The following is a 288358-nucleotide window of genomic DNA, read 5'->3' on the forward strand; positions in this document are numbered from 1 at the left end:
TCAGGACCCCATTGGCCTGCCTTATGTTTGCAGAAGGTCTAATGGAAGTTGAACAAGTGGACTTTATTGTCCTTTGCAGAAGATCCGTTGTGAATAGGAACAGTGTGCCAAGTCCCACAGTTTTATATCCATAAATATGCATACATTAGTGCTTATGATCCCCCTGCACGAATCAGGGATTATTTCACTCTGAAGCACATAACATTTCATATGAATTCCATTTTTCGGCATCTTGAAGTATATCATTCATTGAGGGTATATTTCTCATCTGATATCCACAGTGGAATTATCTAGCATTTTAACAATTTTGCTGTGATGAATTTTTAAAATTATTATGTTTCAGATGAGTCATAAATCAGGACACTAGACTTTAGAGGAGCCAAACAGTTGAGCCAGGATCCAGTAAGACTGGATGTTTTTCATCTTTACTAAGTTTGGTCTTTACAGTTGCCATGATAAAAATTTGGAGAATACATCAAAGTGAAAAGTGTCAGTGGTCTAATTTTAAATAAAGATAAAGTTTTTAAACTCCTCACTGTACCTTCTCAGTCCCATGGACCAAGCACATTTTAAATGTGCTACATTCAACAACTTCTGTGAACAGAACAGAATACATCTACTGAAAACCAGAGAAAACAATCCTTGGGAATTTGGATCATCCAAGGAGACAGTCATCAGTCTATGAAATAAATTACCTCACCCTACAGTTTCTCAGAATGTTGATAAGCATTCTTTCAGGAGAAAAATATTTCAGTAATAAGACATTTGAATAAAATATTCAAAAGTAAAACAGATGGAATTTTAAGAAGTCAAGATATTTCTTCACTATTCAATGTCTCTGTGTGTGAGTGTGTGTGGTAGCGGAAGATGTGAGTGTGTGATGGGGTGTGTTAGTATCTTGTAAATCTCCAAGATGAGTATATGGGCTTCCCTCATAGCTAAGTTGGTGAGGAATCTGCCTGCAATGCAGGAGACCCAGGTTCAATCCCTGAGTCAGGAAGATCCCCTGGGGAAGGAAATGGAAACCCTCTCCAGTATTCTTGCCTGGAGAATCCCATGGACAGAGAAGCCTGGCAGGCTACAGTCTGTGGGGTTGCAAAAGTCAGACACGACTTAGTGTCTAAACCAGCAACTGCCCAAATGTATCTCAAGATTTCCTTCCTATAGCACCTTCATTTTTTTGGAGCAACTATTAATCATGAAAACTCCATGAAGAAAACCAGTTAGATTTTAATATAATTCAATCATAAAGTTTGTTTTCATGTTTTTAAACAATGCCCGCCCCACCCTCCAGGTTTATCAGCATCTTGGGGGCAGCAGATGCACCTTATAATTCTTGATCTCCTCCACTGTGCCTCTAGTGACCCACCCAACCTTATTCATTTTCTCCATCCTCCTTCTCATTCACTCCTGTAAGCCTCTTCAAGGGCATCAAGCCCAACCTTGGCTCAGGACTTTTTTTAAATTTCTTGGCCACTCTCTGCAGTAAGTGGGATCTTGGTTCCCCAACCGGGTGTGGAACCTGCACCCCCTGCATTGGAAGCATGGAGTCTTAACCACTTGGCCACCAGGGAAGTACCAGCTCAGGGTTTTGCATTTCCCATTCATGTGCTTTAAACCTTCTTCCTAAAGAAAGTCACATGACTATCTGTCTTCCTCCTTTCATCCACGGCTCTACTAAAATCACTCCCTCTCTTACTATTATTCCTTTTCCTCTTTCCCTGATTATTTTTTCTTCACAGGACATAAAAATATCAGACATTATATCATCCATCTACCTACTCCTTGATTACCTTTGTCCTCACACCCACCACATAAGCACAGGGACTATGCTTTGTTCCCTGCTGTGCTCCTAGTCCCCAAGGTCTTGCCTGTTACATTTGTGCAAATGTTGTGCACATGTGCTCAGTCGTGTCTGAGTCTTGCAACCCCATGGACAGTAACCCATCAGTCTCCTCTGTCCATGAAACTTTCCAGGCAAGAATAATGGCATGGGTTGCCATTTCCTACTCTAGGGGATCTTCCCAACCCAGGGATCGAACCCATGTCACCTGCATCTCCTGCTTTGGCAGGTGGATTCATTACCACTGCACCACACTGTATATAAATAAGGAGTTACTGAAATAATAAACCAAAGAATCCTACAAGAAAATGGAAGCAGAGGGAAGTTCAACTTGACTGTATTATAATCAGTCCTATTAAAGGAGCTTCAGACTAAGGTCCCCATAGTCCTATCTCACAGATGAATATATAATTTTTAAATTAAAGATTTACCTTTGAAAACAAAAGATAATAAAAACAAAGCATTTTATTAGAATAGCATACACCTGACCAGATGGATGTGAAAGAAGGTCTTTTGGAAGGCATCCTGTGTTAACTCACTGGCTGGATCATACGTAATTCAACCTCACTTGTTTTCTTTTCTTTTGATTTTTGACAGTAGTTGGTGGCAACCTAAGGGAGCAGTGAAGGAAGAGGATTAGGGTGGCTGTCCAAATAACTGTGTTCTACCCACCAGCTTCGCCACTAAATTGAACAAATTTTTAAACCCACTGGGGGCTTCCCTGGTGGTCCAGTGGCTAAGACTCCGCACTCCCAATGCAGGGGCCCCAGTTCAATCCCCGGTCAGGGAACTAAATCCCACATGCCCCAACCGAGAGTTTGTATGCCACAACTAAAGATGCTACATGCTGCGACTACAACTTGGTGTGTTTGGTGTGCCTGCAGTCATGTCCGACTCTTTGTGACCCCATGTACGGTAGCCCACCAAGCTTCCCTGTCCATAAATAAACAAACAATTAAAAAACAAACTCTCTGGATGTCCTTTTTCACATTTTGTCTGTTAAGGAGATCCATGGAACATAGCTTGGAAAAATTCTGCTTTACAAATGTGTTACTATCACTAGTCTTATTTAATTGTTGACATTATCTAGGCTCAGATGAGTTTAGGAGATGTTTGGATTAAAGAACTAATAGGTTGCTATTCCAGAATTTCTCAGGATCTTTAAGATACTGACATATGTTATAACCCTCCAAGAGGAGGTATACAGTAAGTAGAACTCTCCAAAGAAACTTCTGACCAAGGAACACTTTTAACAGCTCCGAAGACATTCTTCCCTGAAACACCACTTTAGGAGGTACTAGAAATCATCTCCAAGATCACATAAAGCATTACTGTTATCTGACCATGACACAGTCATTCAAGAGACAATTGTGATGCTGTTGAAAAGCCTCAAAGGAGCTTTTAAAATATTGTACTCACTTAAAACTTAATAAGACAAACAACCAAGTAAAAATTGGCTTTGAAAAGACGTTTCACCAAAGAAGATATCCAAGTAACTGATAAGTGTTAAAAGATGCCCAACATCATTTGTCATTAAGAAATGATTATTAAGACCACAAGGAGATACTAGGACACATCGTTAGAATACCTATAATCAAAAAGACCAACAGTATATCAAGTGTTGGCAAAGATAGGAAAAAGCTCAAAACACAGTTTGCTGGTGTGAATGTAAAATGACACAGTCATCTTGGAAAATAAGCAGGTTCTTAAAAAAGTTAAACATACACTTTTAACCACATACCCAGCAATTCCACTACTTATATCTATTTCAGAAAAGTTTATGTTCCCAGAAAAAACTTTTGCTCAAATTTTCATATTAGCATTCGTTTATGAATCTAGCTAAAATCTGAAAATAAAATGTCCATCAGCTGATAAATGGATAAAAATGCAGTTCTTTCACACAATAAAAAGAAACAAACTCTCCATTCACATGCAGAGAGTTCCATGGAAGCATATATTTGCTGTATGGCTCGAGGAACTCAAACTGGGGCTCTGTAATAACCTAGAGGGGTGGGAATGGATGGGAGGTGGGAGAGAGATTCAAGAGGGAGCGGACATATGTACACCTATGGTTAATTCATGGTGATATAAGACAGAAATCAAACCAATATTGTGAAGCAATCATCAATCAATGAAAATAAATCTTAAAAATAATAAAAACAAAAATTAATTAAGACATGCCAAAAAATGAAGCTGGACACATCTTACACTATATACAAAAATTAGTTAACTCAAAACAGATCAATGACCTAAACATAAGACCATAAAAAAAAAAGAAATAAACTATTGATACATGGGTGAACCTGAGAATATTATGCCAAGTAGAAGAAACTGACATAAAACACTACATGTAGTAAGATTTTATTTATATGAAATTTCCATAAAAGCAAAAGTATAGACATAAAGCAGATCTGCACCTATCTGAGGCTAGAGGTGGAAGATCCCCTGGAGTAAGAAATGGCAACCCATTCCTGGAAAATTCCATGGATAGAGGAGGCTGGAGAGCTACAGTCCATGGGATCACAGAGTTGGACATAACCGAGCATGCATGCACATACACCAGAAAAAAACTAGAGGGAGCCACCAAAACCTTACAGCTCAGTCTTCCAGAAATCTGATTTGCTGTGTTCATAACTTGGGCCAGAAATCTTCTCTGAGGAAGCAACATTAAAGCTGATGTTGAAATGATAAGAAGGAACCAGCTCTAAAATGATCCAGGAGAAAAGCATCCCATGTTGAAGGAAGAAGATGTGTGAAGACTCTAAGTAGGAACTTGTGGAGGGGTCAGAGGTCAGAGGGAAGTTAAGCCAGTGCAACCGCAGCATGAGCAGCCCGAGTGAATGTGGCATGGGGAAGCTGAGGAGATACAGGGGGTTAAATCATGCTGGCCTTGCTACGGTTTTTGGATTTTATTCCAAGAGCATGAGGAGCTAGTGGAAGAGAGAGAGAGGCTTGTTTTTTTCTTTTTTTAAAAGCACTTTAGCTGCTCTATAAGAGGCAAGAGTGACCACTGGGGAAGAGTTGGGAGAACTCTTCAGGAGTCTTGATGAGATATCATACTGACAGCATGGCTGTGTTTTTCGGGTAGTATCATTGTTAAGAGTGAGGACTATGGCAACAAAATGATGGAGGTTCCCATTTCAACCCTCTGTCACTTCCCATCCAAGTGGCTTTGGAGAACTTATTAAACCTCTGTAAGCCTCAATTGCTTTAGCAATTAGTAAAAAAAAAAAGGGGGGGTAATATTAATATTTATCCATACAATTGTTATGATGACTCTGTGAAAGAGATGATCATACTAAATAATGTAAGTCAAAGAAAGACAAATATCACATGAAATCACTTACATATGCAAACTAAAAAAAATGATAGAAATGAACTTATTTATAAAACAGAAACAGACTTAGAAAACAAACTTATTAGTTACCAAAGGAGAAAGGTGGGGAGGTGAATTAGGAGTTTGGGATTAACAGATACACACTATATAAAACAGATAATCAACAAGGACTTACTGTATAGCACAAAAAAGAAAAGAATTGTTTTCCATTATAAGTTATTACAAGATATTGAATATATTTCCTTGTGCTATACAGTAGATCCATATTGATTACCTATATATAACTGAATCACTTTGTTGTTCACCTGAAACTAACACAACATTATAAATCAATTATACTGCAACTAAAAAATACATGTAAAGCACTTGGAATATAGTAAGTGCCTCCCCAAATGATAGGGATTATGATCCTTGAAACTCTATTCTACTAATTATGCCACCTTCAACCAAGTAGCAGATGCTGTTCGTGCCCTGCCCCATATCCTCTTGAGACACCTGAATTCACCAGCAGGTATAGTGGACAGTTTCCAACACACTCAACTTCCCACCTTCAGCACCTAATCTCTCCTCATTGCCTGAACAGCTTCCTCTGGCATCACAAAGACTTGTTCAACAGCAAGAAGGATTTTAAGTAAGTACCCGGCCAGAGGCAACCATCAATCAAGAGAAGGTGGCAGTCAGTAAATTAACCAAGCTCCCCATCTTCTGGCTGCAGATTTCAAGGTGTATTTCATGCAGGTTTGGGGAAGGGTGTACCTGGTGAGACTCAGTTGCCTGCATGGGTAATTCACTCATTGACTCACATTTATTGAGTTTAATCCTGCCCTGTCACTTTCCCCATTTCTTCACACCTGCTTTCTGGGATCACTTCCCAAATAAGTTACTAGGACTGAGATACCTGTCATTGAGTCTACTTCTGGGGAAACCCCAACTAAAGCAAACTCAGCTGTGTGTACTTAGGCAATCTCCCAGGCCCTCTTATCTATAAAAGGCATGCTTAAGCAGTCAACTTCCATGATTCAAAATTTAGGCTACTTATGTTTGGCCACATTTCCATCTAGCATGTAAGTATAATCTGTATCAAATTAGTAATTTTAATAAACACTTAAATATAGCTACACATTCTCTTGTATAAAGACTGAATGGTTTCTGCATATTTAATGATAGGAAGTGCTATGCTACTTGGCTTTTGTGCTCACCAGATATGGCATCATAGTGTTAATTGCTCAGTTGTGTCGGACTCTTTGTGACCGTAGGAACTGTAGCCCTCCAGGCTCCTCAGTCCATGGAATTCTCCAGGCAAGGATACAGGAGTGGGTGGCCAATTAAACTGAATGGAGAAGTTTAAAATGGCTGTTAAGGATATATTAAGTGAATTCAGGTTAAGAATGTGGCAGATTATATTTTCTAAAGACAGTCACAGTGATATCTCCCATGTCCCACATGGGTTCGCACTGGAGGTTTGTCATTCCCCCATCAGGAAGCAGAATCTGTTTTCCCTCCCCTTTAGTGTGGACGGGTCCTGTGACTGCTTTTCCAATAGATATGATGAAGACGATATTGCACCAGTCTTACGAGAGGCATTAAAACTACATTTGCAGGGTCCACTTCCTGTCTTTTGGAAGACAGCCAGTGGGGAAGAAAGGAGACCTCCCAAGAAGTCCATGCTATGTGAAACCCAAGCATATGGAGTAACCACACTAGAAGAGAGCGGCATTGAAATGAGTGAAGAAGCTATCGTGGAATTGCCCTTCCAGCCCCTGATGCCCCAGCTGATGCCAGGTGGAAAGTGACCATGTGAGCCCCCTTGAATTCTTGCCCCACAAAACCATGAGCAAAATAAATGGATGTACTTAACCACTAACTGTCCAATGTAGATTATTACACAACAATTGTTATCGTTGTTCAGTCTCTAAGTCATGTCTGACTCTTTGTGAACCATGGACTGCAGCACGCCAGGCTCCTCTGTCCTCTGCTATCACCCGGATTTTGCTCAAATTCACGTCCACTGAGTCAGTGATGCTATCTAATCATCTCATCCTCTGTTTCTCCCTTCTCCTTTAGACTTTGATTTTTCTCAACACCAGGGTCTTTTCCAATGAGTTGGCTCTTCACTTCAAGTGGCCAAACTATTGGAGCTTCAGCTTCAGCAATAGTCCTTCCAATGAATATTCAGGGTTGATTTCCTTCAGAATTGACTGGTTTGATCTCCTTACAGTCCAAGGGACTCTCAAGAGTCTTCAACACCACAGTTCGAAAGTGTCACTTCCTCAGCTTTCAGTCTTCTCCATGGTCCAACTCTCACATCCATACATGACTCCTGGAAAAACCATAGCTTTGACTAGATGGACCTTTGTTGGCAAAGTAATGTCTCTGCTTTTTAATATGCTGTCTAGGTTGGTCATAACTTCTCTTCCAAGGAGCAAGCATCTTTTAATTTCATGGCTACAGTCACCATCTGCAGTGATTTTGGAGCCAAAGAAAGTCTGTCACAGTTTCCATGTTTCCCCATCTATTTGCCATGAAGTGATGGGACCGGAGGCGATGATCTTGTTTTTTTGAATGTTGAGCTTTAAGCCAGCCTCTTCACTTTCCTCTTTCACTTTCATCAAAAGGCTCTTCAGTTCCTCTTCACTTTCTGCCATAAGGGTGGTGTCATCTGGGTATCTGAGGTTATTGATATATCTTCCTGCAATCTTGATTCCAGCTTTTGCTCATTCAGTCTGACATTTCTCATGATGTACTCTGCATATAAGTTAAATAAGCAGGGTGACAATATACAACCTTGACATACTCCTTTCCCAATTTGGAACCAGTCCATTTTTCCATGTCCAGTTCTAATTGTTGCTTCCTGACCTGCAGACAGGTTTCTCAGGAGGCAGGTAAGGTGATCTGGTATTCCCATCTCTTTAAGAATTTTCCACAGTTTGTTTGTGATCCACACGGTCAAAGGCTTCAGTGTAGTCAGTGAAGCAGATGTAGATGTTTTTCTGGAACTGTCTTGTTTTTTCTATGATCCAGCGAATGTTGGCAATTTGATCATAAACCATAGCTTTGACCATAAGGACCTTTGTCTGCAAAGTGATTCCTATTCATTTTAATATTCTGTCTGTGTTTGTCACAGCTTTCCTTGCAAGGAGCAAGTGTCTTTTGATTTCATGGCTACCATCACTGTCTGCAGTGATTTTGGAGCCCAAGAAAATTTCAAAAAAAGAGAATTTTAAAGTAATTAAAATTAATAATTTGCAAACTCATAAATGTTTTCTAGGATTAGATTGACTTCGGGATCAAAGTTATAGATATGGTTTCCAAAAACGTGAAAAATTTTCCTTGTGGGGAATCAGAAACAATGAAAGCAGAATCCTATTTGAAGTCTCACTTTTTTCATTAGCTGTGGAGTAATGAAAAACAGCCATCCTGAATATCCAATTTCCCCCAATACTTTAATTCTTTTCTTAGGCTGGAAGTTTTAACAATTCATTCTTTACTACAAGTTGGAAAAAAAAATACATAATGATTTTTTAAACTTTTTCTATTTCTGGGCAGCAGATTTTGAAGGTGAAGCTTTAATCACATGCTAGTCTTATAATCACTGCTGGTTTTCAACTAAAGTATTACAAATTGGGCTTTAGTTCAATTTAAATTGCATGGGCCAAATCCGATCCGTGGTTATTACAGTGACTCCCATTGAAATCATTAGTAGTTGTACATGTGTAACTGAGGAGATAATTTGTCCACGTGTGCTTTCGTCTCCCTGTGTCTCTATGCAAGTGCAGGCACAGAGGCTGGGCTGCAGAGGGAAACATCTTGCACTATTTGGAATAAGTTATCTTTTCACCGTACTGGATTCATGTCAACATGATGGAAAGAAACTGTAAGGACAACCAGCATTTCCTGCTGTAGTTTTCAGTGTCCTGGTGGTTCCTGGCAAACCTGAACCACCTATCAGAAGCAGTTCAGGGTTGCAGCTCCTCTCAGTAACTATGAAAAAGGTCCTGCCTAGCCCCGTCTACTTCATCCACTGCTGGGAGACCCTCCTCTATTTTCAGCTGATTGGAAAGCCAGTGCCTCAACGTCAGGTTTTGGTACCAACTATGCTGTAGACCACTGTCTTCCCGGGCTGAATGTTCACTTTTGACCAAACAAACAAATGTCCAAGGCACACACAGTCCAAACCACTGGCCAGAGGACATGTTTACAGAAAGTCCCGGGGGATATACTTTGCTCATTCAACAGTGAATGAACTTTTGTGAGCATTTAGAAGACTGGTCCTCCATCTTCAGGGTGCTTTAGAATCATGGGCAGGGCTTGTTAAAAAGACAGAATGCTGGTCAGTCCACCCCCAGAGTTTCTGATTCTGGGATGAGAGCCTGAGAATTTGCATATCTAACTCCCTAGATAATGTTAATGCTGCTGGTCCAGATACCATACTTTAAGAACCACTGTTGTAGAATTTGTTTGTAGAATTTGTAGCTGTTGTCATTGTTGTTGGTATTTAGTCTCTAAGTCATGTCTGACTCTTTTGTGACCCCATGGACCATAGCCTGCCAGGCTCCTCTGTCCATGGGATTTCCCAGGCAAGAATTCTACAGTGGGTTGCCATTTCTTTCTGCAGAACATCTTCCTTATCCAGGGATCGAACCCACGTCTACTGCATTGGCAGGTGGATTCTTTACTGCTGAACCAACAGGGAACATCTGTTTTAGCTATGGAAGCTATCTAAAGATTGTCAAATTCTTCCTAGTTGAATTGTACTTAGGTTTTTCACACCAATGATTACCTTTAGTTTTGTCAGTAGTAAAAGGATAAGTGTTAGTCCCTCAATCATGTCTGACTCTGAGACTCCACAGACTACAGCCTGCCAGGCTCCTCTGTCCTTGGGATTCTCCAGGCAAGAATGCTGGAGTGGGTGGCCATCTCCTTCTCCGAAAGTGAAAGTCTCTCAGTTGTGTCCAACTCAGCAACCCCATGGGCTATACAGTCCATGGAATTCTCCAGGCCAGAATACTGGAGTGGGTAGCCATTCCCTTCTCCAGGGGAAATTTGCAGCCCAGTAATTGAACCAGGGTCTCCTGGATTGCAGGCAGATTCTTTACCAGCTGAGCTACCAGGGAAGCCCTAGCAGACATGGTGTTAAATAAGATATGATCATTACCATACAATGTTGGGTTCTAGCATGGAAGATAAAAAGGCAAATCAACAACTGTGGGACTGGTGAGTGCTATCACAGAGAAAATACTAGCTTCCTAGAGTACATGAGCTAATTTAGATTAAGAAGAAGGGAAGAGTATACAATATTTAGTGATTAAAGAAACCATTGTAGTGAACATTGGTTGCTTATGTCGGTCAGTACTCCTTTTCCTTCTGTATCAAAAAAACTGTTTTCCTTTTGAAAACCTGTCCCTGGCTTACTGTAAGCTTGTCAATATCTGCTGCCAATCACATGTCCCTACTTCTTGCCACTAGGGGCCACATGACCCAACTGGCCCTTTTCTTGAGAATGATAATGAGCCTGAGAGAGAGGAAGAGTCTTTCTCCTTCTGAGATTCCCCAGCAATAAGGGCCACAAATGCCTGAAGCTTCTGTGGACCATCTTTACTATCATGTGGACAGAACCAGACTGAGAATAAAGGTGTGGCCAATCATATTTTTGCAAAGAATGCCACAAAATGGGATAAAGGAGGTAATTCCTTTGATCCCCCATGATCTCCTTTGACATGCCTCCTATGAAGCAATGGGGGTCTATGTTTCGTCTTTTTGAATCTGGGAAATGGCAGAAGTGATGCTGAGACTAGGACATAAAAGGCAAACCAGGTTGACTGATCCTCTTGGATGTTCACTTATGGAACCCAGGCACCATGCTCTGAGGAAGCCCAAGCAGTCACAGGAAAAGGATACATGTCAGTGTTCTGGCCAACAGCTCCAGCTGATGTCCCAGCCAGGCCTCTACCATCAAGCACCATGCATGTGAGTAAATGAGTCTGCAGACAATTCTGGCCCCCGGTCATCACTCAGTTCTTTCCAGCTGAGGTCTCAGACATTGTGTAGCAGAGAAAAGCCCTCCTTGCTCTGTCCTCTCTTATTCCTGACCCACAAAATACCATGAAGTTAGGGGAAGATTTAGGGTGGTTTGTTTGTGACAATCGTAATTGGAACAGAAGCCAACCCAGAAATAAATAGAGCTATGAGTTAGAAGAGAGAGAGCAAATGAACTTTATTTCACCTTCTACTCTACTTAGACACCTTAGCTTAAATCTTGCCTCAATCAACATGGACTTGATGTCAGCCATCCTAGTTACATGAACTAACAAATTCTTGCTTTTGCCTAAGTTACTTTAAATTTGGGTTTTTGTCAATTCCAACCTAAACAATCTGAGTACAATAGCCTTTAATTATCATGCAGACAAGGAAAATTTAAAGAGAAGACACATAAAATATTGAGACAGCTTGGTACTTGATGTCTGTTAGCATGCTGTCAAATATACTGGAAATGTGACTAAAAATCTCTCAGAAAATAAAATCATTAAAACAAGGGAAAAATAAATATTAGAATCAGAAAACTACCAGGTTTAGGCAAACATCTAAATCTAGCCCATCTAGAAATAAACCAAGACCCTATACTAGAAAGTCTGGCCTCTTACCTTTGATCCACCTTAAAGGATCCTTGACATCTTTTTCACTTCAGTTAAACTACTGAATAAACAGTAGTACAGAGGATAGGACACCTCTGAGAAAGAGCTTCAAAAAACCTAGGAAAGAAATTTTGTGAATGAAAAATAAACATGGTAAAGGAAATAGTAAATGAATGGATAGTAAAGCAAGATTTTAACAAATTTTAAAACATTCTATAACGTTTGAGAATTACCTCCTATGGAGTAATCTTTCCCACTTCATTCTTCTTCCTCCAGGTGTTTTCTGAACCTAAAGCATTTGAGGATTTATTTTCCTTCTGAGTGATTCCCAGCCATAATCAACTAAGAAGAAATACATTCAAGCAGAAAAAGAATTTTAATTTCTTTGAGATTTCTGAGTATCATTACATCAGTCTTCCACAGGTGACCTGAGAAATAGGCAAGGACATTATTTTTAAAGTTTACAAATAAAGGTAGAAGACCTACAATGATTCTTTTCCCTATATTATGAGGAACACAAGGCTGAGTCAGTATCCTTCAACATACAGTGTTAATTTTTGTGGTTAATCAAAATTATTCCATTACACAGTGAATTGAGCTTAAAGGACTGCCTTGGTTCTCTACAAGTACAGGGTAATAGAACACCAAGCTTGGTCATGGTACCTCCACTCAACAATAGATAGATTGCTTTGGACAAATCTTTAACTTCTGGAGCAAAATGTCTTTGTATGCAAATTCTTCCTCCCACTCATATGGATGCTTTGAGTCTCAAAACAAGTAATGTGAGATTTCTTGTCCTACATGCTCTAAATAGCTACTCAAGTTCAAGTTACAGGGTAGGTCAAACATATTTAGATTAGATGATCTTAACACTGCCCACATCTGTATAATTGCTAACCTTCATCAACAGAGAAAGTACCTTAAGGTATATTATGTAAATTTGTGTGTATATATATATACAAATAGCTAACAAAAGAAGAGAAACTAAAAGCAAAGGAGTAAAGGAAAGATATACTCATTTGAATGCAGAGTTCCAAATAGCAAGGAGAAAAGAAAGCCTTCCTCAGTGATCAATGCAAAGAAATAGAGGAAAACAATAGAATGGGAAAGACTAGTGATCTCTTCAAGAAAATCAGAGATACCAAGGGAACATTTCATGCAAAGGTGGGCACAATAAAGGACAGGAATGGTATGGGCCTCACAGAAGCAGAAGATACTAAGAAGAGGTGGTAACAATACACAGAAGAGATCTTCATATACAATATACAATATATGAAAGAGATCTTCATGACCCAAATAACCATGATGGTGTGATCACCCACCTAGAGCCAGACATACTGGAATGTGAAGTCAAGTGAGCCTTTGAAAGCATCACTATGAACAAAGCTAGTGGAGGTGATGGAATTCCAGTTGCGCTATTTCAAATCCTAAAAGATGATGCTGTGAAAGTGCTGCATTCAATATGCCAGCAAATTTCAAAAACTTAGCAGTGGCCACAGGACTGGAAAAGTTCAGTTTTCATTGCAATCCCAAAGAAAGGCAATGCCAAAGAATGCTCAAACTACTGCACAATTGCACTCATCTCACATGCTAGTAATGTTAAAAATTCTCCAAGCCAGGCTCCAACAGTATGTGAACTGTGAACTTCCAGATGTTCAAGCTGGTTTTAGAAAAGGGAGAGGAACTAGAGATCAAATTGCCAACACCTGTTGGATCGTCAAAAAAAACAAGAGAGTTCCAGAAAAACATCTATTTCTGCTTTATTGACTATGCCAAAGACTTTGACTGTGTGGATCACAACAAACTGTGGAAAATTCTTCAAAAGAATGGGAATACCAGATCACCTTACCTGCCTCCTGAGAAATCTGTATGCAGGTCAAGAACAACAGTTAGAACTGGACATGGAACAACAGATTGGTTCCAAATCAGGAAAGGAGTACATCAAGGCTGCATATTATCACCCTGCTTATTTAACTTTTATGCAGAGTACATCATGCGAAATGCTAGGCTGGGTGAAGCACAAGTTCGAATCAAGATTTCAGGGAGAAATATCAATAACCTCAAATATGCAGATGACACCACCCTTAGGGCAGAAAGTGAAGAAGAACTAAAGAGCCTCTTGATGAAAGTGAAAGAGGAGAGTGAAAAAGTTGGCTTAAAGCTCAACATTCAATAACTAAGAACATGGCACCCAGTCCCATCACTTCATGTCAAATAGATGGGAAAACAGTGAGAGACTTTACTTTGGGGGGCTCCAAAATCACTGCAGATGGTGATTGCAGCCATGAAATTAAAGACGCTTGCTCCTCGGAAGAAAAGCTATGACTAACCTAGCTAGCATATTAAAAAGCAGAGACATTACTTTGCCAACAAAGGTCCGTCTGGTCAAAGCTATGGTTTTTCCAGTAGTCATGTAGGGATGTGAGATGTGGACTATAAAGACACCTGAGCACTGAAGAATTGATGCTTTTGAACTGTGGTGTTGGAGAAGACTCTTGAGAGTCCCTTGGACTGCAAGGAGATCTAACCAGTTAATCTTAAAGGAAGTCAATCCTGAATATTCATTGGAAGGACTGATGCTGAAGCTGAAACTTCAATACTTTGGCCACCTGATGCGAAGAACTGACTCACTGGAAAAGACCCTGATGCTGGGAAAGACTGAAGGCAGGAGAAGAAGGGGACAACAGAGGATGAGATGGTTGGATGGCATCACCGACATCACTGACGAGTTTGAGCAAGCTCCGAGAGTTGGTGATGGACAGGGAAGCCTGGGATGCTGCAGTCCATGGAGTCACAAAGAGTCTCACATGACTGAACAACTGAACTGTACTGATATAAATCCGTATACCTAAAAGTCAACCTTAACAAAAATTCTAAAATAAGCACTTGGAAGTATTACTTCTTGGAATCCTGACAGCATGGGAAGCAATGGCCTGGAGATTTTAAAAGCTGAAGAATGAAGACCTAGTGGGAAAGTTGTGTGCATGTTAAGTTGCTTACGTCATGTCCAACTCTTTGCGATGCTATTACTGTAGCTGCCAGGCTCCACTGTCCATGGGCTTTCCCAGGCAAGGATACTGGAGTAGGTTGCCATTTCCTCCTCTAAGGGATCTTCCCAACCCAGGGATCAAACCCACATCTTTTGCATCTCCTGCATTGGCAAGAGAAGTCTTTCCAGTAGCGCCACATGGGAAGCCCCAGTGGGAAAGTTATTTCATGCTAAAAGAACCCACCAGTTATGCTATTTAAGCTTGTCTCATCTGAAAACTATAAATATGATTGGAATTCTCCTTTGGTGGCAAAAGGCACATATCTGATACAAGTGATTTGATAGAAGGATTAGAGGAAGTTAACTAATTGGGCAAGTAGGGTTAAAACAGAGCTTTCTCCTAAAATATGAAATTCTAAGCATCAACCCAAGGACTAGTGGCTTAGCTGGTTATACATGGAAGAATTGAAAATAAACTAGGAGTGCTGGTTACTTTCTCTTCTCTGAAACTAACACTAGGAAGTAGTAAATTTTCTGTTTTGACAATCATGACAAAATATGACTTTCCATAATATTGATGACACATCTCATTCATTTTATAGGTAGCACAGAAGTCTAAGACAGCTCTATTTTTCTACCTTCCTCTTTCTGGAGCCCCCTAAAGGACAGGGCTGTGTGTTAAGGGGAAAGTCTAAGGACAAATGTCAAAACCACCTTCCTTGATAGAGAATAGTTAAAATTAATTAATTTCTGCCTTAACTCTCCACTTACCTTTCTCAGAATATCCACAACACAGAATATCATTATTCAGGCATTCAAGATATTTCAGAGAATTATCAGACAGCCTCAACAAAATTTCCACATGTCACACAACCCATCTCCTGTGAGTTGAATTATGTCCCCAAATATTCACATGTTGAAGTTCTAACCCCCCAGTATCTGAGAATGTGACTATATCTGGCAATAAGGTCTTTAAAGAGGTCATTAAGCTAAAATGAGGTGAAAGGTTAAAATGAGGTTAAGCTAAAAAGGGTCTACGGCCTATAGAATGGTCATTAAGGTGCACTCTAATCCAGTATGACTGGTAAATTTATAAGAAGACGTGACCAAGACACAAGACACTTGCAGAGGAAAGATGATATGCAGAACCGGAAAGAAGACGGCCATCTATAGGACAATAAGAGAAGCCCCAGGAGACATAACCCAGCCAACAACTTGATCTTGGACTTCTAGCCTCCAGAATTGTGAAGAAAAAAATAAATTTCTGTCAGTTAAGTCCCTCAGGCCATGGTAATTTGTTATGGCAGCCCTAGCAAACTAATACACTATTCATTTGCTTTTAGCCCAAACAATGATCTAATGGCTCAGCTCTTTTACAAATTTCTAGAGCTAGAAATCCCATATTATTCCATGGGCAATAGTTCTTAGAGACTGACCCATTTCTGTGCTCACACAGGTGCTCCTTACAGTCACCAGGTTAATTTGGTCAAGGTAGAAACCTGTTATACTTTCCCCACCCCCACATCCTATGCCCTTATCATTTTTCCCCTTGTTTTCATCTTTAAAAGTATAGCCTGAACATTTAATGGGCGCTCAATATATCAGCGTCCATTAAATGTTCTCTGAAAGGAACTCTAAGATGAAGTTTAGTTTCAAATCTTAGTTTAGCTTTTCAACCTAACACTTAGGAGCTAACATTTAGATTCAACATTGAGCATAAACACCTAAATTATTAAGATATTAGTAAGGACATCACTTCCATTCTGAACTTTATCTTCTCAGGCCATTGACACCACAGTCAAAGATCTGAGAAAAATGCCTTCCTTCCATTCCTCCAGAGGAGAGAAATTAATTTTCCAGTCATAAATGAACACAGGTTTATGACTTTCCAACTTCTAAGTCACAGATCAGAAACCAAACTAAGGATGTTATAAACTGTTGCGATTATCATTGTTGTTTAGATGTTTAGGAAGTGGCATTTAATTTTGTCGTTCATCTGTTTCAAGCAGGGAAAATCAGAAATTACATTTGTAATAATACGATATTTACCTCAGCAGAGTTTATGAGAATGTCATTCAACAAATTGTGTGCAGTAATTACAATTAAATTACCTCCAATTGCAACTGAGGGCACATAACAGTTTCTCAGATTTCAGCCTCCTGGTGGCAGGTGTCTTCAACTCTTGACTATTCCATGGATTTTAAAGGTAAATTAGATTTAATCATCAGTTACAGCTCTAAATTTATTTTATCTTTCCTTGTTAAATTAAAGTCATCATCATATTTTTGTACCCTACTGTGAGGGCCTTTGTTTTTCTGCTTACTTTATGGGATGTGGTGTTTGTTATTAGCATGTTGTATTTCAAATACTTCGTTCAGCCTTTAGAACCTTACAAAGGAAAAGAGAAACCTATAACCCATTAAGGAATCTGTTTCTAAAAAACACCATCATTGCATCAAAGAAATTCACTGCATTTGTTTGGAAAATTTCTAACGACAATATAGTCATCTTTTCTGACAAGAAGTCAGAAAACTTTGATAGTTATAAACGTTGATAGTTATTAAACCAAAGCAGACAGTGAGAGGTCTATGGTGTACTAGGGGAATAATTTCCTCTTTGTGTGTTTTTGTTTATTACTGACCATGGAATAAGTGATTCAATCCTCCTCCACACTGTTGCGGAGTTAATACATATTTATTCCCAGAAAGATAAATCTGTACCTTGTTTAGTTCTAGGTAATAATATATCTGTTGAGAATTAAAAATGTGTTGGCACTCTTTGGGGAGAAACAAAGAAAGAGTGTTTACTGTGACTTCTAGCCTCATTTCCTTTTGCCAATTGCCAAGCAGGTCATTCTTCCACGGCATTGCCTGGTTAGCATTGAAAGCTTTGTATAAATACCCTTTCCTAAGTTAGCAGCTCTTACTCTTCCGTTTCTTCCAACATTTTTTCTTAATGTGCATCAGTCAAGGCTCTTCTTGTCATTGGCTGCTTTCTGGGGAAAGTTTCTGCCATATGGCCCCACTTCAGCTGGCAAAAGGGGTGGTTTAAAAGTCCATAAAATTCCATGGACAGAGGAGCTTGGCAGGCTATAGTCCATGGGGTCTCAAAGAGTCAGACACAACTGAGCACATTATAATAAATAGTAAAAGTCTATAAAGTACTGAAACCTTCAGAAAAAAGAGAGATTAATGTTGGATTTTTTTACTACTGTCCTGCACAGCAGCTGCTGCAGTTGAAGAAATTTATGACTACAATAGCTTCTGCTGTGTTGAAAGGAATCCATAAATGAGTCTTAACTTTACATGATGACAGGCACTAGCATTAATCAAAATTGTGATGGTCTGGCAGTATATCACCAAAATTACATTCAAGTTAAAGATATGCTGTTATCTCTATGGCCTTGGGCAAGTCACTTTTTGTCCATAACCCTTTAATACTTTATCGCTCTAAAGTTCATTTCCAGTATAGAATGTTATGGTTCTATGGCCTATAGAGGAATTTAAATTTCTGTATACAAACATCAATGTTGGTGTTTTAATTCCAGAATCTATCTTCTCTTTACTTGAAAGTAGGAGGTGCAAGTAGATCTGATCAAAATTAGTCACTCCCCAAGAACAAAGAAACAACCAGATGTGTAGCAGGGTCTGTCCTGCCAGAGTACTTAAACTGAGACTTTATTACCAAAGGCAACCCTTAGAATGGCTTAATGCACATACCATACACACAAGCGTATAACCAAAATTTACCAAGCATTCAAATTAAGCATATACAACTCATTACAAATCTCTTCTACAACCATATCTACAAATAAACTTTGTGTATGTGAGTTTCATTTAGATTACGCATACTTCCCCCAACTCGGAATTAGAAACAGAGTGGATATGGAACTTTGTTCATCTCTGTGCTGTGCTCACAGGAGATCAGCTAGCTGAATGTCAGATTCAGTCTCTGAGCACTTCTTTGTGCTTAAGACATAAACAAAATGCTTCTTTCAACAAGACAGTTAAATACATACAAGAATCATAAGCAGCACTAAGGTGGGCTTGACCTATCAATCATTTACAAAATCACTTGGCCTCTCAGTTCAGTCAGTCAGTTTAGTTCAGTCGCTCAGTCGTGTCCAACTGTTTGCGACCCCATGGACTGCAGCACCCCAAGCTTCCCTGTCCATCACCAACCCCTGGAGCTTGCTCAAACTCATGTCCATCGAGTCAGTGATGCCATCCAACCATCTCATCTTCTGTCATCCCCTTCTCCTCCTACCTTCAATTTTTCCCAGCGTCAGGGTCTTTTCCAGTAAGTCAGTTCTTCACATCAGGTGGTCAAAGTATTGGAGTTTCCGCTTCAGCGTCAGTCCTTCCAATGAATATTCAGGACTGATTTCCTTTAGGATTGACTGAGACTTGCAAAATACTTAAATTTGGGAAACACAAGTCATTCTCATGGATCCAAATCACAGAATAATTTAGAATAGCCTGGAATTTGGTGGGCTCATCTTTGGTGAAACACTCTTTCTAGACTTTTTCTTTCAATGCTAAATTCCTCAGCTCTCACTCACAGTGGGAAAGCCTGTTTCGTTACCTCTCAGAGATCTCAGGTGTTGCCTTTGGTGGGAAAGGGCTATCAGAAAGATAATCTTTCCCCCAGGAATCAAATTTTCCATCACTAGCACTTCCTAATTCCAGGCAGCAGTTCCTTCTAGTAAATTCTTTTAGCCTGAATATTGAGAACTAGTGGGGCCAGTGCTGCCAATATCCTAATCAAAGCGGACACAGCCCACCCTGGAGGTTACCTGCAGCTTGATAGACCCTTCCTGAATGTAGTGACAGCTTCTTACTTTTTCTGACCAAAAGAGCACACAGGGCAGGCTAGAAATGTCAGGAGTTAACACCTAGTTAAATACAAACCTCAAACCCTGAGGGACTGAGTGGAAAATACTTCAACTTTCGCACTTCATTAGTTGGATAATCCTGAGGTATTCCCCCCACCACCATCTCTCATAGGGTCACCAGAGGGATTGGATCTGTCTCCCACAACAGTAGCTCAATAATACTCTCCCACCACCCTCCCCACCATCTCTCTTCTTACCTGCTTCTCAAGTGCCTCCTGAGATTATCTCCCTTCTTAATTCTTGTCTCCATATCTTTGTCTGAGATCTGCTGTGGAGTAGCTCAGGATAAGCAAAGAACAAAGATAAAACTAATAGATTGTGGAAATATCAGAAATGAAGTAGAGGAAGAGAAGGAGAAGGACGGAGCTGTTCCAGAAACCCAGCTGCTAAGTTAGGACATGGCAGTAAATATTTAGGCATGGTCAAAAACACATGTGAGGACCAATAAGGGAATGAAATGGACCTGCCTACCACTTAATCAGCTGATCAAAGATCAAGACTGAGGGATTTGTGGGAAGGTTGGTCAATCAAAGTTACAAGGGCCAGTTTTGAGCAGATGAGCCAGGCAGGAAAAAGCCAGAGGCAGAAGTTAATTTAGTCAGGTTAATAGACAGGCTTGAAGTCTACATGACAGAAACTAATGACACTTCCACAGAATTATAGTAGAGTCTTAGCTGAAAATGGGGTCATAAAACTGGATTTTCCCTGGAAAGTCAAGTTGCACCAAAGAAACTTGGTGTCTGATTCTACTTTGTTAATGAACTGAGGCCAAGCTTCATGAGCATCTCTCTCTTCAATGGGGCATGATAGCTTCTGAGTTTTAGAAGTAGATCTAGAATGTAGGTCTCCCAATTTCTGAGTAACATATGTTGTTAACCTACCAGTAAACATCTGAGTCCTTTAAAATGAAAGCACACACACATATACAGATACTCTTGTCATATCTTAAGGCACATATTTGATGATTGAATGAAATGAACAAGAAACAAGATCACGAATGTGCATTTTCAAATCTCCTCATTCATGTAAAGAAACATTGGCTTTTACTATTGTAAGACTACTCTTATGTTTCTGTTATTGTTGAGTTTTGAAGATAATAAAATAAAGATCTTAATTCCACAAGAGTGGAATCAACACATCAACTCTGTCAATTACATCATGGGTTTATTTCATCTTCCCAAGACTTGCATTCTTTCTATTGAGTTTGATGTGCCAGGTTCCCAAATTGGGAATTGCATCAAGACAAATATTTCTTAAATAAAGTAAGTATTGTTGGTTTCAAGTATGATTGTCTCAAATATAAACAACTACACAAATTCAAAACATGTTGGATGAAATAGTAGAAAGAAAACAGAGGAAGAAGCAAAGTAAAAATAGAAGCCATATACATAAGGGTATAGTGGATAAAGCAGAGGGTTTATTCTGGAATTATACGAAGCCAGTGAAAAAGATATCATTTGGAACATAATGTTGTGCAATTCTAGCCAATGTTAGAGGCAATCAAAATGTTTCAGGGGGGCTGAAATGTTTGAAACATGAGGACAAGTGTTGGCCCATTCAATACCTTAGAGAAAAGAAAACTATGGGAAAATTTTTTCCAAGGGTATATAAATGAGCCAAATTTTTTACTCACATACTTGTCCATGGGACCTAATTCTGCACTTGGATATTTGTGGCAACCCTGCATTCTGCAAACTTAGTGCTTGTGTGAAACAGGAGTTAAGCATATGGCAGAATTCAGCTTGCATAGCCATGCACTAGCTTCTGTTAGCATTAAACTGCTCATTAGCATGCAGTGGAACTTTTTAAAAGGAAAACAACATTAATGGCTAGGAGCCATTAGTAAGCTATTTTAAAAGCTGGAATTCAAAATACAATTGAACAACCTAAAGCAGATATGGATGTAATCCACCACCCTACACATCAAGTGCTTCCACTAGCCTCCACTAGAACCCGCTCAGCTTAATCTCAGAAAGTATAAACCCAATTTAGCAGCCCATGACATGTTTTTGAGAGGCATACCAAAGACAAACGGAGGGACCCAATGACTCATAGCTATATCATCAACCATCTTCCAGGTTCAGCAGAAGAGGAAGTGCCTGTAGAGGCCCTGCTCTCAGCCTCCTGCACCTCCCTAGGAAATAAATGCTTCCCAACCATTAGCAAAGGAGCTTTTTTTTTTTTTAATTTATGTTTAATTGGATTATAATTGCTTTATGTTGTGTTAATTTCAGCTGTGCCAGAAAGTGAATCAGCTATACATATACATATCTGTACATATACATATATCCCCTCCTTCTCAAGCCTCCCTCCCACTCCCCATCCTACCCGTTAGGTCATCACAGAGCACTGTTCTGTAGAGCAATTTCCCACTAGCTATCTATTATACACACAGTAGTATATATATGTCAGTGCCACTCTCTCAGTTCATCCCATCCTTCCCCTAAAGAGCTCAGTCTTACGCTACAGATCCTATCTTCTTTGTATTTACTTGGCCATAATCTTCAAATTGGGCTTCCCTGGTGCCTGCAATACAAGAGACCTGGGTTTAGATCCCTGAGTCAGGAAGATCCCCTGGAGAATGGAATGGCTATCCACTCCAGTCTTCTTTCCTGGGAAGTCCCATGGACAGAGGAGCCTGGGTGGGCTACAGGCTGCAGTCCATAGGATGGCAAAGAGTTGGACACGACTGAGCAACTAACACTTTCACTTTCACAGTCTTCCAATTATGGAACAGAGAAAAAATGTTCTTACTTTAAAATGCAAAGGCTTTCAAAAGAAAACCAGTCACTCCTGTGAGCAGAACAAATATGTTCTCTGCATTTTCAGTATTCAGTTCAATTCAGTAGCTCAGTCGTGTCCGATTCTTTGCAACCCCATGAATTGCAGCACGCCAGGCCTCCCTGTCCATCACCAACTCCTGGAGTTCACTCAGACTCACTTCCATCGAGTCAGTGATGCCATCCAGCCATCTCATCCTCTATCGTCCCCTTCCAGTTTTCAGTATTACAGTTTCTTAAATGGGTGGATGTGGTGTTTCAAGCTACCGCACACTCATGGTCTCCTTCCTCTTCTTCATATGTTTCAATGTACTTGATGTTAACCTATAAAAACACATGTTTCTGCTTTCAGGAACTTCTTGGATCTTCCAAGTCTGTTCTTTCTTGGCAAAAATTTGATCTGACAGCTATGGAGGATGCAGCAAGTGTTGAGTGGAAAAACTGAGATGGGGAAAGCAATTAGCTTTAGCCCAAGTTCATTTGGGGTGGTATGCAACATAATATAAAGAACAAGATCTTGAGAGAGAGAGAGGGAGAAAGAGGTTAGATCTGAAGTGAAACCTAAGGACACAACTGAAATGTATTAAGGATGGAGGTTTTCACCTGTCTTCTTTTTTTTAACAACAGAAAATAAAGAGTGCAGAACATGATGCCATTCAACAGAAACATACCCCACACAGAGCATACCAAGGAAATCACTTCATTTGGAGGAGCCACTGCCTGACTATAAATGGACAGAGTGTGAAATCAGAACAGAAGTCTGGGTCAAGGTGCTTACAGAAGGGTAGACAGGGAAAAGACAATTGTCCACTGGAGAACAATAAAATAAAACACTCAACTTCAGAAGTTAAAGAATAAACACATACCTATGGTCCACAGAACTCCATAGCCAGAGGTGGGGGGGGGGGGGGGGGCGGAGAAAAATTGCCAAAACAGTGCTAAACTGCTGTAAAAGCCACAGAAAAGCTAGGTTATTTACTCAAGAGAAGGAGCTCAAGAGGGTACACAGAAAATGCAGTGGGAATAAAGAAACTCAGTCATTTCATGTGCCAAGAGAAATAAGCAGTAGCAACAACATTTTAAAACCCCAATTTATGGGGAAAAGAAGAAAATGAGTAGTCTCAGCCAAGAAAAATAATAGCTCTGCATATCTTCGGCTATTGGATTTTTGAATTCTTAAATACATGACTGTGGTCTGTGATTCCCAAGTCCTTTCATGAGTGTGAAAATTGACCTCCATAAACTTCTCACTAAGCCACTTTTCTCCTACCAAAATGTGGATGAGCTATTTACTTTCCTGACTCAGCTGATGTACTCTGTAGCATCAGGATATCATTATTTACTGGGAGAATCTTAAAGCTCTCTGATAGCTCAGCAGGTCTTTTCCTTATTGCAAATAGGCCCTTCCTCTGGATTCTTAGGAGGGAAAAGGAACAGAAGGGAGTGAATCATTTGTCTGGACTTTTAAGGTAATCATAACAGAGGAAAACCTGGGAATAAAAAGGAGAGCCCGAAAGGGCATGGTTCAACTTTTTCTGCAGAGTTTTACTTCAGTTATTAATATAATTCTAAAATACTCAGCAAATGTGATTAAATATGAACAAGTGTCAATACTGGGTAGTAGAGACATCGATGTTTTATAAATTACTATTCTTTTTATTTTTCTAAATACTTAAACATATTAAACAAAAATTAGTTAAAAGTAAAAAGTTTGCATGGTGTAAAGTTTAACAACAAATGGTTGTGGCATTGTGATACCAACAAAAATCATGAAGTTTAAAAGAGAAAAGTACAAAATTGCCTGACCTGTTATTCCAATGAGCTTCAACTCCAGATATAAATTGTCATTACGTTGGGGAGGAAGTTTTAAAAACTACTACTCCAGCTCTGAACTGCCTTATAACCCAGCAATCCCACTACTGGGCATACACACTGAGGAAACCAGAATTGAAAGAAACACGTGTACCCCAATGTTCATCGCAGCACTGTTTATAATAACCAGGACATGGAAACAACCTAGATGTCCATAAGCAGATGAATGGATAAGAAAGCTGTGGTACATATGCACAATGGAGTATTATTCAGCCATTAAAAAGAATACATTTGAAACAGTTCTAATGAGGTGGATGAAACTGGACCCAATTATACAGAGTGAAGTAAGCCAGAAAGAAAAACACCAATACAATATACTAATGCATATATATGGAATTTAGAAAGATGGTAACAATAACCCTGTATGCGAGACAGCAAAAGAGACACAGATGTATAGAATAGTCTTTTGGACTCTGTGAGAGAGGGAGAGGGTGGAATGATTTGGGAGAATGGCATTGAAACATATATAATATCATATATGAAATGAATCGCCAGTCCAGGTTCAATGCATGATACAGGATGCTTGGGGCTGGTGCACTGGGATGACCCAGAGGGATGGTATGGGGAGGGTGTGGGAGGGGGGTTCAGGATGGGGAACACGTGTATACCTGTGGTGGATTCATGCTGATGTATGGCAAAACCACTACAATATTGTAATTAGCCTCCAACTAAAATAAATAAATTTATATTTTAAAAAATAATAATAATAAATAAAACTACTACTCCAGTTCAGGGTTCAGCTTGGACCAAGTAAATGTGAGAATCAGTGAATATAGGCCCCAGGCATCTGTATTTCTAAAAGCTTCTCTGATGGTTCTAAATGTGTAGCCAGCATAGAGAGCAACTCATATCTCTTGGGACATTATCCTCTATTAACCTGGGATGAGATCAGAAAGAGTGCGACAACAAAAAGAGAACTAAAGTACCAGGAAATTCAAGTTCTAGACCCAATTTTATTACAAGCTGCATAATCTTAAACAATTCATTTAATCTCTTTGGAATCCATTTCCCTTTTCTGGGCCATGAAAATCCTATACTAGATCAATTAAAAGGTTTGTTTCTTTTTCAAAATTCTATTAATTCAATATAAAAAGAAGAAAACAGTTAACGTTGATGTATTCTTTGGAAATATTTTCTACAACAATATTTTCAATAGAATAATTGAATATGTGATCCCCATTGCAGCCAATTTGTATTTGTCTTGCTTAGTATATAAAAAATCCCTACACATGGCTAACTCTGGAAGATCCTTTTAAGCCACTTTTGGAAGAGGGGATTCCATCTTTTCATTATCATGAATCAATGGATGCATTCAGCTGTGAATAAAGGTACCTAACTGTGTTTAACGGAATTGCTTGCCTTCTATTAAATAAAGACGGACCTAGCATTTTCAAATGACAAAAGTAAAGGAATACTCTGCAGAATGGTTGATGGGTAGCTAGAGGTGCCCTGGGAATTATACCTAGACAATGGAGAGGAGGAAAAGATAAGCAGCCAGGCTAACAGCATGGCCCAAAGTGGATGATAGATAACCAGTCTACTATGCAACCCAAATGGGATAACATTCATTCCTTCAATTCTGGCAAAAACCAAGTAAGACTCCTGTCCTGCAAGGCTTAAAGAGCTTGTCAGGGTATCATGAACAGGAATTGGACATAACAAAACAAGAACTCGAATGTGTGACCCAGGTTACACGGTAGAACTCAAGAACAAGGCAGAAAGCAACCCAGGGACATGCCCAGCATCCCAGAGGAAGAGCAGGGCTAGCAGTAGGATGACTAGTTGCTGAACTTACTCTCTAAGTACTAAGATTGGGACTGAGCTGACAGTTTTGGTTAAGAGATCTGTCCTGTAAAGTTGGGAAAATAGAGGGGCAGTCAAACAACCAGGCTCTTACCAAAGCAACTTAGAATTAACTTTGATGAGCTTTCCTATTTTTAGGGGCAAAAAAAGAGAGAAAATCTAGCAAAAGTAGTCATATTTTATGCCAGAAGAGCACCATTAATAGATATTGGAAAAAGCTAGACATACTCTGAGAACATGAAAAGAGCCAAAGGATTAGAAAGAGGAAAAGATATGGAAAACCACTGGAAGAGAGTCAGAACTAGAGGAAAAGGACTAAGAGCAAGAGAGAGGGTGGCCAGCGAATCCCACCCATACAACTTCTAGTCCCTGAAAGATCAGTCTCTCCCCTTCACAATTGATCCCTCTGGCTTCTATTTTAATATTTTTGTTTCTTCCTTCCCCACTGAATGGACAAAGCAAGATCTCTTTAAGGTGGGTCTATGGGAACTTTCTTCTTTGCTGTCCTTCCCCAGTGCCAGTTAGTACTGCTGGTAACATGTGCCTAAAACCAGCTTCCACTCTTCCAAACCACTTTCCTTTCTTGTCCAATCCTCGCTCCTTCCCTCCAGTTATAACCCCCTTGTCTATTTGGCTGCTGCAGGACCTCATACCTCCCGTAGGCTTCACCTAGCTCCAGTGCTCCTGGGAAATCTGGCTCTTCCTTACAGCGCTGACAGTGGTCCCCTCTCCATCACAATCATCTTGAGAGATGTCTCTGCTACAGAGAATAAACCAGACTTTGTGGGAAAATTATTGTAAGAGTGCCTGCAATACAAACTACACATAAGAAGGACACTTCTTTTGAACTACCATTTCAAAACAACCTTCCATACACACTTAAAAACAGTATGTATTCTGCTGCTTTTGGTTGGAATGTTCTCTGTATAAATTAAGTCCATTTGGTCTATGTGTTATTTAAGACCTCTGTTTCCTTATTGATTTTCTGTCTGGAGCTTCTGTCCCATTGATGTAAATGGGGTGTTAAAGTCCCCTACTATAATTGTGTTACTGTTGATTTCTCCTTTTAAGTCCATTAATATTTGCCTTATGTATTGAAGAGATGTTAGGTTGGATCCAGGATATTTAGAATTGTTATATCTTCTTGGATTTCTCTGTTGGTTATTATGTGGTGCCCTTTTTCATCTCTTGTAACAGCCTATATGTTAAAGTCTATAGTGTATGATATAAATATTGCTACCTTGGCTTTATGAGTTTGGGTGAACTCTGGCAGTTGGTGATGAACAGGGAGTGCTGGCATGCTGTGATTCATGGGGTCGCAAGGAGTCAGACACGACTGAGTGACTGAAGTGAACTGAACCTTGGCTTTCTTTTGATTTCCATTTGCATGGAATGTCATTTTTCCTTCTCCTCACTTTCAGTCTGTATGTGTCTCTAGAACTGAATTGAGTATCTTGTATGCAGCATATATCTGTACCTTGTTTTTGTATTCATTCAGCCAGTCTGTCTTCTGGTTGGAGCTTTTAATCTGTTTACATTTAAGTAACTATTGATACGTATGTTCTTATTGCCATTTTGTTCATTCTTTTGGATTTGCCTTGTAGGTCTTTTTTTTTCCATTTCTTCTTTTGTATTCTTGTGATCTGATTACTATCTTTAGTGTTATGTTTAGATTCCTTTTTTTATTTATTATGTATATCTATTACAGATTTTTGGTTTGTGGTTACCATGAGGTTTTTGTATCACAGTCTGTGTATACATGATCATTTTAAGTTGCTGATCTCTTCATTTAAGTTGCTGATTTCTTCATTTCTCTTCATGCATTTTTAAAAACCCTGAATTTGTACTTTCCTCCCTTTCATAATTACTGCTTTTGATATTATCTTTTATATCTAATTGTTCTGTGTATCCCTCAATTGCTTTTTGTAGATATAGATGATTTTACTACCTTTTTCCTAACCCTCCCTACTGGCTTTATTTGCAGTTGATTCCTACTTTTACTGTCTGTTTGCCTTTACTAATGAGAGTTTTCATTTCATAATTTTCTTGTTTCTAGTAATGGCTTTTCCTTTTTCACCTAGAGGAGTCCCCTTAACAATGGTTATAAAGCGGGTTTTGGTGGTGCTAAGCTCTTTTAGCTTTTGCTTATCTGTAAGTCTTTTTTTTAATTGGAATATAATTACTTTTCTTTCAACACTGTGTTAGTTTCTGTTGTGCAATGAAGCAAATTAGCTATGTGTATAAATATATCCCCTCCCTCTTTGACCTTCCACCTACTACCTCCCATCCCGCCCATTTAGGTCATCATAGAACACCCAGCTGAGCTCCCTATTCTATATAGAAGGTTCCCACTAGTTATCTGTTCCCACTAGTTATCTATACACTACACATGGTTAGTTAGTTAGTTAGTTAAGTCTCTCAGTCATGTCCGAATCTTTGCGACCCCATGGACTGCAGCCCACCAGGCTCCTCTGCCCATGAGATTCTCCAGGCAAGAATACTGGAGTGGGGTGCCATTTATATCAATCCTAATCTCCCAATCCATCCTACCCTCCCTTCCTCCCCCGCCATGTCCACATGTCCATTCTTTACATATGCAACTCCGTTCCTGCCCTTGATTCCTCCACTAAGTCTGAACAAGAGGCTTGCTGGATAGAGTATTCTTAGTCGTAGGCTTTTCCCTTTCATTATTTTAAATATATTGTGACACTCCCTTCTGGCCTGAAGTTTCTGCTTAAAAGTCAGCTATGGCCTTATAGTATCTGCTCCGTTGTATGTGATTTGTTGCTTTTCCTTTGCTGCTTTTCTTATTCTTTCTTTATCTTTAATTTTAAATTTTGTATGCAAATATAAAAGTTATAAAATAGTCAAAACAACCTTGAGAAAGAAGAGCACAGCTGGAGGAATCACACTCCCTGACTTCAGACCATATTGCAAAGCTACAGTAATCAAGAGGGTATGGTACTGGCACGAAAACTGACATATAGGCCAATGGGACAGGACAGAGAGCCAAGAGACAAACCCACACGCTTATGGCCAATAACCTATGACAAAGAAAGCAAGAATATGCAATGAAGAAAAGACAGTCTTTTAAAAAGTGGTGCTAAAAAAAACTGGACAGCTACATGTAGAAGAATGAAATTAGAACTTTCTTTAACACCATACACAAAAATAAACTCAAAATGGATTAAAGACCTAAATGTAAAACCAGATACTATAAAACTCCTTGAGAAAAACTTAGAACACTCTGACATAAATTCCACCACTATTTTTTTGGATTTACCTGCTAAAGAAAATAAAAGCAAAAATAAACAAATAGAACCTAGTTAAACTTACAAGCTTTTAAACAGCGAAGAAAACCATCAACAAAATGAAAAGACCAGCTACTTATTGGGAAAAAATATTTGTGAATGATAAGACTGATAAGGCATTAATATCCATCATACATAAACAGATCATATCACTCAATGTCAAAAAATAAAAACTATTAAAAACTGGCAGAAGAACCAAACAGACATCTTCCAAAGACAAAATGCAGACAGCCAACAGGTACATGAAAAGATGTTTAGCATCACTAATTATCAGGGAAATGCAAATCAAAATCACAGTGAGATATCACCTCACGCCTGTTAGAATGCTATCATCCGAAAGAATACAAATAACAAATGTTGGCAAGGATGTGGAAAAAAGGGAACCCTCCTACACTGTTGGTGAGAATGTAAATTGGTGAGCTACTGTTGAAAACAGTATAAAGTATTCTCAAAAAACTAAAAATAGAACTATCATATGATCCAGTCATTCCAGTCCTGAGTAAACAAAAATACTAATTCAAAAAATTATGTGCACCCCAATGTTCATAACAGCATTGTTTAAAATTTCCAAGATATGGAAACAACCCTAATGTCCATCAATAGATGAATGGATGAAGAAGATGAATGGAATACTATTCAGCCAATTAAAAAGAATGAAATTTTGCCATCTGCAGCCACATGGATACCTTGGTAGGCATTATGCTAAGTGAGATAAATCAGACAGAGAAAAGCAAGTACTGTATGGTAACACTTATAAGTGGAATCTTAAAAATACAACAAACTACCGACTATAACAAAAAAGAAGCAAACTCACAGATTCAGAGAACAAATTGTGGTTACCAGTGGAGAGATGCAGAGGGGGAATATACAGAGGTGGGGGAATGGGAAGTATGAACTATTAGGTATATGATAGGCTCAAGTATATATAGTACAACATAAGGAATACAGCCAATATTTTATAGTATCAATAACTTAAACAGAAAATAACCTTTAAAAATCATACAATTTTTATATAAAATTTTTAAAAATTAGAAATAAAAAATGTTTAAGTCTACCAGTTGTTTTGCACTTATATCATTTAATTACATAGGACAAATTTTACAGTAAAGTACTGTTTTTTGCATTGGTAAGGATTAGAACACTCTGGCTTAGAGGAAAAATATATGCATGTGGTTTTCAACAGTTTAAGATTATAGAAAAACTGCTTAAGCACCCAGAGAAGGATGAAGAGAAGACACAGCAAGGACTTTTAGGCTGCAGTCACCCTAGGTCTCTCGTCATCTATCGGTATGTGGATGTAGGTGTGGAATTGATGGGGGTGGAGGTGGATGGTCCTTCCATGATCCTTGGCCTTTATAATATAATCCGGAGAAGGAAATGGCAACCCACTCCAGTATTCTTGCCTGGAAAATCCCATGGACTGAGGAGCCTGGTAGGCTACAGTCCATGGGGTTGCAAAGAGTCGGACACAACTGAGTGACTTCACTTTCACTTTCATAGCCCTTGTCTTTGTTCCAACATCTTAGATGTCCCACTAATTCTTTATTAAAGCTCAGAAACAGCTATGTTAAGGTAAGAAAGATCATAAAATTTCGACATTTTTGTTATTTATATAAATTGTATGTTATTTAATGAATTTGAGTAATATGGATGAGTATGTGTGTTTGTTGCCTGGTGGTAGTCACAGCACATTTAAACTTTCTATATTAGCTCTTATGAGAATATATCCAACTATGTAAGTCTCTCACTATACACTATATTTTCCTGGTATGTAAACCTGACGTATGACAGAGACCTTCTTCACCCTGAATAATGCTGCTGTCCCCATTTTGCCATCTGGGAACAAGCCATTCTTCCTTGAGGGAATACTGAAAATTTTCTCGAGTTCAGATGGCAAATCCTTTGTTGAATGTTTCTTTGTAGAGTTAAGCATGATAATCTTTATGCCCAACTCCTTTCACCCTTTAGAAAAGAGGAGTTCTCTCTTGTGGAAGAAAAGCAGTGTCCCTTTCTTAATGAATTTAATCAGCACTCCCAAAAGGGATGGATACTTTCATTCTGCATCTCTACAGAGCTTCAACTCTAGAACTTTATCAAATTGGCATTGGTTGGAGAAGTCCGCGAATGCTTCATTTTAGAAAAACTGAAAAAGACAAAGAAAAAAATTGAACTAAAATTGAACTTAAATCCAGTTTTTAAGTTCACTAATCCTAAAAACTTTCTAGCATTCCACAAAATGTACCAGGCATAAAGAAAAAGTTTGAAACATCTAAAGGAAAATGTTTATGCGTGTATGTAGGTAGGAGATAGATACATAGTTCAAAAAACAAATGAAAAAAAAAAAAGGCAAGATTTTCCACCATCAGTAAAAACAATGAACCACTTGATAGAAAAATATGATCAATGGGTGGTTCAAAGAAGATGAAATACAAATAGCCAAAAAATATGTAAAAGATGCTTAATTTTACACATAGTTAAATATATGCAAGTCAAAACAGTGGGATTCTTTTATTTTCTCAATTATATAATAAAAGTTTATAAATGCATAGAACTTTAATGAAAGTTGTACATGTCTGATAGCTTTGGAGGACAGGTTTTTTTCACTGACTGTTGATGAACATATAAAATAGTGCAACATTTTGAGAGAACAGTTTGGCAATATCTATCAAAATTCTAAATATGCATGCTTTTGACTCAACAAATACAATGGATATAGCCTCCTGAATTAACAGATGAATGTATACCAAAATTCTAAAAAAAAATTAATTGTACCAAGAAATTATGATACCTCTCTATAGCAGAATGTTGAGCAGCTATTAAAAGAGGGTAATTAGATTTATATATGTTATTTCAAAAAACTCCTAAGATCAAAATACAAGAAATATGTAGTCTGTAATCACTAGACAGCATATTTAAAAGCAGAGATACTACTTGCCAACAAAAGTCCATATAGTCAAAGCTATGGTTTTTCCGGTAGGATCGATGCATAAGTTGGACCATAAAGAAAGCTGAGTGCTGAAGAATTGATGCTTTTGAACTGTGGCGCTGGAGAAGACTCTTGAGAGTCCTTTTACTACAAAGAGATCAAACCAGTCAATCCTAAAGGAAATCAATCCTGAATATTCATTGTAAGGACTGATGCTGAAGCTGAAATTCCAATACTTTGGCCTCCTGATGAGAAGAGCCGACTCATTAGAAAAGACTGTGATGCTGGGAAAGATTGAAGGCAGGAGGAAAAGAGGATGACAGACAACAAGACGGTTGCATGGCATCACTGACTCTATGGACATGGGTTTGAGCAGACTCTGGGAGATGGAGAAGGACAAGGAAGCCTGGCATGCTGCAGTCCGTGGGGTCCCAAAGAGTCAGACACAACTGAGTGACTGAACAACAACAATCTCATTTGCATAAGCAAAGAAAAGAACAGGTATGGAGAGAAAAGTAGTTATATCCATAGATATAGTTGTATGTATTCATTAGCATTTGCATAAACCTTTTCTGGAAGTTCAGGCAAGAAATGGTTAAGAGAGTTACAAGGCTCCTTCCACTTGTGCCACTGTGTTTTCATTTCACGTTTGGCAAGCCTTGAGTAGAAGAAGGCTTTCCTTGGCTTTTCTGTAAGTTAATGTTTCCATGAGTCCAGAGATGGGCGGCCAGAAAGTCTCATCATACTCTGTACTTCCTGTTCCTTGCCTAGAGAGAAACAACTGTAGTGTTACTGGAGTTGTCTTTATGATGGTTCCTTTGTGAAACTCATTTCCAGTGTGATCAACTCTTCATAGGCCACATACCTGATAAGTCACTTCAGTTGTGACCAACTCTTTGTGACCGTATGGACTGTAGCCCACCAGGCTCCTCTGTTCATGGGATTCTCCAGACAAGAATACTGGAGTGGATTGTAATGCCCTCCTCCAAGGGATCTTCCCAACCCAGGATTGAATCCATGTCTCTGACATTTCCTGCATGGGTAGGCCAGTTCTTTACCACTAGCATTACCTGGGAAACCCTCACAGGCCATGAAGACTCCATATATCAGTGTTGTTCATTAGACCTCAGATGTTACAGAAGCTATTGTCATGGTCGGGAAGGAAGTCTCCTTCACCAACTTAGAACATGATAGCCAGAAGAGGTAGTGAGTGACATTGCCAGGTATCATAGGCATATGCTTGTCAGGTCTGCACAAAGGCACAGAAACATAAGGAAGATCCCTAACTAGATGTAATACTCTCTGCATAAATCATTTTGAAATTCCAGCCTCTGAGAATAGGGGTTAAATAGGCCAGAGAAGCTTCATTTCATGAGAATTTCAAAGTTTCCTCTACAAATATGTATTAGTATTTCCTTTGTCCTAGCTGGTTATTCAATTTTCAATCACTGATCTTCTCCCCCATTCTATTTCCCTCATCCTACAATTCCATCGGACTTACTTCTTTTAGGAAGACTACTCTTTCTTTGTGTACATGAGTGGATATAGACTCACTGGGGTATGAATGAATTTAATAAATTTCCAAATGCAGAACTTTATGCAGTTGCTATATTCATTTTCTTTAAAAAGTAGGTTTGCATCATGTTATATCATTTTCAACTCTGCATGTTAAGTCATTTCAATCATGCCCAGCTCTTTGCAACCCTGTGGACTGTAGCCTGCCAGGCTCCTCTGTCCATGGGATTTCCCAGGCAAGAATATTGGAGTGGGTTGCCATTTCCTTCTCCAGGGGATCTTCCTGACCCAGGGATCAAACCCACATCTCTTATGTCTCCTGCATTGGCAGACAGGTTTCTTTTTACCACTAGTGCCAACTGGGAAGTCCTTTTCTAACCTAGACTCTATTAATTTCCCATTCAGTGGTGTGGGAAAATAATAGCAATTATTTTATGCATTTTAATTTATGCCCTGTAAAAACATTAATAGATAAAGAATTCTCCAAACTGGAATGGTGATGACTGAACTTGATTTTTTTAAAGAGGGTTGTTTTCCAAAGAGTTTACAGAGAAACATTCTTAAAAGGACTGAGGATTTTGCACAGCATTAATTTCATTGCACAAGTCTATTTTGGGTACACACTGTCAACAGATCCTAGTAGCTAGTTTATTTCAAATGCACAGTTCACATACTTCACATACTGGGATATAATGCCAAGAGAAATCATAACCAAGTCCATGACCTCAAGTCTTGGTCTACAGAACATGAAAATCAAAGAATGCATAATCTAGAAAAATGGTACTGATGAACCTATTTGCAGGGCAGGAGTAGAGACACAGACACAGAGAACAGATTTGTGAACACAGCAGGGGAAGGAGAAGGTAGGATGAATTGAGAGAATAACACTGAAACATATATATTACCATATGTAAAATAGCTAGTGGGAAGTTGCTCTATAACACAGGGAGCTCAACCCAGTGTACAGGGGTGGGATGGAGTGGTGGTGGGAGGCAGGTTCAAGAGGGAGGAAACACATCTGTACTTATGTCTGATTCACGTTGTTGTATGGCAGAAATCAATACAACATTATAAAGCAATCATGCTCTAATTAAAAATAATTTTTTAAAAAATAAGAATGCAGATTCAGCCTAGTAGAGTTGACACACTATTCTAGAAGGCTGGAGTCCTAGCTCAAGACTCAGCCTCTCTTCTACCTATCAGTAAGACCTAGCACAGACAACTTAAACACCCAGCCTCATCTGGACAATACGTGAAACAGGTTTGATGATCTTGGAGGTCTCTCCTAGCCTTCCAGTCTCATGAAGATGAGTAGAGAAAAAGTGAAAATGATGTTGCTCAGTCGTGTCCAACTCTTTGTGACCATCTGGACTGTAGCCTACCAGGCTCCTCCATACACGGGATTTTCCAGACAAGAGTATTGGAGTGGATTGCTATTTCCTTCTCCAGGGGATCTTGCCAACCCAGGGATGGAACCTGGGTCTCCCACGTTGCAGGCAGACGCTTTACCGTCTAAGCCACCAGGGGAGCCCATGGGTAGAGACGTCCTTACTAAAACCACATTTTCCACTGCAACCTTTTGCTTGAAGAAACTATCATTCCTGCCTCAGGAAGTTAAATTTGTTTCACCTGAAAACTAATTTCAAGGCAAGAAGTTAGCTGTGAACAGAGACAATACATCTGTTTCAAGCAGCCCCTAGCACAGCACGATCTGTCTTGCTCACCCTCAGATGAATACGACTCCTTTATTTCTATGGTTGGCTTTCCTCATGAATACACATCAGTCTGGTTAGTGAAGAAACTCTTAGCTCAATCCAATAACATGAACCTGATTCAGTAATTGACACATTTTCTAAAGGTAACTCTTCAGCCTTCCTCAGGTATAGCATTCATCCATGTAGAAATTTGTTCCCATCCCTAAATCTCCCCAAGAGACTTGCTGCAGATTTGCTGTCTGAGCTCCTCCCTTGAAGATGTGGCTGCTGAGGTGTGATTGGTTCTGCTGGCATTTTAGATGACATGTTGGCACACACCACAGGATCCGTGGTCATGCGTGTGTGTTTGTGTGTGTGTTAGTCACTCAGTCATGTCTGACTGTTTGTGACCCCATGGACTGTAGCCCACCAGGCTCCTCAATAATATTTGACTTCTTTCAGCCATCCAGATTCTATCACCTGCTCCTCATTCTTCCTCTGATGGTTATGTCCCTGAGAGTCAGCATTAGAGAAAACTTAAAGATGAGTAATATCTAACCAGGAAGGAGAATACAACAAATGTTGAGTGGCATTAATTTCATCACAAAGAAAAACAATTGGTTTGTATATTCTATTTACATGTCTTTCTGTTTATCTGTGTATTCGTCTATTTTATTCAATCACAAGGGAAAATGCCCTGTTTCCCGCTTCCTTCCAAATGGCTTTCTCCATGCTGATTCTGCTCTTAGGTCTCTTTTAGGCCCAAACCATTTGTTTCTTTGGACTGAAGGAATCTTCATGAACTTCTCTCCAAATCCTCTACTTCACGGCTTTATGCACTTGAATCATTCATCTAACAAAATCTAGAAAGTTCATAATTTATTTATTAAGCTACAATTTAATTGTTCCCAGTTGTTCATTTACTTTCTCCTTTGAAGAGGTAAACTGATTGCTTAAAATCAATCATTTTAGCAATTTTAAGCTTTTCTTCTCTGAAACTTATCTTTTTATTTTTAATTCCTTTTCTATTCTTGATTAAAACTTGTTTTACCACCCTTTTCCCCAACCATCACCAATGACTAAAAATGCCCAGTTTTTGTTCTTTCTGTCCATTTTTTTATCCGTCTTCAAAGAATTTTCTATGTTCATTTCTCTTTTGTGCAGCCCTCCCCAGCTCCCCCATCATTTCCATTCAGCAAACAAGACAACCGTTTTGTAATGATTTGTTTCTCTTTCTCAGATCTTTACACAACTCTCCTTGCTTTCCCCAGTGTGTTATGCACATACTATTTTTGTTAAGTCCCACATTCTTCTTCTTTTTTTTTTTTTCAGAAGGCCTGCGGTTCTTTGAGCTTTAATTATGGTGTCTCAAAAGATTCTTCAGCTGCTTTCATGTTCGTGAATTTTATACTTCCTCTTATTGCACCTTATTCACCAGATTTCTTAATTCCCCAAAATTTACTTTCTTGAAATCTGATACTTTTGTATAGCCGCATTGTTCGAAACTTACATCTCATTATTCCCAATATGAGTCATCTGCGGACCTGGAAACCCTTTTGCCTGCCCAACGGCTGTCTTCAAATTACAATGTTTTACTTCTTCTTTCACCCCACTGCAAAAAGATACCTGTATTATTTTTTCTCTCCAGCAATTTATATTATTATAATTCTTTCCAGAATCTCTAAAGATAATCAAAGCTCTAATATATCATTAAATCAAAATCTTTTATTTATGACCAAAATGCTACAATAATCTTCTGCCTTCCATTTATCTCTCAATCCAGTCAATACCTTTGTTAGGATCAAGTCAGAGTTACCTAGCACTGCGCCAGACTTTGTTTCTAATCATCAGTAATCAATTTCTTAAGGAGAGGTATCTAGTCCAGAAAGAAGGAAATATTGTCTATGAACCCAAAATCTGAATCAATTGAAAAGAATTACAAAGAAAGCTAGAGTTCCAGAGAAGTTGGAAATACACGTATTAAATGTACAAGCATCTACCTTTTTTAAAGCAAGTGACAGATAAATATAGAATTTGAACATGGAAGAAAGAAAGTTAAAACCACTTCCTGGAACCAGATTAGTTTTTGGAATTCTTTTGGCTTGAATGTAAGGTTATTATCGTAAAAGTCGTCATGTACTGCAACCCTGTACCGACTTCAAAGGGAAGTATCAACAAAGACGATCACTCTTCAACATGAGAAAGACTATCTTGATGGAGGCAAGGCAAATAACATACGAATTCTGGTTGGTTTGAGTAGAAAGAGAACCTGTAATTGAGGAAAAGGGTTTAACCAAAAGGATTTGAGCCCATTTGATTAAAAGTATTTTTAAAAGTCTCACATAAGCATCCCTGGATATTAGAGTTCTGAGGTTTATCCATCACTAGTCATTTTCCAATTAACTGCACATCCTAATATCCCCTGATCCTGGTTCAATGGCTTCAGTGACTGATAATTTTGTGTCTTTTCAGAACAGATACTTAAAACTGAAGCCTTAGGATTGTGATTACAATCATTCTGTGGGTTTGGGTTTGCAATCCTGATTATTCAGAGAGTGTTTATTTCTTCTGGGCCACCGTTTTGGCATCAGGTAGCTTCCACCAGGTAAACTGGGTGCAACTCTGTAGATATACTGGTGGGAATTTTTCTCAAAAGAGGAAAATTCAGTATTACAATAGTTCAGTTAATTTATTTAACAAAAGTTATAACCACACATGTGAAATAATTATTAACTGTGACATTTACATCCATGTGTTTAAAATGTTATACACATGATTTTAGCAATAAAAATGAAGAAACTTCAAAAAATACAGCATGGATAAATCTTAAGAAATAATGTTGAACCAAACAAACACAAAAAGAGGAAAATTCTATTTAAAATGGAGTAGGGAAAGTTATGACCAACCTAGATAGCATATTGAAAAGCAGAGACATTACTTTGCCAACAAAAGTCCGTCTAGTCAAAGCAGTAGTCATGTATGGATGTGAGAGTTGGACTATGAAGAAAGCTGAGAGCTGAAGAATTGATACTTTTGAACTGTGGTGTTGGAGAAGACTCTTGAGAGTCCCTTGGACTGCAAGGAGATCCAACCGGTCCATTCTAAAGGAGATCAGCCCTGGGTATTCTTTGGAAGGAATGATGCTAAAGCTGAAACTCCAGTACTTTGGCAACCTCATGCAAAGAGTTGACTCATTGGAAAAGACTCTGATGCTGGGAGGAATTGGGGGCAGGAGGAAAAGGGGATGACAGAGGATGAGATGGGTGGATGGCATCACTGACTCGATGGACATGAGTCTGAGTTAACTCCGGGAGTTAGTGATGGACAGGGAGGCCTGGCGTGCTGTGATTCATGGGGTCGCAAAGAGTTGGACACGATTGAGTGAATGAACTGAACTGAACTGAACTGAGGGAAATGTACATATTACAAAAGTTATTTTTATATATACACCTGTGCTGGATTCATGTCAATGTATGGCAAAACCTATACAGTATTGTAAAGTAAAATAAAGTAAAAAAAAAAAAAAAAAAGTCCTCCCAGCACTCAAAAAAAAATAATAATAATAAAAAAAAAAATTAAAAACTAAAAAAAGGAATTATCCCTAATTAGAGAAAACTAAAGAGATATGACAATTGAATGAAGGTAATGGCACCCCACTCCAGTACTCTTGCCTGGAAAATCCCGTGGATGGAGGAGCCTGGCGGGCTACAGTCCATGGGGTCACTAAGAGTCAGACATGCTGAGCGACTTGACTTTCACTTTTCACTTTCATGCACTGGAGAGGGAAATGGCCACCCACTCCAGTGTTCTTCCCTTGAGAATCCCGGGGATGGGGGAGCCTGGTGGGCTGCCATCTATGGGGTCGCACAGAGTCGGACATGACTGAAGCGACTTAGCAACAGCAGCATCGACCCTAAACTATGTCCTATACTAAAGAGAAATTTTCACTGGAAGGGGAAAATTGCTATAAAGGATTATTTAATAAAAGTGTATTGTGGGCAGTAGATCGTATTGTATGAATGTAAATTTATAAACTAATCACTGTGTTATCCTCCAAGCAAGAATGCTGGAGTGGGTTGCTATTTCCTCCTGCAGGGATCTTCCTGACCCAGGGATTAAACCCATGTCTCCTGCACCTCTTATACTGGCAGGCAGATTCTTTACCACTGAGCCACCTGGGAAGACCAATTCCATTTATATAAAGTTGCAAACCAAGAAAAATTAAGCTATGTTCTTTAAACCTGCATAATTAGGTGTAAAATTATAAAGAAAGGCAAGGAAATTAATCGCGATTACAGTCATTCTGTGGATTTGGATTTCACTGATTATTCAGAGTGTTATTTCTTCTGGGTCACCATTTTGGCATCAGGTAGCTCCCACCAGGTAAACTTGGTAAAACTCTGCAGATGTATGGTAGATGTAGGTATGGGGGCAGCATAATCCCATAATAGGATACCACAATAGGGTAGTGATTATCTCTGGCAGGGAGGGAGGATCTTACTTAGGGCAGGGACCCCCTGGGGACTTTGGAGTGCTAGAACATTCTATCTTGTATCCTGGGTAAAGATTGTGTGAAGATTGTGCTCTATAATTATTAAACAGAATATCTACATTTTATGAACTTCTCTGTACATGTTTTCTAAAGGAAGGAAAGAAAAGAAAGAGGGAGGGGAGGAAAGAGGAGAAGGAGGCAGGAGAAAGATGCCAAGATACAATTTGTTACCTGACTTTATACTCTTATTGATGAGTGATTTGCACTACTCTAGTCATCCTTGTTAAAAAAGAAGAAAATTGCCACTTAATCTTATTTTAGAGCAGAAACCCACTATTGCTTCCAGGTTTCTGACTTAGTACAAGTCTGAGCTTTAGCGCTGTCAAATATCCAGGCATAACTTGATGTAATCCAGGTAACTACAGAAACAGGTAATTGACAGAAGCAAGATCTATACGGTCCAGCTGCAGATTTGGAGAACACCCAGGGCAACAGGTAGACAATGGCATCAAAATGATAAGAGAAGAAACCAACAATAACCAGTGTCAGCCTTCCTACATCTTAACTCTTTAGATCCTCTTCCTGTGACATTCGACTTAGCATATAAGTGAAGGAGTGTTGTATGGCTGCATAGACTGGGAACCCAACCACAAAGCTGTGTTTCAGCTCCACTCCTGTCTCCCAGGCCTGCAGGCTGTGACTTGATGTTCATCAGTACCTGAAGTGAGTTGTCCTCTGTCCTGCATCCATTTCACAGGTGGTCCTTTCCCCACTCTTTGCCTAACCATTGTGCATCCTCCAGTTCTCAGCTGAAATTTTACTTCTTGGAGAAACCTCTTCTAATTCTCCAATCTAAATCAAGTCTCCTCGTAATACTCTTCCATGGCAATCCATCCTTTTCCTTCATAGCGTTTATCATACCTTATAATTATATACTCATTTGTGAAACTATTTACATTCCCACCAGCCTTGAGTTCCTGAGAGTAGTATACTATCTGTTTGATACCAACTGTTTTCCCAGTTACTAGCACAGTATCTGGAATACAGCACCCAAATCTTTTTTGTTGACTCATGAGAGAATGAATGAATGAATGATTTGTCAACCAGCCTAACAATTTCTACTCTCTCTTCCAATAGGCAGAGACATGACTGAAATATTAGTTAAATAATATCATCACATATAGAAAACAAACTAGTTAGTGGTTACCAGTGGGAAGAGTGAAGGGGAAGGGGCAAGAGAGGGATATGGAATTAAGAGATACAAACTATTGTGTTTAAAATAGGTAAGCAACAAGGATATATTGAACAGCATGGGGAAATACAGCCACTATTCTGTAATAGCTTTAAATGAAGCATAACCTATAAAATATTGAATCACTCAGGTATACACTTGCAACTAATATATTATAAATCAAATATACTTAAAATTTGAAAAAAATACTATCACCAAAAACCCTCCCATAACCATAAACGATTTTCTATGACATTGGCAGGCTCAAAGGAGATCATGTTTGTGAAAGTACTTTATAGAGAGAATCATTATTCTTTCCCAAATTTTGTAGTTCATATAGGAGACTGACTCATTTTTCCATCTCTTCATAATGCCTACTATAGATCCAAACACACGTTGTTGAGTGATTGAAAATCTAGTTTAATAAAGTGATTGTACTTTTTAAAGAATATTTTAATAATACCTAAAGAAAAACATTACACAGAGAAAGTGAAGTAGGGAAAGTATCTAAGCATAGTTCACTAGTTATTCTGCCCTAAGAATCACTGAAGAACACACTTCTCCGGCTCTAAAGTGCCATTATTAGGGGAAATAGCAAGGGCAGTAACGAGATAACTAGTTTTTAGGCTCAGTAAAACCTGTGTTTTTTTACTGAAAAAGTGAAAGTGAGAGTGTCAGTTGCTCAGTCATGTTTGACTTATTGACTCTTTGTGACCCCGTGGACTGTAGCCCACCAGTGTCCTCTTGTCTATGGAATTTTCCAGGCAAGAATACTATAGTGGGTAGCCATTCCCTTTTCCAGAGGATCTTCCAAATCCAGGGACTGAATGCAGGTAAATTCTTTACTGTCTGAGCATGGGTTTTACTGATGACTAAGTTAATTTTCACCTAACCTCCCCACTTTGATTTCCTTACCATCAGTTGAGGCCACTGGATTTGATTTGGGGGGTCCATTATTTAACGATTGGGATGCTTTGTAAGATCAATAACTTATTTAAAGGTTATTAAAATGTAAGATTTTTTTTAAAGCTATGACCCACCTAGATAGCATATTAAAGCAGAGACATTACTTTGCCAACAAAGGTCCATTTAGACAAAGCTATGGTTTTTCTAGTAGTCATGGATGGATTTGAGAGTTGGACTATAAAGAAAGCTTAGCACCAAAGAATTGATGCTTTTGAACTGTGGTGTTGGAGAAGACTCTTGAGAGTTCTTTGGACTGTAAGGAGATCAAATCAGTCAATCCTAAAGGAAATCAGTCCTGAATATTAATTGGAAGGACTGATGCTAAAGTTGAAACTCCAATGCTATGGCCACCTGATGCGAAGAACTGACTCTTTTGACAAGCCCTGATGCTGGGAAAGATTGAAGGCAGGAGGAGAAGGGGATGACAGAGGATGAGATAGTTGGATGGCGTCACAGACTCAATGGAGATGAGTTTGGGTAAACTCCAGGAGTTGGTGGTGGACAGGGAGGCCTGGTGTGCTGCAGTCCATGGGGTCGCAAAGAGTAGGACACAACTAAACGACTGAACTGAAAATGTAAAATTAAATATTCTAACCAAGAATTGGCTTTCTTTTTTAAAAAGATTAAAGTTAAGAGTCATTTCTTTGAGGTTTAGATCTAGAAAAATCTCGTACTACCCATAAGAAGTTTATGTTCACTCTTCAATATAAAAGAATAATTCTTTAGAAAGTTTTCTCACAATTTTGTAGCTCTGGGGATACAGGACTTGCTACTGGGACAAACTAATACAGCATAATTAACTCATAATTCAAGCATCATTTCCATGACATTGACATACAGAACATAAAGAAATTCAACTATACAATAACAACTTATAGAAGAAACTGGAAAACTGCTAAAAGCGGTGTATGACCAGCTCTGCATATAGAACTAATTGAAGAAAGAGGTACAAAAAAACAAATAAGGATTTATATTTTAATTTATGCAAATGCATATAGAAACCATGAAATTAATCTGTTCTGTGTTTGGGTGGTGCCAACTCTTTAAAATTTTAAGTAACATATGACCAAAATTTCTCTAAACTATGCAAATACAACAAGCTAGATTATAGTGTTCTGTTTACTGGTTAGTTTTAGAAACATTTCCTACCTTAAGTTTAAAGTAAAAATTATATATTTTTCTTAAGATACAATCTACCCTGAAAGGAAGGGTGACATATTTGTTCTGGTCCTAAAAACACCCCCATGTGCAGTCAAGCCAAATAGTAGAGTTGTAGTTAAGGTGACATTCCACTTTTATTGGGGATGACTAGACTCTGCTTCCTTGAAGCACACCCATTAGAGACCCTAGAAACCAGCATGGTTTCCACAGGAATGGTCCTCTTGGGCACCACAATAAAATCTTGAAAAGTGGTTTAGAAAAAACATCTCATTAAGGTTTTATACTTACCGATTTCTAATGTGGTACACACTGAGCTTGATAAGAAACGCTTAGCCAATGCGATGTGATTCAGAATCCAAAATGAAAAAGAAAAAAACAATTTGCAAAGCAATGGTATGTATACAAGTGTTCTTCTTCCCAAGGTTGATCCACAGAGTTTTATCTGTTCTTCCCTCCCATCTACTCCACAGTCGTTCTAAACCCCAGAACACAGAGGTGCAAATTCCATCACCCCTTAAAGAAAGTGAGGCCCAGGATGTCTGCAAGTATAAAGCCTTGGTCCAAGTGTTGTCTTTCTGCAAACCTAGTTCTTAATTAATAGCCCTTTAATACTTGCTATTTGTAAAACATTGGGCTGGACTTGAAGCTTGAGGAATAAGCAAACATCTGAGTGTGTGTGTGTGTGTGTGTGTGTGTGTGTAGTTACTTCCTTGACCACTGCTGGTTCACAAACTTAAGTTAAAACCTATTTTTGTTGTAGCCAAATAAATAAATATTTTAAAATAAATAAAATCTTTTTTAGAAGTAAAAGATATGTTATCTGATTTGAATCACTTGAGATGTTTGCAAGATTCAATGCAAAAGATTAAAAATGCAAATTAAAAAGATTATACTTGAAGAAGAAAAATCATACTCTTCTTAAAAGAACTCTAAAATACATTAGCATCTAGTTAAAGCACCCAGGTGGTAAAAAAAAAAAATTTGTCTGCCAACACAGAAGACAAAAGAGACAAGTGTTCTAGCCCTGGTTTGGTAAGATCTCCTGGAGAGGAAATGGCAACCCACTCCAGTACTGTTGCCTGGAAAATTGCACTGACAGAGGAGCCTAGCGGGCTACAGTCCATGGAGTTGACAAAGAGTCAGACATGACTGAACATGCACACATACACATGCACCCACACCCACACCCACATACACATGCAGCCACACCCACACCCACACACACATGGATTTCAAGGATTTAGATGCACTGTGAGTCTAAGTATGTTCACCTAAGTAGACCGCCTCTATAGGTCTATAGGGTGGATGATAGGGTGATTGCCTCCAGCTGTTTCACGGTCACCAACCTCATCTTCCAACTCCAATATTTTAAAGGAGGTTCCAAAGGAGCACTGTCCTATAAAGAAGTAGTATGCCTTGCTATATTGAAAATGGAAAACCAACAAGACCTACTGTACAGCACGTGGAAGTCTGCTTAATGTTATGTGGCAGCCTGATGGGAGGGAGAGTTTAGGGGAGAATGGATATATGTAGATGGAGACCTGAGTCCCTTCACTGTTCACCTGAAACTATCATGACATTGTTAATCCACTATACCCCAATATAAAATAAAAAGCTTAAAGTTTGGAAAAATAAATAAATAGAGGTTAAAAAAAAAAGTAGTGTGCCTAACAGCCAAGTATTGAGGTCAGCCCCCCTGGAATGGCAGTTCCGGTTCCACACCTGACTCTCTGCTTTACCATGGGAGCCTGCTTCATCTCACAACGGCTCAGTAAAGTGACTGGAATAGTAACCACTTTATTCATGAAGGGGCACTGTAAAGACCGTTTTAAATTCTCATAGCAAGACTCCTTACTGGGCCAAATGAGGCATCTTCTGATTTCAGTCATCTCTTTTGTAAATATATAAACCCATGGCCAGCTTATCAGCTAATAATAATAATAGCTTCATAAAAACAACAAGACTCGAATGTGTCAAGCAATAAACTAGTTATTTTTAAAGACATCATTGAATAAATTCTCAACCTTCACGTTAAAGTGTGTAACACGTGAGCCATTTTTTACATGTGAGGAATGTGAGATTCAAAGCTATAAGACACTTTCCCAAGACCAAGCAACTAATCAGAGTATAAACAGAATTCAAACCCAGGCCTGTCTATAGGATTCAAACTATAGTGTTATTTCCACTAGGTCAGAATTATTAAGAGTTTCCAATAAAATTATAATTTTCAAAGCACTTTTATTAAAGTTCTGAAAGATGAAAATTACTAGGTTATGAAATTTATGATTGAAAATAATAAAATCAGTAGTATATTGGGCATATGCGGCTAAGTCCACATATTATTGTATTTGCTGCTGCTGCTAAGTCACTTCAGTTGTGTCCGACTCTGTGCGACCCCATAGACAGCAGCCCACCAAGCTCCCCCGGGATTCTCCAGGCAAGAACACTGGAGTGGGTTGCCATTTCCTTCTCCAATGCATGAAAGTGAAAAGTGAAAGTGAAGTCACTGAGTCATGTCCAACTCTCAGTGACCCCATTGACTACAGCCTACCAGGCTCCTCAGTCCATGGGATTTTCCAGGCAAGAGTACTGGAAAGGGGTGCCATGCTGATTAAGCTTATCAAGTAAATCAGTTCAGTCAGGCAAATTCAAAACGTCTATTAAGAAAGTCAACCAATCTGACAGAAAGCAACACAATATTGCAATTATCCTTCAATTAAAAATAAAGAAAAACATTTTTTTAAGTCAGCCAAATTGCTTATGGTTTTCATTGAATTTTTAATTTCCCTGTAAGTTACACAAGTGTGTAGAATACACTCACAAACATGGTCAGATATTTTATGTTCTCTAAGGTCAAACTACCGCACAATTGCACTCATCTCACATGCTAGTAAAGTAATGCTTAAAATTCTCCAAGTCAGGCTTTAGCAATACATGAACCATGAACTTCCTGATGTTCAAGATGGTTTTAGAAAAGGCAGAGGAACCAGAGATCAAATTGCCAACATCCGCTGGATCATGGAAAAAGCAAGATGTTCCAGAAAAACATCTATTTCTGCTTTATTGACTATGCCAAAGCATTTGACTGTGTGGATCACAATAAACTATGGAAAATTCTGAGAGAGATGGGAATACCAGACCACCTGACCTGCCTCTTGAGAAATCTGTATGCAGGTCAGGAAGCAACAGTTAGAACTGGACATGGACTGGTTCCAAATAGGAAAAGGAGTATGTCAAGGCTGTATATTGTCATCCTGCTTATTTAACTTATACGCAGAGTACATCATGAGAAATGCTGGACTGGAAGAAACACAAGCTGGAATCAAGATTGCAGGGAGAAATATCAATAACCGCAGATATGCAGATGACACCACCCTTATGGCAGAAAAAAGAGGAGCTAAAAAGCCTCTTGATGAAAGTGAAAGTGGAGAGTGAAAAAGTTGGCCTAAAGCTCAACATTCAGAAAACGAAGATCATGGCATCTGGTCCCATCACTTCATGGGAAATAGATGAGGAAACAGTGAAAACAGTGTCAGACTTTATTTCTAGGGGCTCCAAAATCACTGCAGATGGTGATTGCAGCCATGAAATTAAAAGATGCTTACTTCTTGGAAGAGAAGTTATGAGCAACCCAGACAGCATATTCAAAAGCAGAGACATTACTTTGCTGACTAAGGTCTGTCTAGTCAAGGCTATGGTTTTTCCTGTGGTCGTGTATGGATGTGAGAGTTGGACTGTGAAGAAGGCTGAGCGCCGAAAAATTGATGCTTTTGAACTGTGGTGTTGAAGAAGACTCTTGAGAGTCCCTTGGACTGCAAGGAGATCCAACCAGTCCATTCTGAAGGAGATCAGCCCTGGGATTTCCTTGGAAGGAATGATGCTAAAGCTGAAACTCCAGTACTTTGGCCACCTCATGCGTAGAGTTGACTCATTGGAAAAGACTCTGATGCTGGGAGGGATTGGGGGCAGGAGGAGAAGGGGATGACCGAGGATGAGATGGCTGGATGGCATCACCGACTCAATGGACGTGAGTCTGAGTGAACTCCGGGAGTTGGTGATGGACAGGGAGGCCTGGCGTGCTGCAATTCATAGGGTTGCAAAGAGTCAGACACGACTGAGCGACTGAACTGAACTGAACTGAAGGTAGTCATGTAATGGGGTGCATGGGGTCAGGGGAAGGTCTGAAGACTATTTTTCAGCATTTCAATGAGTCTAACAAATATCAAATATGTCTACTAGATAAGGCAGAACAGGCTAACTAAATAACCACATTCTTAAGCTTTTGACCAAAATTACTTCAGCTCAAAGCAGTAATACTCATGATCTCATCCTGATCTGAAAGACTGATTGGGAATTGCATATGTCTTTGGTTATAAAAAAGTTTCAGAAAACATAATGATTACTTAATATCATAAAGGTATATGTGCCAAGATGTTTATGCTTATTACAGCATTATAGTTATGGTACCAAAAGGGGTGGGGACTGGAAACTAGATGCTCAACAATAAAGGAATAACTATGTAAACTATAGCTTATTCATGTAACAGAATACTATCTAACTAAAAAAAAGGCCAGGCATCACTTCAAGATATGTTATAGACTAAATATAGAAAAATATAGAATAAAATACACAGGTCACAGAACAGTATTTATTCCTTGCACACTAAGAGCCTTATGCTCTCACCTAGGTTAAGAAGATGTGGATAGAGATATGCGTATTCTCTGTATACCCAGTGCACTAATCAGTTCAGTTCAGTTCAGTCGCTCAGTCGTGTCCGACTCTTTGCGACCCCATGAATTGCAGCACGTCAGGCCTCCCTGACCATAGAAATATGCAAAATTGCTTTAATAGAAAAGGAGAGAAGTAACTGGAACTGGTGGGCTTGCCTTGCATTTCAGTGGTAAAGAATCCGCCTACCAATGTAGGAGACATGGGCTCAAACCCTAGGTCGGGAAGATCTCCTGGAGAAAGAAATGACAACCCACTCCAGTATTCTTGCCTGGGAAATCCCATGGACAGAGGAAACTGGAGGGTTACAGTCCATGGGGTGGCAAAGAGTCAGGCACGACTTAGCAACTTATCAACAACAACCACCTAAACTGGTAACAGCAGTAATTTCCAGGAAAGGAAGGAAAATAATGACAGATAAATAGGGTCTTTCATTTTCTACTCTAAATTCTTTTTTTTAATTTATTTAATTGGAGGTTAATTATTTTGCAATATTGTATTAGTTTTGCCATACATCGACATGAATCAGCCATGGGTATAAATGTGTCCCACATCCTGAACCCCCTCTCACCTCCCTTCCCATCCCATCCCTCAGGGTCATCCCAGTGCACCGGCCCTGAGCACCCTGTCTCATGCATCAAACCTGGACTGGTGCTCTGTTTCACATATAGTAACATACATGTCTCAATGCTATTCTCTCAAATCATCCCACCCTTACCTTCTCTCACAGAGTCCAAAAGTCTGTTCTTTACATCTGCGTCTCTTTTGCTATCTCACATATAGGGTCATCATTATCATCTTTCTAAATTCCATATATATGTGTTAATATACTGTATTGGTATTTTTCTTTCTGACTTACTTCACTGTATATAATAGGCTCCAGTTTCATCCACCTCAATAGCACTAATTCAAATGCATTCTTTTTAATAGCTGAGTAATATTCCATTGCTTATACGTACCACAGCTTTCTTATCCATTCATTTGCCGATGGACATCTAGTTTGCTTCCATGTCCTAGCTATTGTAAACAGTGCTGCAAAGAACATTGGGGTACACGTGTCTCTTTCAATTCTGGTTTCCTCGTGTGTATGTCTAGCAGTGGGATTGCTGCGTCGTATGGCAGTTCTAGTTCCAGTTTTTTAAGCAATTTCCACACTGTTCTCCATAGTGGCTGTGCTAGTTTGCATTCCCTCCAACAGTGTAAGAGGGTTCCTTTTTCTCTAAGCCCTGTCCAGCATTTATTGTTTGCAGACTTTTTTGATAGCAGCCATTCTGACCCACGTGAGATGGTACCTCATTGTGGTTTTGATGTACATTTCTCTGATAATGAGTGATGTTGAGCATCTTTTCTTGTGTTTGTTAGCCATCTGTATGTCTTCTTTGGAGAAATGTCTGTTTAGTTCTTTGGCCCATTTTTCACTCGAATCGTTTATTTTTCTGGAATTGAGCTGCATGAGCTGCTTGTATATTTCTGAGATCAATTCTTTGTCAGTTGCTTTGTTTGCTATTATTTTCTCCCATTCTGAAGACTGTCTATTCACCTTGCTTATAGTTTCCTTCGTTGTGCAAAAGCTTTTAAGTTTAATTAGGTTCCATTTGTTTATTTTTTCTTTTATTTCCATTACTTTGGGAGGTGGGCCATAGAGGATCCTGCTGTGATTTATTTCAGAAAGCATTTTGCCTATATTTTCTACTCTAAACTCTTATATGGCTTGAATTTGGACAAAGAGCATCAATTGTGTTGTAATTTTTTAATTCGTTAATACATGCAAGAGGGTCCTTTGCATTGGTAAATGTTTCCAACCAAGGTCTGCACATGGAAACAAAAAGAAAATGAGTCCCTGGTAGTGGAAACTAAGTGACCCGCTGGTGTGGAAATACTCTTCCAGTGCACATATGTGACACACGCATCCACTCCACCAGGGAGAGATCAGGAGTGAAGCATTTATGGAGAATGCTCTGTTTCTCATTGCCAGAAATCTGTACCATGTGACAACTCTTCTCTACAACCTTAGCTGGTAGCTAAGCATTGTCAACAAGTTGGAGGAATAGCACAAAGACCCTTCAGGAATGCTGGTACCTTCCTGAGACTGGTCCTGCTCCTCCAAGGACGCAGGTGTCCCTGAGAGGGAAGTCACCATGTAAGCTCCTCCTGTGAGGGGCAGGACCACCCTTGCCATTCCCACAATGCAAATAGGACTGGACCTGCTCCATCAGCCGCAATACCAAACAGCTTGCCGTCTGCCCAGCTCCAACTCTGGCACAAGAGCTCAGCCCATAATGATAGATGTGCTGTGCGCTGGAAGTACCCCGTCCCCAACCCCCCCGCCCAAGGCTCTGCTAGACAGTGAGAATCTCTCTCTAAAAGGTAAGTGATGGGCTTCACAAGCCTTGTAAAAATGCACTTCTTAGGATATTCCAGTGCAACTATTTCAGCGTGAGCTCAAAGTAGGTCTCAGCCATATGGAGACTGACTCCACTCCCATCAACCCAAGCCTTTTATTCCAAGTTTCTTAGTTTGTATCAGACCAGCCTAGCCACCACACACTTCTGTGCTCTCTTGGTCCAAGTTTTGCCAAGAACTAAACAAGGATGAGTCTCTGCCAATGCTAAGGTTGTTCTGCTGAAGGGGCAGATGCCATCAAATAAGGACCATGGAGGGTGTGGGAAGAGGCAGACTGAGTAAGGAAGGAAGAAGAGAACTTGCCGCACAACTTCTTGACAGTTTGGCTGAGACTCACCCCTCTCTACTTGTGTTCAGGATGCTATGGGATAGGATGCATGTCTCTTCCCTCTCTCTGATAAGGCGGGGGTAATGAAGACAGAGAGGTGACTGAGAAGGTGAGCACATGTGGCAATTCAAGAGCCAGTTTGCATAGGTCAATGCAAGCGTGTGTGGTCAAAGCAAAAGAAGACACGTATTAAGTGGGGTTTTTCCAAGGGACAGGAGAAATCAGAAACAAAATGCTGCATGAAAAAAAGAATAAAGAAAAGCTGAGCATCTTAAAAGGTATAAACAAAAAGACTTACCACGTCCTTGTTCATTCTCAGTTAGTGGTACCTTTTCAGCAACTTTACTTTCGAATGTATTGGTGCTGGAGAAGACATTTGAGAGTCCCTTGGACTGCAAGGAGATCAAACCAGTCAATCCTAAAGGAAATCAACCCTGAATATTCATTTCAAGGACTGACGCTGAAGCTGAAGCTCCAAAACTTTGGCCACTTGATGCAAACAGCTGACTCACTGGAAAAAAAATCTGATGCTGGGAAAGATTGAGGGTAGGAGAAGGGGGCAACAGAAAATGAAATGGTTGGATGGCATCACTAACTCAATGGACATGAATTTGAGCATGTCTGGGAGATAGTGAAGGACAGGGAAGCCTGGCGTGTTGAAGTCCATGGGGTCGCAAAGAGTCAGACACAACTTAGCAACTGAACAACAACAATAAATAATGAAAGAGACTTTAAAAGTTTTGAACAAAAAAATGAAGGCACACTCTCAGCAGCCTTTTCTTTTCTTTTGAAACCACTTAAATGAGATGATCAACAACAGGTTGTCCACTGAAAGCTGGTGGATTTCCAGACAGACAATGGGGAATCAGTGTAGCCCGCAGCTGCCTGCCAGGCTCTCGGAGAAAGTGTCCATCCACGGTGGGTCTTTATTCTCTGTCCCTGACCCCCGGGCCTCAGCTTCAGGGTTTCCCACATTTTGTGGCCTCCAACAGGGTGTTCTCCTCTTAAATATCCATTCCTGTTTCCATCTGTCAGCTCCCTGAAGTCTTAGATTTGAGCACCCTCCTCACCAAACCCAAAGCCACCCAGTCCCACAATCCATTCGACTCACCCTAGCTCTTCACTCCCATTTCTCAGCGGACACTTCACTTCCACTTTTCACTGGACAACCCCAGCCCAGATGCTCAGTCTGAAAATCTGCACCATACTTTCCCAAAATGTTGGTGATCTTGAGTCAAAAGATGTGAAGTGAAGTAAAGTGAATTCGCTCAGTCATGTCCGACTCTTTGCGACCCCATGGACTGTAGCCCACCACGCTCCTCCCTCCATGGGATTCTCCAGGCAAGAGTACTGGAGTGGGTTGCCATTTCCTTCTCCAGGGGATCTTCCTGACCCAGGGATCGAACCCAGGTCTCCTGCATTCCAGGCAGACGCTTTAACCTCTGAGTCACCAGGGAAAGATATGGGTTTACTTCAATTGCTCACTCATTGTTGTTTACCATCTGACTCTTGCACTGGGAGAGAAAGCCTTGTGAAACCAGAGAGCTTGTCTTAGATGCTTCCACATCCTTGGTGCCTGGAGAAAAGTGAAAGTGAAGTTGCTCAGTCATGTCTGACTCTTTGCGACCCCGTGGACTGTAGCCTACCAGACTTCTCTGTCCATGGGATTTTCCAGGCAAGAATACTAGAGTGGGTTGCCATTTCCTTCTCCAGGGGATCTTCCCAACCCAGGGATCAAACCCGGGTCTCCACACTGTAGGCAGACACTTTACCCTCTGAGCCACCAGGGAAGCCCTTGAGATTGGTGCCTGGAGAGGTGCTGCCCAAAATTACAACCTCAAGTTACAACACCTGAATAGCTGCTCTTCTGAATTATTGTTGTTGTTCAGTCACTCAGTCATGTCCAAATCTTTGCGACCCCATGGACTACAGCACACCAGCCTTCTTTGTCCTTCATCATCTCCTGGAGTTTGCTCAAATTCATTTCCATTGAGTCAGTGATGCCACCCAACCATCTTATCTTCTGTTGTCCCCTTCTCCTCCTGCATCCTGCCTTTTCCAAAGGTCAGTGGAAAAGACCTTTCCCAGCATCAAGGTCTTTTCCAATGAGTCAGCTCTTCACATCAGGTGGCCAGAGTATTGGAGTTTAAGCTTCAGTATCTGTCCTTCCAGTGAATATCCAGGGTTGATTTCTTTAGGATTGACTGGTTTGATCTCCTTTCTATCCAAGGGACTTTCGGGAGTCTTCTCCAGCACCAGTTCGAAGGCATCAATTCTTTGGTGCTCAGCCTTTTTTATTGTCCAGTTTTCACATCTGTACATGACTAGTGAAAAACCCCATAGCTTTGACCATCCAGATGTTTGTAAGAAAAGTAATGTCTCTGCTTTATAATATGCTGTCTGGATTGGTCATAGCTTTTTTTCCAAGGAGCAAGTGCCTTTTAATTTCATGGCTGCAGGCACCATCCATGGTGATTCAACTTCTTCCGAACTGGGATGCATTGTACTCTTTAATTCCAAAGACTCCGTAGAAAGAAAAGAATAAAATCTATCTTATGAATAATTTTTGTATTGATTACTTGTTGAGACGATAATATTTACCAACAAAAGATACTATTTTTAATCTATAAGGTTAAATAAGATGTTATTTAAATTAATTTTACTTGTTTATTTCTTAATATGACTAGAAGAGCTTAAATTACCTATGTGGCTTACATTCTATTTCTATAGAGCATTGTTGACCTTAAATTATGACTGGCACATTTTAGGTGGCCAATACTTATTAAACACTCATGCATTCACACATTTATAAAAACTGTGGCTTCTTCGGTTCAACATTTAAACTGGCTAAACTTCTTTTCATTTTCACTATTTGACTTGACAATAAAAATATCTATCTGACAGGACTTTTTATGAAGACTAAATGAAATAATGCTGCCCAAATTTTAAAATACTACCCTAAAGATATGTTCTTTGTATTTAAAGTATGTTGAATGCTTGAAGAATGAGAAATGCACTGTAATTGGATAATCCCTTAATAATTAAGACAGCTATATTATCAAAACATGTAAACACTGAGAACAACTACTCTGAAAGAGATAGGATTAATACTCTGAAACCACATTCATTATCAATCTTACAATCAGAATGCAGACTTCAGCAGAAAATCAGGGGTTTGCCAAAATTATAGCAGAAATAGATTTAACAGCTTAGTGAAAACATAGATCCTAATCATTTTTCATTCCAGATTTCAGCCCAGGTAGGGTGTTTCCCCTTTGGGTAATTAGCTGTTCCATTTGATAAAGTACATTTTATATGTCAAGGAGAAAAATGGCTTCAAACTGAAAAATAAGATAGAATAACAAATGGGGTGGGTGGAGTCAAATTAACTAAGAAAGAGACAAATCACAGTCATTTTGACCTAAGTATCTCTGAATGTTTGTCAGTAACAACCATATTCTCAACTCTCATATGACTGAAATACGCAGTTTGGAAAGGGGAGGTAGCAGAATCAAAAAATATCCTAGAATTATTTTTCACAGAATAGGAGATTTAAATTTATGACAGATAAAAATGTACCTAATTTTCAATCCAGTGAGTATCATACAAAGTTAAGGAAAAGTGGCTATTGATCTAATTTCAGGCTTCAAATTTAAGCAAATGAAATCCACTTTTAAGCATTGACATATTCAGTTTCTTTAAAAGACACCTTTGAATAGGAAGTCTAGGTTTTGTTGTAGAGACAAAGTCTTTGTTGTTTTTCTCTCTCTCCTTTACTTTGCTTCGTGTTTCCAATATACTAAAGGAGTAGTTCTCCACTGGAGCTGGGAGATTCTGTTTCCCAGGGCGCATGTGGCTATGTCTGGGGACATTTTTGTCCCATCATGGGAGGAATTACTGGCATCTTGTGGGCATAGCCATGGATGTTCTGAACATCCTGCCAGGACAGCCCCCAACAACAGAGTTGTCCAGACCAAAACGTCAATGGTGCTACTGGTGAGAAACCCTGTACCAAAGGGCCAGTTGACTATAAAATGTTTCAGAAACTTTTTTCAAATCAAATGAAGTTGAGTACATTCTTGATGGTCTCAGGCAACCAACATTGCATGCATACAAAGCCAAGGAAGCGACGCATAAGTTAACTGGTTATAAGTCATCATAGAAAAACTTAAAGATTATCCATTAGTTTGTGGGAACAGATCAAGGAAAAGAATAATGTTAACAAAATGATTAATGTAGCTGAGGCACAGCTTATAAAGATGAAAGATTTTCCTTGACACACTTCATTCAACATTTACCAGGGAGTAAGGACTTTGAAGGATAGAAAAGCAGAAAATCCTAAAGTTTATCATCAACAAACTTACAATAGACTAAAGTTAAGACAGCCCTTGAAGAAATATCTCTGCAGTTTAAGAAAATCTGGGAGGCACTGCACCATAGAAAATAAGAATCCTGGCTTTGGAATCATCAAAGGACAAACCAGGACTCGAATCAAGACATACCCTGGGAGAGCCTCTTAATCCCTCTGAGCTTCAGATTTCTCCTCTATAAAGTGGGGATAATAACACCTACTCAGTGGGGTAAGTGTGAGGATTATGTGTGATTAAGTATGTAAATTGTCTGGCATGAAGCCTCTGTCACGGTGGTTACTCAATACATGCCAATGCCTTGCTTCTTGATTATGCTATTAGTGTTTTCATCTTAGCAATACCTAAGTAACCATGGTGAGGTGACATGAAAAGGAAGACTTCTTGCAAGTGCTATGGAAATGCTGGGGTATTTCAAGAAAAAGCTAACTCAAACAAACAAAAACTCTAAACTCCAGAAAAATGATTAGAAAAGAAAGAAGTAGGAAGAGTCAAGAAACTTGCTTATAACAATAGTGATGACAAATGCTAGAGGATGTAGAAGTCAGTTGATGATGGAACATTCCCAGTTGAAAGAGACACCACTCCAGAACACACCACAATTTATGTTATTTGAATAAAGTAAGATGTGACCTGAACTTGAAGAAAGAATCATATGTTTATAGCTAAGCAGAAACAAAGAACTGGTTGCAGAAGTTCTCAGACCAAAATATATTTGCAAAAACCTTTTAGGATCTGTACAACAGCTCCTGAATATTCAAAGGGTTTGAAACATAGACTTAGTTAAAAACTACTAAGTAGTAGTATACTACCTAGTATACTAAGTATGCGTTTTTGTATTGGACATATTTTAAAACTTTCCATAGAAATCCTTGTTAACTTTGGTGCTATCATCAGCAACAGATTTCTCAACACTTTTCAAGTATTTTCATACCTGCATTTTAAGTTTTTATGTGTTACCATCCTAAAAGATAAATAAGGCAGGTATTAATGTTCCCATTTTGTTAGTAAGTATATAGAGATTGTGAGGTTAAGCAGTTTGGGGGAGTCTGTGCCACAAACTGGTGGGAAAATTGACTCTAACACTCTCACTCTTTTCAGCCTTCTTTTTACATAATAATTCTTTCTTCTCGAATGTATGATTCAATCTAATGCATTTTTGAGCATATAAGCAACAAAGATAAGTAGCTTCAAATACCTACAATCCAACATGTACATAAGTATAACATGTGGATGACATAATGACATAAAAAATGTGTGAAAAATATGCTCTGTGAATTGAAAGGAGGGAGAGATCACACCAAGAAGGGAGGAAAGACAGGAGGTAGCATTCCAAGGGAGCATTGTGGGTGGCATTTTCACAGAAAATGCAGAGGAAGAGATTCCACAGAAGAGAGAGACAGCAGATATTTGATGATATTTTCAGGAATCAGAGAGGAAAAATCTGGCCGCAGCCTATGGTACCACATAGACAGGAAAAATGGGAGTTGCAAAATTAGATTGATGCCATATTGTAGAAGCATTTGATGCCTGGGTGAGGAGTTTGTATTTAATTGTGCAAACACTCTGGATACTTCCTAGAAGAGAATCATTTAAATTTCTACAAAGAAAAAAAAGTGGAAGGGTTAGTTGCTCAGTTGTCTCCAACTCTTTGCGACCCCATGGACTAAAACCTGCCAGGTTCCTCTGTCCACAGAATTCTGCAGGCACGAATACTGGAGTGAGTTGCCATGCCTTCCTCCTGGGGATCTTCCCAACCCAGGGACTGCGAACCTGCCTCTATCTCCCACTGAACTGTGAATGTAATTCTTTATATACTGGTCACTGTGGCTAGTCGCTAAACTCCAAAAGAATGAAAACTATATCTTAATTATCTTTACATTTCAGTGGCAAGATTACTCTGCAAAGCACACACAGGCACTTTAAAGTTTTCCAGAAAAAAACAAGAAAGTATGAATGAACTCAGGCATGAGTCAACGAGCTAAAAAGGGACATGAAAAGGAAGGGAATAAATATAGGAAATCATGTGGAAGAAACCCTGCTATTTGGACTGGATGGACTCAGCAGGAAGCAGTGAAGAGGAAAGAGGAATGAGTTTGAGTCTTTGCTTCAGAGTAGCTGGGACGATGCTAGGTATCAAAAAGAGGGAAGAAGGAACATCGAGTTTATTTGAGATAGGTGATGATCAGGGTAATAGATTATTATTAATGAAAAATAGAGGTTTTAAAGATCATGATAAATTATACATACTACTCTATATAAACTAGATGACTATAAGGACCTACTGTATAGCACAGGAAACTCTATTCAACACTCTGTAATAGCCCATATGAGAAAAGAATCTTAAGAAGAGTGGATAGATGTATATGTATAAATTATTCACTTTGCTGTATACCTGAAACTAACTCAGTATTATAAATCAGTTATCCACCAATAAAATTTTTTCAAAATACAATACAGATTTTTACTTACATATAATCCATTTACAAAGATTTCCGTGCAATGTTATCCCATAATAAATGTTTTTTACATGAAAAAAATAAAGATCATCATAATTGATTACCTGTAATAGTAATGGAAACTTGGGAAGAAAACTAGATACCAGATTCCAAAACAAACTGAAGTCGCTCAGTCTTGTCCAACTCTTTGCGACCCCATGAACTGTAGCCTACCAGGTTCCTCCGTCCGTGGAATTTTCCAGGCAAGAATACTGGAGTGGGTTGCCATATCCTTACTAACCCAAGAAATCTGTAAAATTCATCTATGCACAATCCCAATACTGGGAGAACTCAGAGACTAGCAGAGGTGACCACTGCACAAATAGCAAGCTTAATGCAGTTAAGTGCTATAAGAGAGGCATAATCCCATGACAATGAGCACAACACCTCAAACATGTTTGAGAGGTTTTCCCGTGAATGAGTGGGTCAATTTGTTTGTGAATAAGTGAATGTTGGCTCAGCAAAACCTGAAGAATGCAAAACTGTTTTCTGTTTTGTGTATCTGTATTTGATATATTCTATAGTTCATTTTAATAACTATATCCACCAAAGTACTTAAAAATATCTCTAAACAATTGAGACAGATATATGAGAAGTGTTGATTCATTTCCAGGTATTTTAAGGCATTTCACTTCACTATGACAGCCTTCTTCTCCTGTCAGGAAAACAGGTAAGGTTAAGTCTGGATAAAGGTATAAATAAATGGGTCAGTTCTTACACAGGGTTACAGTACACAAAGCACATAAACCACATGACCATCACACGCACACACACATAAACTAAAGCCAACTGATTCAAACCCAAGTTTGCTAAGTAGAAGCAGAGCCAAAGGTTGGAAACCAATGAGAGAAGCCACTGCAGCCCTCAGTGAGATATAGCAAAGCAGACAGAAAGCGAGCAAGGCTAGAGGAATTGCCAAATGGTTGAGCAGGTACCTATCACAATTGCTAAAATGGTTCCTATCCACTTGTGTGGTTCCAAGAGGTACAGGAAAATGCAATAAAAGAAAACAGACAGAATAATCCTGGTCCCTAGTCATTGTTAGTGGAGGACATTTCTTACAGGCAGATGTATAGAGTTTCTGTTTTCAAAAAATACCATCTGCAGCTTTGCACAAAAGTGTTTCAAGTTGTTTTCTTTCATATAAACATGGACTTAGGAGTTTTTTAACTTTTGAAAATATAATATATTCAAATTATGTTTTGATAATGATATATTAGTTTGGGAAGATTCCAGTAAAGAAAAAAAAAAAGAGAGAGAGCATTAAAAACTATAGAAAAGAATCACAAAGAATAGAAAACAATTGAGCATCAAGATTTCTGTTGTGAATGTCATCATTCTCCCCCACCTAATCCGGACAGAAGAGGCCCAATCCAAAAGTCCTTGAATTGATTGGGTTACTCGGGAGACTCAGCACCAAGACCCTAAGCCCAGGACTTAGGGCTGAAGAGTTCTGTGCATGCGTCAGAAAGACAGTCGCTGCAGTATAACATCACTGTTCAATGGCCGAGTCCTACCAGACTGTTTGCGACCCCAGGGACTGCAGCGTGGGAGTATGATACAGTCGCACAAAATGCCGTGATTTCATCAACAGTGCTGCGCAGCCAGTGGGAGGGTAAATAGAAAGAATGATAATTGTATGGATGAGGTGACAACTCATGTTGGCAACATGACCACCTCACAGATGACGAGGATATTCAGGCAACTCTCCTGACTCTGGGTTCAACAACTGTGGTGTTTTCTGGCTTAGTTACTTCCAAGTCTGGGCTCAAGACTCCCTTCCTGGTGAAATTATGCATCTTCCCTCATGTCTACCCCAGCTGCTGAAGGTCAAAGAAAAAGCCAGCAACCACCAGGTACAAATCTCAGAGAACTCTAGGAAGCAACTGACATGAGAACCCAAGAACTTTTCTAGAGAAGTACGCATTTAAAATCGTTTTTCAAATGAAGTCATAAAAAGCTTCACTCAAGAAAAAAGCGTTTCTGGTGTGGTGATAATTTTAATTTTTTTTGACCAAAATGCATGTAAGTGGTGCTTCTATAATTAAAGATTCCAAATAACAGAAATGTTCAGTTTTGATTTCACATATTGTAGATATTATTAGTATCTCAACTTCATTTTCCTTGGATTTGATACCAATGGATATGGGAGTAGGCTCTGTGGTGTTCTTGCCTGATGAGTAATCTTGACCATGATTGCAAGATTGGCACTCCATCTACCTGGAGACATAATAGCCGCAGTAGAAACTGTGAAGCAACAAAATGAAGGAAGGCGTATGTGCTGTTCAATGGTAAGCTGGCATTTTCACATTTGTGGTATGTTATTTGGCTTTATGAAAACAGCTATTGCAAAAGTACAGAGACATGAGGAGAAAACAGACTATGGAGGAACATAGAGTGTGGACTGGTAAGAATCAAAGTACTTAAAAGTGGTCTGAAAATTTCAGAATAAGTTATTTGGAGCCATTGTTAGGGACTTTGGGCCTCAAGTGGTCAAGGACTAATGTTGAAATGTTTACCTGGCAATAACATTTGGCACAAGGTCCACTGCAATCAATATGAAAGAGATGATCAAATAATTTGGTCAAATTGGGATTTCATTAAGTCAGTCAGTGATTTCTAATCTAGAAACAAGACAAGTTTCAGGTACTCCTGGGGCTTCTGTTGTTATCTTGTAACTATAGAAAAGTGAAAGTGAAAGTCGCTCAGACATGTCCCACTCTGCGACCCCATGGACTACTGGAGCAGGTAGCCTTTCCCTTCTCCAGGGGATCTTCCTAACCCAGGGATCAAACTCAGGTCTCCTGCATTGCAGGCGGATTGATTCTTTACCAGCTGAGCCACAGGGGGAGCAAGAGAAAGCAAACTGATCTCTTGCATTCTTTTCGTGATTCTTCAGTGCCTCCCCGTATCATCCACGGTTAGAAATGTCTGTTGTATTCCTAAACAGTTGTCTGATCTGATGAAGTGCCCTTTGTTCCATCAAAGAGGCTGCTCATCCTTACCATTTTGTTTCTTAACGCTTTAGAACTTTCATGAAAGATCTCATCAAGGAGACACCAGGTGTCAAAGCACCCTAATTGCTGTAGATAATGATCAAGAGCTTAAAGGCAATGTACATGCGTGTGAAACATTTGCTGGGGGCCTGATTCCCAGGCAAGAACATGGAAACAGCTGTCTCCCTGGAGTTTAAGTTCTTACAGTTAAGGGGATATGCTATTTCCAAATCAGATCAGATGAATTAACTTTTAAAATAAAGGCTGTCCTTTTGTAGTTACACAAAGCGTATGCTTAGTTTTAATCAAAACAAATGCTGGGGATAGAAGGACTTCATTCAAATTAATTAAAGAGTGTGTGTGTGTTATGAAGGAGAGAGAGAGGGAAAATGTGTGTGTGTATCTGAGTGTATGATATGATCTGGGGAAAACAGAAGAGTTTCAAGCTCAGTTGTTACTTTTAACGTATTCTTTTTATCTCTGGTTTTAAGCAAATAGATTGTTTTGTGCTTTGATGTAATTTTCAAGTTTCTTGTGCTTGGAATTTGTTGATCTGTTTATGTCTGTGAATATATAGTTTTCATCAAATTTACAAAGTTTCTAACCATCATTTCTTCCCCTATGTTTTCTGCCCTCCCTCATTCTACATCCTCACCATGGGCAGTACAATTACATGCATGCTTTTCCATTTGAAGTTGTACCACTAATCACTGATGTTCTGTTCTTTTCAGTCTTTTTTCTCTGTGTATCATTTTTAGTAGTTTCTACTGCTGTGTCTTCAAATTCATTGGTCTTTTCTTCTACAATATCTAATCTATGATTAATCTCATTTCATATATTTTTTTCATCTCAGACACTATGGTTTTTGTCTCTAGAAAACTGATTTGAATGATTTGCATATCTTCCATGTTTCTACTTAATAAATTCTTCTGGCTTCTTGAATATATGGAATACAGTGATAGTGACTGCTTTCATGTCTTTGTCAACTGACACTGTCATCTGTGTCATTTCAGTGTCAATTTTGATTGATTTTGCTCCTCATTATTTGCCGTATTTGCATGCTTCTTTGCATTTTGACAATTTTTTATGGGAACCAGCATTTTGAACTTCACTTTGTTAGATGTTAGTTATTTTTGTATTCCTAGAAGTATTTTTGAACTTTATTCTGTGTAGTTAAATTACTTGAAAACAGTTTGAGCCTTTCGGGCCTTGCTGAGTTAGGTAGAACTGGAACAGGGTTTAGTCTAGGTTTTATTTTATTTTCTCTGATACTCAGGAAAAGACCCTTCTTAGTACTCTAACTGATACCTCCTGAATTATGAGATTTTCCACTCTGGCCACTGGGAAGAGGTATTATTCCTGGCCCTGTGTGAGCCTCAGACACTATTTTCTTTAATGCTCTTGAATGGTTCTTTCCCAGCCCTGAATTTTCTCCCACATGCTTGCTAATCTCTGGCATTCTTTCCCCATTAGGATCTTTCATGTTTGGTATTCTGTCCTTCCCATTCTAGCTGCGTTGTCTTCCCCAGACTGCCTCTTTAACTCACAAGAGACTGGGTACATCTTCTTGTGTTCTAATTTGTGTACTGAAATCTAGAAACTTCCTAAGGAAAATAAACTGGGACAGTTGCAAACATCATTTTATTTGCTTTCTATCTATCAGGTATTGGAGGTTTGGTTGCCTGATGTCCGGTACCTTGAGGGTTGTCATTTCACTATCCAGTTTTCAGTTGTTTCAAGAGGGAGGGTAAATCCAATCCCTATTACTCAATTTTCATTGAAAGTAGAAGTTCTCAAGTCCAGTCATTACTAAACTACTTAAAAGTTTATAAAGCAATGAACATCAAGGCATAGTGCAAAGTTTGGAGGTGATATTCATGAGTGAAAAGAAAAACTAAATGAACAGAGGGGCTTCCCAGGTGGCACCAGTGGTAAAGAACTCGCCTGCCAATACAGGAGATGTAAGAGATGCAGGTTTGGTCCCTGGGTTCTTATCTGGAGAATCCCATGGACAGAGGAGCCTGGCAGGCTATAGTTCATAGGGTTACAGAGTTGGACACAACTGAAGGGAATTAGCACGCATGCAAATGAATAGAGAGAAGAGAGAGTCTGCTGAAAACTTTTCTTCTAAAAGAAAAGTCTGCTAACTATTTGTTAACCGTTGACAAGTTTTTGTGTTAAAAAAAAAGTTTGGAGATAAATCATTCTGCAAATGTTGTGAAAATTTTGCTTTAATTCACAATAATCTGAAATTTTGAGACTTGGAACTTGGCAGAAAAAGATCACAGTTATAATAATTTGATCTTCTCATGGTGGGAAGAATGCCATACTTAGGAGTGTCTTTATGAAGAGAAAGAATCACGCATGGCACAGTGCTAAACATACACACAACAAATGCTGTGCAATCATAATTATTACTGCAGGAAAATATAGAAAATGATGACCAATAAAGAATAAGAATAGTCTGAGATAGTTATGACACAATGTCAAACTACTAGGTACTTTTAAAGACTGAATTGATTTGCTAAAAAAGAAATATGTGTTTAAAGATTTTATGAAATGGAAACAACCTAGATGTCCATCAGCAGATGAATGGATTAGAAAGCTGTGGTACATATACACAATGGAGTATTACTCAGCCGTTAAAAAGAATACATTTGAATCAGTTCTGACGAGATGGATGAAACTGGAGCTGATTATACAGAGTGAAGTAAGCCAGAAAGAAAAACACCAATACAGTATACTAACACATACATATGGAATTTAGAAAGATGGCAATGATGACCCTGTATGCAAGACAGCAAAAAAGACACAGATGTGTATAGCGGACTTTTGGACTCAGAGGGAGAGGGAGAGGGTGGGATGATTTGGGAGAATGGCATTGAAACATGTATACTATCATGTAAGAATCGAATCACCAGTCTATATCCAATGCGGGATACAGCATGCTTGGGGCTGGTGCATGGGGATGACCCAGAGGGATGTTGTGGGGAGGGAGGTGGGAGGGGGGTTCATGTTTGGGATCGCATGTACACCCGTGGTGGATTCATGTCAATGTGTGGCAAAACCAATACAGTATTGTAAAGTAAAATAAAGTAAAAATAAAAATTTAATTAAAAAAATAAAATGCAGAGAGAAAAGATAGATTACCTACAAAAAAATAAAAATAGAAAAAAAATAAAGATTCTATGAAGACATGGGGCTTCTGGGATACTCAAATTGTTATTTCTGGGCAGGGACTACACAAGTATTCATTCTACATCTACATATTAATCTGTTCCTTTATATTTTATGCACTTTTCTAAGTGTTGATTATAGTACACAATTATACCTTTTTTTTTAACAATATGAGAAACTATAAAAGAGCCAGTTTCAACTGTCAACTTTGAAACTAAAAAGTGGAATAATTCTAATCTTCATAAGAAATCATGTCATTATAATACACTGTCTATTTACAAGTTTAAATAAAAATTGAAGATTTTTTTTCATAAATGGCTTGCAGATAGACTATCTTCTTATTCACATCTGAGGAATAGGTATAACTATTCACCTCCATTTTCCAGATAGAAAAACTGGGGCTTGAAAGGCTAAATGACTTGTCCAAGACCATATACAGTAAAGAATTAGTGGAGTCATGTTATAGCCACTGCCCCATAATCCTATATTTTTCTTGATTTCATAACAATAAAGTATGTGAAGGGCAATATAGCAGACTAATGGTTATCTTAAGGCATTCATTTCTCCATGCTTTCTTTGTTAATATTTTTTGCACAGTAATCAGGTAGCCACTTCTTAGTAAAGGAGTGGAGTAATCCTTCTCAGCCCCAGAAGGTAATATTTTATTCATTTAAGCCAAAACAGTAATCTCATCCCCTTTCCAATAACTGGTATATGAAATGAGCATGTGACGATGTATCTTGACCAGGGAGATACAAGAGAAGACATGCTGTGGGCTTATTGTGTAAAGACATGATATTTGAAGCTGTTTGAACATCTTGACAAGCCAGAGAATAAAAGCAACCTGATAAGGAAGGCTAAGGCAGAAAGACGAAAAACCAACCTGGATCTCTGATGACATGGTTGAATCCTGAAAGTCAAATCCTAAAATATCTCCACTTCCAAACTTTTTACTATGTGGGATAATAAACTTCGTTACCACTCATGCCACCTGGGAAGCCCAGAAATTATACTACTGCCATTTTTCAGAAGACTGACAGCTTAAAAAGCAGTTAGCAATTTACAGCAGTTCATCAAGTTAAAACAAAGATCCAAATCTGTTATGCTTGACTCAGACATGTCATCTGATAAACTCTGCAATAGAATCTTTTTCAAAAGATGATGGCTCAGTCACACGGGATCATTAAAAGTTATTTTGTTGCCATCATTTTAGTTGTGGCTACAGTGAGAATCAATGTGTTTTTCTGTTTCCTCCAGTTCTCAGACAGAGAACCCTTCAGGCAAAATTCTTGACTCATGGTACTCTGCAACCCATTCTTCAACAAAGATTTCCTAAAAGTGAAGAGAAGGCAAATATTCCCCATTCTAAGGAAGTGCTTCCTAACAGCACATGATTACAAAAAATTGTCTCAAGAAGTAGTCAGTTCTCTGCCATAGAGTCTTTAAAGCTAGGTGGCCATATAGTAAAAACATAGTGTCAATCTGGCAGATAACTGGGCAAAACAATATTAATTTATAGTTATAAGTTTTCATGAAACTCACAAGTTTTCTGTGGAATAATTTATCTGTGGGTGTGTGCTAAGTAGCTTCAGTCTTGTCCAGCTCTGAGACCCTATAGACCACAGCCTGCCAGGCTCCTCTGTCCTTGGGATTCTCCAGACAAGAATATTGGAGTGGGTTGCCATGCCCTTCTCCAAGGAATTCTTCCCAACCCAGGGATGTAACCCTCATCTCTTACATTTCCTGCTTTGGCAGGCAGGTTCTTTACCACCAGTGCCACCTGGGAAGCCCCATTCTATTTGTCTTTTTTCTCATTCACATCTTCCTTTCTGAAGAGTAAAAGGATGAATGAAGTAAAAACTCAAATAACTTATGATTTCTCTATGGAAAGGTTTTCTAAGGGTGTGCAATGAATATTGGTATCTTATAGCCTGTCATTTCTTTCAATATGCAAATACTAAGTTTCTGCTCTATGCATGTCACTTTGCAAGATATATGCTAAATACATAAAGAAAATGTAAGACACATTTCTTCCCTTGAAAAATTTGTAACAACTTACTTGATCAGCTGTTGTTGTTGTTCAGTCACTCAGTCACAACTCTGCGACCCCATGGACTGCAACACACCAGATTTCCCTGTCCTTCACCATCCTCCAGAGCTTGCTCAAACTCATGTGCATTGAGTCAGTGATGCAATCCAACCATCTCATCCTTTGTCGGCCCCTTCTCCTCCAGCCTTCAATCTTTCCCAACATCAGGGTCTTTTGTAAAGAATCAGCTCTTCGCATCAGGTGGCCAAAGTATTGGAGCTTCAGCTTCAGCATCAGTCCTTCTAATGAATATTCAGGACTGATCTCCTTTAGGATTGACTGATTTGGTCTCCTTGCGGTACAAGGGACTCTCAAAAGTTTTCTCCAACACCACAGTTCAAAAGCTTCAGTTCTTCAGCGTTCAGCCTACTTTACGGTCCAGCTGTCACATCCATAAATGACTACTGGAAAAACCATAGCCTTGACTAGATGGACCTTTGTTGGCAAAGCAAGGTCTATGCTTTTTAATATGCTGTCTAGGTTTGTCATAGCTTTTCTTCCAAGGAGCAATCATCTTTTAATTTCATGACTGCAGTCACCATCTGCAGTGATTTTGGAGCCCAAGAAAGTCTGTCACTGTTTCCACTGTTTCCCCATTTATTTGCCATGAAGTGACAGGACCAGATGCCATAATCTTCGTTTTTTGAATGTTGAGTTTTAAGCCAACTTTTTCACTCTCCTCTTTCACTTTCATCAAGAGGCTCTTTAGTTCCTCTTCACTTCCTTCCATAAGGGTAGTGTCATATGCATATCTGATGTTATTGATATTTCTCCCTACAATCTTGGTTCCAGCTTATGCTTCATCCAGCCTGGCATTTCGCACAATGTACTGTTCATATAAGTTAAATGAGTAGGATGATAATATACAGCCTTGTCGTACTCCTTTCCCAATTTTGAACCAGTCCATTGTTCCATGTCCAGGTCTAACTGTTGCTTCCTGACCTCCATGTGCTTGAGTTTGGTTAATATTTCGCCTAATATTTTGGGCATCTTAACAAATGAGTAGCGTATTTAGCCTAATATTTTGGGCATCTTAACAAGTGAGTAGCATTTACCTGAGGAGAGCATGCACTTGAGGAAAGCATAGCAACCACTCCAGTTTTCTTGCCTGGAGAATCCCATGGACAGAGGAGTCTGGCAGGCTACAGTCCATGAGATTGCAAAGAGTTGGACAGGAGTGAGCAACTAACACTTTGACTTTCATGCTAAGTGAAATAAGTCAGACGAAGGCAAATACTATACGATATCATGTATATGTGGAATATAAAACCTAAAACACAGAAGAGGAAATAGCAAAAAAAAAGAAGCACAGTCACAGATATGGAGAACAAACTAGTGATGACCAGTGTGTAGAGGGAGGGAGGAGGAGCAATATAGGCATAGGGGATTAAGAAGTCCAAGCTAAGGGCTTCCCTGGTGGTCCAGTGGTAATGATTTCACACTTCTGCTGCAGGGGGTGCAAGTCTGATCCCTGGTTGGAGAACTCCTGCATAGCACTCAGTGGTGCAGCCAAGTTCTACATATAAAATAAATAAGCTACAAGGCTATATTGTACAACACAGGGTATATAGTTGATATTTCATAACTATAAATGGTATATAACTTTTAAAAATTGTGACTATGTTGTACACTCAGAACTTATATTGTACATAAACTATACTTCAATTAAAAAAATTTCACACACAGAACATAAAAAACCACAAATATTACTATGTCACAAATTTGGTATTTTTTAACATATTTTGATGGACATTTTATTTAAACATAATTGATTTTTTATAATCCTTTCAGTATTCTTGCCTTGAGAACCCCATGAACAGTATGAAAAGGCAAAATGATAGGATACCAAAAGAGGAACTCCCCAGGTCAGTAGGTGCCCAATATGCTACTGGAGATCAGTGGAGAAATAACTCCAGAAAGAATGAAAGGATGGAGCCAAAGCAAAGACAATACCCAGCTGTGGATGTGACTGGTGATAGAAGCAAGATCTGATGCTGTAAAGAGCAATATTGCATAGGAACCTGGAATGTCAGGTCCATGAATCAAGGCAAATTGGAAGTGGTCAAACAAGAGATGGCAAGGGTGAACGTCGACATTCTAGGAATCAGTGAACTAAAATGGACTGGAATGGGTGAATTTAACTCAGATGACCATTATATCTACTACTGCGGGCAGGAATCCCTCAGAAGAAATGGAGTAGCCATCATGGTCAACAAAAGAGTCCGAAATGCAGTACTTGGATGCAATCTCAAAAACGACAGAATGATCTCTGTTCGTCTCCCAACAGTTATCCAAGTCTATGCCCCAACCAGTAACGCTGAAGAAGCTGAAGTTGAATGGTTCTATGAAGACCTACAAGACCTTTTAGAACTAATACCCAAAAAAGATGTCTTTTTCATTATAGGGGACTGGAATGCAAAAGTAGGAAGTCAAGAAACACCTGGAGTAACAGGCAAATTTGGCCTTGGAATGCGGAATGAAGCAGGGAAAAGACTAATAGAGTTTTGCCAAGAAAATGCACTGGTCATAGCAAACACCCTCTTCTAACAACACAAGAGAAGACTCTACATATGGACATCACCAGATGGTCAACACCAAAATCAGATGGATTATATTCTATGCAGCCAAAGATGGAGAAGCTCTATGCAGTCAACAAAAACAAGACCAGGAGCTGACTGTGGCTCAGATCATGAACTCCTTATTGCCAAATTCAGACTTAAATTGAAAAAGTAGGGAAAACCACTAGACCATTCAGGTATGACCTAAATCAAATTCCTTATGATTATACAGTGGAAGTGAGAAATAGATTTAAGGGCCTAGATCTGATGGATAGAGTTCCTGATGAACTATGGAATGAGGTTCGTGACATTGTACAGGAGACAGGGATCAAGACCATCCCCATGGAAAAGAAATGCAAAAAAGCAAAATGGCTGTCTGGGGAGGCCTTACAAATAGCTGTGAAAAGAAGAGAGGCGAAAAGCAAAGGAGAAAAGGAAAGATATAAGCATCTGAATGCAGAGTTCCAAAGAATAGCAAGAGATAAGAAAGCCTTCTTCAGCGATCAGTGCAAAGAAACAGAGGAAACCAACAGAATGGGAAAGACTAGAAATCTCTTCAGGAAAATTAGAGATGCCAAGGGAACATTTCATGCAAAGATGGGCTCGACAAAGGACAAAAATGATATGGACCTAACAGAAGCAGAAGATATTAAGAAGAGGTGGCAAGAATACATGGAAGAACTGTACAAAAAAGATCTTCATGACCCAGATAATCATGATGATGTGATCACTAATCTAGAGCCAGACATCTTGGAATGTGAAGTCAAGTGGGCCTTAGAAAGCATCACTACGAACAAAGCTAGTGGAGGTGATGGAATTCCAGTTGAGCTGTTTCAAATCCTGAAAGATGATGCTGTGAAAGTGCTGCACTCAATATGCCAGCAAATTTGGAAAACTCAGCAGTGGCCACAGGACTGGAAAAGGTCAGTTTTCATTCCAATCCCAAAGAAAGGCAATGCCAAAGAATGCTCAAACTATCGCACAATTGCACTCATCTCACATGCTAGTAAAGTAATGCTCAAAATTCTCCAAGCCAGGCTTCAGCAATACATGAACTGTGAACTTTCCAATGTTCAAGCTGATTCTAGAAAACGCAGAGGAACCACAGATCAAATTGCCAACATCCGCTGGATCATCAAAAAAGCAAGAGAGTTCCAGAAAAACATCTATTTCTGCTTTATTGACTACGCCAAAGCCTTTGACTGTGTGGATCACAATAAACTGTGGAAAATTCTGAAAGAGATGGGAGTACCAGACCACCTGACCTGCCTCTTGAGAAATCTGTATGCAGGTCAGGAAGCAACAGTTAGAACTGGACATGGAACAACAGACTGGTTCCAAATAGGAAAAGGAGTACGTCAAGGCTGTATATTGTCACCCTGCTTATTTAACTTCTATGCAGAGTACATCATGAGAAACACTGGGCTGGAAGAAACACAAGCTGGAATCAAGATTGCTGGGAGAAATATCAATCACCTCAGATATGCAGATGACACCACCCTTATGGCAGAAAGTGAAGAGGAGCTAAAAAGCCTCTTGATGAAATTGAAAGAGAGTGAAAAAGTTGGCTTAAAGCTCAACATTCAGAAAACTAAGATCATGGCATCCGGTCCCATCACTTCATGGGAAATAGATGGGGAAACAGTGGAAACAGTGTCACACTTTATTTTGGGGGGGCTCCAAAAATCACTGCAGATGGTGATTGCAGCCATGAAATTAAAAGATGCTTACTCCTTGGAAGAAAAGTTATGACCAACCTAGACAGCATATTCAAAAGCAGAGACATTACTTTGCCGACTAAGGTCCATCTAGTCAAGGCTATGGTTTTTCCTGTGGTCATGTATGGATGTGAGAGTTGGACTATAGAGAAAGCTGAGCACCAAAGAATTGATGCTTTTGAACTGTGGTGTTGGAGAAGACTCTTGAGAGTCCCTTGGACTACAAGGAGATCCAACCAGTCCATTCTGAAGAAGATCAACCCTGGGATTTCTTTAGAAGGAATGATGCTAAAGCTGAAACTCCAGTACTTTGGCCACCTCATGAGAAGAGTTGACTCATTGGAAAAGACTGTGATGCTGGGAGGGATTGGGGGCAGGAGGAGAAGGGGACCGAGGATGAGATGGCTGGATGGCATCACGGACTCGATGGATGTGAGTCTGAGTGAACTCTGGGAGATGGTGATGGACAGGGAGGCCTGGCATGCTGCAATTCATGGGGTCGCAAAGAGTTGGACACGACTGAGCAACTGAACTGAACTGATTCTTTTTTATGCATTTAGAAACAATATTCTGGGAAAGGGACCACTTACCTGACTGCCAAAGGGTCCATGACATGAAAAAGCTTAAGAATCCCTGGGATTCAGATATCTTCCTTTTGAATTGTAATGAATGTTTTGCTATTGTCTTAGCAGAGATTCATCAATGTTCTGTGTTTCTGGGTTTGTCCCACATTATAGCTTTGAGTTTTCAATGTTTCAAAGATTGGAATTATAAAAGAGATCATTAGGGATAAAAATGTTAGTTGCTCAGTCGTGTCCGATTCTTTGCGATCTAATGGACTACAGCCCACTAAGCTCCTCTGTCCATGGAATTCTCCAGGTAAGAATACTGGAGTGGGTAGCCATTCCCTTCTCCAAGGGATCTTCCTGACCCAGGGATCAAACCCACGTTTCCTGCATTGCAGGCAGATTCATTAGGATTAAACAGAACAAAATTTTAGTTACTTTAATTTTTAAACTTGTCTCTTGCATATACTTTGGACATTTTTATCCCAATTCAGTAGAAAGGAAATTGGTCACCGGTCTTTCTATAGCAGAAATGTTCAGATATGATGCACAAATTCACCACGTCTCAGATCTGGAACATATTTTATGGATTTCAGGAGTTTCTACCCTGGAAATGAGCTTTTTCCTGCCATGAGCAGAGGTATAATCTCCTTTTTCTTTCTTTTTTCCTTTAAACTCTCTGAGCACAATTTAACCTCAATGAACTCTGTTCTTAAAGATCAGATGCTTGCTCTTTGAAGAGTTTATATTTCTTTTGTATACAAAGCAAGTTAGCTCATATTGTATAAATACATGTTTAAAGGTACATGTTAAAACTTTTGTCCAGGCATACAAATTCTGATTTTTCTTTAGGCTATGTTTGTTGGCTCTGAAATTAAATGCAAGATGCATTTACTTCAAAGAAATAAACATGAAAATGTGATTTTTTTTGCCATTTAAACTCAGATAGTCAATTTATATTGCTCTATTCATGATGTTACCTAGTATTGTAGATCAAGATCAATAAACAATAAGCATAAGATAGGCCATTACAAAGAAATGGCTCTTATGCTGTTTTATTTTATGTGGATTTGGGAAAAGAAATTTAGGATGACACATTCAGAAAGAATTTTGTATGTGTGGGGTGTTTTAAATTTATGAATTTCTTAAAATTCTCCCATTACAAATAGCCTCTGGGCCTATGTACACACTGAAGAAAGAAAAACAAGAAACTGGCCATGAACAGCAACCCCATAGGAAGTCATGGTCCAACCATGACATTTTCAGCCAGAGCCTTGGTCTACAGACTGCTAATTCCCATGGAAGTCGCAGTAAGAATTTAACCATTTTGGGTACATGACTTCTCCCTCAAGCCATGTGGAAACATGTTTTTAAAGGAGTAATTGGGGGGATGGGGGTCTCCAACAAAACTCATCCTATCCTTTTTGTTTTTCATGTGATAAGTCATATGAATCTTAACATAAGGAAGTAGTGCTGTTTCAAGTACTTAACTCTTTAAAGTAAATGAAAATGGTTTCAGCCTCAAGCAGATATCACAGAAGATATGTTCTTACAACAGTTGCCCCAGGGAGATCCATTTTTATGGCTCACGCAGTTTCATATCTATAATCAGATAAATTTATTTCTTTTTCAAAGAACCATCCTTTGCCTTGACTTACATGTTTTTTGATCATCTGTACCTTCACAAGAGATCCAGTATGAAATCTAAGGGCCATTCAGACCCTCAAGTCTTCAAGATCCACAGATGGTATCAGTTTTGATATCTCCTTCATGTTTTCAAACATAACTGGTTCATTTCTGTTTTTAAACCCTACAGAACCTACTAGAGAGATTGTTATTGCTGTTGTTTAGTCACTAAGTCATCTCTGACTTTTTGCGACCCCAACAGATTGCTGTGTCCATGGAATTTTCCAGGCAAGAATACTGGAGTGGGTTGCCATTCCTCCTCCAGGGCGTTCTTCTCAACTCAGGAATCAAACCTGCATCTCCTGCATCTCCTTGATTAGCAGGTGACTTCTTTACCACTGAGCCACCAGGGAAGCCCCATGAGAGAGATTATGAAGTTGTTTTATGCCTTAGTGTTTTATCTAAAAACAAAAAAAAGAGTTTGCCTTGAAGTCATAGAGACCTGGGTGGAGGTGTGTGTCACTGGATTAAGGAAGATTGTGATATCTGATATGCTGATGACACAGAGCAACAGTGGAAGGTGCAGAATGAGTGGAGTATCAGAGCTGCAGTAATTCATGCACACTTAATTTATCTGGAATGTGGCTGTGGTTTAGGCCATGAAATTCTCTGAGGGTGAGTAATTTCCACAACACTCTTCAAGCTTGCAGATGGTTTCACATTTTGAGGAGGGGGTGAAGACTAGAGAAAAACCTAAGATTCTTGTTTTCCAAAATAAAAAGTAAGCTATTTATCCTGAGAGAACCTAGAATGAATGGCAGACATCTGAAGGAGAAAAGGACAAATCCTTTTCATAAGACTCTTGTACCCCTAAAGATAAACTGATTAATATAAGTTCATGCTCAGAGGACGGAAAAAAAATTTTCACACTCAAATTTGGAATATTCAATTAAATGTGTTCTGGTATAGAGATCCCTAGATAAAAAACAACATAGTGTCTTCCTGAAAACCCTCATGCAGCTTTTGATTGCTTCCTTCCAGGTCTAGAAAGTCATCATTTGACTCACAAACTAAATGAAGGTTGAATATTAGTTTTCCCAATGATGAAGATACTAACTATATAACCAAGACTGATTTTTAAAATATTTCCTAAGAAAATTTAAATTATTTATTTTGACAGCTATTTAAAATTCAAGTGATAATATCAAGTTAACTATAATCTAAGTAGCCCATGTAGGATATGTTACATGCAAGTCGGCCCAAACGCAGAGAAAATCTTAAAGGACATTTCAAAGTAGTAAATCCAAGAAGACATGCTGTTAGAAAAAACATGGATTTGCAAACAATCAAAGACTCTTACTATTATTAATATATCCCCCACCCCAGTTTTTGGCAAATCTCATGTTCATCAATTGTAAACATGCTAAAAACATAAGATCTGGAAATAAATAGATCAGAATTTAAATCCCAGAACATCAGATTCATCCCAGTGTGACTTTGAGCAAGTAATATAATTTTTTCAAATCTAATTCTTGCTATAAAATTGAACTAGTTGTCCCTACTTCACAGGGCTGTGTGAGAATTAAATAAGCAGCTGTCTAGGAGGTGCTGAGCAAAACACTTAGCACTCACTCATTAAAGGATACCTATAATTGTTTTCATTTCTATCATCTTATTAGTTGATTCAAGGAAGCTTATAAATATGCATGAAATAAACAAGATTAAATAAATGTACAAGTATATCAGCACAAAAGGAAAACAAGGGTAAGAAAATAATGTGAAGCCAGGAAAGAAGTAAGTACATGAAGCATGGGCTGTTTATTCTTTCATTCATTGATTCAACAAATTTTACTGAATAAATAAAAGTGATCGTGAGGTGGGACAGTGCAGTGAACAAGACACGTGAGTCTGCCTTCATGGAACATATGCTTCTGTATATCTGAGAAAGATGAGGACTATATAAAATACCATCAGTACTAAGGCTTTAAATTTTCTTCATATTTTTGATATGTCATCTTTAAATCATAGTCATGCCAATATAATTCTTCAGATAAGTTTTCTAATTTGGGTAGTTTATAATCTGCAACCTTGCAAGGAATGTAGAATACATGCTTCTTTTATCAGAACAACTAGGAAGATAGAACCATGTATGTGCACACACATACGCACACACGTGTGTGGAGTGAGTGTAGCAATGCTTTGTTGTATATATCTCAGCATGGCCTCACCATGTGGCGATACATCCCAGAGGATCAGGGTTGAACATCCTGAGTCAGTCTGTCCTGCATCTGGCAGCACTTGCCCCAGTTATCCTCTCCAGTTGTCATGTCAAAGGAGTGGTACTGTGCACCCAAAGGGACAGTCGAAGTGATGACTAAGGTGGAGGAAAACAAATTCAGACATTATAGTTTGTAATATTAAAGACTGTAATATTTAAAAAGAGATAGACACTACTTATAGTTTGTAATATTAAAAAAGATAAATGATACTTTGCTAATATTTAATGTACAGGTTGGCACTAGTCTATATGCCACGTGGGGTAACCTGAGGGAGGAATAGAAGCTTCCTAACCCAGTGGGACTTGCAGGTAGCACCTGTGCTCAGACATTCACATACAGCATACTGGAAAATTCTGCAGTTCACACGTGCAAGGCTAAGCTGTTTTAGGAGTGACGTTATCCGGTTTTAACAAAATGGACTAGTGGATTAAAAAGAGTCTGGCAAAAAACAAAACAGGGGAATACATTGAAGATAATACAAATAATGAAATACAAGGGAACAATTAAAGAAAATAAAAAAGGCAGAGCTGAGACTTCTCCTGTCCCCAGTAAAAGCTCTTTGGAATCACATCAATAAAAATAATGGCAATCTAATTGGATCTGATAGGAGGACCACCAGCAAAACTGGACACAATCAAAACTCTGAAGTATGAGTTTTCATCCACTATATTGATCAATGCCTTTACCCTCAATGTGTTTGATGGGCCCTGAGATATTATTTGATAATGGATTTCAGTCACAATGATTAACAAGGCAATTTAAAACCCGAGCATCAAGAACATGAAATTCAGACTGTGACTTTTTTTCAACAATTTTTAAAGACACATAATACTCGATCAAGGCTTTACAAAATTGTCTCTGAAATTGAATGGGAAAGGTTTTGAAGTCATTTTTGAGGTTTCTTGTATGATAATGAAAGAGAAGAATGCCTTTCTGGCACAAACACATCATTTGGGACCAAGATGACAGGGATATTAGTACGCTAGAAACTCGGACCCCGCCCCACTCAGAGCTGCTGCAACAAAGTGAAAGTCAGATGAACACCAAGTTCCCGAGGAAGCCTTTCAAGTGCCTCCTTTTCCAAAAATCAGCACTTTCCTATAACAGAATGTTCATCATGCTTTTCATGAGACAGAGTAACAGTGAAAAGGTTTGGTACCGCAGAGGTTTCCTCATTGTCCCTTAATTAAGTAATTTTGAAAGTTTCTCAGTTTAAAAAAGTTATATATATATTTTACTACAACACGTATGTTCCAAATTTGTCAACATTTTCTGTAATAACTAGAAATTCTCAGTTGCATGTTACCTAGCAGATTTATATCATATTATCCCTATGTATTTCTGTCTACCTATGTGTATGTATGGACTTCTCAGGTGGCTTAGATGGTAAAGAATCTGCCTGCAATGCAGGAGACCTGAGTTTGATCCCTGGGTCGGGAAGATCTCCTGGAGAATGTAAATGTATATATTTAAATTTCATCTGTTCTTTCAAAGGTGACAGTTCAATAATAATTGGATAATTATATTGCTTTTAGAGAATAATTCAAGCTATGAATTTTAAGCATTTGAAAGCAAAAGTTTAAAAATGTTTTCATTGTTACATGACTTGTGGAAGGAAAAAAATATGTCAGTAAGAAAATTAGGATTTATGTACTTAAACGTGGAAGAGAACTTTCTAACCTGGTTTGAAATCTTCCAAATGAGAAACTTCAAAGTTTTTTAAAAGTTTGTTAAAAATGTAAAAATTCAGCAATTTTTTATTAATTTGAAAAACATTAAATGACATCAGAGAATACAGATATTTATCAGCCAAATTTCATATTGCATGATTAATGGATGGAATTTTAAAATGAATATCATAGTTCAGAAAGCCCAGCCATGGACGTATGTTTTCTTTTGAATCTGTGAATCTTTGAAATGTTTTTCTTCCAGCTATGAAATCTGTTATAACCAAGGGTCAAAATAAACTGAACTTTGAGATGATTTTTAGATAACTGTTTCATGATATAGTTACCATATTTTCAAAATAATAGAGCATGTTTGATCACATGGCTCTCATTAAAACATAATTAGTATTAACTGAATTAAATATGTTAATAATAATTCTAGTGACGGCAAAAAGAGTAAACTATATAAAATAATGAACAAGATAAGGCTCAAAAATTTATAAAATATAATTTGTTTCTTCTTGAGAGCACCCTAAAATGTTTAACTTTCATTACTATATATGTTTTATGATGAACAGAATGTGCATACATAAAAAAGCAGTATGTAATTTTAGCTAATTTATAAATAAAGTTACTTTATTTACAAATAAGATTACTTTATTTGTAAATAAAATTACAAATAAAATTACTAATAGGAGTTTAGGTTTAAAAAAAAGGAGAGGTAGATAACCCATTCCAATGAATATTTCTTAAAATGCAGTCCATGACCTACCTGCCTCTGGAGCACCTAGGGTACTCGTTAAAAATTAAAATTCCAGAATTTCACCCCAGAACCGCTGATTCATAATCCCTAAAGGTGCAGCTCAAGATTTTGCATTTTTAGCAAGCTCTTCAGGTGATTCTTGTACATGTTACAGCTTGAAAACCAAGGCCTCTGGGCCAGAAAATATGCCTATATCTAAGCTATCATATGCACTGCTTGTGCCCAAGACCAAAGATTGAGTATAAAAGGTTCATCCCCTTTTATAATAAACCCATTAGCCCATTCTCAGACTTACTAAGATTAATTGTCAGGGTAAGCAGCAGCTATACGTCCAGGAAAAAGAGATCACACCACATATACTCACCTGAAAGAAAAAAGAATTGGCTTTATTAGGAAATTTTTAACTTTTCTAAAACTTATCCTTCCTAGCATTCATGTTAATTTATGGATGTTAACTTCTTCAACCACACAGAATCCTATGGGCTTGTCAGAAGGCAAGACTATGAAATTCTGAACATAAACTATCTAAAGGATAATATCATAAAGAAATATATATATTAGAATAGGCATTTATACTAGTTTATCTTCCAAGCAAAATTACAAGGAAATAAAGTGTCTTTTGCATCCAATATCTTGAAAAACTTGTAAATACATATTTCCCCCAATTTTAGAAATAAATCAAACTTTGCTTCAGTAATGCAGAACCAAGCATAGCAATTCCAGTGCTTCCTGAGCGCCTCCCTGGCCTTATAACCACAAAGTCATATGCTTTCGGGATCTTACCTTAGTTTGAAGGAAAATCTCAATTTTCCTCGTCAAGCAAAGACTTTCTGCATTTTCTTAGTCCTGTTCTGTGTCATCTGCCTGTCAAGAAAGCAGTTGCCTGTTTGATTGTTAATTGCCCTTGTTTTTATTATAGAACACATTTGAATTTTGGTAAGTAACATGTTCTTCTTTGTAATTAGATACAGTAGTTAAAACATCTTTCAATTCACCATGCCATTTTCCTTTAATCAGCACATCAGCCGGGCTTTATGATGATGGAAGTCTGTCTGTATTTTGCCATAGCGGTGCAGCTCAAAGCAAACTGTGTTGTGAATACATGTTATAATTGGAATGAAATTCAAAGGTAGGAGTGCTTTTGTTTTACAGGCCTGAAATGTGTCAATACATAAAATAAAATGCAGATATTTCAATTATTTATATCTCTGAGATTCGAAGATTTTCTGCAGGCCTTGGGACATTGATAGCTATAGCTACCTAGTGACCACATACAAGGTCCTTCTGAGAGGTAACTTAGTAGAGCAGATAGGCAAGCTGGAAATTCTGAATTTCTCTTTTTCCAGGAAACCTCAGTTTTTGCCTTTAAGGCCTTCAACTGATTGGAAGAAGCCTGCCTACATTATCCAAGGTGGTCTCCTTTACAAAGGTCAATGAGAAATAAGTTTGTTTATTCCTGTAGCATACAAATCTGTGCCTTGGAATTTGGCGAACCCTCAGAAAGCATGCTCTGCCTCCTGCTGGTTGTGGAAAAATTTTCCCTGCAAAAAGTTGTTGAGATGCTTGAAGAAGTGGTAGTAAGTTGGCGAGAGCCAAGGTGAATATGGTGGCTGAAGCTTCGTAGCCCAATTCATTCAGTTTTTGAAGAGCTGATTGTGTGATGTGCAGTAGGGCACTGTCATGGAAAAGAATCGGGCCCTTTCTGTTGATCGGCGCTGGCTGCAGGGCTGCAGGGCTTGCAGTTTTCGGGCATTCTTTTTTGCTAAGTATGCTTCTCAGATGTAATGGTTTTGCGAGGATTCAGAAAGCTGTAGTGGGTCAGAAAGGCAGCAGACCACCAAATAGTGACCGTGACCATTTTCGGTGCAAGTTTGGCTTTAGGAAGTGCTTGGAACTTCTTCTTAGTCCAGCCACTGAGCCGGTCATTATTGGTTGTCACATAAAATCCACTTTTCGTCGCACATCACAATGGAATAAAGAAATGATTCTTTGTTGTTGCATAGAATGAGATAATGACACTTCAAAATGACGATTTTTTTCTTTCTTTTTTTTTTTTTTTGTCGACTTATGAGGCACTCAAGGGCTTCCCTGGTGGCTAAGACAGTAAAGAATTGGCCTGCAATGCAGGATACCTGGTTTCAACCCCTGGGTCAGGAAGAGCCGCTGTAGAGGAGCATGGGGTCCTACTCCAGTATTCTTGTCTGGAGAATCCCATGGACAGAGTAGCCTGGCGGGCTACAGTCCATAAGTTCACAAAGAGTTGGACATGACTAAGCAACTTTCACTCACTCATGAGGCACCCACTTATCAAGCTTTTTTCACCATTCCAACTTGCTTCAAATGCCTGAGGACCATATAATGGTCAACACTGAGTTCTTTTGATGATGCTCTCAGTTGGTCATTAACAACTTCCAGTGGCCTGCCATTATGTACCTCATCTTCAAGCCTCTCATCTCCTTTGCAAAACTCCTTGAACCACCACTACACTATATATTCATTAGCACTTCCTTGACCAAATGCATTGTTGATGGTGTGAGTTATCTTCACTGCTTTATGGCCCATTTTGAACTTGAATAAGATGATTGCTTCAATTTGCTTTTTATCTAACATCATTTCTATAGTCTAAAATAAATATAAAATACACAGCCAGTAATAAGTCATTAACAAAAAAAATAAATGGAGAAATACACATTAAAATGGTGTATAACATAACCACATTTATTTAAGAATGTATTCCAGTGTCAAACAGCAAAGTTCAACAATGCAAAACTGCATTTATCCCAAACTGATAAAAAAAGATAGTGGGAAGCTGCTGTTTAGCACAAGGAGCTCACCTTGGGAGGTCCAAGAGCGAGGGGATATGTGTATACATAGGGCTGATTCACTTTGCTGCACAGTAGAAACTAACACAACATTATAAAGCAATTAAACTCCAACAACAACAACAAAAAATCTCAGGGTAACAGCCTAGCTAAGCTGACATGGAAAACGAAGCATCACAGAAGATGAGAAAGTTTTAAACACTTCTCATTACATTCCTTTTCACAAATGTTTTATTAGCTGCATTTTAGAGGTAAAGAAATTGAGGATTAGAGAGGTTAAGTGATTTGTCCAAGGTCAACCACGAAAAGAAAGAATAAGCAAATCAATCAAGCTTCCCTGAGTCAGGCTCAGGATCCATGGAGCATCCATCTTATGTGGTTCTCTCTCTGTCAATCCGGAAACCATAGGAATGGGACTCTATCATCCTTGCTTCCCGTGTTTATCTCCTAGTGAGCTAGACCCACTTCCTCCCTTTACCTTGGAAGGAACTCATTCATGAATGAAGGATCAATCCTAGTGACAAACTAGAAAATGGGAATCACTGGATACAGGAAGTGACTGAAAAAATTCTGGAGTCAGTCTCCTATAGTTCAAATTTCAGTTTTGCCATTTACTACTTGTGTGACCCTGGGCAAGTAACAGAATCTTTCTAAGACTGAAAAGGCAGGATGTTCAGTGCTTAGATGCTGGAGCAGAGAGTGCCTGGATGTGACCCCAGCTCTCCCTCTGATCAGCTGAGCGACTCTGGGCAGCTCCCTACTTCTTTATGCCTCTTTTTGTTTATAAAATGAGGACAGTAATACCAGTCACATTCTTTGCATGCACGTTCAGTCATTTTCAACTCTTTGTGACCCTATGGACCATAGTTCACCAATCTCGTCTATCCATGAGATTCTCCATATTGGAGTGGGTTGCCATGCCCTCCTCCAGGGGATCTTCCTGACCCAGGGATTAAACCCGCATCTCTCGGTCTCCTGCATTGACAGGTGAACTCTTTACCACTAGTGCCACCTGGGAAGCCCACCAACCACATAAGAGTTAGGTTTTAATGAGAAAATATATGTGAGGCACTTAGATCCAAGTCTTACACAGACTAAGTACCCAGTTATCATTAGCCATTACCTTTAAAGTTCTACTTCCAGTCTGTAAAATGAGAATAAAAATAGGACATCAAGGGGTTATTGTAGGAAATAAATATGATGTTGAGAATGGAGTGCTGAACCTAGTCATGGCTCACTGGTAAACATCAACAGCCAACATTGACTGTCCAGTTGTCCACTGAAACACAAGTTCCTAAGAGTAACGACCTGTCACCCCTCCTTGCCACTGTATCCCCACCACCTGATATGGGTTAGGCAATTGGAAACGTTGAGAAAGACACTTAATATTATCTGCAACTGAAGGCCACATCTAGCAGAAGGGTGAACTGGGATTAACACTCACTGGAAAAGAAGAGGGCTAGAATGTATTACTGTGAGTAAATACACAGATAATTGTGTTTTTTGAATCAAAAAACAAAAAAGAATTAGAGACAAACTATAGTTTTCCTTCATACATACACATTTTTAAACATGTCTATTTCTCTCTTTTGCTATGCCTCTTCAGAAAGCAGAAACAAACACAAACACAGCACTTAGAAGGAAGTGCCTAGGATGGGTTCCTTGGTGAAACACCTGAGGACCAAATCCCACCGCCACCTGTTTGTATATGACCCCCTCAGTCAAGAAGAGGTCCTACAAATGAACATTTACAAATGATTTGATGATGAACCGCTAACTTTGAGCCCAAATTAAATGAAATGTTGAGTAATAGTGGTGGTTTCAGAGAAGGCAATGCCACCCCACTCCAGTCCTCTTGCCTGGAAAATCCCATGGATGGGGGAGCCTGGTGGGCTGCAGTCCATGGGGTCACTAGAGACAGGCACAGCTGAGTGACTTCACTTTCACTTTTCACTTTCATGTATTGGAGAAGGAAATGGCAACCCACTCCAGTATTCTTGCCTGGAGAATCCCAGAACAGAGGAGCCCGGTGGGCTGCCATCTTTGGAGTCGCACAGAGTCAGACACAACTGAAGCAACTTAGCAGCAGCAGCAGCAGTGGTGATTTAGTTACTAAGTTGTATCCAACCCTTGCAGCCCCATGGACTGTAGCCTGCCAAGCTTATCTCTCCATGGAATTTCTCAGGCAAGAATGCTGGAGTGGACTGCCATTTTCTTCTCCAGGGCATCTTCTCAATCCAGGGACAGAACCCAGGTCTCCTGCATTGCAGAGTCTGCTGCACTGCAAGCAGACTCTTCACTGACTGATCCACCAGGGAAGCCCACAAATGAAATGCTATCCCACCCCCCAAAAAATACATTCTTCTCATTAGTGGGCCTGCATTACAAAAATTATACACAGTGAGTATCATGATTATTGTATTTTTAATCTTGCCAGTTAAAAAATCTATGGAAAATGTTTCTGTCTTGTGACATGAGTACCTACATAATATCCCTGATTTTGCCTACTAGCCTACAAAAATTAAAATGTTTATTCTCTGCCTCTTCACAGAAAAAAATCTGCTGTCAGAGAATCTGCCTTGTGACTTTCTGTTTCCAACAGCTGGTTACCATGAACTACAAGCTTCTCGCTGAGGAGCACATCTGCTTTGCAATGGGAGAGTATAACAGGGCTTCAGAACACTTCTTAAACCATAGGAAAAAACAAGTTCTATGCCTTGGTATCACTGACTCAATAGAGATGAGTTTGGGTAAACTCTGGGAGTTAGTGATGGACAGGGAGGCCTGGCGTGCTGCAGTCCATGGGGTCGCAAAGACACGACTAAGTGTCTGAACTGAACTGATGCCTTGGTAGTTTTTAACTAAGGAAACTTTAAACACCCAGTTCCAGTCCCACGCACTTAGGCGTGAAACATATTTATGAAACCATGTGATCAGAAATATTGTGTAGTGTTTTCTGGTCGTGGGAAACAGGGTCGCCTTGTTGCCTAAATGGACCCATTCTTTGGAAAGAAGTTATCTCATATCACATGGTTAAAAGTTAACTTCCAGGGACCTCTATTGAGGTTCAGGAGGCCATCATCCTCTAATTTATTTCACTTATTTATTTCAAATGTCACCTTTTCCCAAGAGCACTTAAAAAGTACACTGTACTTCAGTTTCATGCTGGATTAAGACATTTGGGCTGTTGACATTTCTTAAATGATGAAAGCTCTTCATTTCAACCAGCTTCAAACATTAAAAGTCTATTAAAGAAAAACATGAGCTGAATTTTCTGTGAGGGAAGACAGCTCTTGCCCAATAGCCAGAAAGTTACAATTTTGGAACTCTGAAGCCTGAACAGAAGAGAAATTACAGAGACAAAGTCCTTTATCAAGATCCTTATGATCCAAACAAGGTTCTTGCTGGAAATCCAAAAATCAGGATCTACACCAAGTGGGGGAAAAAAGGGACCACCAAAATGAGCTAGAAATTTGTAGCAGTCTCCAGTGAAATGGTATGTATATACACATACCATTTGTTTATATACACACACACACTTACATTATATTAATATATATTAGCAAAATATCCTAAAATATGTCAGAATATGAGAGAAGCAGGAGTGCAGAAGTATAGAAAGAGAAAGGCTGTACCAGATGGGCTTGTCTTGCGTTCCTCAGAAAGTCAGTAGGAAAATGAGGTTGAATGCTAATTATGACACTCCTCACTGTCAGATGTGCGGATAATAAGAGAACACTGCAAACACTGCTCTCCCAAAATAGAAACTCTTCACTTATAAGAAGGCATAGGTCATGACCTCTGGGGTTTTGGCCCCCTTATGTATCATCCAGTCCTAAAATTACCCTCCACTTCTGCCTGCAGGGTCCATGCTGGGAAAAGAAACAAAGAGGTTTTGATGATTCTTAAAAAGTAGAAAAAGAAAAACAGCAATGTCTTTGCCTTTTTTTCCCCCCTTTTCACCCATTTGGATAGGGAACATTAAATTCTATATGTAGATAGTTACAAATAATTTATTAATACATCCAAGTGTTTAAACAGTTTTGGGGGGCTTAACATGTCCTAAGCACCCATACGTCTCTTTAAAAAGGCAAATATGTATAATTTCTCACCACAAAAATTCAAAATACACATTTGAACTAAATAATGTAAACTGTCAAAAGACCTTTAACGGTGCCTTACATTGACTTGAAGTTCTCATAAAAGGGTCTCCATAATTCCATTGCTTCTATAACAAGTTTTACTACAGAAAGAAACAAAATCAAAAAGAAGCCACAGAACCACAAATTGTAAAGATGAAATTGACCTTGAGACATTAATTACTTCCTCCCTCCCTGCTTCTCCTGCCTCCACATTTACCCCACACCACAACCCAAAGAATATCTTTCTGTTTAAGCCTCAAAATATGAGATACCACAAATTTCCAAAACATGCAACTGCCTCTTATAGAAAATTCAACTTACTAGTGACCTATGTATATAAATGGCCGCTTCCTGTTCCCTTTTGATTCCACACTCACAGGTAGCATTGCTAAACCTTCCTAAGGAACCCCTCACCCCCTCACCCTTCCTGAGAAGACTTCCCCCCATCCACTGCCCTCCTTCAGCCATTCATGTACCAATTCTCATGGCAGCATCTTCCTGGAAGTCACTGGACTTTCCAGACCCTATTCCCGGTAGACAAATCTCTGCCTCACACCTTCTTCAAGCCTGCACCTGACTACACTTCTGTTCTACAAGTTTGTCTAAATAGACTAAAAGGAGAATGGGAAAAACACCAAAATTAAAAGGCATGTATTTATAACCATACAAATATACAAGTTCACAACATATACATAAATACAAAGATTCATAGGTATATCTTTACATGTGTTATATGCGCATGGAATTTATAGATACAGATAAACATATGTAGAGGAAAGAAAAGTTTATTGATGTGTCAAGCTAGATAAAAGTGTAGTAGACATAACTGGTCCTCCACCAAGATCTTCATTCCTGAAGTCGTACTCCCCAGCTAGTTGAGATGAGGGCTAACAGTTCAGCGCTGTACCCTTCTCCATCAAATTACCCCTAACTAGAGGAGAGGCAGCTTCCCTGGTGGCTCAGATGGTAAAGAGTCTGCCTGCAATGCAAGAGACCAGGGTTCGATATCTGGGTTGGGAAGATCCTCTGAAAAAGGGAATGGCAACCCACTCCAATATTCTTGCCTGGAGAATTCCACAGACAGAGGAGCCTGGCAGGCTTCTGTCCATGGAGTCACAAAGAATATGCTAAGTTGGTAGAATTCCAAACCAAAGGTCTGCCTCCTTTCCTCAAGATGGGATGACTCTTGGTGTCTTTCACACCCCAGAGGTCCATGTGGGGTCAAACTGAGGTTCGGCTGCAGCTAAAGTCACATTCTGCCTGTCTCCCATCTCACTCTGCTACACTTACTCCTGGCAGTGTCCACTTGAAAGCACTGCCTCAATAAATCAGTTGCTCAAGAATTACTCTCTCTGGTTTGGCATCTAACAAATCCAATCAAAGCCAGGGAGCTGCAGAGGAAACAACCAAACATAAAATCAGAAGAAAGATATGTATGTTCATACATACAAAGTCATCTGTTACTTTAGAAGTTTGCTAAAGAACATGTCAACTGGAGAAGAATCACACTGAGAGGTATTGCTGCTATTGTTCCCAAGAGGGAATTGAACCCAGGGAGAATTGTAGAAGAAGCACAAACCCTAGACTGGGGGCTGATGGTTGTGGCCTGCTGTGCGGCAAATGACAGATACCCACTCAAACTGGTTAAAATTAATGCAAGTGGTGGTGGTGGAAATAAAGATGCAGACTTATAAAATTCAAACGAATGCTTGACAATCAGCCTCAAAAAGAATAAAGAAAAGGAGAGCACTAGGACCTCAGCAGGATTTTGTGAACTTTTCCTTTCATATGCCACCAAATGTTGTTCCTTTTATTTTTAATAATATCTGATATAGGCATTTAAAACCTCAAGTAAAATCCCATAGAATTCTAGAGAGATGGCTGAAATGACAGCAGCAGTTTGGGGATCTTCCTGAATCCCTACACAAAAACTACAGAGCAACTGGAAAGCAAAATCAGAACTTCACAGACATTTCAATAAAACAAAGTGACAAGGATGAATGAATAAATAAATCATGATATGTATCTGAAATGGAATATTACCATATTCCATTAAAAGAAATGCTACAAAGTGGATGAACCTTGAAAACATTATGCTAGGTGAAAGAAGCCAGGCACGAAAGGTCACATAGTGTATGATTCCATTCATATGAAATGTCCAAAGTAGGTAAATTTACAGAGATAGAAGGCAAATTGGTGGTTGCCAGAGGTTGGGGCCCTGGGAGAACAGGGAAAGATTTCTTCATGGCTATGGGATTTTCTTTTGGAGTGATGAAAATGTCTTGGAAGTAGATAGCAGTTGCCCAACATGGTGAGTGAACTAAGTGACATTGGACTGTACACTTTAAAGTAGTTAATTTTACGTTATATGAATTTCACCTCAATTAGAAACAAAACATTCCCAGCCAATGCACTAAATAAATAAACATTTTTTAAAAAGAAACTGGAGAAAAACTAAATTATGTGACAAGGCAGTCTTATACCCCAAAATATAAGTAGGCGGGGCCAAATTGCCAAAGGCCTCTAGATCTGTATGTTATTGGTTCTGAATAGATGAAAGCACAGGGAAGCATCAGGGCATCTGATAAACCTGAGAAGAGGAAAATAACACAAAAGTAGACAGATTTCCCTGGGAAATGCGAAGGGTCCATTTGAAGTCCACAACTCGAAAGGGTCATGGCTACCCCAGCAGTGGATTCAAAGGAGTTTCCCAAGGATTCTTGAAGAGGCTGGGGCAGGGTAGCCCCTGTGAACTCTCACGACTACCCTCAGGCTAACTTCCAGAACAGAGGTCCAGCCTGAAGAGAAACACTAGAAGAAAAACAAAACTGAATAGAACTGGGACAACGGAGATGAAGAAAAGAGATGGTTCAGATGATAAAGGATGAGAGGAAGAACAGCCAGGAAATCTCAGAAAACAAACCGCCATTTTTATTGAACGTGAAAAACGAAAGGAGGAGTTCTGTGAAGTTGAAAAGCTTTCTGAACCCAGTTCCTGTCTAAAGTTCAGGAAAGCTGCATAGGCAGGTAGATTCTTTGCCATTTGTGCCACCTGGGTAGGGTTTCCCTGGTGGCTCAGACATTAAAAGAATCTGGCTGCAATGGAGGAGACCTGGGTTCCATCCCTGGGTCAGGAAGATCCCCTGAAAAAGGGAATGGCTACCCAATCCAGTATTCTTGCTTGGAGAACTCCGTGGACAGAGGAGCCTGGCAGGCTACAGTCTATGGGTTCACAAAGAGTCGGACATGGCGGAGTGACTTTCACTTTCACTTCATTTTGTGGGGAAATGAAACTCTTGTTACAGCCCTGGTGATACCGTCCAGGGTTCTTTGCCTTCCCCAATCAGTAGAAATTCACACACACACACACACACACACACACACACACACACACACACATTACTGGTGTTCCTGCTACAGCGGGGGAAAGTGAGAACCAACAACAGGTTCCCTTGCTCACCGAGGAGGGGGTGAGCTTGTGGAATGTCCTTATATGGGATGAGGGTAGGGGTGTGTCCAGGGCTCAGGAGGAGGGGTGGCTTAAGTGGTTTGCCCAGGTCTCTGGTGTTGCTGAGTGCAGGGAACATGCATGGTACCCTACTTTTGCTCCCAACACCCTGCTAGTGCTCCTGGCTCTTCCAAAGTGGCAGTAGGGGGTTTGTTTTTGAATCTTTTGTCCAGAATTTGCCCCAACTGCACATGCATGCAGTTATTTTTAGTTCCATATAGTTTCTTTGTATTTTGTTGCTGGAGGAGAGGCGCGTCCAGGTAGAAGCGTTGCAGCACTGCAGCTTGAGGTACAAGGTCCCAGCCTGTCTCACTGCCATCCCTTATTGTGCATGCTTTTGAACTGTGGTGCTGGAGAAGACTCTTGAGAGTCCCTTGGACCGCAAAGAGATCAAACCAGTCAATCCAAAAGGAAATCAACCCTGAATATTCATTGGAAGGACTGAAGCTGAAGCTCCAATACTTTGGCCACATGATGCAGAGTCGACTCACTGGAAAAGACCCTGGAAAAGATTGAGGGCAGGAGGAGAAGGGGGTCACAGAGGATGAGATGGTTGGATGGCATCACCAACTCGATTGACATGAGTCTGAGCAAACTCTGGGGGATAGCAGCAGGGAAGGACAGGGATGCAGGTATGCTGCAGTCCATGAGGTTTCAGAGTCTGACACAGTGACTGAATGACAAATATTTTGTCCTTCATATGTGAAAGATCCAGCGTTGGAATTCTTTGATGTAAACAAATATTTGTTTTTACTTATCAAGGTTATTCCCCTTATAAAGACCTAACTGGGTGGATGTCATGTCCACATCTGAGGGGCCTGTAGCCCTGTATTGTGGAGCCTTGCCAAGGCCCCCATTTTTATACACCCCTTGATCAACCCATGGTACCGGGCAAGAGAGAGATGTCTTAAAAAGGCACCACAAGCCAAAACATCTCTGGGGATTAAGGATCCTTTGTCATAAAATTCATTTTGTATCTCAGCAGTGCAGGGATTGAGGGTGGGAAAAGTCCCTAGTTTGTGTGTGTGTGCATAAAGTGGATTTTCCTCTGTAATCCAATCACCTAAGTTTATCAGGTGCTTCCCTGAGGAAGCCTAGTTTTTTAACATGATAGCAAAACCATCAGCTCTGTATTTTCTCCTCTTGTTTCATTGCAATAGCTGCTTGCAGGGACTAAGAAAAATTCCTCCAACATATTTTAAGGCCTGAAGTCTTAGCTCCTCATTCTCCCACTTTCATAGATTCTCAAGTATTTCTCACCTGAGCACTATCAGTTCAGTTCAGTTCAGTTGCTCAATCGTGTCCAACTCTTTGTGACCCCGTGAATCGCAGCATGTCAGGCTTCCCTGTCCAGCACCAACTCCCACAGTTCATTCAGATTCACATCCCTTGAGTCAGTGATGCCATCCAGCCATCTCATCCTCAGTCATCCCCTTCTCCTCCTGCCCCCAATCCCTCCCAGCATCAAAGTCTTTTCCAATGAGTCAGCTCTTCGCATGAGGTGGCCAAAGTACTGGAGTTTCAGCTTTAGCATCCTTCCCTCCAAAGAAATCCCAGGGTTGATCTCCTTCCGAATGGACTGGTTGGATCTCCTTGCAGTCCAAGGGACTCTCAAGAGTCTTCTCCAACACCACAGTTCAAAAGTATCAATTCTTCGGTGCTCAGCCTTCTTCACAGTCCAAATCTCACATCATACATGACTACTAGAAAAACCATAGCCTTGACCAAACGGACCTTAGTCGGCAAAGTAATGTCTCTGTTTTTGAACATGCTATCTAGGTTGGGCATAACTTTTCTTCCAAGGAGTAAGCGTCTTTTAATTTCATGGCTGCAGTCACCATCTGCAGTGATTTTGGAGCCCAAAAAATTAAAGTCTGACACTGTTTCCACTGTTTCCCCATCTATTTCCCATGAAGTGATGGGACCGGATGCCATGATCTTCGTTTTCTGAATGTTGAGCTTTAAGCCAACATTTTCACTCTCCTCTTTCAGTTTCATCAAGAGGCTCTTTAGTTCTTCACTTTCTGCCATAAGGGTGGTATCATCTGCATATCCGAGGTTATTGATATATCTCCTGGCAATCCTGATTCCACGTTGTGCTTCATTCAGCCTGGCATTTCTCATGAGGTACTCTATAATAAGTTAAATAAGCAGGGTGACAATATACAACCTTGACATACTCCTTTCCCAATTTGGAACGAGTCTGTTGTTCCATGTCCAGTTCTAACTGTTGCTTCTTGACCTACATACAGATTTCTCAAGAGGCAGATCAGGTGGTCTGTTATTCCCATCTCTTTAAAAAATATTCCACAGTTTCTTGTGATCCACACAGTCAAAGGCTTTGGCATAGTCAAGAAAGCAGAAGTAGATGTTTTTCTGGAACTCTCTTGATTTTTTGATGATCCAGCAGATGTTGGCAACTTGATCTCTGGTTCCTCAGCCTTTTCTAAATCTAGTTTGAACATCTGGAAGTTCATGGTTCACGTACTGTTGAAGCCTGGCTTGGAGAATTTTCAGCATTACTTTGCTAGCGTGTGAGGTGAGTGCAATTGTGTGGTAGTTTGAGCATTCTTTGGCATTGCCTTTCTTTGGGATTGGAATGAAAATTGACATTTTCCAGTCCTGTGGCCACAGCTGAGTTTTCCAAATTTGCTGGCATATTGAGTGCAGCACTTTCACAGCATCATCTTTTAGGATTTGAGACATTCAACTGGAATTCCATCACTTCCATTAGCTTTGTTCATAGTGATGCTTCCTAAGGCTCACTTGACTTCACATTCCAGGATGTCTGGCTCTAGGTGAGTGATCACACCATTGTGGTTATCTGGATCATGAAGATCTTTTTTGTCTAATTTTCCTTGTATTCTTGCCACCTCTTCTTAATATCTTCTGCTTCTGTTAGGTCCATACCAATTCTGTCCTTTATCGAGCCCATCTTTGCATGAAATATTCCCTTGGTATCTCTAATTTTCTTGAAGAGAGCTCTAGTCTTTCCCATTCTATTGTTTTTCTCTATTGGCACTGATCACTGAGGAAGGCTTTCTTATCACTCCTTGCTATTCTTAGGCACTCTGCATTCAAATAGGTATATCTTTCCTTTCCTCCTTTACCTTTCGCTTCTCTTCTTTTCTCAGCTATTTGTAAGGCCTCCTCAGACAACCATCTTGCCTTTTGGTGACCACTTACAGTGGGTATTTATCTTTCTTGACCTTTTCATGCCCTAGAATGCTGCAGGGGAGGAGGATACCATATTGAATCTGTGCAGAAGGTCTAAGCACCGGATGTGCCAGAGAAGCAATCTGTGATTACTTTTGCACTGGTTGGGATTTGAACAGGCCACTTATGGCAAATGTATTCTTTCTTTTGAGATGGTGAGGAGGATTGTAAATCAAGACTTCACATCCCACCCCTGTAGCTCAGAGAACCTAGGTGTAATTGAGGCTGATGTGGGAAGCTGCAAACAGCTGAACCTCTTAATACGCATCAGACCTTGCGAGAAACTGAAGGTGAATGCAGAAGACTTGAAATGCCACCCAAAAGCCTTTTAAAAGAAATAGAAGTTTTTAAAATGCTACATAGGGAGTCACTGTGAATGCATGAAAAATAAAAAAGACCCAGGACTTCCCTACCCGACCATGGTTAACACTTCACCCTCCAATGATGGGGGTGTGGGTTCCATCCCCGGTTGCGAAGCTAAGATCTGCATGCCTTGTGGCCGGGCGGGGCGGGGGGGGGGGGGGGGGGGGGAGGGGGCAGGGAACAGGAGCAGTATTGTAGCAAATTCAATAAAGGCTTTAAAAATGGCTCATATCAAAAAAAAAAAAAAAAAAAAAACAACCTTTTAAAAAAGACCCAGTTGGGTGAGGGGCAAGGGTTTACAGAGTAACAACTTCTGTGGTTGTAAATTACTTCCTCTGTGTACCTTGTTTTGGAACCCTTCATCACCTGTGTCTGCAGTGATTACTGATTAGATGGCAGGAAATAGAATGCCAATCTGACAGTTGTGCTGGCAATTACTCTTAAAATTTGGGTAGTTTTTTGTTTGAAGTGCCCCTTCCTCCCCTTTTAAATTTGAAGCCGTAAGTACCCACCCTACCCTTCTTGATTTACTGGTTGTAATTGTATTGTAATTGGTATAAATGAAAATTAACTGTGCTGGGAAGAAGTGGGGACAGGAAGATCTTTAATTTTTTTTAAATAAAAACGTTTAAACAAAACAAAACTAAAACAACATGCCCAGCTCTTCCTCTTAACATTGCCTTCACACTTTCTGGTCCCTTTGCCTACAATCTTCTTCCCCCAGATCATCACATAGCTAACTCTTTCTTGTCATTCAAATCTCAATATCACCAAAGCTCAAATATCACCTGTTCAGACACACTGGGTCTAACCCCTTCCCTAAAATAGCACCCCCAACCTTAATCACTTATCTTGCTTTATTTTTCTCCTTTTCATTTTTACTTAACCTCTCATTTATTTATTGTCTGTCTCTTCTCCTAAAAGGTAATCCTCCCTACATCCCCAGCTCCTCGATGTGTGTCTGTCACATAGCAAACACTCAGTTGACCACAACGCAATCATTGTGATGCACTTGCAGACAGTGGTAACCATCCTTATTTACTTAAATGTTTGCAACACAATGTTTGTTAATATAGACGATGTTATTATTATTCTTATAATCCTCTTAAGAGTGGCTTTCCCTGACCAACCCAGGAATCTCCTGTATCACCTGCATTGGCAGGCTGATTCTTCACCACTGTGCCAGCTGGGAAGTCCAAAATTTCAGATGTTCAAAACAAATACAAAAGGTTTATAAATCAATCTACAATGTCAAAGAAATTGACAAAAAGAGTTAGATAATCTGAAACATTGAAAATAAATGTGTATTAAATATACTGTATTTAACTTAATCAGTATATTAATCCATTAACTTAATCAGTATTAAAAACATATTTTTTAAAAATTCATGGGACTAGCCCTGCAGAAATAAATGACCATTAGTGGCTACCAATGAAAATCAGAGGCACACTTGTGTTATAAGATTTATGAATGTTTTCAAGTCATGGAAAGAAAAAATGTCAGCTTTCAACTCCTAGCTTTCCAGTAAAAGGATATAAAACAGCAGTGTAATTATGTTCTGCAGATGTTGTGCTAATAATTTTCCCATTGCATATGAACTCAGCTGAGTAGTGGGGGCGGGGGCATGGAGGGAATTGATATATTCCCATATTCAGTGGTATTAGTTCATAAAGAAGGGTAAAGCATGTTCTGCAATACTGCTTGTACTCCCAGAGTTAATTTCCAATGAAACCAGAAATTCATGGGCTTTATCACCAGATAATATCATAAGTAACAAATTCCTTCAAACTATTCACCATACTTGAGTCAAGTTAGTTTTTCCTTCTTTTTCTGCCTACCACTTAAAAGAATACAGTCCAAAACGTTCCATTACTGATGCTCCGTGATGAATTAGTGGCATGTTAATACTGATTTATAAAAAGACAGAAAAGCATTATAAGTTATACCTCCTCTTGAAAATTCTTTTGTAAATAAATCAGGGCTTTTTTTTGTTTGTTTGTTTGTTTTTTTAGAAAGTCGGTCTTTTTCCACATTCAGGCAATAATTTGGCTTATCAGGCTGGAATTAGCCTAATAAGGTGTCTACAGCCCCCCTACGATAGGAGCCTTCTATAAGTATTTAGCACAGTATCCTGATTTCAGTGTTCAAAGAAGACTTCTCGTCTTCAAAGTAATGCTTCTCCGCCATCGATGGGTCACATTCTTGTTTCAGGGCTCACTCTCATTGAACTCCTGCTAAAGATCTTTCTTTGAAATGGCTTTCTTGGAGCAACTATAACCCAACAAGACAGTTAATGCCAAGAAAGAGTAAACCAACATGACAAAGAAAATGAAGAAATAGGCATTGTCATATGGTTTGGATTTTGGATTTTTTTTTTCTCTTCTTTAGCATTTTTTACTTCGCTTTCCAGTTTTCTTTCCAGTAGTTGAAAAACCCTGAGAGATGCAAGAACCCAATTCTCTTGATTCACGCTGTAGTTTTTCTCAAAAATGAAAAACGGTAACATCAGCTTGAGGTCAAACTAGCCTCCTGTACATTTACTTCTTTGAAGGTAGTGACTTCTCTACTTGCTGAGTTCTGGATGAGTTGCCCTAAAACCCTAAGTGTCCTTAGGGTGTCCTAAGAAGAGATCTCATTTTTAAAACTGAAACTAAAAGGCACTTACAGACTGAATACAAATGTAAATATTCATTACAACTTTAATTAAAATAAGTTTTAATATTAGGGTAACATGCAGACTTGACTTCCCTTTTTTTATTTTTCCTAAGAAAAATAAACTGAAGTGGGAAAGGACACACTGGTTTTCCTTATATATTTTCTTCTATATTTCCTTACATATTTTCTTCAAACAAAAGTCTGAATCAAATTTTTTCTTTCTTATATTTGCCTGTGAACAAAATAAGGTAGAAAAAGCAAATTCTAAAATCTTCAGAATAGGTTCAAATTTTCATATTTTCTCTTCAGTTCCTATACAAACAAAACGGGGTTCTCACTTTACTCCCGAGAAAAGGAAATGCTTTTATAAATTTCTTGGAAACTGAAATCCTGAGCAAGTCAACCACATGGGGACGTTTCAGATATCTTTTTGTGTGGTTTGTCCCAGATCAGTCCCCTTGCTTGATATTAGTGACCTGGGCTTCTGTGGACACCAGCTTCCTATTGTGTTTTATCAGCACAGCCTCCTAAAGTAAATTGTTGTTCTACAAAGTAGTGAAACCCAATCTTGGCTACAAACACGCTCAAACACACACAAGCCTTCCATCTCTGGACAAACGACAATCCCAGCTGTTTCTGCCTGGGATCCGAGTTCTCGTGGCCAAGCACGCCCCCTTTGAAGTGGAGAGCACCTCTGCTGACCTGCATTTTGCAAACTTTGCACTGTTTCTCTAAGCCTGACCCCTGAACTGATTGTCTGATGACTAATTCACATGCTAAGCTCGCAGTATATCAGTATCACTGGTCTGCCTGCGTTTGTCATTAAGGGTTTGTAGTAAAAAGAAAGATGAAAGGGAAAGGTGTAATATTAGACCAGCAGCCAAACATCTTATGAGTGTGTTTTGAAAATGTGACTTATAAGAGAAATAGGCAACTCATTGTAAATATGTCTTTCAAGTTAGAAGGAAGGCCTATATATTTTCAAGGTCCCAAATTTTCATTCCTTTCTTTCCAAACTCTTGGCTACTGTTAAAAGTGTACCTTGTGCATAAACAATGTCACTGCTATGTGAGTTTCAAAATTGTGTAAGAAAGTAAAGATTAATTCAATAGTGCTTGCATTTGAAACTAAACTGCCCTTCTGCTCTGTTTGTTGTCACCAAAGTAGTCTAACAGAAATTAAAGATGTATATGGATGCTCCTGATTGAAAGAGCTAAGTGACTTGTGAATTACCGATTTTCCTGAGTTGTTAGGATAACCTTTTGTCTTACATGTGTATTTGGAAGGTGAAAAACAGAATATATTTTAAAGTTTCATCACAAGAAAATAATTTCATTAAGCATCACTTTGTCCACAAGATTTATGTGCTATTAATACAGTGAAAGATAGTCTGTTGAGATATCTTGGCAAGTGTTGCAATGAAATTCTTTAGAGAAATAGTAGGGCCTCTAACTGTGGATAATGGCTCTTTGAACAGCCTCTGAAGAACCATTTCCATAGACTGGACCAATTCTTTTAAAGGAGTACATAACGAGAAGTCAAATAAAAGGGGTGGGGCAAAATGAGAAGATTAAAAAGAGAGTAAAAGATTAAAAGAGAGAAAGAATATAAGGAAAATTCAAAAGGGAAAAAGATCAAAAAGAGGATTAACCATGTTACTTGTTGTTTTTCAGAAATTAAAAAAGTATGGTGGATAAGGAATTTGTTTCCTTTTGGCCCAAGAAAAATGCCAATTATGGTAGCTAAACTGCCTGGATCACATATCAGCATGCTTTGGAAATGTGAGAAATGGATGGGAAATATAAACATGGAGCAATAGCTTACAGTTATGTTATGAATTAAGCCAGAAAAATATCAAGATTTAGTCACTGAATAAGCTGCCAACGTTAATTTTCCCTGATGAACTTGAGCAAGATCAGAATAGAAGCGATAGCACTGTAGTTCCATGTTTTGTGCAACACTCCCACTGCCTTCAAGAATCAAGTTCTTCATTTTCTCATCAAACAAACAAACAAAAAAAAATCTCAGGCAAAGAGAACACAGTTAACAATAATGTCATGAAATCCCCTTTCATTTCTTGATTTTTATTTGATCAGTGCCCTAGGTTCTGAGTTGAAATCTCTGATACAGTGAAACCAGGTAGCCAACACTGCCATGTAGAGTCATTTAATAGTGGTCTTCGTGTGTTATTACCTTTTGGCTTTTTTATTATGTCATTTTGATATCAGGAGTTAATCAATTAAATTTACTTTAAAATATAGAAAGTGTTTCAGATTGTATTAATTTTATCAAATTGATTTGAATATCTTAAAATGGAGTATTTAGTTTATCATTAAATATCTGTAGGTATTAGACTAGTTGATTTTAGTCCTGGTGAATTCATTGGCAGTTTTTTCATTATGTTTTTCCTGGTCCACATATTTCCTTTGGCTTTTTTGGTGGTTGCTGTTGCTGCTCCTTTAGCTTCTGTTAATCCAAAACTAAAGATTTTTTAACCACCAAATCCTAATTGCCAAATACTACTTGCTTGAAAAATACAAAAACTAAGTAACTTAGAAGCTCTAAAAGATAAAACTAAGAACTAGTAAATCATGAAAGAGAAGCCAGGATAAAGAGACAAAATCAAAAAGGTTATTCTATTACCCTAATGCCAACTGAATTCCAATAAAAATACAGATTTAAATTCTAAATCATTTGGTGGAATTATTTAAACAACTGTTTATGGCATTTAGGTGCTCTAATGATGTATTTCATATATTCTTTCTCAAACACTCGAGGAGCATATATTCCAGCAACACAGCTGAATGGGACTTGAAGCAGCAGCACTTTCCCCTCCTCTTTTATGAATGAACTATGTAAAAATTTTCCAAACTTCCCCATATGTTTAGTTTTACTCAAAGTTCTCTTAAAGGCAGGTAGTACAGAATTACCATCCAGAAAAGCACATGAATTTTATATTAATTGCCCTCTTTGCCAGTGGTCAAAAGAAGCACGCTGCTTCTGAGGTGGGGTCACTATAAACACACAGCTCAGGTCAGGAGCCACAATAGCTACTTGACCTCCCGCTGTCGCCACTCGTGTGCCCTTCAGTGGGGCCGTTGCGGTGGGAGCCATGACCAAGCCAAGAAAAGAAGCTGAAGGAGACCAGGCCTGGGTGTTCAGGGGAAGGACTGATGCTGAAGCTGAAACTCCAATACTTTGGCCACCTGATGCAAAGAGCTGACTCATTGGAAAAGACCCTGATGCTGGGAAAGATTGAATGCGGGAGGAGAAGGAGACAACAGAGGATGAGATGGTTGGATGTCATCACCAACTCGATGGACATGAGTTTGGGTAAACTCTGGGAGTTGGTGATGGACCGGGAGGCCTGGCGTGCTGCAGTCCAAGGGGTTGCAAAGAGTTGGACACAACTGAGCAGCTGAACTGAATTGAACTGAAGGAATAAGTGGAAAGATACTGTTAATTTGGGGAGCTGGAGGGAGCTAGGCAGATTCTAGACTTTTTATAGAGGCGCCTCTTTCTAGTTTGGTTATAAAAGGTATAGAATCTTATATACATATAGTAATAGATGATCATAAGAAAAATATATTAGCTTTGCTCTTCATCCATTTTTTTAGATCCTTTGTCCTAGAATCTAACTTTTTGAACCAGCCTTTAGGCTTCTGAAAATGACAAAGAAAACGGAAGGTTTCTAAGGAGGGTTTCTAAGTAGGTAAAGGAAACTGAAGCTGCTGAATATCTGGATGATTAATGATCCAACACAAATAAACAGGAAGTGCAAACGTCCTGAGGTAATGGGTGCTTGAAGTGCTAAGAAAGAGCAAGAAAGGCAGTGTGATTAGGGCTGAATTAATGGGAGGATTAGAACAAGAGGTTGCAAAGAGATCCAGAAGCCAGATTATAAAACTGAGTTTATATATATTTTTTTCTATTGCAACTCAAAGTAAGAAAAAAGAATCTGCATCAAAAAATAGCATAGGTTTAGATATATGTATCACACAGAAACAGACACATACACACAGAGATTACAAACCAGTCTGAAAAACACTGAACTTTGTTCTAGGTATGAGAGAATGTCACTAGATTTGACCTGCATTTAAAATAATCACTGTGGCTGCTGTTTGGAAAACAGACAAGGGCAGAGTGCTAAGATCAAATGTGATCAAAGATCACATTTGAAAGGTATTGAGGTAGAGGTCCAGGTAGTGAGAGAGAGCAATGACCGCATTCGACTGTTAACAACAGAAATAATAAGAGGTGATTAGATTTGAGATATACTTTTAAAGCTACTACAACGTGCTGATAATTTGGATGTGCAGCATGAGAGAAAAAGAGAAGCCAAAATGACTCCCAACTTGGGGGCATGATCAACCAGGTAAATAGTGTTGCTGTTTACTTAGATGAGGAGCAGTAACTATAGATAGACTTAGACTGGAACCAAAGGAGAATAAAAAGTTCTCCTTCAGATACATTATGTTTGAAGTGAGAAGGACCATGTGACTTGCTTTGGCTAATGAAATATGACCAGAAGTGAAATGTGTCACTCTGATGAATGTGTAAATTCAGGTGGTATCACAATTTACATGGTTGGCAGTGCGTGTGTTAGTCTCTCAGCTGTGTCTGACTCTTTGTGACCCCATGCTAGCAGTAATGCTATGAAACGGAAGGAAGACTTTGAGGGCAGGATTTTCTGAATTGTTAACTGTGGCCATAAAATGAGTGTACATTTCTATTGAAACCACGTGGACTACACAGTTATAAGACATACTTATTAATGGACTGAAACCCCAGATTACATAACATGGATGTGCTAGATAATTATGAGTTCATATAACAAGCTATGCAATTCTGTTTATTCTTGACCAGAAATGGACTTAAGTTAATTGATACATTTTTAATAAAATAAATGAAAACTATTTAAGATTGGGCAAAAAAATTCAGGGTTTATACAATAAAATAGAAAAAATGAATGAGAAAACCTCCACAGTATTTATACATTTGAGTGCTTACTAACTACTACCTACTATTATAGTATGATTCTGTATGAATAATCCTTTAAATTCAAGTTCAATGATTAAACTGTCACACGAAATTTTTATTGAAAGGCCATTAGGTTTCAAGAAATTATCTCATTTACTTCTCACAAGAGTGCTGTAAAGGATGCGTTACTATCTCCTTTTCATAGCTGAAAAAACCAAGATGCATGAGGCTTGAGTTGCCTAGTCAGGTAATCAGTGGGATTTGGGGTTGCAAACAAGATCTTTCTGAAGCCAAGACAGGCTTGCTCTTATTATATCACAGTAGTTTGATCAAAGTGCACTGTGAGCACTGTTGTCAAAGGAGGCGATTGGAAACCTCCTACCATCAAAAGGGAAGTGGTTAAATGAAATGGTTGGATGGCATCACTGACTCAATGGACATGAGTTTGAGCAAGCTCCGGGAGTTGGTAATGGACAGGGAAGCCTGGTGTGCTGTAGTCCACGGGATCGCAAAGAGTCGGACGTGACTGAGCAACTGATCTGAACTGAACTAAGTGAAGTATGGTACATACAGCAATGGCCGCTAGTGCAGGAGAACTATATGATGTATAGAGAAAGATCTTTAAAAATATGTAGAAATAAAACAATCCAATAACCAAGGAAAGAAAACACAGAATAGCATTTATTGAATATTGAGTACCCAAAAAAGGATGCATGCATACATCTATATACACATTGCATATATTTTTATATGAAGAGAAAATTTTTGAGCATGATATACCAGAGCCTGTAAATAGTGGAGAGGCTGGAATGAAGGATTGGGAGTCTAGGGTAAGACATGGAATTACTTTTCATCATCTACCAAGTGTGATATTAACCCACATTATCATCACAAGAGCTCTAGTTAGAGTAATTTCTTTCCTCCATCTTTTTTGAGGTTAGGTTGCATGGCTTGCTTTGGTCAATTAAATGTGAGCAGATATAAAACATGTCTCAACTGAGCAGAAGTTTTAACAGCCAATGTTCAACTTATCTTGGCCCTTCTCCTGCCCCAGGTTTGTAGAAAGTATGTGCAAAGATAAAGCTTCCATCAGTCAGAGCTCCTGAGTGACCAGGATGAGCAGAGCTCACTGGACATGTGAGAAAGGTAGAAATAAATATTCATTGTCTTCAGTCATGAAGATTTGAGGCTGTATGGGCAGCATTGTCCAGCTTCTCCTGGCTGATACAACATCAGAAAGACATCCTCATGTAAACCTAATAATTACATTAGTTCCTTTTAGTATTTTTAGATGTTTAAGAGAAAAAAAGATGCATTTGAAAATTATAAATCAGTTCATTTATTTAACTAGGCAAATATTTATTGAGGACCAAATATATCCTAGGCCATCATAGGCACAGGAGAAATACCATTAAGTAGGAGAGACAAAATGCCTGCTGTCACAATTTACACAAACAAATGAGTGAGCAAAAAAATATCGGGTAATGGGGTGCCCTTGGATGAAAATAAACTGCATAGTGTTACTGGGAGGTCCAAGAGGCCTCTGGGAAGAAACCACGTCAGCTGATGGTTGCCATTGTGATGACAGTTCTCAACCCGCAAGGAAGTTTTCTTTTCAACATCTTCATAGTCTCCAAATTTTCTCTGCATTTCATTTCAAATCAGAATAACACCATAAAATAAATAAATAACAGGAAACGGAAGGATGGGGTGATACAGACGTCAGTGAGGAAGCCTGGGAAGGACAGCCCTTGTTGGGAAAGTGAAGGACCAGATTCGGTTACACCTGCAGATGGAAGCGATCGAGTCCTAAGTGGATGCAGAAGCCAGCGTTGGCACCTCTCTAAGCGGAGGAGGCCACCAATGAAAATGGATCCCATAAAACATCAATCAAGATAGCAGTAAAAGGGGTGAAATGTCTACACACGTAAAAACAATTGAAAACATACTTGCCTAATTATGTAGACAAAGATATCAAGATGAGTGCTGAAAGGAGATGAAAACGTAGGAGACGCGGAATCTCTGCTCTAATGGAACCCAACTCCAGGGCTCGTAACATGGCCTCAGGGACAAATGCCACCAATTACAACAACATTAAAGAGTTAATAAAGCCTGTGAAGTGTTTCCAAAGAAAGGAGGATCTGAAAGAAGGAAGCCACAAGTCTGCTTTCATCAGCAATTACTCTTTCATATTTTTGTATCAAGCTAACTTTATTAAATCATTCTGCAAAGGTCAAGTGGGGTGTGTCTTTCCTGAACTATTTTCATATTTCATGACACAGACTGAGAAACTGGATAACATACACTGTATTTCCAAAGACTGGAAGACATTGACGCCCAAGTGGTGATTTCCTGTGGTGTGATATTGGTCACTTAGACAATAGGGTTTTATACAATGTTGTGTGTGTGTAGTAACTCAGCCAATTCCTTTTTTGTGCTTGAAAATCTTCCAGTTACCAGCTGTCAGAAACACAATTTAACTGCTTATCATTACAAAAATGAATTAATTCCAATTCATCTCTGCAGCAGGAGGGCATCAGATCCTCAGGTTGCCATAGTTAACACTTTTTCTTAAATGAAATAAATGATTTACAAGGCATAATATCCATTTAGCTGCTAGGATAATAATTTATGAGATATCAGAGTTCTCTTCCTCAAGATGTCTGCTTTTCCCTGATATTGAAACAAGGCTTGAAGCCCTGAAATACTGACCAGTCCAAAAGAGAACCCCAAAATTTAAATCTTTACAATAACTCTGAAAGTGGCAATTAAACAACAGGGCATTATATTTGTGTAGAATCGTTCATCCAAAATTTTTGAAATTTTCACAAATATCTCAATTTTCTTTCAGCCTCCCTAACAAGTAGACACTGTCTGCCATATTATCCTCAGTGCAAAGAGACTAAGAAAACCAAAATATTACCAGTGATTATGTTTGGCTTCTGTTTCTCTCAGTTCAGTTCAGTTGCTCAGTCATGCCCGACTCTCTGTGACCCCATGGACTACAGCATGCCAGTCCCCATCCATCACCAACTCCCGAAGCTTGCTCAAACTTATGTCCACTGAGTCGCTGACACCATCCAACCATCTCATCTTCTGTTGTCCCCTTCTCCTCCTGCCTTCAAAATCTTGCCCAGCATCAGGGTCTTTTCCAACGTGTCAGTTCTTCACATCAGGTGGCCAAAGTATTGGAGCTTCAGCTTCAGCATTAGCCCTTCCAATGAATATTCAGGACTCATTTCCTTTACCATTGACTGGTTGGATCTCTTTGCAGTCCAAGGGACTCTCAAGAGTCTTCTCCAACACCACAGTTCAAAAGCATCAATTCTTTGGGCTTCAGGCTTCCCTGGTAGCTCATCTGGTAAACAATCTGCTTACAATGTGGGAGACTTGGGTTCAATCCCTGGGTTGGGAAGATCCCCTGGAGAAGGGAACGACTACCTACTCCAGTATTCTGGCCTGGAGAATCCCATTGACTGTATAGTCTGTGGAGTCGCAAAGAGTCAGACACAACTGAGCAACTTTTACTTTCTGTTAATTTAGATAAGCTTTTTTAAAAAAAATCTTTCTACTTTTCTATGGTTTCTAATTTTTTTTAATGGTCCGTTAGTATTTTTACAATGAAAACATAATTTTTAATGTTGTGAATACTAACAGACATTGCTACCCCTATAATAGACTGGGGGCTTCCCAGGTGGTACAGTGGTAAAGAATCTATCTGCCAATATAGGAGACCCAAGAGACACAGGTTTGATCTCTGGATTGGAAAGATCTGGAGGAGGAAATGGCAACCCACTCTAGTATTCTTGCCTGGAAAATTCCATGGACAGAAAAGTCCGGTGGGCTGCAGTCCATGGGCCCACACAAATGTTGGACACAGCTGAGCAACTGAGAACACACATGTACAATAGACCAAGTAAGGAAAGCAGTAATATCTTTTCTTTGTTTTACTTTCATCAACCCATTGGCCTCAGTGCCACACACACACACACACACACACACACACACACACACACACACACACCTTCACTAAGTAGAGTGTCAGGTCCTTTATCTACTCCCAGTGGGGATGGAAAGAGAATTAACATTTCTTGGAAGTTCACTTTGTGCAAATCTGTGTTGAAACACATAGAATTAACTCAATTAATCTCACTATCCTATGAATTCTTATTCACTTAATTTTGAGAATGGCAGCTCAGACAAGCTATTGCTTGGAGGGAATAAGTAAATAATTATAGGAGATTGAATCAGTATTGAAATCCACATCTAAGTATTCACAGCCATACTCTTTCCAGGACAACACGTACGAGTCAAGTCTCACTATGTTACCTCCCAGGATCTTCAGTCCTGCATCCCTCCAACACGTCCTCCATGAAGGATGAAAATTAGATACTGTCCTTCCTCTGCTTGAAAGTCCTCAGCCCCTTCCCACTGCATACAGAATCAAATCCAAGCCCCTTACTGTGGCCAGTAGGGGCCCTGGCATGACCCAGCCCAGGCCAGCCTCATTTTTCCACTTTGCATACCATATGCAAGGACCTAATTTCAGTACTTCAAACAAGTAAAGTTCATTCTCAAACCGAGGCCATCACAATTGCTGTGCCCTCTGTTTAGAAAATTTCGCTATTCCCTTCCCAAGAGTCACTGTTTCTCATTTTCTGCCGGACCTTCCCTAAAGGCTGTCTAAGTTGGTCCTGTTAATCTCTCTTTGCATCTTATTCTTTTTCTTCCCAACACTCAGCACGATTTCTAATGATATGTTTGCTTCTTCTTTCATTTATTTATTTATTTCGGCTGCACTTGGTCTTTGTTGCTGCATGTGGGCTTTCTCTAGTTGTGGCAAGAAGGGGCTACTCGCTAGTTGTGGTGTGCGGGCTTCCCATTGTGGTGGCGTCTCTTGTTTCAGAGCGTGGGCTCTAGGGTGCGTGGGCTTCAGGAGTTGCAGCGATTGGGCTCCATTGCTCTGTGGTATGTGGGATCTTCCCCGAGCAGTGTCCCCTGCATTGACAGAAATGGATTCTTAACCACCGGACTACAAGGGAAGCCCTATGCGTTTGCTTCTTTATTCATGTACATCTACCTTCCCTACATGAGCTTCTGAAGCCAGGAACCACTATTTGTTGAACAAAACATCATAGACAATAAAACAATTCCTGGCTGGCAGAAGACTCTCAAGGAGTGTTTACCAAATAAATGAATAAAAGGGTTAGAACTCAGATCTCAACGGCTCCCAGTTCACATTCTAACTGTTAGCATAATATTGAGCATTTGCCTCACTGTCATCTCAAGAGTGTGTCAGTGGTATTGCTAGAACCCAGTGATTCTTCCCTCCCCATCTATGCCGTGGATTTCACTGGGTTCTACTGACCCCAGTATCTGACTGCAAAACAATTGAAAGAAGTTGGGGCTCTTTCAGCAAAGAAGACAGATGGGAACCACCATTTAGGTCGTCAAACAGTAAACCACCTCCTGCCCTGGATCATGAGGTTAAAAGTCCCCAGACTTGTGCCTGCAAAAATTCACTCACTCTTTCTCCCCTAACAAATACACGTTCCTATAAAATCTAAACCCAAAAGAACGAGAAATGCTTCTCCTCCCAAAACCCTGATATCCCCAATAACTGCTCCTCATTGCCATCATACACTGTTAAGTGTCAATCTTGCAATGAGATAGCCCTCTGTGTATAAACGTGTATTGGAGACCACTGTCTCTGACTGACCTTTACTGTACTTCCTTTGCATCTTAGAAACATACCTGTTTTACCATGACAAAAATTGCCCTGATAAATGAGCCATCATCAGTAAGAATTTTTTGGAGCAGAGGTCAGCTTATTATTTTCTTGTTTGTGACTTCAGTCTCATTATTTTGGGAACTCTCAGTGATAAGAGAGAATCATTTAATAACCATGACCATATATGGCAAAGAAAAAAAGAAACTATGAATATGTCTTCTCAATAAGTTATATTCACATAAAAGAGCTATTTTTTGACCTCTCTATTCATAGTCATTAAAAATAATTCCTCATTATTTTAGCAACTTGGCTAGGTTATTGTGGAAGTTAAAAGTCCAGGAGCACATTTTATAATCTGCATATTATGACCAAGGTGATTAACTAATAAAATCAATAGCTAAGATTTATTCATTGCCCGCCATCTGCCAGGCATACTCAAGATACCATTTAACCCTCTATAGAGTCCAGTAAAGAAATCATCACCATTTTTTGTTCTTTAGAGTAATTTAAATTAGTTTAGAGAAATTAGATGACTTATTAGCAGCACAAATTTTTTAATTGCTAATGGAGAATTTAAAACCTAGGTCTAGCATTCTTAAAATCTATAGTATTAGGCTACACTGCCTTCAGAAAACTACTTTTAGAGCAGTATGTCATTCTTGAAGACGTGAGGATGCAAAGGTATGGGAGAATGGTTTTCTCAGAAGATTGTCCCCTATACTTTGTAACCCTGTCAAGTCTAGGAGCTTGGGGTCCATTTTCTATGTATCTCTGAAATCTCTAGGCAGAGATGTCATCTCTTCTCCGGTGTGCAGTGGATCCCATTTCAGTTCTCATCCCAGCACCAAAAGACAGCTTTCCAAAATGACCTTTCCAACAATGTATGTCTGATTGTATTTCCCCCTGCTTTAAAACACTACCATGTGTAAGATAGCTATTTTACAGGGAACTTGCACAGGGAGCTCGTGCTCGGTGCTCTGTGATGACCTAGGAGAGGGAGGTTCAGGAGGGAGGGGAGATAAATATACACATGGCGATTTACTTGATTGTACAGCAGAAACGAACACACTGCAAAGCAATTATACCTCAATTAAAAAAAAATCCGAGTCTAGCAGTCTCATAGGTACTAAGGTGGAAGCTCTTAGAGTGCAGGCCCCTTCAGGGCCCTGCAAGACTTAGCCTCTTCCATCCTCTCCAGCAGACTTTCCTAACGGGTGATGCTGCAAATCCCCCTAAAAGAACCAGTCCAGTCTCCCGTCCACTCAGTCCCCGTGCGTGAGCCGCAAAGCACAGCTGAACAAAGTCATCCTTTCCTCTCCTGGGTGCTCAAGGTTGCTCCACATCCTGTCTGTGTCCCATGACAGGTCCCTCACTGCTCCACGAAGCTGGTTTAAATGTCTGCCTCCTCCCACTGTGCTCAGCTTCAGGAAACACAGAAGCAGCAGAGGTGAACTCCTGCATCTTCGTGGTCTCCTCATCCACCCACCAATATGTCTATATTCTTCCTTACTTTCCTTACTTAAGTAGAAAATGTTTTAAGAGCTACTCTTTGTCCTGAATAAAGCCTGTCCCTAACTGATTCCATTCCTACTATAATTCACACACCCTTGAGGGGGAGATCCTCCTTCAGAAGATCACGTTGGGATAGTTTGAGACACTCTTCATTCATTTATTTATTCAACAGGCAGGCACTGAATACTCATTTGGGGACACACGTGGGACTAGGTACTTGGGTACCTATCAGGAATACCAAGGAGTGGGTCTATGAAAAAGATAGAACTAGCTTATATCACTGGCATTTGGCAAGAACCCTAAATCAAGTTCTTTATTCCTATCTTCTCGTATATCATGTAACACTGACTGAAGGTCCATGAGTGCTTGCCCAAGGCCAAGGCTTGTCCAAGACCTCTGGATCTCCTTGTGTAAATATTGCCACTTGTCATTTGTTGATGTCTGATGCCAGCTCTCCTTACTCCCAGGTGGCGCTAGTGGTAAAGACCTTGCTTGCCAATGCAGAAGGCCCAAGAAATGCACGTTATATCTCTGGGTCAGAAAGTTCCCCTGGAGGAGGGTATGGCAACCCTCTCCAATATTCCTGCCTGGGGAATCCCATGGGCAGAGGAACCTGGTGGGCTACAGCCTATAGGGTCACAAAGAATCTGACACAACTGAAGCGACTTCATGTTCCTTACTCATAAATGATTAGACACCAAAAAACCAGATTATCAGAATGATTGAGGCCCAAATCTTCACCGCCAAAATGGATTTCCTTCCAAAGAGATCTCGGTTCTGGTTCCATAGAGCAATTATGTACTTTGAGGAGTGATTCATCCATGACATGTCCACACAAAGGGCATTAATTAATCCATCCTGCCCCCATTTAAGTCTCTTTCTAAATTCACAACCAGTGACCTGGTCAATTACACTGGTTCTGTATGCCAACACTAATGAAGATCCCTTCTAACAAAGGATGTTCTCCAAATATCTAAGTGTGTGTGAACATGCATTTTCAAACTGGGCTAATTAAAAGCCTAAGGCAATATGTTTGGTTCCATCACAAGAGCAAAATGTGTCAGTTTCTAGGAAAATTGCTGTCAAGGAATGACTCAGCAGTTAATATTCATATTCCACTGTTTAATAATTTTAAGCTCTAAATTTCAGTTTTTACATTTAAGCTTTTTAGATCAAAGTGTATAACTACACGGACAAAGGGGAAGCGCTTCACACAAAGCCAAGTTTGAACTCAGTTGAATGCTGAGAGCTCAAAGTCCTGAGGGCTGCCTGTCCCAGAGGGTGAGAATAGGGACCCCAACTAGGGTTAGGACTGGGGGAAATCAGAGCCCCGATACCCTGGAGATGGATTAGATGCCAAAAGAAGTCAGGGGAAAATGATCTATAGAGACTTTCAACATAAGAAATACAAGCAGAGTAACAGATCTCAGAGACATGTAGAAATAAGAGAAGGGCATAAAGAAGTATCAAAAAGAGGTATGAGCCACATATGGCAAGTTCTGAGATCAGGAAGGAAGGGAAAGTGATATGTAAGATCAGTTTGTATTGAGTAATCCCACGGCCTGGTAGCATTTCTCTCGTGTGTTGGGAGTGAATGATTTTTCCTTTAAATACTTTGTTTTCAACTTGAGTTTGGCATTAGGATAGGTTGACATAATGAAGTGAGTACTGCAAGCAGGATTTGCAGAGATATAGTAACAAACAGTTCCACCACCAGATTGAATGGAAGTCACAGTCTGCTTCTGCTGTTTCTGATGGTGTGTGACCTCACCCAAACTGATGTACAATTCTGTACCTCAGTCCATTTATCTACAAATTGGGGCTTATAATGGCCATCTCACATGATTTTGTGAAGATTAAGCTAGATTACAGGAGTAGGCATCCAGTAAGGATTACCTTCCTCTCCTTGTATTATTTTTGGAATAAATAATTGTCAGAAAAGGGGAAACATATTGACTTGGAAGGATGAGTGTCCGTGCTTAAAAGACCTTAAGGTATTTAAAGAATTTGGACATTTTATCTACAGTACTGTGAGTCCTTGGAGTTTTTAACAATGAGCTCAGATGATTTGTTCTCAGGTGGCACTAGTGGTAAAGAACCTGCCTGTCAATGCAGGAGGTATAAGAGGCATGGGTTCGATCCCTGGGTCAGGAAGATTCCCTGGAGAAGGAAATGGCAACCCACTCCAGTATGCCTGCCTGGAGAATCCCATGGACAGTGGAGCCCACTACTGCCCATGGGATTCTCCAGGCAGGCATACTGGAGAAGGTTGCCATTTCCTTCTCCAGGGAATCCTCCAGACCATGGACTTTTAAAATCCAGGCCTCATGGTGGGAGGTGAATGGTAGACTAGCAAGCGAAGCTTCTCTGTATTATAGCCACTCCCCATGGCTCACAAGACTGTCTAAGTTCCACCTCCTGTCAGATCAGTGATGGCACTGGATTCTCATAGGAGCATGGACCCAACTGTGAACTGAGCATGCAAGGGATCTAGGTATGCGCTCCTCAAGAGAATCATCCCAAAACCATGCCCTCTGCCTACCCGGCCCGTGGAAACATTGTCTTCCATGAAACCAATCCTTGGTGCCAAAAAGGGTGGGGACTGCTGGTTTAATCTAAAAGGAATTAGATTAGAAGTGAAGCATAAGCTTTGATGATCCTACATTTCTACGTTGTTATTAATACTGCATTCACCAGTTCCCCCCAAAAAAATCAATGTTGGGCAAGTTTTTCATAACTGTTTATTCATTATAAATAGTAAATATTTACTGCACTTTTTTACAGGAAAGACATTTTTACAACACATTGTTGTTGGTTGAGGCTGCAACACGAAGATAGCTCTTCTCTCGATCCATCACCCCCTAAGACCAACGTAGGAACTAAACTCAGTACTATGTCTAGTCTCACTAACTCACTACATCATAGTTCTTAACTCTAAAAGGAATGTATTTGTGCCTACCTCATTCATGGTTCCAAGAATAGAAAGAAATAAATAACACTGCCTTCCACCATCCTGTTCCTCTGAACATCTCAAAAAACAAATTTATTGACATTCTAAAATGTCACCACACAAACATATGTAAACCTCAGTTCCTATCACCTTTCCATATTGGATATTACTGTATAATTTAAAAGTACATGAGAGCCAACATGGACATCAGTATTGCTGCCCTGCCTTTCATAGAAAAGAGAAGAATGTAAACGTAGTCATTTAAAAAGGATTATTCTCGAACATGTTCTCTCATCAAAAGGGGCAAGCCAGGTGTTGGTTGTCCAGCAAATGGCAAACGTCACTGCATTCTACCACAGTGAATCATGGGCTGCGAAAAATAAAGCACCTGCAAAAATAGAATTCTGCTTCTGTTTCTAGGGCCCTGGACTTTGCCAAAGCAACCGTGAGGTACACAGTATTGCACTCTGATAAGCAGCTATGGGAATGCGCACCACTTCTTCACCCCACCCCCCACCCCCACCCAAGGTTGGCTTCCGAATGAAAATAAACTGGGCAAATGTCACACACCTCTTCCATGCTGAGAAAGAAAACAAGCTTTCCTCCTGGATTTCCCCACCCTCCCATCCCGTTAGCAAGACGTGTCCACCCAGGACGTTTATTGACAACCGAATTACAGATGAGGGTAAGATAACAATTTATTGGGGACGTCCTTTACATCTAGTCTAACTTCCTAAAAACTGTGGCACTTATTCTTATATCCATTTCCAGTGTGTCAAAGACTCCTCCGTTCCTGCTTCATGGAGCGAGCAGTTTTAAAGTTGTCGAAGTGTCAGCATCGGACGTCAAACTTGTTCTACTTTCTTCTCCGACTATATTTTCAGAATGTTCTGCTTACCCAAACCAGTTAAAATAAATCACACACACACACACACACACACACACACACACACAAATGGAATGTTTTAGCTCCTTGATCATCTGCACTAGAGTTGGGATATTTGATATGTAGCCATGTTAAATCATTGCCTTAAAATGTTGCATTTGTCTTTTATTGTTCCGGATCTTCCTTTTCTCCACTGCTTTTGTTCGACACGTTCAAAAGAATTTGAAACCAACTACTGGAGAAAGAAAATCAATCATTCTCCTTTGTCTCCTGTCGAGACTGCCCCCCCAAGAGGGTAAATTTTTTTTTTCTGAGAAGATTCTTCATGTCTAGGCTGTGGAGACCGGAAACAGGGCCAGTTTACGCTCCAAGTGGACAGTTCACTTATGCGATATCTGGCTTGAGATAATGAAAGGCACCTGTAAGGAAACACACGCAGCTTTTCAGGTCAGGCTGGGACAATTCACAGCAAGGGGCAAAATCAGCTACAGGCTGACAATGTCATATTTAATACCGGGGTATCAAAGGATCGAGACTAATATTTTTATTCCTGAGACAAGTTTGACAGAACTCTGTGTCCTGGGGATTATACCCCATATGATCCTTGAGCTGACCTCATTAAGAACATGTGTTTCTAATGCCAGGGGTTATTTCGTTTGGGCCAACACTTGTGTTTTACCTAGTGGCAATCAGCTTTCACGTCTCAGCAATTAATAACCGCAAGAGGTTGTTGACATCAGTTAAGAAAATAATTATACAAGGAAGCCCTTGCTGGAACAACCAGCTGGCTTTGCCACAAAATTGATACCGGGATGGAAGGCTTAATCATGTTGGCAGCTCCCCTTTCTCCAGGAAGAGTTAAAGTGTTTCACTCTTCCAGGAATAATCACTCCCTAGAAAGTCCAAGGCTTACTTTGTCCATACTGCCCATATTGATAGCCCGTGACAGGGTCCATACTGTAGCCCGTGGTGCTATAGGTGGGTGGACAATAAGACTGAGAAGTCGGCAGACTGTCCAAGCTCTTCATATGATCTAGTCTCTGACTGCAGCTGGCCGACACCGTGGTGGTAGGTTCCAGGCCCCCAGTGAGAGGCGAGAGCGCGTAGTCAGTCTGGGGTTGATGGGGTACCCCGCCGTGGTTGGTCAGAAGTCCCATTACCTAAAATAAACAGGCAGATGGGGAAGAAGTGAGAATGCAGGGAGGACCAGACCCTAGCCTGTAGCTGAAGGGGTAACTGGAAAAGGCCAAGTTTGATTTCTTTGGAAACCTGCTGTGAGAGGGCCGTCCCGAAGAGGGTAACCTCAATTCAAAGTGGCAGAGCTATTACATCATGCCCAGTGATAACATCGGACTGCAGTTTCAGAAAGAAGGAGAGAGGGTGGAAGAGAGCGGACACCATGCCCCTAGTGATAAGATCAGGCTGGAAATTCAAGGAAGGAGGGACACAGGGACAGAAGGATGGAAGAAGGGAGAAATTGTAACTGTTCATTTTGAATAATGTTTAACCATGTTATAACTGGGAGTGTCACGTGTCATTTTAAACAGGCATTTGCTTATATTGTTTTTAAGTGACATGAATCTAAATCAAATTCTTTTTGTGTATTTTGAGATCTTTGTCTTTTTTCATAGCGTTCCCTCTCAAGAAAATTACTTTCCTTATGTTGGCCATCCTTCAGTAGTTAGAAATAAAGTACTCCTCTGACATTCCCTTGTGTTTTCCCCATCCTTCTTACTGTGCAATTAACACTTGGTCGCCTACTTCGAATTGTGAGTGTTCTGAGAGGAGTGAACTACTGATTCTTATATTCTCAGCCCCTAACAGTTCTTCGCACTTATCAGGCAGATGATTCTTCAAATAACTTCCTCCATTTACCTAATCCTTTCATTTCTTCTCCAAACTAACATTTTCATAATAAGTGTCAAAAAAAAAAAAAGCTTGAAATGCAAACATATTATAAGAAGTCCGTTTGGCTTTTTAAATAACCCTGGAGAGCAAGCGAACTTTTAAAAAAACAAAACTGTAACAACAGAACAACTTTCTGATTAGCACGGTGACGAGTTTCACAAACTCAGGCTTGCTGACCCTTACAACACACTGTGATGGAAGCAAGTGGATAATTAATTTTGCAGCTGGAAAACTGCCACCCAAGAACGGAAGTGATTTTTCTCAACTTCGTACAAGTCGGTGGCAGGGCTCAAAAAGCAATCGCAGAAGAAACAGACTGCTGGGTAAAGAGCTTCATCTGCTCACAAAGTATTTCAATGCACGGGCCCACCACGGCACAATACTTCCATCCTAGTCACTCTGTATTTTAGGAAGTCTGAAGCATATGGAGATGAAAACGACAAATAAAAGCATGACAAGAGGGCAGTAATGGAACTCAACCTTGACTAGAGGCCTCTGTTACCCACTAAGGTAATTCAGGCCACAGAATCCTGGATGGAGGTGCAGGAGGGAGGGGTGAATCTTGCATTCCAGAAAGCTTCCTAAATTAGATTCCAAAACCAGTGAGGCCACAATCCCCTTTGGGAAGGGTTTGCATAATCCTCATAGCTAAACAAAATCTTCTTGAAACAAAGCTTTAAACTGATCCATCTTCAATTAGCCCCAAAAGACCGAAAAAAGGGAGGGAAGGGGTAAGAAAACAAAAGAGAATCTGTTCACCACCTTCTATGGATCACGCTTTCCTCCTCCAGTCCTCCTCAGCTCCCCCTTCTCCACACACCCAAGTCTCTGTGCTCCATTTCCTTGCCTCCCTTCGCTTAAGTTCTCGTGTAAGATGTGTGAGCCAATGGGCAGGGGGGCCAGTGTAGGGCAAGCAACACAGTGGTTCCCAAATTTTAAAAGACATTCCAAGGGATCTAAATTTTCTTGAGCTTGAAAATTTTCAAAATCTCTAAAATTATATTCAAAAAAAATAATTACATGTTTCAGAGCATAGTTCTGTTTTCTTGGGGATTAAGGAAAATGAGAGTCACAAAGTAAAGGAAGAATCAATAGGATTCCCAGCTCTAGGAGGATGAAAGTCACCAGAACTTGGGCTCTCATATAATACTATCTACAGTAAGTTGATTACTTCATTTTCTCATTTAAAAAAACCTAAACATAATGCAAAAGGCATTTATTTCCTGAATATTCTTCCACCTATACTAGGGGTTTTTTTTGGTTGTTTTTTTTTTTTTTTTTGCCTCTCTTTGAGTTCATATAGGTGATTTTATGATATGTTGGGAAATTTTGTAAAGGTCAGTTGATATACTAATTTATTAAATATTTTCTTTCAGCCCAAATTACTAATGTCTATTAGAAGAAAAAAGTCTTTAAAACAGAAGTTGCTCAGTACCAAACACAATCCTTTCAAATCAGGAGTACCTCCTTGTATGCCAGCCTAATGGACAAGAGTGGATAAGGAAAATAAAAATATTAAAAATGTACCATTTTGGGGAACCCTCCTACACTGTTGATGGGGATGTAAATTGGTACAGCCACTATGGAAAACAGTATGGAGATTCCTTAAAAAAAAAACAGCAATCTCACTCCTGGACATATATCCAGAGAAAACCATAGTTCAAGAAGATACATGCACCCCAGTGTTCATTGCAGCACTATTTACAATAGCCAAGATATGAAAGCAACCTAAATGTGCATGGACAGATGAACAGCTAAAGAAAATGTGGTACATATATACAAAGGAATATTACTCAACTGTTAAAAAGAATGAAATAATGCCATTTGCAGCAACATGGATAGACCTGGAGATTATCATACTAAGTGAAGTAAGTCAGAGAAAGACAAGTATCAGATGATATGAAGAATCTTAAAAAATGATACAGTGAACTTATTTACAAAATAAAAATAGACTTACAGACTTAGAGAATGAATTTACAGCTACTAGAAGGGAAGTGTGGGCAGGGAGGGATAGACTGAAAGTTTGAGATGGATATATACACACTGCTATATTTAAAATATATAACCAACACAGACCCGCTGTAGAGATCAATACACTGTAATAACCTAAATAGGAAAAGAATAAATATAGCTATAGGTATACCTGAATAATTTTGCTATACATCTGAAACTAACACAACATTGTTAATCAACTACACCCCAATAAAAAATAAAAAATAAAATTTTAAGTATGATATTTTTAATGAAAGGGGATTTTAACACAGGGCACAAATATTTTACTGTGTAAATAATCTGTGCTAAGTTTTTTGCAAAAAGCACTTAGGAAAAGCAACTTTGTAACTATATCAAATCAGAGAAGAAAAATATACAGTGTTACTGGGTAAAAAAGAAATATATTTTTAATAATGTTCTTCATGAAGCTACTACTTGAAATTCTGTTAATGGTATATCACTTTAAGGAAGAAATGATACCCTCTATGTACCATTACAGGTGAAGAGTAAGAGCAGAATTTTATTCAAAACGTGCCCACTCTCCCACAAGCTATATGTACATTTTTGTGATAAGCTTTTTAATCCTCTGCCATATATCTTTTGTTTACAAAACTTTGAAGGCAGTAATAACTTTGTCCATGGGGAAAAATACATGAAGACCCTAAAAGAGAAGAAATGAGTCCTTCCGAGAAGCAAAATTCAACTTATGCTGTTTTTGTAGCAACTTATTGGAGTTGCTGAATTAGAAAATACCTTAGGACAGGAAGACCTTGAAACATTATCTACTGATGGATGGAGAAGATATGATATTATCTCCAAGGCCATATTCTAGGGCAAAGGAAAGAGAGTTCCTTAAAGGTGCCAGGGCACAGTATCCTGAAGACATCCCGGGTCCTGATCCAATCAGGAGGAGTGACTGCTGTGTGAATGGAACAAGAAGGATGCTTGTTAGGTCCTCCTGTCGCTATTACCAATGTCACACACCGGAAACTAGTGACAGCTCCTATATCAGCAGCTGCCCTTAGCTCAGCAGCCCAATATTTCCAGAGGCTAATGTGAGGAAATAAAGAGGACCAGAGACCCATTATCTCTTTGACTTCCCTGAGCAAGCCCAAGAGACAGATAGTCTCCCATGAGTTTTTCTTTCCATTGAGATAGTCACACATTGTAACCATGACTTCTTTCTCAGGAATTGTATAAAGATGGAGAAAGAAGCACTAATACGACCCTACATTTGCTCTGAAATGGAAGCTAATGAATGATGATAACTAACACAATTAATTTCAATGTTTCATGCTGAGAAAATGTGAGATGTATATACATCATTTTACTAACTTCTTATTTAAAAATCAAAAAGGAAATCTGTGTTAGGAAAGAAAAATAACTATCAATACAAAATGTATTACTTTCCCCAACATAATTTAAAACCTCAATTCTCTGTGGAAGGGTCCTATTACACTTTTATGTACGTTTCTTTGAAAGCAATTTTACTATTCCATGTGGTTCAAGGGAAGCTATGGAAATTTCTTTTTGTTGCACAAAGTTGGGAAGCGAACTTCTTAGAACTCCCCCAATATGGTCACAGAATGTCTTCCAATCATATTTTAAAGAATATTGTCAGGATCTTTCTCATAAATGCTTTTCCTATAGCAAATTGTAATTCAAAGCCTAAAATAAAATCTTCACTGGTTGCAAAGTGGGGTTTTTTCCTCATAAGCTATCAGTAAGGTATTTCTACTACAGGCCATTTTTGCCTGATTTTATTTTTTAATTTAAGATAGAAGAAACACGATCACCTGGTTTTCACAAATAATTTCAAAGAAAAAAAAATACTCAGGGCTACTCAGTTCTGTCAACTGAACACCAGTCATATTCTTATTAAATGTCAGATAAGTCCAGGAACAGCAATGAACAAGAAAATTATTCCTTTTCTAAAGATATCTGTCTGTCTCCTTGGGAAGGGAGATAGGAGGAGGATTTTTTTTTAACTTTTAGTTGAGTACAACTCTAAGGTGAAGCATATAAAAAAAATCTATTAAATATATTGGTAAATATTTCCCAGATGTCACTTCTAAATTGTTTTATGGACAACCTTTAAAAATCAATTCAAACCTTAGAATCATCAACCGGGACTTCTGCCGGTTCCTTAGTCATTCCCATTATTAGAAGCTCTTTTGAAGATCCTTTTAAACTCATTCTCAAGTTTCAGAATTCCAAATAGGTTGTTTATATCTTGATTGGAAGATTATATGGTTCAGGAAAAACTAACTTTACAATTGCTTCATGCCGTATTTCTTGAATTAATTTTCCTATTGTAAGATTAAATATAAAAGATTAAAAAAAAAAAAACTGTGAGCCAAATTAAGATTTACATTTAAAACAATGTGTCTGGAAAATATTTGTCTTGGCTTACGTGTTATGATTTTGCCATCAGTTAAAAGTGCTTAGAGCTTATCAGAAATCTAAAATGATTTAGCATATTATGGTGTACGTCTAGGCACTTCTTTTTTCCTTAGCAGGAATCCTGGTTCATGTCTTTATTTTCTTTTTTGCTCTTAAGAAATCAGATGTTCTTCTAACTTAACATTTACTAATACACATTTAGTTGCATTTTGGAAAATCACTGTGAGTTACAGCTTTGTATGATACAGAGGTTTTATTTTAATAGCTTCTACACTTTTCTTAAAAATCTAATGATTTTAAACTTTTAAAATCTGGATATAATTTATTTCCAGAACCAAACAAAAATTCCAAATGTTTATGCAAGTGTATTTTTCAATACGGGTGCTACTGAAGTTATCTGATAGTTAAATTTCAGCAACTATATCTTTAAGGCATTACCTAAACCTAAACTTGAACAGTGGAAACTTTTCTGAAAATGTTGTCTTCAGATTCAAATGCCTTAGGAATTATCCTGCAGTTGATTAGCATCTAAATAATTAGATTTTTTTTGCCCTCTCTGTTTGAAAGCTGTAAGAAGGAAGTTGCCTTAAGGCAGAAGTTTCTCTTAAGGTAAGGATGATGACCTTCTCACCCACCCAGAGTTAGGGAAGGGCATGGCTGACCTCTGCCTAACCAGAAAGAAAACTAGTACATGTAAAATATCCAGCCAAATACCTACTTATTCTGTTGGCCAAAAAGTTTGTTTGGGTTGTTCTGTACATTTAAAAACCCAAACAGAAAAACTCGAATGAAATTTTTAGCCAACTCAAATTTTTCTTTAATGTTAATCCTTAGCTAACATTTTTAAGTAGCTCTGTTTCATGCATGATGAAAAAGTAAGAGTGCCAGACAAGTGTGGTTCATATGGTACATACATTTCCAAGATTTATTTGAAAAAAGCACTGTAAGTACTGTATAAGCTAAACTTTTAAGTGTTACATGTGCTTTAATCTCCAAGTCTGTGATCAGTTACAGAATGATTTTTACTTTATCAGTTCTTTACAATATCTCTTTCTCAATAGACCTAAACTGTCAAATGGATAGCAACAGAGACTTCTTTAGACACTGATGACTATAAATCTAGGCAGAAAATTCAGAGAAGGCAACAGCACCCCACTCCAGTACTCTTGCCTGGAAAATCCCATGGACGGAATCAGCCTCGTGGGCTGCAGTCCATGGGGTCGCTGAGGGTCAGACACGACTGAGCGACTTCACTTTCGCTTTTCAACTTTCATGCATTGGAGAAAGAAATAGCAACCCACTCCAGTGTTCTTGCCTGGAGAATCCCAGGGACGGGGGAGCCTGGTGGGCTGCCGTCTATGGGGTCGCACAGAGTCGGACATGACTGAAGCGACCTGGCAGCAGCAGCAGGCAGAAAATTAACATAGCAACAGCTTGCAAGAGACATATATACATATACACATACATATAGAGTGTATTTCTAGACAATGATGGACAATCATATCGTGTCCATCTATTATCAATAAAATAAAGCCCATTAAGAAAAAGCTCATTTCACCTAAATGAACACTTATGGTTAATACAATTGCTATTTGACTATGTTAGACCCACCATGGGCTGTAATAAAATTCTCATATGTTTTAATTCATTTACGCATGCCTGCATTTAATATGCTTTGTGACCATGTCTACAATTAATATGATTTATGAGAAAAGAACATGTGTGATATTGGGGGGGCAGGGGATAGCATACATATTTTTTCTTCTATGAATGAAAAATACAGCAAAAAGGGCTCAAGGAAAATTGTGGGCCGTTAGCATATTAAGATGGACTGACAGAGCCCTGAGTAAACTTGAGGGAGTTAATGATATCCTCTTATCTGACCCTGACACATTTGCAGCATGTAATTTACAGAAGCTCTGTCCAGGGAATCTTGACAAATGCTCCTAACGATGTCAGGGCAATGTTCCATTCTAATGTAAAACACATGTGGGTCAGATACCCTCATTCATCACTTAGCACAGAGAGTCTCCAACTCTTTCTGGGAGGAATGACATTACCTGCTGTTAACTCTTCTCCTTTCAGGAAATTTCTCACCACCACAGTAGCCCTCTGAAGAGTAAGTACTCAAACCTATCACTGTTTCAAAAACCTGTCTAAAAAACATGACTGTGGAAAAGCAAGCATATATCTTGGTTTAATTTCATGACTACTTCTGGACACGTTTGCTAAATATTAATTGACCTTTTGAGACCTAAGAAACCAAATATAGACAGGGAAAAGCTCTACACCTGGGCATTCCACAGTCCTTCAATGAAATGGCGTTTAAAATGCTAATTGCCTATAAACTATGCCTGCATTCAAGGACATGCAGGGCTGATTCACCCTAATAACCATTCATAAAACGCACACCTTACTGAATTCTAACTGCCCAGTTCTGTTTGAGATTCTCGTACAACCTTACAATAACCTAGCATCCACATTACCTTTTAGAAAGAAGGGCCTCAACACTGCCCCCTCTGAAGCAGAAGGATGCTCGGTTATACTACATCTCCAATCCTCCCACAAACTTGGAAGGCAGACATTCCATTTTCTACTAAGGGAGGAAAAAGTTGCCCAGCTCAACAACGAAATTTCTTCTTTCTTCCAGACCATGTGTGATGTAGACAAATATTTTTGTGGTTGCCCAAAGCCCATGTCATAAGACTCCATCTACTAAATGCCTAAAGACTACAGAAATGGACCTTCCAATTTGGCCTCAGGACAGAGAAAAGAGCCAAGTGAAAAGATCAAGTGATACTGATTTAACAAGTAGCTATCAGGGAAACTTTTCCTATTAACCATGGGAAATGGTTAACAGATCACAGCCTCACAAAAGTCTGAGAATGAACTTACCCTTCAAGAAGAGTTTTCTGGCCTGTTTCACAGGTTTTGGTGTTAAGGCAGAATAAACTTTCATTTAAAATGCTTGGAAACTTGTAACAACTGTATACATATGGGACAACATCTGAGAATGCAGTCTTCTAAGAATCAGAAGCTACTATTCCAGTAAGTTAAAATCCTACCTACTTTAGTCCCCCCACCTTCACAATGCCAGAGACACTGGACCAATAAAGACATGGTGATGCTTTTTCACCTCTAAACTTATTTGTGTCCTTGATTATAATAGGCAGGGGCTCTGTCTCCTATTGTCCAGGCAACCTGAAGTAGCTGGCAAGATTCAGAGCCCATGTACATAGATAGTTCTTTTATCTACAGAAATGAACTCTGCTCCTACAGATCTTGACAAAATAGAATCTTTGTAATTTAGTGATAAAAAGAGTACTCCCCAGTCAGTTAACTCAGAATTACTTAAGATTGTCCTTTGCTTTCTAAAACCTTTCTATTGTACCTGTTGTTTTAGCTAACTTTCTCCTTTGTTGGTGAGAGAGAAGTATAGTTCATCAGATTCTCCTGCCTTTGAGGTTATCTAGTATCACAGAAGCAGAACCACTGATTTTTGAAAAATGAGTTCATGTCACTATTGCTTGCTTACTAAGTCACTTCAGTCATGTCCAACTCTTTGCAACCCTATGGACTGTAGCCCACCAGGCTCCTCTGTTCATGGGAGTCTCAAGGCAAGAATACTGGAGTGGATTGCCATTTCCTTCTCCAGGGATTCCTCCCCCCCTCCAGGGATTGAACCTGCATCTCTTGGGTCTCCTACATTTGCAGGCAGGTTCTTTACCACTAGCGTCACCTGGGAATGTCAGTATTACATTTCAATAAATCAAAACAAGATTAAGAATAGGAAACAATAAGACAACCCTGTCCCATCCCTACTCTTAGCCCCATGCAATGAAGGATGGTTGCCTCTTGTTTTCATTATAGTGCATGCTGTCACTGAGTCATGTCCAACTCTTTGAGACCCCATGGACTATAGCCTGCCAGGCTCCTCTGTCCATGGAATTCCTGACAAGAATACTGGAGTGGGCTGCCACTTCCTCCTCCAGGGGATCTTCCCAACCCGGGGATCGAATCCACGTCTCCTGTGTCTCTTGCGTTGGCAGGCAGATTCTTTACCACTGAGCCACCTGGGAAGCCACAGGTGATCTGAATTACTCAAACAAAACTAATTTTTGTACAATGCATGTTGGGGCAGTATCAGATCCCAGGTATATTCATTATAATGACTGCAATCTGAATGGATACCACTATGAGTCCTTGGGCCTTTAAAATGTCTAAGTAGAATAACTGAAAATACCCCAGTCACCAAGAAACTGCTTTTCCTTTGATGGTATTCAGCTTCCACATTTGCCTTCTTCAATAGAAACAAACAAAAGCATGTTTTTTTTGTCAGAGGCCCACATGATTTTTTTTTTAAGTAAACAATAATGAAAGCTCTATTGCAACAAACAGTATTCTCTCTTTACCAAAATGCATTTAGTTCTTTTAAGTACTATGTTTCTCAGCATAGCTCTATAGGGTGATTCTTTTTCAATACCTTCCAAGTTTAACAAGAAAATGGAACAGAACATGAGACAGTTTAAGCAGCTTGCCCCAAGACACACAGCTTATAACTGGCTGTCAAGTATTGCAATCTAGTGCTTTTGACTTTGGCGTTCCTGCTTAGATCAATGAGTTACACCCACATGGCCATCAATTCACTAAACAGGAATTCTCTGTTTTTACTCATTTTCATACCTATCGATATTATTAAGCAGTTTATAGCTTCTTTTCTAAAATTACCCCTTTTCCCCCTAAGGTCACCTACAGAGGATGACAATGCATTCAAGCAGAAGATAATATCAGACATTAACAGAAGAAACATTCACTAGTGAAAAATATAAAGAACAATTCTAGAAATGGACAAATCATGAGTTGGGTCTCTACTCTCCACTGCTTTCATTCAGCACTTCCTAGAAAATGTTCCTCAAAACTTAGTAGTCTGATACTCAACAAAAGGGATCCATAGTCAAATTAGAGAATGCCAAGTTAAACATGTTTTTATACTGCAAGATTTGTCAGAGCCTTTAGTAGGCTAATATGCACTGGGACTCTGAAAGATAAAGGGACATAATTTGAAATATTTACCAGATTTTTGATTCAAAATCTTTTTTCCTCAAACCACCATTCCACAGAGCCCACTTTGGGAACAAGCCTTTATTATGAGACACTGTTTGGTTTCTAGGCATTCAAAGATGATTACAACCTAGTATCATGCCTCTAGAAGCTCATGGTCCAAGGGGGGGTGGATATATGATAATACAGTGTGGTATGTGTTTTAACAAGGTATAAACACACTACTGTGGCATCAACAGAGACTAAAGGAATTCTGCCTAGAAGCATCACAAAAGGGATGACCTTGAACTTGAAGTTTTCCCATGGAATTGTACATATAGAGGGTCATTTCTTTTGAGGATTTTTACATTTCATCTTAGCCAAAAGGCCGAGAAGTGATACAGAGTGTTTCTTTAATCTGTAAATATCTAATTAGACTTTTTAATGCAAGCAGGGCAAAATGAGACGTCAGTATTTCATGGGGGGAAAAAAAGACTGTTATTTCTTTAAATAATACCTGCAGTCCCCTCACAGCTAAGAAATACTCCCTACAAAGTAGGAACAACCCTTTGATTCTACAAAATGCACTGTTTCAAAGGGTCTCCCAAATTTATCATCTTTTCCATTGATCAGTGGAGACAACCCAATCACTAATCTCAGAAACTCTAGTTCTCTGAACTCTAGCTAAATGTCAAGAGTAATTTTTAAATATTATACTACACATTGAAAAATATACGCCTCTGATGGAACCCAGACTGTTTTGCAGAGACAGATTCTTTTTTAAAAAAAGAAAAAACAACAAAAAATAGTACACAACTAACGACTGAATCCAGTCTTCTGCGTCTGCAGTACAAAGCACACATTCAGCCTCTAATTGAATAAATATGCAAGTATTCAGATTTCTGTAGATATTGCCATTTTGCGAATGCAGTAATAAATTAAAAGCTTTACGTTGCATTCCAACCACATATAAAGGGTTGATTCAGGCCGTTGGCCTCACACTAGAATCCAGCACGGCTTTCCTATGTTTTACTGATTACAAAGAAAAACTTTTTACTCTAGTAGCTTAATTATAAACCAAGCAATCACACTCAATTTTTTCTCCTTGATGGCTAACGGAATTCAAATGGACCTAAAAACCATGGGGTTGTTACGTTTGATTTGTTCAATGTACAAGAGAAAGCAGCTGATAGAATTTCTATTTAAATCAATATAATTCACATACACATACAAATTTAATTCAGCAAGAAAGGGTTTCTCGTGGCTCATTTCAGTGACATGAGTTAAGATTTAGTCACTGGAGGCTGCTGCTCCTTTCTTCTCTTAAAAAGGGAGATTTTGGCCAAGGACTTCTTTCTCTCACAATTCTTCAACTCTGGATAACTAACACAAGAGGCTGTGGCTAGAATTGATATAAACCAGTGCTCTCCTCATACTCTTTAAGGGTAGCAACCACAGCCTTCGGAGAAAAACCAAAGGCACCATGTCAATTGCAGCCTGCCTTGATTCAACAAATGGATTAGCAGCAATGTTTTCACCACCAAGCAGGACATCTTGAAAACTTAATATGGCAAAATGGAAATCTGCAAATGGTCAGCGGCTACTCTGGTGTAGCTGAAATGGGCTTATTGATGATCATAAATATCCTTGAGCCTTCATAAACATGTAAGGCTTCTGCACCTCATGAATTGCTTTAGAAATGAAGCAGAAAGAGGCTGAAGCTTCAGAGAGGCTGCCACTTTCTCTCTCCAGGCTTTGTTTGACACTCAACCAATCTCTTTAATGAAAAGCACTCTTTTCTATCCACCGATGAATCTCTGGAAATTGTAAAAAAAAAAAAAAAAGAAGAAGAAAAGAAGTGCCTCTGTTGGGAAATGAGTTGGTGGCAGGCCACCTGCTTGCCTGCTCCTTCACGATGATAAAGGTAAGTTGAGGGCAGAGGATCTGCAAACTTGTGTGTGAAATGGACAGAACAAATGGCCTGGCATCAAGTAGCTTCTGGATGTATGCCCAAAATGTCCAGAAAAATCGCTCTCCTGAAACAGGAGCTGCCACGAGGGGAAGTCTTACTGCTTTCACATGCATCAACAGTACAAAAGAAGGTCAAGGAATTGCCATGCCACAATGAAAGGGACATTCTTTCTATAGGAAACAGAAGAGTATCCATCACAAGCATTCTTAAGGACGGTACCCCATTCACATAACAAACTGATCTGTAGTAAACCCTTACACCTTCGATGGACACAGATCCTTCATCTTGCCTTGCAGCTAAGGAATTTGAGATAATTAGGAACACTGTGGTCCAAGAAACGACAAGCAAAATCAAAAGCAGTCTTGAGATTGGTGTATACATATTAACACTAAAATGCATCTCCCTAATAAGTTTCAGGATTAACAAATGTTTGTCAAAAGAAACTGTGCTGAGCAATTGAAATCTGATTTGAAATGGAACCACAACAGTCTAATACATATATGCATGAAATGGAGAAGCTGCCTAACAGGCGTAGCTGACACCAAATATGCAATTTACATACATTACACACTAATAATCTCAATTTTAATATTATTCTTTAAAAGCAACTGGATGGGTGGTGAAGTAAAAGGGTTCCTTTTGTAAAATATGAATAAGAACAAAAGTTGATCCTGGCGTCTTCTGCCATTAACCGCAATCTTGTTAGTATAAAGATCTGTCTGCTCTTTCTTGGGTCTGTTTCAGAGACAGCATCTCATCCCCACAAAGCTGTGATGATTCAACCAGACTTAAGAGAGGTATGGTCCATAAACTTGATGAGATCTGCGGACCTACTCTTTGTTCCTGAGGTGCTGAGTGGTGAGCAAACATTCAAGCATGTTGAAGCCTGGTACACAAATCTTTATGAGAATTTTTTTTCTTTCCTCAGTAGATTACCCATGAAATAGGACAGGTGTACTGGTTATTCAATTACATCTTACCCAAGACCTGGACAAAATTTTCAGTGAGGTCTGTGAGCATAGATCTTACCGTGGGGATTTATTAATAACAGTTAAACATTGTCTAAAACAAAACTTTTTTTGTAATTTAAGCCTATTTTCTTATTTTATCATTGGTTTCACTCATAAAACCAGAAACAAAAATCACTCCATCTGTTCTAAACATAAAATGTGTTCATAATAATCCAGATTTATACCAAATGTATTTTTAAGTATTGCTGAATTGAGAGAGTACTCAAAATTTATAGCCTCTGAGGTTGCAAAGAGGACTTCCTCTTTTTAAGGAAGAAAATGCTTAAAATGAACACAGCAAAGGCTCAGAAAGCTTCTTGGATATCAAATGGCTCCACAGGAAAAAAAAATGTCAATGATATAAGAGTAAATGAATCAAAACCATATGGATCAAATTTTCCCTAAAATACACAGTTTGAAAAATTAAGGAGGAAAAGTGCTTGGCAAAATGTGTTTTAGGTTTTACCAAACCCAAAACATTTGAAGAATCATTTGCAATGGTTGATGAACTCTAAATGCAGCCAAGTTGGCCCATTTTTGCACACTACATAACAACAACAAAAAAGCCTCCTAGAAACCTGTAACCCACTGATACTGTATTTCACTCAAGGAATCATTAGAAGCTGTCACCAAAAACTGTGGAGTTTTGTAGGATTTGGGTTGGGGGGGTTGAAATGATATGTTTGTTCATTTTATTGTCCTTGTTTTGGAGGTTTAGCTCTGTGTGTTTTGGAGGTGGGGGAGCAGTCAGGGTAGTATTTCTTGCAAAGGAAAGTTAATTAGAAGAACATGGGCCAAATGTTAATTAGTCTCACGTCTCAAGCATCTGGTTGTATTTCCTTGGCTCCATATTCCAAGTCGGCGTTCCTTTTTCTCCACTGCACATGCAGGAAGGTGCTGGGAACATACCAGCTGGGTTTGGAGGAAAAATACATGGTCTCTATTTCCCTGTTTTCTTTCTGTGATGTCCCCACACCAAGAACACACAACTTTTCAAAAGACGGCGCTACTGCAGGGTATAGTGAGTTGAACGGTTTTCTTTTCAAGGGGTGTTTTGTCATTTGTTATAAAAGCCTCATCTTCTAGAATGGTTATGTAGAAATTCAGAGACAGCAGAAAATTTCAAGGAAATTATCCTGTTCTCCTTCCACTCAACACTGACAATCTCAAGATGTCTTAACAAATCCAGCTTTGGAGGGAGCCCAGTCGTGAAGCCCAGTCGTTCATCTGTGAAGCCTTTCCATTCTCCCCGCTGGAAAACCAAGTTGAATATCAGTGCTGGAGCCCATGGAAAACTTTCTACGACATCATGCCTCTTTGGCAAATTAAATGTGTAATTTGGTTTATTAAAGAACCTAGTGAAACTGGAAGAGAGACTTCTCTGGCAGTCCAGTGGTAAAGAATCTGCCATCCAATGCAGGGAACGTGGGTTCGATCACTGTTCAGGGAACTAAGATCCTGCACCACAGGGCAACTAACACTGCAAGCCATAACCCGAGAAGCCCACACGCCACAACTGGAGAATCCCATGCCCTGAAACTAGTGAGGCCCACACACTGCAACTAGGAAAGCCTGTGTGCTGTAATGAAGACCCAGCACAGCCAAAGAAGCCTGGAAGAGAGACAGACATGGCTTTTACCTCTGCCAGTGACTCTAACTGTGTGGCACCGGCCTCAGCTCTTCCATAAATAAAATGGATACAGTTATGGAGTACCGCAAAACAAAATACACTTGCCAACAATTCAGGAATGCACAGACACTTTAAGCAATTTGAGGAAGGATATGATCAATGTCTCTAAAAGTTTTCATCAGGATTCTGAGATTCAGAATGTCACACGTTTGTCAGTCCGTTGCTACTCTCATCTGACCAACTGGAGAGTGACCTTTTCCTCGGCCACTGCTTCACACCCATCCCTCCGAGAGCTGAGGATTTCTCTGAGGAAAGCACTAAGGGCATCTGAGAAACACCCTTCGACTCATGGCTCTGATGCCAAGCCTTAAAAGAATCTTTGTTTGAGGGGGCAGATAGATACGTTAGAGGCCCTGGAGGAAAATCAACTAAATCACACACACAAACGTAAGGAATAATTTGCTTATCATAATGATGTCTATTAATTCCATTAACTAGAAAGCTGATTTTACAATAGTTCACACACATTCTAACGCGTGATTTCCAAGTCGGAAGGGCAAATGATACATCAACATCAATGCCAGTAGGAAAAAAATCAAATAAGATGCACAAATAAAATGGCATCTACTAAAGAGATCTACAGTGAACTGATCATAATGACTCAAAAAACTTTAGATCCAATTTCATTTAAATTAGTAGATAAGAAAAGACCAATGATGAAGTACAAAGGCAGGGAAAAGGCAAGGTGGAAGCTTACATATTTTATGATATAGTATATACATATACTATCTCAATTATGTATGTATTTTTAAAGCATAACACCCAAAAAGAGCTGGAAGGTAAAATGCAAAAATATTAGCAGTGGCTGCCTAGGGGAATTTTTTTCCTACTCCAGAGAAAGGAAATCCTAAAAAAAAAATTTTTCCCCATTTTCTACAATAACCAAAAAGTACTTTTTATTACTAGGGGAAGTTAAAAGATTGATAAGAAAAATGCATAAAGCAAAAAAGCATGTAAAGAGTGCATTAGAAAAGAGTGTTAATTAACCCAAATCCAAAAGTTTAGAAAACTACCTTCTATAAAATTATTTTAAAATATGAATAAAGTCCCCACCTTTTTTTTTTTTAATCTGTCTTCTCTCCACCCAATTGGGAGCTGTAAGTAATGAGGTTTTAGATGAGGAGCCAGGAATTCTATCTAGTCCCAGCTCTCTCACTATCAGCGATATGGCCACAAGTTCTCTGAGCCTCAGTTGATTTGTCTGCGTATCAGACTTTCAGCCAGAGATAGGAAGTACAAGAGTTGGAGAGAAGAGGAGAAATGGCAGTTGTAGGATTAGTTCCTTTAAGATCTTTTTTTTTTTTTTTAATGTGGACTATTTTTAGTGAATTTGTTACAATATTGCTTCTGTTTTGATTTTTTGGCCCTGAGGCATGTGGGATCTTAGCAACCACGGATTAACTCGCACCTTCTACATTGGAAGGCAAAGTCTTAACCATGGCACCACCAGGGAAGTTCCCCATATTTAATATTATATGATCCAGTATATCAATAAGCACTTCCCTATAACAAGCAAAAGGACTCGGCCATCACCATTCTTTGCTTTTTTCTTTAGATAACAGGTAAACTAGCTGTTATATGTGGATTCTTTTCTTCAATTTTCTTTACAATATTTTCTTAAACTTTTTTATTGGAGTATAATTGTATTACAATGTGTTAGTTTCTGCTGTAAAACAAGTGAATTGGCTCTATGGATACAATATCCGCCCCCTCTTGGACCTCTGGCCACACCCTGTGTCATAGCAGACCTAGCTTCCCGGCCAGGGATCAAACCCACACCCCCTAGCACTGGAAGGCAGAGTCTTAACCACTGGACTCCCAGGGAAATCCCTGCAATATTTTTAATAAAGACAAACAAACAAAAACAGTGAACACATCCCTCTTCGCTTAAATAGAGGCATTACTGAGAAGCAGTCAGTCTCAAAGACTATAGAAATGTAAGTCGTAATTCCCAATTTGCCTAATGCTCCTATTTCATCTATTTCGTAGATACATCTGGCAAGATGTTGATTCACTCAGCTATTTTTCTCCAATTTTGTCTAAGGAAATAAGGAGGAACTTCATATTATTCATCTCTCTTCTAACTCACTAGAGATGCTACAGTAACTAACACAACTGGTGGTTTGAGGAGGAAATATATGGTAGAAATGCAAAATATTCTGGATATCCACAATATAATAAGTAAGGAGTTAACATAATGTATAAGAGCATTGTAAAGAAACACAGGAGAAGTTGCCCAAGGAATTTTCCATTGCTTGATAATGGAATCATTCCTGCCCTACTGCCAACTCTAGAATCACAGCCAGTCTTCTTGAAGTCAAGGACTAACAGTCTCAAAGTCAAGTGCCAGTACTTCCACTTAAATAACAAAGTGTAATACGTGTGTTATAATACTCGACCACTGACACATGCCAAGAGAATCCTGGGTCTCACCTTACAGAGTTGAAGTTTACTTTTATGCAAACTCTCAACCGAATTGTGTTCATAAAAAACTTTTCTGTGGCCTCAAACTACTTAATGTTTTAAACTGCAGAGACAACAACTACTTCTGATGTTACTTGCAAACTGTGGGAGAAGCTTCTATGCTCTAAATGCAGGCCTTTAAACATGAATCTATTAATATAAGTCCATGATTTTCATGCAAAACCACATTCACAAATGCCAGTACTTGGAAATTAAGTCTATTAAAGTCCTGTAGGAAGCACGTCCATTGTTTTCATGTTGCTATTTTGCAGCCAAGGTTTAAAGCCACCTCTTAGTTTTTATCCCAGGATGTGCTATAGGAATCTATGAAACTTAATTACATTTACTGTTACAAAAAAGGATTTATGAACTTATGCCTTTAGGCAGAAATGTTTATTTCATTGCCTTTGCTATTCATTCTTTTCAACTGCAACAGCTTTGAACTTTTCAGCTGCTCAGAGTTATCACCGTTATGCAGAGCCCAGGAACTCCACTCCCAAGACGCAAACCACAAGTTGAAGAAAACGAAGAAGGCAAAGATATATGAGTCCTTATTTTGGCCACCCTTTGTGCCATTAAAATCTCATTTTCTGCCTATTAGAATGCCCTCTTGGTGCTTAGGCAGTGGTGATAGTCAGTGATTAGTGTGTAATTGAGTATAATTGTCTTTTCACTTTTCATTTGTGTCATTCTGAGCTTCTCTCTGTTTTTCTAACCACCAAGAGGAAAAAGGGGGTTAAGAAAAGATAAAGCTGTTAAAACTCTCACTCTCAGCCCTGAAGAGATTCTTGATTGCAATTATAGATTGCAACCCCTTCGTGACATTTCTCCAAATTTAGCGGGCAGCTCTCCTCGCCACCTGGGCCAAGTGCTCTCTAATAAAATCAAGTGATCTGTATTTAAACAACTGCTAATAATGTCAACCCCAGACAGATGCCACATGTAGGAAATTTAACCAACCCTCTGACATGCAATTATCAAGGCAATTTATTAATATAATTTCTCAAGAAAAGCTCATAGTCCAATGCAAATTAGAAAAACAATTACAACATTCAAATTCCTATATATTCCCAAGGAGCAGTATTCTCCTATATTTTACATTTATAACTCATTTATCCCAGAGTTCTGCAGCCATCAGATGGGTCATTCTCCACACAACTTGTTAACCTTCTCTCTGAAAATTATAGAAAAGCTGTGGTGTTTTCTTATTAAGCGTTCTTGCAACAACCCTATCAGCTGACCAAATACCATTTTAAAAAATATGTGTGAACTTCTTACCCAAAACCCAGAATTACTACATGTGGAGCAGATGACACCTTGACAACTAAGTATAAACAGAAAATCTCCCTGATTATGGTAAAAGTGGCTTGAATTTTAAGTCTAAGCTCTAACTCTTGATACAGCCCATAAGAAGGGTGGAGAGAAAGGAAACCAGAAAACTGAAATCATGTGGCTTGTATAAAGAATACATTATGGTTTAAATTTGGCAATTCATTATATGACTGCCTCAGGGAATTGACTATTTGGTTCTGGTATACAGCAACTCGCCTGTCTGGAAACAGGGGACTGACCTGAGGTGAAAGGCCATTGCCAATGGCGGGGTTCATGGGGTTGGAGGGCCCGGATGGAGGCACAAAGCTGTCTGTATAGCTGGAAAATCCATGCCTGGTGCTGGGGAGGCAGTAGGCAGAGCTGCTGTCCGGGTTGGAAGGAAGAGTGCTTTGGTGTACAGTGCTCGGAGGAAGCGGCTGAGGTCTGTGGACGGTGCTGCTGGGGTCCGACACGGCTGCAAGGAAGAAGGTTATCAGCCATAAATCTCCTTTGAAGGCTGGCAGAGAAGGTTCAGTGCAAAAGTTCATAGTCACCGACCCATCAGTATATCCACTGGTCAAATAAATGTAAATTTCATACTGTACTTCTTGATATGTAAGTATAGAACCACTCCTAACAAATAGAGCCACATCTCTTCCGCACATATGTACAAGTACATAGTTTATTTATATGCTTTCAAGGAACACTTAACCAGAATAGAAATTCAGAAATCACTTTAACAGTCAGAACAAACCTATATTAGTAGTGAATGTTACTAACCAACATAAAGATTAACCAATGTAAGAATTGCATCTTAAATTTCTTATCAAATAAACTTCCAAAACACCTAAATATTAGTGTGATAATATAATTTAAAATGCCCACAATGCTATCTTTTGTAATCCAAAATAATTTAGTCTTCTTATTTATCCCGTTCACCTCTATGCAGTAACACCTTTTTGCTGTTGCTAAGCTGTGTCTGACTCTTTGCAACCCTGTGGACTGTAGCCTGCCAGGCTCCTCTGTCCATGGGATTTCCCAGGCAAGAATACTGGAGTGGGTCGCCACTTCCTTCTCCAGGGGATCTTCCTAACCCAGGGATTGAACCCACGTCTCCTATGTGGCAGGCAGATTCTTTAGCACTGAGCCACCTGGAAAGCCCATGCTCTAATATAGAAGGACTTTATCAAAGTTTGCTGCTGCTGCTGCTAAGTCGCTTCAGTCGTGTCCAACTCTGTGCGACCCTATAGATGGCAGCCCACCAGGCTCCCCCGTCCCTGGGATTCTCCAGGCAAGAACACTGGAGTGGGTTGCCATTTCCTTCTCCAATGCATGAAAGGGAAAAGTGAAAGTGAAGTCACTCAGTCGTGTCCGACTCTTAGCGACCCCATGGACTGCAGCCCACCAGGCTCCTCCATCCATGGGATTTTTCCAGGCAAGAGTACTGGAGTGGGGCGCCATTGCCTTCTCCGTTTACCTACCCTCAATTCCTACCCCAGTGAGGAGCCATCAGAACTTCAGTTAATTGCAGACTAGAGTACAAAGGTAGAGGTTTTAACAAAGGAAAAGCCAATTGCGTGCTTATTTTGGGAGATTGTTTTGGTTCATTGTTTGGTTTTGTTTAAAATCCTGAAACAATATTATATTACAACACAGTTTAACTAGAGAGATTCAGACATGTCATAGAACGAACTATGTTTCTGAAAGGTGACAGGTACTTTCAGGACAGGTCGATATAATGTAACAAACATACAGACAGCCACAGGGACATCACAGAAAGAAGATTTCACCCTATAAAGCAAGCAGCAGGGAACAAGACTGGGAATTACATTTTAACCCCTTGACTGCCTTCCTCCATACCTTGTGGAATAGCTGTGGGCTGGTAAGAGGTCTCTGACAGCTGGTACGTTGGCAGGGTCGGCATGGCTGTGGGAGGGAATCCCCCCGGAATGAGATGGTTGAAAGCCATCAGTTGATTGGCCCCAGCCTGCTTCCTCCATCTTGCACGGCGGTTGCTAAACCAGACCTATGGATTTAATTTAAAATTTGAGAATTTCACTGATGAAATAATAGTACATTCTTAATGAATTTTTCATGCTAAAACAGATTAAAGGCCCTTTACTGAAAGGGCAAACAGACACAAGAGTCCTCTACCTTCTGGCTTGTATCGTCAGGGGAGAAAGGAAAGTTAGATGTCAGGGGTCAGTAGAGGGACTTCAAGGGCTTTTCGAGCCCTGGCAAGAGCGCCCACATGAACTCTGGGGTGACTATGGGGAGGGATGGCTGAGCAGAGGTGCCATTGGCACCCTCCCACTATCATGTACTACAGCACTTCAGGGGGGATCCAGGAGTCTCTATGGCTCCCTCCATGACATGTGTCCTAATTTGGCCTTGCCTACTGCACTAACCCTTGTATTTCGTAGTGTTATCAATGTGTCTGTATTTCTATGGACATTATGTGCACAGCTCCTAGAGAGTCTTATAAAATTGACCAGAAGGATAAGTGGAGCTATTTTTTACCATCTCTTCCAAAATGTGAGACATTATACTGATCTTAATAGAAATTAATGTTGAAGAGGTACTTCAAGAAAAGAGAGCATTTTATCTATGAAGATCCCTTACAAAATGAGTTTGTTTTATTATTTCTTTCCATAACAGCTGTAAGCACCTATCTTTTTATCAGAGGAAAAAAGGAGTAGATAAGATAGGATCCCTGAGCTCAAGGAGCTTACTGTCTTTTCTTCAAGGAATTCAGAGTGGTCAAGGTCACCAAACTAATTGCTCACTAGAGGTAGAAGTTCCATTTTGGAAATGCAGAGAATCAGGAAAACTTTAGATGAGAGATAGAATGTCAACTCATTTTAAGTTTGGATATGATTTCAAAAAGTGGTCAGTCCAGATGGAAGAGATGATACAAGAGACCAGCATGCTTAAGAAAAGATGACTTGATTTCCCCACAGAACCAAGTTAACACTTAAACAACTTAATTCTAAATTTTAAATCACAAAATTTTTAAAAGAGTGGAGAGAGGAATGTCTCCCTCCCTCCTTTCTTAAACAAGAAAGCCCAGTTTAATAAACATTTTACCAAGGCATCTGCTTAAACTTTTGCTATTCACTCAAGCATCTGTCTGCAAAGGAGTCTGGTCTTCTCTACCCATGCTGCAAGATACTAGTAAGGAAAGCTGTTTGAACTTCCTCAGAACACTAACATTTAATACTCCTTAAGTATCCCACAGGAAAAGAAGGTAAGTCAATATTTTCTCAAGTTGATACATAATTGAATTAGAGTTTTACTTAACTTAATAAATTGCCACCTGGGATAATAGAACCAGGAACGGCATTCAATTTCGGTTCTGGATCAATTGTGTTTTCTCACTGAAAGTCAAAGTGACTGTTACCATGACTCCCAGAGGCATCAGGGCAAAAAAAAACTGTTTTCAGGGAAGTGTTTGGAACAAGCTGGTTAGCCTGAGGAGGCTGAGGGTAAGGAATGAGGGTTGTGTTCATGCCTGAGTGTACTATACTATCCCACGCACCGTGGTCATATTTCATAGTACATAACCTCAAGATCAATGAGGCACACCTGGCTCAAGTGAAGGGTCCTCACACTTATCTTGACCAACCCATGTGAAATGCATCTTCAGCTGCCTAGGCAGGGAGGCAAGTTGAATTTCCAAAAGTTACGATGTGACTTCACTCATTCAGACTTACTGTCACAAAACCTACTGGTGAGATTCATTATGAAGATCTCAGAAGCTTGCCCTTCTGACATTATCGGAGCATGTCTCCAATCTCTCTGTGCCAACTTCCTGCTGTAACCTTTAGATAAGTAAACCAAATTTGATTTATCCAGTGGGTGGGCTCTGCCTGGTTACTCCATCAATCCCAACCTACTTTTGATTTATGTTCATGGTAACTCCTCCATAACCCAATTTTTAAAATAAAAAATGTCTTCATTCAGATAATAAATTAGAAGGAAGATCATGACTTTCTACAAATCCCTTCAAAAGATAAACCCAAAAGGCTAGGTGTACAAGGTAGTTTGGTTTTGTTTCATTTTTAAACAATGGTACAAGTAAACATTGATGACATGGAATAAACCCACCAGGAGGTGGATTTATAAGTTCTTATATTTACCATACAGTATATATTATAACTACCATAAAAGACAAGGAATAGTTGGAAAGCAAATCTTTACTGAAAAACAAACCTTTAACAGGAGGTTTAAGAGTTTCCCAAAGGAAGGAATTTAAATGTTGTTTAAATTCAGGCTAAATAAATCCAGAGGGCTATCTCTGAGAGAACCAGGGCTTCTTGAGGACTGAACTGCCTGTCTCTGGTTAACTCAGTTAACTAGAGTTTTCTATCATCTTGCCCCTGGCAGCCTCTGCATCTCCAAGAAGCAGCTGAAACTGCCAGAAGCAGAACTGAAGTAAAAATACACTGAAGTTGCAAACTGGGAAATGGTCCTTGCCTTCTTGAGGCTTTGAAACTCATAAAACACACATCTATTTTTTATAGGAAAAAAGTGCCCTTGAAATCACCTTCATTTTAAGTACCCAAGCCACGCACAATGATTCTGGGGTGCTGTTATTACCCCATCTGCGACTGAAAGACATTCCCCTGGCACTCAGAAGTTCTACCTAACTCTTCCGATATTCTATCACCTAATTCCTAACAGACAATCAAGGAATAATCTACTGAATGACACGTGTTAAGTGCATAAGACTGAAAAAATCACTTAAAATGGGTGGAAAGTGAAAGCGTGAGTCGCTCAGTCATGTCTGACTCTTTGCAACCCCATGGACTACAGAACACCAGGGTGCTCTGTCCATGGAATTCTCCAGGCAAGAATACTGGAGTAGGTTGCCATTCCCTTCTCCAGGGGATCTTCCCAACCCAGGGATCAAACCTAGGTCTCCAGCATTGCAGGGAGATTCTTTACCACCTGAGCCACCAGGGAAGTCCCAAAATCGGTAGAAGGTATTTATGATTTGGTTTTTACAATGACTAGAAACTTTTCTTTGTTTTGAAAAGAGTAACAATAGCAACAATCTGGACTTTGAGGTTCTAGAGGAGAGTATGAGTGTTCCACCAATTTCTTAGCCAGTAGGGCAGAAAGAACAAGTTTACAAAGTCAGCTTGTGGTTATTGTTGTTCAGTCAGTAAGTCATGTCTGACTCTTTGCGACCGCATGGTCTGTAGCCTGCCAGGCTCCTCTGTCCTTCACTATCTGCCAGGGTTTGCTCAAATTTATGTCCATTAAGTTGGTGATGCTATCTAACAATCTCATACTCCGCTGCCCCCTTCTCCTTTTGCCTTCAGTCTTTTCCATCTCAGAGTCTGCTACCTTCCTGTTAAATGTCACTTTACAATCTCTAATTCAGTGTGATTTCACTCTCCCCAGCATTACCTGGCCTTCCACATCACATTTCGCATAGTAAGGAAGTGGGGCAGGAGGCATATACCAGTGGATAACTACTATCAGGCACAGTTGTTTATAATTGTCTGTGCAATATCACACAACATCAGAACCTTCCCTTGCAGCAAGTTTTTATTTCGTTTGATGAACTGCAGCCTGGTTCAATTTCACCTGCTCCCTGAATTTTTCCATGCTTGTATGTCTCTCTTCATGCTTTTGGAAATGATCTTCAGGTCCATTCTGGAGTAACATAACATCCGATGATTTTTTGAAGCAAAATTGAAATTGATTGAAAGATCACTATTATATCCCAATAACTAGAGGGAAAAGATAATCACAAAAGAATAGGTTTTTATAAATTTTCCTCTTCCTGAATAAAATAAGTGACCAATTTGTTCTCAGCAATAAAAGCTGGATAAAAACTCAGTATTTTAAAAAATACAGTCATACTTTACATTCACATGGGAGCAATGCAGGCAAGAGTTGAATCCCAGCTTTTCCTGTCCCTCACTACCTCTGTAACCTTGAAAAATTTGCTTAACGTCTGTGGGCCTCTGTTTTCTCATCTACTAAATGGGAGGGAAAAAAACTCCTTCACAGGATTAAATGAGACAACATGAACAATTAAATGAGACAATACAAACAAAGCTTGTAAAAGAATACTGTAAAAAAAAAAGTGTGTTCAGTAAATGTTAGTTATTAAGTAAAAATGTCACATTGAGAAATCCAAGAATTAAAGCCTTTGTTTTCTGAGTTCTGTCTATAGCCAAAGCCTTTCATGCCCCTGAGCAAGCAGGAAAGTGCCCAAATAACACCTCAAATAATTGAAAGCCAGTCTGGCTTGAACGGAGGCTTAGGTCCAAATTGTTTCCAAGTTTCATGGATTAGTGCTAATTGTCCTATGGTGTAAGCCTAATTTAGCTCTCAATAAATTACTGGTTCACATTTTTGGTGTGGTCCTCAAAAGCAATCTAACCTACATTATTCCAGATGGGTTATTTCAAATACAGTTTGAAAAATAGGAAGAGAGTGTAATCCTTAACCCTTAGAATTTACAACAAGATTACAAAATGTTTCTTTAACTACCAGAGGTGATACTAAAGTGTCAATTACAGTACTTTCCAAGTAGGTAAATTCAGTGTCCTGACAATCTGCTTGCTCCCTGGAACTTCTTACTCACACTCTACCCACCCAGCCCTCCTACCACAGCTGCTACCCAGCCTTGACCACCATGCAGAGAGCAGGCTGGGGAGAGGACGGTCCAGGCTGGCAAGAAGAAATGCCACGCTGCCGTGAATATCACACATGAGGGCATACACAACTTTATACATCACAAGCGCAAACTGTGGCAGAGAATGGTAGGATGACCGCATTTTTGCTTCCTTATGGAGTTCAGGGCCAAATATTTCATACCTATCTTAACTTCTGTACTACAGAGATCTGTTAGATGGTTTTAAACCATCACTGGGCTTCCATGAGAATCCCAAATTATCAGTGTTAGAAGGGTCCTGAGAGACCATGCATCTTAGGGGCTTTTAATTAATGAAATGATCAAGGGGTGGTAATTTGTAAGAATATGAGGAAAGCTAGCGGCCCTCTCCCTACCTCACACTTGTGTGCACACACACACACAGGCAAAAGCAGAACGTCTGTGTACAAATGTCAAGTTTCCCAGGTCTCCTGAAGTCCATTCATGATTATCCTAGTCATTCATGGACCCAGCCTAAGGCCATCTGATCTAAATCCCATATTTTAAAAATAAAATTTTAAAAAATGAAGCCCAGTAGGATTAGAGCAAAATTAAGTGACTTGCTCGACAAAACCCTTTGGATAAAGCTGAGACCAAAACCCACATCTTCTGACTCCTAGTTAAATCCTTTTTTCCACAAGCAGCTTCCTTTCCTGTCTTCCATTACCTGGGTGGCAAGAAGACTTGCCTGCTTCGTACAGTTCTTGGATGGAATATTTACTAAAACTTTTACACATCATAAGTGTTTGCAAGTCATTCCTTACAAAATTGTATTTTTTGCCATTATTTTCATAACAGCTACCAGGGAGATGAATTAAGCGAATTAGGCCTTTGCTGTACAGTAATTCTTAGATTGTGTACTCAGATTCAACCCTGATAAACATAACATAGTTATTGTTCAAACAAATTTTTTCAAATACTGACAAAGGTCTACGTTATTAAAGCTTTAATCTCATCTTTATCCACGAGAGCTTAGAAATTTTCTTCCATGGAGGGAGGGGAATGTAGACACATTTGGGGTGGTTTTTTTTTTTTTTTGATTTGGTGTTGGGTTTTCCCAGGTGCCCCAAATTAAACTAACACACTTTCTGGCTATCACTCAACCTGAACTGACGCTGCTACTGCTTTCCCAGATCCTTCTAAAAACTAAAGGATTTTGTTCTGGCATTTTAATCAGTGATTAACTACTCCCTTCTTTTTCCTGCTGGGTTAAGTAAAAGATCCATATGCCGGGTGTTGTAGGGAATTTGTTAGGCTGTAGATCATAGCTGTGGTGCAAGACATGATGCGTCTCAAGGGAACTAATGAAACCATAAGGAATGTAAAGAGTCACCGGGTTAAAGCCACATTAGGACAGCTGTTAGGTTAATGAGGGCCCTGCTTTGGAGAGGAGGTCACTGTACAGAAAAATATGAACCACTCTTTACTGGTTTGATCCCCTGTCCTCTGGAAGTTAATGAGCCATTCTTGCTCTCCTCCACATTTCCTGAACCAGATGCGAGTGTCCGGCGCTGTACAAGCTGCACACGGTTGAGATGAATTCTGTCCCCACGTACTTGTCTTTGGCGAATGCAACAAGCAGACAGAGAAACAGGGAACACTCTTCTCAGTTTTCTATCACTCTGTTTGATTTCTTTAAATCCAAAGTTTATTTTTTGACTCTGAGTTCAGAACTGATCTCCAGTCTGTCTTAAGGGCAGACCCACTATGTGGGCTTGGCCAGCCTGGGGAGATAGGGACCAGACCCTGGGATATAGAGGGCACTCAATAAAGGTTTGCTGAAAGAAAGGAAGAATGAATGGACCTCAACTTCACATTTAAACTGGGTGATCACAGAACTATAATAAAAGGAAACAGATTTGATATAAATAATACATATAGCATTGTTATATAATTATAATATGTACACTGTATATGTTACTATAAATAATATATTATGATCACACATTATATATGCTATATAAATATGATATATGAGTATATGTTACTATAAATAATATGTGATATATACATACATCATGATTTGTGGCTGAAAAAGTGTTAGTCATTCAGTCGTATATGACTCTTTGAGACACCATGTACTGTAATCTGCCAGGCTCCTCTGTCCATGGGATTCTCCAGGCAAGAGTACTGGAGTGGGTTACCATTCCTTTCTCCAGGGGATCTTCCCAACCCAGGAATCGAATTCAGGTCTCCTGTATAGCAGGCAGATTCTTTACCATCTGAGCCACCAGGGAAGCCCAGTTTGTGGTTAGAAGTGGTCATTTCTGGGAAGGAGCACTATATCCCAATGTATTAAATACAGGGATTGAATAGGTCCAGCTGTAAAACATTTGTGCTATAAATCCCAGCATATCTGGGACTCTTCGCTGCATGTGCCTCCAGCTCACACAATCAGATGCCTACATTCCACCTTTCACAGCAGTTCTCTCCTTTCCATTCCCACTGCTGCTGATCTATTTCATGTCCACCACCTTCAATGCCCTTTGCATTAAGTTTAGCTGCCTTGCCTGAAACCCAGGCTCTCCACAAAATGTATGTAAGCACTCAAAATTTCACTATTTTTTATGGACCACCCCTACAGTCCACAGAGTGCCTGGAACATAACAAGGATCCCTGAAGTGGTGAGTGTATAACAAGAATTGACACACCTCTCTATATGTTATGTCTGATAGAATCATATTCTGCCCAGAATGATAACTGAAGTTAAGAATGCACATTTCCTAAGTACCAAAAAATAAACACTAAGAAAGGACCCTGATGCTGGGAAAAATTGAAGGCAAGAGGAGAAGGGGGCGACAGAGGATGAAATGGTTGGATGGCATCTCTGATTCAGTGAACGTGAATTTGAGCAAACTCCAGGAGCTAGTGAAGAACTGGCATGCTGTAGTTCATGGGGTTGCAAAGAGTCAGACAAGACTTAGTGACTGAACAAAAACAGCAAGAATACAAAGAAAGCAAACAGATCTCCAATCAGCTTCCTTCCTGCCACCCTACCACTCCCTCTATTTAACCAAACTAAACTATTCACTGTTTCTTCAACACGACTAGAGTGAAAATGAAAGTTCATCTGACATGTAACTTGTGTGCGTCCAGCCCTCTGTGCTTCTGCTCATTATTCTGTGTTACTAAAATGCTCTCCCACCTGCCCTGCCCATTGAATATCTATCTAGACCCAGAAGTCCATCTGAACCCTCCCTTCTTCATGAGCCCCCCTTTTTTACCCCAACAAGATCTCACACCTTTCCTCCTCTCAGCTCTCACTGCACTTCATCTCTAATATGCTTATCATATCAGCTTTGCTTTCAAATTATTTGTGTGTTTTTATTACCCCATTAAACACTAGTTCCTTGAGAAATTTGTCCTCATTCTTCTTGGTGTTCCTTGACTTTCCAGCACTGTGATGATCAGATAGAAAGTCAAGCTGAGAAAAGCAATCTGACTTGGCTCTGCAGACTGTAAGAGGCTATTCCAGAACAATCTGTGATGGGAGAGATAGTTAGATGCATAGGGGAAGGTGTCAATCAATCTAGAGATCACATCAACTGCCAAGTTCGCTGCTGAGTCCTCAGTCTCACTCTAACTATGAAAGTCAAGTATCTGGGAATAACATGACATTTCCGGATAAGGTGACTTTAACTCCTGGGCCAGTAAATAATTCCAGGATACCCTGAAGCACTTGTAATCTTTCCAGCAGTGCTTTTCTACCTTGGGGAGACTGTTCATCATTCATAATGAAATATTACTTGATCACTCAATAGAAACAAATTACACCAAAGTAGCCTTTCTCCAGGGTTCAGAACACTTCTAAGTTGAAAAGGTAATTTTACATGTTCTTAAAATAATACAGTTACTTGAAAAGCTTCTAGACTTCAAGAAAAGGATTTTACCTTATACAACTTTGCACTTCTTCATGACTGAATGGCTACAGAGAGGAAATATATGGGATCCAATTACCGTGATCACTTACTAGCTACATGACTTTGGGTGGTTACTTCAATGCTCTGAGTCTGTTTCCTCATCTATAAATTGGGGATATTCATAGTACCAACCTAGGGTCTTAATGATAAGTAAATGAGTTAATCCACACAAAGCATTTACAACAGTGCCTGGCACACAACAACCACTCAAAACTTCGTTGTCGTCCATGTTCCACCCCCCAAATCTATGCATTCCCTGGTACATAACAAGGATATCTGAAATGATGCGTGAGTAACATGAACTGACATTCTTCTCTGTATTACATCTGATACGGTTATTAACACATTCTCGTAATGACGACCAAAGTCTAAAATAAGAACATACATTTTCATAAATACAAAATATACTAAGAATAGAAGGAAAGCTAATTAAATAGATCACAGTTTTAAATCAATGCATATAAAATACTCGTATCAAACAATGTGACAGAAAAGCCAAATATAGCCATCATATCAATAATTGGACTTACCGAACTAGTAAGAGGAAAAAGAACATTTTCTGACTTACTGGTTAGCATAGTAAAATGTTGCTGTATCCCACAGACATACCTTGAGGAAAGGGGCAGGGGCGGGTGAGGGGGCAGAGGCGGGGTGAGGGGGGAGGAGCAGTGGTGGGAGGTGGTTGGACCACACAAGTGCAAATAAAAAGAAAAAAGAGATCATGATATTGTTATCATGACAAGGCAAAATGTAAAGGAAAGAAATCAGAAACGGAGAACTTTAGAATGTGAGAGGCTGCCATTCACAATGAAGGACCATTCCTAACATAGTTACTCTCTTGGTTTGAAGTACACCTTAGAGAGGAAGATGCTCTTGTTCCCTGTCTGGGTTTACGCAGCACAGGATGTTGGGACGTTGGTACCTGTACTCGGGCCTCCGTAAGCTTTGCCCTCTGGGCCAGTTCCTCCCTGGTGTAAATATCAGGATAGTGGGTTCTCTCAAAAGCCCGCTCCAGTTCTTCAAGCTGTTCTGCTGTGAAGGTGGTGCGGCTCCGGCGCTGTTTCCTCTTGAGGGGCAAATCTGGTTCAGAGTCGATGTCAGAACCTTCATCTGATTGGGGTGCCGAGGCTAAAAAGCACAGGAGAAAAGAAGTGATCTAATGTGTGTCAACAAACAAGTCGATGGAGTTCCCTGCTAGCCTAATGGTTAGGATTCTGGACTGTCACTACCAGGGCCCAGGTTTGATCCCTGGTCAGGCAACTGAGATCCTGAAAGCCGCCTACTGGGGCCAAAACATGGCGGGGGGGGGGGGGGGTGAGGGGGGGGGTGGGGGGTGGGAAGTATGACCAAAATATAATGACTCAAATCCTAAAGTACACTGCCAAAGTCAACCCATGAACACCAAGCCCCTCCTTGCAGAAGTACATTAAATAGTATTTAATCTCTTTCCCAACCCCATCTCCAGGCTCCCCCAGGCAGAAATAATTGCTCTCTGCATCTGTCATACTAAGTGCATTACAAGCTCTTAAAAAGCAAGGAGAGGCTGCCTCCATTTTTTCTGCCCCTCAGCCTTAGCATTTAATGGATACTTGGTTCTTGTCCAATATGAATCACATTTAATTTGGTTCCTGATAAATTTTCACCAGCTTTTAGACCAGGAGAAAATTTGTCAAAGAGTGATTTTTAAAAATAAATATTCCAAAACTGACTTTGTATCTAAAAAGGCAATAACAGTAAACTATCACAAGAATCCTATAAATTTGTGGACTGTACCAGTCTTGTTGACATTGTACCGGAGACAGGAATCAAGACCATCCCCAAGAAAAAGAAATACAAAAAAGAAAAATGGCTGTCTGAGGAGGCCTTACAAATAGCTGTGAAAAGAAGGGAAGCAAAAAGCAAAGGGGAAAAGGAAAGATATATCCATTTGAATGCACAGTTCCAAAGAATAGCAAGAAGAGATAAGAAAGCCTTCCTCAGAGATCAATGCAAATAGAGGAAAAGAACAGAATGGGAAAGACTAGAGATGTCTTCAAGAAAATTAGAGATACCAAGGGAATATTTTATGCAAATATGGGCTCAATAAAGGACAGAAATCATAGGGACCTAAGATAAGAAGAAGATATTAAGAAGAGGTGGCAAGAATACATGGAAGAACTGTACAAAAAAGATCTTCATGACCCAGATAATCATGATGGTGTGATCACTCACCTAGAGCCAGACATCCTGGAATGTGAAGTCAAGTGGGCCTTAGAAAGCATCACTACAAACAAAGCTAGTGGAGGTGATGGAATTCCACTTGAGCTATTTCAAATCCTGAAAGATGATGCTGTGAAAGTGCTGCACTCAATATGCCAGCAAATTTGGAAAACTCAGCAGTGGCCACAGGACTGGAAAAGGTCAGTTTTCATTCCAATCCCAAAGAAAGGCAATGCCAAAGAATGCTCAAACTACCACACAATTACACTCATCTCACACACTAGTAAAGTAATGCTTAAAATTCTCCAAGCCAGGCTTTAGCAATACGTGAACCATGAACTTCCAGATGTTCAAGCTGGTTTTAGAAAAGGCAGAGGAACCAGAGATCAAATTGCCAACATCTGCTGGATCATCGAGAAAGCAAGAGAGTTCCAGAAAAACATCTATTTCTGCTTTATTGACTATGCCAAAGCATTTGACTGTGTGGATCACAATAAACTGTGAAAAATTCTGAAAGAGATGGGAATACCAGACCACCTGACCTGCCTCCTGAGAAATCTGTATGCAGGTCAGGAAGCAAGAGTTAGGACTGGACATGGAAAAACAGACTGGTTCCAAATAGGAAAAGGAGTACGTCAAGGCTGTATATTGTCACCCTGCTTATTTAACTTATATGCAGAGTAAGTACATCATGAGAAACGCTGGGCTGGAGAAAGCACAAGCTGGAATCAAGATTGCCAAGAGAAATATCAATAACTTCAGATATGCAGATGACACCACCCTTATGACAGAAAATGAAGAACTAAAGAGCCTCTTGATGAAGACGAAAGAGGAGAGTGAAAAAGTTGGCTTAAAGCTCAACATTCAGAAAACGAAGATCATGGCATCTGGTCCCATCACTTCATGGCAAATAAATGGGGAAACAGTGGAAACAGTGTCAGACTTTATTTTTGGGGGCTCCAAAATCACTGCAGATGGTGATTGCAGCCATGAAATTAAAAGACACTTACTCCTTGGAAGGAAAGTTATGACCAACCTAGATAGTATATTCAAAAGCGGAGACATTACTTTGCCAACAAAGGTCTGTCTAGTCAAGGCTATGGTTTTTCCAGCGGTCATGTATGGATGTGAGAGTTGGACTACAAAGAAAGCTGAGTGCCAAAGAATTGATGCTTCTGAACTGTGGTGTTGGAGAAGACTCTTGAGAGTCCCTTGGACTGCAAGGAGATCCAACCAGTCCATCCTAAAGGAGATCAGTCCTGGGTGTTCATTGGAAGGACTGATATTGAAGCTGAAACTCCAATACTTTGGCCACCTCATGCGAAGAGCTGACTCATTTGAAAAGACCCTGATGCTGGGAAAGATTGAAGGCAGGAGGAGAAGGGGACGCCAGAGGACGAGATGGCTGGATGGCATCCCCGACTCGATGGACATGTGTTTGGGTGGACTCCAGGAGTTGGTGATGGACAGGGAGGCCTGGTGTGCTGCAGTTCATGGGGTCACAAAGAGTCGGACACAACTGAGTGACTGAACTGAACTGAACTGACCACTCCTTATAAGAAAAACCATGTTAAATTTACTATTTCATTACCAGATATTAAGAAATGCTTTAAGGGGAGTTTAGATATTCTTAATGTAAGTCTCAAGAACAGACGCAGGAAGAAACAGGCATAGTCTAGTGAATTGTTTTTAAACAGAGGTTCAGAATCTGGATCTCTGCTAATGGATAGGCAGCTGCTCAGAACAGTTGCCTAATTTGAGGCATAAACTGACAGTAAAGAATCTGCGTGTAGTGCAGAAGATGGGTTCTATCCCTGGGTCAGGAAGATCCCCTGGAGAAGGGAACGGCAACCCAGTCCAGTATTCTTGCCTGGAGAACCCCATGGACAGAGGAGCCTGGCAGCCTATATTGCCCACGGGGTTGCAAAAAGTCGAATATGACTGAGAGACTTAGTGGATAAACCAGTAAACAATCCACCAGCCAAGTTAAAAAAAATTAAAAAAAAATAAGGTGATACCAGTACTCTAACTTGAGGAATCCAGTGCAAAAATGAAAATGCAGGACCCTAAAGTCGCATCAGTCGTGTCCGACTCTGTGCGACCCCATAGACAGCAGCCCACCAGGCTCCCCGGTCCCTGGGATTCTCCCGGCAAGAACACTGGAGTGGGTTGCCATTTCCTTCTCCAGTGCATGAAAGTGAAGAGTGAAAGTGAAGTCGCTCAGTCATGTCCGACTCTTCACGACCCCATGGACTGCAGCCTACCAGGCTCCTCCGCCCATGGGATATTCCAGGCAAGAGTACTGGAGTGGGGTGCCATTGCCTTCTCCGAAGTTCAAAAGTTAATCATGAATTTCAAGATGGCAACAACAGAGCATAAAACTAAGCACAGGGCCCCTCTCTGCACAGGGGGCCCTGGGTGACTGAATAGGTCACATGGCCCTGAGGCCAGCCTTGCTGCAGCCCCCTCCACCAAAGCTTGAATTTGTCTGTGTATGAGCATGTTCAGGGAAGACCTTCCAAACTGAGTATGCAGATGCCTAAGAAAGAGGAGCAGGAGCCAGGAAATTAAGTATAAATTTGTATTCGTGATGCAATTTGGTGCGTGTGACATGTAATAGTAACCGAGCACCTGTTGGCCAACAGCAGGTTCTGCAGTTTGAGGACACATCACAGAGCGGTTCTCAGTAGGAGAGCAGTCCTCTTTCAGAGTCCTGGGCCTCAGGGCAGTGGCAGAGGCCGTCAGAGGGCTGTCAGGCCATAAACTCTGAGCACAGCGCAGGAGCTGGAGCCACCATGCTCCTGAACATATCCAAATGCACTCAGAAAATGCCCCAAACAACTGGGGGATCCTATGGGGAAAGGGCCTATGTTTGCTGCCAGCCAGAAAATTGTAGATTACTAATGGGCTTTCCAGGTGGCACAGTGGTAAAGAATACACCTGCCAATGCAGGAGATGAAAAAGACGTGGATTTGATCCCTGGGTCAGGAAGACTCCCTGGAGAAGGAAATGGCAACCCACTCCAGTATTCTAGACTGGAAAATCCCATGGACAGAGCAGCCTGGTGGGCTACAGTTCATGGAGTTGCAAACAGCTGGACGTGACTGAGTAGACATACACAATGTCAAGGTAATTCATTTGCCCCCTCAGGCCAGAGGACCTGGGGAAATGCAAGGGGCGCTAGAAGCGATCTTAAAATGTACTATCTCCTACAATACCAATTTTCTTTTCTCTTGAGCTCAAAACTTAATTCTGCCCCATGGAAATTTTAAATTTCATTCAACTTTAGAATAAGCTATAATTTGCCCCAAAACAGTACCCATACAAAAGAACTGATAAATATAATTCTAAGCTTTCTTTTATTTTAATACTTCTACATTTTATTCACATTCAAATACTGTGAAATTAAGAAAGTAAATCAATAATATATATGACAAATTAAAGAAAACCAATTCTGGTATATAAAAGCAAAAGGTAATTATATAATGCTGTACTGTATGTTGGCCATTACGCTTGGTTTTTCAATTATGTTATCTAATTTAATATAAAATGGTTTAATTTAATATAAATCTTATTTTAGGATATTTTTGCATTAACTGAAAGAAAGAAACATAGACTTTCTTTAAGTATGGGAATATTTTACAGGAGTATTAACATGCTGACTGCATGCCGCAGTCCATGGGGTTGCAAAGAGTCGGACTCAACTTAGCAACTGAACAACAAACATCAACTTGCTAAAAAATATGTTGTGCGTTGCGTGCTAAACTTAAAAAGCAGCCAGTACAACTTACACGTGTCTACCTTTAATAAATGTAAACCAAATTAAAAGAATAATAATTTGTGCATAATTGTAGGGCTGCTGCTGCTAAGTCGCTTCAGTTGTGTCCGACTCTGTGCGATCCCATAGACGGCAGCCCACCAGGCTCCGCTGTCCCTGGGATTCTACAGGCAAGAACACTGGAGTGGGTTGCCATTTCCTTCTCCAAATTGTAGGGCAGTGGTTCTCAAACCTCTGGAGCATCAGAACCACTGGATAAACTTATTAAAACTCAGATGGCTGTCCCTTCTTCTGATTTCATTGGTACAGAATGGGCTCTGAGAAGTCACATTTCTAAGACATTCCCTGGTGACTGATGCTGATTTTACTGATCCTGGACTCACACTTTGAGAACCATCTCTATAGAATATTCCAGACTAGTTATTTGCTTCCCCTGCAAAATTCCTGAGTATATAAAATATTTTCCACCACAATTTATCCCAAAACTTGCCCCTACTTGCCCCTTCAATTATAAATAATATACTCAAGAAACAAATTACTCATCCCCCTAAGAAGAAAATAAATTTTTATAAAATGTATTCCTTCCATGCTTTCAGTTTTTGTTGCCTTGACTTTTTTGTCTAACGTGAATTCAAGTAAAATACTTGACAGCATTTAAGAACTGACCTAAATCTCTCCTCTGCCTGTGAGAACTTTAAATCTTTGCTTGCACTTTCTCTTACTCTGATCCCATTAGGATAATAGTATGTGGAAATTTTCATGTTTCCTTTGGGAGTCTCTGGGGCTATTAAATCCTCCCAAGTAAATATGATGTGCCATGCACTGTCAGGTCAATTAATCAAAATCATCAGTAGTTTCTGGAGAAAAATGGCTGCTTAGATGTACAAGAACCAGCCAGAGTTAATTGTGAGGGTCAAGACCACTGTTTCAACTTAACAATTAATACCCACCCACCTCTACCCCTTCCAGAATATAAACTCTGTGAGCTCAAGTCCCTTCCTTTGCCTTGTTCATTGCTAGAACTACTGCTGAAACATAATATGTGCTCAATAAATACATGCTGAATGGCTAGAAGTACAGGAGAAAAATTAAGTTTTGAACTAAAATTTACTTCTCTGCCATCATTTTAGATCTTTAAAATGGAAATTCTGCTCTTATGAGTCACCCACCATTTAGATGAGCTTTGAGGGTAGAGGTTTTGAATCCTTAAAAAGTACTTGAAAATTGTTGCAAGCATTTGAATGCAATTGAATTTTTTTCTGAGGAATAATTATCAATTCAGAGAGGATTTTTTTTAAAAAAGGTGAGGAACTATCAACCGCCAGTGATGAAAAAGACTCAGAATATCTAAGAGTTCAATAGGACAGCCTTCACCACCAAAAATAAATTTTCCTTTAACAAGTTAGCAAATTACTACTTTTATTTCTAGACTAGTTATTCAAAAGCAATAGAAAGGTTCCATCTAACTAGGAAAAACTCCAAACAGCATAATTTCAAAGGCACTGAGGAAACAATTTTCCTGATTTTTCTGCTGGAAAATTATCCGAACAAACTGATCATTTTTGACACTGTGAAGCCACAGCCTTACAAGCTAATTCTAACTTTTCCCCATCTGTGAATTCCAGAGGGATGTGGGCTTTAAAAAATGTTCAGTGAACCACCCTAGATTAATCTACAAGCTAGGAAATACTAGCTCTTTCTAAAACAGAAATACTACCATTTTTTGTATCACTCAACAGAATTAAAATGTATTAGTCTCACAGGACATGGTTTGCAACAATGTCCTGAATTTGAATCAGTTTTTACCAAAAACAAGTCTAAAACTTAAATCCCATTTTGATAGCACAAGTTAAATCATTCCATTGAAGTTCTAGTTTACATATTTAACTTTGTTCAAAACTGGAACAAATTAGATACTAGACACCAAGTTTCTAACCTTGCTAAATATTACAGCAAAGTAAAAACAAGACTTTTTTTCAGACAGCTGGACAGAAGGAAATTATATATATTTTTTTCTGTGTAGAATACTTAAGCTATGACTTTGAAACTACAAGCAGCATTAACAAGATGTTTATCTAAATGTTCATAAATTGCCAGGATATAGCAACTAGATTAAATATAATTTCTTCAGTCTACTTCTACTGTCTGGCCTTAAGATGGAAAGATGTTCAGACATTTAAGTTGCTCTATCACATTCTACACCTGCCTTCACAAAGTTTATCATTCATTAGAGATACTGTCCCCCAGTTTGAAATTCCATAATTGTTCTCATAAGAAAATCCATATTGATACATAATGTAGTTTTTTAACTGGAAATTTTATTATTTTAAGTTGCATAAAAATTTTCCTATTTTATCCCAATCCATGTTATCAGACTTTGAAAGTTTTGACCCTATTACCAAAACCTCTTCACAATCCATTCTCTGATATATACATTAGTTTAACTAAATGTCACCAATGAACCTGGAACAAATCTTACCAAGAGGTTGAGAATTTCTCTCCTTTCCTTATGTAACTAGACAAACATCCTGTAAAGTAAATACTCACCCCATTGCACAGGAAATGGAAAGACTCAGAGAGGTTATTCAGGTCACACAGCTGGGAAACTAGGACTTGACCCAGGTTTATAGGACTTCAGAGAACTCACCCTTGTAGCCTGGAACGTCCTAAATAGGTGCTGAGTTCCTTTCTTTCTCTCTCTCTCTCATACACACACACACACATGCACACACACACACAGTCCTTTTGAAGAGGAATACCAGAAACACATGAAGTTAGGAATTCCAATATAAATCATTTACTGATTGCCACCACTATCCTCATTTGTCTCAAATTTTCAAAACTGAGACTCAAGCAAAAATCGACAGAAATGCAATAGTTTGAAAGTGAAGGTGTGAAAATCTTAGTCATTCAGTCATGCCTGACTCTTTGCGACCCCATGGACTATATACAGCCTGCCAGGCTCCTCTGTCCATGGAATTCCGCAGGCCAGAATACCGGAGTGGGTTGCCATTCCCTTATCCAGGGGATCTTCCCAACCCAGGGAGTGAAAGCAAATCATCTGCACTGCAGGCAGATTCTTTACCATCTGAGCTACCAGGGAAGCCCCCATACTTTGAATATACAAAGAATTCAATAAATATTTGTTGAATTAAATTCAATGGGAAATTGATATATCAATTGAATTTAATTCAACAAATATTCATTGAGTTCTTTGTATATTCAAATAAAGCACTAAAAAACTAATCAATTTTCCAAGATATTGAATCAATTTAAGAAATTAAAATTGTCTGACCATTTGCAGTCTCCATTAATAATCATCATAGACCCTTGGTCCTAAGATCCAGGATCAAGCTGGAAAATATTATTGATTACAAGCAGTTGAACTGATCACGCAGTTTATATCTGTATTAAAGCCTTCTTTTTTTTATATTAAAGGCACCCTGATGAAAGGATATCAAGAGCTCTAAGGTAATCTCAAATTCTTCTAAGACAAAAAGGACAGGAATAAAAATTTGAAATCTGTTGGGATATTCACAAGTTATTCAGCAGAAACCTCAGTGTGATTGCTGGGAAAATATCACCTTTCACCAGGTGCCTAAGTATTTCAACCTTCTGTTTTATTCTTAATTTTGAAAGAAGTTCATTTCTTCTTTTTCTATGTCAAGCTAATTCTAAGTGTTAGGAGCAAAAATTTGTTATCCCAACGATCTCACACTAACTTCCAAAAACAACCTTGGGAAAATGTGTATTTTCAGCTTAAAAAAATTAAAAAGGTCAAGCATAGGCAACAATCATACCCCACAGGATTACAAATTCTTCCTTCAGAAACAAACTGGGAGGAGAAGGCAAAAGTCTTACCACCAGCGGACCGACCATGAAGTTTAATTAAAGAAGGAATTACAGAATTAGAGAGTATGTCTTTGTCCGTTAACCCCTTGTGACCTCTTCTGTAGCCTCAGGAAATATTTCATCCTAGTTAACGCTATTATACATGAGATCTTACCTCAATTTTACAGGGATTTGGGCACGTGGGGTTCTATAATTACTGGTTTCCAGACCAGTATAATTCAGAGATGGGAGACAGGCAAAAACTGGAGAAACAAAATAACTCACAAGAATGCGTTTGGCACACTGTCTTTCTTCTCAGCAAGACCTTTCATTGGAATAATTAAGGAATCAAAACATGACAACCATTTAAACTCTGTGTTTGCCCTGATATAATACAACGTGATTTACAGACATGGGAGGAGGCCCTGCAGGTTTTGAGGCTGAACTTCCTTGGTCATTGGTCATTGGTCATTGGTCATTGGTCATTTCTTCTTAGACGGCCTCAGACTGAATCACACGGTCCCAGTATCTGTACTAACCTTTTGGAGATAAACCTGTCAGCACCGGTCCTCAAATCTGTGTTTCACTGACGAAAGAATAAGAGAAAAATAAAAATGGTTCCTGAAAGCCCCACGAGGTGATTTCACCCTGTGTTCGACACTGAACGGGTATTTCAGAGGTATATCCCATGAGGTCTTTAACGGGTCAACTTGAAGTTGGATGCACTTACTTGGCATAGAACCTCTCGTGTGTTTGTGAGTTTCACTATTCAACACAGGAGGAGACAATGGGACAACCAACTGTTTTCTGATCTGAAGTGGTCCTTTTACACTGAGAGATGTGAATGACCTCTCTCGTGTTTACTCGGGTGAAAGCCAGGAAGAGTCTGATATTCCCTCACAGCCCCAGAGTAAATGACAAATGACATTTTCCCTTTGTGATCTTTGGGATTTTTGTTGACTTATTTGGACGCTTTTGTTGGATCCCCAGAAATGGCCTGTGGCCGAGGCCTATTCTACCGATTTCCACGCTCCATCTGTGGAATCCATCAGCGGAGCGTTTACCCTCATTCAGGGCTCTGACACCTGCCTGGCAGGGAGCAGCAGACACAAAGAAAGCCGGAGTGGATGAGAAAGGGGAGGTTGGGTACTTTTTTTTTTTTCCAGAGGCGGGAGGAGGGGGAGGTTGAAATAGACGCACAGTAGGGGTTAATCCAAGCCAGTTGAGAGACTTCAGCACCTGGAAGCTTCTCTTCCACATTAATTCACAAGCTAAAAAGTAATCGGCGATTTTATTTAATTTTTAAAATTGTATATACGTCGAGAGGAAAAACTCCGCTGAAAAGAACCAAAGTTTTACAACAAAATCCTAAGGTATCTAAGATCTAGCCAGTGTATGTGACCTAACAAATTCTCGAACTTTCTAGAATTCCTAATTCAGAACTAGAATTTGAGTAATTCTGACTGTGTTCGTTGATAAACTAGGAGAGACGGTTTGGTTTATAACCTGATCAGCGGCCTCGAGGGGGAGATGGGCGGGTAGGGGTCTTGTTTTGGTTTTATAGCCACTACAATATCTCCCGCAAAATGTGCCAGCCAGCCCAAAAATCTTTAGCAAATACCAAAAAAAAAAAAAAAGCAGGACAGTTTATGGGAAGGATATTCTGGGCTCTCTCGGAAAGGTTCTTTTAGAAACTCTCAATATAATTAAGACCCTCCAGCCCTTCACCTACCCTTGTTCCCGCAGAGCAGCGCCCCCCACCCCCTCTTGGGGGCTGCAGAAACGTAATGCCGGTCCCCTCCCCTCTGACCCAAGCCCTTCCCTCGGAAGCTGCCTTCTCACAGCACGGGGTCATTAGAAGGAAAATAAGCTCCTGCCAGGTTGGTGCTAATCAAAATAGCACAAATAAACCCTGACACTCAACAGCTCCCGGAGTCCCCGCTGCCCTGGGAGGAGAGTACAGATTGGTTATGAATATGGCCGGCCGCGTGTGCTCCGGACCCGGGAGTGACTTGAAAAGGACAACGTGCACCATTGGGTGTTTGTGTAAGATAAGGACTGCGAAGCAGAGGCTGGCTGTACAGCCTAGTTGCCTCCGAAACATTGACCTGCATGGCCCCCAAGACCCCCTCCCCACCCATCCTGAGGTTCCAATAACACTGAATTTCACGTGCGCGTGAGGTCTCCATCCACTTTACACTAAGGAAACGTATTGGGGCTGGAGCTCTCTTCTCACAGCCACTACCTGACCATGAGTCGCTTAAAAGTCCTCTTTTGTAAAAACACAGGTTTATTTATCTCTCATCCATCTCAGCCCTGCTAGTGATTATTTCTAGGCGCTTTAGAAATGATTATTTTGTATTCCTTGATATGTTGAAGTAAAAACAGGCTTCTGCCCTTTCTTTTCCCCTGACACAAGCAACATTTTGTTTAAGGGAGCCACAAAACCCCAAAGGAACTGTTCTGGCATCTCCTTCCAAGGGCATAAAAAGGAAGAAGGAATCCTTAACTGGTTTGGGAGGACTCTGACAGTGACTCAAATGAACCCAGTGGCTTCTTAAACACTTTATTTTGAGATTTACCTGGAACAAGAATTCTGGAATCTCTCTCATGGAACAAAGATGAAGTCACACCTATCTGCCCCTGCAAATGATTTCTACTGGCACATTTTTGTTTTATTAATAAATTGCTTCTTTAAATTCTGTGGTAACCAGAGTATTTCAGCCACCAGAGTATTTCAAAGAGGAAAAGAGATAAAAGCCCCAAGAAAATGTGTTGCTATTCAATTAGGAAAACTGATTAGTTAACTAATTAATCAGCTAACAGCTTTCTAAGAATAGTCTCCCTTGATAAGAACTTTCCTCCCTCAAGAGCTTAAAAGTCAGTCATAATTAAAATTAAGAGCCAGAGCTCCCTCTCTGCTGAAGTCTCTGAGTCTCAAAAAACAGTAAACTAGGTTTTGCTTTACTGGGACTGGATTGCAGGGAGCAAAGAAAGGTAATTTGCACACTGAAGGGGAACAGGAAAACAGTAGTTCTGGTGAAAGGAAAAGGGCCAAGTGACTTTTATTTACAATTGCCAAGAGAGAGGCCATTATTGACCATATGTGCCACAATTGCCCTCTTATCACGGGCTGGCCATCATGTCCTTTGGGAGCTGTTAATGAACTGGGTAATTGAGCTGCTGACATGTGTTACCAAAACAAAACAATAGGAAGAAGAGACAAATGAACATTTTATTTGCCAATCAGAGTAGGTTCAGCTTTTCACAGAGCCGCAGCTAAGTAACTGACTGAATACATAAAACAGTGCATTGAAAGCAAGCAGATGCAGACACAATAATAGTTAACTGACAGCTTATGGCCCATCTGTGCTTAACATTTTGTTAAAGAAATTACTTGACTTGCTAAAGAGACAAATCATACAGCTGCCCCAAGTGCTGCATTATAAGAGATAAATCATTGGCTAAACTGTTTCATGCTTAAAATGACAATGCTTATTAACAGTTATGTTGGGATATTTTGTCATCACAGCTTGACACAGTTATTACTTACTAAAAATGTGACAACTCGTAGGTATTCAACAGAATTGAGTCAGGAAAGAAAAGCTGGACACAGCAAACAATTCGAAAGAACAATAGGCATTTTTCATCTCTCAGGGTTAACTATGCATTTCTAAGATGTCATGAATGGAAAAAAAAAAATAAACCCAATGAAACAGAAGATTGTGTTCCCTATGGTAATTATATCTCTTTCTTCCACTTACACCTTATTCATTCAGAATTGTAAAATATTAGAAATGCTCTCATTCTGGGTTGCTTACTATTAATATCACCAGTGATATCAGTTTAAGAAATAATTGTGTCAAGCCCCTTTACTCTCCCAAACATACTCACCTTCCTTTCCTCCTATGGAAAAATATTTCTTTAATAGGGAAAGAAAAACCATGTCACAAAACACTCTCTTTATGAGGAGATTTAGCTTATGTTTCTTTTCCTGTATCTGAATTGAAACCACATTTTTTGGTCCAAGTGTGGTTCATCCACTGCAATGTAGAACAATTTAATTCTGAAATCATTTCTGTGTAAACTGGTTAACTAGAGGCAGAACATGGATCTCTCAAAGACCTTCTTGTGATCGTTTCTTCAACGTTCTAGGCAAAACCAACTCAATAATAATAATAATAATAAGGATATTTTTTTAAAGCTGTTATTCACTGATTTGCTGACACCTCTGCTTCTGACATTCTTTATATGCATATTCTTTCAAAGTTCCCAAAACCCCATATGAGTACTGTCATCCCCATCCTATAGATGAGAAAAAACGACATCTCAAGAGTCCTGTAACCTACCTGATCCATGAGAACTAAGAGAAGCTGCCTAAATGTTAGATCTTATATATCAAATATACGGTTTTATTAGCATTGTCTTTTGAAGAGTACGTTGGTTCAACCAGTGAGGTGGGCTAAAAAAAAAGACTGGCCAATATCGACACATTTTTTCCTTCCTGGTCACAGTCAACTCTATAAATTCGTTGTGAAAACATGACCATAAAAGGTGAGTGATATTTTCCATGGTGGTTGGTGTATGTGAAATTATGTTACGTGCAGTCACTAAGAAAGAATTCTGCCTATGAAACCCAAACCTTAGCCATATTTACAGAGCTTTAAATAAAGCACAATTGACAAAGAATCACCCTGCCTTTATTTTCCACGATTGAATATTTTTGCTATAATGTGCATTGGTCATTTAAAAGTCAACAAATAAACTAAGGTTGAATATATAAGAGGTGACAAGTTACACAGAGAGCCTTTCACAGGGCAGAAAACAAAAGAATGCTTTTGCCACTCTTATTAAGACAAGACAACCTAGAGATACACAAAACCTAAACAACCACACTTTGTCAGGATTAGCATGACTGGAGATGTTGGGAAAAGAGAAGAAAGGCAGGTTTAAGAAGAAAGTTAAATGCTGCACTTTTGGTGCCAGAAACCTACCAAAGGAGGTATAAGACGATAAATGACTAAGAGATTTGAAATACAGAACAAAACACTTACAGAATTACAGAATCATCAGAAGAAACTTTAGGACAATCCTTTCATGCTGCAGCTAAAGCTCAGAGAGAGCAGGGGGGTTGCCTCAAATCACACATCTTTCAGTAAACATTTACTGAAAGCCTAAGATTTGGCTGATATTGTCCTTGGCACTGGGGATGCAAGTATGGTGCTTAAACTCAGAAAGTAAAACTTAGATCACCTAACTCCCGCTCCAGTGCTCTTTCCACTGAATCCAAGTCCTGTATCAGTATATACGGAAGGTAATTCAGCCATGCCCCGAGGCAACAGAAAGATTAAATGGTCTCTCAAGGCTGAAAAACCCAGATACATTATTTACTAAATAACAGAGCCGTAGATTCTGTGCGCCTGTGATCTTTAATATAGAGATCAAATTAATACATAAATGCTTTAAGTGACACCTCCCATATGGCATTTCAAGATTGTTTCTTTGCTTTTCGTTTTCTGCCAGCTTCCACAATGAAGAAAAGAGACAGCGCAGGAAGCTTGTTTAGAAAATCCAAATCTTATCTGGGTCAATTACTGCTTGTTGGAAGATAGAAAGAGGTAATAACTGAATATAAATGAAAGAAGAAACTTTTCCTGGAGGCAAAAGAGGGAGGCTGAGCTTAATTCTCACTGGCAAAAGCATTAGTAGCAACATCAAGGTCACCATCAGAAAGCACTCATGGGAAACCTACTGTGCAAGTAGTACTTTGCCAGAGGCTGGGACGAAAGGGATAATAAAGAAGAGAGTGGGGTTTCTCTCCTTCATCCTGCAAAGGTATGATGCTCAGCCTTGGAAGGTTGGTTTCCAGATTGGTGTCCTATCCCACCAAAACCCCAGGAGAAACTGGCAAACCAGTCAAAATGATTAAGTAGATAATGTGAATGATTTATCACTATCCTTAGTTAGATAGGGATGGCTGGTTTATGAAATTTTCTCTTTACATCTAAGCAACAGTCAGCACTGAGTTCAGAAGAGATGATACCAAAGGTTTGAGCAAACAAAGTGGGCAAAAAAAAAAAAAAAGCTATGGTAAAAGACCTCCAGTTCTAGAGAAAAGTCAGTCTGCTTCAAACGCCCACCTGGCCACTTCCTCTCTGATTTGGGACCAGCTGCTTAAGCCTCTGATTCTGTTCTTTCATTAGTAAATATGGTTTTTAAACGCCTGCTTCAAAGGAAAGAAGAGTTTGCAAAGCACACAACAGCTCCCAATGCACAATAGATCCTCCAAACATGTAGCCCTCTGCATACCTTCACCTTCATATTATCCAACCCCCACCGGGCATTAAAAAAAAAAAATTAGCATGAGAAAAATGCTATGTTCTAAGACTGAAGGAGAAAAATGATCACCAAAACTTTGAAGATGTTTGTAGAATTTCCTGAGTTTATGATATAAGATCATCATCCAATCTCCCATCTGCTTCTCTTCTGAAGATCCTGCCCACAATCAGCTAGTATATATGTGTCTGCTTTAAAAGGATGTTCAGCTCTGAATGAGAACCTACTATGTAGCACAGGTAACTCTACTTAATGCACTACAGTGACCTGAATGGGATGGAAATCCAGAAGAGAGGGCATATATGTATAGGGATGGCCCATTCATTTTGCGATACAGTAGAAACTAATACAACACTGTAACACAACTGTACTCTGGTAAAAATTAATTTTTAAAATATCTAAAATGTAACCCAATGCACTCTACTCCTCCTGGCCCAGGACATGCATCTGTGCTGTGGAATCGACGATTAAGGTAGCTAGGACAGTAAATAAATTCTGTGCTCCCCCAAATACCTCAGGGTCTAAGCAAGAGGGCTGATCTTAATAAACATCCAGCAAACAGCCTAAAATAAATGAAGGACACTTGGCCTCTGCTCTGTGCCAACAATTTTGGTTTCCATGGGGAAGAATTTCCACAGGCAAATTCTCTTCTTCATTTTTGTCTATTGATATGAATCAACATAGGTAAAATGAAGTAAAGCTTTGAGCAATTCTCTATCTGCTCATTTTAGTGTCCCTCGCCAATGTGAAATAGGTCAGGCTCCCATCTCCAGAAGAAATAAAATGAAGAACTCCTTCAAAAGCAGGCTTCCAGGTGAATTTTTGGGCAACTGTATTTCCTCTCGACATTTTCTTTCCAGGAATCATCTTGCAGAGCTGAAAGGGAAAGAATGGAAGCACTAGGTAGGACAGAGTAAGGGAGGGGAGGAGAGAAGAGGAAAGAACAGAAGAGGGTCCCCTTTCTTACAAAGAAGAGTCATAACACAATAAGTGATTTTAGAATTAGAGGGCTGACCCCAGGAACTCCTTTCTCCAATGGCTCTGATGACAAGTCTTGTTGAGTTAGGAATGCCTGATCTGAGGGGTTCAGTGATAAGGGTCTAAATATGTGTCTTTATCTTTGGCAGCTTTGAATAAATTAAGGATCCTGCATGACCTGGATGGACCAAAGATAGTCCTACTCATCCTTCCTACCCACACCAACCAATAATGTAACCAGAAATCATCCCATTGACATGTCAGTATAATGCCAACATCTAAAAACTATGTAGCCAATTTAGTTCAAACCGAACCTAGATAGCATATTAAAAAGCAGCGACATTACTTTGCCAACAAAGGTCCGTCTAGTCAAGGCTATGGTTTTCCCAGTAGTCATGTATGGATGTGAGAGTTGGACTGTGAAGAAAGCTGAGGGCCAAAGAATTGATGCTTTTGAACTGTGGTGTTGGAGAAGACTCTTGAGAGTCCCTTGGACTGCAAGGAGATCCAACCAGTCCATCCTAAAGGAGATCAGTCCTGGGTGTTCTTTGGAAGGAATGATGCTAAAGCTGAAACTCCAGTACTTTGGCCACCTCATGAGAAGAGTTGACTCATTGGAAAAGACTCTGATGCTGGGAGGGATTAGGGGCAGGAGGAAAAGGGGACTACAGAGGATGAGACGGCTGGATGGCATCACCGACTCGATGGACGTGAGTTTGAGTGAACTCCAGGAGTTGGTGATGGACAGGGAAGCCTGGCGTGCTGCAGTTCATGGGGTCGCAAAGAGTCAGACACGACTAAGCGATTGAACTGAACTGAACTGAACTGAAGCCCTACTCCTCATCACCCAGTTCTAAGTTTATTCTTAAGAAGTGTTTCCTGGACAAAATACATTTCTTATTTTGTTGTATATTTTTGTCTTTACATTATAAAAACACATTACAAACTAAAATTTGAGCAGTATATAAAAATAAAAAACAACTATAGTTCCAGAATTCAAAATAATCACTATTGACTTTAAATTAGGGAATAGATTATATAAATGGATGAATGGATGCATGGATGCATGGATGGATAGATGGATCAAGAGAGAGAGATGAATTAGTCAAACTCCTTTATGGTGTTTCTTTCCATTCTTTTGTCCCATGTATACTATTAACAAAATATAAGTTGTTAAAACCTTTCTCTTGATTAGCTACACAATTAAAAAGTAAATAAAATTCTTTCCTCCAGCAAGTATTCAAGTGAATTTGTCTCTGTTGTTTTAGTAATAACAACAAAACTGTTTGGTAGTATTGCTGATACATGAAAATTTCAGTTCAGCTCTGAGATTACATAGGGTTCTTCCAATTTGCTCATCTATGCTGCTACTGCTGCTAAGTCACTTCAGTCATGTCTGACTCTGTGTGACCCCACAGACGGCAGCCCACCAGGCTCCCCTGTCCCTGGGATTCTACAGGCAAGAACACTGGAGTGGGTTGCCATTTCCTTCTCCAATGCATGAAAGTGAAAAGTGAAAGGGAAGTTGCTCAGTCATATCCGACTCTTCGTAACCCCATGGACCGCAGCCTACCAGGCTCCTCTGTCCATGAGATTTTCCAGGCAAGGAGTGGGGTGCCATCGCCTTCTCCATTGCTCATCTATACTTGTATATATATTTGAATGAACAAATACAAGCATCTGCCCATCTCTATATATGAAGATTGAGATAAATGGCATGTACTCACATCACATTCACATAAAGCAGTGATATAATTAATTCAAACAAGCATGGAAGCCACTCTCATACATCCCTCTACTCTCATAATAAATAAACCACAGTTTTAAGAAAGTCTGAGACATCAGAGATGGTTGTCCTTACTAACCATCCTCCCAAATCCTCATTTCTAATCATGATTCAATTGAGTAAGAGAAGGCCCTTAAAATGCTTTCTTCTTCCTGGTAGAAGAAGCCAGAGCAGGATCCATGTGTGAATGTCTGAGTATAAGATGGGCATAAAGACAGACAGTGGCTACAGAAGAAAACCAGCTGATACAGGAAGATGATGTTCCAAGTAACTAATCATGTAAACTACAGGAGGAAAGTATCAGGAATATTGTTAATGTTTTCAATTATTTGCTAGAAACGTTCATGTGTGTGTCGTGTGCATGCTGAATCACCCAGTCACGGTCACGTCTGACTCTTTATGACCTCAAGGACTGTAGCCCACCAGGCTCCTCTCTCCATGGGATTTTCCAGATAAGGATACTAGAGTGGTTTGGCATTTCCTTCTCCAGGGATCTTCCCGACCCAGAGATCAAACCTGCATCTCCTGCTTGGCAGGTGGATTCTTTACCACAGAGCCACATGGGAAGCCCAGAGATGCTCCTGTTTTGTATTAAAATGTGCTGCTGAACACAGAAATTTAAAAGCTGGAAATCACTCTAAAAATCATCAGACCATGCTTTACCTTACATATAAAATAATAACTGAGCTTCAAATGGATGAAATGATCCATCTATCATCTGCCTTTTTAGTGGCAGAGTTAAATCTCAAATCTAGATCTTCAAATTCTAAATTATTCTTGTTTTTCAAATGAAGATGATATTCACAGTGTTTAAAAGGACCCAAAGTCTCAGGAAGCCAATGAAGGGTCAGAACTAAGAAGATAATCACCAGTCTTCACTCTAAAAATGCACTTAAGTGATTTCTAAATCATCTATTTCTTAGTATCATTCTCAAATTTCTTTGCTCAAGTAATGTGATTATTCAAATACCAAGCACTAATAACCAATTTTTATAAGAAATAATGATTCATATATTCCTGAGTAAATCAGCTGTAAAAGTTAGAAAACTATTCATTAACATGAAATTGAATGTGTACATGAGTATCTGTGAAGAGTTCACTGAGTGGAGTTTAAAGGTTTCATTCGACTGAAACAAACCTACTTCCCCGAATCCCATGTACTTGCCAAAATGGACCAAGGATTGGCCATATCTTGACATTTCTACCTTAACCCACTATCTGTTCTACCCAGAATGCCCTTTCTGCCCATGTCAAAGGACTCAAAACCCCATTCCACAAACCTTCCCTGAACCTTCCAATCCTATACACCCCTCCTCTCTCTGCACTCAAGAGCACTTCATCTTTTCCATTCTGCCAGCACTTTCCCTTCTTAACTGAACTACTGACTAAACTTCCAGATCAACTCTTTCACAATCACACATTTCTCTGATTGAGCACACCCTTGAATGTGTATAATTATGTGTCCCAGTGGTGCTTTTTCATTTAAAAGGTCAAACAGTCAGAGGTCAGCAGTATGTTTTTACAGACAAAGCTGATGAATGCAAATATTGCCTTACTAAGAGTAGGTTTTGAGGGACTGAGTTCTTTGCTTGCCAGCTGAGTAGTTTTGCAAGCAAAACTTAGAAGCCACTTGAAGAGAAGCAGCTTTGTGTGTCAAAGTTCAATGGTTATTTTGACTGTCCCAATGCTGAAGAATTCACAAAAGAAGAGAAACTGACAGGTGTCATGGTTTTTATCACAAAATAAGGAAAGAATAGGTGCCTGCCTGGTGGCTCAGTGGTAAATAATCTGCCTGTAATGCAGGAGATGTGGGTTCAGTCCCTGGGTCAGGAAGATCCCTGGAGAAGGAAATGGCAACCCGCTCCAGGAGTCTCACCAGGGACTCCGGCAGTCTCCACTGAGACAGGAGCCCGGTGGGCTGCAGTCCATGGGGTCGCAGAGAGTTGAACACAACTGAGCGCCTGGGCACACATGCACACAAGCAGAAAATAATTAAAAAGCCCATAGAGAACATTCCATCTCAATCTTTCACAGGATCCCAGTTAATTCTGGAGGCATCCAAAGACCATAAATAAAGAGATGCTTTCTTGGCTTCAGTGGTTACCAATGAGAGAAAGTATGTAAAAGTGTTTTATAAATGGTAACATTCATGTAGCATATGTATTTTTATCGTCATCATTACCAGCATTTCATCATCATTATTATAGCAGATAATGCAGCATTAACATTATCAGCCAGGATCAAATTAGACAATATATGAAGCATTTTAAAATGTTGAGCATATGAGGTTCTTTTCTGATCAGCTTAATACCTGCCCGTCTTCTTCTCAAACATCCTGATTTTTCTTTTTTTCTGGAGGTGGTGGCGTGAGGAACACAGAAAAACACCAACAATGTCATTCCTCTCTCAGTTTCATGCCCTCTTCCCTAAGAAAATCTTTTATGTTTTCTTCAGTCTGAGGCCTTAAGGAAGATTTACTCACAAATCCCAGAATCCTCCTTATCTACCAACAAAGGTGTTTTTCTTCTCACCTTCCAAAAAACTGTCAGTCCCAGCCTGCAAATACAGAGCCTGAAGCAGATCCATGTTTCGTGGGGTCTAAAGCTTTTACAGCTTAGAAGGGTGGAGTTCTTTAAAAATAACCCACAAAACGAGGTTATTTTGCATTTTTCACAAAATTGCAAGACCACATGACACAGTTTGGGGGCCCTTTGCAAGGATTTGGAAGAGGGGTTCTGAAGTTAGCTTCACTGTAAATCTACTTTTGCTCATGAACCCCTGATGAAACCAGAGTCCTTAAATGCAATGAACAAAGAAAGACCCTCTCTTTCCACACTTCTTACCATGAATATGGTGCAAACATCCCTAAACAACAGCAATGAAGCCCAGTTTACCCCAAAAACAGCAGGGACAGACAAGTCAACCAATACTCATGATCGTGAACTTCCTTGAGTCTTTCATAGGGACATAGGGTTTCTTCCTCAATCCCAGTAAAATCACCCTTCAGGGGCAGCCACTTCCCCCACCTATGAGCAAAACCCATTCTATAAACTATGATAACTGAGTTATAAGGTCACAGAGAATGCAGAGAAACTCATGGCAAATAGAGAATGCCATTTTGCTTTGTTTTCAAACCTTAAAGAAATATCTTGGGAACCTGGGACATGTCCCTACCCAAGAAATGCATGTTTGCATTGAAAGGACCACTTAGTCCATCACTTCAATTGTCTCTTAGAAGTGTTCCACATGGTGGCTATAACCAGTCCCCAGTGAATGAGGAAGTACTGTTCACACCCCATCACGTGCTTTGCAGCAGAACCAGAAGCGGCCAACAGAACCCTAATAATGGGCATCTCCACAAGCACAGAGGTGGCCCTGTGCTGTGCTGTGCTCAGTCACTCAGTCATGTCCAGCTCTGTGCAACCCCATGGACTACAGCCCGCCAGGCTCCTCTGTCCATGGGGATTCTCCAAGCAAGAATACTGGAGGGAGTTGCCATGCTCTCCTCCAAGGGATCTTCCCAACCCAGGGATCAAACTCAGGTATCCTGCATCACAAGCAGATTCTTTACCATCTGAGCCACCAGGGAAGCTTACTAGGCAAATAAGACTTCCAAACTGAAGATGTGAAGGTCTATAGCAGAGGTCAGTCAAACATGACCCACTGCCTGTCCTTGCATGTCTGTGACCTGAGGATGGTGTTTACACTTTTAAATAATTGAAAAAAATTATACAATGAATAACATCAGTGCATGAAAACTAAATGAAATATTCAGTTCAGTTGTTCAGTCGTGTCTGACACTTTGAGACCCCATGGACTGCAGCACACCAGCCTTCCCTGTCCATCACCAACTCCCAAAGTTTGCTCAAACTTATGTCCATCAAGTCAGTGATGCCATCCAACCACCTCATTCTCTGTCATACCCTTCTCCTCCTGCCTTCAATGTTTCCCAGCATCAGGGTCTTTTCTAAAGAGTCAGTTTTCCCCATCAGGTAACCAAAAGTATTAGAGCTTCAGCTTCAACATCAGTCCTTCCAATGAACACCCAGAACTGATCTCCTTTAGGATGGACTGGTTGGATCTCCTTGCAGTCCAAGGGACTCTCAAGAGTCTTCAACACCACAGTTCAAAAGCATCAATTCTTCAGCACTCAGCCTTCTTTATAGTCCAACTCACATCCATATATGACTACTGGAAGAACCATAGCTTTGACTATGTGAACCTTGTCTGCAAAGTAATGTCTCTGCTTTTTAATATGCTGTCTAAGTTTGTCATAGCTTTTCTTCCAAGGACCAAGTGTCTTTTAATTTCATGGCTGCAGTCACCATCTACAGTGATTTTGGAGACCAAGAGAATAAATGAAATATTAGTGTCCATAAATAAATTTATTGGCACATAAGTTCAGTTCAGTTCAGTCGCTCAGACGTGTCCGACTCTTTGCGACCCCATGAATCGCAGCACGCCAGGCCTCCCTGTCCATCACCAACTCCCGGAGTTCACTCAGACTCACATCCATCGAGTCGGTGATGCCACCCAGCCATCTCATCCTCTGTCGTCCCCTTCTCCTCCTGCCCCCAATCCCTCCCAGCATCAGAGTCTTTTCCAATGAGTCAACTCTTCACATGAGGTGGCCAAAGTTCTGGAGTTTCAGCTTTAGCATCACTCCTTCCAAAGAAATCCCAGGGCTGATCTCCTTCAGAATGGATTGGTTAGATCTCCTTGCACTCCAAGGGACTCTCAAGAGTCTTCTCCAACACCACAGTTCAAAAGCATCAATTCTTCAGTGCTCAGCTTTCTTCACAGTCCAACTCTCACATCCATACATGACCACAGGAAAAAACCATAGCCTTGACTAGACGGACCTTAGTCGGCAAAGTAATTTCTCTGCTTTTGAATATACTATCTAGGTTGCTCGTAACTTTTCTTCCAAGGAGTAAGCATCTTTTAATTTCATGGCTGCAATCACCATCTGGAGTGATTTTGGAGCCCGAAAAAATAAAGTCTGACACTGTTTCTACTGTCTCCCCATCTATTTCCCATGAAGTGATGGGACCAGATGCCATGATATTCGTTTTCTGAATGTTGAACTTTAAGCCAACTTTTTCACTCTCCACTTTCGTCAAGAGGCTTTTTAGTTCCTCTTCACTTTCTGCCATAAGGGTGGTGTCATCTGCATATCTGAGGTGATTGATATTTCTCCCAGCAATCTTGATTCTGGCTTGTGTTTCTTCCAGTCTAGCATTTCTCATGATGTACTCTGCATATAAGTTAAATAAGCAGGATGACAATATACAGCCTTGACGTTCTCCATTTCCTATTTGGAACCAGTCTGTGGTTCCATGTCCAGTTCTAACTGTTGCTTCCTGACCTGCATACAGATTTCTCAGGAGGCAGGTCAGGTGGTCTGGTATTCCCATCTCTTTCAGAATTTTCTACAGTTTATTGTGATCCACACAGTCAAATGCTTTGGCATAGTCAATAAAGCAGAAGTATATGGTTTTCTGGAACTCTCTTGCTTTTTCCATGATCCAGTGAATGTTGGCAACTTGATCTCTGGTTCCTCTGCCTTTTCTAAAACCAGCTTGAACATCTGGAAGTTCACGGTTCACGTATTGCTAAAACCTGGCTTGGAGAATTTTGAGCATTACTTTACTAGCATGTGAGGTGAGTGCAATTGTGCAGTAGTTTGAGCATTCTTTTGCATTGCCTTTCTTTGGGATTGAAATGAAAACTGACCTTTTTCAGTCCTGTGGCCACTGCTGAGTTTTCCAAATTTGCTGACATATTGAGTGCAGCACTTTCACAGCATCATCTTTCAGGATTTGAAATAGCTCAACTGGAATTCCATCATCTCCACTAGCTTTGTTCGTAGTGATGCTTTCTAAGGCCCACTTGACCTCACATTCCAGGATGTCTGGCTTTATGTGAGTGATCAACCATCGTGATTATCTGGGTCGTGAAGATCTTTTTTGTACAGTTCTTCCGTGTATTCTTGCCACCTCTTCTTAATATCTTCTGCTTCTGTTAGGTCCAGACCATTTCTGTCCTTTATCGAACCCATCTTTGCATGAAATGTTCCCTTGGTATCTCTAATTTTCTTGAAGAGATCTCTAGTCTTTCCCATTCTGTTCTTTTCCTCTATTTCTTTGTACTGATCGCTGAAGAAGGCTTTCTTATCTCTTCTTGCTATTCTTTGGAACTCTGCATTCAGATGCTTATATCTTTCCTTTTCTCCTTTGTTTTTTACCTCTCTTCTTTGGCACATACCCACATCTCTTCATTTATGTATGTTTATGGCTACATGCTTGGAGAAGAAAGTGGTTCCGATGGACAGAGGAGCCTGGAGGGCTACAGTGGGGTCACAAAGGGTCAGACATGACTGAAGTGACTTAGCACAGAGCACATGGCTACACGCTACAAAGTTGTGACAGAGACCAGTAGTCCACAGAACCAAAAATATTCACTATACAATCCTTTATTAGATAAAGGTCTATACAACTGTACCTGATCTAGGCAATAGCCAACATTTTATGAGTACTTACTATGCTCCAAGTACTGTGTGAAACATTTTTACTTGCTTTTGTTCATCTAATCTGTAAATTAAGACTATTCTGCACTTTATGGGTGAAAAATCTGCTGAAGCACAGAAAGAGTTACTTAAGTAGTATGGAGTGGAAGTAGGTTTGATATAATAATTTTCTCATACAGATGCTCATATTTATGAATTCTGTGCCAAATTTCTTCTTCACATGCCCTATCACCATCCAAGCCCACCACCACTCTCATTACCCAGGGGTAGGCAAAATACAAAGCCAAACACTCATTTTTCCGTAGCCTGATTCAAGTCCCACTCCCTCTGCACTGTGGGTGGGGGGCTTCTCATCCTTTCTCCCACTGCTGTCATTCCCCTATCTCCAGGCATGAATGAAGCCAGAGTTGCAGCAGATTTTTTTTCCCATGAGAGCCCAGGTCTCATGTGATGTTACTCAGCTTTACAGTGTTGAGTGCCAAACCTAATTCATGAATTAATTACACCCAAAACCGAAGTTATTACTCCATTTACAAGGAGATAGAAAACGGAGAAATTCTTTTAATTGGACAAGAGTTTCCCAGGTGGTCTCAAGTCTTGCTGCTGTGGTTACTTTAGCTTAATGTTCGCCTTGGCTTTGACTTTAGATTTGTGCCATGAACTCAGCGACCTCTGACAAAAGCCACTGGCTACACCTGCAGAAATGCTAGAACCATACTTGTTGCCTGACTCCCCAGTCCTATACCCTGATGCCCCACACACCACTCTTATCCTTTTTATCTAAGTGGCCACCACCACGGCAGCAAATTTACCTAGTTGGTAAACAAGGAAGTTCAAAATAACATAAAAGAAAGAACTAGTATTCTACCTCTAGGATTGTATTCTCAACCCAGACCTTCAGTTGGACAAACAGTTGCTTAAATTGTATCCTTCTTAGACATGCCATCTGTTAGGCAGTCATAAAACGTCCACAGGGGCTTCCCTGGTGGTGTGGACGATAAAGCGTCTGCCTGCAATGCGGGGGACCCAGGTTCGATCCCTGGGTCGGGAAGATCCCCTGGAGAAGGAAATGGCAACCCACTCCAGTATTCTTGCCTGGAGAATCCCATGGACGGAGGAGCCTGGTGGGCTACAGTCCACGGGTCGCAAAGAGTCGGACACGACTGAGCGACTTCACTTCACTTCAAAAAGTCCACAGATTTCCAGAAGTATGAATAAAAAAAGAACAGATTTACAGAAGTATGAATAAACCTTGAAAAATGTAGAGGACTGTAGAAATGTAAAATAAAAGTTGTCATTTTCAAGTATAAACTATGTATCCTGGTTTACATTAGTGTGCTAACTTTCTCAAACACTAAAGACACTCTAGGCTGTGATTCAGGATCCAAATTTTAATGCTAATCAAGGCCTTATTTATACAAATAACCCTAAATGATGCACCACCAGAAATAGCAAAAAAACAAGTTGGCAAAGATATAACCAGAGTCCAGATAACAGGACATAATCTACCCATACACACGTTTGGACATATGTTTTCCTTTCCTGTAAAAAGAGACTGAAATTTTAAATAACCTCATCACAAAATTTTTCTCTAATTCCTCATTTATTTATTCACCAAATGTTTATTTAGTGCCTACTCTAGGTCCAGGTCTATGCAAAGCAGTACATGCAGAAAAGTGAACAGAAAAAAGCTCAGAGTTTAGCAAATATCAAATTTTTAAGAATCTGACATCCATCCTCCAGGAAATGTCAATTGCAATTTTTTTTATTGGCATTTTAAGTTTTCAGTCAGATATATTAGATGGTTTACCAAATAATAGTTGGACTTCTAATCCCACTTTGTGTTCAGTGGATATATTATTTGCCTGGCTGGGGGTGGGGGTGTGGTAAGGAGCTGTCACGGTCTTTTTTCACTATATTTTGTCAGTCTTTTCTCATCTTACATTTCAATTTTGCTGTACTGAAATATGTTTTCCTCTTCTGACATACATCGCGCCACTGTAAGTACTGTCAATACTTCAGACATATATGGTTACTCAGAAGGTCTGAAAGTCAGGGTCTCTTAGATAGCCCAGAAGAGCTTTGGAAATCTAAGTTTCCCATAGTCTCAGTGTATTATTTTATCACGAAGGAATCTCTGAGACACATCTCAGGGTCTGCCCTCAAACATGTCTCCATCAAGGCCATGTTTATTTAGGATGTAAGAAAGTATTGTGGCTGGCTGAGACCACTTGGAGCTCTCTGAGATCTTTTTTCATATTATTTTCATGTCACTTTACAGTGTATGCATGTCAAACATCTCAGTTTATATCAACATGCATTTATCATATACTTAAGATTTACTATTAAACTTCCTATTCTTAATTTAGCTAGTTGGGCAAATTGCAACATTAACAGAGTTAGAGATTTTGTTCAATAGCCAAACTCACAAATTTCACTGAGGAAAGAGGGAATGTGTGGTGTTCAAACATGTAAGTCATGGGATCTGATTTTAATACTGAAAATGAGTTAGCTTGTATGATGGGAACCTACTCTTGAGGTTATGAGTTAGGAAGTACCTGCCCTGCCTAAATATGGTCAAAGAAGATAGAAGGAGGACCTCCTAGCTGGAGAGGCCCCATTAGGTAATTAAGCCTTAATGCTCAGTTGCTCAGTTGTGTCTGACTCTGCAACCCCACGGACTGTGGCCCACCAGGCTCCTCTGTCCATGGAATTTTCCAGGCAAGAATACTGGAGTGGCTTGCCTCTTCCTCCTCCAGATAAAGTCTTAGCACTGCTATTAAATGGGGACATCATGCAAGTCATCTACCAGTATAAGCATCAGAATCACCCAACATGTTTGTTAAAAATGATGATTTCTGAGCTCCACTCCACACATGCAAAATCAAAATCACTTGAAGATGGTCCCAGAAATATTCTCTTATGCAAGAAGCCCAGAAATCAATTATAATAATATTAACACTTATCTAGCACTTACCATACCAGTCAAAGTTCTGAGAATTTTTTTTTAAGTATTAACTCATGTTCTGTATGTATGACTCTTAGTTTCTATGAAGTTAGACCACCAGGCTAGGTTTCAGAGTAAAACGCACATGGAGTTAAATCCTGGAACTGCCATTTTCCCAGCAGTGTGGCTGCCAGCAGTTATTTAACCTCCCCCGCCACCACCCCAGGGAACTCAAGTGTAAAAGAGGGGCAATAATTCCTATTTTGCATGGTGTTGTGACGATGGAATTTCTAATTACACATAAAGCACCCAACAGGAGCGCCCTAGAACTCTGCCGAGAGCTGATCGGGAGCACGGTGTCTCCCAAGACGCACAAGTACCCTTAAGGAAAGTTCCAGCCTTGAGCAGCAATAACAAGGCCAGTCTGTTGCACTCTTTGCTGGTGGCTGTGAGATCCTACCTTGAGAATGAGCAACTTCTCTATGGTTTGAGCCCGACCCTGCCCTGGGAAGCCTCTGAGCTCCTGGGCTTTCTTTTTTTTTTTTTTTTTTTCTTCTGGGATTAGGAGTGTGCTGGAATCAATCACATTCCAGGAGGCAGTGCTCTTAAGTGTTTTCGGAGTTTCCACGAAGTACTTTTCTCTGCTCACAGAAAACCATTCTTTCCCTTCAACCAGCCCCGGAGGACTTTGCTCATCGTTGCCTGGAAGATGCCTTGATCCAAGCAGGACCTCCTCGTGCAGCTAATACCATCCTCCTTCTCAGAGCCCCCTGCGGTCCCTCCTTGATCCCTCGGGCTCGCACCAAGGCAGGCACTTCCTGATCTCTCCCTCTCCCCCTCTACTCCCACTGAGACAATCCCCGGGGCACAAAGACCCCCTAACCTCCTCCAGGCCCTCCGCCCGGGAGAATCGGAAACTGCACTTTGATTTCTCTACTGCAAGGAATTAACTTTTCTTTTCTAGTAGCCTGGAAGTCTCATTTTTCTCATGAATACAAAATTAAATACTGTATGCAACGGCGCTGTTTAAACGAATTATCTTTTAAATTTCCTTTTCCTAAAAAATTATAAAGTGAATATGAATATGGAACTCTTTAAGTTGGGCTTCAACGAGCTAACTTGTTTCAGGGAACGTAACTTGACTCCACCTCGGAAAACAGGCGTGGAATTTGATGGATTGGTTCTCTCTCCATTGTAAAATGCTGCACGATCCCTAGACGGACTCAACCTTGAAAGGTACAGATGTGGCCACACAGCTCTAAACTCCAGTTCGGTCTGAAAGGGAGAAGTGGACTCTGCAATTGTGAGGTAGTTTTGTTTAATGAGGCAAACTGGAAGCAGTATAAATAACTACTGATACTTGAATATTAGGTATGGCCTGCTGGTTAAATCTAGAAAATATTCACAGAGTGAACACACACAGGTACACCATAACACAGCCTCCTTTTTTTGGTGCGCAAAAACTACCAAATGGGGGGAAAAAACTTCCATGTAGATATATATTTTGCTTCATCTGTCTACACGTGCTTTCTCTTAACAAGGAAACACAAAAAAGTTTGTTGACCAAAGGGCTCAGCATTTTTAGACCTTCAGACAATATCTAATTCCTCACACTCTCTGCCTGACTATTGATGCTATGAGGTCATGGTAATTCAAGGTGTACACTGTTTCCCTTTACTTTTTACTTATACAACTAAACAGCCAATTAATAATAGGCTTTTATGTTTTAAGCATTAGTAATTTGCTAGAACAATTGCTTTCCGCCTCCACAGCTACCAGAAAAATTAAAACCAGCTTAGTCTGTGAATCGTTTTAATTACTATTGGAGGTTTTACCACCCTAATTACGGAGACTTCTGCTCTCAGTAGCTTCCACTGGGAAACTATTTCCCAGATATTGGTTCAGAAACATCCTTCCTTTAGTGAAGAAAAAAAAAAAATCATTATCAACTAACTGTCTTGGTTGATCTTTTTGAATGCTGATCAGATTGCCTGTAATCACTGGTCCAAATACCCTCCCAAAATATTTTTCTAAACCAAACAAGAAGGGCTGCAGAGGAGCCAAGGGCCATTAGCATCTGCGAGCAGCACAGACGTTGGGAGGCCGGGCCTCCAGAGGGCTTTTGTGTCCGTGGGGCCTCCCTGCATCGTTGCCGGTGCCGGCCGCCGCCACTGCCGTCATTCCTGTGCGGTCCGGCTCAGAGTCATCACCAGAACTGGCCGGGCAATGTCCAGGCAGAGGGCAAAAGGGGCTTTGGACTGATATGGACAGCAAACCCTTCTAGAGAAATGAGAAGAAAAAAAGAACCGCTTCAAGGAAGAGGAATATTTGAGAGACATTTTCCCTCCTAAAACCAAGTGTGCTCAAGAACATTTGTATTTAATGTGAATCAAATTAGGACCAAATCAATATCACACCATTCAGTTTTGGGGGAGAACTACAGTGGCGGAAAGAACAGTGTATTTACATGCCCTTATGACCTTGGGGCTTTCCTGGTGGCTCAGACAGTAAAGAATCTGCCTGCAATGCAGGAAACCTGGGTTTGATCCCTGAGCTGGGAAGATCCCCTGGAGAAAGGAATGGTTACCCACTCCAGGATTCTTGCCTGGAGAATCCCATAGGCAGAGGAACCTGACAGGCTACAGTCCATGGGGTCGAAAAGAATCGTACACAACTGAGTGACTCTTAACATAAATGACCTTAAAAGAAGTGTTTCAATTATTTCACCTACAAAGTGGGAATAATAATATATACCTCACAGCATTCTTCTGAGGATTAAATTATATAATGTATGTGAGGCTTACTATTATTACTTCATATTTATTATAAGTGAGAACAATTTTTCTGATTTCATTATTAAATGACATTTAATGAACCAAATAGGTTAATTTTGTAAAATAGCTTGTCACAAATTTAAATACAAAGCTTATATTCAGAATCTGAATGATGGCCCTCCCCGAACCCTTTTCATTGACCTAGAGATAAACTTTGACCTGTTGTTTGATAATCACACTTCTTCTGAAGATGCCTTGTTCCTTTTAGGCACAATAGCTTGACCCCAGAATCTGGAAACTGACATGCATCAATATACCTCTTTCCTCCCTCTTTCACTTGCCAGCAAGAACCTTTAACCTTTGGACTTGATTCCTAACCCTTGCATATTGTTTGCAATTAGAGAATATTTGGGGCAGATGGAGGATTCTTTTTAATCTGAGTTTTACTGGGTACCAACCCTATCTTTCTGAAGTGTGGATCTGCAATTTAGTTCTTAAAAAAAAAAAAAAAAAAAAGTAGTTCTCTTATTGGTAATGCTGAAATGCTGAGATAGTTTCCCCCTGGGTCTTATTCTCTTGGGTCAGATCTGGGATAGAGTGCATGGCACTGATTTTATACACACTATAAAAATCTCAAACCCTGAGGCATTCTGTGAAGTGAGCCACTAGACTGACCTCAACAAGGAAACTAGGATGAGAAAAATTCTTCCTGCAGATTTGCACCTCAATGAGTTCCTTTTTTAAAAAATTAATCTTAAAGTTTTAAATTTTCCTAAACCTAATTTATTCTATATTTTATCTCATCTACAGCTGCTGAGATCTACCTTCCAAGAATGGCTTATTGGGAAAGGAAGAACCTATTCTTACTGTTTCTAAATGAACACTCACACGTGTGCACAAGCACACACACAGGGCAACAACCAACACAATGTATCCAACACAGCATCATTGTTGAATAAGCCCATTCCCCACTTCCTGATACATTCTAAAATGGACATTCCTGATTCCTGTCATCATATTACATTAAAGGCAGGAATTACATTGCTTCTGCCTGTTTTATATCTAAATCAAAAGGTTAAGACCAAAAGATTGTACAAAACAAATAAGCACTTTGCAGGTACTATGTGATATATCAAATATAAAGACCTGGCATAGCATTATACCAATCAACATCTATTAAGAATATCAAAATACAAGGGTTTATAACTACTAGTCCAAACAGAGAAATTCCCCTGGGAAGTAACACTGATTGTGTTTAGAGAAAGAAAAATACAAATGCCTATGTTTTTTAAAATACTTCAAAGCCAGAGCTGGTGCTACAGAATTCAGCATTTTTGTCCTTTTAGTTTTAATGGAAAAACTCAAAAGATATCAAATAACTTCTGCCATAGAATCTGAACTGCAGTATTCTGGAGTCATTCTCTCCCTTTTCTCACAGATATACGATAAGAATCTGTTTTATCTAAAAGTAAAATGGCCTCAGGAGAATGAGGTTTTCAGGCTGATTCTGCTACGTACTCCTAGCTCAGTGACTTCAGATCAACCACTTCTCTGAGGCTCACTTTCATGTCTGAGGTGGGGAAAGCCATGCCATTCTGCAGCACGTCACAATATGAAGTAGCAAACAAAAACTACATGTAAAAGAACCTCAGAGAAATAAAGCATTATAATTATTTGCTGAACTGTGTTAGTTTCACTGAACTACATGCCTATCTAGTCTTTAACTAAGAAATCAAAAAACTAATGTTCATTTACCTGTAGCTATGTTTCAACACCATAGGGTCTTGATTGAGGAACGAAAAAAGTATTTCTGGAAACACAAAATTTAAAAGTGATGCTCTCAGTGTAAGAGAGCATTAGCGAGAGCCACCTAGACTCGGTATGATTAGAATGACACAAGTAGCCACATCCCTCACTTCTCACTGTAAAATTTCTAAAATTACTTAACTGATAAACTTTAACCTGGGATATTCATCTCAATATACAGTTTTTAAAGAGTAACTTGAAATAAGCAGACTTTAACCCAAAGCTTCCAAAATTTAGAACAACAAACTGAACTATTTTGGCAGACCTGGTATGCACATAATGAGCTGCCAAGAGTTTCAAGATAATTGATTTTAACAGCATCCCTCAAAAAACCAACCTTCTACCTGTATGCCAGGTATTAGTGTGTTGAATCCTTAATTATATTTAAGCTCACTTTCATAATGCTCACATTGACTTTATAAGTGTTAAATGTTCATTTTATTCTAAGTGTTAGAAAATGGATAGGACAAACACACTAATACCTGGCATACATATCATTCTGTATAAAACATAAGGACATGGCAGTCAAAGTTCACTGGAATTTTGCAATGAAGTTCTAGACTCTAAGGAAAAGTTGCAAGAAGATTGTGACATCTTTCTAAGAATCCTCTTATAAAGTGGGGCAGGGGGTGAATTTCTTTCTTCCTTCAAAGCAGAAAAAGAAAACAAAACTTCCTAGCTTCTACTTCCCTTCCTGAGTTCCTGGTGTTCTAGTTTTTAATTCACGAGAAGAACACTTGCCTGGAAACCCTATAATGCTGCACATTTGCAAATGTTTTGAAAGGACCCAAAGGCCTAAAACTGTATAAATTAAATAAATGATACACAAGCCAAGGGCAGGTTGACCTGTTCTTCATGAACATACATTAAATGTTTTACGTATGCCTTCCTTGAGACTGAAACTGATTCTGAGTGTTGCGTGACCAATTCAAAAAGCAGGTTAAACATATGTGGTGTTTCAAAGTTTATCTCTCATGTAGACATGACGCTGCTCAATTTCTCTGACTTACCGCTAACCATTTCACTAAAACTGAGCACTTCACATAGAGGAAGAATTTGTAATAGAATGAAACCTCCAATCTGATAATTTCATTAATTTTGCGTGAAACAAAAATAGACTTATTTTATTTTCACTCTCTCCTTTCCAAAACTATTCAAAACCAAAACAAATGCCTTTCAAAAAATCAATTTGCTCCCAGGAGGAATTTTCATAGCTATAAGATTAGCTATAGTGAAAGTGTACGTGGAAAATCATTAGAACAGCTAAAAGCAATTTTGAAAAGTTTGGAGGAATCATATCACTGAATTTAAAGAATTACTACAAAACTATAGTGATGAAGACATTGTGGTACTGGCAAAGGAACTGGCTTATAAATCAATGGAACAGAATGGAGAGTTCAGAAAGAGACCTCCACAAACACCACCAGTTGATTTTGACAAAAGTGCAAGCACAATTCAACAGAGAAAGAATAATCTTTTCAATAAATGGTGTTGAAACATTTGGACATCCATATGCAAAAACAAATAACCTTTGCCCTAAACATAAAACCACATGCAAAAATTAACTGAAAATGGACCACAGGCCTAAATGCAAAATCTGGTATATAGGAGAAAATCTTCATAACCAGGGCTATGCACAAGGTTCTTACACATGATACTAAAAAGCACAACCATAAAATTTTAAATCGACAAACTGGACTTCATTGAAATCAAAGTATTCTGCTCTGTAAAAGACACTGTTGGAAGAATGAACAAACAAGCTAAGATCAAGAGCAAATCACACATTTGGCAAAGGAGTTGAAGCCAGAATAACAAGAACTCTCAAAATTTAACAATAAGAAAACAATATAATTTTAAAATGAGCAAAACACTTGAACAGATATTTCACCCAAGAGAATATACGGATGACAAATAAACATATTCAAAGGTGTTCAGTATCATTAGTCATTAGGGAAATGTGAATTAAACCATGATTAGATATCTCTAGACATCTATTCAAAATAGGTAAATTTTTAAATACTGACAATATTAAGGCTAGCACCAACACAGAGCAGCCAGACCTTTTATCCATTGCTGGTGGAATGCAGAATGGTATAGCCATTGCAGAAAATGGTTTGGCAGTTTCTTATAAAGTTAAACATACATTTAATATATAACCTAGCAATCCCACACCCAGGCATTTACTCAAGAGAAATGAAATTCTGTGTTCGAACAAAACTTTTACACCAACACGTATGCCAGCTCCATGTATAACGAACAAAAACTGGACATAATCTAAATGTTCCTCAACAGGTAAATAAATAAACAAACTAGCACAACCAGTCAGTAGGATACGATTCATCAATACGGTTCGAAAGGATACACGCACCCCCATGTTCATTACAGTGCTTGGCTACAGCGGTAGCCAAGACATAAAAGCAACCTCAATGTCCCCTGACAGGTGAATGGATAAGGAAGATGTGATACATACATACAATGGGGTACTACTCAGCCATGAAAAAGAATGAAATAACACCATTTGCAGCACCATGGATGGCCCTGGCAGTTACGCATAATAAGTGAAGCAAGTCAGAGACAGACAGAGAAAGAGAATGACAAACATTATATGATATTGCTTATATGCAGAGTCTTAAAAATGATATAAATGAACTTATTTACAAAACAGAAACAGATTCACAGACTTATAGAACAAACATGAGTATTAGGGGGGAAAGGGGAGGGATAAATTGGGAATTTGGGATGGACATGTACACACTGCTATATTAAAAATAACCAACTTAGACCTACTGTATGGCACAGGGAACTCTGCTCAATATTCTGTAATAACCTAAACAGGAAAAAATTTGAAAAAGAATACATACATGTATATGTATAACTGAATCACTTTAGCTACATATCTGAAACTAACACAACACTGTTAATCAACTCCAAACTAAATAAAATAAATACTTCAAACTAAATACTAATTCCAAACTAAAATAAAATAAATATGTCCATTTTTAAAACAGAAATGAAATATTGACACATTCAATGGCTTTGATGAATCTCAGAATAATTATACTGAGTAGAGGAAACCAGTCTGAAAGAGTTAAATACTGTACGATTCCATTTATAGGATATTCTTAAAAGGACAAAACTGGAGAACATACCAGTGGTTGCCAGGAGCTGGGAGTGGAAGGAGGGTGTCCATTCAAAGGGAGAGCATGAAGGGATCTTGGAGGATAAAGGAACTATACTGTATACTGATTGTGATGGTCGTTACATGAATATATACATGTGTTAACATTTTTAAAAAGAATAAACGTATGTATATACAAGTTGACAGAAGTACAATTCATAATGGTCAAAAGGTGGGAACAGCCCAAAGGCCCACCAGTGGATGCTTAGATAAACAAGCAGTGGTTTATGCATACAAATGGAGTATTATTCAGCCGTAAAAAGGAATGCAGCTCTGACACACGCTACAGTGTGAATGAACCCCTGAAACATGATGCTAAGTGACAGAAGACAGACACAAAAGGTCATATGATTCTGTTTGCATTAAATAATCAGAATATTTAAATCTACAGAGACAGAACACAGACTGGTAGTTGCTGGGGGATGAAGGAAATGGGGAGCAACTACTTACTGGGTACAGGGTCTCTTTTCGGGGTGACGAAATGTTTTACAACTAGGCAGAGCCAGTGGTTGCATTACATTGCGACTGTACTAAATGCCACTGAATTGTTCACTTTAAAATGGTTTGTATGAATTTCACCTCAATGCAGAAAAAACTGAAGTCTATTTTACTATATGACCATTTCAAAACATAAATTTAAGTCACAAAAAGAAGGAATCTAGAAAAACATAGAATTTGTAACTCCAAACTCAGATCACCTCCTTGAACAAAGTATAAAGGAAGAGTTTGAGTTAGGCTGTTACATTCCCAAGGACCTCACTTTTGTACATCAGGCTCTGTTCTTCCCAAAAATGCTTGTCAAAGTGGTCACTCAGAGTGGGAGAATTTTTTGGTTCCATTGGAAAAAAAAAAATGCTCCTCAAAGTGGTCAGTTTTAGTGAGAAAATTTTTGTCGCATTAAAAAAAAAGAAGAACTGAAGTATATGAAATCCATTTTCTTTTCAAACAACGCTTAACAATAAATGTTAAAGAGACATATTTTTATATGGATGGACACATGAAAGATTCATGCTAAGTGAAATAAGTCAGACAGAGAAAGCCAAGTTTAAACTCTCCTTTATATGTGGAACCTAAAAAAAAACAAACTTGTAGAAAGAGAGACCCAGATGGTAGTTAGCAGGGGCTGGAATGTGGGTGGAAAAGGGAGATCTTGGTTAAAGGGTACAAACTTCCATTTATAAGAATAAGCTCTGGAAACCTAATGTACAGCACAGTGATTATAGTTCAGTTCAGTTCAGTTGCTCAGTTATGTCCGACTCTTTGCAACCCCATGAATTGCAACACACCAGGCCTCCCTGTCCATCACCAACTCCTGGAGTTCACTCAAACTCATGTCCATCAAGTCGGTGATGCTATCGAGCCATCTCATCCTCTGGTGTCCCCTTCTCCTCCTGCCCCCAATCCTTCCCAGCATCAGGGTCTCTTCCAATGAGTCAACTCTTCACATCAGGTGGCCAAAGTATTGGAGTTTCCACTTCAGCATCAGTCCTTCCAATGAACATTCAGGACTGATCTCCTTTAGAATGGACTGGTTGGATCTCCTTGCAGTCCAAGGGACTCTCAAGAGTCTTCTCCAACACCACAGTTCAAAAGCATCAATTCTTTGGCCCTCAGCTTTCTTCACAGTCCAACTCTCACATCCATACATGACCACAGGAAAAACCATAGCCTTGACTAGATGGACCTTTGCTGGCAAGGTAATATCTGTGCTTTTCAATATGCTATTTAGGTTGGTCATAACTTTCCTTCCAAGGAGTAAGCATCTTTTAATTTCATGGCTGCAATCACCAGCTGCAGTGATTTTGAAGCCCCAAAAAATAAAGTCTGACACTGTATCCACTGTTTCCCCATCTATTTCCCATGAAGTGATGGGGCCAGATGCCATGATCTTCGTTTTCTGAATGTTGAGCTTTAAGCCAACTTTGTCACTCTCTTCTTTCACTTTCATCAAGAGGCTTTTTAGTTCCTCTTCACTTTCTGCCATAAGGGTGGTATCATCTGCATATCTGAGGCGATTGATATTTCTCCCGGCAATCTTGATTCCAGCTTATGCCTCTTCCAGCCAGTGTTTCTCATGATGTACTCTGCATAGAAGTTAAATAAGCAGGATGACAATATACAGCCTTGATGCACTCCTTTGCCTATTTGGAACCAGTCTGTTGTTCCATGTCCAGTCCTAACTGTTGCTTCCTGATCTGCATATAGGTTTCTCAAGAGGCAGGTCGGGTGGTCTGGTATTCCCATCTCTTTCAGAATTTTCCACAGTTTATTGTGATCCACACAGTCAAAGGATTTGGCATAGTCAATAAAGCAGAAGTATATGTTTTTCTGGAACTCTCTTGCTTTTTCCATGATCCAGTGGACGTTGGCAATTTGATCTCTGGTTCCTCTGCCTTTTCTAAAACCAGCTTGAACATCTGGAAGTTCACGGTTCATGTACTGCTGAAGCCTGGCTTGGAGAATTTTGAACATTACTTTACTAGCGTGTGAGATGAGTGCAATTGTGTGGTAGTTTGAGCATTCTTTGGCATTGCCTTTCTTTGGGATTGGAATGAAAACGGACCTTTTCCAGTCCTGTGACCACTGCTGAGTTTTCCAAATTTGCTGGCACATTGAGTGCAGCACTTTCACAGCATCATCTTTCAGGATTTGAAATAGCTCAACGGGAATTCCATCACCTCCACTAGCTTTGTTCATAGTGATGCTTTCTAAGGCCCACTTGACTTCACATTCCAGGATGTCTGGCTCTAGGTGAGTGATCACACCATCATGATTATTTGGGTCATGAAGCTCTTTTTCGGAGAAGACAATGGCACCCCACTCCAGTACTCTTGCTTGGAAAATCCCATGGACAGAGGAGCCTGGAAGGCTGCAGTCCATGGGGTCGCTGAAGGTCAGACGAGACTGAGTGACTTCACTTTCACTTTTCACTTTCACGAGTTGGAGAAGGAAATGGCAACCCACTCCAGTACTCTTGCCTGGAGAATCCCAGGGACGGGGGAGCCTTGTGGGCTGCCGTCTATGAGGTCGCACAGAGTCGGACACGACTGAAGCAACTTAGCAGCAGCAGCAGAAGCTCTTTTTTGTACAGTTCTTCTGTGTATTCTTGCCACCTTATCTTAATATCTTCTGCTTCCGTTAGTTCCATACCATTTCTGTCCTTTATCAAGCCCATCTTTGCTAAGAGAGTAGATCTTCAATGTTCTCACCGCAAAAGAAGAAATACTCATCATGTGATACGACGCAGGTATTAGCTAGCTAACATGCAGTTACAAGTGTATGTTCTGGTAGTCACTTTGCAATATACAAGTGTATCAAATCAACACACGGAACATCTTACACTCACACCATGTTATATGTGAATTATATCTCAGTAAAGCTGTGGGTAGGGAGAAAGCAATCTATCTAGCCTTTTGAGAACGGGGTTGTGCTACAGAGTATCACTTGTTCACTTTCAACAGTGGAAAGATGAAAGGAGGTGCTCATTTTGCCTTTTAAGACTGAGTGAGTCTGGCAACAGGACCCCTTGTCGCCTTCAGGGGCTCCCCAGTCCCCAGGTCCTCCGTGGCTCTGACTGCTCCATGCCTTTGTCGTCCATGCTGTTCCTTCTGCCTGTAACGCCTTTCCTCTAGTTCTTGCGCTGATCAACTCCTGGCCATCCTCTAATGCTCAGCTCTCTCATCTTCTCTTCCAGGAAGCATATCTGAACCTGGAGATGGCCAGATGAACCTTCCCCGCATTTCCCTGGTGCCCTGGACTTTAAAAGTGTAGTTGATTGGTGCTGATTGTTGTATATTTCTCATAAAACAGTCTGAATTGGTTTCTGAACAAGTGCTGTTATCTCCTTATTCACACAGGATCTGTTACTCTTGCTTTAAAATGACTTCTAATTCCCTAGGTTCTATACTTTCCCAGCTGTTTTGAGTTAGCTTCCTATGGAGTCTTCATACCGACAGCAAGATTTTCCTCCATCTCTCTCAGGATACTGGGAACTAGAACATTAAGCTAACTATACGTCAAACAATTCCAGAGTAGGATGGTGGTTTTGACATCTTAGTGCATGTACATAGAATCTGATGGAACAGATAGAATTCTCAGTTAATGCCTCTGAATAAATCAAATTCTTAACTAACTCATCAGTAAAGTAACCATTTCCCACTCACGCCATAACCTGGCTCACTGGTGCCTGGAGAGGATGTCTCTCCAAGGGCCAGCCCAATAGTACAGCCATACCTAGTAGCTGATCCAGGTTTGGCGGGACCTTCTTAAGAATATAAACTTACAACTACAAAAGCCAGGTACAAAGTGAGTATTTATTTTGAATGGGAGAAAATTTTCAGTAAGTTATTACTGGAGTTACCTGTTGTGTTTACCTCTCAAGGCAGTTTAGTAGGAATTCTGACACAAAAAGTCATCCTGATTTCCTGTCCCCACCCAGGACTCTAGCACCCTCAGGGGCTCATGAACCTAAAAGCCCTATACTTGAAGCTTTATTTGCTTCCTGGGAACTCACCTCTGAGCCACATCCCACAAATAAGATTAACAAAGACAGTACTTGACACTTACTGAGGGGCACTTGTATCCCTGTGTAGTTTCTCATATAATTTTTTTTCTCATATAATTTTTATCACAATTTTGTAAGGCAAATATTATTACTGGCCGCGCTTCATAGACTTTCCAGCTGCCAGAGTTACTAGGCATGCTCCCTGAAAACAGACCCCCTTCTCAGTACTTTCTTATTGTCACCTGCCTTCCCAGAAGCCACAAGCCAGTTACACAGTGGCAGTTCTGGAGTCCAGTGAACCTAGACCAGCTGGTCCAAGCCCAGCTCTGCCTTTACAAGCGGTGTTACTCTCCCACCTCTGTATCCTTAGACAGAAAATAGGAATACATTTATATTGCTGCTTTCTCATTACCTGTCTGGCCCCTGGAGAACTGACTGTAGATCCAAGGATAGGGATAAATTCTGATTTGGGGGAAATCATTAAAACCGCGAGATCCAAAAGATCATGCAGATACTAGGAATTCCTCATGCATCTCTAGGAAGCAGCCGAGGGGGGTGACAGAATGGAGTTCCTTGCATTACAGACCGATGAAAGGATGTGGAATTGAACCTGAATGTAGCAGAGGCTATAAGCGCAGTAACTGCAACTGATGCTCTGTAAGCTAGACTCATCCATTTCAATTCAAATTCTCCACAGGTATAAGAGCAAATGATAAAATGTATCTTCTCTCAATTCCTTCCAGCCTCTCCTTCCATCTCGCTGTGTCAAAAGTCTGTTCTCTATGTCTGTCTCCATGTTTCTATTCCTGTCCTGTAAGCAGGTTCAGCAGTACCATTTTTCTAGATTCCATATATATGCATTAATACATGAAATTTGTTTTTCTGACTTACTTCACTCTGTGTAACAGGTTCTAGGTTCATCTACCTCACTAGAACTGACTCAAATGTGTTCCTTTTTATGGCTAAGTAATATCTCACTGTATATATGTACCATAACTTCTTTATCCATTCATCTGTCAATGGACAGCTAGGTATAATTACCATATGTAAAACAGATAGCTAATAGGAAGTTGTTGTATAACACACGGAGCTCAATCCACGTGCTCTGTGACAAACCAGAGGGGTGGGATGGGGTGGGGGCTTGGGGGGAGGTTTAAGAGGGAGGGGATATATGTATACTTATGGTAGATTCACTGTGTTGTATGGCAGAAGCCAACACAATATTGTAAATCGATCGTCCTCCAATTAAAAATAAAAAAATGTTTAAATGTGTCTTGTCTTCAGAACCAGTCTCCTAGAGACTGCACAGGATTCTAAGTTCAGGAAGGGTGGGCAAGCTTAACACAGGAGACAAAAGGGAACCCAAATTGTTCTTCTTCACCGCTATTCCCCAGCCTTCACTTCTGGCAACAAAACTGGGGATTTGCGTGGGGAAAAGAGGGTAGAAGGGTAAAAGTTTGTGAAAATCTACAAATCACCCAGGATTCAGAAAAAGACAAAGAATAACAAAGATGCCCGCAGTCTTTCTTCCCACTTTGAGGTGATTTTGATCTGAAAGTTACATCAGTTTTTAGCATTCTAAGATGATGGACATTTCCTAATATTTCCAGATACTGTGATTTTTTAAATCATCCTGAAAAACATAAAACTGAGCTCTAAATTGAGTAATTTTAAAACTAAAATAAAACAATTTTTCCAAATCTGTCTGAAAAAAATTTCTCTAGTGGAAACGTTTCCACAGTTTTTTATTGGTGAAAATGTCCTAGATTATTCTATTTCTATTGCCTGAGTTTCCCCTTCTGGCTTCGCTGGTGGGCCAGAGGGTAAAGAATCTGCAAGCAGGTCACCTAAGGAAATTTGTAAATTCACTGAATTCCAGTTTCTTAAGCAGCTATTGCTCTCCATTTGAACTTTGTTTCCAAGTAGAAATACCCCTTAGGCTCCCAAACATTGTTCCATCCTATGTAGCATTACACAGGGCAAGAGAGAATTTGTGTTGACACTACTAAATAGCTGAAGTTATTAATATATTAAAAAACTGACCATATAATTTATTCTCCTAGCTCTGTTTACAATTCACCCTGGGTGACCTTCAAATCAGATTTTAAGAAGGCAGTTTTCAAGTGCTAGGATTGGTGTGTTAAAATGCCGAGCAACTGAGTACTTAGTTCAGTAATGGACTTTTTACAAAGGCAGAAACTTTTATATTAATAGATACATTCTGGAACAATATGTCAAAAAGCTGCATAACAGACCCTTCAGATCTATTACTGTCCCTCCAAACAAAACCCATTATGCACAAAGCCAACATCAAACAGCAATCCGCAACAGCCCCTGTTACAAAGGATCCGAATACAGTCCTCAGCGGCCCCTTTAAAAGGCGGCCGCATTTTACAGTTCGGAGATCAGTTCGACCTATCTGTAGACATTCCAAGGGGGGCTTGGAGTTTCCCCCTGTCTCACCCAGACACCCCTGACGGAGTTGGAAATCTTTCTAAAATCAAGTTTGCTCACACCATTCAAAGAAGTGTGTGGCAGATGCTCTTTTGTTTTTTACAATGACCCCATAAAAGTGGAATCCAAAAATATCCTTCCTAACCCTAGGAACAGAAACCCATTCTGCCTCCGATCAGTCCTCCAGTCCTGCCTCCTCCCCTCGACCGTCTACTAAGGTTAGGGGCTTATTCTGGACTCTTCTTGCAAGAAAGTGTCTCAACAGCCAGGCACGGTGGGAAGAGCTAGGGTCCCAGTGGCGGCTTCACTCAGTTTCCACGGAGGCAACCGGAACGCTCAGCCCAATCCTTCATATAATTTGAGCACAGCTTTTGCAGGTTAAGTTTTTTGGTTGTTTTTTGTTTTTGTTTTTCCCCCCCGCGAAAGAAGTTTTCTTGGATGGCTCAACGTGTTTGTCTTTAAGGGTTGTGAAAGGAGAAATCATGCATATTTCAGCCAGCTCCAGATGAAATGAGTTAAGTGATTCTCCAGCATGCTAATGTTTGAAAATGCCATATTTGTGCCATATTTGGTCCTTTGACTAGGAACACAACTTCAATGCGATCTCCTCCCCCATGCAGCCCCCTTCCACCTCCTCCCACCCCCTCCTACTCCTTTATGTATATATGTTGCATAATTATGGAGCAGTGAGTATTTATCACCTTTTCTGGGCAGTAAGCAGAAAGAAATACAATACCATTACTTCCAGTTACTGCCTTTCCCAAGATAATTAGGTAACACAGTGGAGGGAGCTCCGATCACCGAACGCTGTTCAAGTTAAGTGATTGACATGGCTCTGTCTGGCTGCTCTATTAACTGTTTCATTTTGTTGCTATTTGCAGTTTGCTTGGCTAATACTCCGAACAAATACAGACTGTTTCTTTAGCCCTTTTTTTCTCTTTGACCTTCTCCTGCCCATTTTCTTTGACTCACTTCAAACTGTCTTGAAAAGGCCTGTTGAATACACACAGTCCATCAGAGGCCCAGGTTCATCCCTACCCCTGCCCTGAATGCCTTACTTCAAAGATGGGCCGCATTCTTTAATTGCCCTTTGAATTAATATCAAAGGGTCACAATGCGAGTGCCAAAAGAGAAAGGGGCTTTAATGAAGCAAAGAGCTACCATTCATTTGCAGATAAGCACGTTTTTATGCCTGAACGGTCACCGAAGCTACAGGCTTCAGGAAGAGGAGGCTGTCCATCCTGAGAGGACTGTTTCTTAAGTAGTGATTAGTTCAAACAAACAAGAGTAAACAAATAAAAGAAAAAGTCTACAGACAGCGACAACATACAATAAATAATAAGAAGAAAATCAGGAGCTGCACATCCCCCTCCCGTACTTCCCTTAAAAAAAAAAAAAAAAAGCTGCACCAAATTAGCAAATCCATTCACCATGTTTAATCCCATATTTCAACACTGAAATTCCAAGGACGAGGTTCAGTCACATGCCTGAGATGAAATATTTTCAGTCTGAAATTTTGCACCATGGGTAACACAGAGGGACAAGTGTATGACTTTAAAATATATGTATTTTTTTCTTTCAAAAATACATCCCAGTGCTCAAGACATAATTACTTTCAAAGTGAATATTTGTGCTTAAATAATTGATTCTTCATGAACACTTTCAGTACAGAGACTGTCGTTTGCATTTAAAATAGGAAAATACCTCTGTGTATCTTTTTATGCATGAAGGTCATATTTTCCAACTCTCCCGGATAAATCACCATTTAGTGGCCATTGTCTTCATGGTGGCCCCTGTAATACTGTAGCAGCAAGTCTAGAATGATCCACTAACAGAACCAGAGGTCATTGTAAGGTAAAATACAGCTCAAATCATAAATGATTACAGAGTGAAACAGTAAGCTATGCTTCCCCTTGTCATCACTCGCCTTTTGGAGAGCTTGGTGATTAAGGAAGGATTTCAGTCCTGGTGAATTATCATCCTAGCTGAAACTCAGACAACATTCTTGGTGCCCAGCTACAAAGTACATGGCTGGCTTCTGGTAGACATAACATTTGGACCATTGCCTGGACATTTCTCTTCCATGGATGCCTTGGTAAACAGAGTTTATGTTACTCTCAATGACGTAACAAGGAAAGTCCTTGTTCAAATGTTCCAATCAGTCTCCAAAAGTGATTTGCCAGTTTTGATCTGTGCACAAAAAAAAAAAAAAAAAAAATTGCCATGGCTATGTTAAAAGAAAGAGAGAAAGAAAGTGTTCTCCCTTATCTTTGAAGAAATCAAAAGCATCTTCTCTTCACTGGCCTTCATTTCCATGGGCTTGTCCATCTGGTTCAGAGTTGCCAAAACAGAGTGAGAAAAGGGCAGCAAATAAATGTCAGAGAGGCAGCCAATCTGCATAAATCTCCAACTCCTTCCAGAAAGACTCCTTCCTGGCCTACTGGGCCTTCCAATTTTGTGACATGAGCCAGCGGGCATCGGAACAATATGGAAATCAAAAAGACTTATTTTGCACAAATCCAAGCCTTTAAAGCAGCTTCTCCCATACCATTTTTCCATTAGATGTACACCAGTGTGCCGCTCTGCAATAAAGCGATATCATCCCAGCAACCAGGCCCCACATGTCCTGGATATAGAATTATTTCAGGGTATTCTGGACTGACCACAGGAAGACCCACTTAATTCTTATTAAACTGTACTCTAAGAAAGGACATTAAGGCAAATGGGACACCAAATCTTGTTTCGCTGAACACAAAAGCGATGGGTAGATTATAAACAAGTAATTCTTTATACTTGCCCAGAACTTGAAATGTATTCAGGGCCACTAACACATCACAACAATGCTTGGAGACAGCAGAGCATCTTACTGTCTGCCTCACTTCAGAGGAATCCAACTCGGAATGGCTACTGAGTTTCCCTTCATCACTCAGCTAGCTAGAGATTGAACTGGGACCTAAAGCAAAATCTTTTAACAACAACAACAAAAGAAAATCCTTCATAAAAACCACAGTTACGTCTGGTGCAGAACTAGATCAGCAGTCCAACTGTGTGGGTTTTTGGTTTTTTGTGTTTTTTTTTTTTACCAAAATCCACAAGTGGAATAAACTTCAAGACACTGCAGATCCAGCTTCATGAGCCACAAGAAAATTGTTTGGACCATGCATTTCAATACTTCCTCAGGATGCTACAGTCATACAAATACAACCATTGAGAGGCTCCATTCAAACATGGTACTGATACTGATGATAAAGGTACTGATGATCACCATGAAGTCTTGCATTCCTCCAGGGCTTTAACTCTTTCACATCCACTATCGGATGGAATTAAATAATTCTTTGGCGTGAGAAAAAAAATTTTTTTTCACTCTCATTTCAAGTGCCAAGGAATACAGTAATGTAAGTCTCTAATATGTCAGGTGAAGTAAAGCAATGTGAAGTTTTTAAATTGAAACAGCTTAGTCACTGAAGCTACCCCAGTCATAGATTTCTTATCGTCTCTGTGACTCTCAGTAAAACTAAGGGGCACTTGGTACTCAAGTAAAATTTGTATCCCCAAGAGACAAATCGTTCACGATAGAGTTCTCTTTTCCAGCCACCTACTCTTTTGCAGCTTCTGAAATTCAGGTTCACGGAAAAGACCCCTATCTGAAGCTTAATTTGCAAGCTGAAAAAATGCAACAGGAAAGGTACTGCAACTTCACAAACAGCTGTTTTATTAAAGGGGCTTTCTAGACTTAAAGCCTTGTCCAGATGCAAGCTACATCTCTCTCCCGAAGTTTTCCACTTTCCCTGCGTCACCAAGTCTCAACCAACAGCACTGCTGGTTTTGCATGCAACCTTCTAGGCAGACAATGTGGACCTGAGAGCGGATAAATGACTGTTAGTAGTTTAGGAAAAACCGCATAGCAGTCTCCACTGTTTATCCCCATTAGGCATTGAAAGCACACTTGCAAGACTCTCTCACCTTGAAGAAAAAGCAGAGTAGGCTGTCCTGAAATCTGGAGACTTACAAAAGTGGTATTAGCTTGACTTCTTTTAAAATGTCAGACTACCTCTTCTGTTCTTGCTGCCACTTCTCCCAAGAAGCAGCACGGTGCCCAAGCAAGAAATAAGTGTTATGTCAACTAAAGAGGCTTAAAGGGGAAGAAAATGTGATCTAAACAAACCTCCCTGAGCAGACATCCTGCTGTAGTCTTCAATGGGAAACATTTGTTATGAAGTAATAAGAATTTGCATAATTTTGGGGAAGACTTTGTTTTCAAAGTAATTCTCTTTTTCACCTGCTTAGCCCTTTGCCGTGTATGGCTTTGGTTAAGTTTTGTTGATGGAGGCTCATGTTTAACCAACTGTTTTTAATTTACAAATTAAACTTGTCAGAAGTAGAAATCCTTCCCTTGGAACTCTTCCAATATGTCAAGAATTAATTCTAATGAAAACGGCATTGCCTAAATGCAGGATAGCCAGTCACTTATTTTATTTACACAAAGTCCTTCTCAGTTTCTTTGATAAAAGCAGCTAAATCTTTTTCCTCTTTCATGTTTTGTCAGCACTTGATTCCTTTTGTCCCTTGGCTATTTGCCTAGCTGTGGACAATAAGGCAGGAAGAATAGAAGCAGATTGTTGGAATGGCCCTCAATAAACCTAATTATGACATGTTGACTGCCCTCACCATGACACAGTCAAGGGACCCAGGCTTATTCAATTACCCTTGCCAGGTTTCTCTTTCAGACCTAAAGTTATCCTTTGACTGTTTGTATTTCTGAACAGTATTCATGTTCATTGTGAAAGAAAATCCCCTGGACTTTGAGGGGTTTTTAAGTTGATGCTGTTATTGTAGCTAATTTTTATTAACTGAATGATAACATGATAAAGAAATAGACTTTTGTTATGTAATAAGAACAAATCAGTGTGTGCTTAAAAGTTACACCTCTCTTTCCCTTCTCTTCCAGCCAGCCTGGCAGGACATGTAACCTGAATTAATAAACAAAATAATTTCTCCAACCTGCATGTCCCTTTCAACGTGATACTGAGTTGAGCTCCACAGATCGGCACTGTTGCTTCAGTGAGTCCTCTTAAGTTAAAAAATAATAATCACATGATTGGGGGTAGCTTGGAGTTCTGTTTTGTTTTTTTTTTTAAACCACCAAGAAGGTTCCTTGCTGTATTAACCCCAGAGAACATAAGTTCATGGGTACCTTTATGCCAACAGCAATTTCTTCAGCTGTTGAGATAGACGGGATGCACAGTATTTAATTAAAACTCTGGCTGCTGGTTGGAGGAGCCCTTTCCTCCTCCGACAGATTGTTCAGAAATCATGCCAGTGGTTCCTGCAAAGCCAGTGTATAAAAGCTGCGTGTCAAGTGAACAAAAGAGTGGGAAAATGAAGGAATGCCAAAAATCAGCTCCTGATCCATCCTAGCTTTTAAGTCAACTAGGTCTGATAGAATCAATAGTCAATTGCGTTTAAAGCTATAGGAAGCCTAGCAGGAGTGACTGTTTTGTAAGTTGCAGCATCTCTGGGTAATTTCTTTTTCTTTTTCCTTTTTGTTTTCTCTTGAGAAACTCATTGTTCTCTTTAGGTAATTTGACAGCTCTTGGAACTATAATAGAGTAAAAAAAAATCAACCACAATATAACAAAGTTGGTGCTATAATTTCTTGAATTTGTTCCTCAGTTCACTTCCCTTCATTAAAAAACTCCCATCATTCGAGTAAAAGCAAATCTAAACTGTTATCCATCCTGCAAGTGAATTTGGAGTTTGGTGGGGTTTTGTTTTTCACTTTCTAGGGAAATCATCTTTTTAATCTTAATGTGAGAAATCAACTTCAGGAAGGACTCTTCTTGCTGTATATAAAGATACAAAATCCTTAGCCTCTGAAGAAGAAGTTTAAATATTCCTTTTACTTCCCTAGAATGTTTTTTCCTCTGTGGGTCCCTTTCCTCGCAAATAGCAACAGTTTCAATTTCTCCAAATCCTAAAGGAATATTTTTCCTCTCGAACATTCCAACGGAATTGTACAACAGTCTTTATAAGTATTATTAATATAAATATGTAATGTATATATTATTGTTTGGCAGTTATATTTACTTTATAGAATGTCATCTTACTGCTTAGTTTTAGCATTTGTTGATTTCGTTTTCTTTCATTTGTATACATTTGCATTCACATTGACTTTTAAGAACTGTCCCTCTGAACAATTACAAAAATGATCATAATGGTACTCTATCTATAAATAAATAGTAGCATGGAAAACAGTAAAAAGTCTTACCACTAGAAAGTTTAGTGTCCTTCCAAAGGGTTCAAATTACTTTAATCAGCAAATGTAACCTCATGTATAAAGTTTTAAAAATTCTGCTTTTGCTAGAGTGGAAATGTTATTAAAATATCCAAGATGTCTCAATATTTTAACCTGAAGCATATGTATTTTTGCATTCCCTAAAATGTTTTAATGTTTTTATATAGTTAAATAGAATAACAAGTCTTCTTCGATTCTCAACTAGCACTTCCCTAAGAAAACATGAAAAAAAAATAAGTACAAGAAATCAAATACTCAGATCGAATACTGCTCACCACCCCAAACTTGGCATAATAAATGCCTGCCGTTTTAAAAGTTATAGTTATCTGGCTATTCAAGCTATGTTAAACAAAAGAATGCCATAACTCTCACAAATTCGACTTCTTCAAAGCTGATGGAACTCAATTCACGTGGCAGTATAAGTCAGAAGTTTGCTTATGGATACAGAAAAGGGAGTCAATAATTTGAATTGTTTTGATTTGTATGGAGTTACTCAACAAAAATTCTAATGTTGACTAAAAGTAGCTGAGATAAAATTTCTTCTTTAATCTATAGGTCAAGTAGTGACTTTCTCTCCTATCAAATAAAAATTTTAATTTGTGATTCAAAGTTCAAAATTGCAAAACATTTGATCTGAGTACAGGATAATCACTAAGAAAAACAGAAACAAGCTCTTTCATATGGTAAACAGTAGTACTTATTATTCTGAATGTATAAAGGGGTAGAGTTTCTCTTCCTGATATTCTAATTTTATAATGTTCTGCTTCTATTTTTAAAGATTGGTAGATACGTTGTAGCGGTATTCGCTTACAAAATCTATTTGCTTAAGATAAAACTACAACAAAATTAGAGCCACATATTTCAGATACATAAGAAAGTTATAAATGCAAATATTAGATTGGCTATTTTATATACTCTAAAAATTCCTCAAATAAAAAAATGACTTTTCACAACACATTTTACATTGTTAATTTTATCATTTGGTCTTTGTAATTAAGGACTGTAGCATTTGAATGAACCATTGTCTATTTTCAGAATATATATTAAAAAGTTGATTAAGTAGTATGTGTTGACTTCTGAAATAATTATCCTCCACAAACATAAAAGTTAAAAAGTGAGGGGGAAAATTTTATTGAAATCTTCCCTTGTTAGTCTAGGACATCTTGCTTTGAACTGTTTTCAATGTAACAAAAAAATACTTCTTACATCCTCTCCAAGTTTCTAAAACGCTTCAGAGCAAAGTTCTCAAAAAAAACGGTAAAAGTTTTTAGATGTGAACTGCTGCTGCTGCTGCTAAGTCACTTCAGTCGTGTCTGCCTCTGTGGGACCCCATAGACAACAGCCCACTAGGCTGCTCCGTCCATGGGATTTTCCAGGCAAGAGTACTGGAGTGGGGTGCCATTGCCTTCTCCAGTATTATAACTCAGAAACAAAAAAACAAATCTTGTTTATCCGACTGAGTTTCTGAGAACTACAAGTGAGGAAGCTAATTTAAGTTTAAGAAATGACAGCAGAATTCGATGAAGTGAACGCACCATTGTCTTGATCCTCTCCTCGAGCCCAGGCAGTTTCTAGCCTTGACCTTGTCAGCTGCCAGAAATCTGTGCCCCTCTCTGGGTGTCAGGGAAAATGTCCAGGCACAGATGATGTGAAAGAAGGAAAGTTACCGTCCTGCTTAAGCAACTCTAACTTCAAGCAAAGTTCTCTAACCAATACCCCCAGTCCTTTCCAGCCTCATCTGGAAGCTGCAGCTATGAAAGGAGGTCCAAGAAAGCAAGTGTTTCCCCAAATGGATGGGGAACAGCCAGTTGTGTCCACCTGCTCAACAGTACAGCAAGGCCCCACTGCCACTATCCTTCCCCTGAGGCAAAAAACAGGCAGGAGCTGCTCACCGTCTAAGACACTGAGGGGCCACAGGCCTCTCCATTCTTACTCTGATTCCCTGACTGCCTGAGGCCCCACTGTTTCCTCAAACAGCTGCCCGGGCCTTCCCAAAGTCTATCAAGAGCTTCATGTGACCACAGCTGCCACAACCTGCCAGGCTGGGAAGGACCATCACCTTTACCTAGTTGTAAAGACCTACAAGAAATGTCTAAAAATTGCCAAATACACCTTAACAGCTGAGGGCACCAAGCCCCCACCTCCACCCCCAGAATTACAGTCATACCCACCGACCTGTACGCAGTGAGTGGATGGAGGTTCCTCCAGATTGATGGAGCTGGTGGTCTATGATCCCTGTAAGGGTCTCCATGCAAGGACTGAGAATACTGTGCAGTAGAAGGGCCATGTGGGTGAATTCTCAGCACCTTTGGATTGCTAGGCACAGACTTTGGCTCCATAGGTAAACAAGATAGGGCATAAGAAACAAGGAAGCATCCTGGACACTTTTAAAGTCAAAGATACAAGTGGAGGGTAACTGAGTATCAGAATTATTATTATTATCATTGCTTTGCTCTCAAACACAGCTGTGCCAGGCCTATACTGGATGTACAGGCCGCCTCTACCTTTCCCACACTAAACTGAACAAGGACAAGGATAGATGCAGTTTCATGGGACCCGAAGCTTTTATAATTCAGAGAGCCCCTGGAAGGGACACCCACAGGTGAGGGGCTCTGGAACTGAAGGTTCATCAGCTCTGTGGTAAACCCACCTCAGCCCAGGACTCCTCTCTCATTCTTCACTTGAGAGGGCCAAGGAGAGATGGGGGCTGTTTCTAGGTGCTCGTATGCACTGTTGTTAATACTTGCAAAACATTAATCAAGTCTAAGTGTCAACTTTGGGGGCTCAGCAGTAAGCCAAGATCATCAGAGTCAACAAACCCAGCAGGCTGTTTCTGAACCTCACATATCACAGTTGGACCAAATGCCAGGGGTCCCTCTGGGACCCTAGTGGCTTACATCCTCCAAAGGCACATGTTTCTGAGCTCTCCAGAATGCCAGCACTGAGACTTTAGGAAACTCTTGCATTCTGGAAGACTCCTGGAAGTGCTTCAGAACACTTTTCAGAAGCTCTCCTAGCCAGTGGATCCATCATAAATGCCCCTTGGGCCCTATCTGTTTTGAGGAGGAGAACCTCACTTCTTCTGACCACTGACAACTATCCAGGCACCACTGGAAGCATGGATACCCAAACCAGATATCTGCTTCCTTGGAGGATTGTGAGCATAGAGGCAGGATGGGCTCCAAAGTGCCCTCCCTGCCTCCAAGCCAGAACAGATGCTGCATGTCCTTCCTCTGGCCCTGCTTTTTGCCAGAAAGCCCGAAGGACACAAGCCAAGGCCCTTCCCTGTTATCCTGGATGTATGGGAAACCCACCTGCAGGGGAGAATGCTCTTGAGCCCCACCTGGCCCTGCCTCCCCGTGAGTACTCAGTGGGGTACCATGCCCTGGAAAGCCACACTCACCACCAAAGAGCTTCCTTGGAGCAGAACTAATCCTGCCCATCCACAGTGAAGCTGGTATCTGCTGGGGTGTGACCTGAGGGGCATCAGAAACCTGCCCCTTGCCTCCATCAAAAAGCTGTCCTACATGGGTACCTGGAATTCTGCCACTGGGAGTTCATTCCTCTATGGCAGGAAACCAGCTCCCAGGGGACTTTTAGAAACTGCAAACATCCTTAGGAAGGGTAACAGTTGAGTCTTCATGTGAATGAGGTAAAATAAAGCTCAGTGGAAGCAATGGTAGGTGTGTGCATGGAATCAGGGTATACAAGGGGAGAGTAAACCAGGCAGAAAGAAGCAGGATGGTAGGGAGACAGGAAAGGACAGGGAACAGCAGCTAAGACTGACCTCCCCCTTGTTACCCAAGGTCAGCCCATAAAGCCCTTTGTGAAGGGCAAGTGACAAAAACTTTTCAAGGAGTTTGGGAACAGAGGATTGAGGGCAGGGAGATTATCAAACATCCCTGTAAAAAAACCAAACTTGGGACTTCCCTGGTGGTCCACTGGCTAAGACTGAATTCCCAATGCGGGAGATCCAGGTTTGATCCCTGGTCAAGGAACTAGATTCCATATGCCACAACTAAGAAATGGTGCAGCCAAATAAATGGTCTTTAAAAAAAAACCAAACTTGTTCCAGTAACATCACTTCTTATTAAACTATGGTCTGAGTGACCATCTTCTAAAGTTCTTCCAAAAGGATTTTCCAAGAACCAGAAATGTCAGTGTGAAAGATAGTCATTGTCTTCCCAAATGAATTTAATTTGAGCTTTCAATTTTAAAAATGAATAAATAAAAAGGATTCATTTCAGGGGAAAAATCGTTACTTTTAAACGAGTAACATTAAATTATAGTAATTCAATAAAATGATGAAAGTTCGCCAACCAGCAAAATGAAGACCAAATTCGGCTCTCTCTGTCATTTGTATTTTGTAATAAGGAAATTGTTCCTCTCCTTATCTGCCCAAGGTATCTGCTAGGACTCCACTGGGAATAAAAGCTTGTGCAGTGGCTGTTGGTTTCAATTTTTCTAAAAAGACAAACCACATGAAACAAAGGTGTGCCAGGGAATGAGTACTTCACCTGAACACGATTTGTTTGTTTCCACATCCACTTATTGAACCTCTGATGAAAACAAAATGAGGCAGCCTTCCCAGCCCCCAAAGAGCTTTATGCTCATGACGACCCAAGAAAACCCACTTTCCACAGGCAGGACGAAGGCAGAGGTTAAGGCTCAAAAAGTTCAGACAAAAGCCCAGGAGCTAAATCCAGAATAAGCCAGGGCTTGAGTTACCATCCGGGCCCTCTACCTGGAACTGATTCCCTGTAGAATGGGAGAAATTCCCCGAACCAGGCATCCCGCCTCACCCCTGCACTCTTAGCCAGCCGGGTTCTTCACAGTTTCTGATCCGATGCTAAGTCCGCAGTCCTTCATTTCTTTTCTTCTTTCAGACAAAACTTCAGCGAGATTTCCGAGCTTGGCAGGGCTAGCCAGTCACCACAAGCAGACATTGGCTTCCGGTAAGAGACTACACAATTTGCTTTTCTACAGGCCCCTGATAAATACGTGTTGCGTGCACACGAGCCCCAGATGTGTCCTGTAGGAATAAAGTTAGGGCAAATCTACTACCTGGACAGTTCCCATCCTGGTTAGCTTCCCAAATCCTATTCAGCCCTGGCGTCTTGCAAGTTCCCCGGATGCCTCGAGGAGACCCGGATGCACTGTGTAGGCAGGACTGCAAGTTCCCAGGATGCACTGGGAGAGATCCCATTTATCTGCTCAACCTCCTGACATGGGCTATCATTACCCTTTAGAAATAGTCTGAGAGGATGTAATAAGTTCTAAAAGTTTCCAAAATATATCCAATAATTCCAGGCACTGAGATCCCAGTCACTTGAGAATCTTGCAATGGAAAGTTCAAGCGTTTCTCCAGATGAATTCATGGGTCTGTTTTTAAAAAGTTATAAATCTAAAATTCAGAGGGGGCAGCTCTCCCAACGAACCCCCTGCTCCCTAATAGTAAGCCAATTCCCCGGAGAACGCCTCAGCCTGCTACTTTCTTTACCTCTGTGATCAGAACAACGTGAGGATATGTGGAGAATCTGAAGTATGGTTACTCTGCTGACACGGACCCAAAAGCCACTGATTTTATATGGTCTAAATTTCTGTTGAGAGCGTCACAGCAAGCTGACAAACAGGTCAACAATTTTCCTCGTTGGGATTAACCTTCCCAATATCCTCCTTCCTACATGGAGGCCTGCATACTTTTGCAGGTAGTAATCAGATGTCACAAATTATGGGCCTGATTCAATCCAAATTATGCACAGAGCTGGGAGAGGGGAAAAAAAGCTGCTTTTGATTCTTCTCAGCTCTTTGCAGATGCTCTAAATGCCAGGCCTGTTTACATCCCCAACTGACTCCTTTGGAGTTCCATAAGCCAGTTGGAGGGGAAGCAGGAAGACAACCAAGACACCCAGATAGCCGTCTCTATCGAAGCACAAACAAAAGCTCTAGCGTTAGGAAAACCCACTTTCCTGCCTCCTGTCTAGTAGAACACTGCTACATGCTGTGGGGCTGGCTGCAGGAACAGTCAAGAAAGAAGACCTGTGTTTGTTTTTCTGTTATTTTTAAAAACCGAATCAAGATTTTGATTTTCGAAAATATATCCTTAACATTTAACTTGTTCTCCTGTTTCTGAAAGGCTCAGTCCTAAGAAGGAATGACTTGAAATATTGACCTTAAAATATTTATTGGCATTCACATCTCCAGCTTTCTCTGGGGGCTTTGGAGAGGGTTGTTTTTCTCACACAGTTGGAGCACAGTACTTTCTGGCTCATTCTGCAGATTTGAACTTCCAGCTTAGGTAAGCCAGGTACTCAGCAGCATCAACAACTGAATTCCTGAGCATCAGATTTAAGGGGAAATGGGCTGAAATGATTTGAGGGAGGCAAGGTATGTGCAAAAATATAAAAAGTCTTTTGTGCCTAGAAGGGAATGGATACATATCCCCTTAAAAGTTCATAAAATTAAAAACTAGCCCTTACCAAACTCAAGAAAACCCTAGAGAATCAGGCCAGCACTTTTTCAAAAATGAGAAATAGAAGACTGCTTTATTATTCATAACCTGCTGTCTTACCAATTCAAATCTAATTTGGTAACCCTGAGAGACAATTTCTCTTATAACTAAACAATCAGAATAAGTTGTCTCTGAATTGTTCTAAAAACTACCAATAGTTTTTCCAGTATAGAAAGAAAAATAAGTGCTTAACATATGTGTACTAGTTTCGACGGAGGCAGAGTGAAATAAACAGTAGATAAAAATAGAATAAAAAGAGGCACTAATAAGTCAAGGAAAAAAACCTTTCCTTGGATTTAGAGAATGTTCCATTTGGAGAAATACCAAAATACTGGAGGAATTTCCAAGCAGAAATTTCAAAACCTATGTTCCTAGCTACATACAGTGGTAGAAGGAAGTGTCTCTTTTTTCTCATACAAGTGGCCACAGCCAAACCTGCACACACTCCGTGTTGACTAAACATTCCTTAACCATTTGTTCTCAACGCAGGACCCAAATTCCACTAAAGCTATCAAAATCACTAATGTCGTACCCTTTGTCCCTACCATGGAGGAATTATTTTACAAATAAACTCACACATGTGCCAAATGGTGCTGTGGAATTGGAAACACTCTAAATGCTGGTAAATAAATCATTTGCCAACAGGATGGAATACTATGCAGCTATACAAACAGGCTGAGGAGACCCTCAGCCTCTGATGTGGAGTGATGGCAGAGATATATTCGAAGGTGGGGCCGGGGGGGGAAGCAAAGTGCAGAAAAGTTTCTACAGTGGGCTACCATTTGTGCAAACAAAGGAGGAGAGAATATTTTTAAGAGAGAAAGAAATACAATTGCTTGTTTATACAGCCTCTCTAGAAAGACAATCGAGTTACTGAGTGACTTGGGTGAGAGGAAACTTGTCCCTATACACCCATTTCTATCTTTTGAATTATGTACAGAGTGAAAGGTTTACTCAGTCAAAAATAAATATGATTTAAAAATCTGGGGAATTCCCTGGTAATCCAGTGGTTAAGATTTCATGGTTCTGATACAGGGGACGGGGGTTCGATCCTTGGTCGGGGAACAAAGATCCCACATGCCACGTGGTGCAGCCAAAAAATAAACAATTAAAAATTAAAATGCCATCTGACAAAGCATGTATTTCACTTGAGTGTTCAGATGGACAAGAGGGCAATCCTTGGAATAAAAGATCGCTTCCCTTTTGAGGCTGAGCGTTGGCCCCCATAATCCCGGAGTCCTCTTGCCTCTAAAAGCCTTCAGGGGGCCAGCACGGTCCAGAAGGAAGGCCCAGGGCTCACCAGCGAATTTTTTATCAGTTCACTGGGGGCCGACTGGCCAAGGAGCCGGGCTGCCTGCTGAGACGCCTAAGCCGTGACAGCTGCATAAACTGGCGGTGCCCCAGCCTGACCTATTTCAGAGACAGGTCAGCCCAGTGCATGCGGGGATAAGAAAACAACCTTCCTTCTCTCCAGTGGCTGCATTGGCAAGCTGCTCCAGCGGGGGAACCACGGGGCAGGAGCTCTCCAGCCGCGCCCCTAACCCCAGTCTTACAAACCAGGCTACTTTCTTTTCACCCTCACATAGCACCCCAGTCACATAGAAGTCCCCAGCTTTGCGGACTAGACAGAGTAAAACTGAATAGCGAGGTCACTGAAATGTATCCCACCACTCCACCTCCACCCCCACCCCCGCCCCAGCTTAACAAATGCTATTTTGGAAATTTTCCTTAATATTTCTGAACTCAAATTTTAAAGGAGGGAGATTAAGAAGAATCATGCAGAAAGCTTTAAGAATGCACACCATCTCACATGTGGAGCCATAAAGACATTTTAGAACAAGGAAGCAGGCTGAAGAAGGGACACGATGAGGAATTATACAAACACAAACAAAGGATTGCGCCAAGATTTCAGGAGTAAAAACGTATAGACATAGACGAGATCCATTTTCAAAAAGCAACTTATTTGTCAGTTAGTAAGGGGAGTGAGGGAAGACTTGTGCAAATACACAAAGAAAACAAAGTTTGATTCGGAAGAGTTTTCAACAACCAAGTTAGTCTAAGAGAGAAAAATAAACTTTCAGATCAGGAGAAAAAAGTAATTAAGAAATATCTTTGACATCCCAGCAAATGGTTTTTGAATTTTGCTATTTTTCATATCTATTAAATCAATACAGACTATTCTATTGAAGAGTTTCTTATAAACTCAATTTCTTCTGACTCAGTGAAAGTGGAGTTTGTGGTGTGCTTGAGTGTGTGCATGTATGTGTGTTGGTCTTCATTGTTGCTCCTAAGCCTGAATTAAGCTTTTATCTGCCCTTGGGCAGAGCCCATCTGCCAGCAGACTAGTCACCTTCTGTAAGTTCAGAGGGTTTTCCCTCTACAAGGTTTTGAGTTTCCCTATGAGATAGGTATAACTTGCACCTTCTCGTTTCATTTTCCTACCACTCAGGGAAATTGGTACAGTATAATATGCCCCCGTCTCACCAGCTGTCAAAACTGAAGCTCAAGGGATCACACCCAAAATGTGCTTGGTCTCAATTTTAGAGCAAAATTAGTGACGTAAAATAGACTACTTTTACCTTGGGTGCTATGCTCTTAAAGGCAAGCAAAGACATGATAAAGGACTTTGGGGTGTGTTTAAGTCAGACAAGAAACACTCAATTGTATTAGTGAACCTCAGTTAGGAAACCAGCCAAGTGGGGATTCAGAAAGAAGGAACCTGTTGCTTTTTTTTTTTTAATAATAAAATGAATTGGACCAATTAATTTTCTTTAGTTCAGGTTAAGCTTAACCATGGTAATTGGAAGACACACACACCCTGTGGCCAAGATTTTCTTAATCATAATAATATATTTGAATACTGGAAGAATTTTTTAATATGTGTTTGAAAATAGATTCTATGGGTCAATATAAAATAAGTTTTTTTTTCAAAAAAAAAAAAAAGATAAACCCTATAAAAGAAACAAAAACTATGCTAATACCCCCAGACAATGCCTAAGTGCCTGTTGACTGGGTAAGTTGATGCTTATACTAGGGCTTGCCAACAAAAAAGATATAAGTATAGTGGCTGTACTTCTCCTTTATCTGTGTACTTGTAAAAATCATAAGCCAGGCTCTCTATTAAAAATGTAAATTTGTACATGACCATGTAAGCCTTGACTGTGACAGTATACAAAAACCAATTCCGTAAGGTAAACTGCACAAAGCCATTAACTTTCCTTTCTTAGCTATTCTATCCTAACATACTTATTGTTTCCATCTAATGACATAAGGCCAAGCACACCGAATTCTGCAGTTGTTTCCAGAAATATGCCTACCATCTGATTATAAAATCTTTTTAAATTTCCACTTAAGCCTCCTTAGCTGTACTATTTGAATTCCAATATGATCCTGAAAATTTTTAATGCTGAAAGTCAGTGGTATTTCCTCTCCCCCAAACCTATGTTAGCTGGCCAAGAAGAATCTCCCACTCTTGTCACAAAGCATTTTGATCAGCTATTTTAAAACAGATCTAATGGAATCAGATCCAGAATGAGTGGGAAATTGGTTCCTAGAATCAAAAGTTTATATTAATATAATATTGTAGATACAGTAAAGCTGGCCAAATAAAAGTACATAAGAATCAAGAAATCACTAAGTCGGTTGAAGGAGATAAACACGGCTGGTTTGCTATTGCCTGTCATGAGTTCCAATTTGTTTTATGAAGGAAGATTCGTTTCCCAGCCACTGCAGTAAAAACTCATTCTACCTATTTTGATCGAGCTGCTTCATCACAGAGAGAAGGGGTTCTTTGTTGTTTGGTTTTTTTTTTTTTTTTAAACTTAAAATCCTGCAGCTAAAATTTAAATGTTACGAACTTTGTTATACACAACATCTAAGGTAAAACTCTTCCTCAGGAATTTTTTTCTAGGACAAATGTACACCAAATCAAATTCTAAATTTTACACCATTATCCTTTATTAAGAGGCAATTACTTCTTTAAAGGGAAGTGGCCATCTCCTTGGTCTTTATCGGGAAGAAAGAAAAACTGACTTTGACGATAAACATTCATAAAGCCTTTTATTCCTCAACTGTCTTCAACAACTATTTTCCATGATTTTCATAATTCCCTTTGACAATGGTGAAACTTCTAACTCATCTGTTTTAAATAAAGATTTTATAATCCTAATGGGCATTCTGATAACTGCATGTTCCAGATACAAACTGGAAAGTATATTCTGTTCATTTGAGGGCATAATTCCATCATAGACAATGTGAGAGGATGCTTTCTTAGAAAAGAGACGACCCCATTCCAGCAAAAGTTCAGCACTATTGGAGTTCAGCATTTGGCCCAATACCACAATATAAAGCTGAAAGCTGAACTGTGCCACTCTCCACCCAAGACTGGGACGAATGGGGTGAGGAAACCTTTCCCAGCAGAGTAGAGAATGGTCCTCTGTCCCCACTTTGGTGTGTATCTTCCAAGAGAATAGCAACTTCTGAAATTCTCTTTCACTTTCTTCAATCACAATTCTCCAGCTAAGGTAGCCAGCACTTTTCTATTTCAACAATAACATCAAATATTTTTTCTAACCTTACTGAGATATAATTAACATAAGCCCACTGTCAGTCAGTAATTCTGCCTTGGTACTGAGGTCAGGCTCCACTCAGAGTAAGACTCTGTGTCCCCCTGGCAGTATATGAACACATAGCCTGATATCCAAGAGGGGACAGTCACTTTCACTCCACATGTATGTGAAACATGAAATACACATATACGTGAAAAATGCAGCAAAGAATTCTCTAGCACTGCATCTGGACCCAGGACAAGGCAGTCATAATCAATCTGCACTGACTCATACTTCCAGCTTAATCTATTTCAGGCAGTTGTCCCAATGCACAATGATTGGGACTATTTCAAAGGACATTTGAGCACAGATTATTAATTAATTGGGAATTATTATAGAAAATGTTAGAAAATACTCACTAATGATTCTGACTCTGTATGTCAAGATTCATCTTGCTCAAGGGTGAATGACATAGTAAAATAAAATCAAATGAAATAAAAATAAGTCTCTAAGCACAATTATTTAGTAGAGAAGTGAACAGAGAAAGGGCTTCAGAAAATCCACCCCCACAGGCAGATCCATGATGCTCAGTTGAATATTCAAAGCCGAATCTGGCATAAATTTCACAACCTCAGTTAGAGTGATTTGTTGGAATTTGCAAATTAAGCACAGAGATGGTATTTCCAAAAGAGCCTTTGCAGGAATTTTAGCTCTCATAATAAAAGAAAAATCTTTCCAAATATATTGAATTCTTAAACCAAAAAAAAAAAAAAAAAAAGTCTAGCAGTTCATCGAAAAATCAACAGTCCAAAAAAGTCATAAAATTATTCAGGGAAATATTTTTCCTAGCATTCAACAGCAGTGCTGAGTATGAATTGGGAAGCTGTGCTGTTACTTCAAATTCTGATGACTCTAGAAAGTGTAATCCACAGGACAAATAAACCTTTCTGTGTGTGTGTGCAACTGGGTATAGTTTACTGCCAGCATAATTCATAGTGACCAACTTATAAATAAACTCTAACGATGCACAAACTACACACACAAACAAACACATATCTGCTCCTACACTGTAGGAGGTTTAAAAATATACATGGGACTCATCTAACCATTCATAAACAGAAAAATTGTGGAAACATATGTAGGGAAATGCAGTTAATCTAACTCCCAGTTTCCTGTGTATTTAATTATTCCCCACCTAGTTTTACATAAAACTCTGACATCTTGCCTTTACATCATTCCAGCTTGGAAAGCAACTTCAGTAAAACTTCCATATTTAGAAATTTAGTGGACACTGGGATCTTAGCTTCCATGCCTCCCACCACCTCCCGGCCAAGGAGAATCTATTTGATGATAAATTCACCATCTTAGCTTAAGTTTTAAACAAGAAATCACCATAGGATAATTAAAAACACCCCATGATTCTCTTCTCTACAAACCTAGGACATGTAACTGGTTTCGGTTCCTATTTCTTAAAGAGAATTCAGTCAATCCTCCTTAGAGGTTTCAGAGGAAAAGGGGGATTTTCCAAGACAGATAAGTTGAAATGATCCCGCTTTGATCTCAGTGGTTAAGAATCCTTCACAATGGAAGATGGCCACTGAGAGGCCGCGATCCTGGCCTTTTAATGCGTAACAATGGTATCAACAAACAGCTACTTAATCAATATTTGGCCAGAGCTGCTGAAAACTTCCTTTTCAGATTTTAATTCCTTGTTGTAAAACAACCCCAGAGCAGCCAGTGAGATAAGGCATTAAACTGACTGCTTAATTGCCTTTTACTGTCTGGTTAGTTATATATGTACATTCTTAATGGTTCTTTAATCTTTATTTACCCGCATAAATAAATTACCTGGGATAGGACCCCACCAAACAGAAACTTCTCTGCCCCCAAGCCTGGAGAAACTCTCACCATTTGTTTGTTGCTGTTGTTGAGGCGTTTAACATTCATTGACTATCTATGTACGTTAACATTTAACCTCGTGGTTACGAAGGATTTTTGTTGTTGTTCTCAAAAATACATATACTCGTGAACGCTGAACCTGAGTTCGGTGGCAACACTGCTATTCACCTGATGAATTTCCATATATTCCACCCCTTGAACCCAGGCGCACTTGCTGGTTCCACCTCGCCGCGCGGATGGGTTTTATTGCATAGCCCTGGGGACTCTTAAATGACCCTTCAGTAATTATTACGCACTTGAAGCACCAACGTCCCCGTTCCGGGGCTATCACCCAGCAAATCAAACTTCAAAATAAACATACAATTTCAAGCATTAATTAGAAAATCTGCATGTTTTCAATAAAGCTATAAAGTAAGCCGACAGCAGTCAACCAGACAAAACCAACCAGCGAAAAAGAAAGCTACAATCTGATCTCGGTTGCTTCCTTTCAAATCGGTCCAACGGGAAAATCTTTACCGTTACCTCCTCGAAAAGAACACAGCGTGCTATTTCAATTTTAATTCAAGTTCTGATATTTCCCATAGATTTTTTAATGGGTGATATTTCCTTGTTGAGTATTTTAAGCGCCATAGAAAACATTAAATTTACCCCCCCCAAGACAAGAGACGACATTGGGGTCAAATTCGTGATTCTGACAAATGGAGACCTGGCTGTCCACTTTAATAAAGGTTCCGATGCCACAAACTTAAGATCTTATAGCTCATGATTTTAATCTGTGGGAAAGATTTCCCCCCTCCCCCCCCCCACCCCGCCCCCGCCTGACCCCCGCCCTTTGCCTCGCGCCCAAAAGTCCTTCCCTGCTAACTGGTGGGGTGGGGTAGAGAGGGGGCAGACACGAAACTGCCTTCAGTTCCCCCTCGATTTCAATAGTGCTCCCGTTAACGATAAAATGTTCATGATCCCACAGGAAACGAAATCGTTCCAGAACCTTTAAAACGTCAGTACGTGTTTGTCTTATCGTATGCCCAGCTGAAAAGATGACGTCGTCTTCGTTAATTTTAGAAAAGCTCACAAGTTTGCAAACTCGAGCAAAGCTTTTGTCACTTTTACCTTCTCAAATCAAAAACAACAACTGCTTTTCATAAATGTCAAATTGAAAGGGATCGATATAAAAGGAGGGTAAGCTCCAACCGACCTATGCTTGGGTCTCTTGGCTCAAACTTTGAAACTGTTGCAAACCTCCCACGCTAGCTGGTGATTCTTAAAAAGGGTTAGGGTCCTATGAAAGTGTATCTCCAGCCCCAATCAAAACATCAATTTGGCAATCTGGCCTCTTTCCCCCTGCACCCCCGAGCTGCCACTTCAAAGCTGCTGCAACAAGTCAGTAATTGTAACTTTGCATCTAAATATTTAAGCGAGAGTCTTGCAGTCGCGTGTCCATTTACAGTCCTCATCTGTCCTCTAATTCCATTACGGCACAAAGCAAAAATGTTTCCCAAAACTCACAAACAGGAAAAGCGTCACCCTGCCGCTGGTGGAGGAGGAGGAGGAGGCTGGGGGGAGGAGCTGATGAAGGAGCAGTTTCTATTGATTAGTCACCGCTTTTGTGTTAAGGGCTTTCTTTAAAATAAGAGGGGGGAAAATAGGGGGAGGTTGCAGAAATTTCACTAATGTGAGCCTCAGGCAAGGAAGGGGAAAAAAGAGGAGAAGAAGGAGGGGGAGGCGGGTTGTGTCTAGATGAAAGTGAGAAGGACATAAAGGAGGCAATTGAGTCGGCTGCAGCCCGGCGAGCTAAGCTTCGAGCCGGCCGGAGCGCAGAGGAGGGGGCGGCGCGGCGCGGCGCTTTGGCTCAGGGCGCAAGAGTGGGGGCCGTGCCCATTGTGGCGGCGCCCGCGGGCCCGCTCCGCCGCGCCGGGGGAGGAACAGAGGCGCCCATTGAGTGGCCGCGGCTCGGGCCGTGCCCACAGCCCCCCGTTGCCGCGACCGGGGCTGGGTTTCTGCGGCTGCGCCCGGTCGGCTCTCGGTGCCGAATGGGGAGGGAAAGGAAGGGGAGTGAAGAAGGTCCTGGGAAGGGTGGGGGATTCCTGGCCGCCCAACCCTCTCCTTCCACCCTGGCAAAACAGCTAGAAGTGTAGATCCAAGGAGGGTCGCGCAGGCTGTTCCGTGCCAGGGCGCACGGGCCTGCGCGCACCGGGTCGGTCAGCCACGGTCTTCTTGGATGGGGCGACGCACAAGGCAAAGTTGGGAAAGTGAATGGGGCCATCTAGAACGCGACCCTGGGGAGAAAAACGAGAGCTGTTCTGACCTCTTTTAGGGTGCCTCTCACCCTATGTCCTACTCTCTGACAAGTAGAAAGATGCACCTGAGAAGAGCCAGTCAGCAACAGCCGGCAGGCCGAAACGGAATCCGGAACCTTCAGAAAGCGCACGCCGCCCTGCTCAGGACGCCAAAACGGCCTTCCTTAGGCCCGCCTGGGAGCTCAGACCCCTCTACCAACATTCATTCTATTTTCCAAGCCGGACAGCCTGAGACTTTTGCTGCCCAAACGACCGGGAATCTTTTCTTTTTTTTTTTTTTTTTCCTTTTTGAGACTTTTAAACTTCCCTTCCAACTCCATTCCCCTCTGTCCTTTCTCTGGGCCCCTCTTGCCCTCCAGGGCTCATCTGGAAAAGGAGCTAGAGGTGCTGAAGAGACTGACACTGCCTCTTGCTTGACAACTCCAAATTAAATTAGACTTCAGCCTCTGAGTTGTGTGTGTGTGTGTGTTTTCAACGGTTCAGCCCCGCTGGGGAGAATACTCTGCTTTTAAAAATGGTAGCAATTGCCCTTGAATGGCAGCAGCCCCAGCTAGACAGCCCGAAAGACTAGAAACATTTTGTAGGTGAAATGGCCACTTTTTCCACGGCTGGAGAGTCCATAAAACTTCCTGGCGCAGCAGCTCTTGGGGCTCATTGAATAATTCATCCCTCATTGCAAGCCCATAATGTCTATTCTCGGCCCTTTGTGGGGCTGTTTTCTCTTCTTTTCTCCTTGAATTATAAAAAGGTTGCCTTCCTTTGTTCACATCAAGCTGCTGCGAGCGGGAGCTTTGTCTGGGCCGAGCTAAAGTGTGAGTTTCAATGGACTCTCCCGGCTTTGTCTCCCAAGTTCATCTCCAAGTGTAGATTGTGTAGAGAAGGCCTTCTTTGTAAAAGCTGGAAAAGTTGTACAAATGTTTGACCAGCTCATTTGGGGCGTTTTGTCTCCTAGGCCCTCGGTTGCCGGTGCGGCGATGGAGCTGCGGCGCAGGCGCCTCTAGCAACAAGTAGCAAAGCCTGGCCACCTCCACCCTCCTTCCCAAGCCTCCTTCTGGGTTCAGTGCCTGCAGGGGCCTGTTGAGTTTGGGGTTGGCTGGCTTCTTGCCTTCTTCCCTCCCCAGCATCTCCAATACAGCATCTAGACCAGGACTAAAAGCCAGGCATCCTCTCAGAGACCAGGGCAGAAAGGCACCCCTTCAAAAAGAAGGGCTTACACTGAGTCTGTGTGAGACCTCTGCTTCAAAGGAGGGAAGCCACAGGGTGTGTGTCTTCTTCACTCAACCTGCCCTGGGTTTTTATGTCTTGATTGCCTGTGTGTGCCAGAGCACCTAGGCATCGGCTGAGCCCTACAAACTGTGGTTTGGATTTGTAACATCTAAGTCTGTGTCTCTTCGAAGTTGTGTACAGATTTGGTATTGATTTGTAAAGCTGCCGGCTCCGTAGGGCCAGTGGCCTGCGCTGGAGTTGAGCAATGAAAGTAAAAAAAAGCAACCAATTTCCTGAACCACAGTCCTACCCAGGACACCACTGGCGGAGGGCTCAGATCCAGTAGGTCGAAGTAGTTGACCGCTCCAAGCCCACCTGGAGAGCCGTCTGCCCTTCTAGGTCAACTCAAAAGTCCACGCAGCCTCAGGAGTCTCAGCCCCCAGCAAGGGAAGGCCATGCATGGGTGGGAACACCGGGCAACTCCCGACCCTTTGGGCCTCGAAAGAGGTGCAACCATCCCCCAAGCAAAAAGTGCTGAGAGGCAGAACTGCGGAGACTCTCCTTGTGCCAGGATCCCTTCCCAGTTCAGCTCCCACAGGGTTTTTTCCGTGGGGCTCTGAAGATAACCCCAAGCCTACATGTAAGACTCCACAGAGGAGGTTTTTCTCTTGAGGCTGACAGATCACAGCCAAGGAGAAGACACCCCTGGGAAGAGAAAGTGCACCCACATTGTGAACCCAAGAACCCAGAAACCCCTTGCTTGTAACTAGATCTTAGGCTTGTTTTTCTTCCCAGGCACACACAGTTCAAACCCTACCGCACTTGAAGATCAATTTAAAACAAAGGAAAAACCACCGACGTACATATATACATTTATAAGGCAATCAGTGTGATGTAACTTTGAGAACCTACTGCCTTCAAGAGTTTTGAGTCTCTTTTCCTCTCCCCTGTCTACCCACCTCCTCAACCAAGGAACTCTTTGGAGACTCTGGGCCTTTCCTAAGGGCGCAAAAATTTCCTTTAACCTCAGGAGGCTCAAAGACTGGCCCCCAGGCCCCAAACTGCTCAGATTCAGTCTTGCTAGCCTGCGGGCAAGAGGGTAGCCCCTCAGCCAGACCGCAATTTGTAGTTCTAGATTCCGAGAGACTGTGAGTGGTGCGGAACAAAGATTTATGAAACAGAAAAGAGAGAGAGAAAAAAGATTTTTGTTTTCAATGAAAGTGCATCTCGGGTCTTTCTCTTCAATGCTCTTACCCGGGTGCAGTGGATACGAGTGAGGAGGGACCGTGACATGAGCCGGGGAGGCGCAGCCCTCGAGCCTCCAGGGTCAGAGCGCGGAGTCCGAGAGGCGCTGGCCCGCAGGGCGCCGCTCAGAGCGCCGCCGCTTACCTCGCTCGCTCAGGATGCCGTCGATGCTATGTTTCGCTTTCTTCTCACTCTCCTCTGCCTCCTTCCTCTCCAGGTCGGCCTCCTCCTCTTCGCCTTTCCCGAATTTACTCCTCAGGATGCGGCTGATGGAACTCACTGGGGGCGGGAGGAAGAAGGGGGCGCAAACGACTGAGATTTGCAGGATCATGCTGGAAGGGGCTCCCAGATCCTAATCGGAGTGGGAGTGAAGAAGGCCTGCCCTGCAGAGTTTGCTTCTGTCCCCTCCTGCATCTTTGGGCATCCTTGTCCTTCTGCACCCCGCCTCACCCTCCCACTCAACCTGCCCCCACCCCACCCCCATTGTATGGTCGTCTTCTAGGATCGCGGAGACCGCAGCCTGGAAAGCTCACACCTCCGGGTTAGCGGCTGGGAACAGCCGTACGGGTCCTCTCTCCCCAGTAGGAAGCCTCCCTCCTGACTCCACAGACGGGTCTCTAGATCTCCAGTCTCAGAGAGTTCTCCCGCCAGCCCACCCGGCACACCCCCACCCCAAGCTGAAGGCATTGCGCCCCGCGGTTCGCGGTATGGCAGGAAGAAGGAGAGCGGCCCCATCCCCTGCAATTCGACTTTTTTCTTTTGCGACCATAAAGGGTTTAAATTTCAACTGCAGAATCGTTTCCTATTGTAAAAATCAAAAGAAAATGCACTCTTCCCCGTTTATTTTTTCCAGATTCCAGTCTGGTAAACAAATCCATCCTCTGAAATATCTCGTTCTCGCAGGAGGGGGAAAGGGAGTTTCCTTCTAATTAAAAACAAACCCGTGCGCCCTCGCGCTCGCCCTGCTCTCGCCCCTATTCTCCCTTCGCCTCCCCCTGGCCGCCGCGGGCGCCGGATGGTCCCTGGGACTTTCCCGGAAAAAAAATCTCCCGGCCATTGCCGAAGCCTCCCCTCCCGTGAGCGCACGGAGAAGCCTCGGCTGGCGCGGCCCCATCTCCCTTCGGTTAGGGTTACCAAAACATTTGTTTCTCTTTAAAAGGGAACATCAATATTAATAAACGCTTGGCCTCCGCCTCGCGTTTCCTGCCCTGCCCCTTCGACAGAAACCCTCTTTGGGGAGCCCTGAGCGGCGGTCTCTCAACCCCAGGATAAGCAGCTGATCACTCCCTCCATAAAACGGCTAGTTCGTAAATATTTCAGAGCCCCGGGAGGGACCGCCTCCCGATCATCCAGATCGATCACTGGGGGTGATTATGGTTCAGATGGCCCGCCCGCGTAATAGCGACTGACGCCTAGCCTTGGGAAGACGCAGATGAGCCTGGTACCTGAGGGTACGGTGTTTCGATCACAGACCGCGTCCTTGAGTAATTTGTCTCGAATTTCCCAGCTGAACATGCCGGGGTTCTCTCTTTTGTATTCCTCTATTTTCTTCTCCACGTCAGGCGTTGTCACCTGCTTTAAGAGAACCGGCAGACCGGCGTTGGTACCCAGGTCTCTGGGCCAGATGTGGCGGCCTCATGGCCTCCAGGCCTGGTGGGATTCTCCTTCTTGTGCCCCATGGCAAGTTTCCCCTGGTTAGCAAAAGGACCCCAACTCTGAGCAGTGTACCTTAGAAAAGGGCAGAGAGAAAACCATCCCAACCCTCTCCTCCCTAGATCAGCTCTCACAGTTGGGATAAAATAAAAAGAGGTATGACCTCTTGGAAGGGGTGTACTTTCTGATCCGTGGGAATAAAGAAAGGCAACCCTTTACGCTGAATCAACAGGAAAACGAAACTAAAAAAGGAAGGCTTGAAAGAGGAGCAGAAAAAAATCAGGTTAGATCTGTAACTTGGGCCTTTTCAAAGGAATTCAAGGTTTTAGCTCAAGTGAAGAGCAAAATGAAACGCAAAAGTTGAGTGTCCATTAAAAATCAGAGTGGTAGCAAATATGATTAATTGGAAAGACAGGCTCTTTATTCCACTACCACCACCACCATCACCACCCCCCCCCCCAAGAAAAAGAGTTTCCAGAGATTCTTAGAGAGGTTGCAAAACGGGCTGGCATGCGAGGAAAGGCAGTTGTCTGGAAATTTTCAGTTTACCAGAATCCTCCTTTTGGTTTTGCCCTGTGGCAACCAGAAAATTATACTGGATTTTCCCCACATCCAGAAAAAAGGGCAACTGTAGGCAATCCCCTCCCACTCAGCCATAGCCAGTGTGATTCTCTTTCCTTTTGTAAGGAGAACCAAAATAATTTGAGGATAGCACCAAACTGCCTTTTAAAAGCCAAGTCATCGGCTCATTACAAAGAAAGCAAATCACCCTAGCTTTTGACTCCTTGAAGACAATTTGGACTGGAGGCAACTGGGGAGAAGAGTTGGGAGTGAAACCATTCAAAAACTCAAAGTGGCTCCTTGGATTAAATTTGGAATGGGCAGTATAGTCGCTGGGAGCTTGGGAGATACTTGGAGAAGAAACCAGCAACAGGTGAGTATAGCTTGGACGCTTTGGGTGTCTGCCTATTAAAACAATTTGATGAGAATTCTAGGATTCTGAGGCATACAAAACAAATGCTTTATCTCCTTTGCAAAAATGCTAGAGTTTTTCCTTAGCATTTATCAAGAAGTACCAGCTCAAACAGCACTGTAGACCCTTCTCTTCACCACCACCACCCCCGCAACACACACACACATACACACACTTTCCCAGACTTGCAAAAAAACACCTCAGAAAGTCCCAGCTGGCAGTCCTTTCCCACTGCCCACTCTGCCCTAACTCCAGACAGGAGGCCCCCAGGGCCAGGTCTGCGAGCTCACCTTGGGCTTGCTGCCACCAATGGCACCAGGACGGATGGAGCCGGTCTCCTGATACCTGCATAGGATCTTAGAGACGCAGCCGTGGGACACACGCAGCTGGCGGGAGATGACACAGGGCCGGATGCCATGGTGGGCCATCTCCACGATCTTGTGGCGGATGTGGTTGGGTAGTGGCCTGCCATTGATAAAAACACCTCCAAGCTGGTTGACCCGGCCCTGGCCGAGGGGAGTGGACACTGGGAACAGAAGTCAAGAAGAGAGACAAGTGGAAGATCAATTGGGGAGAGAGGAGAGCAGCCCAAAAGATGAACCCCAATTTCACACTCTTCTGGCCGATCAGTAAGTTACAGCCTTAGCACTGAAATCACTCCATTTGGGCTCCCAACCTGAGACCCTACTTCAACCACACTTGTTCAAACTATTAAGCAATTCAAGGGCACATAATCTTGTGTGAAAGGAGCAACCAGGGCAAAATAAACTCGCTATAGTGAACCTGTCTTCCCTTTGGACCCAAGAAAGGGGACAATTTGCAGGGACAGGGGGTGGGGTGGGGAGACCTAGAGGCTGGTGAAAGAATGGCCTCCCTGCAGAGAGACGTTCACCCAGGCCTTCTGCGGCTGGCATGAAACCCTGTCTAACTGAGGGGGCCTTTCTTTCTAAGAAACTTGGAGGAGTTGACAACCCTTTGGGTTTGGGGCTAGGAGTGCTGCAGCCAAAGGTCAAAGAGGGTACTGAAAGCAAGCCGCAGGTGTTATCGCGAGTCACCTGTTACACCTCAGGCCAGAGACGACAGTCCAGTCTGCTCACAGGCCCCTCGGCTCCACTGGTGCTCTGGTTATTATTAATAATACATCCTATTTCAGACTGAGGGCCAAGCCCAGGCACCGGCAAGGTCAGCATCCCGGCTCAGGCGCCCCAACCTCGCAAACTGTCTAGAAAGTCCAAAAAAGGACTTGCAAGGTCTCCTGCCTCCCTGGAGTCCAGAACCTTCAGACTAACTGAAAGGCAGTCCGCCAAATGGGTTGTGGAAACTTCCAGATGAAGCTGGAGATAAACGAGGCCCTAATTGAGGAATCAATTAATACTAAAAATTCCCCAGCACGATTCTGCACGGGCATGCGCCACCACAACTTCTCACCCCCCAAGAAAATCCTTCCAGAATTAGCAAGAGTTAAGCGAATACAGGAACAGCCGAGGTAGTTTTGAGATGCCTTCGGGGGCACAAAGTGCTGAGAAGTTGCTTGCTGGTGCTCAAAAGCCGGTTGACCCCTACCCCACCAAGGCATTTTCAAAACAACAGGGGAAAGCATACCCGCCCAGGAGCAGGCCTGGCCGCCAAGCTCCAGCAGGAGTTACAGTGAAAAGGACGCTTCGTTTACCCAGAGAAAATCGAGAGGGGATCTCACCCGACTGTTCCCTCCGGATATGCGGGTACCCCGGGAATAGGCTCCTGGACGCGTCGAAGGAGCCCGTGGAGACCCCGGCTGGGTGGAGCAGCCTGGCCGCGGACCCACGATCTGGGCGGCGCTGAGGCCCTTTCTTACCTTCCAGCGGGAACCCGCTGCGCGGGTAGTTCTGCCCTGGGCCCGGCCGCATCATCCTGGGCACAGCTCCGGCCAGTGTGGTCATCCTGGGGGCAGCTTCGCTTGGAAATTATATCCAGGTGAAGGCGAAATAGACGAGACAGGCGCTGGTGACCCCAGGCAACTCCCCCGAGCGTGGAGAGTCCCTCTCCGAAAAGGCTGGAGAGAAAGGAGGGACCCGGAAAAGGGGGTTTGCTCGCTCTTGGTCCAAAAAGAGGCTCGAGGTGGAACCGGGGAAAGGGGGTGGGCAGGGAGGCCCCGGAGTCCAGGATCCCGAGCCCAGGGCGGAAAAGTTTAGCGCGAGTCTGGGCCGGCGGCCCCGCGGCTGGAAGCGCTGGGGAGGGGGCTCGGAGCTCGGCAACGAGCCGGGGAGGGGGGGTGGGGGCGGGAGCGTGGCCGGCCTGAGAGTCTCCTCCCGTCGTGACACCGAGTGCGGGGATCTGGGCTCGGGAGCATTTATTAGTTCTTTCACCCAAAGCTTGGTCAGGAGCCCTGAGCTGCGATTGGCCGACGGGGAGACCGTCCCGGGTGGCGGAGATACGCGCTGATTGGGCGACAGCGGCCACTTTCTCTTCCCATCCCCGGCGGTGCCGAAGCCTCGACCGGCCCCGAGAGGGACCCGCGCTGCGCCTCTAACCTGGGGAAAGAAGGGTAGACCCACGGAAGCCCGGAGAGACAGTACGGAGGAGATGCCGAGACTGAAGAGGGGTCCGTGCCTCTGTCACTCCATGTATGCCTCTCTCCTTGACTTTCTGTCTGTCTCCTCGTCCCTCTCTGTGTCTCTGTGTGTCCTTCTCTGTCTCTGACTCGTCCTCTCATTCTGTCTCTCTGTGTCTCTATGTCTCTGTTTTTCTACCTGTGGCTCTCCCTCTCGCCCATTTTTCTTGGCTTACTGCCAATGAAGGGGGCGCAGTTCCAATAAGAAAGCTTTGGAGCCCCCAGACCCGTTTAGTCTTCCTTCCTCTGGCCCATGCCCCTTGGCCTAGGCTTATTATGAGGGTCTTCCCTATGGGGTTCCTCCCAGAAAGAGTCCAGGATGTGCTGATAAGTTCTTTTGTCTTCACCGTCTGGCAGCCAGGACACTGAAGCTTACTTAGGTAGTGGCCGGAGGCCCCAGTCTTGGTTACCCAAAGCCTGGGAAGGGGAAGAGAAAGAAAATTATTTCCTCTTCTTGATTAAAAAAAAACCCTCTCTCAGAAGCCCCACCTCTAAATCTAGAGGTACAGATCCCCCAATGCTTCGGCAGAGATTCATCTATATGTTAAAGTTTTGCCCGGCTGCAGCGTTTGTTCTCAGGAATTTATTATGGTATTCAGACTAAACTGCTGGAAAAATAAAAGGAGCAAAGTCTTGGCTAGGAGCTGAAGTGTCCCCAGCAGGATATGACGCCAGGAGTGTTGTAAAGACTGTCTGTCCTTCGAGAAGGTGCTATTGTGCACAGGCTTTTATTTATAACTTGGTAAGTGCCAGTGAGCTCGCCTCCTTCACACCCCCGAGTGCCAGCCCCGCGCTCTGCACTGCGCTTTATTCGCTCGAGTCTATTCAGAGACTGTCACTCTGGGCCTGCGAGGTATTCAGGGCCTTAATCAATCAAAAGGATGAGAATCGGGCAGGTTTTTCCCTTTGAAATAAAGGAAACAATGACTTCTGGGCTTCAAGTTCCCCCTTTTCCTTTTACGATTTTTGAATTTTTTCTGTGTTGGAGTTCTCCACCCTCTCTCGTCCTTTTCCCCCTCAACTCATTTGACAGTTTTTACGTGAACTCAGCCCCCCCAACCCCAACTCTCCACCCCCTAATTAAGTCAAACTAAGAAGGCAAGATGGGGGGTTGGGGGGAGTATAGCTGCTCAACTGTGTGGGAGCCGGCTTTTTAAAACTCCACTCGCAAGTGGGAAAAGCAGGCAGCTTTCATCTCAGCCCAAAGTCAAAAGGTTTGGTTGACTGAGAGATGGGCAATGGAGACACCAGAAAAAGTCTGGACACCCCCTCACCCACCCGAGGGGGGAGGCCCCGTGCATTCACATTACACTGGAGGGATGCTGCTTAGCACGCAGCCCTGTTTAACTTGGTTTTACACAAAATGATTCAGTTTGTCAGGGGGAAAACGTTCTCATTTCCTTCTTGCACACTTGAGGGCCACCAAAGCCTGTGTCCTGTTTCCTATGCTACTTCTCAAGAGCTGGGCTTTTTCCAAGTTTTCTGCCACTAAAGCTTGAGCGGAGGAGCCAGAGCACCTTCTAGGGTCCCTGGCTCTTGTTGGAGAAGGGAGGTACCCAAAGTGCGTTTCACGGGAGCAAATGCAAACTCAACTCGCAGTTAAAAGGAACCTGGGAGCCACTCCCCACCGCCAGCAATGATGGTGTAAAAAACTTAACGGCCAGGGCTGTGTCTCATTTGTTGCAGAGCCGAGGGGCTCAGGCTTCAAGCTCTCCCCGTGGACCCAATGCTCTCTCCCTGGGCGTTCTCTCTCCCCAGGGCCCGTGGATCCGTGAAGGGACACAAAGCCAAAGACTCACTCTCCCAGCTTTTGCATCCTCCTTGCAACCATAGAGCCGGCAGGACCCTTGAATGGAGATACTGCCGATTGAAATTGATTTCGAGTGCCCATAGGTGCCTGGCCAGCACGCGCATCCATAAACCGACCACCCCTTTCTATGAAAATGTACAAATGGAAACCAGAGAGGGTGGAGTGGAGACCTGTGGCCCAGGAGCCTCTCTTTCCCGGACTCCCCCACCCCCGCCCGCCAGATTGCTCTGGCGTTTATATGCCACCAGTTAACTCGACTGTTCCCCACCCTGGCAACAGCTAGAGGAACCTGAAGACCCAGAGATGGATGGGAGGACATCCTAAGGTGCTTGAGCCCATAAGGTTGTGGGATCACTTCCAAATTCCCCAGAGTCCAAATTCTCTGAGGTTGGTAGACCCGAAGTCTGACTCAGGAGGGCCAGGACAGCAATGTTGCTTGAGACTCCCTGGTTGGTGGTGCCCACTGCAATCAAGTCAGGCAGGGGGGATGGGGAGTGTCTCACATCATGTGAGCAACGGGTCACCAGAGGACGGAGTGGTTACTGGTTTCCCACCTGGTTTCTCAAGAAGGCACCTGATTCTGCATTCCAGCCACTCCTTCCCTGTCTTTGAAAGCTTCAGCCTCCCCTTATTTCTTTCCAAAGTCTCTCTGGAAGCCAAAGCTAGCCCACCGCCTGACTCCTGCAGCAGGAAGCGAGTCTCTTCCAGGCCCCACTCCTGCCTGGAACCTGTAAGCCACCGAGTCCCCATTCTACTCATTGGCAAAGGAGTGACCCTGAAGTGGGCTCGGAAGATGAGTGCCTGCACCCTGCAGATCTGAATCCAGGTTTGGGAGGCAGCATCATTTCTGCTGACAAATTACCCAGAAAGCAGCCGGAGAGTCTGTAGCTCAATTTTGTGAAGGAGGGTGGTGTCCTCCAGCACTATCTGTGCATGTGTAAGATGAAACTGGAGCCTTGAGGACAACAGTAGGATAATTCAACCAAAACAGGATCATAACTTACCACTGCTTCCTCCACCCCCCCTCCCCACAACCCCGTTTCAGATGCCCTTCAGGTGAAACAGACAGCAGCTTCCCCTCCCAATTCTGGAGGAGGGGAGGACAATACCCAGCTCCTAGAAAGCTCTGCCTCCTGGCAGGATTGGATGCAGGGGTCTACAGTCAAGTCAGGTTAAGTGAAGTCTGCCTGGGCCAGGTGACACCCAGAACACAGCTCCCGCACTTGTGGGCCCCAGGCCACAGTCTTTCATGATCTATGGACTTCTTGGGCCTCTGAGAGACAACGACCTTATTCTATCCGGACACAGGCCTTAAGAGGAAATTATGATCTATATGAAATAATGTGCCTGAACTGGAGGGTGCCTGCCACCCAGATCTTTTTTTGCCTTATCTGGAGGGAGTAGCCTCTGAGGGAGGCATCTGACCTCCCGCCAGGTCTCAGGCATCTCAGGAGGCAGTCCTAAGGCTTGAGAGAAATGCAACGGGAAACCGTCAGTTCTTGAGAAATGTTCCCCAGGAAGAAATCAAAATGCCAGATCCTGACCACGCATTTCTTTCGGGCACCAGATTGGTGATTGCTCAGAAATAAACCCAGGCCTATCTCAGAGCCGGACTTAGCAACTGTCATCAGGCTCCCTGCAGTTTTTCGTCAAAAGCTGTGGCGCCTCTGTTCTCCCGCGTTGGAAAATCGGTTGGGATGGGGTCGGATTTAGGGACTAGACGGAAGTGTGGGCATCTCACTGAAATGTGGAGTGGATCAGCTGCAGTGGTTCTGCCCCTGTAGCTGGGGGAGCCGCCCCAGAAGGGGTTCTCAATAAAGAACATATGGTTTGTGAGAAAAGAAGAAAAGGAGGAAAGGAAAAAGAAGGGAGAGAAGGGAGACATAAAAAGTATTTTTTGAAAGGTGGTGAGGGAAGGAGAGAATGAATGTCACAGCAACTCGTCTCCTATTCATGTTCATTTGGTTCTGCAAAAATTATTTTTTATGCAAATAAGGAAGGCAGGATGCCAGAGCCTGTTTGGGGCTGGGGAGGTGGGGGCGGTGGTATGGGGTGGGGAGTTCAGGAGAAGAGTCTTATAGAATACTACCTTAAAAAAATGTCCTGCCCAAATAGGAAAGAGTGAATGTGTTGGGGGCTGGGTGGGAGGTGTTGTTGAAATTTAGAAGAGAAATTCCCGGTAACTGCTCTTCTGGTGTGTGTACGAGATGCAAACACAAAGGACCCCGTATGAAGGGATCCTGGTGTTGAAGGTAAAGATTGAGGGGTCTTGGAAAGGGGGTATTATTGGGAGCAGCCTGGGTCTTGAGGAAGAGAGGAGGTGCGCAGGCCAAATTGGGGGTCTGAAGTGGGGTTCGAGAGCAGAGCTGGGAATGTGCCCATGACCGCTGGGGGAAGCAGGAGGTCTTGGGGTTTCCTTGACATTGGGAGCAGAAAGAAAGGCAAATGACCACATCTGGAACTCCTGCCCCAGGGTGCCTGGAGGGAGTGTCTGGACTGTGAATTCAGATGGAGTGGTGTGGGGTGCAGTGTCCAGTGGGAGGTCCGGGGCAGGATAGGAGCAGAAGGGGTGGGCAGGGAAGGAAGGGAGCAGGGTGGACTAATAGGCCTTTCTCTTTGATCAGGCCAGGTCTCTCTCAGACTCCGAGCCAGCATGGTGAGCCACCACTGCCTCTCGACCTGAATCCCTTCCAAGCCCACAAACAATTTCTCTCCCAGGGGGATTTCACAGGGAGAAGAGTGAGGTGGGTGACACAAGGAACAAGAGAGATCCGGCAGGCTGTTCAAACTCAGCCACAGTGAGGCCCCTGGAGACTAGGGTAGCAGCGCTGTGAGTCTGGGACCTGCGGTCCCTGGGTTTTCAAAGCCAATCGAGGGGTGGGGACTGCACTGCCAACTCGGCAGAGGAAACGCAACAGGTTGGGGAGCTGGAAGAGGCCAGTCTCGGGGAGCACGGGTGGGGACTAAATGGAGATTCTTAGGAAGAGGGTTGCTTGCAGTCTGCCTCCCGACCTCCCCCACCCCTTGGAAGCTCACCTGGCATGAGGGGAGGGGGTTCCTCACCCTGGGGTACAGTCTGATCACTCTTCTTTTCAAAGGTGGAGGAGAGGAGGAAGAGGAGAAAGAAAGGAGGGAGGAAGAAAGAAGAAAAAAACAGAAAAGGAATTCACCACAACCAAAACCGGTTACCTTAGCCCTTCAGATCTCTAGATACTACGATGGACACCATGTTCCTTTCTGGGTCTTAATCTTGCTCTCCATTTCTCTTCCCTGCTGGAAAACACCTATTTCCCTCTTCTAAACGAAGTTTCTCTTTCTGGTGCTGCTGCTGCTAAGTCACTTCAGTCGTGTCCAACTCTGTGCGATCCCAGAGACGGCAGCCCACTAGGCTCCCCCGTCTCTGGGACTCTCCAGGCAAGAACACCGGAGTGGGTTGCCATTTCCTTCTCCAATGCATGAAAGTGAAAAGTGAAAGTGAAGTCGCTCAGTCATGTCCGACTCTTAGCGACCCCATGGACTGCAGCCCACCAGGCTCCTCCGTCCATGGGATTTGCCAGGCAAGAGTACTGGAGTGGGTTGCCATTGCCTGCTCCGGAGACAACCGTTAATCTAGCCTTGGGTTTGGGGTCGAGGAATGGAAGAAAACCTTTGATTTAGAAGTTTGGAGTCGGAAGAACCCTAAGGGGAAACTCTGCAAAGATGAAAACTAATCATCTCATACTGTGAAAGCAATGGAAAGAAGGCAACCAGGAGAAGTCTGAGCTGGAGCAAGCGTTCGATAGAAGTGCAGACCCGGGACTAACAGACTGCCCAGAGTCCTGTCACAGAAAACTGCCCCAGATCCCCTGGGGGCCCCGCGCTCAGGTCACACTGGTGGCTTTTCTTTCCCACCCCACCTCTGGAAAGTCCTGCAAGAGGCATGCTGGCCCCCAGACCCCCAACACCCTGCCCAGGGCCAAGAGTTAAGACAAGTAGCCCCAAGAGAAATGAGCTTCGGAAAGCCTTTCTTCTTCTTTTCATTTCTAAACGAAATCTAATACTATCTGGCTGCAAAAATATATATCACTGGCCCAGAGTCTGAAAGATTAACATTTGGATATGTAGGAAATGTAATCTGCATGGCGAACTGATTCCCAGCGTATCAGTTTAAAGGATAAAGATCAATATCTACATGATGGATATTATATTAATAGGGACATAAATAAAGGCCGAAGAGTCATTCCCCAAACCTTTGAAGCCGCTTCCCCGCTCCTGGGCCCTCCACGCTGCCACTCGGCGGCGTCCCCCACCTGCCGGCCCCCAGCCCCTGCTGGGAGGGAACACTCCCCGCCCCCCACCTCCACTAGGAGGAAATAAGTTTCCGGCTCAAGAGGGAGGGTTTTAATGCAGCTAAGCTCGAGAAAGAGGCAGCACTGTTTTCCGGGGCTGTAGCAGGTGCACAGTAGGCGGGGGGGGGGGGGGGGGGGGGGGGGCGGGGGCGGTATTTTAGCAAAACGCGCCGCTAAGATACTTAGAAACAGAAGACCCCCACGGGGACACACACAGTCACAGGTTCACACACAGGTTCGCACATGCACAGACATATAGAAATCCACACATGGGCATACTAGCCATACAGACACACAAACATCCATTTCTAGATTTGTTTACAAGGTGATACACACTCACACACGTACATTCCCACGCAGGGGTGAATCCCCAGCATTTTCTGCGCGCACTTGGCCTTAGGGATTCGGAACTGGCTTCTTTCCTTCCCACTGCCCTCTCCCTGCATCGACAGAGCCCAGGGATCAGCGATCCCGGCTCCTGGAGGTCCTCACCAGACGGAATGAGGCGGCACCGCAGGGAGCGAACTCGGAGGAGCGAGAGAGAGGCTTGCCCGCGAGGTCCCAACGCATCCTTTGAGGGAGGGGAGGGCCACCTCGACCTAGAGTGGCTGCAGCCTGAGGAAGGGGGTTGCTGAGTCCCGGGGAGCACGTCCCCGAGACGGCGCGGTGAAGGGGTACTGGCTGAGGGACACTCCGATCCGGAATGAGAACGCCTCGGTCCGGGAGTGGCCTGGATACCAGCGGCCCCCTCCACACCGCAAAGCCTGCGCCGCCGAGGGACTTTTCCAAATGCCAATGAATCACCCTTCGCTTCCTCCTCTTCATTAATTAAGAGGGATGTTTGGACAAAACGGTCGTAATCTTTATTAATTACTCAACCCTCGGTGTGCGGTCGCATCCATCAGGCCCGAAGCGAAAGTACTGGGGACGCCTCATCTCTTCCCACAGCGCCTCTGGGGAGCCAGCCAGGAGCCGGCGTTGCCCGCCGCGGGCGCACCTTCCTCGGCTGGCGCTGCAGGGGCGGCCGGAGGAGACGCGGTCCTCGGGGCTACGCCAGGCCTCTCTCAGAGCCCAAAGACGGCTGCGCGCCGGGTTCCTAGAGCCCCGACAGACCCCCGACGTCCCCCGCTCCCGTCCCTCCCGCATCGGGACACTCGTTCGTTTACAAACACACAAACTCACAAGCAGACTCGTTCGAACACATCGCCCGGCCCCCGGTTCTTCTGGCCGCCGCCTCCCCACATAGCTCCCCGCCCTTCTCTTTCAAGCTTGCAGGAGCAGCCGGACTAAAATCCATTCTGCGGAGCCCCGAATACTGGCTGAGCCGTGTTCCAGGGGTGGGGTGGGGGTTCATTTACTCCTGGGTGAACCGACAGGGATGGAGAGCAGAAAACCCAGTCCAGTGGCCCCAAGGACATCCCCCCTCCGCGAGAGAGCTGCCCTGGAGGGCGTGGCTGGAAGACCCTAGAAGCCTTCCAGGAGAGGGTGGGCAGGGTGCAAAAGGACGCTTGCTTTGCATAGGAGGGGGTGGTATTGGGGAGGGGGCTCTACTTCTTGGCTGAGAAATCGGGAAAACTCCAAGACTCCAGGTCCCTTGAGGGGAAGCTGGCTGGAGATGGGGGTCACCAAATTCAGGTTCCTTCCAGGCAGCCCTACAGTACTCTGTCCTCTGAGGGCAGAGACCCTTGGGCTCACTCAGGAAAGAGTCCTGGGATAGGATGTCTGTAGACCACCCCCCTCAACCTGGTCAGGACTGGTCTCTTGGTCTGAGCTCCTCTCACCCCCACCCTCACCCCTCCAACACTATGCTAAGCAGGTCCAATCCTCTCTGGGCTTTGAACCTGCACCATCAGAGATGAGATTCTTCTACTGGAGCCCCTTAAAGAGATTCTGGCTGATTAAAGGGGAGGGGGGCAATTCAGGGCACAAATCTAATAGGGTAATTATTTCCAGGGCCATAGCAGCTGAGGTGGGTGCTCCACAAGCTCTCTTCGTGGCCTCTCTGGGCTGAAACAGTGAGGATCCGACCTCAGGGAATGTAGGGTGCACTCTTAGCTGCCTCTCTTGGTTTTTGCAACCTCAAGTCTGGCATGGGGGTTGGGCACCCAACCTCCCATGCCCTAAAGGACTGGTCCATCCACCCTTGCATCCTTCAGCGTCCAAGGCCAGCGGGCTTTTCAGAGCTTCCCCAGCAGACTGAATGTCTCTCCACGCAATCCCAGCTTTTCTCATGATTACGGTGCCCAAAGCTACCAAGCCCTGGCCTGCGCCCTGGGGACGTGAAGGCCTGAGGAGAACGGGAATGTGCTATCCTGCTTTGGGCCGAGCTGGCCAGGCCAAGAGGTGCAGAATGCGATGGCTGGCACGCACCACCCTCCTGGCTTAAGCTTCATCCTCTGAATGCATCATCTCCTTCTTTCCTGCTGCTTCCTCTGTGTGGAGGCTGGGTACACTCCATGTCCCACAGTCTCTCAATCATTCCTTCCCTCTTCTGAAAAAATTTTCATTAAATGTACGGGTTCCTTTACCCACTGGTCACCCCCAGGCCCCGAGACACTTGTAAGCCTGGCCTTTGAAGTCTTTCCCTGGGGCAGTTTTGATTATCTTACTCTACGCACTGAATGGTTGACTTGTCCTCTGGCTGAGTCCCAGAGCCACCCCAGAGCTTTTCGTTTATTACACACATACTTACTGAGCTTCTATTATGCACAGTTCCAAAAGCTAGGGCTAACCTTGTGATGAAAACAAACCAGAGTCCTCATCCTGACAGAGCCGAAGTCCCAGAAAATAACCAAAAAATAAATAAATAGATGCAACTTGTCAGGAGATTGACTGTAAGTTTGCAGCTCAGCTCTGAAGAAGCTCAGAGGGCCTGCGGGGAGAAGGGGTATGCAACCCTGGGGTGAGATGGGGTTGGCATATTGCTATTTCAAAAGAGTAATTTGGGGGCAGGCTCAGTAGAGGTAGGTTTCTGCAGAGAGCTAGGGTTGGAAGGAGTGATTGCTAAAGGAAGGAAAAGGGTGAAGGTGAAAATACCCAGTAGATGGACAACAGCTTAAGGAGCTACTACCGCCAGTGGGCGGGGCGTTCTGACGTCATCCTGGCGAACTAGGGGCGGGATCTGACCTAGAAAGAGGAAACTTTGGAGGCTGCAAGTCCCTCCAGATGTTTCCCACTGTTCTCTTTCCAAAGACACTTCATTCCAACTACTGAAGGAGTGACAGGGGGACTGAATCTTGCCACCAACAAAGGGAGCTTTCCTTGGAGCCATCCCTCACCCCACCTCTGAGAGTAAGGTAGATGTCACTGTTAGGGGTCAGGAGATTGAGATTTCCCTGTCGCTCTCTTCCAGGTGTCCCTGGCTCAAAAATTCAGCATGAGCTTGAGCGTATTCTTCTCCTCGATGCCCATGGTCCACAAGTTGAATTTTTATTTGAAAGAAAATGGGGGACCCAGATGTCCAGGTGTCTTGGTGTCCAGGTCCCCCCAGTCATCTGGACCTGTCATTCCTGCTCCCTAACTAGGAGAAAACTCCTTGCAGGCTGGAGAGAGTTGGGCAGACTATACATGCCCTGCTTCGCATAGCAAGTATGCATGTCCCTCCTAAATGATTCCCACGTCCGCTACCATTCGGAGGGGAAGGGGATAGAAAGGACTCCAGAGGAGGAGCCCAAGACCCTAGCAAACCAGTCATCTTTCCCCAACCTTGTGAGGTAAATGGGAAAAAACCAGCAGGACCATACAGGAGAGAATGTCTTCACAGGGCTTCATACATTATTAATAGAAAGGCTTAGTAGCTCAGTCGGTAAAGAATCCTCCTGCAATGTAAGAGAATGGGGTTTGATCCCTGGGTCGGGAAGATCCCCTGAAGAAGGACATGGTAATCCATTCCAGTATTCTTGCCCAGAGAATTCCATGGACAGAGGAGCCCAGCAAGCTACAGTCTATGTTGTCAGAAGAGCTGGACACAACTTAGCGACTGAACCACCACCACTGCCACTGTGAAGGTCTGGGGTCAAAGGAACCAGCAGATGCAGTAGAGACAACAGCAGGTAGCCCCCTGTGGGGGTCTGAAAGAGGGCCACGGTTTTCTCAGAACAGCAGGGGACACACTGCTCAACAAAAAGGAGCAGTTCTTACTTGTCAGAAAACAACTGAGAAAGCAAAGTCCTACTCGATTTTGGAGCTACTTGATAGGGGAGAACTCTCCCTCCTAAAGGAAATCAGTCCTGAATATTCATTGGAAGGACTGATGCTGAAGCTGAAACTCCAGTCAATATTTTGGCCACCTGAGGCGAACAACTGACTCATTTGAAAAGACCCTGATGCTGGGAAAGATTGAAGGCAGGAGGAGAAGGGGACGACAGAGGATGAGATGGTTGGATGGCATCACCGACTCAATGGACATGAGTTTGAGTAAATTCTGGGAGTTGGCAATGGACAGGGAGGCCTGGTGTGCTGCAGTCAATGGGGTCATAAGAGTCGAAAACGACTGAGCGACTGAAATGAACTGATAAGGGAGAAAAACAGAAAGTGTGAACCTGCAGCAGAGGTAAGAAGGCCCACGCGGAAAGGGAATTCCTGGGGCATCTCAGATCTGTTTTCTATCTCCACAGCAGGCTGAGGAGGTTCTCAGACAGCCTGGGTTGCTGCCCTGTGTAACGAGATCATGAGTCATCCTTGTAATAGAAAGGATCATCACATGTCCCCCAGAACAAGGTCATGTTTCCAAGTAGGGCAGGTGTGCAGCGCACTCTTCTTCTCTGATTGGTGAGGAAGCTACAGTATCAGAAGAGCAAACAGTGTGGTTTCATTGGGCAGGATGACCAAGGTGGTGGGAGCTAGATTCTGGGGGCACTGTGAACTCTGGAGGGATTGGCAAGTCACTCTGGGAGAGGAAATCAAAGATTTCTGAGCTCAAAAAACAGGAAAGGACCCTGAAAACTGAAGTTCTCAGAGACAGACAAAAGAGAAGAAATTGAAAAGTCCTGGAAAAGAAGAGAATTGCTTTAAGATTGAAAAGAGAGGGAGAGAAAATGACAAAATACTGAAGAAATATGATAAGATATTTCTGATTTTGAAAGTTCTACTTGACATTAGTCAAGGTGGGCTCATAGTAGACAGTAGACTGTTTCTGATTTGAAGGATACATTTGTGCTGGGAAAAGTCACCTGAATCCCCATTTCACTGTTCCAGAATATGTGGGGTGGGGGGGATAGTTGTATACTAGGGGACAACAGGATACAGAGGGTTGTGAGGAAGAAAAAGATATTAGGAAGAAAAGTATGAAAGTGATGATCCTTCTATGTGCCAGACAGAGCACACATATCCTTATTTAGTATTGACTTAAGAATATGTCATTTAGTTTGCTCCCATGGTTTTATAATTAATTTGTGTTAAAAAAAAAAAAGACAAGGAGAAATAGAGATTGGACTTTGCCAGCTCACACACTATACAAGTGCAGGTTGATAGGAGAAAGGATGCATAAAATCAACACTTGGACCAAATCCTTTTAAGGGTGATTTAGTTGCTAAGTCATGTCTGACTCTTATGACCTCATGAATCATAGCCCGCCAGGCTCCTCTGTCCAAAAGTACCAAAGTAGGGAGATGAGGCTTATCTTTTACACTGCACAGCATGCAGGATCTTACTCACCTGACCAGAGACCCAGCCTGAATCCCCCGCAGTGGAAGCACAGATCCTCAGCCTCTAGACCCCCAGAGAAGTCCTACATCAAGCTTTTCTGATGCCATCATCCTCTCGACACCACCACAGGTGGGGGCTAAGCCATTTCCCCATCACCTGTCACAGTCTACCTGCCAGGAATCAGACCACACTTTCCAGAAGACTTCTCAGAACATGCCTGGTGTCCTGGGTTTGGGAGAACAAGTGCTCAGAAAGCCGAACAACTCCTTGGTCCAGAGGCTTGGGTTCCCCATCTCGAATAAACTATCTTGGGAAAACAGGGGAAATTGTGCAGTGACAATAGAACTTAATGATACTGGCACATTTTCATTTTATAATGAATTAATAGTAATATAATACTATCTAAGAGTAATAGCATATATGCATTGAGCATTTCATAAGTACTGGCATTTTCAGCCCTTTACAAAGACGAATTTACTTACTGTTTAAAACCACAAAATTGTATCCAGTTAAAATGAGAAAAAAGAGGACCAGCGAGTTTACTTAACTTGCTCTAGGTCACACAGCTAGCAAGCAACAAAACTAGGATTTAAACCCCAGACAATGTGGTGTTGTCACTCCTGTTCAATCAGAAGCCCAACAAGTTTCTAACTCTCCAATCAGACCCCCAAAGGGATGGGATCTGGGAGCTGGCCAAATACTTTACCTCTCACTGTTTGCTCTGTTCTGTAAATAAATTTCAACAAAAGTGAAGTGAAGTCGCTCAGTCGTGTCCGACTCTTTGCGACCCCGGGGGACTGTAGCCCACCAGGCTCCTCCGTCCATGGGATTCTCCAAGCAAGAATACTGGTTCAGTTCAGCTCAGTCGCTCAGTCGTGTCCGACTCTTTGCGACCCCATGAATCGCAGCACGCCAGGCCTCCTTGTCCATCACCATCTCCCGGAGTTCACTCAGACTCATGTCCATCGAGTCCGTGATGCCATCCAGCCATCTCATCCTGGGTCGTCCCCTTCTCCTCCTGCCCCCAATCTCTCCCAGCATCAGAGTCTTTTCCAATGAGTCAACTCTTCGCATGAGGTGTCCAAAGTACCAGAGCTTCAGCATTAGCATCATTCCTTCCAAAGAAATCCCAGGGTTGATCTCCTTCAGAATGGACTGGTTGGATCTCCTTGCAGTCCAAGGGACCCTCAAGAGTCTTCTCCAACACCACAGCTCAAAAGCATCAATCCTTCAGCACTCAGCTTTCTTCACAGTCCAACTCTCACATCCATACATGACCACAGGAAAAACCATAGCCTTGACTAGACGGACCTTAGTGGGCAAAGTAATGTCTCTGCTTTTGAATATACTATCTAGGTTGGTCATAACTTTTCTTCCAAGGAGTAAGCGTCTTTTAATTTCATGGTTGCAGTCACCATCTGCAGTGATTTTGGAGCCCAAAAAATCAAAGTCTGACACTGTTTCCACTGTTTCCCCATCTATTTCCCATGAAGTGATGGGACCAGATGCCATGATCTTCGTTTTCTAAATGTTGAGCTTTAAGCCAACTTTTTCACTCTCCTCTTTCACTTTCATCAAGAGGCTTTTTAGCTCCTCTTCACTTTCTGCCATAAGGGTCGTGTCATCTGCATATCTGAGGTTATTGATATTTCTCCTGGCAATCTTGATTCCAGCTTGTGTTTCTTCCAGTCCAGCGTTTCTCATGATGTACTCTGTGTATAAGTTAAATAAGCAGGGTGACAATATACAGCCTTGACGTACTCCTTTTCCTATTTGGAACCAGTCTGTTCCTTCTCCAGGGGATCTTCCTGACCCAGGGATTGAACCCAGGCCTTCCACATTGCAGGCAGATGCTTTGCCCTGTTCTGTAAATTAATTTCAACAAAAGTTACCTTTAATGCCTCTGGGAGGCACCGATCTATCTTATCTCGATTGAAAATAATTTGGAAATCTACTCCATGTCAGTTCCCTTCAAAACGCTTCCAGTAATATAATCCCACTTTAAATTTTTTGTTTATTTTAAACAATCTTTTTTTCTTACTCCCAGTTAGAGTTTATAACTCTGTCTTCCCAGGTGGAGAAGAACCAGAGACGCTTAACATCATTCAGCCGCCTCTAATTCGGGCTGGAGGACACGTGGCAGGCAGCTGATGCATGTTTGCAGAAGGAATCCAAATTTTCGTGCCTCCCGCGGATCAGCGCTCTATTTGGAACGTGTCGTGGGCCGGGCTTCTTGAAGTTCTCGTAGGCGCAAAGCCGGGTGGTGAACCTCGCTTAGGATGCCCGCGACGCTGGTGCGGAAAACCGCGAGGAATTTCCAAAAGGAAACCGAACACACCAGAGGTACTTCCAAGTCTCCATCCCTTGGTGTCCATGTTCCGCTGACCCACGCTGGAAAAACGCGGTGGTGGTGGGGACTGCGAAAGCCGCCGGGGAAATGGGAAAGACGGCGGGGGGCTGGAGCGGGTTTTTGGCTTCTCTGTTATTTTTAGGGAATAGATGCGAATGCAGAACTTTGGGACGGGCGCTAGGATGGGCCCGTGGACATCCAAGAATGGTAACGACGCCACCCGATCAGAGACCTTCAGACTCTGAAATCCGGGCGTCACAAAATCCGGAGAGTAAGGGCTGAAGGAAGACCAGTTTTCATACAAAGGCAAAACAAACAAGCCTTTAAGTCTCTTTACTGAGTGGCTAGGTTGACAGGATACCGCACCAGCGGGTTCTCATGCGCTCTACACCGTGGGTTGGTGACAGCGTTGTTGTGCCTTCTGCTTCACCCGGGCCCGCGCCTGTCCTTCGGGATCGCCAGTGTAGGGGTTGCTGGGCTGGGGATTGGGGTCGGGGGCTGCAAAGAGGTCACGTTTGTGTCGCCCCAGTTGTGCGGGAACCAGCCCGTTGCCCCGGGCGGTCTCGAGTTCTCTTCTGCACCGGAGGCTGCGCCGGTGCGGGCACAGGCCGGCCCCAGGAGGCAGATGCCATCCCACCCTCCCAGGAGCCTCCCCGGGAACTTGTCGCGGTGGCTGCCCCGGCCCCGGGTTCCCGCGGAAGGGTGAGCCTCCGCTTTCCGCCCAAGAGTCCTTGCATTCAGCCACGACCGTCTCCGGCGTCCGCGTTCAAAGGGGGAGAAATCAAGGTAATGCCCCCGCCTTCCACCGCCCGCCAGCCGCCGAGTCTCAGCACAAATCCCTTTACACCTGGGTCCCAGAGCGTGGAATTAATTTGCACGCTGATCGGCTACTCGGAAGGGTCTTTTTTTTTTTAAAAAAAAAAGTAACTCTTCTAGCAAATATTTTTAAACAGGACTTTCTGAGCTGGATCTGCTCTCAGGCCCACACCTGTCGGCGACCAGCGGCTTCGCCCTCAGCTGCCATGGTCGATGACACCCAGAGCTGTCAACTGGCCAGGTTTTGTTAATTTAACCTCTAGACTTTTCCTGGTTATCCACATAATCCGCCCTCAAATCCCCACGCTGTCACCGAATTTTGATAACTCGCGGGATTTGGAAAAGCACACACTTTTTTTGAGGGGCCGAGGGGAGCCCACGGAAAAGCCTTGGGGAGGCGCAGCTTTCATCCCCACTACATTAGGAAAGACCACGAAGGGCGCCAAATTGGGCTGCAAATATTTACCTAACTTTCCTGGGAAGACAAAGTCAACAGGAGTGTGTGAGTGTGTGTGTGCAGAGAGAAAGCGATAGAGACACAGAGAGAATGTCAGAAAGTGGAGCAGCAATCAAATAGTTATTCAAATTATGGCCACTTCCAAAATCCAAGCATTTGTCCACAATCTCCCAGTTTCTTAGAAACCTGGCGGCCTTTCGTTCATTAAAGTGAGATTAGGGAGAGCGTCGCATTTCAATAAAAAACGTTGTGAAGTATAATGGATTTCAAATCTCGCTGCCCAGTAGAATCACCTGCGGCGCCTTTTAAAAATACTGATGCGCCTCCCCTGCTTACCCGCATCCCTACTCCCAGACCAATTAAAGAAACGTCTCTGCGGGCGGGACTGGTGCTTTCGCTTTTTTTTTTTTTTTTCTTAAGCGCTCTAGGTAATTCTAACCTGTGGCCAGAGCCGAGAACCTCTGCTAAGGCTCCAATCAGGAAACAAGTTTGTTGTGTGTGAATTTAATAAGAAATTGGCTCTAGGGACAAATCTTGCAGAGTTCAGTTCCAAAGTTTCTTCCGCGCAAAAACTATCTACTTCACAACTTGAAGTTAATCCTTCCCCCAAGCTGCAAGTCAGGTGCAATTGTTCTCTACCTCTCAAGTTTGACTGCAAACTACTTTTAAATACACGCACACTAGACATATAAATCCTATCAAAGTATCATTTCCATATGATAAGGAGTTTCATCATTGTGGTCAGAGATAGCTGAATCATTCAAATACAACCAGACCATGGTTCTTGAGATAATAATTGCTGAAATAAAAGTGTTCTGTTCTTGCAAAGATTAAATGCTTTCACTCCCGTTTATTTTGGAATGTGTGTTTGTAATATTAGGGGTTAGGAGAACTTTTTTGCACATCTTCTCTACCCTCTTTCTTCCCACATCAGCATTTCCCCTCTTCCACCCCGTGGAGATGTGGTATTTCTAAACCAAAGATAATCCAATTTTACATGCAAAGACAATTTCTTCTAAGGGAAGTGTGCACATTCTTCCTGAGCTCCTAGGAATATTTTTGGAAATTGAACATTAAATACTCTCATTTCCCTGAATGTATTTCAAGAATGATGGTGAATTTATGACAAAAAAGTTTGCCTCTTGCCTCAGGTATGACTGATGGATAGAAACAATGCTAGGGGTGTGTATTACAAAGCTTTCCTTAAATGAACAATGGAAAGAAATCTAGCAAAAGATAGACAAAATCTCTCATGATTTCTTTATTCATATAACTCAGAACTAAGATCTGACTGCAGTCATTTCTAATATTCATTTCAGAAATATTTACTGTAGCAAATACTATTCTGCAGACAAACTCACACTATAACATATACAATAAAAACATATTATTTCAAAGAAAGAAGTATGCAATTTACCTTAACAAGGATGCAGTCCAATGCTGAAGGCATGAACATAATTGTCTTTGTATCATAACAGAACTTTAAAATACAAATATTAGCTAACAGGAATTAAGTTAATAAAGAGGATGAGTTGGATCACAGACTAATGGCGGATTACTCAGCTACTGAGATTATACATTTAGCCAATCTATGAAGGATAATTTATGTAACGTGGCAAAGACTGAAGAATTAATAAACCGGGGGGTAACAAATAATGAGAAATTTGATAGATCTTAACATAAATGTTGTGAGGAAATGTTACTGCAATGTAAACGTATCCCAAATATGTAGGTGCTGCTGGCTTTGGAGGGGATGGTTCAGACATGCTTATAAAGAAGGAAGCCAAAAGGCATCACATCTTGAAATCTTGCAGTGCAGAAAATGATTAGAAATGGAAGCCAAATGTCTTTTAGTTTCTTCAGTGTCTGCTTTCACTGACTATATTGCAATCAGAGTTTCATTGTGCTTGAACTGATTTTTATCAAAACTCAAGATGCTTTGGGGGTATATTTTTTCACCTTTGAAAACTCCACATGAAGTTGGGAAAACCAATTGTTTCCCTAAGTCCCCCAGGGTTTCATGAGGTACTGAGTGGCAGTGTGCGTAAATGGAGCCAAGGCATCTAACATTTAGAACAGGGTTTCCCATTAAGGCAAGTCAACAGACTAGTTAACTGTCACTTACCATATACCTAGAGCTGGTTAAGGTTTTTGTGGATAGAATGGGTGACCAGACAAGTTTTCTTCTCTTGTTTCCATTCTGCTTACAGGAGACTGAGATAAAGCATATAACAAATTAGACCACTGCAGATAGTAGTATTAAGAAAAAAGAGAAAACTTCAGTAGATATTCCCTTAGGAATAGAGTGGTCAGGGTAGATCTCTCTGTGCTGCTGTGCTTAGTCGCTCAGTCGTGTCCGATTCTTTGTGACCCCATAGACTGTAGCCCACCAGGCACCTCTCTCCATGGGGATTCTCCAGGCAAGAATACTGGAGTGGGTTGCCATGCCGTTCCTCAGTGGACTTCCCAACCCACGGGTCGAACCCAGGTCTCCCGCATCGCGGGCAGATTCTTTACCAGCTGAGCCACCAGGGAAGCCCTTCTCTGGGGAGGTGATATTGGACCCTTGCAAGCCTGAATGAAAGCAAAACTATAGATCCACATAGGGATTGTTTCCAAAGTATTTTCACCTGTATTCCCTCTTTTGTATACAAGTCTTTATATCAACCCCAAAAGGAAAGGAGGGCTGATTCTTTTTGTTCCCATTTTGTAGATGAGGAGCCTGAGACTCAAAGAGGTTAAATGACTTGCCAAGGTCCTTCCAAGAAAAGATAAAGTTAGTTTTCAGACTCATAACTGCTGATGATGTTACTGATTTTCAGAATCCAAACCGATATTCTTTATGGACGTGGACCCTGTTCACCAAATCATATTACATTCAGAGGCCAAGTATTTAATCTATCACTCCAAGATGAGTTTCTTTCACTTGAAATTTAGATGCTATTGAAGTCTCACGATAATTCTACCTAATCACAATAATTCTACCTAACAGTCTCAGAACGTAAGCAGAACCTGGACCATGGAAACCACAAGTTCTTGAGCATGTGTGCAGCCCAGACCAGTCTGGCATTTTGCAGTGACTTTACTGGTGGTTTATATTCATTAGCTAGAGATGTGCTCACGACTGAGTTACTGCATTTTTATAAGAAAGGAGTCTTCCACTTTGACAAGAGTCCTCCAGACATCTCCTTGGTCACTTCAACAATTACTGCTAAATTCATGCTCTAAGGTGATGGTATTCCAGGACTTTCCAAAGGAGGTGGAAATGATGAAGTTATATCTGCAAAATAGGGGGCACCTGAATGCCAGAAAACCACTCGAAGTTTGAAAAATGTTTTCCATCACCTCATCCTGCCACTCAATTCCTGATAAAGAATTTAGAAATTAGCACTAAAACAAAGCAAAAAAGTGAAGAAAAAAACAATCTCTCCGTGTTCAGGTACTGAGCTCCTAATTGTATCTACTTGATTTTAAAGTATTCACATTTCTCATTATAAGAGCTCTACATGTATACAACCTATGAAAGAAGTGCAATGTGGCTTGTATAGTGACTCAGGCAATTCAAAGATGTCTTTCTCATTTATGAGCAATAATTCAGTTTATGTCATTGTTGTACCTTCCTCTCTGGAACACAAATTCAAGCAAGCTGGTCCCCAAGTAACTTTAGACACACTTCTAGGTTGTCAATTTGAGGGAATGAAATAGCAAACACATGGGTGTGCACACATGTGGATGTACACATGGTTACATTCACAAAGCCAAGTTCTGTTACTAGCACGTACTATACATATACGTGTAATTGCACGTGTACAACTGAACATCTGTGAATGCTAGAATCTCAGCACTGCAGGCAAACAAAGTATAAAAGATAAAAATGAATATAGAAATTAAAATAGCCCAAGTAACTTGTTGGAGGTAAAAGCAAATTGAAACCAATCTCTGGAATGTGATTGTTCATATTAGGAACCTGAAAACATTTTACAGAAACTGAGAACAAAATCTGACAACAGAGTTTCATTTGAGGGGAATTCTGTAGTAGTGGGTGGGTAAAACTTTAAAATACAACGGATCTCACTTGGCCTTCAGGAGTTCCAGTAATTCCATGAAATGTCCTTGTAGTGCATTCCCACCTGTGAATTATCTCTCAGCTCTATTCAAAATGTGAAATTAGAATCTGGATGAGGATATGTGTATTTCAGAAAAATAAGTGCTGCCCAAATAACATGGGCATGAGCATGAGTGATTTTCCCATGAAATAAGTTTCATGAAAACAGGTTTTTCTAGAAATACTTCTTGTTTTTATTGACAGTGCAGACATAAAACACATCATATTGCAATTCCTAAATTACAGCCATACCACTTATCAATGGCCAGTAAATTACTTCACTCTATGGTAGATACAAATGCTCCATTCAAGTTCAGTTAATAGAATAGTGTCAGGATATCATGCAGACAGCTTGCATAAATGCATGAGGAATAACAGCATACCCTCAATAGCTTCTGTGGTGTTTAGGCATGAAAACTTTGTCTTATTCCAAACTTCAAAAGATGGAATAAAGAATGTTTTCATATAAAACACATTTGGATCAACTATTTTTTTTCTTTAAAAAAGCATTGAATCCACCTGCAACATACACTCCAGTTAATCTTTTCAGTTACAAAACCGGATAGATATATATTCTGTTTCATCTAATGTGATGAGAAGTGAACATTTCAGTGATTTCTAACAATATCAAATAGCTACATTCAAAATAATATATATTTGTAATCAAAGGAAAAAAGACTTGGTATTTGATTTATCGGTTTCGTCTTTGGGCAGTATTTTCTTTTTTATCAGATAATTGAAAGTCAGTTATTTCACAGTATAAAAATCTTGAATCAACTACCAACACGCGTTTATTGTATGCCCCTCATTTCGAAATGTATTCGGACTAGAGGTATGGGAGAAATATTACTGCTTATCAAACAACTTTTCCAGAAATTTTAATGCATAAGTTTTCCAGATTTATATACTCTAAAATAAATTATTTTAAAAATGAAATTAAGAAAAAAGGCAGGGGAAGCCTACAGTTTCTATTCTGCACGAATAGCTTTCAGTATCTTCCAGGTGGGGGCAACAGTAAGTCAGTTTTGAGAGGAGAAGGGAGAACGGGCTCTTGAAGCTCCCTGAGTCCAGTTACAGAAGATGAAATGACTTCCTGGTAGCAACATCGAGAATAAAGCGATCACAAGTTTCCAGGAGGTGGGACTTCTTGGACTCTGTCGGGCCACTAACGGAAGGATCCACCGCCCAGTGCGCTCCACCACCATTCTGCTCGAAATAATCTGGACGCAGATGAGGGCGCGCACGCGCGCTGAGCACCTGCTCAATTGCGCACAGATGCTGGGCGGTTGTTCTATCCAGCCTTCCCACGCGTGACGCCCCCGAAGGTTGTACATCACTCTCAGCGAGCCGGCTCACTCACTCTCCAGGACCTCCAGGGGGGCAGGGAGACCTTTCTCTCACGTTCACATCTCATTCGTTCTTCCTCAGAACAACTTAAGTCCATTCACAACTGCTGCGGGCGTGCGCGCGCGCTCACCCATACCCTTAAACGCCCAAGTCACGGCAGTCAGAAAAACAGCTTCCAGGAGAGGCCATGGGTGTCCCACTCCTCTTTCCTCCTCTTTATGCAAATCTTCGCACTCCGGAGAGGGATGGTTGTGCATTCTGGCGAGGATGAGGACGGTGCATGGAGGGGGCTGACCTTGAATAGTCCACGGAGACGTAACTCCCCACCAGCATCCCTGCCTCTTCGGTTTCCCTCTCTGGCCCAGCACGAAGTGGACGGTAAAGGGCAGAGAGGCGGAAAACCGAGGCTCCTCAGTGGCCGGGTGGCGAAGGGGTGAGCGTCTGGGGCCCAAGGGGAGAGGGCGGAGAAGCTCGATCGCACGGGACCAGAAGCCCCCTCCACTAGGGCCACGCGGGGCTGCAGGTGCGCGAGGGAGGCCAGGCGTGCGGCCCCGCTACGTGCCGCTCCTCCGCGCGCCGCTCGCCGCTGCCACCGCCCGCGCCCTCGGCCCGCCACCGCCCCCGGCCGAGCCCGGGGCCGCGCCCTCGGGCCGGTACTTGAGCCAGCAGATGATCCAAGTGATGACGACCGAGAAGAGCGCCAGGATGCTGGCCACCGACAGGCAGATGGGCCCCACGGGCGAGGGCGAGGGCGAGCCGGCTGCGGGGGCTGCACCAGAGGGCGCCCCGCCCCCCGAGGGGGCCCCGCCGCCCACGCCGCCGCCGCCGTAGTGGTTGACGAAGATGAGGCCGGTGAAGAGCAGCACCACCATGGAGAGGAAGGAGAAGACAACGCACACGCAGCCGGCGGTGAGCGCGGCGCGCTTGCAGTTCTGGCAGCTCTCGTAGTTGCCCGGCGCGCGCAGGCCGGCGCGGGCGCGTGGTCCTCCGGCGGAGTCCTCGGAGGACGCCTGCGGCGGCGGCGGGGCCGGGGCCTCGGCGGCCGACGGGACCGAAGTGGGCGCTGGGCGGCGCGCGGGCAGCGGCGGGAGGCGGTCCTGGGGCAGCGGGTCGTGCGCGGCGCGGAGGGCCAGCGGGAAGGCCTCGGCGAGCTTAGTGTTGTTGGGCAGGCCGTGCACGCGGCTGTCGGGCAGCGGCGTGCGGTGGCGGCACACAGGGCAGGCGATGGCGCCGGGCGGGCCGTGCCAGGGCGGCGGGCGCGGCGTGCGCTCAGGCGCGGCGGCGGCGGCGGCGGCGGCGCGGAGCTGCAGCTGGCTCAGGCACTCCTGGCAGAAGGTGTGCAGGCACGCCAGCAGCTTGGGCGCGCGCCGGTCTGCGTCGAAGTAGTTGTAGCAGATTTTGCACTCGTAGTCCTCGAGCGGAGGGAGGCCGGGGACCGTCACCGCTGCGCTCCGGGCCCCCGCCTCCCCGCCGTCCCGGGCTCGCCCCGCGGTGCCCCCGGTTCCAGTAGAGCTCCCGGGACTGCTGGTTGGGCTCCGATCGCCGCAGCCGCCGCCGCCGCTGTCGCTCGCCGGCTCTGCCATGGCATGATCCGCCCCTCATCGGGGGCAAGGTGAGGCGCCTTGCTCCCCCTGCGCCGCCGTCTCGGCTCCGGGAGGGGAGGAGGCGCTTCTGCCGCCCCCGACCGGCTGCTGTCGCCTGGCGGGGGAGGCACCGCTGGCTGTGCCGGGCGGGGGCGCAGCGGCGGCCGCCTCCCACGCACCCCCCCCCCCCAACTACCCCGAGGAGGCGCGGGCGTCGCGGTCCCTCCCAGTCCCCGGGAGCCTCTCTGCCCAGTCCCCCTTGGACCTCTCAAGGCGACTTCCCTGGCCAATTTGGATGTCGGAATTGAGAGTTGAGGGCGGGTGGGAAGTTGGAGGGAGAGCGATGCGGGAATGAAATCTGGGGTGCGGCTGCTTAAGAACCAGAAACCAGTGCAACACCCTCCTCATATTCGGAGGGGTAGTGGGAAACCTGGTACTCCTTTTTCCTTCTCCTCTCCCACTCGCCCCCTCCCGCTACATCCTTGCTGTTCCGTATTTATCCTCCGGAGTCAGGGGCTACGACCCTGGTGGAGCCTCCGCTCCCCAGCCCCCTCCAGGAGCTCACCGGTGATGTAATACGGGACCCGCGCTGGGAGAGGAAGCGGCAGACTCCGCGGTGGCGGCAGCTGAGGTTCTTATCCTTCGTGAAAACCGTGATCTCGTTTCTCCGTCCAAGGGCGAAAGCTAGTCATCACCAAACCATTTACACTTTCCGCTTTTATTAGCAAAGCCCAGGCGGCCCTGCAGCGTTCTTCTCAGGGTGGAAGCCGAGAGATGGCATTTTCCTCTTAACCATCTAGAGGAAAATTTGGGAGCTGAAAAGTACGTTTTCCTCCCCTGAAATATCGCTTCCTGAAGGAGGCATGAAGACACCGACTCACTGATTTCCTAACGTTGACCCTTAGGGATGGAGGTCGCTACTTGGTGGCTGTGCATATGTTTACAGACCAGAAAGGGGAAATGTTATTGGCACAGAGGTTCACAGAATTTCAAGGTCCAGCTTAAATCTACCCCTGGCATCACTCCCCACCGTGGTCGACTTAAACTTTTAACACACACATGCAGAGAGCTGAAAACTCCATGAGTAACAGGAGAGGGATCTTCTTGATGTTATTAATTAAAACCAAGCGAAGCCCATGTGAGCAGGTTAGCAAGAAGCAGCACTTCTTGAAGGAACGCTCAGCAGGGTAGGAATGGAGGATGGGCATCTGAGGGATGATGTTTAGATATTCCTAATAAGAAAGTTATGTTCCTCTATTTCTCCAGGTTGGTCCTCACTCTATGAAGAGAAAACCTCCCCAGCCCCAGCAGGGAAGGGAAAGGAGAGAGCTCTCTGGGTTCCCATGAGATGAGAATGTTCCCACTTTCTCTCTGGATTCTCTGCAGCAGAAAGCAAGATACCCCAGGGGATATTTGTGAAAAGGATGAATGAATGAGAATCAAGCTGAAGGAAGAGAGAAGCTGAAGGAAAGGAAGATACCAACAAACCACCAACGTACAGACCAAAGATGGAATTGTCATAAATAACTGTCAGGTTTCTATGACACTTGAAAATAAATAGACCTTTTACTCTATGTGAATAGTGAATGTGATTGACATGGTAAATCACATGATAGATTTAGGTGATTTTGAGAGACCTTAGGTGAGGCTCATTAAAAACCATGAGCTTTCCATTTCCTTGTTTTAAATTTTACTTTAAATTAAAAAAAATTATATTAAAAAAAAAGTGTATCATTTTGTGATGGAGGCTGTGACAAACAGAGGGCAGGGTAATGAACATCAGAAGAAGACCCTAGTCTGGCCTTGGAATAGTACAGTTTCACAAACCAACCTATTGTGGACAGAGTTAAGTTCCTGTCCTCTTCCTGTCCTCTCCTCTCTTTCCTTCCTTTAGCTGTTTGATTGTGAAAAGCCTTTGAAATTGCATGTAAAGCACAATTTTAAACTGGTTCTTCTAAATATTTTAAGCCCTGAGCAGCCCTAAGCCGAGAAGATAGATAATGGTGATATAGGGGGAAAATTTTTTTTATTTTATGTATATATAGTTTTGACTGTGCTGGGTCTTGGTTGCTGCGAGGGCTTTTCTCTAGTTTCAGAGAGTGGGGACTAGTCTCTAGTTGCAGTGGGCAGGCTTTACTTGTTGTGGAGCAGGGGCTGTAGGTCATGGAGGCTTCAGTAGCTGCAATATGTTGCTCAGTAGTTGCTGCACATGGGTTTCTAGAGCACAGGCTCAAGAGTTGTGGTGCACGGGCTTAGTTGTTCCTGGCCTGTGGGATTTTTCTGGTTCAGGGATTGAACCCGTGTCTCCAGCACTGGCAGGCAGATTCTTTACCACTGAGCCACCAGGGAAGCCCAAGAAATAAATTTTTAAACAGGGCATGGGCAGAAGAGAAATACAGAAACATGAGGGGCTTGTGTGCATTTATGTCCTTGTCCATCCCACCCACCCAGTTCCTAAGACACTGGCAACCTCCATGCCAAAGGGGAATGAAAGTGTTCCGAAGATCTACACATTTACATGTGGTGTGCATTTGGACAAAACATTTAAGATTTCAAAATGTCACTCTATTATGCATTCTCACCACTGAGTGAAAAAACTGAGGAATGGAGCATGTGGCTCCACCAGGGTTTCTCAGCCTCAGCTGTTGACATTTTGAGCTGGAGAATTCTTTGCTGGGGGTGCTGGTGTGTGCATTGTCAGATGTTTTGCAGCATCTCTGGCCTCCATGCACTTGATGTTAGTAGCAACCCTTTCCAGCAGTGACAACCAAAAATGTCCCATCGGGGCATAATCACCCCTGGTTGAGGATTTACACAATAGCCACTGGTTTGGTTAAAATGAAATCAAAAGCAGAAACATTTCCCAAGTATTAACTGTGCAAGGAAAGTCGTCAGCATTACTAGTCAAAGTAATTAGCTAAGAGTTATGGTCTCCTATAGCTCATGGTTACTTAGATACCACGGCACTCTTTGAGAAGACGAGGCTTGGATTTTTTCAGTAATATATTCTGTTGATGGGGTCATAATCAACTGCCAGAATTTGGGTTAAGACTGCAATTTACTCTGTGTTTGACTAGTTTTTTTTTTTTTTTTTCTTAAACCAGCATTTCCAATTATTTTATATCCTGCTGCTGCTAAGTCACTTCAGTTGTGTCCGACTCTGTGCGACCCCATAGATGGCAGCCCATCAGGCTCCCTGTCCCTGGGATTCTCCAAGCCAAGAACACTGGAGTGGGTAACCATTTCCTTCTCCAGTGCATGAAAATGAAAAATGAAAGTGAAGTCGCTCAGTCATGCCCAACTCTTAGCGACCCCATGGATTGCAGCCTGCCAGGCTCCTCTGTCTATGGGATTTTCCAGGCAAGAGTACTGGAGTGGAGTGCCATTGCCTTCTCCAATTTTATATCCTAGTACCGGTCATTCACTTTTAGGACTCCCAAGGTGTGACATGGGGTTTCGATCTGTGGAATGAGAGACTATTGATGAAGAGTATGAGTTTGCATGACACAGACCACAGGCATCTTCTCTTACAGATGATAAAGCCCGGTGTTCACAGTGTTACCTGCAGCAGCATGTAGTGAAGTCTGGTCCTTCAAGCAGGAGTTTCCACTGCAGTGAAAGATCTGTTGAAAGAGGTCTTATGTCAGAAACAAGGAACTCATTTATATTAGGATTTGAATTGACTTCGCAAGAATCCTGGTCATGCCTTGAATATATTAGACACTTAGTATTTGCTGAGTCATTTTCTTTTTGAGGACCTGAGAAAATGCGAGGCAACAGTGGTTTCAGGTAATCTCCTGTATATATTCCCTCCTTATAAATAGAGCCTATATTTAAGTTTTGGGGGCAGCTATCTCACAAAGGACTTAGTGGGGAACAGAGAGTGGGGTTTGACTGCTCTGGGTCTGAATTTGAGATCTGTTCTTCACCTGCTGTATAGTGTTGGATTGCTAGTTAGCTTCTCTGTGCCTGTTTTCTGAACTGTAAAATGGGCATAAGAATAGTTACCCCCTAAGTCTGTTGTGAAGAGTGAACATGATGTACACATAACATACACAGAGTTCCCAGCCCCTGTTAATACTTACTATTTATGGTCAAGAGTTTCTATTCCTAGCCTCAATAATTTTCTCAAATGCCCTGTGACAGAGGCCCAGAGGGTTTGTGTCACCACTCCAAGGTGACCCAGCCGAAAGAGGTAGAGTGGGCCAACTCTTCCATTATTTCAAAGGTAGAGATACAGGTAGGATCCCTGTCAGAAGGACCAGGAGGAGGCCTGACCTGTGAATCTCACCATGCATTATTGATCTGTCAGCTGAAATAAATAAAGCTCTGCATAAAATAGGAGGACAAAGTGAAATTTCATTGGTAATATTGGAAGAATAAATGTATAGATGGATAACGCCACTCAGAAGCAACTAGGAAATGAGTCAATCAAACAGTTGACATTTTCAAATACAAACTGGGTTGATTCAATCTGACATTTATTGAAGTACTATTCTGGAAGGCATTATGGCTGTGTGATAAGATAACCTGACTTCCAGAAACCGGGAGTTTAATAGAGGATATTACACCGATGTGCAAAACCAGGAGACAGAATGAAGCAGGTCTGTGGTCCAGGGACAAGTCTGGTGAGAACGACGAGTGAGAAGTTATTTCTGCTGTGGGATGAGGGAAATTTCTGCAGACTCATGGTCAGTGAATTGGGGATTTAAGGAAGAGGCAGAGAAAAAGACTTTCAAGGCAGCAGCAGGGAAAGTGTACATGCTGAAGGCATTGTAAGTAGCCTGCTTCAGCAGTTACTTGCTGTCCAGGAAAGCTCAGAACCATAGTAGCAAGGCTGGACTTAATTTTGTAGACAACTGGACATACCACGTCAGGGCCTGGCAGGAGTACCCACGGGAGTGTGGGGTGGACAAGAATTGGAATTGTCTTCATCAAGAGAAAGCATAACAATTAACATAACTTTAGGAGCTAGAACTCTTTGCTGTATATTGCAAAGATAAAACTTTTAAGAGTATTCATGCAATAGAACTATTCTATGACCGAACAATTCCACTCCTGAGTATATATCCAAAAAAAACCCCAAACCATTCATTTTAAAAGATACAAGCATTTTGATGTTCATAGCACCATTTTTCACAATTGTCAAGATATGGGAGCAGCCTAAATGTTCATTAGCAGATGAATGGATAATGAAGAAGTGGCATATAGAGAGGAGCCTGTGGCCTACAGTCCATGGAGTTGCAGTCAGACACGACTGAAGCAACTTAGATAGCACACATGCACCCTTGATATGATGTGTTGACAATGGCACTTTCCATGATATTCCTCTCAAAAATCCATAATCCATTTAATCATGGAATAAAACACAAAGCAAATCCCAATAGGAGGACATTCTACAAAATAGCTAACCAATACCACTCAGAACTGCCAAGATCATCAAAAACAGGGAAAGTCTAAGAAATAGTCACAGCCAAAAGGAGCCTAGGCAGACAGGATGACTAATGTGGTATGATATCCTGGAGGAGAGACTGGAACCAAAAAAGAGACATTAGGTAAAGAGTGAGAACATATGAATAAGGCATGGACTTGAGTGAATAATCATGTATCAATGTTGGCTAATAAGAGAAATGTGGCATATTAATGAAAGATATTAATAATAGATGGAACAGTGTGGAGTAGATGGGAATTCTCTGTGTTATCTTTGGAATTTTTCTGTAAATCTAAACCTATTCTGGAATTAAATGTTTATCTTTTAATGTGATCAATTTATGGGGATTTGCAATCACAAGCCACCAAAATTCCCTGGGATAAGGCATATCAGCTCACTGTGCATTTGTTTCAAGTAAAATCCATTAAACAAATTTGAAAAAAATGTTCTAGGAAAATATCTGAAAATAAATCAGAAAATATCTGATTTATTGCATTAGGGTATCTTAATACTTATTATAATAGGCAAATGATGCTGATTTTAAAATATGTATAGAAATAGTGCAATTACTTTAAAGAAACTTCAGAAAAGAGAGTTATGTCCCAAAACTTTGGCATAACTATTACTATCACTAAATTTATTCTTATAAGCAAATGATTTTACATATTTGGGGTAATAATGCACATAACTTGCTTCACTTCAATTTGATTTATTCATTCAAATTACTATTTATGGTGTCTACTATGTGTCAGACAGTGTTTTTGAGGCTGGTGATGTAAAACAGACAGTGAACAAAACAAAATGCTTGTCTTCATGGAGCTTGTAGTCATGTGTATGTGTGATATAAAACAATAAACAAAAGTATTTAATAGTAAAATGACTACTGGAAATTTCCGAGTTTTTCCTACATGACTGTAAATTCCAGAAAAGTCATGTACAGAAATTCCAGGTTTTTCCAGTGGTCATGTATAGATGTGAGAGCTGGACCATAAGGAAGGCTGAGTGCTGAGGACCTGCTGCTTTTGAACTATGTGAGACTGAGAGTCCCTTGGACAGCAAGGAGATCAAACCAGTCAATCCTAAAGGAAATCAAGCCTAAATATTCATTGGAAGGACTGATGCTCCAATCCTTTGGCCACCTGATGGAAAAGACCCTGATTCTGGGAAAGATTGAGAGCAAGAGGAGAAGGGGGAGACAGAGGATGAGATGGCTGGATAGCATCACCGACTCAATGGACATGAGTGTGAGCAAACTCCAGGAGATAGTGAAGGACAAGGAATCCTGGTGTGCTGCAGTACGTGGGGTAGCAGAGAGTCAGACATAACTGAGTGACTGAACAACAACAATAATATGAAAGTAAGTCTAAAGCCCTACAAAGAAAAATGTAGCAAGATAGGAAGACAGGGTGTATTGGACTGTGGAATGGATGGTTTGTTTTTTTAAATAAGGTGGCCAGGAAGGCACATCTAATAAAGTAACATGTGAGCAAAGAACTTAAGGAAGTGAAGCACAGAATCATGTGGCTCTTCAAAGGAAGAATACCCTAAGCAGTGAATAGCATGTGCAAATGTCCTGCGGTGGGAACATAGTCCATGCGTTCCAGGAACAGCCAGGAAGCCAATGGCAGAACAGAGTGAGCTAGGGGAAAGGACAAGATAGGAGGCCACAGAGGAGGTCAGGGTAGGGATGATCTGGACTTGTTAGAGTAAAAATGAGAATCCATTGAAGGGTTTTGAGCAGAGAAGTACATAATCGATTTAGGTCTGAAAAGAATCACAGTTATTGCTGTGTGAAGAATAGCTTAGAGGGAGCAAATTTAGAAGCAGGAAACCTGGGAAGGGGGCTCTGGTTAAAGAGGCTAGAGAGAAAACAGTGCTTGGATTGGGTGAGACTTGTTGGATTCTGTATGTGAAGGTAAGGCCAGCAGGATTGGTGTGGGGAGAGAAGGAAAAAGCATTTTTCAAGGCTTTTGTCCTGAACCCCCAAACCCCAAACTTTATATATATATATATATATATATATATATATATTACTCAATAGCAATCAGTAACCTAACAAATATATAAAAAGCATTTCCCAGAATATTGATAATTTTTATAACCATGACATCTTTCATCTTTTTGCTTAAATATCACATCAGAGATGCTTACTCTGACCCCTTCTGATCTAAAAAATTGCAATCCCCTCCCCTCCTGATATCCCTCTTACCCTTAATTGGTGGGGTGCAAGCTTCTCAGGTGGCACTAGTGGTAAAGAACCCACCTGCCAATGCAGAAGACATAAGAGATATGGGTTCTATCCCTGGGTTGGGAAGATCCCCTGGAGGAGGGCATGGCAATCTACTCCAGTATTCTTGCCTGGAGAATCCCCATAGACAGAGAAGCCTGGCAGGCTACAGTCGATAGGGTTACAAAGAATCAGACATAACACATTAGCATGCACACAGTGCAGATTGAAAATGTGCAGCCCTTGCTTAAAAATTAACAAGAATTTTAAGAAGGCTGCCAGCAGAGCATTAAAATAAGAGGGAGGCCCTGATAAGAGCAGGGTCCTGTCACAAGCCCACGAAAGCCAGCCCTACATATTCATGTCATATATTTAATTAACAGACTTTTTAATGTGTATCTTTCTTTTTCTTTATGTAAGCCTATGGAGAATGGTGAATTTTTGTGTTTTCTTCCCTTCCATATCCCTAACACCAAGAGTAGTACCTAGCGTAGACACTCAAAAAATATTTTTGAATAAATCAATGATTTTTAATGGCTGATTAACTGTTTGTCTAATTACCCTATCATAATTTCCTTAAGGAGATCAGTCCTGGGTATTCATTGGAAGGAGTGATGCTGAAGCTGAAACTCCAATACTTTGGCCACCTCATATGAAGAGTTGACTCATTGGAAAAGACCCTGATGCTGGGAAGGACTGGGGGCGGGAGGAGAAGGGGATGACAGAGGATGAGATGGCTGGATGGCATCACTGACTCAATGGACATGAGTTTGGGTAAACTCTGGGAGTTGGTTATGGACAGGGAGGCTTGGCATGCTGCAATTCATGGGATCGCAAAGAACTGGACACGACTGAGCGTCTGAACTGAACTGAACTGAATTTCCTTAAGCATTCTTCCATCAGTGGATATTTGGGTAAAATATTTGGCTACTACAAATCATATGGCAATTAAAATTTTCATCATATAGCCTTTTCCATATTTTGGATTAATTCTCCAAGGCTGATTCTCAGAAATTTTGTAGGCCATCCTCCTCAAAAAATATTTTACAAAATACTGTTAGCTGGTGACTTCACATCCTATTAAGCATAAAGCCTTTAAACAATTGGTGTTCTTTATTAAAGAACACATTTTTATCACCCAGGAAAATACTTTTATTCTGTTAACATTCATGTTTATGAAGGAATAAAAAAAAATTTTAAGAAGAATTTATTTTTTCTCTTCCAGAAGATCATTGTAGGTGTTAAAATCATTCCTTTACCTATTGCTTGATTTAATTTTGTTTCACTGAGATATCAGTTTAAAAAAAAAGAATAAGTAGGTCAATTTTATACTTCATGTAATTAATTTATCCCATTTCCTCACAGGTGTTCTTGTTTCACTGGACTTTTGATGTTTCAGTACTTGTTACTGCTTTATGTTCTGATGGTCTGTCATGCCTCCCAGGGACTATTAGAAATTGCTCTTGAAATTTTTCAGTTTTTTATAAGTGTAATTATTAGAGGTGCCACCAAAAGAGGAAAGCCAGAGGTTCCAGTTGTTGGTAATCCTGTGTATTTGTTATCACTTATACAAAGCTGTGAAGTGTTTAATGCCCCAGAGCTTATACCAGGTGGCAGGTCGATCGGTGCTACCGTTGGGTTTTGTGTCAGTGGACAGTCACTAAGGCCAATCAAGTGTCTGCATACCAGAGCTAAACAGAATCAAGTCTAAACAAGTTTGGAGACATGTAAGAAGCTCACAAACTCTGGTGTCTTGACATTTTTTATATAAGAAACTTGAAAAATGGCTTTTATGCTCTTAAATTTGCCAATTTTTGAAGCATTATTTTGCAATGCCTTCATTTTTCTATTTCCATTTTATGATCAGTGTGCTAATACAGAACACAAAGGTCCAAATTGCTTACCCAGGGCCATCTGGTAAGTTTAGCTAAAATCAAAAGCTGTATTCCTTCTGAAGCTTTTAGAGGGAAGCTCATTCCCTTGCCTTTTCTAGCTTCTAGAGGCTGCTGGCATTCTATGGCTCGGGGCCACATCACTCTGAGTTGACATCCCTTTTTACCCTGACTCTGATCCTCTTGTCTCCCTCTTAAGGACCCTAACCTCAGGATTAGGATGTGTACATCTTTAGGGGCCATTATTCTCTTGGCCACAGCCACTCTGTAGCCCCCTCAAAGCTGCTTACAGTTGGTGACTGGCCCTTAGGTTGCAGCTGTCCCAGGCCCTCCATAGCTGCAAAAAGGCTGAGGGCTCAGTATCCTTTCTGGCCCTCCAGTGGGTTGCTGTACACCAGTTGGAAACTTTATCAGAAAATATAAAATAATGTAAAAGCAGATTTCTTGCCAGAGGAACTGCCAATACCTGTATTTATTTTCCTGACAACTTTCTCCTGTGGCCGAGTCTCCTTTGCTTCCTGAAGCACTGAGGAATTAATACACACACTCAGCCCCCTCCCCTGACCCCTTCCCTGACCCGGAGATCAGCCCTCCATCCCTGACTAATGGGAATTCATGTATCCCAGCTCCCTCTCCCCTTGAGTGAGTTGATTCTGAGCCATGTGTCTTCTCTCTGCTCTCAGTGTCTCCCCATCAGAATTTAGCCCCAGTCAGAGTGATGGCTGGATTGACAGTGCACCCTTCAGTGGCTGTCTTTCCTTCCCTGCTTCCTATTCCTTCTCCCCTACTGCTGTGTCCTTGGGATCACCTCTTTTCTCAAGGTCTGTTTCTGGGGAAACCCAAGTTAAGATGTGGGGACAATCTTGGAAATGGAGAGAGCAAATACATTCAGATACATTCAGATACATTTGCAAAACTTTTTTTTCATATTTATTTAGTTATTTGGCTTCACTTGGTCTTAGTTACAGCAGGATCATTTACTTATAGCATGTGGGATCTAGTTCCCTGACCAGAGACCAAACCCAGGTCCCCTGCCCTGGGAAGCCAGATCCTTAGCCACAGGACAACCAGGGAAATCCTGCAAAAGCTTTGCTTGTTGAACCACTCTTGAAGTAAAATCTGGAGTCGGGAGGTAATAGTAGCTTATTTTAGCATGAAGGTTTGTGTGCCATTTGCAGAGTGTATCCTGGGAAGATTCCAAACCCAGAGAAGGGAGTAAAATGGTGCTGGGACAGATCAGTGCAGAGAGGCTCAGACATACCTCATCCCACCACCAGCTGCTTGATGCTCCAAAGAGCTCCAGGATTGCATGTGGAACATCCTGAGCCCTGGGTGGGGTGCAGAAGTCAGTTCAGAGGGAGATCCTGGTTCAGAGGGGGAGGAGGCAGGTGGACTTCAAGAGCAGAAATCACAGCAGCACAGCATTAGGTGCACCAAGAACCAAGGTCAGATGACAGTCACCTGAGCAGGGGCCAGGAAGGACCCTCTCACTCTTTCCCACCTCTTGCCTCTGCTTTCCTTGAATCCATGTGCCATTCAGAGTGAAAGGAAGAGAAGGAAGAGAACCAGAATCCTAAAATGACTAAACTGTTACCCCCATAAAAGGTGATGTTTAAAAGTGGAAGAGAGGTGACTGAGTTACCAAAATAAGTTTGTTCTTTTGCTTTTAATTAAAAAAGAATGAAAGGAAAACATCTTAAAGAACAAGAATAGTGGGAAGTTTTCTTACGCAATTTGACTTTGTCCAAGCAATGGTCAGTTAATCAAAAAAAGAAAAGAAAAATGGGGAAGGGGATGCTTATAAATTTGGGGCATAAAATATTGCACCTAGCATTAGAGAAGGTATTTCATTTCCCATTATTTGTTTTAACTGTGGTCCACCATTCATTCATATGGCACCATAAGACTAGCCATAGGAAACAATAGGTTAATTGGATAATGTGGAGTAACATACACCTGTTAATGACAACAAATGTATTTTCCAACCCTCACAGGTGTGTGCAAGTGTTTCCCAGAGCGGCTGTGCTTTTATGGCTCTAAGGAAGCAGGAGTGTGAGTACCATCTCGGAAAAGAGAGGGACTCGTGAGGAAAGTGGGCTTCCCAGGTGGCGCTAGTGGTAAAGAACCCTCCTGCCAGTGCAGGAGATGCGGGTTTGATCCCTGTATAGGGAAGAGCCCCTGGAGGAAGGCATGGCAACCCACTTCAGTATTCTTGCTTGGAGAAACCCACAGACAGAGGAGCCTGGCAGACTATAGTCCATAGGGTCGCAAAGAGTCAGACACAACTGAAGCACTTAGCACACACACACGGATGTATGAGGAGCACTAGCCCTACCTGGGAGGGGTTTGAAGGGAGAAGGGTTCCGAAAGAGTAAGGTGTCACACAGGTGGGTTGTGTCGTGGCTCCCTCCTTTCTCCTTCCCCTGCCAGTGAACCCGTGCAGGCGAGGTGGAGCCCCAGAACTTAATAGGCAATATGAAGGGCTTATTGTTGATTTGTTTGTTATAATAATAGCAGTGGGGTTAGGGGAAATGTTCTTATCTGCTATAAATATATCCTGAAGGATTACTGGCATCTATAATCTTGAATGGCTCCCAGAGATTAAAGTGGGGGCAATTTTAGCCTCATACATTTTCCCTGGTGAGGAGAGGCTCTGTCTCCAAAACCTGTATCTCTTTGAAAAGATCTGAGCAACAAAAAGATTGAGCCTTCCAAGCCAACTCACTGCAGGCTCACTTCTAAAAAGCAGTTACTTACCCTGTTATCACTTAGCAACCTTCGTACGGCAAAGGCAAGGTAAACCGGACGTGCAGGAAACGTACTTTTCTTCAAAAGGTTGGGGCCGTTTCCATCAACTCTGTATGGTGGATAGAGAAAAAAGTTTTTCCACTTACAAGTCTGCCCTTTGATTAGATGCTATTAAAAAAAAATACTTAGGTAGCAAATGCGTTAAAGCTTTCTCTTTGAGCTACGGATCTTCTTTGAAGAACCAAAGTAAGGTACAGTATTTTTATTTTATTTATTTATTTATTTTCACAGAACACAGCCAGTTTTATTCACCATACTGCTCTGGAGACAGGCAGGCTCACTTTAACACACTGTCCTCTTGGGCTTCTTCTGCCTGTTCTCTCTCAATGAGCCTCTGCTCATCCGGCTTCTTTTTCTTCTCAGCTGCTATACTCCTCTCCTCTTCTGCCTGGGTTTTCAGGTAATGGTAGCGCTCGGTGCTGTAGGCCGCCCGCCGAGAAACACACTTCAGAGCAATGGCTGAGCTTGATGACCCGAGATGGACCTGCACGGGCAGAGCCATCTTGTCCGTGACCTTCGCACCGGAAGGACAATCCGGACCGAGGAGGATGCCGCAAGGGCCCAGAAAAGTGTATGGTTTTGTTTGTTTTTTGACTTGGAAAATAACTTTATTTTGTTTGGGACAGTGGACAGGGGTGTAGTATCAGAACTTCTGGAACTTCTTGGTGCCGGCAGCCTTGGTAACCTTGAACACGTTGGAGCGCACTGTCTTGCTTGGGGTCGTAGTTCTGGACACCATTTCTGCTGCTGCTAAGTCACTTCAGTCATGTCCGACTATGTGTGACCCAATAGACGGCAGCCCACTAGGCTCCCCCTTCCCTGGGATTCTCCAGGCAAGAACACTGGAGTGGGTTGCCATTGCCTTCTCCAATGCATGAAAGTGAAAAGTGAAAGTGAAGTCGCTCAATCGTGTCCAACCCTTAGCGACCCTATGGACTGCAGCCTACCAGGCTCCTCCGTCCATGGGATTTTCCAGGCAAGAGTACTGGAGTGGGGTGCCATTGCCTTCTCCATTGAAGTGAGGGGAAAGGTGCACTTGTACTTTTGGATGTTCGGAGGTAGTCTCGGCTGATGACGGGGTCCTCTGCATCTTCATCTTGGTCACCATACCAGATAGGATCTGCCCTCGGAGATATTACCGGTAAAGGTAATTAAGATATTATTTTTAATATTTTTAAAATATTACTTTAATTTAATTTAATATTATATTTAATATTTTAATATTTTAATATTAATATATTATTATTAAGATATTAAGAGGTATAAAGATATTACCAGCACTTCTTGTCAATCTAGGTGCCCTCTATGGCCTTCTTCAGTGTCTTGAAGCCCAAACCAATATTTTTGTAGTATTGCAGGGGCTTTTCCTTGCCAGTTTCCCCCAAGCAGGACCATCTTCTTATTTTGAAAGAATGATCGGTTGCTTTTGGTACCCACGCTCAGTCTGAATTTCCACCATCTTCACTGCAAAAAAGGTTAAAAAAGAGGGGGGTGGGTAAAAGGGGTACAATATTTTTAATAAGAAAATCAGCTTCTTGGATGCCACAAATAGGAGTAAATGATGCTGTAATCATATTCCATTTTTCAGTAAGGTTTGTTCTGGCCTTCTGTTATAGCAGAGCACAGTGAGCCCAAGCCCTTAACCCATTGCTCTGGGTCGTTACTCATCCCTGTTACCATGCAATGGGTCCTGCTCAGCCACTGGACACTGCAGCAGTGGGCCCCACCCACAAGCGACCAACTGTTAAGGAATTCTAGTTAGTGAGGGGAATCAGACCACAGTGGAGTAGTGGTTGTGAGATGAAGAGTCAGGTAAGAGGCGAATCCTGGCTTCTCCTGGAAGCCCTCCAGCTCACCCTGCCTTAGACCAGCAGGTGAGCTTGGTGGGGGCCCAGAGAACAGGCTGGGAACCGTGTCCTGCAGAGCTCCAGAGCCCTCACTAAGGCCTTCCACTAGCCTGCGCCCAGGCCTTGAGGCAGTGGTGAACCTCTCCCCTGTCCCTGTCGCAGTGACCTAACAGTAGTGGCAGTCTGCCTGGGTCACAGTCTGTGGGACCTGGTCTCTCCCCTTTGGGTGACCTGAGGAGCCTGAGGGCCAGTTGGGTTGGGTAACTGGCTCCCTCAGAGGTGACAGCTGGGCAGAGTCTGGGGACCTAACCCTGAGTGAACTGGCAGCTGAGTTCTGCCTCCTTTTAGCTAGGACTGGGACCTTGGAGGGTGAAAGTTGTACTTTGGAACCTTGCCCTTTCTTGTCAGGACAGAGAATAACATTCATTTGGTAGAGATTTATAGGAACATCATTACCTGACCATGACCTGACTTCAAGAGCAAAGGATCTGACCACCAGGAAGTTTACAACAGTTAGCCATGTTCCTCCCTCACCTTTTGCTTTTAAAAGATCTTTGCTAAAAGTTTTCAGTAACTTTGTGCTTCTTAGGGCATGAGCCACCCATCTCCTTGCATGGCCCTGTAATAAACCTTTCTCTGTTCCAAACTCCAACGTTTTAGTTTTGTTTGACCTCACCATGCATCAGGCACATGAACTTGTGGTTTTGGTAACACTATCACAGCAGTGAATCCCAAAACTCTAAAGACTACCTGAAAGTTGTGAAATACTAAAGGCATTTGAGTTTCCAACCTAATACCAGAACTGTCTTAAGCTCTAGAGAGTGTAAAGGCCAAAGATGGTATGTGCTAAGTTGCTCCAGTCGTGTCCATTTCTTTGTGACTCTATGGACTGTAGCCCACCAGGTTCCTCTGTCTATGGGATTCTCCAGGCAAGAACACTGGAGTGGGTTGCCATGCCCTCCTCCAGGGGATCTTCCCAACTCAAGGACTGAACCCCTGTCTCTTATGTCTCCTGAATTGTCAGGTGGCTTCTTTATCCCTGGTACCACCTGGGAAGCCCCAAAAGATGGTATAAGTCTATACATAAAATAACTATCCCTTCAACTGAAAAAGAAGATGCTGTAGGTACTCATGGACTCAAGGGGGGTGAGGAGAAGGCCTAACCTCTGAGCATCTCTTGAATACTTTGCAAAGATCTTTGTAGTGAAAGGTTTCCCAGACGTGTGTGAGTCAGGCAAGTCCTTGATGTGTTTAATCACCAATAGCAAAATTTGAAATCAAAGGGAATTTCAAATAAAAACATTCCAGACCCATTGTGAAATTCTCACTCTTTAGCTCTCTTGTTTTCTATTCATAATCTCTTAAGTATTCTGGCTTCAAGGGGAATTTATTAAAAGAACTGCATTTGATCAGAACAAAGGTGAACAGGAGAAGTATTAGAAGGTATGGATGTAAATATCCTCAGCTCATCTTTGAATATCTCCAGGACAGTCTGCTTTTATTTATAGTAAAAAAAAACACATAAAAATTATCATCTTAAGCATTTTCAAGTGTATAGTTCAGTAGCTTTCAATATATTCATATTGCTTTGAAACAGAACTCCAGAAGTTTTTCATCTTGCAAAACTGAAACCTTATACCCATTAAACAACCCCCTCCCCCCCTCCTCCTTGCCCCTGGTAACAACCATTTTACTTTTTTTTTTATATTTGGTTGATGTGCAATATTATATAAGTTATAGGTGTACAATATAGCGATTCACAATTTGTAAAGGTATACTCCATTTATAGTTATTATAAGACATTGGCTGTATTCCTCACATTGTACAATATGTCCTTATAGCTTATTTTATATATATAATTTGTGCATCTTAATCCTCTACCCCTATATTGCTCTCCCCACTTTTATATCTATAGTGATAACCACTAGTTTGTTTTCTATATCTGTAAGACTGTTCCTTTTTTAGTATCCATTTGTTTGTTGTATTTTTTAGATTCCACATAAAAGTGGTATCATATAGTATTTTTCTTTCTGTGTCTGACTAATTTCACTTAGAATAATATCCTCCAAGTCCATCCATGTTGCTGCAAATGGCAAAACTTCATTGTTTTGTGGCTGAGTAGTAGTGCATTGTGTCTATATATACCATATCTTCTTTATCCATTCATTTGTTGATGGACACTTAGATTGCTTCCATATCTTGGCAGTTGTATATAATGCTGCTATGGACATTGGGGTACATGTATCTTTTTGAATTAGTGTTTTTGTTCTCAGATACCTACTCAGGAGTATCGTAGTTCTGATTTTAGCTTTTGGAGAAATTCTTATACTGTTTTTCCACATGACTGCACTAATTTACATTTCTACCAACATTTATATTTACATTCCCAGTGTATAAGGGTCTCTTTTCTCCACATCTTCATTTGTGTTCTTTTTGATGATAGCCATTCGGACAGATATGAGGTGATTTCCCTTTGTGGTTTTGATTTGTATTTCCCTGATGTTTAATAATGTTGAGCATCTTTTCATGTGCCTGTTGGCGTCTGTATGTCCTCTTTGGAGAAATGTCTGTTCGGGTATTTTGCCTATCTTTTAATCAGGTGGTTTGCTGTTTTTGATGTTGAGTTGCATGAGCTGTTTATATATTTTGGATATTAAGTACTTGTTGATCATATCATTGGTAAATATTTTCTCCTGTTCACTAGATTACCTTTTTGTTTCATCAGTGGTTTCCTTTGCTATGCAAAAGATTTTAATTAAGTCCCATTTGTTTATTTTTGTTTTTATTTTCTTTGCTTTGGAAGACAGATCTAAAAGAATATTGCTATGATTTATGTCAAGGAGTGTTCTGCCTGTTTTCTTCTAGGAATTTTATGGCTTCCAATCTTTCATTTAGGTCTTTAATCCATTTTGAGTTTATTTTCATATATGGTGTTAAAGAATGCTCTAAGTTTATTCTTTTACATACAGTGTCCAGTTTTTTTTCCAGCACACTTATGAAAAAGACTGTTTTTTCTCCATTACATGTCCTTGCTTTCTTTCATAGATTAATTCATGGTGAGTGCATGGGTTCATTTCTGGCCTCTCTATTTTGTTCCACTTATCTGGGTGTCTGTTTTTGTGCTAGTACCATACTGTTTTGATGACTGTAGCTTTGTAGTATAGTCTGAAGTCAGGGAGTATGATTCCTCCAGCTCTGTTTTTATTTCTCAAGATTGTTGTTGTAGAAGTTCTTTATATACACAGGATATTAATTCCTCTTCAAATATATGATTTGCAAATATTTATTCTCATTACAGGTTGCCTTTTCACTTTATGGTTATGTCATTTTAATGCACAAAAATTTTTAGGTTTGATGTAGTCTCATTTGCCTACTGGGATTTCCCAGGTGACTCTAGTGGTAAAGAACCCACCTGCCAATGCAGAAGACTTGAGAGAAACAGGTTTGATCCCTGAGTCAGGAAGATTCCCTGAAAGAGGGCATGGCAACCCACTCCAATATTCTTGGTTGGAGAATCCCTTGGACAGAGGAACCTGGTAGGCTATATAGTCCATAGGGTCACACAGAGTCAGACAGGACTGAAGCAACCTTGCACACACACACATTTGCCTATTATGCTTTGGTTGCCTGTACTTTGGATATCACATCCAAAAAATTATTACCACATTCAATCTCATGAAACTTTCCCCCTTCTTCTCCTAGGAGTTGTACAGGTCTCATATTTAGAGCTTTAATCCATTTTGATTTAATTTTGTATATGGTGTAAGATGAGAGCCCAACTTCATTCTTTTGTATGTGCATATCCAATTTTCCTAACACCATTTGTTGAAAAGACTGTTCTTTCCCCACTGGGTGACCTTGGTATCTTTGTCAAAGATAATTTGGCTATATATGAGTTGACTTATTTCTGGGTTCTTTATTCTATTCCATTGGTCTGCTTATCTGTCTACTACCACCAAGCTTTTATTACTGTAGCTTTGTAATAGTTTCTGAAATTAAGGCCCATGGGACTTCCAACTTTGTTCTTATTTTTCAAAATCATTTGGTTATCCAGGGTGCTTTTAGATTCCATATGAAATTTAGAATGAATTATCTAATTTCCTCAAAAATGCCAATGGGATTTTGATAGAAATTGCATTGACAGTCACTGTTCTTTAATATTAATAAATGTAGCAGAAAAATCTCAAAAAAGTAGTGAACGTACTGAGGCAGCAGATAGAAGCTTCATAACTAGAAGCTTGTATAGTTGTTTCCTAACCTCTTTTTTAAAATAAAACTACCACAGAGGAAAATTATGCGAGCAAATACATCTGTCTTAATTCATCTTTTTCTCATAAACAAATAGTTTGAATGGTCCCAGTAGAAAGAAATGAGATAATCAATTGATTCCTTTGAACATAGTGGTCATAATAATAATAATAATAATTTTTATCATAGTATCATATAATTCATTTAATTTTTATATTCTATAAAGCATTTACATCCCATTAACTCCATTTATTTTAGTCCAAAGCAGCATTTTTCAATGTTATAGCCCATTTTCCTCATTACAAAAAAGGTTTGTGTGATCAAATAATTTGGGCAGTATTGCAAACTACATTCTTCTATACCTTGCACTGAGAGATTCGAACTCCAAGAAGACTTACTGTTTTGTAAACCAGTGTTTACCAAACTTTTATGGCTCCACTTTTCTTCTTAGTAAACCAATTAATATCCTGTGAATCTAAGATATGACCAAAGACACTTGGAGCAGAGAATTTAAATGAGCAGTTTTTAAATGCTGTTTTGTAAATACTGAGATTGTTTGAAGTGGTGCAGGAAATACGATGCATAGGACAAAAGAGCATACCTGTCATTGTAAGTATTGATTTCTCCCTAAGCTATAGGGGTAAATCCCTTACCTATAAGCTGCGAAGCTGTGAGTGAGATTCAGCATGCACAGAAACCCGAATGTGTTTGTAATAGCTTCCATAAGCTTTTTGCATCATCTACATGAAACCACGTACCATTCTATTTGCAGCAATGCCCTTGCTGAGAAAGAAGAAACGGATTCTGAGGTTATATTGAGCCAAGCCAGACTGGCTCTGTTAGACAAGATCTGCTTAATCACCACTTCCCGTGACAATGATTTTGTAGTATTTCCTATAGAGGGAAATAAAAGATAAATCACCCTTCGTCTAGCATGGTTAATCATAATTGATTGTTTATATATTTCTCTCCCTGTCCATGATGTACCCTTCTTCCTAATATCTTTTAAAGAACAGCTTCTTCCAAAACACTGTTAGAGATCAAAAACCTTTAAATGATGTATTATTTATCCGTCTGGCCACACAGATTCCTACACAGTCACTAAATCCATCAACAATACATTTGCTGACTTAATAATAAGCAGATTTGGTTTTCAGGAGACCAAGGCAGCTTAAAGGACAAGTTTATTAGGTTTTATCACATCCACCACCAGCATGCAGGGGCAAGGTGCTCACTTCAACTGAGGGGCAGATCTACGGGCCTGAAGCTCATACAGATTTGGAGGCCCTTTTTTATTAAAAAAATTCAAATTATTAGATAGGAAATTAAATATTCATTTAGAATTATAAACAAACACAATAACAGCAACACATTTAAAGCCGGCAAATTCTGAAGAGATCTCAAACTGTAGAAAATAACATTTTTTGATAATTCAGTTCAGTTGCTCAGTCATGTTTGACTCTTTGCGACCCCATGAATTGCAGCACACCAGGCCTCCCTGTCCGTCACCACCTATCGGAGCCTACCCAAACTCATGTCCATTGAGTCGGTGATGCTATCCAACCATCTCATCCTCTGTCGTCCCCTTCTCCTCCTGCCCTCAATCTTTCCCAGCATCAGGGTCTTTTCAGATGAGTCAGCTCTTCACAACAGGTGGCCAAAGTATTGGAGTTTCAGCTTCAGCATCAGGCCTTCCAATGAACACTCAGGACTGATCTCCTTTAGGATGGACTGGTTGGATCTCCTTGCAGTCTAAGGGACTCTCAAGAGTCTTCTCCAACACCACAGTTCAAAAGCATCAATTCTTCGGTGCTCAGCTTTCTTTATAGTCCAACTCTCACATCAATATATGACTACTGGAAAAACCACAGCCTTGACTAGATGAATCTTTGTTAGCAAAGTAATGTCTCTGCTTTTTAATATGCTATCTAGGTTGGTCATAACTTTCCTTCCAAGGAGTAAGCATCTTTTAATTTCATGGCTGCAATCACCATCTGCAGTGATTTTGGAGCCCAAAAAATAAAGTCAGCCACTGTTTCCACTGTTTCTCCATCTGTTTCCCATGGAGTGATGGGATGAGATGCCATGATCTTAGTTTTCTGAATGTTGAGCTTTAAGCCAACTTTTTCACTTTCCTCTTTCACTTTCATCAAGAGGCTTTTTAGTTACTCTTCACTTTCTGCCATAAGGGTGGTGTCATCTGCATATCTGAGGTGATTGATATTTCTCCCGGCAATCTTGATTCCAGCTTGTGTTTCTTCCAGTCCAGCGTTTCTCATGATGTACTCTGCATATAAGTTAAATAAGCAGAGTGACAATATACAGCCTTGATGTACTCCTTTTCCTATTTGGAACCAGTCTGTTGTTCCATGTCCAGTTCTGTTGCTTCCTGACCTGCATATAGGTTTCTCAAGAGGCAGGTCAGGTGGTCTGGTATTCCCATCTCTTTCAGAATTTTCCACAGTTTATTGTGATCCACACAGTCAAAGGCTTTGGCATAATCAATAATTGGCTATCTGATATAATGAATAAAAGTACTGCCTGCGTGTTTGGTGACCTCTTCTTAGAACAATGGTTTTGCTACACTTTCTACCTAGAGAACAGGAGGAATCAGTTTCCCTCTAGCATGGTGGATCAAATGAATTTTTACTTTTTAGCCACCCCATGAGGCATGTAGGATCTTAGTTCCATGACCAGGGGGTGAACCTGTGGCCCCTGTATTGGAAGCTTGGAATCTTAACCATTGGACTACTAGGGCAGTCCTCAAATAATGTTTGGTTTTTTTTTTAATGATTTATGGAATGGGAAGCTTTCTCTTAGCTTCACCACGTATTATTGGTATTGTTATTGGTATGTATGCTTTTAGGATTGTTGTCAATTTTAGGAAAACTTCACTCAGGTGTCTTTCATATATGAGCTGTAAGATGTCAAGATATTTCAGAGGTTTGTTGCAGGAACGAATCTCAAGTACTATTTGAACTGACAACATTCACTAACCAGCTTCTTTTTTATTCCTGATATTGTGTCATATTATGAAGGTCATGTCAGGCCCTGAACTTTGATTTTTCAAGGTGGAGTATGTTGGTATAGAAGGTGGTGGGACCATTCCTAAAATTTGTTCTTGTACTGGGACAGCTAACAGTATCTAAACCATACATGCAAGAGGCTGTGGACCACATAAATATTACGCTTAATCAAAACTATATGTAATCTCATCAGCTTCCTTAGTCAGGGTCCAAAAATACCATGGGCTCCTCCCATGCCACCCAGCACAAGGGGAAATATGACTGATTAGAAGTCAAAGTGGAAAGAGACAGTGGTCTCAACCATTTGCGATTAAAATGTTGTACTCCTTAAATTTCAAAAGCTCAGATGGTCACAGAAGCACTTACAAGTTCAAGTATGGAGCCCTGAAACTTAAGCTTTATTAGTTTCATGGTAAATCCACTTCTCAATTTTCTTCCACTCAATTTTTTTTTCCACCAGAGCTACTGCTGTTTCTTTAGGAAGGTTGTGTGTTTGCCTCTTGAACTTAAGGACCAGATCTTAAAAAATATAATGCAAACAAACAAGACACATGTATCCAACTGTTTTCCAGCTGACCAATTTATTGCTTTTAATAGAACAATTACTTGGCATTGTGTGGATCAGTGGCTTTTAAATCTGGCACTAGATTAAAACTATCCACATAGCTTTGAAAAAAGATACTTTCCTTGGACACAAACCCAGAAATTCTGATTCTGTAGACCTACATTGAGGCCCAGTAATCTCCAATTTTTAAGTCTCCCAGTTTATTCTAATGTGCTGCCAAATTTGAGAACCACTGATGTAGACAAACTATTTGGATGAATGCCTATGCCACCGAAGTTCCACGGGACTAAACAAAGGGTAAACTTATAAAGAGGTTTTTTATTTGGTGTAAGCAAGAGTGTTGAGTTCCCCATCAAATCCGCTGTATCAGCAATTAGTAAGGAGGTTATGAGAGGATTTGTATTATCCCAGGCTTTTTTGGGCGGGAAATGGAAAAACTAATTTCAAATGAGTTTAGACAAAAAAAGAAACTTATTTGCTCTTGAGGCTGAAAAGCCTATTTCAGGCATGGCTGGACTGAGGTTTAAAATAGCCTACACAGAGCAATTACCATGGAGAGAAAGCACCCTTTCAATAATATCTGTTTTGGAGTAGAGTTTTATTGCCATGGTTGAGTTGAGTGTCCATTTCTGACATCATCACTACATCCAGGTTGGCTGAGTGTCCAGACTTGGCCCACAAGACCACCTCAGGCACACAAGGGTTGGTTAGCCTCCACCCATGTGACCTGAACAAGAGGGTGGTTATTCCTTGAGGGAAGGGGTCCCCAACCTCCAGGATCTAATGCCTGATGATCTGAGGAGCTGATGTAATAATAATAGAAATAAAGTGCAGTGCTCTTAAATTATCCTGAAACTATCCCCCCACCCCCAACTCCGGTCCATGGCAAAACTGTCTCCCATGGAACCAGTCCCTGGTGCCAAAAAGGATGGGGACCACTGCCCTAAGGCAAATCAGGGTTGCAGGCAGAAACAACTGATGAATGGGTGGCGGGCTCAAAGACCTCTCAAACCACTTCCAACTGGGGGCAGACTCACTTTGTCTTTGCTGAATTCTCTGACCTGCCCAGTCCCTGGTGTCATGCATTTCTGATGCTCTGCTCCTGACAACTAGGGTGGGGGCTATGGAACCTGTGTGGTGATCTGCTGGTTTCTACCTACTTTTTGGGTGAGGTTCCTGCAGGCAATGTTGAAACAAAGTAGGTCGTGAATCAAATAAGGCTCAGTAGAGAGAGTGTGTCAAGGTGCAAAGCCAGGGAAGGCAGAAGTTGAAAAGGGGATGTTTCTAAATGCTTGGCTCAGTGGATCCTAAAATCATTCTTGAGAAGAAGCAAGATGGCTGAAGCCATCTACAAAGCCATTTCCCATAGCCATTGTAGGGCCCGGCATAGCTAATCAGAAGCTCAGCTTACCAGATCTGTTTAACCACAATAAGGTAGGTGTTTGCATTCAACTATCACAGATATGACCTGCCTCTTGAGAAACCTATCTGCAGGTCAGGAAGCAACAGTTAGAACTGGACATGGAACAACAGACTGGTTCCAAATAGGAAAAAAAGTATGTCAAGGCTGTATATTGTCACCCTGCTTATTTAACTTATACACAGAGTACATCATGAGAAACGCTGGGCTGGAAGAAGCACAAGCTGGAATCAAGATTGCCGGGAGAAATATCAAGAACCTCAGATATGCAGATGACACCACCCTTATGGCAGAAAGTGAAGAGGAGCTAAAAAGCCTCTTGACAAAAGTGAAAGAGGAGAGTGAAAAAGTTGGCTTAAAGCTCAACATTCAGAAAACGAAGATCATGGCATCTGGTCCCATCACTTCATGGGAAATAGATGGGGAAACAGTGGAAACAGTGGCAGACTTTATTTTTCTAGGCTCCAAAATCACTGCAGATGGTGACTGCAGCCATGAAATTAAAAGACGCTTACTCCTTGGAAGGAAAGTTATGACCAACCTAGATAGCATATTCAAAAGCAGAGACATTACTTTGCAACAAAGATCCATCTAGTCAAGGCTATGGTTTTTCCAGTGGTCATGTATGGATGTGAGAGTTGGACTGTGAAGAAAGCTGGGCGCCGAAGAATTGATGCTTTTGAAATGTGTTGGAGAAGACTCTTGAGAGTCTCTTGGACTGGAAGGAGATCCAACTAGTCCATTCTAATGGAGATCAGTCCTGGGTGTTCTTTGGAAGGAATGATGCTAAAGCTGAAACTCCAGTACTTTGGCCACCTCATGTGAAGAGCTGACTCATTGGAAAAGAGTCTGATGCTGGAAGGGATTAGGGGCAGGAGGAAAAGGGGACAACAGAGGATGAGGTGGCTGAATGGCATCACCAACTTGATGGACATGAGTCTGAGTGAACTCCAGGAGTTGGTGATGGACAGGGAGGGCTGGCGTGCTTCAATTCATGGGGTTGCAAAGAGTTGGACACGACTGAGTGACTGAACTGAACAGATCAGCAGTGAGGTAGACACAGAGATGAGCAACCCAGATTCCCCTCAAGAAAGGTTCTTTGCTCAGTTGTGGGGAATGTGACCAGAATACAGCTTTCCTACTGACTGTTGCTTCAGGGTCTGCCTGGGTTGCAAACAGCAGCTGGGTCTGAGATCACTCCCGTCATGAGACAGCCTGCCTCTAGAGGTGGGTACAAAGGACCAGCCATTTTAGTCCAATGGGAAGACAACTTTATGAGGCAAGATTTGCTCTAGAGCTCCCCAGTGGTCCAGGGGCTGTATCGGGCGTTATAATTCCTCTTCTCTCTATGCCAGTTCTCGCATGCTTTCACAGATGTTGATATCTATAAACATCTCACACTCTAAGCTTTGTTTCAGCATCTGCTTCTGGACAACCCAACCTGTGCTAAGTGTCATTAGGTTCCATTATAATTGAACAATTAAAGTAGGAGGAAACATTAAATATGCAAATTATTTCTTAAATATTAAAAAAGACACAAGTCTTTTATGATTCCTTATCTTTTCCTTAAAAAAAAAAGGATATCACATTTAAAATCCTAACCTGTTTATTGTGGTTGTTGTTGTTTAGTTGCTAAATCATGTCCACCAGGCTCCCCTGTCCGTGGGATTTCCCAGGCAAGGAATGGGTTGCCATTTCCTTCTCCAGGCCTGGGAATCAAACCCTCATCTGTGTTAGCAGGCAGATTCTTTACTGTGAGCTACAGTCATAAAGGAGAGAGGCGAGAGAAGAGTGGAGAAGCCTGCTTATATGCACAGTCATAAAATATAACATAGTGCAGTTGATTCTAAGTTGATGGATCTTATATGCAGATATTCCCCTCAGTTCTTTTTATTAGTTTCTCTTAAGAATCAAAGTAGAATATCTTATTTGATTTTTGCCAAAATTTGAAGACCAGTGAACAGTTGTACAGAGAAAAAGACCTAGGTTAGTCAAACATTTGAGTAGTTAAGGAGTCATTGTCTTCATCATGTGTTTTCAACTAAAATTTTTTAAGTTAAAATAAGATTTAACTCAAAACTGAAGCTTTTTGAAGCACAGTATAATTTTCATTAATAAAGTCATATTAGAATCTCAAAACACATCTGCACGATGATTTTGAACTTCAGTTTTACTTCATTACAGCTGTGGAGAGTAGCCAGTTAGCAGAAGCCTGTAGTTTTTAGAGTCTGTTAAATTAGTTTCTGTAAATGGGGTTAAAATATCATAACTGAGGGGCTTCCCCAGTGGCTCAGCAGTAAAGAATCTGTCTATAAAGCAGGGACCACAGGAGGCAAGGGTTTGATTCCTGGGTCGGGAAGATCCCCTAGAGGAGGGCATGGCAACCCACTCCAGTATTCTTGCCTGGAGAATCTCCATAGACAGAGGAGCCTGGTGGGCTACAGTCCACAGGATCTCAAAGAGTCGGACACGACTGAAGCGACTTAGTGCGACCGCATCAACTTAGATTTTTAAATTTTTTTTATTTTTTAAATACAAGTAACAAAGCACACAGTTAAAAAAGAATTCACACAGTTCAGAAAAACTTATAATGAGAAAGAGCAGTCCCCACATCATGGCTCCTTATTGTCAGCCTGTCTCTCCAGAAGCAGCCACGGTTAATCATTTATGTTGTTAAGTTCTGTTCGTGGCTACCTAATGCATCTGTAAATCATACACTTCCATTACCACTTCTTGATCTGTCAACTTGGGATATTAAATATTGACTTTCTGCTATCACGGGTGAGGCTTTAGCTCCCCCATTGTCCCATTTGTATTTCATATTACTATTTTTAGTCTTTTGTAACTGTAAATAGTATACTTCAAAACTGTTTCTTATTCCATTGGCTTTCAAAAGCCCCTCTTGACTGCTCATCTTTTATGCTGAGGGTGTTAACAACCCTCCCCCTTCTTCTTATTTCTCTCCCCTTCCTTATTTCCTGCCCTCTGTTAGCTGTTCTTCAACCTTTGTATTGTCAATGTTGATAATTCATTATCTGTTTTGTAATCATAATTAAACCTCCTGTGTTTTGTCTATAGGTTGAGTCTATGTGTTGAGGCAAAAAAACAAACCAAAACAGCATTTACTCTTACATGAGCCAGGACTCTGGCTTATCACAGAGCCATATAACATGTGATAATCATACCACTCTCTCTGGTTCCACTGTCAAGAACCCTGAATCTCGCAAAAGGAAATGTTTGAGGTATCAGCATCAAATATCTCCTCCTTTCTTACAGTCTCCCAGCTATTCCAAGCCACACTCCAATTTAGCTGCCATATATTTGAATTATGATTTTAATAGACTTCCCCTAGTTGCTGACTGATTTTTCCATTATATTTCTAGTGAATGAAAAATAATATGCTTTAGTCACTGTATTCTGAATATCTTATGGATTCTGCCGATTTTTTTTCTCCTCCTCCTCCTTCTACTTATTGGAAGGTGTTTCCTTGAAGTCCCATGATTTTACATTCTAATTTGGACTGATCTTTTATCAGAATAGCTGCTCAATTGTCACCTTGAAATTTACTTTCATTAGATTCCTTTTTAGTGACATGGCTTCTATCTTGTATCATCCTCTTTCTTGGTGTTCATCTTCAAGTAAATTCTTTTGAAATAAATAGTACAAAGCAAACTCTGCAAGTTCTTGCATGTTAAAAAAAAAAAAAAGGAAAATCACCATTTCCATTCAAACTTGATAGTTTTTACATGGTACCCCTCGTTCAAAGTTATTTTTCCTTAGAAATTTGATGCTGAGAAGGCTAATGCTGTTGACTTTTATTTCCTATAATTTTTATTACCAAATTTTCTTATTTCAAGGCACTCATTCTTACTGTTTTTTCTGAAATTCAATTGGCATATAACATGGCATTAGTTTAAGGCATACAACATAATGATTGGATAATTATGATATTATAATGATAATAATTTGATTGTAATATTATCTAAATAGTAAGTTTAGTTAGTGTCTCACTGCAGTTACAATTTTTTTCTTGTGATGAGAACTTTTATGTCTCAGCAACTTTCAAATATGTAACAAAGTATTAACTATAGTCACCATGTGGGTATATTACATCTTTGTGACTGACTTATTTATTATTGAAAATTTAGTTCTTGTTTTCTGAGGGCCCCTTTATATAAATACTTGTCATGAAAGCTATGTGTTATAGACTCTCTGAAGATACTGACAGAGATTTCTTAAAAGGGTTCTTAACTACCTGAATTGTTTTTCTTTTCTCCAAAATCAACCTTCCAGTCTAACAGAAAGGCTGAATGGGAGATGTGTGTATGTATGTGAAACTTGTAGGCTGAAGGATCCAGGAGGTGGATTTTCCCTGGAGACCAACAAAATGACAAAATATGGCAATCCTCTGTTTCTCCGCTGGTAGTTCACTATATTTCTTTAGAGGAGAACACTGGGGGTATTCCTCTGAGCGTCAGTGCTAGATGGCATGTCTATTTTAAAGTAGAAATGGGAGAGATATTCAACTTGCAGTCTATCCCTTTATTTTCCACTCCTCCCAGGCCTCTATCCTATCTATCATAGCTGCACCCAGAACCACACTTGTTGCAAAGATGGAGCTTTATTGCAAAGATGGGTTCCCTTCTCCACTGCAGCCACCTCCTAGAATGCTCTAGACTGCAGTTTCCTCAACCATTAAAAAAATATGTATATATCAACTTCTGTCTGCTGCTGTCTTCCAGAAATTTATCTCTCTTATCTGTTAAGGTCACTCTCTCAAAATAAAAGTTTTGCTTTTATTCCTTTTTAAATTTCTGTACTATTATTTAATGAAATTTACAGAGAGAAGGGAGTAAATATGTGTGCTTAAGAGGAAACCATTAAAAAAGCAAACTATAAACAAGATGAAAAGATAACGTACAGACAGGGAGAAAATATTTGCAAACAATGTGATCAACAAAAGGTTAATTTCCAAAATATACAAATAACTTATATAACTCTATATCAAAAAAATCCAATCAGAAATGGGCAGAATAGCTAAATAGACATGTCCCCAAGGAAGACATACACATGGCCAACAGGCACATGAAAAGATGTTCAACATTGCTAATAATTAGAGAAATGCAAATCAAAACTACCTCAAACTGGTCACAATGGCTATCATTAAAAAGTCTACAAATAATAAATTCCGGGGAGACTGTGGAGAAAAGGGAACCCTCCTACACTGTTGGTGAGAATGGAAATTGGTACAGCCTCTGGAAAACAGTATGGAGGTTCCTTAAAGAAACTAAAAACGAAAAATAGAGTTGCCATATGACTCAGTGATCACACTCCTGGGCATATATCCAGAGAAAACTCTTATTTGAAAAGACACATGCACCCCAATAGCCATAGCAGCACTCCTTACAATAGCCAAGACAGGGAAGCAACAAAAATGTTCATTGACACAAGAATGGGTAAAGAATATATATACACAATGGAATACCAGTCAGCCATAAAGAAGAATGAAATACTGCCATTTACAACAACATAGATGGATCTAGAGGTTAGCATCCTAAGTGAAGTAAGTTGGAGAAAAACAAATATCATATGATATCACTTAAATGTGAAATCAAAAAATAATACAAACTTATTTACAAAACAGAAATAGACTTACAGACATAGAAAACAAACTTATGGTTACCAGAAAGGGATGAGAGGGGTAACTTAGGAGTTTGGGATTAACGGATACACACCACTATGTATAAAATAGGTAAACAACAAAGATTTAATGTGTAACACAGAGAACTATACTCAATATCTTGTAATAGCCTATAATGGAAAAGAATATGAATATATATATATCTGAGTCACTTCGCTGTACATCTGAAACTAACACAGTATTGTAAATCAACTATGAAAGTGAAAGTGAAATCAGTGAAATCAACTATACTTCAGTTAAAAAATCTGTGTTTATCATGTGGATGCCACTTTGAATCCAAAAAAATAAGGATTTTACATCTTAACCTTGATTTAAAAACGTACACACGTTCATTGTAAAAAATCTAGAAAGTTTATGACACGTTTCTCCCAAAGGACCATACAGGGATAAACTTCTATATTGTTAAAATATAAAACAGTGAAAATACCAAACCCAGTTGGTTCTGGATGCCCACAGAGGAGAGAATAATTGACATTTACTGAAGGCCTTTTTGTGCCTGATACTTGATAGAACTTACCTCATTGAATACTGTTTTACAGATGAAGAAACAGAGACTCAGTCAGGAAATTTACACAAGGTCACAGGTAGTAAATGGCAATTCTGTTTCAAAACCTTTTTCCCTTGGCTTCCCACACCATGCATCTTTACCACCAGAGGCCAAAAGCTGGTACAAAGTATGGATGATGCTAACAAAGGCAATTTCTGAGTATAAAACAGAGACCTAAGTATCTAGTTCAGTGAGTTGTAGCCATCACCCATGTGTACAGCAGAGGTGATCAGAAAGTTATTTGTGAGAAGGGACTTGAGAGTTTGCTCCCCTAAGATGGAACATTTCAAGGGAACTGGTTTAGTTGGCTTAAGTCTCCTGTAGCTAGATGGCTGTTGCCTTCTATTTTAGTTCTACTCTTGAGAGGCTCTACTGAACTCTGCCCTCAGCAGATGCATTATAATCAAATTGACATTTAAGTTTCAGATAAAAGAAATCATTAATTAAAGTGTACATTATTGAACACCCATGCCACATGTAGGATTCTATTATGGGAACATCAGTAAACAGACAATTTATTAATCAATTAGTGTTACAGATCTAAAGCGTACCGAAAATACTAGTCATGTGATTTTTTTTTTTTTTTAAAGATGGGACTGATTTACTTACATTCATCTCCTGTTTCCTTTCCTCAGTTTGAAGTTCTAAAAGACTGATGGTTTCTGTGGGTTAGTTATATCAAATATTTATTGCTATTTTTGAAACCTATTTCATGACAGTGCATCTTATATATGCAGATAGGAAAAGAAAAAAAAAAAAAACCAACAAGAACGGTGGCTTTCCAAATGGAAGCTTCTCAGAACAGATGTCATTGTCCAAATGTGTGCTGTGGAGGAAGAGAATTAATCAAAATAAGGGATAACAAGGTAGTTCTTAATGGTTATGGCTGGTTTCTAATTTACAAGATAACTGATGTGTGGGGGGGAGTCAGCATACTTAGGCAGAAGCCGAGAGTCTCTGCTTCTTATAGTCCAATTTGCAAGGGAGTGAGGAACAAGAATACATCTTGTCTTATTTTAATTATTGTTTTAATTGCTTGCTGCAAGTGCAACTGCTGTCTTGAAGCCTCAATACAGGCACAATAAGACAGAGACCTTACCACGAGCTCAGGATCACAGTCTTAGGGATCTAGTTTTGTCTCTTCTGCAGCTTGATAGAAACACATAGCCTAGGGAAATTTTTATCCGCTACTATTTCTTTCCGCAACGTGTCCTTTTCCATTAAGCCAATAAATCTTTGAAAAGTGTTCTCTTTTTGCAATTCATAGATTGAGAATTGGTATTTTGTCTCTGCTATTCCGAGAAAGAAAGGAAGATTCCTGGCAAAATAATTTTTAAAAAATGTTGCTGTTAATTAGAATGGAAAGACTTGATGAATTCAGATAAATTCTACCTACGTTCTGCCAAATATTTTTTAAAGAACAACTAGTAACAATTTGCCAAAAATTTCTGCACTACATTCAAATACTAAAGCCACATTTACCTTTGACTTCTCTCTGAAAAGTTTTCCAAACTTGGTGTACTTAAATTTAAGTAAGGTCAGTAAAAGAACCTGTAAGCCTGGGAAAAGTTTTAGAGCCAGAGCTGGGTAACACTTGTCGGTAAAATCATCTTTATGAGAGAGAAGAAAACCTCAGTGATGTAAGATATCAGGATGATATGAGATGCTGTACCTGAACTATGATCCTTGGAGTTAAGATCCTTGGAGTTTAGATCCCTAAAAGGGAACTAAACTCTGGTTTAATAGAATCTCAGTTGCCTTAGGTTGATGTTAGAAATGAACTTGAAACCACAGATGACGTAATGTAGTTTTAGACCAATGTTCATACCCAAAAGGAAATGGAGAATTGAGGCCATAATCTAGATAATGAAGACATATCTTTCTTTCCTTTTGGACATATCTTTCTTTATTGGTGATTTAAAAGACTAGAAGAACAACTCTTTAGCCTGGGATGGATGAAAGTTCTCTATGGAAACAAGAGGATGCGCTGAAAGACAACTGCTATGATCTCATGTAAAAGGCCAGGGAGGCATATTTTATAGTAAAATAGAAGTGGATGTGCAGTGACCTAGTAGTTCTTTCATGATAACAGCAGAGAAATATACCATGTAACATCAAACTATGTAATAATCACAAACAGTCCAAGGGAAGGTACACATTAAAAATTCTGTATTGAACTTTGCTTTTTAAATTATGTGAACTCATGTGTATTTTAAAGTAGTGGCTGGTAACTTTTAAATGATATGGTAGAGTTGGAGTTTAGAAATGCTATTTTAATCTTTGGAAGTCAGGATCAATTTGGTTACTCTCACAATAAATAAAGATCGTAACTTCAACTCTGTCCCACTAACACTGTAACTGATAAGAGTATTGGGGCAGATAGGAATATCCTGCAAATTTCTTGCAGAGTTCTAAGTTAATTGCAAGTGTTTAAAAAAACCTGGTGGCTCAGACTGTAAAGAATTCGCCTGCAATGCAGGAGACCCAAATTCGATCCCTAGGTCAGAAAGATCCCCTGGGTAAGGGAATGACTACCCACTTCTGTATTCTTGCCTGGAGAATTCCATGGACAGAGGAGCCTGGTGGGCTGCAGTCCATGGGGCCACAAACAGCTGGACACAACTGAGCAACCAACACTTTAAACACTTTCAAAAAACCTAAAGTGCTTAAGAGAAACTTAAAGTTACAAATATCCTCTCTTCATTTTGCCAACTCTCCTGTACTTTCAAGTTAACTACTAACTAGTCATGATGTTTAACTGCTAAACTTTAGCAAAATATTTGTATTAACTAGACTTACATAACACAGAGCTTAAAAGTTTCATTTTACTGTGAGTACAAAGTAGGCTATATAGGGCAATGGCTAAGCCCTGAAGCTATAGTCAGAAAAACCCTGTGGGAATCCTGTGTCCCCTGTGAAAGTGACTTCTAAACCCTGTGTTCCTAAATTTCATTTGATGGTCTAATAATAGTACCTATTCTTTAGCTGTTGTAAGGCTTAAATATTAAAGTACTTAACGAATGCCTGACTTACAAGATTTTGTTGTTGTTGTTACATATTAGTGAACTTTATTCAACATACTACTATTTTAGTAGATATAGTTCAGGAGCATAAATATAAGGAACTTCAAATAGAAAGCTCAAAATATTACATCATGTTAAGATAGATGATGGCTCACTATTCTTACCAAAGTCATCTTTGCAAAATTCTACCTGTGGATAATTGGGGCAAATAACTGATTTCAGTGGTTTATCTTCAATTAATTTTCTAACTCAAAGGAAAGTAATGCTGAGTTTATCCGTTTATTGACCCATTCAGTCACAGATATGCTCATTCATGGGTTCAACAGTCACACTCCCTTTGCCTAGAGTCTCTACTAAGAGACCCTCCAGGAAATTGAGCCAAGGAGGAGAAGAGGAAGCAGAAGCTGGGAGAGAAGGCAAGAATGGAAACCTGTATGAGTGAAAACAGACTGAAACACTGGCAGAGACAATGAGCAAGGCCTGAAAGATGGAGGCAAGGCTGTGGTTCAGGATTTCTTTCTATTCCTAGACTCATGCACCATGATGACCCTTAGGTTCTGGGAGTCTTCCTTGATGCCCTAAGTTATTGCCATTTCTCTCCCCATTTCTACCTATGCTAGTTTGAATGGGTTTCTTTGCCTTAAAACTCAAAGAACCTCATGTATACTGGATGCTGAAAAAAGAGGTTTCCTTCGGATCTGATGATTTTTTGGGGTTTCCTGTTGAGTCAGCTAAAAACTCCTGGAAGCTGGAGGAGTCAAGATATACTAATATCAAGATCTTTATTCTAGTGAATTAAGAGGATTTTAAAAAAAAATGGAAGGGAGCACTTTTGGGGAACTCAATGGTCTTGACTCTTGCTTGGCGTCATTAGCTTACACATCTATTGCCACTGAGTTTGCTGCTTGGCAAATGGATATGGTTAGGACAGCATGAACACTCAATTAGGTACAGAAGGAAGAAATTAGAAGGTATGTCTTTTACTGATAAGTCATTATTTCTCTAAATAACGTGATTATTTACAGATTATATCTCTAAAGATATGATTATGTGATCTGGTTACATGATTATTTAGAGATATGATATATGCTGTCTGGTTAGTATGGGAGGGACAAAGGCTCTAGGATGCCAAAAGATGGTCCAGTAAGACTGTATGAGGTAATATTCCTCATTTTCCCCCAAGTTGTCTTTCTGTATTGTATATGGTAGTTCTCTAGCCTCTCTGTTATGATATGCATGAGCAGAGTTTGTGTTATACTGAATTTACATAATGCTTATTTATTACTATTAATATGACATTTTCAAAAGCCCTAGACACTGTAAACACAATTGTTTTAAGCTAATGCACAGGAATGTCAGCACAGAACTACAGGGGTTAGCTAATGGAGGCTGAAATTCCACACTGCTAATGAAACATGATATTTAAGAGTTGAAGCAAATTTTAAGATTTCAACATTGAGCTCTAGGAAATAAATATTTTATAAAATTCAAGGTAAGAGTAACTGCCAAAATATTACTCCAGTTTAGTTCAGTTCAGTCGCTCAGTCATGTCCGACTCTTTGCAACCCCATGGATTGTAGCACGCCTCCCTGTCCATCACCAACTCCCGGAGTTCACTCAAACTCACCTCCATCGAGTCAGTGATGCCATCCAGCCATTTCATCCTCTGTCATCCCCTTCTCCTCCTGCCCCAAATCCCTCTCAGCATCAGGGTCTTTTCCAATGAGTCAGCTCTTCACAGCAGGTGTCCAAAGTGTTGGAGTTTCAGCTTTAGCATCAGTCCTTCCAATGAACACCCAGAACTGATCTCCTTTAGAATGGACTGGTTGGATCTCCTTGCAGTCCAAGAGACTCTCAAGAGTCTTCTCCAACACCACAGTTCAAAAGCATCAATTCTTTGGCACTCAGCTTTCTTCACGTCCAACTCTCACATCCATACATGACTACTGGAAAAACCTTAGCCTTGACTAGACAGACCTTTGTTGGCAAAGTAATGTCTCTGCTTTTGAATATGCTATCTAGGTTGGTCATAACTTTCCTCCCAAGGAGTAAGTATCTTTTAATTTCATGGTTGCAATCACCATCTGCAGTGATTTGGGAGCCCAGAAAAATAAAGTCTGTCACTGTTTCCACTGTTTCCCCATCTATTTCCCATGAAGTGATGGGACCAGATGCCATGATCTTCATTTTCTGAATGTTGAGCTTTAAGCCAACTTTTTCATTCTCCTTTTTCACTTTCGTCAAGAGGCTTTTTAGTTCCTCTTCACTTTCTGCCATAAGGGTGGTGTCATCTGCATACCTGAGGTTATTGATATTTCTCTTGGCAATCTTGATTCCAGCTTGTGCTTCTTCCAGCCCAGTGTTTCTCATGATGTATTCTGCATATAATTTAAATAAGCAAGGTGACAATATACAGCCTTGATGTACTCCTTTTCCTATTTGGAAACAGCCTGTTGTTCCATGTCCAATTCTAGCTGTTGCTTCCTGACCTGCATATAGGTTTCTCAAGAGGCAGGTCAGATGGTCTGATATTCCCATCTCTTTCAGAATTTTCCACTGATCTCACACGCTAGTAAAGTAATGCTCAAAATTCTCCAAGCCAGGCTTCAGCAATACATGAACAGTGAACTTCCAGATGTTCAAGCTGGTTTCAGAAAAGGCAGAGGAACCAGAGATCAAACTGCCAACATCCGCTGGATCATGGAAAAAGCAAGAGAGTTCCAGAAAAACATCTATTTCTGCTTTATTGACTATGCCAAAGCCTTTGACTGTGTGGATCACAAATATTACTTATTGCCTTATAATATTCAGTTCTTTATCCCTCAGTAATTATGATTATTTACTAAATAAATATTACTATTACTAAGGGGTAAATACTATATGTAAAAACTATTATAAATAAAGTCATTATTTATATGTATCATATAGAACTTTGCTATTATCAGTTCAGTTCAATTCAGTCGCTCAGTCATGTCTGACTCTTTGCGACCCCATGAACTGCAGCATGCCAGGCCTCCCTGTCCACCAGCAACTCCTGGAGTTTACTCAAACTCATGTCCGTTGAGTCAGTGATGCCATCCAACCATCTCATCTTCTGTCATCCCCTCCTCTCAGCATCAGGGTCTTTTCCAATGAGTCAACTCTTCACATCAGATGGTCAAAGTATTGGAGTTTCAGCTTCAGCATTAGCCCTTCAAATGAACATTCAGGACTGATTTCCTTTAGGATAGACTAGTTGGATCTCCTTGAAGTCCAAGGGACTCTCAAGAGTCTTCTCCAACACCACAGTTCAAAAGCATCAGTTCTTCGGCACCCAGCTTTCTTCACAGTCCAACTCTTACATCCATACATGACTACTGGAAAAACCATAGCTTTGACTAGACGGACCTTTGTTGGCAAAGTAATGTCTCTGCTTTTGAATATGCTGTCTAGGTTGGTCATAACTTTTCTTTCAAGGAGCAAGTGTGTTTTAATTTCATGGCTGCAGTCACCATCTGCAGTGATTTTGGAGCCCCCCAAAATAAAGTCTGTCACTATTTCCACTGTTTCCCCATTTATTTGCCATGAGTGATGGAACTGGATGCCATGATCTTCGTTTTCTGAATGTTGAGCTTTAAGCCAACTTTTTCACTCTCTTCTTTCACTTTCATCAAGAGGCTCTTTAGTTCTTCCTCACTTTCTGTCATAAGGGTGGTGTCATCTGCGTATCTGAGGTTATTGATATTTCTCCTGGCAATCTTGATTCCAGCTTGTGCCTCATCCAGCCCAGCATTTTTCATGATGTACTCTGCATATAAGTTAAATAAGCAGGGTGACACTATACAGCCTTGACGAACTCCTTTCCCTATTTGGGAAGAGTCTGTTGTTCCATGTCCAGTTCTAACTGTTGTTTCTTTATCTGAATACAGACTTCTCAGGAGGCAGGTTAGGTGGTCTGTTATTCCCATCTCTTTCAGAATTTTTCACAGTTTGTTTTGATCCACAGTCAAAGGCTTTGTCATAGTCAGTAAAGCAGAAGTAGATGTTTTTCTGGAACTCTTGCTTTTTTGATGATTGGATGTTGGCAATTTGATCTCTGGTTCCTCTGGTTCCTCTGCCTTTTCTAAAACCAGCTTGAACATCTGAAAGTTCTTGGTTCACATACTGTTGAAGCCTGGCTTGCAGAATTTTGAGCATCGCTTTGTTAGTGTGTGAGATGAATGCAATTGTGCGGTAGTTTGAGCGTTCTTTGGCATTACCTTTCTTTGGGATTGGAATGAAAACTGACCTTTTCCAGTCCTGTGGCCACTGCTGAGTTTTCCAAATTTGCTGGCATATTGAGTGCAGCACTTTCACAGCATCATCTTTCAGGATTTGAAATAGCTCAACTGGAATTCCATCACCTCCACTAGCTTTGTTCGTAGTGATGATTCCTAAGGCCCTCTTGACCGTATTCCAGGATGTCTGGCTCTAGGTGAGTGATCACACCAGTGTGATTATCTGGGTCGTGAAGATCTTTTTTGTACAGTTCTTCTGTGTATTCTTGCCACCTCTTCTTAATATCTTCTGCTTCTGTTAGGTCCATACCGTTTCTGTTCTTTATTGTGCCCATCTTTGCATGAAATGGTCCCTTGGTATCTCTGATTTTCTTGAAGAGATCTCTAGTCTTTCCCATTCTATTGCTTTCCTCTACTTCTTTGCACTGATCACTGAGGATGGCTTTCTTATCTCTCTTTGCTATTCTTTGGAACTCTGCATTCAAATGGATATATCTTTCCTTTTCTCCTTTGCCTTTCACTTCTTTTCTTTTCTCAGCTATTTGTAAGGCCTCCTCAGACAACCATTACTGTTATATGACAATTCAAATATTAACCATCCACATCTCATGTGTCTGCTATTCACTGTATTACAATATATAATAAACATTTTATTCTTATATAAGCACCAATATTTAATAATACTAGTGGTTTGTACTGGTAATACTAGCAATTGGTAATCATTGACTAAATAATCATTGCTATTATTTAGGTATAAAATATGCTACATGTAGTAATGTATAAAGTCAAATAATGTAGCACTGCATTCATCCTTTAGTAATAATATCTCTATACTTAAAGTTCTAAAACACTTGTAAGAACAGAGTGCTATATAGTATCAATTATTTCAGAATATTTCTGTATTTTCAGAAAATACAGAAAAATTGTTTCAAGAAAACATTTTTTAATTTAGATTTTTTGAATTTTTTAAATTAAGTCATAGCTATATAGTTGATTTACAATGTTTGGTAGTTTCTGCTGTACAGCAAAGTGAATCAGTTATACATATATATATGTTCATTCTTTTTTAGATTCTTTCCCCATAAAGGTCATTATAGACGACTGAATAGTGAGTTCCCTGTGGTATACAGTAGGTCCTTATTAGCTATCTATTTTGTATATAGCAGTGTGTATATGTCAATCCCAGTCTCCCAGTTTATCTCTCTCCCCATCATTTCTGGCTTGGTTTAAGTTTGTTTCTCCATCTGTGACACTGTATTCTATAAATAAGTTCAATTGTATATAAGGAGCATTTGTTTTGTTTTACACCACACATTTTGTTCTACAAAGTCTTCTTTCACGTAGCAATATACTATGGCTATCTCCAGAGCAAAAAGTTACATGAAACATCCTTTATAAAAGATGTATAACAGTATATAGTGTGAATATATCATAATTTATTCAACTGTTTCTTACCAGGGACATTCAGGTTATTTGGAGATTTTTTTTTTTTTTTTTACTTTATATATAATGCCAAGATGAAAATTCTTAAACATATACTCTTAGGTATTTGTTTTTTAATAATTTAATTGTTTATTCATTTTTAATTGGAGGATAATTGCCTTACAATGTTGTGTTGGTTTCTGGCATACATCATTATGAATCAGCCATAGGTATGCCTATCTCCTCTCCCTGTTGAACCTCCCTTCCATCTCACACCCCATCCCACCCTTCTAGGTTGTCAGAGTACTGGGTTTGAGCTCCCCATGTCACGGTAATATATATGTTTCCATGCTTGTCTCTCAATTTGTTCCACCCTCTCCTTCTCACACTGTGTCCACAAATCTGTTTGCCTGTGTTTCCACTGCTGCCCGGCATGTAAGTTCATCAGTATCATCTTTCTAGACTCCATATATGTGTTAATTACAATATACATTAATATACAATATTTGTTTTTCTCTTTCTGACTTACTTCACTTTGTAAAATAAGCTCCAGGTTCATCCACCTCATTAGAACTGACTCAATTGAGTTCTTTTTTATGGCTGAGTAATATTCCATTGTAGGTATGTACCACAGCTTCTTTTTCCATTCATCTGTCAATGGACATCTGGGTTGCTTCTATGTCCTAGCTATTGTAAATAGTGCTGCAATGAGCATTAGGGTGAGTGTGTCTTTTGCAATTATGGTGCCCTCAGGGTAAACATGCTCAATAGTGGGATTATTGCATTGTATGATAGTTTTATTCCTGGGTTTTTAAGGAATTACCATGCTGTTCTCCATCTGCTTCCCAGGTGGTGCTAATGGTAAAGAACACAACTGCCAATGCAGGAAACATAAGAAATGTGGGTTTGATCCCTGGGTTGGGAGGATCCCCTGGAGGCAGGCATGGCAGCCCCTTCTGGTGTTCTTGTCTGAAGAATCCCATGGACAGAAGAGTCCAGCGGGCTATAGTCCAAGGGGTTGCAAAGAGTTGGACACAGCTGAAGTGACTTAGGTCGCACATACTGTTCTCCGCAGTAGCTGTATCAATTTTCATTCCCACCAACAGTGCAAGAGGGTTCCCTTTTCTCCACACCCTCTCCTGCATTTACTGTTTGTAGATTTTTTTTGATGGTGGGTATTTTGACCAGTGTGAGGTGATACTTCATTGTAGTTTTGGTTTGCATTTCATCAATAACGAGTGATGGAGAAGGCAATGGCAACCCATTCCGGTACTCTTGCCTGGAAAATCCTATGGACGGAGGAGCCTGGTAGGCTGCAGTCCATGGAGTCGTGAAGAGTCAGACATGACTGAGCAACTTCACTTTCACTTTTCACTTTCATGCACTGGAGAAGGAAATGGCAACCCACTCCAGTGTTCTTGCCTGGAGAATCCCAGGGACGGGGGAGCCTGGTGGGCTGCCGTCTATGTGGTCGCACAGAGTCGGACACGACTGAAGTGACTTAGCAAAATAATGAGTGATGTTGAGCATCTTTTCTTGTGTTTGTTAGCCATCTGTATGTTTTCTTTGGAGTAATGTCTGTTTAGGTTTTCTACATAATTTTTAATTGGGCTGTTTGTTCTCCTGATGTTGAGCTGTATGAGCTGCTTATATAGTCTGGTGATTAATTCTTGGTCACTTGTTTTGTTTGCAATTATTTTTTCCCAGTCTGAAGTTTGTCTTTTAATCTTGTTTGCTGTTTCCTTTGCTATGCAGAAGCTTTTAAGTTTAATTAAGTCCCATTTGTCTGTTTTTGCTTTTATTTCCGTTACTTTAGGAGGTGGGTCAAAGAAGATCTTGCGTGATGTATGTCAGAGTATACCTCCTATATTTTCCTCTAAGAGCTTTATAGCTTCTGGCCTTACATTTGTCTTTAATCCATTCTGAGTTTATTTTTGTGTATGGTATCAGGAAGTGTTCTAGTTTCATTCTTTTACATGTAGCTGTCCAGTTTTCCCAGCACCACTTATTGAAGTGTTAGTTGCTCAGTTCAGTTCAGTTCAGTTCAGTCTCTCAGTCGTGTCCGACTCTTTGCGACCCCATGAATCACAGCACGCCAGGCCTCCCTGTCTATCACCAACTCCCGGAGTTTACGAAAACTCATGTCCATCGAGTTGGTGATGCCATCCAACCATCTCATCCTCTGTCGTTTCCTTCTCCTCCTGCCCCAAATCCCTCTCAGCATCAGGGTCTTTTCCAATGAGTCAGCTCTTCACAGCAGGTGTCCAAAGTATTGGAGTTTCAGCTTTAGCATCAGTCCTTCCAGTGAACACCCAGAATTGATCTCCTTTAGAATGGACTGGTTGGATCTCCTTGCAGTCCAAGGGACTCTCAAGAGTCTTCTCCAACACCACAGTTCAAAAGCATCAATTCTTCGGCATTCAGCTTTCTTCACAGTCCAGCTCTCACATCCATACATGACTACTGGAAAAACCATAGCCTTGACTAGACGGACCTTTGTTGGCAAAGTAATGTCTCTGCTTTTGAATATACTATCTAGGTTGGTCATAACTTTCCTTCCAAGGAGTAAGAGTCTTTTAATTTCATGGCTGCAGTCACCATCTGCAGTGATTTTGGAGCCCCCCAAAATAGAGTGAGCCACTGTTTCCACTGTTTCCCCATCTATTTCCCATGAAGTGATGGGACCAGATGCCATTATCTTAGTTTTCTGAATGTTGAGCTTTAAGTCAAATTTTTCACTCTCTTCTTTCACTTTCATCAAGTGGCTTTTAGTTCCTCTTCACTTTCTGCCATAAGGGTGGTGTCATCTGCATATCTGAGGTGATTGATACTTCTCCCAGCAATCTTGATTCCAGCTTGTGCTTCTTCCAGCCCAGCGTTTCTCATGATGTACTCTGCATATAAGTTAAATAAGCAGGGTGACAATATACAGCCTTGACGTACTCCTTTTCCTATTTGGAACCAGTCTGTTGTTCCATGTCCAGTTCTAACTGTTGTTTCCTGACCTGCATATAGGTTTCTCAAGAGGCAGGTCAGGTGGTCTGGTATTCCCATCTCTTTCAGAATTTTCCACAGTTGGTTGTGATTCACACAGTCAAAGGTTTGGCATAGTCAATAAAGGAGAAATAGATGTTTTTCTGAAACTCTCTTGCTTTTTTGATGATCCAGTAGTTCAGTTCAGTTCAGTCGCTCAGTCGTGTCTGACTCTTCTCAACCCCATGAATAGCAGCACACCAGGCCTCCCTGTCCATCACCAACTCCCAGAGTTCACTCAGACTCACGTCCATTGAGTCAGTGATGCCATCCAGCCATCTCATCCTCTGTCATCTCCTTCTCCTCCTGACCCCATTCCCTCCCAGCATCAGAGTCTTTTCCAATGAGTCAACTCTTCGCATGAGGTGGCCAAAGTACTGGAGTTTCAGCTTCAGCATCATTCCCTCCAAAGAAATCCCAGGGCTGACTTCCTTTAGAATGGACTGATTGGATCTCCTTGCAGTCCAAGGGACTCTCAAGAGTCTTCTCCAACACCACAGTTCAAAAGCATCAATTCTTCAGCGCTCAGCCTTCTTCACAGTCCAACTCTCACATCCATACATGACCACTGGAAAAACCGTAGCCTTGACTAGACAGACCTTTGTTGGCAACGTAATGTCTCTACTTTTTCATATGCTGTCTAGGTTGGTCATAACTTTCCTTCCAAGGAGTAAGCGGCTTTTAATTTCATGGTTACAGTCACCATCTGCAGTTATTTTGGAGCCCCCCAAAATAAAGTCTGACACTGTTTCCACTGTTTCCCCATGTATATGCCATGAGGTGATGGGACCAGATGCCATGATCTTTGTTTTCTGAATGTTGAGCTTTAAGCTAGTAGTTCAGTTGTGCTCAGTTCTTTGCAACCCTACAGACTGTAGCCCACTAGGCTTCTCTGTCCATGAAATTTTCCAGGCAAGAATACTGGAGTGGGTTGCCATTCCCTTCTCCAGGGGATCTTCCCAACCCAGGGATTGAACCCATGTTTCTTATGTCTGCTGCACTGCAGGCAGATTCTTTACCTTCTGAGCCACTGAGCCACCTATGGTGTCAGGAAGTGTTCTGATTTCGTTCTTTTACACGTAGCTGTCCAGTTGTTCCAGCCCCACTCATTGAAGAGTTTGTCTTTTCTCCATTGTATATTCTTGCCAACTGCGTGGGTTTATCCCCGGGCTTTCTATCTTGTTCTCTTGGTCTGTATTTTTGTTTTTGTGCCAGTACCATACTGTCTTGATGATTGTAGCTTGTAGTATAGTCTGAAGTCAGGAAGGTTGATTCCTGCAGCTCCATTTTTCTTTCTCAAGGTTGCTTTGTCTATTCGGGGTCTTTTGTGTTTCCATACAAATTGTGAAAATTTTTGTTCTAGTTCTGTGAAAAATACTGTTAGTAGTTTGATAGGGATTGCATTGAATCTATAGATTGCTTTGGGTAGTACAGTCATTCTCATTGGAAGAATACTGATTCTTCCAATCCAAGAATATGGTATATCTCTCCACTTGCTTGTGTCATCTTTGATTTCTTTCACCAATGTCCCATAGTTTTCTGCATATAGGTCTTTTATCTCTTTAGGTAGGTTTATTCCTAGGTATTTTATTCTTTTTGTTGCAGTAGTGAATGGGATTGTTTCCTTAATTTCTCTTTCTGATTTTCATTGTCAGTGTACAGGAATGCAAGGGATTTCTGTGTATTAATTTTATATCCTATGATATACTCATTGATTAGCTCTACTAATTTTCTGGTGGAATCTTTAGGGTTTTCTATATATAGTATCATGTCATCTGCAAACAATGAGAGTTTTGCTTCTTTTCTGATCTGCATTCCTATTATTTCTTTTTCTTCTCTGATTGCTGTGGCTTGGACTTCCAAAACTATGTTGAATAATAATGGCGAGAGTGAGTACCCTTGTCTTGTTCCTGATCTTAGAGAAAATGCTTTCAGTTTTTCACCATTGAGAATAATGTTTGCTGTGGGTTTGTCATATATGGTCTTTATTATGTTGAGATAGGTTCCTTCTATGTCTACTTTCTGGAGAGTTTTTATCATAAATAGGTATTGACTTTTGTTGAAAGATTTCTTTACATCTATTGAGATGATCATATGGCTTTTATCTTTCAGTTTGTTAATATGGTATATCACATTGATCGATTTGCTTATATTGAAGAATCCTTGCATCCCCTGCATCAGTGATACTGACCTGTAATTTTTCTGTGCGTGTAGTATCTTTGTCTGATTCTTGTATCAGGGTGATGATGGCCTCATAGAATGAGTTTGGTAGTTCTCCTTCCTTTGCAATTTTTTGGAAGAGTTTGAGCAGGATTCAGCTCTTCTCTAAACTTTTGGTAGACTTCACCTGTGAGGCCATCTGGCCTTGGGTTTTTGTTTGTCGGAAGATTTTTTTAAATCACAGTTTCAATTTTAGTGCTATGATTGGTCTGTTCACGCTTTCTCTTTCTTTCTGGTTCAGTTTTGGAAGGTTGTATTTTTCTAAGAGCTTGTCCATTCCTTCCAGGTTGTCATTTTTTTGGCAAGTAGTTCCTCATAATAGTCTTTTATGATCCTTTGTATTTCTGCATTTTTTATTTCTAATTTTATTGATTCTCCCTCTTTATGCTACATTCTTCTAAGTGGAATCCTTATGGTGTTTGAACTCTTTAGTTTCCAGTATATCTTTCCAAGTTAATTTCATAAAAGTTTGTAGTAACTGACATTCTTATCAGTTATATATGAAATTGCTAGTTTCAGCACCACCCTCAACAATACTAGAATCTGTTGCTCTTAATAATTGACAATAAGAAGTTGAGAAATTGTCTTGCTTAACTTGTATTTCCATACTACTAATGGGGTTAGACATAGTTCCTTTTCATTGAAGTATAGTTGATGGACAATATTATATAAGTTTCAGGTGTAAAATATTGGCTACATTCCCTGTGTTATACAATATATCCTTGTAGATTACATATTTTATATGTAGTAATATGTACCTCTGAGTCCCTTAACCATATCTTGTCCCTCCATTCTTCCTTTGCCCTACTGGTAACCACTAGTTTATTTTCTATATTTTGAATCTGTTTCTTTGTTCTTATATTCACTAGTTTGTTGTATTTTTTCGATTCCACATATAAGTGACATCATACAGTATTTGTCTTTCTCTGTCCAACTTATTTCACCAGGGATCAAACCTGCATCCCCTGCACTGGAAAGCAAATTCTCCACCACTGGACCATGAGGAAAATCTCTGTATTCTTTCTTTTATTTCATAATTTCAGAGATTTTAGATTAAATCACATCTCCTGCTGTATTTTCATTAGTCTTTATTATTTTTCATGTTTTTTATTTCAAATGCTTTTTTTTTCAGTCTTTTAACAATTATAGGAACTTTAAACTTTTTTTAAATCATAGTTTTCATTGCAATAAACATTTTAAATATAATTTTTTAAATATTTAGGTTTATTCTCTTTGTATTGATTCCCAGAAGTCAGATAAGTTGTTGCAGAAAAAAAATTTTTTTTTTTTTCAGAAAAAGATTTTAAGGATCTTTGTAACATTTTAGAAATTCTACTTAGCTCCTAAAATCTCATCTTATAGAAAGCCATGTATAGGAGAGAGCTCAAAAAGTAGCACAATTAAAAAATAAATTGTTTGGACAGATTTTAATCATCTCTACTATTTGAATTCTATATCTAGCAGAATTGTTTCCGCCTTGAGAAGTGTTTCAATTGTACTTAGTCTAGTGCTATGGAATTTATTAATTTGTCCTAAAATCTATATTCAAAAGAGATTGTATGTTCATGAAAGAGCTTTTTAATTAAAAACATGGTAGAGAGGAGTACACTGTAGTTACCACGATAGTATGACCTTTATAAATGAGGTTGAATGAGAATACTATGATTTGAAGCACACAAACAAAAGTATATTTGCTGTCAGTTTTAGATTTTCTTATTTCATCATAGCTTTTGAGCTACTTTGTTAGCTAGTAAATATTTAATATAATTTGAAAATTTTGCACCTCTTCACCACATTAATCTTTGTTCATATATCATTGGTTCATATAGCAAAGAAAGATAGATGCATTGACAGGGGGAAGGATTGGGAGAAGGGATAGTTAGGAAGTTTGGAATGGACATGTACAAACTGCTATACTTAAAATGTTAACCAAGAAGGAATTACTGTATATCAAGGTAACTCCACTCAGTGTTATGTTGCAGCCTGGATGGGAGGGAAGTTTGGGGGAGAATGGATACATGTATATGTATGGTTGAGTCCCTTCCCTGTTCATCTGAAACTATCACGTTGTTAATTGGCTCTACTGCTGCTGCTGCTAAGTCGCTTCAGTGTGTCTGACTCTGTGCGACCCCATAGATGGCAGCCCACCAGGCTCCCCCGTCCCTGGGATTCTCCAGGCAAGAACACTGGAGTGGGTTGCCATTTCCTTCTCCAGTGCATGAAAGTGAAAAGTGAAAGTGAAGTCGCTCAGCCGTGTTCGACTCCCAGCGACCCCATGAACTAGAGCCTACCAGGCTCCCCTGTCCATGGGACTTTCCAGGCAAGAGCACTGGAATGGGGTGCCATTGCCTTCTCTACCCCAATACAAAATAAAAAGTTTCTAAAAAAAAGCAAGACAGACATGACACTGTGTGTGATAATACAACACCATTGACACAATTACTGATTATGTCATTAATACCTTCTGTTTGTACTTAACTATCTCTATTTCTAGTAATGGATCAACCTTGTAATGGCAGAAATATTTTCAGTAGCAGACTTATTTTCCAATGCTGACAGAGAAAAGTAGGTAGGAATTATGTTCAAAATACAACATACAACCTAAGTTATTGTTGGCCTCAAATATTAAAATAAGATAAAGACTGACTTCCCTGTCACTGCTTCTTATGCATAGGACCAGAGCTCTGTTAGTAAACTCAGAGAAGCCTGACAGCTGAATAAGCCTAAGAAGAAAGAAAAGAAAGTGAAGTCTCTCAGTTGTGTCCGACTCTTTGTGACCCAATGAACTGTAGCCTACCAGGGTCCTCTATCCATGGGATTTTCCAGGCAAGAATACTGGAGTGGCTTGCCATTTCCTTCTTCAGGGTATCTTCCCAACCCAGGGATCGAACTCCGGGTCTCCCGCATTGCAGGCAGACGCTTTACCATCTGAGCCAACAAATAAGCCTAGGGCACATTAAAAAAGTGGTGAAATGGACTTCCCTGTGGTCCAGTGGTAAAGAATCTGCCTGCTAGTACAGGGGACACGGGTTCTAGCCCTGGTCTAGGAGGATCCCACATGCTGAAGGGCAACTAAGCCTGTGTACTGCAATTACTAAAGCCTGCATGCTCTAGAACCCATGCTTTGCAGCAAGAGAAGTCCTCCCACCACAATGAAGAGTAGCCCCACTTGTCACAACTAGAGAAAGCCTGTATGCAGTAACAAAGACCCAGCACACCAAAAAAAAGAGAGTGAAAATGTGGTGAAACAGTTGGTTGAAAAAGACAAATTTGTAAAATAAATAAATAAGGCAACATTTGACTTTTCACCTCTTGAACTAGACTCTACAAGAATGAACTTAGACATAGATGGTGGAAGAGATCACCTCAGTTGTGAGGTTTTAGGGCAATGGAAAAGCTGAATGCTTTCTGAATCCTACTCTAACTACTGAGAAGTGCCTGAAATTCCCAGAGTTTCATTCTTTAAGCAGCGTTTCTTACCTTTTTAGGTTACCGTACTACTTTTTGAGAAACCAAGAGAAGCAATGATGTACATGACAGAAAAAAAGCACATAAACATGGACCCACAATGTTTTACATCATTTCCAACAAAGGAAATTCCTTTTTCACACTTACAAATGTATAAACAATCTTTATGTTTAAGCTTCATGTTTGTGCTTAAGGACCTTTCAGAAGCAGAAGAGATTAAGAAGAGGTGGCAAGAATACACAGAAGAACTGTACCAAAATAGTCTTAATGACCCGGATAACCACGATATGTTTACTCAACTATAGCCAGACAACCTGGATTGTGAAATCAAGTGGACCTTAGGAAGCATTACTATGAACAAAACAAGTGGAGGTGATGGAATTCCAGCTGAGCTATTTCAAATCCTAAAAGATGAGGCTGTGAAAGTGCTGCACTCAATATGACAGCAAATTTGGAAAACTTAACAGTGGGCACAGGACTGGAAAAGGTCAGTTTTCATTCCAATCCCCAAAAAGGGCAATGCCAAAGAATGTCCAGATTACTGCACAATTGCATTCATTTCACATGCTAACGAGTTAATGCTCAAAATCCTTCAAGCTAGGCTTCAACAGTATGTGAACCAAGAAGATCTCTATAATTACATATGGGCAGTTTTCTTTTCACTTAGGCATGTGGTGAATAACCTTGAAGAGAGAAGATTTTGTGAGAGCAAATATGCATTTTGACAGTTTTTTTTTTTTTGAGGTTGGATTTGCAATTGCACTCGTCTCATACACTAGTAAAGTAATGCTCAAAATTCTTCAAACCAGGCTTCAGCAATATGTGAAAAGTGAACTTCCAGATGTTCAAGCTGGTTTTAGAAAAGGCAGAGGAACCAGAGACAAAATTGCCAACGTCCGCTGGATCATTGAAAAGCAAGAGAGTTCCAGAAAAACATCTATTTCTGCTTTATTGACTATGCCAAAGCCTTTGACTGTGTGGATCACAATAAACTGGGGAAATTCTGAAAGAGATGGGAATACCAGACCACCTGACCTGCCTCTTGAGAAACCTGTATGCAGGTCAGGAAGCAACAGTTAGAACTGGACATGAAACAACAGACTGGTTCCAAATAGGGAAAGGAGTACATCAAGGCTGTATATTGTCACCTTGCTTATTTAACTTATATGTAGAGTACATCATGAGAAACGCTGGACTGGAGGAAGCACAAGCTGGAATCAAGATTGCCAGGAGAAATATCAATAACGTCAGATATGCAGATGACACCACCCTTATGGCAGAAAGTGAAGAGGAACTAAAAAGCCACTTGATGAAAGTGAAAGAGGAGAGTGAAAAAGTTGGCTTAAAGCTCAACATTCAGAAAACTAAGATCATGGCACCCAGTCCCATCACTTCATGGGAAATAGATGGGGAAACAGTAGCTGACTTAATTTTTCTGGGCTCCCAAATCACTGCAGATGGTGATTGCAGCCATGAAATTAAAGGACACTTTCTCCTTGGGAGGAAAGTTATGACCAACCTAGATAGCATATTCAAAAACAGAGACATTATTTTGCCAACAAAGGTCTGTCTAGTCAAGGCTAAGGTTTTTCCAGTAGTCATGTATTGATGTGAGAGTTGAACTATAAACAAAGCTGAGTACCGAAGAATTGATGCTTTTGAACTGTGGTGTTGGAGAAGACTCTTGAGAGTCCCCTTGGACTGCAAGGGGATCCAACCAGTCCATCCTAAAGGAGATCAGTTCTGGGTGTTCATTGGAAAGACTGATGCTAAAGCTGAAACTCCAATACTTTGGCCACCTAATGCGAAGAGCTGACTCAGTTGAAAAGACCTTGATTCTGGGAAAGATTGAGGGCAGGAGGAGATGGCAGAGGATGAGATGTTTGGATTGCGTCACTGATTCAGTGGATGTGGGTTTGGGTAGACTCCAGCAGTTGGTGATGGACAGGGAGGCCTGGCGTGCTGCGGTTCATGGGGTCGCAAAGAGTCAGACACGACTGAGTGACTGAACTGAACTGCAATTGCTTTTATTAGGGTGAGTGCGACAGGCCCACCATGGTCGGATTAGTGTTCTGCCCTCAGAGGCAGCTAAAGATAGAGTTTTAATCCTTGTTGAATTATTATCAGTTGTCTTCAAAATGTTTTTTGCTTTTTTAAGCAAAATTCAACGAAGGCTCATATGTGGCATTGGTCATTCCTCATCAATTTTTTCCCACGGATCGACTTTTTGAAGAGACTAGCAAAATTGTCTTATAGAATATCTCACATTCTTGATTGGCCTGTTTCATATCTTAATCCCCCCCATCTATCCCTGGTATTTTCTCTAAACTTGAAGATTTGATACGATTTAGGTTAAGCCTTTTGTGTAAAGATAGGTTGCTGTGGGGACTTCCCTGCAGGTCCAGTGGTTAAGAATCCATGGGCAAACGCGAGGGACATGGGTTCAATCCCTGGTCCAGGAAGATCCCATATACCGTGGAGCAATTGAGTTCAGGCCATTACTACTGACCCCATATGCCCTGGGGCCTGTGCTCTGTGCAAAGGGAAGCCACTACCGTGAGAAACTCCCACATGGCAACTGGAGAGGAGCTCCATCTCAAGGCATCTAGAGAAAACCTGATCACAGCAATGAAGACCCAGCACAGTCAAAAATTAAATAAATAAAATTTCAAAATAGATTGCTGTAAACTTAAGTACTAAGTTATAACAGGAGGCACTTATTGCCCTTTGTCCCATTAGTAATATTAAAATTTATTAACTGGTTACCATGACAATGCCAGGTATCTGTTTCATAGGTTGGTTTCCCACTTTTTAATTAGCATTGAAGCTGTGGGATAATACTTTGTTGTTGTTTAGTTGCTAGGTCGTGTCCAACTCTTTTGCAACCCCATGGAGTGTAGCCCATCAGTCTTCTCTGTCAATGGGATTTCCCAGGCAAGAATACCGGAGTGGGTTGCCATTTCCTTCTCCAAGAGATCTTCCCCATATAGAGTTGAACCCATATCTCCTGCATTGCAGGCACATTCTTTATCACTGAGCCACCTGAGAAACCCAAGCTAATACTTTGGTAGCAGGCAAACAGGGTATCAACTTTTAAAAACATCCTTATTGGCATATAATTGCCATATATTAAACTGCCCATTTTAAAGTGTACAATTTGGTAAGTTTTCCAATGTGTATACAGTTATGAAATGATAACACAATAAAGGCAATGAACATATCCATTATCTCCTCCGCAAGTTTCCCCTTGTCCTCTCCCCCATCATTATGGCAACCCAAGATCTGCTTCTGTCACTATAGATTAATTTGCATTTTCTAAAATTTTATATATAAGTAGAATCCCATAGCAGGTACTCTATTTGTCTGGATTCTTTCACTGAGTATAATTATTCTGAGATGCATCCCTGTTGTTTGAGTATTAATAGTTCATTCCTTTTTATTGAATAGGCTCCATGGTATGGATACTGCACCATTTGTTTATCCATTCACACGTTAAGGAATATTTTGGGATGTTTTCCAGTTCAGGCCATTACAAATAAAGCTGTTTTGAATATTCACAAATAGGTTTTTGCACAGACATGTGCCTTTGTATCTCAGCGACTGTGTTGTTGTTCAGTCGCTCAGTCGTGTCTCTTTGCAACCCCATCAACTGCAGCACGCCAGACTTCCCTGTCCTTCACTACCTCCCGGTGTTTGCTCAAACTCATGTCCATTGAGTTGATGATGCCATCTCTATCGTAAATAACCTGAAGATTAACTTCTTAAGACACTGCCAAACTGTCGTTCAAAGTGGTTGTACCATTTTACATTCTCACTAGCAGTGATGACAGTTCCAGTTCTACATACTTAATAGCACTTGGTATGGTCAACCTTTATAGATTTTTGCTATTTTAATTGGTATGTAGTTGTATCCCTTTATGGTTTTAAATTTTAATTTCAAATTGTTTCTAGTATATAAGAAAGTAAAAAAATAAGAAATGAAGTTGACTTTTTATATTGAATTGGGATCTTACAAGCTTGCTAAACTCACTTATTTCTAATTGCTTTTATATAGATTCTCTAGGATTTTCTATGCAAATAATCATGTTATCTGAGAATACTTTTATATCTTTCTTACTAATCTGTATGACTTTTTCTTATTCCTTTCTTCCTTTTCTCTCTTTCTCTTTATGCTTTGCCTTATTGTGCCAGCTATAACCTCCTAAACAATATTGGATAGAAGAAGTGAAAGTTTGTTCTGGGGGGAAGGATTCAGTGTTTTACCACTCTATATAATGTCTGCAGATTTTTTTTTTTAAATCAGATTGAGGAGGTTCTCTTCTGCTGTTAATTTACTGGGTTTTCTTTTTAGAAATATTAAATTTCAAATGCTAAACCAACTTTGAATTCCTGGAAATGCAAATGATGTATTATCCTTTTCATTTACTGTTAGATTGAACTTGTGAGCTTTTGTTTAGAATTTGTACATCTATGTTCATAAAAGATACTGGTCTGTAAAAGTTTTTTTTTTTCTTTTTTAAGAAGTCTGTGTCTGATTTTGGTATCAGAGTAATCCTGGCCTCATAAAATATATTAGAAAGTATTCCCTCCTTAAATTTTCAGGAAGACTTTGTGTTATCTTGATATTATTTCACCAAAGAAACCATCTGAATCCAGAATTTTCTTTATTAAAAAGTTTTAGTGCAAATTCAGTTTCTTAACATGTTTAATCTTTGATCCAGTTTCTTGAACATATACAGTACAGTTATAATAAAGGTTTTAATGTTCTTTTTCTGCCACCTGTGTCATATATGAGTCACGTTCAGTTGATAATTTTTCTTCTCATTATGGGTTGTATTTTTCTGCTTCATTGAAGTTATCTATTCAAATATTTTGAATTATGCCATATGGTCCCCCTTTCCTCCCATAAATGAACGCTTTCAGCTTTGTTCTAGAACAGGACTAAGTTGCTCATGAAAGTGAAAGTGTTTGTCGCACAGTCGTGTCTGACTGTTTGCAACCCCATGGACTAGAGCCCACCAGGCTCCTCTGTCATGGAGTTCTCTAGGCAAGAATACTAGAGTGGGTTGCCGTTTCTTACTCAAGGCATCTTCCTGACTCAGGGATGGAACCTGGGTCTCCTGCCTTGCAGGCAGATTCTTAACCATCTGAGCAACCAGGAAAGCCTGAGAGTTGCTTATAGTTTAATCCTTTTGGAGCTTACATTTAAGTATTGCTAGGTGGGACCAAAAGTGCATTAATTCTAGGGTGAATTTTTTCCACTATTGAGACAAGATGCTTAAAAGTACTATATCTGGTTCTCTGTGAACTGTGAGATTTTCCACTCTGTCTGGTGGACACAGGCACTATCTCTAACCCTGGGTAATCTCCAGACGCTGTTCTCTCCGACCTTTTCTTTCCGTGATGTCAGATAGCTTCCTCACATGCATGTGCTAAACAACACTTAGTTGAATATATGAGGGACATTCCCTTTAAATCTCATGTTTCTTTGTTCAGCTCACTTTTATCCTCCCCTGCAAACTCTAGGCATCTTAACTTCCCTTAATTGTCATCTCCACCAGCTCAAAGCAGTTCAGGAATATCACTGGGCTCTGCCTAAATTCTCCTTCTTCACACTGCAGCCTAGAAACTGAAGGAATAAGCCATGATATTCAGAGGACTCATTTCTCTTTGCTTCCAGTTTCTTGGGGATCACTGTCCTTAACAAGCTGATGTCCAACATCTTTTGGGTGATTGTTTCATATATTTTTGTCTGGTGTTTCGGTTGTTTTACAATATATCTTATCTTTGTTACTTCATCCATAACAAAAGCAGAAATCCTGTTAACATTTTATTCAGTATTATCACATTTATTAATGACTGCCGTATTAATCAGTTATTTCATTGGAGCTTGGTGATTTTTTTAAGTCTTCCTTTTTTTTTTTTCTTTTTTTAATTAAGTAGCATCCATTAAGGGAAGAGATTTCCATCATCACCTGGAGATTAGTCTCTGTTCTTTCTATAAGGATAAAATTACTATCTAACTCATTTCTTTCAGAATAAAGAGTTATTAATAGTCACCTCCATAGTGGCAAATAAATTTCTCCATTTTTTTCTGGTTCTTTTTCTTC

At 40.9% G+C, this 288358-nt stretch overlaps 2 protein-coding genes across 2 annotated transcripts; both read right to left on the reverse strand.

Moving 5' to 3' along the window:
* Positions 1–110867: 110867 nt before the first annotated feature.
* Positions 110868–212146, reverse strand: PAX3 (paired box 3). Its single transcript, XM_052635446.1, has 8 exons — positions 211917–212146; positions 210373–210608; positions 208902–209031; positions 207601–207735; positions 141279–141484; positions 131624–131789; positions 130024–130238; positions 110868–111134 (listed from the first exon to the last, which is right to left on the reverse strand). The coding sequence occupies exons 1-8, from the start codon at positions 211999–212001 to the stop codon at positions 110868–110870; spliced, it is 1440 nt and encodes a 479-aa protein (XP_052491406.1). The 5' UTR covers positions 212002–212146.
* Positions 212147–234085: 21939 nt separating this feature from the next.
* On the reverse strand, positions 234086–235114 carry LOC128061546 (RING finger protein 223). Its single transcript, XM_052653919.1, has one exon. It carries the CDS (start codon positions 235112–235114, stop codon positions 234086–234088), a length of 1029 nt encoding a protein of 342 aa, XP_052509879.1.
* Between the last annotated feature and the right edge of the window lie 53244 nt (positions 235115–288358).

This window comes from Budorcas taxicolor, chromosome 2 (assembly GCF_023091745.1).
Source record: "Budorcas taxicolor isolate Tak-1 chromosome 2, Takin1.1, whole genome shotgun sequence".
Classification (NCBI taxonomy): Eukaryota; Metazoa; Chordata; class Mammalia; order Artiodactyla; family Bovidae; genus Budorcas; species Budorcas taxicolor.

Bases quoted from the DNA above. Each gene is read 5' to 3' on its own strand.
- LOC128061546 (XM_052653919.1), bottom strand. From the start codon at position 235,114: ATGGCAGAGCCGGCGAGCGACAGCGGCGGCGGCGGCTGCGGCGATCGG.
- PAX3 (XM_052635446.1), bottom strand. From the start codon at position 212,001: ATGACCACACTGGCCGGAGCTGTGCCCAGGATGATGCGGCCGGGCCCA. The intron at 209,032-210,372 runs GTGAGCTCGCAG...GTTCTCTTAAAG, and splicing joins TTGGTGGCAGCAAGCCCAAG to CAGGTGACAACGCCTGACGT. The intron at 131,790-141,278 runs GTACCAACGTCC...TTAAATCCATAG, and splicing joins TTACGGAGGCCCGAGTACAG to GTCTGGTTTAGCAACCGCCG.